Source organism: Pan troglodytes, chromosome 3 (assembly GCF_028858775.2).
Source record: "Pan troglodytes isolate AG18354 chromosome 3, NHGRI_mPanTro3-v2.0_pri, whole genome shotgun sequence".
In the NCBI taxonomy this organism is placed as follows: Eukaryota; Metazoa; Chordata; class Mammalia; order Primates; family Hominidae; genus Pan; species Pan troglodytes.
Genome location: NC_072401.2, coordinates 174841004 through 175129361, shown reverse-complemented (window position 1 = coordinate 175129361; position 288358 = coordinate 174841004). Strand labels below are relative to the sequence as shown.

Genomic DNA, 288358 nt, shown 5'->3' with positions numbered 1-288358 from the left:
GGTCTCAGTTTCAATTTCAGCTTTGCTTCTTAGCTCTTAGGTGCTCCTGGTTCAATAACTAAACTTCAGTTTCCTTATCTATATTACGGGAATAACAAAGCATTCCTCATACTAGATGCTGGCTTACCCTTATTCCCTTTCCTCTTAGCTCTTCTCAAAAAAACAGGATAACTAGGAGATCAGAGGCTGTTGATATATACACTGGATCTTAAGGAATCTCTGCCTGACTTCTAGTGTCCTTGGAGGACCAAAGAGAGCTTAAAGCTGATTCAGAGACATTCCTTGGAGAAACGGCTTCAAAAATTATGTCAGATAGGACTATACTGGATAACCTCAAACCAAAGAGAGGCAAAATTGTGATGTGGACAAAGTATGTCTTTAGCTCCTCCCCCTTCCTACTTTCAGGTCCCCCTTCTCTCTCCTGGTTGGGTGTTCTTTCTTGGACACCAAGTATCCCTTTGCTGCTCGTGGATGCCCTGGGTCAGGCCTTTCCCCTCTGGGGAGGCCCAGTGACCCAGACTGGGTCTCGCTTCTCATCCCTCTTATGTCTCAGCTAACCTCATCACAGCTTTGTTATGCGTGGAACTACTCTTAGTTGAGGGTCTTCTCAAAGAAGAGCTGATAAGGCAATTTACTCAAAGGTTAAATCGCTAGTAAGGCTTTTTGGGTTTCCCTATCTGAGAGTCTGAGAGAATCTGCAGTTCCTCCTGCAGGAGGTTTTAAGACTAAGGGACCGTCAAGGAGCCCTTTTAATAGCCTTCATAATCCCCATCCTGAACCCACGGGTAAAAGCCAAAGAGGCAAAGTAACCAACTGCTAGCAGTGCTTGCTATCAGCATGAGATCCCAATGCTGCCCATGCTCTCATCTAATCACTGCCCAATATGAGTCATCTGAGCCACTAGCACAGAAAGGCTCTCTAAGATATTTGCAGTGGCTCAGCAACGCCCAGGATCAGGCTCCAGAGATGAGCTTTTGGGGACTTTCAGCTTTAAAAAAAATATCTGGAGTACAGGCTTGATATGATTTGGCTCTGTGTCCCCACCCAAATCTCATCTGGAATTGTAATGTCAAAGGAAAGACCTGGTGGGAGATGATTGGATCATGGGGGCGGTTTCCCTCATGGTTTACTCATGATAGTGAGCAAGTTCTCATGAGATCTGATGGCTTTATAAGTGGCAATTTCCCCTGTGCTTGCTTTCTTCCCTGCCACCTGGTGAAGAGTTGCCTGCTTCCCCTTCACTTTTCACCATGACTGTAAGTTTCCTGAGGCCTCCCCAGCTATGCAGAACTGTGAGTCAATTAAACCTCTTTCCTTTATAAATCACCCAGTTTTAGGTATGTCTTTATACCAGTGTGAAAACAGTCTAATACCAGCCTGATATGGAAACAATTTTTTAATCAGTTTAAACGGTTGTTTTTCCTCAACAAACTGTATAATGTCAGACTATTCCACCTACAGGAGAGGCATATCTCAGCTCCTCTGCTTTTCCTATTCCTATTCCTGGGTCAGGCAAAACTGAGAAGGGGCGTGCAGGAGGAATTATCTCAGCACCTAAGATGTTTCCAGTTGAGAACACTCAAAAATGTCAAATGGCAGAATAAAATCACCAGTGAATGAAGCTATTGAGAAATACTGCCCACCTCAACATAATTCTCACAGAAGTCACAGCGTGGGAAGGAGCTGTGGCATGTGCCTGGCTTGCTTTGGCATGGGAGATAGTAAGCAGATCAGGTAGGAGGTGTAATCTTCATAATAGTTCAGGAGAGAGACATTCTAGCTATTCAAGCCACGTTTTTGGAATGCAAGAGCCAAGAGGCCAGTGCCAGAGCAGCAGGTTCTGCTGCAGACAAAGACACGATGACTTTGTGACAAGGCCAGCTATGCCCTGGGAGACCAAGAGATACAAACCAAAAAAAAAAAAAAAAAAGATTTATCATGTATGCTCTGCAGAAAGCCCTTATCATCTGTCACATTCGGGTATTTTCAGCCACACTTACATACAGGGATAGCCACAGTGTCAACAGTATCATCCTTGACTACAAAGGATGACAGTGACAAATCTCAGGGTCCTTTGAATTTGAAGATAACATTGTTCACTACTGTGAATGCCAGACTTTTATTGTCAACAGAACTTCTCAAGTTATTTATGCCTGCAACAACTTGTATTAGATCACCCACCTCTTTCAGCTGCTTCCCTGAGATGTGTTATAGTGAAAGTGAGAGTGTTGTCAGCAGTAACATGTCCTACATTGCCTAAACGGCCACTGAAATTGGAGTTCCCAAATGTACACTGGAGACCTCTCACTCTGTTAGCCTCTCCACTTCAGCCTGTCTCTGTGATTCCCTTGGGAACTTAGCAACATCGCAAAATGCTATCTCATTCTTTATTCTGGAAACTGAAAATCTTCCAAAAGAATACTTTCTGAGACTCTTTAAATGCATGGTCCTAAACCATTCCTGTAGAGATTTTGGAAGAACCTGTACAAGGAGGCTATTGTATGCATGTACAAATAAATGACACAACTCAATGGTTTAATACTATCTGCCAAGTTAAACTACTGCAGAGCAGCTGTGCATATTTAAAAAGATGCCTGGCACAACTAGCGATCCATAAATCATCAGCTGCATACTTTCATCCAATTAAGAGAGTTAAGTAAGAAAAAATCCACAAATTAAGATGTGTGTAAGGACATGGATGACATCATCATTCCTCTCTGAATGCAGAAATAAATAAAAATAAAAATAAATCCTCATTTTGCTGATGTTAAGGCTAGAGTTACTTTTCTAGGGACACAACTTTTCCGGTATTTCAAATCCCAGTGTAAAACCTTGTTCACAGAAGGGTCATTTCAGGTTTGTCGGTTCTCTTTCTGTAAGTACTAGAGCAAAACAGAAGTAATGACTTAAACTGAAAAGCAATCCTTCTTCAACAAGAGCGGATGGGTAAGCCAGGATCCTAAGGCTTTCGTGGGGCAATGATAGCCATGTCATAGGGTTGGAGCACTGTCTCTCTGCAGTGAATCCCTTTGTTCTGGTTTGTTTGTCTGTAGCACAAAGATGCTCAAGAGCATGGCAGATGGCCAGGCTAGCAGATGCCTCATTCCAACTCCAGTTGGCCTCGAGTTTATAGACTTGGCTACAGAAGCCAGAGCAAAATAAAATGAAAAGAAGTTGCATTATTATAAGTTGGGTCACTGTAGGATAAGGTAACCCCCCATCCTGATGGGTTTTTTTGGTTTGTTTGGTTGGTTGGTTTTTGAGACAGAGTTTCCCTCTTGTTGCCCAGGCTGGAGTGCAGTGGCATGATCTTGGCTCACAGGAACCTCTGCCTCCCTGGTTCAAGTGATTCTCCTGCCTCAGCCTCCCAAGTAGATGGGATTACAGGTGCATGCCACCATGCCCAGCTAATTTTGTATTTTTAGTAGAGACAGAGTTTTACCATATTGTCCAGGCTGGTCTCTAACTCCTGACCTCAGGTGATTCGCCTGCCTCAGCCTCCCAAAGTGCTAGGATTACAGAGATTAACACAAATAACTACAAAAGTTCTTATCCTCCTGACAACTGTCATGCTTTGGTACACAGCAGAAGTACTTTATATGTGCTTCTCATTTTGTGTCACAGAATATTAAAAACATGTACACTGTGCTCGCTTCAGCAGCACTTATACTAAAATTGGAATGACGCAGACAAGCAGGCCCCCTGCACAAAGATGATATGCAAATTTGTGCAGAGTTCTATATTTTGCTTTCCTTTTCTAATGTTTATGGGTATGGAAACTGAGTGAGGTAACTTGCCTAACTGAGAAAACTTCTGGCTTCAAATCCTACCCCCAACTCCTTCTCCAAAACCAAAACATATATATATTTAAGGTTGAGATTTAATAATAGTAATAATTTTATTGATTCTTTCAAGACCATTCTTCATTAAAATTGGCTTTTTCCCCCCGTGAGTGCATGACATCAAAGAATGCAATGACTATTAGTAGAGTTAGGTGTCATTGCCTTGTTTCATGCTAAAGCGCCAGCAGTTTTAACCAGCATTGCTTTTGCACCATCAAAATGCAAACATCAACCAAATGAAAAAGGCAAATATATAATGTCTTAGTATTATTACAAAAATGGTTTTGACCTTATAGACCCTCTGAAACTTAATGCTTATGTTGGAAGCAGGGTCATCATAAAGAAAATAAATGAATATTAGCATCCTCAGGGGCACAAAAGGGAAACCATTATCTTATAATTCTGTATCATTTGATCCTTTATGATTTTTGTAGTTTTAAAAAAATGAACAAATAAATATACCTGGAAGTGTCTTCATTAAAAAGTGGGAGGGGGACTGAATGATGTCTCAAGAACTTATCATGTGAACCCAAATCTCCTTAAAAGTCTCCTTAAAGGCCAGGTGCAGTGGCTCATGCCTGTAATCCCAGCGCTTTGAGAGGCCGAAGTGGGTGGATCACAAGGTCAGGAGTTCGAGACCAGCCTGGCCAACATGGTGAAACCTCGTCTCTACTAAAAATACAAAAATTAACCAGGCATGGTGGCGTGCACCTGTAGTCCCAGCGACTCAGGAGGCTGAGACAGGAGAATCGCTTGAACCCAGGAAGTGGAGGTTGCAGTGAGCTGAGATCCCGCCACTGCACTCCAGCCTAGAAGACAGAGCAAGACGCCATCTCAAAAAAAAAAAAAAAAAATCTCCTTAAAGAGTCTTGTGAAAATGTCCCCTAAAATCCTAATGGATTCAGTGACTTGCATGAGTATTTTCTTTTCTTTTTTTTTTTTTCTGAGACGGAGTCTTACTCTGTCACCCAGGCTGGAGTGCAGTGGCACGATATCGGCTCACCACAACCTCCACCTCCCGGGTTCAAGCGATTCTCCTGCCTCAGCCTCCCAAGTAGCTGGGATTACAGGCGCCTGCCACCACACCCAGCTAATTTTTGTATATTTAGTAGAGGCGGGGTTTCACCATTTGGGCCAGGCTGGTCTTGAACTCCTGACCTTGTGATCCACTTGCCTCAGCCTCACAAAATGCTGGGATTACAGGCATGAGCCATCGCGCCCGGCCTTGCATGAGTATTTTCTATATTTTCTGTAGTAAAACAATGTAGAAATTATGAAGATGTAAGATAAGAACTTCATATAATATAAATATACATATTAATTTCAGTTTGGAGTAGCTAATTATATTGCTCTAATTCATCAATTTCTATGTACTATAAAAACTTTACATAAATGTAGCTGATTTGACATGGCTTTTTTTATCATTTCTGTTAAAAGTTGGGCACTGTATTCTTTATCAGAAATGTAATTCAAAGCATATTACTTTGCCCCATAGAGAAGCCAAACTCAACTTATATCATTTTGGTATCATTTTAACATCTTCTTTCAGGAATACAATAGTATCAATTATTATGCTTTCTTGGAAGGAAAAAAAAGACTAAATGATTTACACAGAAGGGCATTTATTAATTTCCATAGCTTGGAGACCAGAACAGAGTGGGCTCCAGGCCATGTAGGTCAGGGTCTCTCTCTTCTTGGAGATTCTCTCAGCCTGTTGTCTGCCTCAGGTAGGTGGCAAAATGCCTGCTCCCACCACAAGATCCAGAGAAAAACAAGGGAGAGGCTCTAACTGCATCTCTTTAGAATTAAGGAAACCTTTCCTAGAGGTCCCCACTAGATTTCCTTCATGTTTCCTTGACCAAGATTGGGTCACATGCACATGCCATTTTGACCAAGTCACTGTTGAGGGAAATAGTATGGCCAGCAGAAATCAGAAACCAGAAATCAGAAAACTACAACCAAAGGCCAAAGCCGGCCCACAGCCTATTGTTGTAAATAAAGTTTTATTGTAACACAGCCATACTCATTCATTTATATATTGTCTGTGGCTGCTTTCTCATGCAACTGCACAGTACAATGGTTGTAACAGAGATCACGTGCCTGCAAAGCCTAAATATGCACTATGTCCTTTATGGAAAATGTTTGCTGACCATTGGTGTACAGAATTACATTCAGGGAAGAATAGATGATGACAAGTCAACCACAATGACTACTACAGGATAGAGTGGTTCTAAAAAAAGCAAGCTCTTGGCCAGGCGCAGTGGCTCATGCCTGTAATCCCAGCACTTTGGGAGGCCGAGGCGGGTGAATCACCTGAGGTCAGGAGTTTGAGACCAGCCTGGCCAACATGGTGAAATCTCATCTCTACTAAAAATACAAAAATTAGCCAGGCGTGGTGGCGGGCACCTGTAATCCCAGCTACTTCAGAGGCTGAGACAGTAGAATCTCTTGAAACTGGAAGGCAGAGTTCGCAGTGAGCCGAGATCACACCATTGCACTCCAGCCTGGGTGACGAGAGTAAAACTCCATCTCAAACACACACACACACACACACACCCACAAAACAAGCTCTTTGCCCTTGAAATGTTAAGATAAAGCTAACAGTATATATGACACGGTCCTGAACATATAAACTATGTGGCAAAGATTGCAAGTGCCATAAAAATGCAGAGGAATCCAAGTATAGTGATGCAAGCCTATAGTCCCAGGTATTCAGAAGGCTGAGGTGGAGGACTGTTTGAGCTCAGGAGTTCAAGAGCAACTGAGAAACATAACAAGACCCCTTCTCTTAAAAAAGAAAAGAATTCAGAACAGAAAGTGATCAATAAAGGCAAGGCAAAAATATTTTCAGTTCAAGACCGGCCTGGACAACATAGCAAGACCCCTTCTCTTAAAGAACAAAATTCCAAAGAAAAGTGATCAATAAAGGCAAAGCGATAATATTTTCAAAGTATACAAATTCTCCCCCAAAATGTTTCATGAGACACCTATACAGAATGCTGGTCTGTTTTGACTTAGCTTCCTTGTGTTTTAGTGTTTTCTATTGACAGGCAGGTGAGCAACATGCCAAGGGGTTGTTTGGCATCTTTCTCTTCATGGACACTATTACAGTATTACAGGCCCTGTTTTCCCCCAGGCTTTCTTATGTCTTCTTTAACCTTAATCATTGCATAATACAAGGGCTCATTCTAGATAAAAATGTACAAATTTTATCTTTGTTGTCCAGCTTTGTTGATACAAGTCTCGCATCATTTCCTTTCTATTCTGTGGTATTTTTCTCTCCTTTCCACCTATTAGAATGTCTTACACGGATCTCATAAGATCTGAAAAGCATTCATGGTAGAAGGTAAAACTAGAAGCCTCACTCCAGTCAGGAGGATATGCATTAAAGAGAATAGAAAATCCTCGAGTTAACTAGAAAGGAATCTGTGTCTACTTGTTATCCTCAAAACTACCACTTTTAGGTACTTTCCTAACCTCATACTTCAAATGTGCACTATTATGCCCCCAAGCATTGCACTGAAAGATAAATACTGAATGGGGCTATGCTTTGAATGTCCCCTCTAAAACTCATGTTGAAATTTAATTGCCTGTGTAACGGATTGGGAGATGGGGCCCTTAAGAGGTGATTAGGTTGTGAGGACCCTGACCTCATGAGTAGATTAATGCCAGTGTGTTAATTACCTCAGGGGTGGGCTCCTGATCAAAGGATAAAGTTCAGACCCCATTTCTCTTTGTCCCACGTCCTCACTTGCCCTTCCACGATGATATGACACAGCAAGAAGGCCCTCACCAGATGCGGCCCTTTGATATTGGATTTTCCAGCCTCTAGAACTGTGAGCCAAGTAAACTTCTGTTCTTTACAAATTACTCAGTCTGTGGTGTTCTATTATAGCATCAGAAAACAGACTAAGACAAATGGATAGAAAAACATGGAGACATGCTCTTCAAATTCCTATCCCATCTGCTCTACAGGACTCCTCAGAACACTAAGTTTGAACGTTAGGTGATGACTCCAGATATCTCGTGAGTTCCATGAGATGAGAACTAGACGGGAAGCAGCTGAAGTCGTTTGAAGAAAAGAGAAAGGTCCTGCATCATCTGTTCCGTCACATGATCCCGAATGTATTTGCCCCAGCAGTGACTCTCACTCAAGCCATTAGCAGGAAGCTCTAAGAGGCACATCAGAGACATGGTTGCTCCTAGGAAGTTGCACGTCTTCACTCTAAACCTAGAATATAGATGAAGATCTTCTTTCTAGCAGAAATAAGGCAAGGCAGCAGAGATCCCAACAAGATTAAATATTAAATTTCAAAGCTGAGAATGAATCAAAGGCCTGAAAAATAAGTACATTTTAGAGATCTAGGCAGGCAAGTTCCCAGAGTGCAGCTGTCAGGGAATTTAAGATCCGAAATATTTCTTCCTGCCCGATAATGTTTAAACCTTTTTATTCAATTCAGTAACTATTTCTTGAGTAATTATTGTGAGCCAGAAGTTGAACTATGTGTGGGATAGAGCCATAAACAAGGTCAACATCGTCTCCTTTGCTATGGATTTTACGGTCTATCATGTATATTACTTGTTTTGCTTTCCCTTATTAGACCGCAGACTTTATTTTTTAAATTGAGAGACAGGGTCTTGCTGTATTGCTCAGGCTGGAGTGCAGTGGCATGATCATAGCTCACTGCAGCCTTGAACTCCTGGTTGGGCTCAAGTGATCCTCCTGCTTCAGCCTTCCAAAGCATTGGGATCACAGGTGTGAGCCACTGCACCCAGCCTAGACTACAGACTTTTTGAGGACAAGACTTATATTGTATTCATCTTCTTAATTGCCTCACATCTAGCACAGTGGTTTACACATAGTTAATACTCAACAAAGTTTATGGAATTAATGAATGACTTGACTGAATAAATGAAGTTAGTTCTGATACTAATACAGTGATCCTTTATACTTTTTATGAGCAAAAGTAGTCCCAGACCCAAAATTAGAGAAAAATAAGAGGTCTACAGGTGTTCCATGTTCACAATTAGAATCAGGACAGAGGGGGTGGGATTACAGAGAGACTTTGGCACCAGGAAGTGTTAATGCGATATATATTTAGCACATGGATTCTAAATATTTCACAGCTGAGACTACAGTAGGATTGCCTGGATTAGAGCCATGACGGAGACTTTGCCACAGGAAAAAGACAAAGTAAATGTTTGAGACTGAACCTACTGTTAACTAAAATAAGTGACACAATAAAATTTTGTGTGTAGAAGGTATTTTTAGCCTCCTTTACATGTATCACACATGTTTGGGTGATGAACCATCTTATTTCTCTTTTAACTTTCATTTACCCTTCAGGATACAGCTCAGCTTCTTTTCTAGGAAACATCCTTTGATCATCTTTCTGACTTGCCCTCATCTGAACTCAATGCCCTATACTGCTTTGAATAGTCCCCCCACCCACCCCCAAATTAATGTCTACCGGGAAACTGTGGAGGTGACCTTATTTGGAAATGAGTACTTTCAGACCGAATCAAGTTAAGATTAGATCATACTGGATTAGGGTGGGTACCAAATTCAGTACGACTGGTGTCCTTCTAAGGAAGGGGAAATTTGGACACACACAGAAGAGAAAGCCATATGAAGATGAAGGTAGAGATCAGGGTGATGCATCTACAGGCCAAAGAATGCCAGAGATTCTCAGCAGCTACCAGAGGCTAGAAGATGGAGGAAGGATGTTTCCTTAGAGATTTCAGGGGAAAGGTGGCCCTGTTGACACCTTGATTTTGAACTTCCAGTCTCCAGAACTATGAGAGCATACATTTCTGCTACTTGGTGTGTAGTGATGTGATACAGCAGCCCTAGGAAATGAGTAGAGAGCCCTCTCCTCTTACATTCACCTATGCCCAACACTGCCACACCATATGGGATATGTCTTTTCGTGTATATGTCTCCGTTCCCAGATTATGACTTCTTGGAGAGAAAAGCATAGCTTACTAATTTCTGTGTCCTCAGCACCTAACACACTATCTGTCAAAATAAATGTTATTAAAGTAAACCAATCAAGCCAGGACTGGCAATTCCAAATGTCCAACAAAATTCAAATTTGCCATGCCTGCCAAAATTTCAAATTCCCACTAACCCATGTCAAAGCCATGCCCATTCCCCTAGAATTAGCCTACATATTCCACGGTGAGGAGTAGGAGAGAAGTAACAAAATATGGAAAAGCAAATTTATTACTACTTTGTAAAGCCTTTAGTAGATGAAAAACCTTTCAATCCACACAGATTCTGTAGACAGCAAAAGTTAGAAATGAAATTCTTTACGGTAAACATACTGCTAACCACTCCCCTAAGCAGTTGTGTGTGAAAAACAAACAAAAAGAAACCTGTAGCGCTTCTCATTTGCCAGGCAGTGAAAATAGAGAGAAACTGAGTTTGCTTAAATACACCATAAAACTAATTTTGACAGAAATATCACCATATTTTTGCAGAAATACAGCTGACATGTCAGAAAGACTTCTCTGAAGCTTCACCTAGAGATGTTCACAAGTTGACTAGTTGGATTTAGAGCTACAAAAGAAATACCCCTATTACAACCTAAGAGGAAAATAATTTCCTTGAAGACAGTGTGACGTGTCCTTGTTCAAAACAAAGAAGGAAGAATCATTAAGCACATCATTCCCTCAAGTCCCTCAAGTATCTGGCAGGAACATATAATTGGTTGAGTCAGGCCACATGCCCGTGCTTTTGCCAGAGAGAAGGGACAAGAATTATCTATCCACCTTTACCTATCGTGGTAAGAGGGGAGGACATGTCTCCATGTATTTGCCCCAAATAAGAAAACTTTTATATATCTAAATATAGTTTTCTGTATTTTTGCAATTACATATTTATAATAATTTTTGAAATTATATAATAATGTATATTTTTATATATTTGTATTGTATATGATACATATATGTGTATAATGCATGTATATTAAAAAATCTTTTTTTTTTTAAACAGGGTCTCTCTCTGTTGCCCAGGCTGGAGTGCAGTGGTACAATCAAGGCTCAATGCAGCCTTGACCTCTCAGGCCCAAGTGATCTCCTCCCAAGTAGCTGGGACCACAGGTGTCCTCCACTGTAATTGACTAGTTTTTTAAAATTTGTAGAGACAGAGTCTGCCTATGATGGCCAGGCTCATCTCAAACCCCTGGACTCAACTGATCCTTCCACAGCGGCATCCCAAAGTGCTGGGATTATAGGCCCAAAAATCTTTAACACACAAAAAAGTTTATTCTTGGATCATTTAAATGGGTATTCCTGACTCGTTGGAAGTGTTCTTTCAAGCAGTAATGTTTTGGGACCCAGGTTCCTTCCATCTTGTGACTCTGCCATTTTCAACTGTTTCCAAGGGGCCTGAACTTATTTGCATTAATCTGGAAGAAGAGGAAAGAAAGCACGTGGATAATCACTCCTGGGAGGCTCATAAGAGGACAGACCCAGAAGTGTATACATCACATCTGCGCACATTCCATGCACCAGGACTCAGTCTCATGGCCACTTCTAATTGGAACCGTTCCTTGGAAACCATGTAGGTGTCCAGGAAGAAGAGGAACCCAGTTTGGTGAACAGCCAACACGGTCTCTGTTTTATTATCTACAATAATTATTGTCCACTACAACATCTCAATTTTTTATGAAGTCTTAAATAGAAAGAAGTGAAATATCATGATCAAGCTTTGCAAGAATTAGGTAAATCTATTAAGTCCCAAAAGCAATAGTTGAAAGAAAAAAAAAAACTGAATTAAAAAAAGATTTATTGAAAAATGTGAACTTTGATAAAAACAGGGCCTGCAAATATTTAGAATCCCATCAAACATTTCGATGGTGTTTTTCTAACTTTCTTCTCAATGTTTGTTATTAAGAAACTCATGATTAATATATTAGTCATTGATTAATCAATATGTTGCTCAGAGTTCATTATTTTATCAAAAAAATCTCATTTCCAATCAAAGTTTAAAATTTAAAATAATATAAATATAACAGATGACAGCAATTTTAATTGAGATTTAGTTGAAACTGCAGGCTCCCTTATAAAAAGCTTAGTTGGTCAGACAGAGTGGCTTACGCCTGTTATCCCAGCAATTTGGGAGGCTGAGGTGGGCAGATAGCTTGAGCCCGGGATTTCGAGACCAGCCTGAGCAACATGGAGAAAGCCCATCTCTACAAAAAAATACAAAAAAAAAATTAGCTGGGCATAGTAGCAGAGGCCTGTAGTCCCAGTTACTCTGGAAGCTGAAGTAGGAGAATCACCTGAGCCCAGAAAGTCAACACTGCAGTGAGCCCGGATCATGCCACTGCACTCCAGCCTGTGCAACACGCATGAGACCCTGTCTCCAAAATAAATAAATTAATTAATTAAAAAATAAAAAAGTTGTCAACCTTAGGTTACCAATTTTTGCTATGAGAATGGCTGAAGCTACACAACCACAATTTTGATCAAACCAACTGACCTTTCTGATAGCGTCCATAGCAAAGCTACAAAGTCTTGGTGTTTCTTGGAATGATGTAGTATAGCAGGCCTTATGGATCAACTGAAGGAAAGCTAAGTTCAGTGTGATATTTGAAACCGTTCTCTCTTTGTGCATCTTGGCACTGCCTACGTTTTTTTATTTTATTGTTGCTGTTGTTTTTAAATCCGTGTTTCTATACTGTCTTTTCCTGCAATTAAGATTAAGGTAGCCAGGCGGGGACTATGTCTAAATTGTTTATCTTTAATATATAAAGGAAAGATTGTCATCAGCCTGCTTAAAAGATACCATATACGAACTCAAACAAGATCAGCCTTTGGTAATTCTAGCTTCTGATGTAGCTTTTCTTTTTTTCTGTTTTCTTTTCAGCTAATGTATGACCCTAATAAATTACCACTCTAATTGGGTGTTTGCTCAGTCAATTAAAAAATAGAGTTATTTAGGAGGGCAAATGAGTTAATAAGACCTTTTGTTTTTCTTAAGGCATCTCTTAAAACCTAAACATTAATTACAAACCATTATTACAAACCTTCTTCCCTTATTTGATGACATCTGTGGCTAAATGTTTGGGCCTTTCTTTGTGTGTAAGTTATTGCATTAAGTACTGCCAGATCAAATAAGTGGTATGTGCTTTATTAAATATGCTATTCAGCAGGTGAGGTTTGAAAAATTAGAAAGGATGCCCACACTGTTTTGTTTTGACCTACTCTGTGCGTGTGTGTGTGTGTGTGTCTATTTTGGTTTGTTTTGAGTGTCTTACATAGTAAATTGCCCTAAGATTGCTCAGTAACACAACTTCATGCTCTGGTAAGGTGGGGTAACATTTGCTTCTTCTCTAAAGTTAGTCAGCAGAGAGCGTATAATAGAACAAAGATGAGGAAAGCAGGAGTTGATGTTAACATAGAGACTGCCTTTTATGTCTTCCTGGATTCCGCAGAGAAGAATTGCAGCCTCATTACTGAGCAATGAATGTTTCCGGTTATTTTGGGTGTGGAAGCAAATGAGAAGGGGAGAGGGGAAAGCCAGCAGCAGGCTTGGACGGCTAACTAATCTATTACAGTCTGGGGAGATGCTTAAATGAGTGAAGCAATTAAAATCAACACACCTGGGACACCAGGGGAAAAAACTGGAGAGGAGTAATTAATGAAAATCCAAACACATAAACAGTTGTAGTATCTACATGAAGCCTGCGAAGTTGGTGGTTCAGCCAGGCATGAAGGTGTCTTACTCCCTTACTGAAAAACAAGTAAACGTACCCTACAACACACACAAATGATTTGTGTACAGATGCTGACATGGCTTCCAATTTACCCATCCCACATACACAAATAGCTTATGCACTTTAATGGGCAGTATATATGTTTATACCAAAAAAAAAGAACGCATAGAGAACGATTGTTTTGCTTCAGTGTTTGGTGAATGTTGATGGAACTTAGTAAAATAGAACATTTATGACCATGAGAAATGGCTCTCTGGGGAGTCATTTCCCTGCCCCTGGCTGAAGGTAAAAGGCTACAGTGACAGCACTAGGTAAGAGAGGGACAGAACAATAGGTTCTGCGAGTTTGAGAAGCAGAGGCTGCTCTGACTGGGTGGGTGGTAAGAGCATCAGTCCTGAGCAGCACATAACTCAGAGAGAAGTGATGGATTCATGTGGAATGTGGACATAACAAAGAGGGTAAAGCAAGAGCAAATTATGAAAGTGCACTTGAATCACCCAGTGTGCTGAGGACTTTTCCTGCCAACAAGATTCCACTATTGAAAAGCCACACGCCTGGTGGATTTCCTGATCAAATCCAGAACACTAAGTAACACGAACTAACCCAATGATATAACCCAAACCAGACTCCACCAGGCGATTGGCTGACTGAATCAATTAGAAAACGAGGAGTTTTTTCATCCTTTTAATTGAAATAATTAATTTTGTTGTTTGAGTTAAAAAGAATTTTAATATAGTTAAATCATTGTGCCAGTGTATTCCAGCTGTTTCACTGCCAAAACTAGGGGCAAGGGCTGCTTCAGTTTCTCTGCCTTCTCTTTGTGATGACCAAGTTATAAAGGTATCTGTTGCACTGAACTTGTAAATTCACATTATTCTTATATTTCTTGATCCTGAGTTATTTGGCATCCTTTTGTCTGTGAGCAGAAAGTCCTTGATTTTCTTAATTTTGAGAGGCATGGCGACAAGACAGGCCTGCACCAGCAGTGCCAGGGAAACACCCTTTTCCCCTTTCACAAGAGTGTTTAAAAAACCTCAAGACTCTCCTTTGCTCTGTATTTCATTTCAAAGTCACAAAGCAAAAAAAATGGACTCTGACTAAGTTTAAATTCTACTCTTTCTTGCTGCCTACCTTGGCGATGTTCTTATATTTATTTCATTTTCCATTCACCTGACAAGCCCCTGGCAGTCTCTGTGGACAGTTTTGAAGTCACCTGCCTGGTCACTGTATCTCAGACTCACACACAGGTAACAGCCTGAGAAAAGCACTGATGAGTGAAAGGCCCACTTTAGACACTCATATCCCAGCATCCTGAGAGCAGGGCACCCCTCGGAGCCCCGGTGACCAGACAGGGATGTCCGACGGGTAACCACAACAGAACTTGCCAGGACCTCCTTGGTTCTGAGGATTCATGACTGGCTTTGACACTGGGTGGAGGATGATCAAAAGCCCTTCAAAAATCAAGATCCATTGTCTTTCATCTTTTCTAATCCAGTGTTTTCCCAACTGCCCCCTGCCAGGATAGGGACTGTCAACACTGTATTGCTCCTAGCTCCTCATACTTTAAGTGGTGGTGGAGGGGAAGTTGAATCTAAGTTCTTTAAACACACACACACACACACACACACACACACACACACATACATAGATATATATGCACTTATAATTAAAAGATTTTTATTCTATATAATAGTGAATCCTAAATCTGTTAATCATTGGATTTCTTTGATCACATAAGGTGGTTTTTCAAAAAATATCAATTCCTAGGATCCCAATCCTAGCATCTCAACTAAGACCCCAGCCTGAACCCCTGGGCCTGGGATCAAACTCAGCAATGTGGAATTTTAGTGCTCCCCAGATGATTCTAATGATCACTAATATTTACGAACCTGAGACTTAATTTAGTTATTTTTTATATTTATTTATTTATTTAGAGACAGAGTCTCACTCTGTTGCCCAGGCTAGAGTGCCATGGCACGATCTTGGCTCACTGCAACCTCCGCCTCCCAGGTTCGAGCAATTCTTCTGCCTCAGCCCCCCAAGTAGCTGGAATTACAAGCGTCACCACGACACCCGGCTAATTGTTTGTATTTTTAGTAGATACAGGGTTTCATCATGTTGGCCAGGATGGTATTGAACTCCTGACCTCAGATAATCCACCCGCCTAGGCCTCCCAAAGTGCTAGGATTACAGGCGTGAGCCACCACGCCCGGCAATTTAGTTATTTATTAAACCAAATATTTTTAAATGTATCTTTGGAAATTCCATTTAGAACGTATTGCTTGCACTTCACTCCTGATTCCAATACTTTACCAAGTCACACGATCTCCTTCCCCTTTCTTCAAACATGTGGTTTACAGTTGTGGCAAATAGAGGCCTGAGAAAGGATTCCTTTAGTTCCCTTTTTACTAAACTTGTGCGATAACATAACACCTTAAATCAAAAAGAAATTCATAATTCTACTTTTTTACCACCCCCCAGATCATATCCTATTATCTCAAGGGATATTGTAAAATTTTTGAAATGAAATTCCTCTGAGTTCCTTAAATTTCTAACATTTGAAAAACACTGCTTTAGATTCAAGGAAAGAATTCAAGGCTTCTCCTCCACTGTCTCCTCTACCCACCCTCCCACCCTGGCCCCATCTCAGAGCCACTCCCTTGGAGGACTGCATTCTTTTCCATCGAGGTCCGGTCGAGAAAATGGACACCACACTAGGTATTTTAACAGAGGGAATTTGATATGGGAAGTTTATTACAGATGTTGAAAGGCTAAAAAGCAAAGAGGCACTAAGATAACAGAGATAAGTAAGAAGCAACTACCACTCTTAGGGAAGAGGTTGGAATTTCCAGAACTGTAAGTTGGATGAGAGCCTCATAGAGTAGGGACCCATGTCTTGAGGTGGGGCCACTGCCAAGTCATTCCTGATACATCAGGAGCTTGTAGGACAGGTTTCCTGGATCTGGGGCTCTGACCTCCGACAGAGGCACTAGCTGGAGTCCACTGCTCCTTCAGACAGATTGCAGTGAGGTTCTAAGAGCAAGGAAAGAAGCTGAAGACAGAAGATGACTAGTGCTGCCCAGAGAAAGGCCACTGATAGGGTGACACCTAGAAACAGCAAGCAAACAGAAAGAAGGAAAATCCCCATCCCTCCTCCTGCAGTCCAGAGTCCCTATAGGGCATCCTAAGAGGAAGCTCACTGACCAGAGCGAAATGCACTTTTCAGAGTCTTGGCCCCTGCATCACACAGCAGAGTGTACAGGGCGGGCTATGTCACTGAGATTAATCCAGCACAGGATCAGACAATCTCTTGGGTCAGAAGAGCAGCAGAACTTGCATTGGTAAACACAACAAGCTTAAAAGCTTCTGTTTTCATGACTATGTTTTTTGGAAGGTCAAATAAGTTTGGGAGAACTATCTTTATAATTTGGAGTATCACAAAGTCTATTAGTATATTAAAGGATCAGAGAAATCTTGCAGTAAAGGAACCTGCTTTATTTTGTTTAATTATTTCTAAAATTTATTCAGTGTGAATTCCTTTCCCCCCAACACACATATAATATTCCTCAGAACATGCAAACTGTTCTAAATGCTGCTGTAAAAAAAAGTTACTAAAGTCCAAACTGCTTTTGTTGGTTTGCTTCTAAAGCTAGGAAAAAGAGAAAAGAATATGTATATAGGTGAAATCAAATAATTGGGAAGAAAAACAGAATATCTGCAAAGCATTAAATCCAATTCTATTTTTTTCATGCTTTCTGATATCTGTAAAAGGGAGATCCTCCTCTGCCCTTTACCACACCATTAGAGAAAAAATTCCTCATGTAATCCTCAGATAAATCATGAACCACAAGCTATAACAAAGACCACCAGCTTCAACCAAATCTAAGAGAACAGGGTAGTGTTACGTGAATCTGTACAAATAAATCACACAGCACTCTGAGATGCCCAGCTGCCTTAAACATATAGGGTAGCTTGAAAATTATCCTGCAGGGCAAAGAGTGGCTGTATTTCTACTCAAGAAGGTAAAAAGAAACTCTACTCTCTCCCTTTCTATACATTTTAGGACTATGACTAGTTTCCACTCCCTCCATGCCTGCCTCAGACAGGAGGAGGCACCTGACAGAACCGAAACCTAGAGTGTGGCACACGGTAAACTCTGGGGAGCTGGGCTGGAAGGTCATGTAGACACAGGGGCTGAGGCCAGCATTCAGCAGATACCGGCGAATGGGTAGAAAGTGGGTAGAAAGAGTTATCCACAAAGACAGATACTGAGAGAAAAGGAATGACCGGGATGGAGGGAGTGGGGAGAGAGAGGAGAGGAGGAAGAAGGAGGAGAAGGAAGGGAGGAGAGGGAGGAGAAGGAGGAGTAAGGGGAGGAAGAGGAAGAGGAATCTCCCTTTTATAGATGTCAGGAAACATGAAAGAGGAAGGAAGGAAGGAAGGGAAGGAGGGAGGGAGGGGGGGAGGAAGGAAGGAAGGAAGAAAGAAAGGGAATAAGGAAGGAAGGAAAGAAGGAAGAAAGGAAAGAAGGACCTGTAAAGTAGATAGAAAGAGGGAGGGAGGGAGGGAAAAATTACTGCTGGCTGATTTTCCAGATCCCATGATACTGGCTCTAAATTCTTCCTACTCAACTAGAATGCTTCATTTGACAACATCACAATGTGCAACCACTATATAGATCCTCATCAAGTTATGCTAATCTGGCTTTTACCTCTAAGTTGGATTTTGTCCATGAAGACAAGTGATTCCTGTCTGGAAATCTGGAAGTTTCTTAAGCAAACAGTTTGAATTGATTTTATTTATTTAATTGACTATTCCATTCCTTATCAAAAAACAGGTACCAAAAAGTTCCAAACAGTTGAATGTAGATGAAAGTAACCATCACATGTCTTCAACACACCTCCTTGCATGGTGATGTATTACCTACAGACCTGGCATGACACTAATTCATACTATGATAAAACATCAAGGCCCAATTCTAGTGCTAAGAAACTTTCTGTCCCATTCATTGGGAAGATGATCAGACAGAAGACCCTGGAAGTTTTGCCTCTTATACTCACATAACAAAGGGCAGACATTCCTGGGGCAGAGATGAGAGAAACCAACTCTAGTTAAATATTTATGGTTCAAGGCATTGAAATTTGCTATTAATGCCCCAGCATAGTCTCTTTTATTGGATCTGGCTTCACTTCACAGGCAAAGCAATACCTCTGACTATTGCCCCAGCAAGCTTCCAATCACAGACTTCTCTAAAGGTGACTTATAAACAGGTACTTATATTTGTGTATTTTTGCCTTAGAGTACACACCACATCTTCCACCTTCTAAATTCATTGGGTTTGTCATGCTTCACTTTCATTGGGTTCTTGCTGTTTCTACCCTTTTGGAATTAATCAGTCTGCTTTCCAAACTCACTTTCAGTTGGAGTACAGACTGAAACTTCCCTTTGCCCGCTGGTCCACAGTCAAAGGCCAGGAGCCCTGCCCACTCCCATGCTCAGTTCCCCTGCTTGAACCCCAGCCTATGCCACAGGAAGTGGTCCCTCAAATAACATGCAGTACCCCTTTGCCCATCAGCAGAACTCTGTTTGCCTTTTCTCTTTAACAATTTTAAACATACTTCTTTTCTTTTTAAAAATTATTTTAGATTCCAGTGGTACCTGTGCAAGTTTGTCACATGGGGGTACTGCATCATGCTGGGGTTTGGGCTTCTACTGAACCCATCATCCAAATCATGAACATTGTACCCACTAGGTAGTTTAGGAAGTTTTTCAAATCTTGCCCTTTTGGAGTCCCCACTGTCTATTATTTTCATCTTTGTAAACATACTATTTTCTAGTCTCTTTCTAAATGAGGATCTAATTATAGTGGCTGTTTTTTCTGATGACTATAGATTGTTTTTCCCTGTATTTTCTCTCCTCTCTCTCTCTTTTTTTTTTTTTTTTTTTTTTTTTTTTTGAGACAGGGTCTCACTCTGTCACCCAGGCACGATCATGGCTTACCATAGCATCTACCTCCCAGGCTTAGGTGATTCTCTCACTTAAGCCTCCCAAGTAGCTGGGACTAGAGGTGCATGCCACCATACCTGGCTAATTTTTGTATTTTTTGTGGAGACAGCATGTTACTGTCTCTACATGTTTCAGCATGTTGCCCAGGCAGGTCTCAAACTCCTGGGCTCAAGTGATCCTCCTGCCTGGGCCTCCTACAGTGCTGGGATTACAGGCATATGCCAGCATGCCCTGCCTTTCCTGTATTTTGTAATTTAGAATTGTGAGTTCATGTTGGGTGGCACATTACCTATAGGACTCCTGTGCAACCTAGGTTGAAAATAGGTCTTCCTAGAGAAGGCTTTTAGTCACTCATATTAGGGGGCACCAGTATTGTTATCAACCTGAGAATGCTTTTTACATTATTTTGTGGAGAACCTAGGTGTCATCCAGATAGTAAAAACTCAAACCCTAAACCTGAGTGAGAGCAGCCTAGGGTTCAGGTTTTCTAATATCCTCAGGATTTTCCTTTGCTTCCTCTTTTCCTAGTAGATCAGGCCAAGCACAAAAGTTTGTCTCCTACTGGGAGAAGATAAACATTTTCAGTTCCCCTGCTTCACAGATCTACAGTAATTCAAAAGTTCTTTATTTAAGGGTCTTAGGCCTAAATTTCTGCCTTTCATGGGCCCAAAGATTTGTCTCCTGTACTTTCATGGCCATTAAAATCCAAACCCATTGTTAATTATACTGACAAAAAAAAAAAACCCCATAGCCATCAAAAGATCAGTTTGCAGGGTATTTTCCTTACTTTCTTTGTAGCATTTAAAAGCATGCTTATTATATTTTAGCTTATCTAAGTGATTTATAGTAAGAGAGCTTTCAGATGAACTTTGCAACATTGCTAGAAATCAAGGCTAATGTTATACTTTGAACATTTTTGTTCTTATTATATGTCAGGATTCCTTTGGATATGGAGTCCCTTCTGGAAGTGGACTGGTTTGATAACCACGTTTGATTCCTTATAGACTTACATTGAAAATGTCTTCTTAGGCAAAGTGAAAAGAAAATTTGTGCAATTATGTGCCTGTCTCAATCGACAATACAATCCATATGGAGAGAGCAGCTCCTCCTTCTGCTCACCCCTCACGAACATGGTTCAAAATTTTCTCAGGATGGGTTCAGTGGCTCATTCCTATAATCACAAGCTTTGGGAAGCTAAGGTAGGAAGATCACTTGATGCCAAGAGTTTGAGACCAGGCTGCACAACATAGCAAGACCCTGTCTCTACATAAAAAATAAAATAAAATTAGCCAGGCATGGTGGTATGGACCTATCGTCCCAACTACTTAGGAGGCTAAAGTGAGAGGATTGCTTGAGCCCAAGAGTTTGAAAGTTTGAAGCTATGGTAAGCTATGATGGCACCACTGCACTCCAACCTGGGTGACAGAACAAGACTTTGTCTCAAAAAAAAAAATTTTTTTTCTCATACCCTCCAAAACAAAACAAGAATGGTTTCTTACTAGAAAGGTTCCTTGAAATCAGTTTTGCAAAAATAAAAAGAATGGAACAACTCATTCTCAAAGAAATCCAGCTGTCCCTGGGGAAATCAGGATTTAGATCTTAATTCTAATATTTGGAATTCTTCTTTCCATTTTCTATTTTTCTTTGGTATGACTTTAATAGACATCTTTGAGTGGGAACATTACAAGATCATGTCTTTACAACACCAAAATTAACTTTCAATTTGATCAATTTAGTCAAACCCAACAATACATTTTTTAAAAGTATACTATATTATTGAATTGAGTAATAATAATTAGAGGGATTATTTAGAAAAAAATTAAGAGTGATCTTGGAAAAGTGAGTAAGGGAATGCAAATTTACATGTTGGTTAGAATATTCAGAAGGCCTTATGATTTTTGAATTTTAGCAACGCTATTTCTATCAAAATTTTACAGATCTCCCTTAAAAAGGTATTGTTTAGCCTCTATTTTACATCTAATGTACTGGTTACATCCACCACATAATAGATGGTAGGCACCTATTTCACTGGTTACCCATGCAGTCAGAGAGCATTTGGATCTAGCCTAAATTCTTCCTTCTGCAATTCAAATGTATTTCCTCTGGCCCTATTCTTAATGGAGATCAGATTCTTACAAACAACCCTCCTGTTATTGAAGGCTCCCCTCTTTTTCATGCATTCCATTTCATTGTCTTAGGTGTACAGCCTCCATGAAGGATGTCCTGAAGGGGAGAGTTCAAGATCAAATAATATGTCTCTCTTCATGACCTAACAAATATAATTTTCTTCTTTCTGGTTACATTAACAGTGAGAATTTCTCTTCAAATAACACATGGAAGCCTAAGGTGCCACAGAAAGTGTACCATTTTAAACCCCACAGAGGCTTCAAACTGTTACTCCAGTAAACGTTTCCCCAGCAATGCTGTTTGTTGAATAATTATAGTTTGAGTTTTTCTGTCATCAAAATCAAAGAAAAAAGTTCTGACTATTTCTGACATGAATTATATTGTTAAGGGGTAAAGTGTGATTCCCTTTCTGTCTCCCTTTGACCTGTTTCCAAAGTGAAGTTAAATGGAGTGTTAACCCAAAATCAGTCAATCTGGACACATTCTATCACACGTATTCACCATCTATCCTGTATCCCTGCTCTGTTCCACCCCTCCACCCCAAACATATGCATAAAGTCTTTCTTTGATCTTCAATATTGATTCTTGTGTCTAACATTTTCTGATATTTACACACTTTTATTTATACATATGCATAGGTCGTCTATACATATGTCCACTTAATCCCAAAGTAACCATTCCAAAAGAGCAGAGGACAAATCATTAATAACTATAATATCTGCTAAGTATTAAGTAGTTCTTATATTCCAGGATTTCTGTTTGGTGCTTCATATAAGTTACCATACTTAACTCTTTTAGCAACCTGCTATAAGTTTAATTGTGTCCCCAGCAAAAACATATGTTAGAGTCCTAACTCCCACTACCTCAGAGAAGGAGGGCCAGATATGCCAAGAAAAGGCCATTACTTATAGAGGTGTGGGCTGTCCAGTCCATGAGGGTGCCTGGCCAGAGCAGCAAGGGCAGCTAAGATTCAGTCTGCGCTCCTCCTACCAGGCTGTGTGCCATGGAGCTGCACCATGTCTGACCAGCAAAAGGTGCCTCTTCCCATAGGCTATGTGTGGCCCTATGCAAGAAATTATTATCTCAAGATCACGGCATTCGCATTGGACTCTCAGACAAGATGCAGAATAAAAAGATCTTTGGTCATTGTATAATTAGAAAGCAGTATTTTATAAACATGATGGTTCTATGCTTTTGAGATTCTTTTTGTTTTTCTTCAGTTTTTCCTTTACCTTTTGTTGCTAGTGTTGAAAAATCCCTTTTGTTGAGCTAAAGAAGAAATGCATTTCTTGTTTTTGCTTTTTCCACATTGAAACCAAACTTCAAGAGGAAAAACATACCACACACAAACTGTATGAACTGCTAGACAGCAGATAGGCAGAAATACATACCAGTGATGTGCCAGGGCTCACAAATTAGTCAGATCAACATGTGAAGCCCAGCTCTGGGGTGCAAATGGGGCAAACTAACCTCCTAAGTCTCATTTTCCTCACTGGAAAAGTCACTGAACACATTTTTACTAGGCAGTGCCTGGCCGTGTTTTAGCATTCCCAGGTTAGGGTCTATATGCTCATGAAGATTAAATTCTAGATTAGGGTGGTAAAAAAGGGGAAGACAGACAATGCTAAAACATGCATATAATTTAATTTGCAAAATCCTCCTCCTCACAAATACATCAGTATGCATTTCTCTTTTGCATTTCTTGGTATCTTATTAGCCAGAGAGCCATTGATCTGCAAGGGTACCAGGGAGAGATCAAAGTAAAGCAACAGGAATGCAAAGTTATTTAAAGAGTTAATATTTAGTTTCTGGCATCCAAATAAGCTTTCCAAATCAACAGCAAGAAAATAATTCTTGATGCCAGGTAAGGTGCCTCACATCTGTAATCCCAGCACTTTAGGAGGCCAAGGCAGAAGGACTGCTTGAGCCCAGGAGTTCAAGACCAGCATGGGAAACACAGTGAGAACTTGTCTCCACAAGTACTAATTTTTTAAAAGTTAGCTGGGTGTGGAGGAGCACACATGTACTTCCAGCTACTAGAGAGGCTGAGATGGGAGGATCGCTTGAGCCTAGGCAGTTGAGGCTGCGTTGAGCCATGATCGTGCCACTGCACTCCAGCCTGGGCAACAGAGAAAGACCCTGTCTCAATAAAATAAAAATAAATAGGACTGGCTGACTAGATCACAGATTTTATGTATACTGGGCATCTACTTACACCTGGAGTAGGGACGCAGATATGTGGTGGATGGAGTTGAAAGTACAAGAAGTCAGGGAGGGGAGGAGACGAGGAAATCAGACACCAGTGTTTTTTTTTCTCTGCTTCATTTCCTGGGACCCAACCTCAAACATCCGGATGAATGAGGAGAAACCTGGGCACATTGGGGTTTGTGGCTCACTTCTACAGATGTAGTACAGACAGTACCAAACAGGGCTGCAAGGTAAACAACAGGAAGCCCAATTAAATTTGAATTTCAAGTAAACATAAATAATTTGTATTATAAGTATGTCCCATTCAATATTTGGGACATACATTTTTTCCACTGTTTCTCTGAAATTCAAATGCAACTGGACTTCCTATATTTATATTTGTGAAATCTGGCAAACTTACCCCAGGAGAACTGTTAGCTTGGGGCCTCAGCCCCCCATGGCATGGGCATGATGGCACAGAAGTGGCAGTGGGAGTGTTGACAGCTAGGCCTAAGGAAGCATTCTTGCTCAATGTGTGGAGTTCTTGGATTGTCTGGCTCATTGTAAGTGCTCAATAAATATTGCCTATTACTATCATTATAGCAATCAGTGGAACACCCTCTTAGGTCCCTGGAGATATGGGAGCAGGGGAGGGAGAAGAATGCAGTAGACAAGAATAGAAGAAATGAGCTAATATTTTTCCATGAGTGAATTGGCACTGGCAAGGCTCCTATTGGATAAAAGATTGATGAGGCATTCTGGTGTCAGGAACGAATGTTCAGAATCCAGCCCTCATGCTGATCAGAGAGTCTCATTGGGCCCTGGGCCAGTGGACTAAAAGAATACAGAGCTCTAACAGCACAAAGAACTATAGGTCTGGAAATACAGTAGTCCATCATACCTGCCCCCTAGGGAACACAGGAAGAGATCCAGTATATGTGTGAGAGACACAGAGTGGATATCTTTTTAAATAAGTGGGGTGAATTAGGTTTACTGCATTGGAAAACTACTGGAAAGCCAGCTACCAATTAAAAGGACCAGAAAATTCCTTGCTGTTGACTCAAACTCAAGAAAAGCATACAGTGATCTTTTTGAACAGCTTTGCCTTCTCAGTTTATGGCAAAATCCTCCTAATTAGTAATGTGAAGTCTTTTGGAAAATGAAAAGAATGTCCTAAAACCAAATTAAAAAGGCAAAACGGTGGTCATGAAGTTGACAACTTACTGGTAACTCTGCCTTTTTTGCCCTGTGAAAATGCACTTTTACTTATGGATTACTCAGCCTTAAATTTTTCCAATGATGTTACAGAACCATGAAAGTATTTCCACACCAGCATATTCCTGTCAGCTAAGAAGTCATAAAGTGTATATGTAATCTTTTTCCCAATGATTGGCATAGAAACTTGGAAAGTTGGCAGAAATAAATGATGACTGACAATTTCTACATAGCATCTTATTGTGCTTGGGTTTACAAAGTCATTCAACATGATATGGGCTTCACACATTTATTTTGTTTTATTTTATTTTATTTATTTTATTTATTTTATTTTATTTTAAGATGGAGTCTCACTCTGTCACCCAAGCTGGTGCGATCTCGGCTTGCCACAACCTCTGTCCCCCGGGTTCAAGCAATTATCCTGTCTCAGCCTCCCAAGTAGCTGGGATTACAGGCCCATGCCACTATGCCCAGCTAATTCTTGTATTTTTAGTAGAGACGGAGTTTCACCATGTTGGCCAGGCTGATCTCTAACTCCTGACCTCAGGAGATCCACCAACCTTGGCCTCCCAAAGTTCTGGGTACAAGCGTGAGCCACCGCGCCCAGCCTAGCTTCATACATTTCTTAAGCACAGTATAGTAGAAAATGGCCTTGCATATAGTATGGTCCAGAAGGTAGTCCTGCATCAGTTGCTCTTTAGAGCAATGATCTGCGCCAGTCAAATGCATCCTGGCCTCATGTATCCAAGGTTTATATCATCTGCTTTTAATAAGGCTACTGTGGGTTAGAAGAAACAGCTAATAATATTTTTTATTTCTAAGTGACATGTTGACACACAATGGTATTAATTATTTGTAACAGGCTGAATTGTTGCCTTGTAAATTTTTATATCATAGTTTTGCCATTTTGAGAATAAATACAATTTCTATTTTGTTAAGAAATTAGAGTAAACCAAATAGCTAAATGCTAATAGTATGAAGCACCACAGAGCATGGCTAAATAAGCCATTTATGTTGTCCTTATGTATCTGAAGTTTTTGTGGTCTGCTCAAGTTTTTCCCTAAAAACTTCCCTCAATATGAGCTGTATATTAAGGTTCTGATATGGTTTGACTGTCCCCTCCAAAATCATGTTGAAATTTAATTGCCATTATAAGAGTATTGACAAGTGGGACCTTTAAGAGACAATTAGGTCCTGAAGGCTCTGCCTTCATGAATAAATTTATGCTGTTGTTGGGGGAGTGGGTTAGTTATAATGGGAGTGTGCTCCTGATGAAAGGGTAAGTTATTTTCTATTCTTTCTCTTTCTCTTGCATTTGTCACTTGCCTTTCTGCTTTCTGCCATGGGATGACACGACAAGGAGGCCCTCATCAATGGCTGAGCAGACACTAGTACTATGCCTTTGGACTTCCCTGACTCCAGAACCATAAGCCAAATAAACATCTTTTCTTTATAAACTACCCAGTCTGTAATACTCTGTTGTAGCACCAGAAAATGGACTAAGACAGGTTCCATCAGAGGTATTACAGTCACAACAAAATGCTATAAGGAAAAAATAAAAAAAAAATTAAAAATAAAAGAGATAAAAGACCAAAAAAAGAGAATTATAGTATATGAAAGTATTGTATTCACAATAAGGATACAAATATAAGGTTTTCTTATTATTAATAGTTTTAAATAAATTTCAAATTTAGAATAATTTCTCCAGATTACCTTCATTTTAACTTTTTTTAGCAAACGCTGTCTTTATCAACCATGCAAGTGAATGTGCTAAACTGATTAGGGAAGACTGGATAAAGTACTGAAATGGTAAAGCAATTTTTCTTGGTAACACTGTTTCATTTCAATAAAAATATCTATAGGTCCAACTAAGTTTTTTGGCCTCTAGAAAAACAATAATGACTTGAAGAGTTAGTCCATGTATGAACTTAGATTTGTGTATCTTAGATGAAGCCTTATTTTTGCATTAAAAACATCTTCAAAAGACATTTACTAAGCAACACTATTGGTGACAAATCAACTCTATAAGCATTAAGTGTGTTATTAAAAATATTTGAAACTAACAAAGTCACTTTTTTAAGAAAATGTACACTTAGTATATTAATAGTTAAGATTTTTTTCTTAACCAATTTAATGTCATGAGGTTCATAGCAGTTTCTTCCCAATTATTTTATGGAGAAAACCAGGTGAATCGTGAATCACCGAAGTATCCTTGAGGTTAGCTGAAACCAACGCCCATCCAAAGAGAAAACATAATCCTTGGAGACTGCTTTTTATAAAACAGTAAATTCCAAGACTCTACAGAGAAAATGTGAATTTAGATCATCTCTGATAGACAATTTTTTCCTTTTGTTTCCAGCTTTATTGAAAAGGTAATTTTTAATTGTCCAGCGTTATAATTATAGCAATTAAAATATAAAATGAAAAGCCAAGATACTGATAATGATTGGTATCATATATGGTCATAGTCATGATAAAACTTTTTCAATTCAAGTTGCTAGATTAGACAAAATGTTAATCTCCTGTCCCTTTTCAAATGGTTTTTAACATCAGATAGAATCATAATACTAAATTCCACTATACAAAGGTCTCTTGTTTAACAATTTAGAATCACTGTTTTTCTTCATTATCCTTCCTTTTGACTTTTTCACATCTAAAGATGTGTCCGCTAGTAATGATCAATGGAAATAGGTGAAATTCAAATGAACACTTATTACAATTCTGGCAAAAGTAAGGATGGGAAGGGATGTGAAGTGAGTGGCTACAATTAGTAACAAATACACGACCCTGAATATAGAAGTCACTCTATAAATCCTTAATTAAATAATTAGGGACCTAATTAATTTTTGCCTTCTGGCCATTATCACATCTAATCAAAAGTTGATTATAACTATAATACCATGTGAAGCTACTCATGATCATAAGTTATATTTTTAAAAAACAATGGGAAAATTAATAACCACTTAAAATGCACACAACTTTATTATTCCAGTCTCACAAAACCTTTGGAAACCACAGCTGTTGATAATGTTTTTGATTTGCCAGATCCTGTAACAGTCCACTTACTTTGCCTTGAACATGGCATTTGTACCACATTAAAGTTTGGCAAGCTTAATCTTTGCTAACCACTGGCAAATGTGAACATGCTATAAAATATAAAAATATGTTTCAGCCAAAGCCATTATCAGGTACATATTTGCTTGGATTTGACTAAGAAACCTCTAATTTGTTCATGCGCACTTGGCATCTTTACATTCTGTGTGATGATCATGCTTGCAATTTATATATTATGTGTCTGACAGCCAACTAAAGCTCTAAGTGCTATCGAGGAAGAAAACAAAAAGGAGAGGAAGAAAGAAATCCTATTTTACTTCTGTTAGTGTGAGAATGAACTTCCATAATCTTTTAGAGGAAAGTCTTCCAGCAGTGATCTTCCCCATCCTCCCACCCTACCTGCCCCATACTAAAGATATTTTTGAAAAGCTGGCATATTCTCTTTCTACATCATCCCGTAAGAGAATCTACCCCTGCATTTATCTGGTGACAATCCTCAGAATAGTGTAAGAACTAAGGTCTCTGGCCCTTTACCAACCCCAAGCTCAAAAAAAAACATTATCTCTAATATTCCAACACAATGGAGTTCTTCAGTCTGGAAATCCACATCCTCCATTAAGGTGGCATCGAGCAAGTAGTGTGCGATATTGAAATCATTGTTCTGTTTTGTTCATCCATGCATTTATACAAGGCCAGCAATGTGTGATACATGCTTGAGTTTGTGATTTAGTCTTACTTCTTCCACAATAGGCCTCACAGAAAACTTTTCATTAAATTCCCATTTATTGACTAACTTTCCCATTTAAAAACTCAATAACCTTTCAAATATGGCATCTTATGACATGTTGTGAAGTAGAAAAGGTAGGAATTATGTAATGATTTATCATATATAATCAAAGGGAATGGCTAATTTTCAGAACAGGACCAGAATGAACATCCCCTCGTCCTAGCTCTCCATCCAGGTCCACCTTTCAGTGTCTTATGACAGGGACCACATTCTATTTACTTTTCAGACCCAGGAGATGGATGCCTGTAATGAATATAAAACACTGAACATAAACATAAAAAAATGCAACAAATCCCCCCCCAACAAACTAAACCAAAACAGAGAAACAGATGCTTCTTCCTAAGAGTCATTTACTGTTCACTGACTCATTCGACAATTTATTGAGCTTCTACTAAGTTCTAGATGCTATCTTTGACATTGTTCACTTCAAGGAGTGAGATAACATGGAAAAGTAGCTATCACAGTGCCTGATGTGTGGGGGGCAATCAATAAAGTACATTTTCTTCCTTCTCAAATGTTTATCCTTGAACTAATCAATCTATCAAAATCCATATGCAATCAAAAGAAAAGTATTCACTTCTGATCCAAAGTCATCATTCCTTTATACCTCCATATCTGTGGTTACATACCATGACATTTAGGCACGAGCTATCAAGCCAGAGAGAATAAACCACACTCAGGCAGAATCATGGCTTATGATTTGCGGTCTGCTGTTTTTTTGTGGTAAAAGGGAAGAGGAAAAAGCCAGTCAAGTGTCCCGGTATTAATAGGCTTTATCAGTATATCCTCCTCCCCTGCCCCACCTCACACACTCACACAGACTTTGGGGAGGCGGTATTATTAATCTAGACAAATAGCTTGCAATTGACAATAAGCATTCTACTATCTTCTCTAGTTATTTAAATTTAACTTTCTTTTTTTTTTTTTTTTTTTTTTTTTTTGAGACGGAGTCTCGCTCTGTGGCCCAGGCGGGAGTGCAGTGGCGCAATCTCGGCTCACTGCAAGCTCCGCCTCCCGGGTTCATGCCATTCTCCTGCCTCAGCCTCCCAAGTAGCTGGGACTACAGGCGCCCGCCGTCACGCCCGGCTAATTTTTTTGTATTTTTAGTAGATACGGGGTTTCACCGTGTTAGCCAGGATGGTCTCGATCTCCTGACCTCGTGATCCGCCCGCCTCGGCCTCCCAATAAATTTAACTTTCATTTACAAGCAATTTATAGAGACAGACATAGCCTTGAAGCCAACACTTTCTGCCCTAACTTGCATCCTGTTTTCTATTTGCTTTTCTTTTTTTTTTTTTCTGCTTGGCTCCCAAGACTAGGTCATATATGAAGGGGAAGCCAATCTGAGGCATCATTAATGTTCAGTTTTCATGATCGACGCTAATCACTACCGCCAAATTGTTCGTGCGGTAATCCACACTGATCACCAAGACATCTAGAATGAATAGATCCTTGTATAAACAGACACAGTAGTTGTAGCTCCAAGATAATTAAAGAACTCATCTATGACCTCTACTGGTCATGTTACCAAAATACAACAGCTACCATTCTTTCAGAAGTGTTTTCATTTATTAAAAATATATTTCTCAGCACCTACTATGTGCCAAGCATTGTTTAAAAGATTGCAGTAAACAAAACACACAAGATCCTTTCCCTCTTAAAATTCAGCAAGGGAGACATTTAAACTATAAATATTATAAGTAAATTCATTGTAGAGTATTTTAGAAGGCAATAGGTGCTTTCAAAAAGAGAAAAAAGTAGATCAAGGTAAAGGGAATCAAAAGTACAGAAAAGGGCCCTTTTCCCCCACTAGGGCCGGGCCTGCAGGTCTCTGTTGAGCCACGGATGTGGGTCTCTGTTCTGCAGGATGGGGTTTGTTAAAGTTGTTAAGAATAAGGCCTAGTTTAAGAGATACCAAGTGAAATTTAGAAGATGACAAAAGGGTAAAACTGATTACTATGCTCAGAAATGCTTGGTGATACAGTATAAAAATAAATACAACACACCCAAATACAGGATGATAGAGATATCATTTGTTAGGTTGCTTATGCCCGTATAGAGGGGGCTATGATAGTCTGCAGAAAATATGGTGTGAAGGCCGGCCTGACAAATTATGCTGCAGCGTATTGTACTGGCCTGTTGCTGGCCCGCAGGCTTCTCAATAGGTTAGGCATGGACAAGATCTATGAAGGCCAAGTGGAGGTGACTGGCAATGAATACAATGTGGAAAACATTGATGGTCAGCCAGGTGCCTTTACCTGTTATTTGGTTGCAGGCCTTGCCAGAACTACCACTGGCAATAAAGTGTTTGGTGCCCTGAAGGGAACTATGGATGGAGGTTTGTCTAACCCTCACAGTAGCAAACGATTCCTTGGTTTGTCTATCCCTCACAGTACCAAATGAATCCTTGGTTATGATTCTGAAAACAAGGAATTTAATGCAGAAGTACAGCGGAAGCACATCATGGGCCAGAAGTTTGCAGATGACCTGCGCTACTTAATAGAAGAAGATGAAAATGCTTACAAAAAACAGTTCTCTCAATACATAAAGAACAGCGTAACTCCAGACATGATGGAGGAGATGTATAAGAAAGCTCATGCTGCTGTACGAGAGAATCCAGTCTATGAAAAGAAGCCCAAGAAAGAAATTAAAAAGAAGAGGTGGAACTGTCCCAAAATATCCCTTGCTCAGAAGAAAGATTGGGTAGCTCAAGAGAAGGCAAGCTCCCTCAGAGCTCAGGAGCGGGCTGCCGAGAGCTAAACCAAACAATTTTCTATGAGGATTTTTCAGATAAAGACAATAAACTTATGAACAGAAAAAAAAAGACGGAAGAGGTAGAGCTGGAGAAGTACACTGCAGAATTAAATTAGGTGCTCAGGATAAGTGTCAGTGATAGAGTGGAATTCAGCAAAGCCTTGAAGTAGGTGAGAGCCTCAGCCACTACTAACACTAGTAGGTTCTCAAATTAGTTAAATTAGACATTGTATTAGTCTGTTCTCGAATCGCTACAAGGAACTACCTAGGACTGGGAAATTTATTAAGAAAAGAGGTTTGATTGAGTCACAGTTCTGCAGGCTATACAGGAAGCATGACTGGGAGGCCTCAGGAAACTTACAACCATGGCAGAAGGGGAAGGGGAAGCAGGCGTGTCTTATATGGCCAGAGAAGAAGAAAGAGAGTGAAGGGGGAATTGTTACACACTTTTAAACAAACAGATCTCATGAGAACTCACTATCACGAGAACAGCAAAGGGGAAGTCCGCCCCACTGGTGATCCAATCACTTCCCACCTGGCCCCTCCTGCAACACTGAGAATTACAATTTGACATGAGATTTGGGTGGGGATACAGAGCCAAACCATATTAGACATCATCCTGGAAGTAGTGTCCATTTTCACAGAGAGTTTCTAAAATGGTTTTGGAGTCAACCAGACTCGTGTTCAAACTCCGTACTGGTCAGCTTTTGGTGCAGCAACAAACAACACCAAATTCTCAATGGTTTTAAAAACTATTTATTTCTTGCTCATGTTTCATGAGGGCTGCAGGTTGACTGTGGGTCAGCTGTGACTCTGATGGGCTCAGCTTTGCTGGATTTGGCTCAGCCACAATTATCGTCTCCTTCCAGGAGCCAGGACTGAAGGAAGAGCAACTCTCTAAGGTGTGCTGTTCTCACGGAGGAGGTCAAGGCTGAAGCAGGTCTCACCAAACCACACCACTGAAAGCTTCTGCTCAGGCAGCAAATATCAAGTTCACACACATTTTATTAACCAAAGAAAGTGGCCAAGTCCAAGGTCAATGCAGGGAGGGCAATGTATTCTGCCTGCACAGAAGTATGGAAAAGGCAAGGAAGGAATGAATAATTGTGAACAAATAATACAATATGACCTTACTGAGCTCCTCATTATCTTTTATTTTTCGGGATCTATGCCAATTGCCACCACCAAATTATTCATCCAGCCAAGCTGAGCCCATCAGAGTTATAGCTGACCCACAGTCAACCTGCATTTCTCATGAAACATGAGCAAGAAGTAAATATTTGTTTTTTAAGCCACCACCAAATTATTCATGTGGCAATCCACACTGACCACTGAGACAACTGGAATGAACAGGTCCTTATAGAAACACAGACATAAAATTACTTGCAGGTCCAAGGTGTGTTGCAGGTCTCTGAATTTTACTTTGTTCATCTGCGGAACAAGAATAAGATCACCCTACTGCAGTGGCTCACACCTGTAGTGCCAGCTACTTGTGGGGCTGAGGTGGTGGGAGGATCGCTTGAGCCCAGGAGTTCAAGGCTGCAGTGAGCTCTGATCACACCACAGCACTCCAGCCTGGATGACAGAGCAAGACCTCCTCTCTGAAAAAAAAGAAGGAATGAAGGAAGGGAGGAAGGAAGGAAGGAGGGAGGGAGGGAGACTAGTTATGAAGAAGAAATGAGATCATGAGGTCATGTCTGTAAATGCATTTAGCACAATAACTGGCTTATAATAAAGGATCAGTAAATGCTAGTATTCTTTTTTTGTCTTTTTCCAAAGGTGGCATCCCTCTAGCCCAATTCCTTTGGAGGCTTAGGGGGCAACTGGGGCATGCTGGAAAATTGAGGAGTCTAGAATTCAAGAACTATGGATTCAATTCTGTTTCTAAATCTGCATACATTCCTAATCTATAAAATGAGGCATCTGTCTAAATGATCTCTAAGGTTCCTTCCAGTGCTAAAGATCCTCAATTTGGGGTAAAACATGCCTGTAGATTCTTGTTTTTTCTCCAGAGATGCTGTTTAGTTTTAACGCCAGGTGGCGCTAGATAACAACTAAATGTAAAAAGACAAAGGCTGTGTGTGTGTGTGTGTGTGTGTGTGTGTGTCTGTCTGTGTGTGTCTCTCTGTGTGTCTGTGTGTGTGTGTTGTGTGTGATGATGTGATTGTGTTTGTGTTGTGTGTGAAGATGTGATTGTGTGTGTGGTGTGTGTGAAGATGTGATTGTGTGTGGGGTGTGTCTGTGGGGTGTGTGATGATGTGACTGTGTGTGTGTGTGTGTGTGTGTGTTTGGGTGTGTGTGTGATGATGTGATGAAATCCGGAGAGTTCTAGGCTATTTCTATTTTCTTCTTATGTGTATATTCGTATAAAGCAGAACTCTTGCAGCTGATGGTTCCTCAGAAACCATCACTCTGAGGAAATGACTTCCAAAAACAAACCAAGCACGCTAGTCCTAGAGGCCGTCACACGAAGGGAGGGGGCCCCAGGAGCCAGGGGATAGCCCCAGACGCTTTCTAGGTTTGACTTTGAAATTTGGTTTCAAACTTTTACAATTAAAATAATTTATTTTTATTATTTTTAAGAGACGGGGTCCCACTCTGTTGCCCAGGCTGGAGTGCAGTGATGCAATCATAGCTCCCTACAGCCTGCAACTCCTGGGCTTAAGCGATCCTCCCACCTCAGTCTCCTCAGTCACCCGGACCACAGGCGCGCCAGCGCGCCTGGCACTGGAGTTTGAAATTTGGAAACTTCCTTCCTTTTGAGCAGAGGTATGAGATCATCGGAGCTGTGCTGTAGGACGACATATCTAGCAGCCATAAGATGGGCACAAGGAGTGGCTGGCAGCAGGGAGCATCGTTTGGGAGGCTCTTATGGAGACAGGATCTGCGCACAGGCGTCTGAGCCTTGCGTTGGGAGTGAGCATGGAAATGAGGAGGCCGTTGTCGGGACAGAATCCCTCCCACTTGGCAAATGTTTAAATAAAGAGGCTTTGAGCAGGATAAGTCATCGTAAGAGATGACACTCAGATAACTAGAAAAACGTTAGGGCCTCTGACTGGAAGTGGGCAGATGACTTTGGGGCGGCAGCATTGCTGCTGTCCCTGCCTGGCTCATCTACACTGCGGGAGAGGAGACTGCACGGCCCCTGCCCTCCCAGGTACTCAAAACACCCCAAGGCGCACATGCTGGTCTTACCAGGGCCTCCTAGAGACTTGCCAGTGGGGCGCTTCAATATGACAATCAGCCTTTTTTTCAAAATATGTTTTCTTTCGCATGATTTTATTGGTGGTGCTTTAAAACCCTATGTCATTTCTCCAGCTCTTGGTGTGTTCATGCAGTCACACAGCACAGTGGAAGGAGCAATGGATTTGGAGGCAGATAGGCCTGGTTTAAATCCTGAAACCTCACTTCTCCTGTATAAAACTGACCAGAAGAGATCATGTTTGTTTTAGGCTTCTAAGGTTCTTAATTAAGTAACTTGGGCACACTATTTGGTTTCTCTGAGCCTCAATCCTATCCAGAACGAAGGTGAAATACCTGTAATACCAATGTCACAGATTTGCCATGAGAAATAAAGGTCGTTTGGAGACAGACTAAGTAATCGGTAAATGCCAGTTCTCTTTCCCTTTAAAGAAAAGGCTATTTGGAGGCCCCTGTGTGAGTCTGTCAGACAAATTCAGCATCAGCACAGAGACTGATATAATGGCCATGGTTATCTGTGGCCACTTTTTGCAAGAAATGCTGAGCTGTCATGATACAAAACACTCAAAAATTAAATCTACTAAGCTGGCGTACAGTTTGGGACTTAGGATATTCACTGGTCCGCAAGAAATAAAAAGGAAACGGGGGTTACACAATGCATCTCTGTTCTAGTTACTCAATCTTTACCCAACTGAAACCTCACTTCACAACAGATTAGCCACAGCCTCTAAGGGCAATAAAATCCTGAATTGCAAACCCTGTTTTGCCACCTCACAGAACCTTCATAAATCTCAGCTGCAGTGAATGCGTCTCCTATTTAATTTACGAAATGACTATTTTGAGAGACTATTCACACTAGTCATCTTTATTAGTCCTTCTGCCACCTTTCCAATTTGGGGGAAGAAGAAATTAATATGCAATATTAACGCTTTTATTGTGCATATAAATTTGCTGTTTTCAAGGGATATAGGGCAATATATGGGATGTGAACCTGGTAGATAATTTCCAGAGTGGGGTCACTGCTGCTTCCCTCTTATTCTGGAGACAGGCAAAAACTACTGGTTACCAAAATACCAGTGAACAAGTGTCCTATAGCAAGCAAGCACGTAGTGCCCACCAAGGAGTGCACGTCAACTATTCACACCCTAGGGAGGAGAAAACTAAGAGAGAGTACTTGAAGTGATGATGTTGCACCTTTACAAGAGTCAGGGATGAGAATGCCAGCACCAGCCACAGAAGCACACACTCTTTTCAACAGTGGAAAAATGGGGAAAGCTGTGCACCCAGCCACAGCTGCTGTGAACACAGCTGACAAGAAGCACCCTTCTAGTTCTGCTCTTGTAGATGAGAACACCCACCCCTTTCTTCATTTAACCTAAGCCATCCCCCATTCAAACGACATGATCAAGAGGGCATGAGGGCTCTGAGTTGGAGCTGTGCTTGGCAGCGTAAACTTTCCTTTCCAACTCCTTGCTTAAGGATCCCCTGTACGTCACCATGTGGCCTCACCAAGACTCACCCCATCAGGGTGAAGAAGACAGCAGGGACCACTGCAGGAAGCTGAGTTTGCTACTTGGGTAGATGCTCACAGAGTGTAAGATGCAACTTATTTCCTAAGGTTCAGGGCTATGAGACTCCAGAATGCATTACAGAAAACATTACTTGGAATTATCCTCTGTTGATTTTAAAGAAACTGGTGAGGAGATGACTTTCTGGGCTGATTGTGTTAAATTTAAACAGGCACAGATGTCAGGGAAGAAGGCCCAGGCTGCTCCAGTGGAGCCTCACAGGATGGCAATACAGAGGAGTGGCCAAAGTGTTCCGGGGTCTCACCCTCAGCCATGCAGGTCCCAAGAGAGGATTTTGTCTGTGTTGCTGGGTGATTAGGTTGAAACTGACCCGTGCTAACCAAACTCTCAAACAAAACCCACATTTATTTATTTGTAACAGGTACACAATAAGCCTTTCCAAGGATCTCCAAACTTGTTCCCTCAATCTTGGACACATTCTGCCCATTATCAAGGTACCTGGGAGACCAAATTCATAATCAGGTTGTTGCTTGTGAACAAGGATTCAGAGCAAAAGCATTGCATAACCTTAAGGGGTGCAGCATCCAGATATTGGAGAAGACTTCTGAATGAAATGTACTTTCTAGATAATCTGAACATGAGTAGCTACCAAGAAACATGTCTCTCTCCTCTGGAAAGTTAGATAATCACAACAAATTCTCACTGCCTGGCCTCCTCTTACCTCAATATGTGCAGATTATCTAGCTGCCACACGTCCACTCACACGATTCCCCTTTTTCTTCAGATGGATCACAGTTCCTGCTGCCTGTAATCTATTCAGTCATTTTCCTGAACCTTTACCTGGCTCATCTTAACTATCCCCAATATTTGTTGCTGTTAATTACCAGCTGTCAGAGAGGGTTACTGATGGTTGCTGTTGTCAATGACTCGTTGGTTCTTATTAGCTCCTCTGATGGAATGGTTTTCAAGTTCTGGGGGCACTTTAATGCATGCATGACAAGCTCCTACAGCCCTCCTGGAGGCTGGAAGATGCCTCCTGTAGCCTTGTTCAGCACCAATTGTTCTGTTCATCTGTGGAATGAGCTTGTAATGTGTTTTATTTATTTTGTCTCCACACGTTCTCACCTTCCTAGAGGAAGAGGTGAATAAATTGCCCCGCCTATCCTCACAAGAAAGTAATTTTTTCACCTTAGGTGGGCCATCTGCTCTCCTAACAACTCTGCTTTGCCTTGAATTGAATACATCTTGTCCCAGGCATTTTGCCAGCTGTAGGCTCCAGGAAATGGAGCAACTAAAAGTGGTTTCCTTATGATGTCAAGGTCTTATTATTTTCTTTCTTTTTTTTTGGAAATGCAACTTATGAGATCAACCCAAAGGAAATTGTGCATCAGTGTCCATAGGGGTGGTTCACAGAGTGGCAGGAGTCTCTGAGCAACAATCTAAGCTGTATATGAATTTCTTAAGAATTAATCCCATTGCACATGTCGGTAGATGTGGCAGGGACCTGACAGATGGGGGAAATTGAGTATTTCCTTTAGGACTCAAAAAAGACTCCTAAGCTAGAGATTCTCAACCTGGGATGCAGATCCAAGTCACCTGCGAGGTTTTCAGTCTTCATGCCTTGGTCCCATTCAGCTGGCTGCTTCTGGTGCCCAGCTGTGTGGAGAACAACTCTCCTAAGCCACTGGGAATCAAAGCTCCCAAGTTATTGGGGGAAAAAATTACCCAAGGCAAAGAGCCAGAATGTGCAGTCTTAATTCAGAAGATGGGGAGCAGTGGGAGGCAACAGTAAACTGAGGGCGTTTTCTGATGTGATCATCCACAGACTCGGGATTATAGCAAGGAGTAAGTCACGAAGAGCATGAGGCAGCCTTGGGCTGGTGACCATGGGCCACTCAGGCCAACAGAGGGGATTTTCTCCTGCTTCAGCTCAGAGACAGAGTATCAGCAAGGGCAGCATCACCTGAGTGATGTTAAGAGGCAAAGCAAAACAGTAGCTCCTTCCAGGAATCAAGGCATCAACATGGGAGCCATTTTATTGAGGTGAGAAACAGAAGAAGAAATGGTAGGGATCATGAGATAGAAGAAAACAGCATTCATGGCCTTGTTCTAACATAAATGTGAGAGATGGCCTTGAGATTTGCAGAACTACTCAGAAGAGACGGGGCCATGGCTGATATTCAGCCAATACACACAGGCATGATGTTACTGCAGGTAGAAACTGGAAATTCTGCCCTGATAGTTGGTAAGTAGCTTAAGTTAGACCACATGCCACCAAATGACATCATGCAGTGGCCACTGCATGAGTGGTTTTGGGACTTGGGACTGGTGCATCTGGACAGGGCAGCATGATATAAGAAGACCAAGGTGGAAGCTGAAACAGACACAGTGCCTACTTGCTGCTCAGGAGGGGTCCAGGGTTGGCAGGAGTAGCAGAACAAGCTGGGCTAGTGACAGGGTTGTAGATGGGGCAGAAGCAAAAGTACTCTGGGTACAGACGATGTGAAAAACGTTAGCATTCTAAACACAGTGGGCACCCCACCCAATCACTCTCCTGCTGAGGCACATGCCTGGGACCACACCTAATAACCATCGACACAAGGAGAAGCCATTGGAAGCATTTAGTACAGTTTCCTCCATAAAACTGTAGCTTAGAGACAAGCAGCATTTAGTTTAGTGAGAGCTTACCAAACATAAGACCATACCATTAATTTCTAAAAATCAATAATGATTTAGAAATTATTAGAATGATTTGATGAAAATGTTGCCTTGTAAGCTACATTACACTATAAACAGTTTCATGATACATAGTTTAGTTTAAAGACTAGAAAGGAAATATTTTTAATTTGTATTTATATACTGATTTATAGAAATACATTTATTTATAAAAATATGCCACCATACAGGTTGCTAAATATGTTGCAATTTATCCTCAGATTGAGCAATGTGGAACTAGGGGGATGGTGATTCAGCTGATGTGGTTTGAGATGGTTGTAACCCTGACCCCCATTCTGGGTTGGTCCAACCTGGGAAAAGATAGGTTTCACTTGATTTACAAATAAAACATTATTTACTGTTTGCTGCTGAGGACTGGGCCCACCAAACCTAGTTAGTAGTTCCAAGTCATCACTGTTCTCATACTTCCTGAATCTTTGTAGCCACAAGGTACAAACTGTACAAAAGAAATTGCTAAGTTAGGCTTTTAGTGTCTTTGCCAGGACAGTGTTAGATCAGAAGTTCATTCATTTGATAAATAGTTATTGAGTACTTAAATGGTGCCTGGCACAGTTCTAGACACTGAGGATGCATAAAACAATAAAACGGGAAATCTCTACTCTCATGTAGCCAACGAGCAATTGCAGGTGGTGGGCATTATTCAAAGGCTAATAATCATAGATGGAGCTAAGGAGGAAGTTGGAATCCCATCTCAGCACTGTCTCACTGTACACTCTGCCCTTCTTGGGTTAGAGTCACTAGAGCAACATGATTAACAGCACAGAACCCCAGAACTAGTCTACTCTGAGACAGTCAAACAACTATATGGGTGGGTGCCAGGAAAGGGCCTCTGCTTCCAATGTGCTGCTCCTTTGTCATGACCTAATATCTAAAATTCTGTCACCGAAGAAGCATTTTCTATTATAACAAGTGTTCCTTAGAGTCCAGTCTCTTGAGATATATAGTTTTTTTAAAAAAGTCCAGTAGTCAAACAAATTTAGCAAACCCTTTAGCTCTTAGAGATTCACAATGAGTTAGCATATTAAATATAATCTGTATGGATCTCGATCAGTTTAGGACAAAAAATTTGAGGATCTCTCTTTATTTTTCCAATTGCTTGCTTAAGCCTCCATTCCTCCATATAGTAGGTAATTTGGTTTCTCTTTCTTAAGGAACCTTCATTCTCTCTGTTGTACAGAAACCTGGGAATTAACTTAGTCGAAAGGTAGTAGTCTTGTTTCAGTGGTCCATGTGACCAGTCCATTAACAGGTTCTGGTTTTAAACATAACTTCTATACAATGTCACTGTTGAAAACTGATTCCATCAGGCTTCAGTGAGTCCTTGTCTTGCTGTAGGAATGGCCTTGCTGCTATGGAACACTGCGCAGGCAGCAGGGTAGCACTGTGCATAGGGACTCCCAAGACAACAGCTTATTGGGTTTACACTCACACAATCAGCCACTGTTCCCTAAACATGACAGCTTTGCCAAAGTGGCTGGGTATAATTGGGCTTCTAACCACAGCTACACACAGGATCTAGAACAAGCTGTCCCCACAAACCTCTAGGCTCTGGTGTTGAACCTGTCACTGAGCCAGACTCTCTCTTCTTGGGAGACCTCAGTCAGAGCTATCTTAGCCCTTCAGAAAGTTTTACCTAGGTTGAATCTCAAATGGGACGGAGATCCCTTCCCCAGGTCTTCATCCCTTTCCTCCTGGAGGATCTTTAGCACTCGGTAAGTTTGTTTTGCCATGTCAGGGGGATACTGAAAAGAACATCCATTGTAAGGCCACAAAATGTTCTTTTTCCAGTGACATGTATATCCACTCACCTAATATTGGCATACTTAAGAGTATGTAGGGAGGCTGGATGCAGTGGCTCACACCTGTAATCCCAGAACTTTGGGAGGCCAAGGCGGATGGATCCACTTGAGGTCAGGAGTTTAAGACCAGCCTGGGCAACATGGTGAAACCCTGTCTCTACTAAAAATACAAAAATTAGCTGGGTGCAGTGGTGTGTGACTGTAATCGCAGGTACTTGGGAGGCTGAGGCAGGAGAATCACTTGAGCCTGGGAGGCAGAGGTTGCAGTGAGCTGAGATTGTGCCATTGCACTCCAGCATGGGCAACAGAGCGAGACTCTGTCTCAAAAAAAAAAAAAAAAAAAGTATGCAGGGAACTACCAACGCAGATCCAGGGAATTCACATCTTAGTCTATCTTGCTGCTTCTCCAGCTTCAAATGGGACATGAGTCACAACCTGGAAGGATACAGAGCATAGCACAAATAGTTTCATGGGAGCAAAAGGATAGGAAGAGACATGGAGAAAGAGAGATAAAGATGAAAATCAAAGGACAGAAAGAGATCCTAGAATAGGAGAGGCAGCTAAGCATCTGAAGGGCCCTCTGTCACACAGGGAAGGGGTATGAAAAAAGAGGTAGAAGGAAGATGTCCCCTGTTATAATGTTAAGAGGGACATGGTCTACCACAGAAGCTCCCATCTAATGCATCATAACATGTGATTTGCTTCAGGGAGAATCACATTCCCAGGGATTCTCTCCTGAATTCCTTATGCTAAACTAAAGCCCTAAAACCTCCAGGCTTATTGGTTAAAAAGTCCTCACCTCTCAGTGAGGCAGGCTTCTAATGGAGAAATCTCAGAACCTTTTAGGTCAGGAAAGAAAATCCCATTATTTGCTGAGATAGCTTTAGACTCATTAATTTTCTTTTTCTTTTCTTTTCTTTTTCTTTTTCTTTTTTTTTTTTTTTTTTTTTTTTTTTTGAGACTGAGTCTTGCTCTGTCACCCAGGCTGGAGTGCAGTGGCGCGATCTCTGCTCACCGCAAGCTCCGCCTCCCGGGTTCACGCCATTCTCCTGCCTCAGCCTCTGGAGTAGCTGGGACTACAGGCGCCCGCCACCATGCCCGGCTAATTTTTTGTATTTTTAGTAGAGACGGGGTTTCACCGTGTTAGTCAGGATGGTCTCGATCTCCTGACTTCATGATCCGCCTGCCTCAGGCTCCCAAAATGCTGGGATTACAAGCGTGAGCCACCGCGCCTAGCAGACTCATTAATTTTCTGACACTAAAATGGTCAAAATTTCTATGGGGAGGGGAAAGACATTGAACTTGTGTGATATTCTTAAACCCTTCATTCTCAGATACTTATCCTTCTCTATTTTCTCAAATATTTTACATAAAGTAACTTAAGACATAAAATAAACCATAGACATAAGATAGCTTAAGACACATAATAAATCACTTAAAATTGTTAAATCTTTCTAATGTCAAGATATTTACACTTGAGCCATACTGGACCAATCAACACGAGTCACTAACATAGAGTGTGGAAGCATAGTAAAAATTCTGTAAGGTAGTAACAATCCAGGAGCAATTTTTGTTAATTCACCCCCAAAGAAGGAGGCTTATTTAGAATATTAGTATTAAAGGCAAAGATTAATTTGATCAAATTGTCATTTGATAGAAGACAGTGTTATAGAAAGGTGTGGGTTTTTTTCGTAGAATTGTTGCTATGCTTTAAACTTTCAGTGGACATAGGTGACTCTCTAACACATACCCAATCCTCTGGAATAACAAGTTATATTTCATCAGGATTATACTGTATGTAATATATTTCATGTGTTTAGAGATTAAATATCCAGAGAAAATATCATCATTGCCTATTTCCTGGCATTTCATGTGTCCTATCTGATATGTATACACATAAAGGGAGCAAGTTTTAGTTATCTAATACTGTGTTGTATTTATTATTTCAGTTTGAAAATGCTTTTATTTAGATTTCCAAATATGTAATTTTTAATATGTTTTATTAGTAAAGGAGCAATAAAAGAACAATTTTATAGCAAATTTAACACCGATAAATTTCCCTGTTTGCAGTGTAAAAGAAACAGCTTCCATAGACCACAGGTCTGCTCAAATTTCAAAGAATGTTAAATGAAATACTGCTAAACTGCCCTAAAGTTATCTTATTCCATAAAATAATTGCAAGTTCATTGTTTACACTTTTATACAAAACGGTGTCTGATTCTGAATGGATTTATTATATGAATGTGTTTATTATTTTTAAAATAACTATATTTGAGAAGCTGCATAAAGGCTAGATTATTACAAATAATGGTTTTAATTGACCTGAAAAATAAATGTTAAAAAGATATTGAAAACTATGTCCACACAAAACCTGCATACAAATATTTATAGCACCTCTATTCTCTTTTTTTTTTTTTAAACGAAGTCTCACTCTGTTGCCCAGGCTGGAGTACAGTGGCGCTATCTCGGCTCACTGCAACTTCCACCTCCCAAGTTCAAGTGATTCTTCTGCCTCAGCCTCTCCAGTAGCTGGGACTACAGGGCGCTGGCCACCATGCGCGGCTAATTTTTTTTTTTTTATGTATTTTTGTATTTTTAGTACAGATGGAGTTTCACCATGTTGGTCAGGCTGGTCTCAAACTCCTGACCTCAGGTGACCTGCCCACCTCGGCCTCCTAAAGTGCTGGGATTACAAGCGTGAGCCACCGCATCCAGCCCCAGCACCTCTATTTTTTTTTTTTTTTTTTTTTTTTTGAGATGGATCTCGCTCTGTCGCCCAGGCTGGAATACAGTGGCATGATCTCAGCTCACTGCAACCTCTGCCTCCCAGGTTCAAACAATTCTCCTGTCTCAGCCTCCTGAGCAGCTAGGATCACAGGCATGTGCCCCCATGCCTGGCTAATTTTTTGTATTTTTAGTAGAGACAGGGTTTCACCATGTTGGCCAGGCTGGTCTCAAACTCCTGACCTCAGATGATCCACCCATCTCGGCCTCCCAAAGTGCTGAGATTACAGGCGTGAGCCACCATGCCCAGCGCGCACCTCTGTTCTTAATTTCCAAAACTGTAAGCAACCAAGATGTCCTCCAACAAGTGAAAGTATAAACAAACTGGTATATCTATACAATGGAATATTATTCAGTGATAAAAAGAAATTATCAAGCCATGAAAATACATAGATGAATCTTAAATGTATATTGCTAAGTGAAAAAAGCCAGTATGTAATGGCTACATACTACATGATTCCAATTATATGACATTCTAGAAGGGGTAAAACTATAGAGATGGTAAAAAGATCAATGGCTGCCAGGAGTTCAGGGCAGGAGGGAGGGGAGGATTGAATAGGTAAACCACAGGAGATATTTTAGGGCAGAGAGACTATTCTGTATCATAATGTAATGGTATGTACAAGACACTATGTGCTTGTCAAAACCCATAGACCTTTTCAGCACAAAGACTGAACCTTAATACATGCAAATTACGAACAATTATTTAGGAGGTTGGACAATCCCAGGATAAAAACAGAATGTGACAAAACAATCTAACTTTGTTACTCATGTATGAAACAACCTCACTGAAAGGCGTAGTGAGGGGGAAGTTGCAGACCTATGTAACTTTGGAAATGAGTGGAGTCTGTCAAACTAAAGGTAAAAGACACCGTATATAAACACTGTACTCTAGGTGATAAAATTGTTTACCATGAGGTATGTGCCAACAATTCCAATGCTGCTATACATGTATACTGGAAATGAACAATTAAATAAGTGGCTGATAGTAGGAGTTAGGTTCCCACTGCTGGAGCAGGAGGTTACAGATGAGCAAGAGGAGGAGGCTCAAATGATTCACATAGTAATGGATTAGAGTCGGAGGCATCAGAATAAACTCATGTTTAGGTTGTTGTAGATACAGACAGTTATGCATAGCAATAGTCATAGATATGTGTATTTACACAGGTTGGTATACACAGTATATTTCCTTGCTCTGTCAGCTGAGAGGAATGAGAAGCTATGACACACAAGTACTAATGAGCACACCTAGCTCCAAGATCTTGGTTTCTAATTTATTCTTCAATGAAAGGAACCAGGGCTCCTTGGAGAAATGGCTGATTCTAGTACTGGGACAGGAAATACACAAGATGAGCCTGGAGCAATCTTTTAGTGCCAGAAAGGAAGAAAGTGCACAAAAACAAAACAAAACCAAAAACCACGACCTTGATGGGGCATGCCATAGAGACACAAGAGGCAACTAAAGGAGCCCCTAAAGGCAAAAGCTGGGACAGTTTGAGCAAGGAATATTTTAATCCAAAGTATAAAATAATCCAAAGTATAGAATAAATATACATGAGTTCATCCTAATACAAGTAAATAAATAAGCAACGATGGACAAATTTCATGTGAAGAAAAATTCTCCAAAATTTATGTAGTTACTCCGCCCTCAAAGAGGTAGAGCATAACTTCCCACTCCTTACATATGGACCATGCATAGGGACTTCCTTCCACAGAGTGTACTATGGGAAGGGGGAGAAAAAGAGTAAATGTGCAGTGGAGCCACATAACGAAAATGACTTGAGCCAGGTGATTGAAGTTAAATCAATAGTGATAAGTCACATTCCTGACCTGTATGTTCATGTGTGATATGACATGATGGAAATGGCACTTTAACTCTGTGGTCCTCTTTCTACAAACACATAACCCAAGTTTAACCATAAGACCAATATTAGACAAATCTAAGTTGAGAGGCATTCTACAAAATACTTGACCAGTATTCCTCAAAACGGTCAAAGTCATCAAAAACAGGCAAAGTCGGAGACACTGAGGAGCCTGAAGAGACACTACAACTAAATGTAATGTGGTGTTCTGGGCAGGGGATCCTGCAACAGAAAAGGTAAAAACTAAGTAAAAATAAATAAAATATGAACTTTAGTTAATAATAATGTATTAATGTAGATTTATTAATTATAAAAAATGGACCACACTAATGTAAGAGTTAAATAATAGAGGAAACTGGATATAGGGTATATAGGAAGTCTCTGTACTAAGCTAACAGTTTTTCTGTAAATGAAAAACTATTTTAAAATAAAAATGTTTGTTTAAAAATGATATTTAGAATCATATACTCATAGAAAAATGGGAAGTAGAAGGAGCAATAAAAACAATCAATTAAACCCCTTATTTTACAAGGGAGAAGACTGAGGGTTTACATTAGGACTCAGCAGCCAGGCTGGCCAAGTAGCTTGTGCTTTGGAGAGGACCTTGAGGAAATAGTGATCAGTTGCTGAACTTTGCCTTCAGCGACACTGCAATATCATTCATGGTACACAGCAGACACACAATAAATAACTATGAATGATTACTTCCCAAGAACCTCTCCTGTACCCAAGAATCTAATCCCCTCACTCATTTATTCATTAACTCATTCATTCATTTAACAAATATTTACTGAGTGACTGGTTTTACTCCTAGAATTATAATCACTTAAAAACTCTGTCCCAAGGACTGATATTTTGGCAACTTTCCATATCTGACTTTGTAGAAAACACCATTCAGCTGCTTTAAGTTTCTGACTGTCCAGGTAAGAACTGTTTCAAGCCAAATATGAACAGAAGGTGGATGGAGGAAACACAGTAAAAGAGAGAGGACTCTGTGGCTCACAGAGAGCAGGTGTGATTCATGCACATTCAAATTATGGGCTACAATTTTTTTAAAAGGTACTGTTATTTTAGGTTCTTCAATTTCTCATTCTATTTCTTTTGCTATTTATTGTGGCAGCAGGCTAAGAGCACAGTTTTGTCTTGGTTTCCAGTTTGTGCTCCACTACTTATCAGCTGTGTGATCTTGGCCAAGTGCTTAATTTTTTTGAACCCCAGGTCCCCCATCTGGAAACTACCTCATGTAAGTAAGTTGCGTGTGCTAAATAAGACAACATTTGCAAAATGTTTAGCACACTTGGCAATGCAGTTAATAGCATTATTATTACTAGTATCATTGCTATTATCATTAACATTATCAACTCACCAGATGCTTGTGTCTGTGAAACAGCTTTGAGAAGATTAGGGCAATAACTCAGGACCTACCAAAGAATACACGTTGACACACTTAGTCAATCTTTCCATCTTTCTAGGTTTGGTAAGTGAGTAGGTTGTCTCCAACAAATCATAAAATTATTGCTAGGCTCTGGGCTGTGATTCCATGGACCAGTCCAATGCCCCTTAGAGACTGCCAGGAAACTAAAAAGGTTATTTTCATGTTCCTTTCCTTCTTGGCCTCTTTTCCTGCCAAAGTTTATTTTCATATTAACATTACCATTCATTCTAACTATTCCATGGGCTCCTAAAAGTGGATAGTTTTCTTGGACACAGGTCTCTCCTGATGTTCGTTTTTCTGACTTTATTTCTGCAGCATTGAAAATCATGTTACTCATGGTTACATGAGTAACCTTACAATCTCTACGTATCAATTCTGTTAAAAAGCCCAGCATTCCCGGGGCGGCGCAGACGAAGGTGGGTGCCTTATTCTCTATGCCCAGGGAAAAGAGAGCTTGTGTTTGATATTCTGACTAAAAGCATTTGATCAAGAAGACTCTCCTGGCTATCCCTATTATAGCCAGGGTTGCCCATCTGGGAATCCTAGCCATTCCCAAGTACATCATACCATCGAAATTGCATTCCAATATGAATGCCTCATGGAAGCATTTCTCTCTCTGCAGGGGAGGTGGCATCAGTTCACCCTCTTACACAACAGCTACTTGGTGATTCTGCTGTCTCTTAAAGGGCCTTACTGACGATTCCTCAGTAGAACCTGTTTTCCTGAGTCTCACTTCAGCAACATAAAGCTAAGTTTGGGTAATAGAGGTTATGTTGTTCAACCCACTTTCAAAAACCATTCTAAGCATAAATGTCCAAGGTTCAGTGGATATCTTAAGGGAAACTTTATATAGTTTTAATCAAAGAGGAAACTCTTTTACTGAGTTCAAAAATAAGTTAGTAAAATAGCTTGTTTCTTTTTAACTGATGAAAGATTTTAAAGGTAGTTTTAAGAGGTGATTTTGTCGCAGTTCATCACTATTTCAACAAGCATATTGTGAGTTAGTTTTCAATAAGTGCAATTATTTTGAGGCTCCTTTTGTCAAGGATACTCACATAAAAAAAGTCCTACCTCTCTCCTGGGAAGATGTGAGCTGTGAAGGCCGAAACCAGCTGCTGCTTCTCCCCATACTGCCAGCCTCGGTGAGCCCAGAAGGAGTCAAGCCTGAGGGAAATGAGAGAAAGGGGTCAATCATGGAACAGAGGAGCAGCAGATTCTAAATTAGGGTGAATGCTTGAGCTCCCAGGTGGACATCAGAGGAAGAACTAATGCATATTCCCTTTTTTTTCTCTCACAAGCTTAAGATGTCTGATATCTGAAATTATTTATATCTGAGACATCTCTTCAGACTTCACCTGATTGGAAGGATTTTGCTGTTTTTTGGTGTTTTTCTCAATTTTTCAATTTTGGGAGGTTTTTTTTTAAAAAAAAGAAATACTAATTAGATCTCTTTACAAATTTAATTTCAGTACTTTCAATGTAATTGCTTAAATTCTGTATAAAATGTTTCTCTACTCATGAATCGGTCTTATCACTAATTTGTGAGGATTTTCTATTTCTAACAAACCTGACTGCACCTAAGAGTGATAACATATACCTATAGAAATAAACACACACATCATCATTATCACCATCATCATCACCATCGTCATCATCATCACATAAAAATACATAGCTGGACATATTTTCTGGAAATCTGTACATTACATTTGGCTGGTTTTACTTAAAATAGAAGCTCTATGTCACATAAAAGATTCACTTTGGGAGGCTCCTGAGGCCGTCTCAAAGAAACAGGTGGTCTTCAGAGCAACATAAAGCAGGTTCGATAAGAGGTCTGAGTAACAGCCCATCAGGAAAGAAAACTAAAAGGCCTTAAGGCTCCATTTACAGGAAAACAAAGAGTGGTTTCAGATTTGAGCCACAAATTAAAAACCACAAAGGCAGACTCTGTGATTGCAGGCCTTGGTTTGGAATTGAACTCCTTCTCAAAAGGACATCTCCATGTAATGGACATCAGGATGAATGACAAGCAATTATAAGTTTGATATTGTTTAATAATTATTTCTAGAAATGATAGGAAGTCCAGCTAGTAATAAACACATGTTTGAAAACACAAGGGATTTGGAGGCCAGGGTCCAAATGTGCTTCTTAGGGGAAAACTTTCCTAAGTGGCTCAGAACATGATCCAGAGATGATTAGATCATTACCAAGAGCTGCTGTGTACCACTTACAGGCAGCATTCATAAGCACAATGCCAAGCATATTGTATGGATTTCAGTGTTGCTGAATATAAAAATGAATCAACTATTTTGAGCAGCTATGAATTCAGACACAAGGAGGCAAAATGAGCAACACAATAAGGGAAATTTAGACAGAATTAGACACACAGGGAAATAAGAGTAAAACAGAGTAAAGAGAGGATCCATCTACAGGGAATGTTGATTTGCCTTGGCACCATACCTCTGTTTAGATCTACCTGAGGTAAACAGGACGGATAGCTCTTAAAGTGGAATAAAGGCTAGTTTCCATTTTCCTCCTCATATTCACATATTTATATACATTTAAATCATGCAAACAAATTAGCTCCATCTGTGTATGGCATCATCTTTATTTAGTAAGAATCACAGCAGACTTGTTTATAAATATGCAAAGGAAATGTGCAGTCCATTGCGCACACACCTCTCATCTCCCTTCCTGAAGTCCATGCCACTTGCTCCAGTTTCAGCGAAATGGAGACCAAGAAGAGATTTGATCTCTGTCAGGGCTGGAACTGCTTCTGGTTGTATTGACCTTCACTTTGCTCTGTCTACCTTCATATCAGGGTGTGCACGTGTTGTTCTCCCAACACTGCTGTCATCAGCAGCCTTCCATTCACCTCCATTCTCTTGAAATACTCTTCCTTTAACTTCCATGATGACACTCTCCTAATTTTCCCCTACTTCTTTGGCTACCTCTTGTCAGTTTCCTTCCCAGTTCTCTGCCCATTCCTTGAATAATTCTGCTCTCAGTCCTATCATGAACTTTATAATCTATTCTAAGGGGCAGTACAGCATAATGGTGGGAAACAAAGACACTAGAAACACACTGCCAGGGTCTCGCCATTTTCTGGCTGTGTGTGTGATTTGGGGCAGGTTACCTGACATCTCTGATGTTCCCCTCATTTATAAAATGGGACTAATAGTAGTACCTACTTCATAGGGTTGGAAGGAGAGTGAACGAGTTCAGACGTGTGAAATGCCTGGCACACAGTAAGAGCACAGTAACTTCTTAGTGGTACAACCATGACTTCGGCTATCATTTAGTTGAATACCTATATTAGTTATTTAGTTGAGATTATTTGATATTGAGTTGATTGGTTGATGACTTAATTCTCTAGACCAGGCTTTTTCCTAAGCTCTAGGTCTATTTAACCAACTGCCTACTAAACATCCTCAATTGTATTTAGGGTTCCTTAAACTCAACGTTCACCAACTAACTCATTTCTATTTTCCCACTCCTCCTCCAGCCAAAACTTTTGTATTCATTTTCCTAGATGAATAACAGTTCTTCCTTTTATATCCTTTTTCTAGATGATTAACAGTACCATCGTCCAAAGGCCCAAGTCTTTGAAAGTTAATAAAATTTCCTATCTCTATGCTAAACATAAACACTTAAGTGGTCATCAGGTCTTTTCAGTTTTCCTTCCTATCTTCTCTTCTGGACTACAGCAAAAGCCGGTATTTTCTGTCTTTAGTCTCCTTTCCTCCCAGGAAACCATCCTTCTTTCACACTGCAGTCAGGCTTTTCATCCTTTTTAATATGTTTTCATCATCTTTCCATTCATCTTCAGGATAAAAACAATTTTTTTAGCATGGCATATGAGGTAATTCATCAATTTGCTGCTTCTTATCTCTCAAATTTCATCTCCTACCATCTTTGGTTTTAGCCAAATGAAACCACCTATAATCTCTGAAGTTGTCACCCTCTTTTTCACCTTCATGCCTTTGTAATTCAACCTGGAATGCCCTTTCCTCAATTGTCTGTCTAGATAATTCCAAATCCATTACAATATAATATCTCTAATTCCCAAAACACTACTCCTAATCGAATTTTTTAAAAACCTAAACGACAGTTAACAGATGCTAGAATTCCAGTATAGTTTGCTGAAAACAGAATAAAATTTCTTTTCTGCTTTTATTTCTAAGGCACAGAATACATTTCTTTTTAGTCATCATTTTAGCTTTCCATTGACTAGTAATGACTCTTTGGGTGAGAAATGGAAGGGATGGAAGGTGAATTGGAACATATCTTCTACCAAGATTTTGTAACAGATCTAGATGGCTAGGAAAACTGTGAAAGGGGAAGAGGTGCGCAGCTAGCCATTCCCCACTTTCCTCTTCTCTCTCTCTCTCTCTCACACAGACACACACACACACACACACACACACACACACACTTTTCTTAAGGGAAAAATCACTCTGTGTTCTTTTAAAATCCCTCAGGTTTTATGTTTTATTGCTACCAGAGTCTGCCTCCCTGAGGTTCTTGTACAGACTAGTTATTTCCCTCTGTAAAGAAGCTGTTCAGTTCATTCTCGCCTGGTTTGGAACAAACTGAACACTTCCAAAGGAGGCAGTTCTTGCAGCCTCGTCTCCTTCCACTCCCCTCCTCCCCACAGTCCTGGCTGGAGCAGCGAGTCTGTCGATCCCAGGCCAGAGACAAGGCAGACAAAGGTTCATTTGTAAAGAAGCTCCTTCCAGCACCTCCTCTCTTCTCCTTTTGCCCAAACTCACCCAGTGAGTGTGAGCATTTAAGAAGCATCCTCTGCCAAGAAGACCAAAAGGAAAGAAGAAAAAGGTATGTAATTTTTTCTCTATAAAAAACATCTTATGTCAGTTGTTCTACTCCAAAGTATTACTGTAGATTAGAGCAGAAATGTATGTATGTGTTGAGTCAGAAGAGAAAGACAGAGATCCTCTGAGGAGATGATGCAGGCACTTTGAAAAATATGATGCTTCCTAGTAGAAAGGCAAATAATCAGATTAAAAAGGAACAGAAAATGTATATTTCTTGACTAGGAAAGTCATTTCATTACAGGTTTAAAAAGAGGCAGATTCTTCACTATCATTTATTTAATGCCCAAATTCACTCTGAATGTTGTCCCACACAACAGGACTTATCCCAGTCCTCAGAACTATGTGAGGATGATAAAGTATATAGGATTGTTTTAAATGCAGCAGCTATATTACCTACACTACATGAAGTTAACTGCAACATCTAAGAAAGAAAATGTTTTTTGCTTTTAAAAATCCTGATTCCTGAAAAGAAACTGGTACAAATGTGTGATACAAAGAGGGAATTCATTGAATTCATCCTTGGTGTCCATTCTTGGAACACAACAGTGTCTGTACTGCTAATATAAAGAGAACACTTTTTCCCTCTGAGACTTAGAAAAATTCCTCTTTAAAATTCCTTAACTTAATTACACAGGCTATGAAAAGCTCTCCCAAATGCTGGTCCTTTTCTCCAGTGATGATGATTTACTGTGTCCAGGAAAAGAAGGAGAATGATGCAAGACTGAATATTAATATCATCTTCTGGCATGCTCTAAAAGCCTGATCACTTTTAGGGAGGATGTGGATTTTGTTTTTCTATGGATGAAGGTATCTTAGATATTTAAGATGGTATGTCTGTTTTAAGGATCTTTAAGCAGCTTATTCACTTTTTAATACGGCTTCTGTTCTTTAACACATACTTTGGGAAATTTCACTTTGGGACTCAGTCATTCTAACAAAAACATCTTCTAAGGACTCAGTCATTCTAACAAAAACGTCTTCTAAGGCAGCTAATAAGAAAAAAAGAGAACTTTTAAAAAACAGTGATTTTCATCCTCCAAGAGAGATGAGTGGAAAACATCACAGACTGGGCAGCAATTTTAATCTCTCCCAACTATAATTTTGATATTTCAAATGTCAAGTTCTGGGCTGGAGTTTTCATTTGCTTTTGCAGCTTTGCTTCTCTCTTGCTGCTTTTTTGAAAGCAATCCGAAAATGGACTGTCTTTTCTGCCTAATTCATCAACTCTGTTTCATGCCACTGCTCTTAATACCAGTTCCCAGAACTGACATCAGCTGCCTGTATGAGCATTTGCACCATAAATGTCTGAACACTTAAACTGCATGGTCCTGTTAGTTTTGGCAATTAAATGGGATAATTTTTCTTTTTAAGTCTCCATTTAACTCCAGCCATTCAAAAGCTTGCTTGTGCTAAATGCCCTCAGACAGAATCAAAATTTGCAACTCCCTACCAAAGGATGGTAGCAATGATTTATTGTTTAGTTGGAAATGTCTTGCTCATAATCCTGTATCCTCTGCAATGATCTATTAAAACTTACAACACTATTAGGATATAAATGGTATCATACAACATTTGGAACAATGTTAATTACATAAAATCGAATTAAAAAAATAGATAACTACCTAAGCTTCTCTTGCTCACTCCTTCTAATTTTTAGTATGTAACTTTGTTTTCTTTTGTAATTTGAGTGTATTCCAGGAGGGATTTTAAGTACATGTACCTCAACTGAAAAAGAAAAAAAAAAGACCAATTTTCTTCAAATTGGCCAAAATCATTTCACTCTTGTTGGCACTTGAACATATATGGTTTTGATGGATTGCCAAGGATTAAGTTTGGTATCCTTTAATGAAACAACAACCAATGTATCCCAGGAACACACTGGGTCAGAAATTTTTCCATTTGCTAAATAATAGTTAAAGCTATTTATCTGTACTTAAGTAAAGGAAGAAGAGAAGTCTGCATTTAAGACATGTAATTTATTTTATTTTATTTTATTTTATTTTACTTTTATTTTATTTTATTTTTTTGAGACGGAGTCTGGCTCCGTCGTGCAGGCTGGAGTGCAGTGGTGCAATCTCGGCTCACTGCAACCTCTGCCTCCGCGGTTCGAGTGACTCTCCTGCCTCAGCCTCCTGAGTAGCTGGGACTACAGTCACATGACACCACTCTCAGCTAATTTTTGTATTTTTAGTAGAGATGGGGTTTCACCATGTTGGCCAAGATGGTCTCAATCTCTTGACCTCGTGATCTGCCCGCCTCGGCCTCCCAGAGTGCTGGGATTACAGGTGTGAGCCACTGTGCTGCGCCAAAACATGTAATTTATAATGCGTACACACACACTCTCACACACACACACACACACACACAAAACTACCAGTAGGTACTTGCTAGGTGTGGAACTTTCCATTGTAGTATGCAACTTAGACTGTGGCAAAAAAAAACAATTTTATGCTCTGGCATGAACACAGAAGAGGTATGTGGTATGGCAATTTACTTACTTATTTTACCAGCAATTTATTTGTTCATTTCACTGAAGGAAATTTTTTCAACACTTACTGTGAGCTCAGCATTGAAGCAGGCACTCTGCTTCAATACAAAAGAAGTAGAAGTTACAGTCCTTGCTGCCTTGATGCTGGCATCTCCTCTTCTAGTCCTCTGAATATTGAATTGCCCTGGGCCTCAGCCCTTTGCCTCATCTCTTCTGGATCTACCCTTACTGCCCTGCCAGACCCATAGCTATAGATACTATCAATAAATATCCTGATTACTCTCAAATTTGTATTTTCACCCCTGATCTTTAGACTCACATTCAACTGCCTACTCAACATCTTCACTTTAATATCTAACAGGCATCTCAAACCTAACTTGTCTAAAAACTCATTCCTGGATTCCCCCCAAAATTGGCTCCTTCCAATTCTTCCTCAGTTCAACAAATGGCAACACCATTCAAGCCAAAAGCCCAAGAGTCATCCTTGATTCTTTCCCTCTTGCCTCATATATCCCATCAGTTCTCACCAAAAGCCTGTTTTCTTCTATTTCCAATCTTGTCCCACCACAATACATCTTCACAGGCCAGCCAGGGATTTTTTTAAAAGGCATAAATCAGATCATGCTACTGTTCTGTCAAAATCTTCCAATGGCTTCTTAATATACTCAATAAAATCTAAACTCTTTATCATATCTTCTAGGCCCTTTATGATTGTTCCCAATCTTCCTTCTTGGCTGTAGGTAAATTCACATAATAACCAATTCGCTAAATAATTAATCAGCTCTATGAATTTCCCACTCCCCATATCCAATTGTAGTCATATTCTCCAAATGGTTAACCAGCTTATAAAAATGCTGACAATGACAAGGCATTATTTACTCAAATTCACAGTTCTTGTAGGACAGATTATATATAAGTGCTTTGGAAACATAGAGCAAGGGAGCTATGAAAGTAGTATTGTCTGAAATCAGGGAAGGATTCTTAGAAGATATGAGTGTGAGGTTTGTCCTTCATGGATGCTTTGGTCAGAAATTAATATCAAGGGAAGGGGTGAGAAGGAACAACAAGGCAGAGACACATACATAGGATTAAAGAGATGACTGGCTTGACTGCCCGGCTAGCTGAACAGGAATAAATGATAGGCATGGAGACAAAGTGAAAGGAAGGCCTTAGGTTAGCCCAAGAAGTCCATATATTCTTTTAGACAACATAAGACCTCTATAGGCTCTTGCCTAGAATAAAAAATGTGTTTTTGGAAAATCATTCATTTTCAAGTATGGGCCAAGCATTGTATTAGCCACTGGTGTATGGCAGTGAACAAAATAAATTGTTGTCATGGAGCCTTCGGTCTAATGAGAATGACAGACATAAAATGAGTAAATTCACAAATATATCATTTAAATTGTGATAAATATCATTAAGGAAAAGAAAAGGGCACTATGAAAGAACAAAGTTGAAACTACCTTAGACTGAAAGGCCATTGAAGGAATGAAATTTAAACTGAGACCTAAAACTCAAAACCAGCCAAAAAAAGAACATTCCTGGTAGAGAGAGCAACATATAGAAAGACCATAATGGAAGAAAAAGATTTCTTTTTAATTATAAGGAAATACTCTATACATCTTTATTGTTAAATGCAACAAAATAGCATAAGAAAATATGAAACTCATTGATAAAGATAAGTGTATATACAAATACTGACTACTATATTACTAAAATGGTGGTGGTTGAATTCCATTTGATTCTAGCATAAAAGTTAAAAGACAAAAGTATTAAAATAACTATAATTTAAAATATGTTTATGGATACACAATATAAATAGATGTAAATTGTGACATCAAATAACATAGTGTGGTGAGAGAGAATTAAAAGTGTAGAGTTTTTGTATGTGATTGAAGTTAAGTTGTTATTACCTCAAAACAGACTTATAATTATAATTTTTTTTTTTGAGACAGAGTCTCTCTCTGTCACCCAGGCTCAGGTGCAGTGGCACAGATCTCGGCTCACTACAATCTCTGCCTCCTGGGTTCAAGTGATTCTCCTGCCGCATCCTCCCAAGTAGCTGGGACTACAGGCGCCCGCCACCACACCCGGCTAATTTTTTGTATTTTTAGTAGAGACAGGGTTTCACCGTGTTAGCCAGGATGGTCTCGATCTCCTGACCTCGTGATCTGCCTGCCTCGGCCTCCCAAAGTGCTGGGATTACAGGCGTGAGCCACTGCGCCTGGCCAATTATAAAATATTTTATGTAAGTCTCATGGTAACCACAATGGAAATACTTATAGCAGTTTACACAAAAGAGAAAGGAATCAAAGCATATCAGAAAAAAAAAGAAGAAGAAGAAAAAGAAAAAAACAACCAACAAAACACAAAGGAAGACAAGGCGGGGGGGAAAAGCACCAAAGAACTAATTACAAGACAACTAGAAACAATAAGCTAAACGGCAGTAGTAAATTCTTCCCTATCAATAATTACTTTACATGTAAATGGATTAAACTCTCCAATCAAAAGACTTAGGGTAGCTGAAAGAAAAAATATATATATAACTATATGATTTCTACAAGTGACTTACTTAACATTTAAGGACACACGCAAGCTGAAAGTAAAGAAATGAAAAAAGATACTCCATGCGTATGGTAACTAAAAGAAAGCAGAGTGGACTATTTAATATCTGACAAAATAGACTATAAGTAGAAAACTGTCACAAGAGACAAAGAAGAAAGTATAATGATGAAAGGGTCAACCCACCAGGAAGCTATAACAATTATAAATATATACACACTCAACATCAGAGCACATAAATATATAAAATAAATATTGACAGAACTAAAATGAGACATAGCAACACAATAATAGTAGGAAACTGCAATACTTCACTTTTAGTAATGGTTAGAATAACCAGACAGAAAATCAACAAAGAAAGAGTGGACTTCAACACCAGTATAGACCAAATGGACCTAACAGACATATACAGAACGTTCAGTTAAACAGCAGAAGAATATACATTCTTCTCAAGTACATACAGAAAATTCTCCACGATAGATCACATATTAGGTCACTTAAACCATGACCTACAAAAAGCCCATTGGAAGATATCATTTATATATGCTGGATTGTGATGCACTGTAATACTGCAATGTCTTACTCCATTAAATCTGAAAATATATAAAATGAGGTAGATCTCATTTTAGTCTTTTCTTTCACTAATGTTTGGAGGTAGGAATTAAATTGGATATTGATAATTCTAAGGAAATATATAGCCAAAGCCAAAAATGGCTAACTCAAATTAGAATGTGAGACAAAGAAACTCTGAAACTCTTAGGAGTATGAAGAAATACTTTGTTTCTAATCTAAAGGAAAAAAAAGCAATAAATGTATTTATTTAAAAATCCATTATCTTATCTAAAATGATTTACCTTTAAAAGATACCTAATCACTTAAAACTTTATACCAAAAATGTCCATTGCACAATATTGCTTTCTTTTTTTTTTTTTCGAGACGGAGTCTCGCTCTGTCATGCAGGGTGGAGTGCAGTGGCTTGATCTCTGCTCACTGCAACCTCTGTCTCCCAGGTTCAAGTCATTGTCATGCCTCAGCCTCCCAAGTAGCTGGGATTACAGGCGCATGCCACCATGCCTGGCTACTTTTTGTATTTTTAGTAGAGACAGGGTTTTGCCATGTTGGGCAGGCTGGTTTCAAACTCCTGACCTCAGGTGATCTGCCGGGTTTGGCCTCCCAAAGTGCTGGGATTACAGGTGTGAGCCACCACGTCTGGCTATTCCACAATATTGTTTTCTTTCCAAGTACAATGTCCTCCATCTGTTTTCCCTCTTTCCAAGGAAGGAAAGATACTTTGGCACCTGTTAACAAGATAAAATCTGAATGGCTCTGGATTCTAATTCTGGTTCCTCCACTATTTTGCTATTCTTCCTTTACTACAATAGTCTCCATTTTCTTCACATCTAATATAGAAACCAGAGAAGTCTAATTAGATAGATATTTAATATTCTATACTTCTATGCAAATCCTGTACTTGAAAAATTATCTCCTGGAAGAGAAATTAGAATTGTTGGTATGACTTCAGGGTTCAAACTAGGATTAGTGGGTGGAAGCCACAGAAAAGTATTTTACAATAAGGGAAATGTTAGAACTGTATCAATGGGATATGTTGACTTAGTTAATAATGAGTTCCCCATCATGGTAGGAGTTCATGGAAGGCTAGATGATTATAACGCAGGAATTCAAGCCTTCATTTTCAACTGCAGCTAAGAGGAAGTAGTCTATGTGGGATAAAAATCCAAGCATTGCTAAAAATTTGCAACCATAATGTGTACTAAACTACTTCTGGAAGTTAAAAAACAATCAAACTATAAATATATCTATACACTATCATCTGTCACTATCAACATAAATGGGTTTTTTGTTTCTGTCAGGATGGGACCCAGGTACTTTGACAATGTTGTTAGGATGTAAGATAATGTAAGGTAAAGAACCACTGTATTCAATTATGTTATTTGTTCTAGAAATTTGCCTGAGTTTATACCACCTTAAAAAACAGTTGTTCTCTACTGAATGTTCAAAATATATATAGCTTTGGGTACTTCTTAAATGCAGATTCCAGCCCCCACCAACACCTCATCCCTGCCTACAGCATGTGCGTGACTGTGTGTGTGTGTGTGTGTGTGTGTGTCAAGGTCTCACTCTGCCACCCCCAGTAGAGCAGTGGCACAATCATGGTTCACTGCAGCCTCAAACTCCTGGGCTCAAGTGGTCCTGAGTAGCTGGGACTACAGGCACATGCCAGCATGCCTGGCTAATTTTTTAATTTTTTGTAGATACAGGGTCTTACTATGTTGCTTAGACTGGTCTCAAACTTCTGGGTTCAAGCAATCCTTGTACATAGGCCTCCCATGCTGAGATTACAGGCATGAGCCACTGTGCCTGGCCCAGAAGCCTGCGCATTTGATTTTTAACAAATATTCCAAATGGTTTTTTATCATAGATGGTCATAAAACTACACTTTGAGAAACACAAACAGGATTGTAGAAAAGCCCAACTCCCATTCTTTCTATCCAAGAGTTTATAAGCATGCTACAGAACTTCATTCAGATGAATTCTATCTTTAAAAAACAAACAATGACACATTTTGGTCTTTCTTCTATTTCAGGGCCAAAAGCCAAAATGAAATTGATGGTACTTGTTTTCACCATTGGGCTAACTTTGCTGCTAGGAGTTCAAGCCATGCCTGCAAATCGCCTCTCTTGCTACAGAAAGATACTAAAAGATCACAACTGTCACAACCTTCCGGAAGGAGTAGCTGATCTGACACAGATTGATGTCAATGTCCAGGATCATTTCTGGGATGGGAAGGGATGTGAGATGATCTGTTACTGCAACTTCAGCGAATTGCTCTGCTGCCCAAAGTAAGGAAATGGTATCACAAAGTGTATTGCCTGGAAATGTATGCAGAACAACTTTTAGCTACATCTTCATAATAGGTTTGCTGAAATTAATAACCCTTTTAGTAAAATCCTGTTCAAATCCCAGCTCTTTTCTAGAATAATCACTATTGTGTAAAGAACTAAATGTTTTCATTTAAATGAAAGTTCAAATGGAATTTAGCTGAGTTTAATAAAAGTAAATTAAATCCAGAAAATAATACTTCAATCTATTAAATTCTAAACTCGCCATCTGATTTTTACCCCCCCAAAAATAAAAATCTACCAGTAGCAGAAGTCAATCTCAAGGTTGAACTCTTAAACCAGCTTGAAAACCAGTAAAAGGTTTTAGATAAAAAATCCCAGTGAGGCTGGGCCCAGTGGCTCACGCCTGTAATCCCAGCACTTTGGGAGGCTGAGTTGGGCAGATCACCTGAGGTCAGGAGTTCGAGATCAGCTTGGCCAACATGGTGAAACCCCGTTCTATGCAAAATACAAAATACAAAAAAAATACAAAATTAGCTGGGCGTGGTGGCATGTGCCTGTAATCCCAGCTACTCAGGAAGCTGAGGCAGGAGAATTGCTTGAACCTGAGAGGCTGAGGTTGCAGTGAGCCGAGATCGCACCATTGCACTCCAGCCTGGGCGACAAGAGTGAAACTCCATCTCAAAAAAAAAAACAAAAACAAAAAACGAACAACAGCAACAAAAAACTCAGTGAATGGATCAAGTAATTAACTGAACAGAAAAGTTTAGTAATGGTCAAAAATAAATTTCTAGCTCTATGTATAAGTTAACCAGAAATGAACTAGATAGAAGTTCAAGACAATTTATCTACCATTGTTTTCTATTTATATTTTAAGTTTAAATATTTATTGATTTATCTACTATCGTTTTGTACTTAAAATACAAGTATACATGGTGAAACTCTGTCTCTACAAAAATACAAAAAAAAATTAGCCAGGCATGGTGGCACATGCCTGTAATCCCAGCTACTTGGGAGGCTGAGACAGGAGAATCACTTGAACCCAGGAGGAGGAGGTTGCAGTGAGCCTAGATCGTGCCATTGCACTCCAGCATGGGCGACAAAGCAAGACTTAATCTCAAAAAAACAAACAAAAAAAAGGTATAAAATGATGGTAGATAAATTCATAAATATTTTTAGTTCTTGATTTTAAAATCATTTCCCCCTGGTTATTGAGGAATCTTTCAAATCCCATGGTCTTGGATATTTCATATTGAAATTAGCTTTTTCAAATTACTTTCAACAGATGTCATCATATTTTCATCCTTCTAAGAAATCTGTGAAATAGAAAAGGTAGATATAACCATCTTACCAAGGAAAGGTGCAGAGTTGAAGTGACCAGTACTATCCCACATAACTAGCTAATATCAACACTGGGATTAGAACCCACGTGTTCTGATTCAGAACAGATTTTTCTTCTACCAAGCCAGCTGGTTCTCAAAGTGTGGTTCCCAGAACAGCAGCTTCAGCATCACCTGAGTTTTTAAAATTGCATATCCATCCTTGGACTCCACCCCAGACCTACTGAATCAGAAACTCTGGAGGTAGGACCCAGCAATTATGGGTTTTTGTTTGTTTGTTTGTTTGTTTTGAGACGGAGTCTTGCTCTGTTGCCCAGGCTGGAGTGCAGTGGCACGATCTCGGCTCACTGGAAGCTCTTCCTCCGTGGTTCACGCCATTCTCCTCCCTCAGCCTCTCGAGTAGCTGGGACTACAGGCGCCCGCCACCTCGCCCGGCTAATTCTTTTTGTATTTTTAGTAGAGAAGGGGTTTCACCGTGTTGGTCAGGATGGTCTCGATATCCTGACCTCGTGATCTGCCCGCCTTGGCCTCCCAAAGTGCTGGGATTACAGGCGTGAGCCACCGCGCCCAGCCGGGACCCAGCAATTATGTTTTAACAAACCTGCCAGGTGATTCTAATGCATAGTAAAGTTTAAGAATCACTGTACTAAACAATGATGCCAAGAATTTGAGTTAATTAATCTCATGAAGTGACAGTTTTTCCTGTACTACATAAATGAAATGCCAACTAATATTAAAATGCCATGTTTGCTTTTTTTTTGTATGACTTGAAAACAGTTTACTGAAATGGACTTACATTTATATTATGATATAATTTTGTGATTATGTCTGTTAACGGATGAGAACAGCAGTGTGGGTATACTTGATTTTGGGAAAATCAAAGAGAAATACTGCTAAGTATATTTCTAATAAGCCATAATTATAATATCACCTTGCATTTGTATATAATTTTGTATTATTCCATGTGTTTTTATATATTACTTTATGCGATCTTTTCAATCAGGGAAAGTTAAGTAGCTTTGTAACATTTCTCCTTTCCCCATAAAACCTAGAAATTTATTTAATAAACAAGAAATGTTGAATCTTCTGTTTCCTAACTGCAGATTTAAACTTCATGGCCTATCCTCATATAAGAGACATGAAATTGTATACATGACCATAAACTTTTGAAATTACCTAATATTTCTTTTTCTTCATAAATGATAGCATGATATCAATGGCAAATGCGGGGAAAGTAGACAAATCGATTACCTTCTCAGTCTTTGTTGCTTCTGTGGCAAGTCCTCTCACTCATCTCTTTACATTTTAGTCACCTAAAAAGAATAATCATAACTGAAATCCTGGAAATCACTGTCTATTTTTAACCTAGAATAGACTAACTAATATCTTAGCCTTAAGGTGAATTTAATTGATGCTCTACTTTCTTTCAGAGACGTCTTCTTTGGACCAAAGATCTCTTTCGTGATTCCTTGCAACAATCAATGAGAATCTTCATGTATTCTGGAGAACACCATTCCTGATTTCCCACAAACTGCACTACATCAGTATAACTGCATTTCTAGTTTCTATATAGTGCAATAGAGCATAGATTCTATAAATTCTTACTTGTCTAAGACAAGTAAATCTGTGTTAAACAAGTAGTAATAAAAGTTAATTCAATCTAATTTTTCTCTGTGGACATTGTTGGCATTGGTTAAAAATTTTGCCTAGAAAATGTAATCTATGAGGTGTTCATTATACTCAGTTAAAGAGTTCTGTCCCCCAGATGAAGAGCCATAGGCATGGCTCAAGGATTGAAAATACTTTCAGTCCTTAGTTGACAGTTATTAACCATATATTGAAAGAACCAGGTATAAGCTGAGATTCTTGGAAGGGAGCTAGAAATTTTCTAGTAAGAAGGAAAAAGGGACCAGCCTGGGCAACATAGTGAGACCCCCTCTTTACAAAAAAATTTAAAAATTAGCAGGTTGTGGGTGCCCACATCTGTAGTTCTAGTTACTCAAGAGGGTCATTTGAATCTAGAATTTCGAGTCTGCAGTGAGCTATGATTGCACTACTGCACTCTAGCCTGGGTGACAGAGCAAGACCCTGTCTCAAAAAAAAAAAAAAAAAAAAAAGGAAAAGGGAACAATATTTGAGGGTATATTATGTATGCTAATAACTTTAAGTACATTTCAGGCTGGGACTGGTGACTAATGCCTGTAATCCTAGCATTTTGGGAGGCCAAGGCGGGAAGATCACTTGAGTCCAGGAGTTTGAGACCAGCCTGGGCAACATAGTGAGATCCTGTCTTTACAAAAAAATTTAAAAATTAGCTGCATGGCGGCATGCACCTGTAGTCCCAGCTATTTGGGAGGCTGAGGTAGGAGGATCACTCGAGCCCAGAAATTCAAGGCTGCAGTGAGCTAAGATGATGCCACTGAACTCCACCATGGAACCACAGAGTGAGACTCTGTCTCAAACAAACAAACAAAAACCAAGAACTTTAAGCACATTTCATTTTACTCTCTTAAAAAACAACAACAAAAGCCTTCAAGGTAAATATTCTCAGCCCCATTTTTCAGCTGCTAACTCAAGTTTAAGATATTTGCTAAAAATCAAGGCAGATTTTCAAAAGAGTTCCAATTCCAAAGCCCATATGCCACACACAGATGTATCCTTAAAACCATGATACATTTCCTAAAGTATCCATTTTTAAGAATAACAAAACACACATTAAAAGAAACATAATGGATGAGAATTTAAAAGTATCATACATTTTAAAAGTAAATAAAACAGGGAACTTCAAAGGTATTTTCTGATTGTTAGAGGAGACAGCTTTGGATTATGCCCCATAACTTAAGAGGTATGTGACTCATATTGCCATCAGAGGTAATGTCAGAAAATCTTTCATGTTATAAAAATGTATTCAAAGCCTGCTAAGTGCCAGCCATTATTAAGATCTGGGCATACAGTAATGAATAAAATGGACTTATCCTCTTGGAACTTGTGCTCTAACAAAGGTGTGATTGCTATAAACAAGTAATTATTTATAAATGTGAAGCCTGCTACAGAGAAGTATAGGGTGCCATACAAAGTATTGTGGGGAAATGTTTGAGAGACACCATACCACACAGGCAATCTGGGAGATATCATTTTATGAATAAAAGTGACATTATTTCATTAAAATATATCCTTGGAGGTCCCTGATCTGTTTCTGGAGACCACACCCAGAACAGTATCTGGTATCTAATCTGTGTTTAGTAAGTGTTACTGGGCTGAAAGACCACACCCAAAACAGTGTCTGGTATCTAATCTGTGTAAATAAGTGTTACTGGGCTGGACCAAACAATTTTGAGGTAGTCACAATTCAGTGTCTTAAAGTGTATATAAACACGGCTGGGTGCAGTGGCTCACGCCTGTAATCCCAGCACTTTGGGAGGCGGAGGCGGGCTTATCACGAGGTCAGGAGATCAAGACCATCCTGGCTAATACGGTGAAACCTCGTCTCTACTAAAAATACAAAAAAAAAAAAAAAAATTAGCTGGGCGTGGTGGCAGGCGCCTCTAGTCCCAGCTATTTGGGAGGCTGAGGCAGAAGAATGGCGTGAACCCAGGAGGTGGAGCTTGCAGTGAGCTGAGATTGTGCCACTGCACTCCAGCCTGGGCGACAGAGTGAGACTCCGTCTCAAAAAAAAAAAAAGTGTATATAAACACAAGTCAGAACATGTTTTCGAACAGTGTAAGCTCCTATAAAATACATGAAGAGAAATTGTAAAATAATATAGATAGGTAGGTAGATGGATAATATTAGTTGTTTTATCAAGATAGCATGTGATTTGATTGGCCTTTCTTTCTTCACTGAATTGACTGGTAATGAAATCAGCCTAACTCAATAATGAAAGTTTCATATCCATTCTGGAACAATGCATAGAATAGGTAAATTTAAAAAAACTATCAGCAAACCAGTTTTATTTTCTACTTGGTAGGAACTCTCCTTGAGGGGGAAAAAGCATTAAAGATCCAGTGTCTCCATTTACAAATGACACATCAGCATAAGGACATATGTGAGACAACAACGGCTTTTTAGTAAACGTTCCCTTACTACTGCAATCAAAGACTGGTAAGAAAAATTCTATCTAACAAAGCTAAATATTTAATAAATAAAATTTTATAAATTATTCATCATAATGTCTTTCTGAAAATATGAAATTCAGTTATTTCTTTTAGAAATGAATGCATTATACAAGTACACAGCCTTCTTTATATTACAAAATAAATGTAAAAACATACATTCACACAACTTACCTTATATAACTATTTCTCTGACTTGGTCAATGCATTTTTAAAAACAATAGATTTTTTTTTTTTTTTGAAACTGAGTCTCACTCTGTCACCCAGGCCAGAGTACAGTGGCACAATCTTGACTCACTGCAACCTCTGCCTCCCAGGTTCAAGTGATACTTGTGCTTCAACCTCCTGAGTAGCTGGGACTACAGGCACTTGTCACCATGCTCAGCTAATTTTTGTATTTTTTAGTAGAAATGAGGTTTTGCCATGTTGGACAGGCTGGTCTCCAACTCCTGGCCTCAAATGATCTGCCTGCCTTGGCCTCCCAAAGTGTTAGGATTACAGGCATGAGTTTTTCCAATAGATTTTAGTTATAAGACAACTAAGCTTTTATTAAAATTTTATTATTCTTCTAAACACCATCTTGCAGCAACTGAATGAGATAGGTACTGATATTATCCTTGTTCTATGGACAAAAAAGCTAAGGTTTAAAGATATTAAGTAGTTTGTCTAAGTTTACATTATCAGTGAGCAATTGAGCCAGATTTTGAATATGGCCAGTCTTACACTAGCATCTAGAGTCTTAACCACTATGTTGTTTAACAGCATTACCTAATGTATTATTTCCTTTACAGAAAGGCAAACTTTTACATGGATAGGACACACAATTGTACATTTCAGATAGCTCATATATGCTAAAAGCTTACTGAACAAGTATTTCTGTATTTTTATCTTTGACTTTCTATATCATTGTTCTTACTGTGAATCCCACGTTACTGAGCACAAAGTTGACAGTAATACATACTAATAGCTCACCTCTTTTTAATTAAAATTCATCTTTTCTTCATCGTAATTCGCAGAGACTTGTTGAATATTTTTGTTTGCTGGGATTAGGTACTGATCCTAAAGGATTATTAGAGAATTGGAAGGAAGATGGAGAACCAAAACAATGAGCAACAACTATCGGGGGAAAAAAAAGACAAGGTAGGAAGATTCACAGATCATTTTGTGACTTTAATGTCCTTATAATTATCAAAAGGTACATGTAAGTTATTTCCATAATAAATCATTTTTTGTAAAATATTATAGCAGGTGTTTTTAAAATATAAAACTCTCTATAAGTAAAGCACTACAGGCTTCAAAATAATTTTCCCAAAAGGAAAAAAATCAAATTCATGTATTTCTAAATCAATCTTGCATTGACAGTCTAAGCCTAAACTTTTCTCTCAAAAATTTGAAGAGAAACTGATATTAGAAAACTAAAGTAAACTGATACTAAATTTACTTCTATGCAATGGTATCACCATAAAATGCTCATCTTTGTATGGTGGTATATCTAGAGAAAAATGTGTAGAATATACTTACCTGATATATTCTAAGAACTTTAAAAGCCATAGTATATTTTCAAGAGTTTATGTGATCTACATTTTCAGAGGTTAAGAAGTCAAATGAAAAGTCCATTGGATATAATGTATAAAAAGCTGACTTGATATCTACATTTAGTATCATTAAATTATATATACATAAATACATATATATACTATATATAAAATATATATTCATATATGTAATAATCCGGTAGCAATTAATATGACTATTATTTGAGAACTATAGTTGACTGTGTAGACTATTAATGCAACTAGGACAAGATACACACAATAAACTCAAGTGTACAGCAAGCATCAACTCTTAGCTAGAAAGAAATGCAAGGAATTCATAATCGCAAAGGAATAAATTCTATGGTAAGCAATATTCACCCTTAAAAATATACATATAAGTATAAAAACAGCAAATTTTCCTCTGAATATTAGCTTTCCTGCATCTATTATTTTAGCTTATAAGAAAAACCTTGCTTGACATTTTAAAAATAACTCCACTAAATGAATAAACAATAACATGACAAAAATTTATTTTGAACCACCATCACTTGCTTAGATATCATAATCTGCATTTTACTATTAAAACGTTATGTAAATATGTGCAAATTATAAACAAAAAAAAGCTGGGATGGCTATACTAATAACAGACAAATTAGACGTTAAGTAAAAACATGTTACAAGAGCAAAGATGGACATTTTATGTTGTTAAGTTTCAATTTATCAAAAAGATATAACAATTATAAACATATATGCACCATATGACAGCCAGAAAATATATAAAACAAACCTTTAGAAAACTGAAGGGAGAAATATACAGTTCTACAATAATAGTTGGAGACCTTAATGCCTCACTTTCCACAATTGTTAGACAAGTAGAAAGAAAACCAATAAGGAAGTAGGAGGCTTGAACAATGCTACAAAACCAACTAGACCCCAGAGACACGTACAGAACATTCCACTCAACGATAGCAGAATACAGTCTTCTCAAGTACACATGGGACATTCTTCAGGATAGACTATATGTTCTTCCATAAAACAATTATCTATAAGCTTAAAAAGACTAAGGTGATACATACTATCTTTTTGAACCACAATAAAATGAGTAATCAATACAGAAGGAAAACTAGAAAATTCACAAACACCTGGAACTAAGCAATATACTTGTTCACAAAAAGTATATTGCTTCACAACAAGTATATTGCTTAGTTCTAGGTATTTGTGAATTTTCTTTAGTGGTTTAAAGAATAAATCACTAGAGAAATTAGATAATAATTTAAGATGACTGAAAACAAAAACAAACATTCCAAAACTTACAAGATGCAGGAAAAACTGTATTCAGAGAAAAATTTACAGCTGTAAATGCCTGCATTAAAAAAGAAAAATATCAAATCAACCTAAATTTACACATTAAGAAAATAGACAAAGAAGAGCAAACTAAATCCAAAGCCAGCAGAAGATAATGAAGATCCGAAAAGAGAAAAATGAAATAGAGAAAAAAATATAATCCATGAGATCAAAGAAAATACCAACAAAATTGATAAATCCTTAGCTAGACTACTAAGAAAAAAGAGAGAAGACATAAATAAGTAGAATCAGAAATAAAGGTAGGGATATTACTGCTGACGTTACAGAAATTAAAAGTATTATAAGAGAATTATAGGAACAATTCGTATGACAACAAATTAGATAATCTAGGTGAAATAGACAAATTCCATGACTTACCAAAAATAACTTAAAAGAAACACAAAGTCTCAACAGACCTATATATAACAAAAAGACCTATATAAGTAAAAAGATTAAATCCGTCAAAACTCTTCCATCGAAGAAATAGCCTAGACCATATAGGTTCACCCATAAGTTCTGTCAAACATTTAAAGATGAATTAATATCATTCTTACTCAAAAATCTCCAAAAATAGAAAAGGAAAGAATACTTCCTAACACATTCTATGAGGCCAGCATTATCCTGATACCAAAGTCAGATAAAGATACCATAAGAAAAATATAGACCAATATCCCTTATGAGTATAGATGCAAACACCGTCAACAAAATATTAACAAGCCAAATCCCACAGAACATTAAAAAAATTATGCACTATGACCAAGAGGGATTTATCCCAGAAATGCGAGGGTGGTTCAACATAAGAAGGTCAATGTAATATACACTAAAGAAAAAAAAAATCATCTCAATACTACTAAGGAAAAAAAAATCATCTCAATACTAAAAGTATTTGACTAAATTCAACACCCTTTCATGATAAAAAACATTTAGCAAATTAGCAACAGAAGAGGACTTCCTTAACATGACAAAGAACATTTATGAAAACCCACAGCTAACATCACACTGAATGGTCAGACTGAAAGTTTTCCTCCTAAGAAAAGGAACAAGACAACAATTCCTGCTTTCACCACTACTGTTTAACATTGTACGGGAAATCGTAGCCAGGCAATTTGGCAAGGAAAAGAAATAAAAGGCATCCAAATTGGGAAAGAAGAAGTAAAACCATTTTTGTTTGCAGATAACATGATTCTATACATAGAAAAATCCCATGGAATCCACACACACACACACAAAATTACTAGAGCTGATCAATTCAGCACAGTGGCAGCATCAGCACACAACTCTAATGAATGATTCAAAAAAGAATTTAAGAAAACAATTATAATGGTGTCAAAAAGAAGAAAATACATAAACATAAATTTAACCAAGAGGTGAAAGACTTGTACACTGGAAACTATAAAACACTGCAGAAATTAAAGAAGACCTAAAAAAATGGAAAGATATCCCACAATCATGGATTGGAATGCTTAATATTGTTAAGCTGGCAATCTGAAAATAGTCCATAGATTCAATGCAATCTCCACCAAAATTCTAATAGCCTTTTGGGCAAAAAATGAAAAAAACCAATCTTCAAATTCATATGGAACTGCAAGGGGCCCTGAATAGCCAAAACAACACTGAAAAAGAAAAACAAAGTAGAAGGACTCCTACTTCCTGATTTCAAAACTTATTACAAGTCTACAGTAGTCAAGAGTATAGTATTGGCATAAGAATAAATACATAGACCATGGAATAGAATTGAGAGTGCAGAAATAAACATCTATGGACAACAGATTTCAAGACGGTCAAGACTATTCAGTTGGGAAAAAATAGTTTCTTCAACAAATCTCACTGGGACAAGTGGCTAATCACATGCAAAAGAATGAAGTTGGACCCCTACTTCATTCACGTATAAAAATTGATTCACAACAGTTCAACAATCTAAATTTAGGAGTTAAAACTGTAGAACTCCTAGAAAACATATACATTAATGTTTATGATGTTGGTTTTGGCAATGGATTTTTTTGACACCAAAAATATGAGCAACAAAGGAAAAAATAAATTGGACTATGTAAAAATTTAAACTTTTGTGCATCAAAGGACATTATCAGTACTGTGAAAAGGCAACTTACAGAATGAGAGAAAATATTTACAAATCATGTATCTTATAAGGGTTTAATACTCACAATAAATAAACAGTCCTACATTTCAACAACAAAAAACCCAACTAAAAAAAAAAGAATAAAAAGGACTTGAACAAACACTTCTCCAAAGAAGATATATAAGTGGCCAAGAGCACATGAAAAGATATTCAACGAAATTGATCATTAAGGAAATATAAATAAAATCCACAATGAGATACCACTTCACACCCAGTAGGATGGCTTTACTTTTTTTTTTAATGAAATACAAGTGTTAGTGAATTGAATAGAAGCCTTTATACATTGCTGGTAGAAATGTAAAAGAGTATAGCAACTTGGAAAAGATTGGAAGTTCCTCAAAAAGTTAAGTACAGAATTATTTATGTACCAGCAGTTCTACTGCTAGGTATACACCCAAGAGAAATGAAAACATATGTTCACAGAAAAACCCGTACATGAATGTTTACAGCAGCATTATTCATAATAGCCAAAGGTAGAAACCCAATGTTCATCAACAAATAAATGGATAAATAAACTGTGTTCAATAGATACAATGGAATACTATTCAGCCTGAAAAAGGAAGTACTGCAACTTGGATGAACCTTGAAAACATGCTTTTTTAGCATTATGCTTTTTGGCATGTTTTCAAGGTTCATCCAATTTGCAGTACTTCATTGTATGATTCCCTTATAATATATCCAGAATAGGCAAATCCATAGAGATAAAAAGCAGAATGGAGGTTACCAGGGAATAGGGAGAGGGAAGAAGGCGGAGTGACTACGTATGGCTGTTTTTGTTGGGTGACAAGAAAATTTTGAAATTAGAGCTGCTGGTTATACAATATTGCAAATACATTGAATACCACCATATTGTATACTTTAAAATGATTAATTGTATATTTTATTATGTTTCTTAATTTTAAAAGACTTCATGTAGAAAAATATAGAATTTATTTTTTGTAAAGACATGTATTTCAGGCATTAATTTTTAGGCCTTTCCCAAAATTATCCTTTTGAAGCTAGTAATCAAATAACTTATTTTTTGAGCCCCTGCTATCCATTCAGTATGCTTTTTCCTCCTACTTCTAGTGGCATTTAAATTTAGATTCTTCTCTTAATGCTCTAACATCAAAAGTAACCTATACCCTTACAGAAATGAGTTTCCATTCATTTTTTGTTCAGATATAGATAAGTAAAAATAGTTTCTAATGAATACATCATTTAAAAAATCCAATGGTAACTGAAATTTTCATATAAAACTGACTTTTACATTGCAGCTTCTTGAGTTACTCAGCTTTGGTGAGGTTCTGGAAGTTCTCAACTTACAAGAACTGATTTTTCATATTTTAAATTGTTTTAACAAGGATTTGATTTCATTTAATAACTACCATCCAGAACTCTTCATTCATATTTTATAAAACTACATTTTATTATACAAATAATTGTATGAAATAAACATTGCCAGTCAAAGGTTATGTTCATACTTTTATGTCAGCAAATAATTTCAATTTTTTTTTTTTTCACAAGAACAGAATATGGGTCTCGTTTTGTTTTCTGTTTTGTTTTGTTTTTGCTTTTGTTTTTTGAGTCAGGGTCTCACTCCAACGCCCAGGCCAGAGTGCGGTGCTGCAATCGTGGCTCACTGCAGCCCCAGTCTCCCAGGCTCAAGTGATTTTCCCACCTCAGCCTCCCAAGTAGCTGGGACTATAGATGCATGCCACCACGCATATCTAATTTTTGTATTTTTTTGTGGAGATAGGGTTTCGCCATTTTGCCAACACTGGCCTTGAATGCCTGGGCTCAAGCGATCTGCCCACCTTGGTCTCCTAAAGTGCTGGGATTACAGGTGTGAGCCACTGTACCCGGCCTCAAAATGTGTTTCTATAAGAAATCTCACAGATTTCCAGAATGCCGGAAATGAGAAGTTTCTATAACAGCAATTATCACAGACTCTGCTTGTCAATAAAGTAGCAAGTAAATCTTTAAATGGTCATAGCAAAACCAACGACCAGTTGCTTTATTTTTCATTATATTTTCTAGCTGTCAATACATTAAGAACACTTGAAAATATGCACAGTCACCTACTAATGAACTAGTACTTTAGATGTAGTACTTTAGTTGCATCAGTGGTTCTCAACTAGCTGTGATTTTTGACCCTCAAAGTATGTTTGGCAGTGTCTAGAGGAACTTTTGGTTGTCACACCTTGGGGGAGCTACTGGCACCTACTGAGTGGACTTAGGGATGTTGCTAATCCTCCAATAGACTGAACGGCCTCCCACAAAAAAAGAATTAACAAGTCCAAATGTCAACTTTGAGAAATCATGAGCTACATTAATGGTCTCATCCATTTCCAGCCTAAAATCTGCAGCTTTATCTCAGAACAGTTTGCTGAAGCTCGTTTTTTTTTTTTTTATGTCACAAGCTATAAATTTGATTTGTAATTATAAGAATTTAGCTAAACAATATAATCTCAAGAAAAGCAGAGATTTAGAATGTTTGATAGAAAACTGACAGAGAATGAAACATAAAAAGGAGATATAAATCAAGTCAGAGCCATATATAACCAAAATTTAAATGAAGATCTGGATAGATATCTAGACCTCTCCAACTTATTAGTTACAATTTGCAATGTAAACAGTACAGGACATCACTAAAAATTAAGGGGCATAGCAGAGGTACTTTCTATATTCGTGCCACATAAATACCTTTTCTCGAAGACAAAATTTTGAAAAACAGCTATTTAATTTTATACTCTTATTTCAACTTTCAGCATTGTGTTTATCTTTGCTGGCACATTAAGTCTTCTTTGGAAGGAGGTGGGTATATAAATTAAACCATTTGTTCTTCCTAGTACTTCATCAAGTAATAATAACAAAAAAAAAGGAAATAAAAAAGAAGTTGCATTCCAAGAGAAGTTTATTTTTCAAATTTGCTAGCCCTATAAAGCACTTTAAAAAATAATGCTATTTAGATTATCTTCAATTCCAAGTCAGATTGTCCCAGAGAATGCAAATGTGCTACATTTGTTACTTCTCCTTACCCTGTTAATTTCTTAGAGTTTAAAAAAAAAAAAAAAAAAGGATTACAAAATGAAGGACTTTACATTAAAATCTCAATACTGATCTCTAAGTCAGTTTAAAAGAAAAATCAAGTTTCACAAAATAAATACACTGAAGCAACTATAATAGTAATAACCTTTATTTAAAATAGATTTAATTTAGGAAAGCTCATTTTATATGAGTTTCCAACTAATTATTAGAGTCAGAAACAAAGAAAATAAAATCAGAGAAAATCCTCTGTAGAAAAAATACACAAAGAACATTTCTACATGTGAAAAAACAGTAAACAGTGTTAACATCCAAGTTATTAGTCTCAATTCCACGTCTCCTAGTGAACACCACTATCAACCTTGAGATCTGATTTGTTCTTGTCATTCTTCACTGAGTAGATGAAATATGTTAAGGTGTCTTTTTCATTCACTGGAATAGACCTAAAGTGGCAACCAACTATCTATAAAGAAAAGAAAAATTAAGGAAATTAAATTTTAGATATAACAGGTTTCATAAACTAGGTAAAAAATACGGTTTCATCAAAAGAAAAAGTGCTATGTGATAAGGGCTATTTCCTTTAAAAATTATATTTAACAAAATATCAACAAGACAGAAAGCATTCAAGAATAAAATGTTATGAACAAGAGATAGTGTGATTTCAAAGGACCCTTTGACCCACTCAATTTAATATACATTGATTAGAAAATATATTTTCCTTTTATTTATTTTAAATTTTATAATTGGGCCAGGCGTGGTGGCTCATGCCTGTAATCCCAGCACTTTGGGAGGCAGAGGTGGGTGGATCACTTGAGCCCAGGAGTTTGAGACCAGCCTGAGCAACATGACGAAACCCCATCTCTACCAAAAAAAATACAAAAATTAGATAGGCGTGGTGGTGTACACCTGTAATCCTAGCTACTCAGAAGGCTTAGACAGGAGGATTGCTTGAACCCAGAAGGTGGAGGTTGCAGTGAGCTGAGATCATGCCACTGGACTTCAGCCTGGGCAACAGAGCAAGACTCTGTCTCAAAAAAAGATAAATAAATAAAATAAAAACAATAAATTTTATAATTAGAATCTAGAATAGGGAATAAATGATTTTACTTTTAAACTTTAAATGAGATAAAACAGACATAAGAGATCACATGCATCATTAAACCTGCAATGGTTTAGACTCTACTGATAGAAAAAGAAGTATGAAGTTGAAAACTTTTGGTAGTAGAGAAACCAACAATAACATATAAATTGTTTGCTGCAAATTATATTCATTCATTCACACCTTGGTAGCATTCTTTGGTTAAGCTTCCTTGAAAATTTTTCTGAATAAAAATTATGAATGGAAATGAGAGGAGAAAGAGGGATGTTCAATGAAGGATGTTTACCTGCTTCCTTGCCTTTTCATTGTGCTAACATAACATGCATACTACAATTACTAATAGAAGAATAATAGACTTACCTGGGGTGCTGACATGCATATTTAGATTCCAGAAAATAAAATCTCTTAAGAAAAAAGTTCATCCACACACTAATTAAGAGACTTAAGACTTAGTCATACAACCCTGGATTCCCTTAAAACAGTGGTCCCCAACCTTTTTGGCACCAGAGATCGATTTCACGGAAGGCAATTTTTGCACAGATTGAGGGTGGCGGAGTTGGTTTTGGTATGAAATTGTTCCACCTCAGATCATCAGGCATTAGATTCTTATAACAAGCATACAATCTAGATCCCTCACATGTGCACTTCACAAGAGGGTTTGGACTCCTTTGAGAATCTAATTCTGTGGCTGATCTGACAGGAGGCAGAGCTCAGGCAGTAATGCTTGCTAGCTGGTGCTCACCTCCAGCTCTGCGGACCCGTTCCTAACAGGCCACCAACCAGTACCAGTCCATGGCCCTGGGGTTGGGGACCCCTCTCTTAAAATATATGTACGACATCTGCACATTCCTTAACTTGCTAATATCTGCATTTCTGATTAAGTAAAATATAACACTCATGGCTATCTCTTATGTATAAAAAAGAAAATAGCTCTGGAAATAATATAACTGTTCTTAGAAGGTCAGTTTATCAAAAATTACAGGTTTAATTTATACCTAAATATAACATTTAAAATAATCAGTTCTTTGGTTCTCATTTGTCCCAAAACAGGGGTGCCTTCACTCCATTAGTACCTATTGAAATATTTCATCATGGTGGGCAATAACTATATTTATGTTACATTAATGTATTGTACAACCCCAAAAGAACTTGATCTTTTAAATCAAAATTAAAGAAAAATTAATTAGATCTGTGTTGCCCAACCAAGGATAAAAAATTTTAGCTAAATAGTTAATATATTAGATTTTAACAATGTTAAAAAGCATTCTGCCAAATAAATGTAACTTCTATTCATATTTCATTTTATTCAATATGCACATTTTAGAAAATGTTGGGTAACTACTAAATCCATGCAAAGAATATGAGAAAACTGATTTATATTTCTACACTTCTATTTTGTCTAGTAGGCCAAATTTTCTTTTTTTAGAGATGGAGTGTTGCTATGTTGCCCATGGTGACTCAAACTCCTAGGCTTAATCAATCCTCCTCAGTAGCTGCAAGTAAAAATTTTTATTTTAAATATGATTAAAATATATATATATAAATCTATAAACATCTTAATAAGATGCACAGATTTCTTGGTTCTATTATTTCCTGAAAACATATGCATGCTCCGTTAACTTTTCACAACTCAGTGACTGACTAGAAGTCCTCTATCAAAGCAAACTACAAGTAAAAGCTTGGGTAAAAGAAAAGCTTTTGCCTCTTCTAGATGTGAAAAAAACATGGATGTCTCTAATAAAACAAACATCAACAAGGACAAATTTTGAAATAGTTAAGTCAGCAAATTATAAAAATACTGTTTAGGGTCTGATTTGTAGGCCTATTCCACCACTTTAAAATATAAATTCTAATAAGGACATTAAAGCTTGTTAATTAATTTTATTATGCCTCAATTAGGTGCTCAAATGTTTACTGGTTAAACGGAGTTTTAAAATTAATAGATTTCTAAAGTGAGGATTAAAAAAACTCTCATTCAACATTTTGAGGGCCAGGCACGGTGGCTCACACTGGTAATCCCAGCACTCTGGTAGGCTGAGGTGGGCAGATCACTTGAAGTCAGGAGTTTGAAACAAGTCTGGCCAACATGGTGAAACCCTATCTCTACTAAAAATATTATACAAACATTAGCCTGGTGTGGTGGTGCACACCTGAAGTCCCAGGTACTTGGGAGGCTGAGGCTGGAGAATTGCTTGAACCTGGTAGGTAGAGGTTTCAATGAGCCAAGATCATGCCACTGCACTCCAGCCTGGGCGACAGAGCGAGACTCTGTCTCAAAAAACAATCAACACATTTTGAAAGCCAGTATCAGAAGGTGCTGTACACAATCTACTAAGCAGTCATTACAAAAAGGAATTTCCTAAGTGGCAGACAAACATTTCTACACAACTAGATTCTTCCACAACAGATTCTTTAACTTTGTTCTTTCTAATTAAAATGTACTGTTACATACACTACATTAAAACTTTCATTAGCACTTAATAACCTCTCGGTTGTGCAGATAGTTCAAATAGTTTAAAACTCATATATACCTCAACAAGTTGTGCTTTATTAAGTCCTGGTCTGGTTGGTAGCTTGAAGTGTCTTTTGTATCTCCTAAGTGTATTTACTTGTAATTGGTATAAATCAACCTAGAAAAAATTAACATGTATAAATTAGTTCATACAATTTGTTGAAAATTTATCATTGATATGTATAATAACAAACATTTTAACTTCAGCACAATAAAAATTTACTTCCAAAATCAAAAAAAATTTTAAAAATTTATATAATCCAACATAAATTATTAAAGAATTTAATCTTTTGGGGATAAATAATATAAACTGAGGTCAAAAAAAGAGTAAGTTATGTGACAACAGAGCTGCAAAAATTGTCAATTTAAAATGTAACAATTCAAACTGTGTAAATGCATGTCAACTGGCTATATTTAATTTTGCTTTCATTTTCAGATTTCTCAAATGTTTTAAACACTTAAAAGATTGTTCATATCTTTTTATAAAGGCTTCAGAATGCACTACTTAGGATTTACATTAAGCATAAAAAACTTCCATCTACCTCTGGGGTATCAATATCTTGAACAGGTGAATCACCTCCATCATCATCACTCCCTTTTCTCTTTCTTCTGTTTCGAACACTCTGAATTAAGTTTTTATGATAATCACATATGTAAAGATGCCTTGCCTGAAACAGAAAAGTTTTACACACTGCTTATGATTACAGTAAAATGTGTCTATGTATTAGTAAAACACATATGCCACAGTGAGTTCTTAAAAATAAAGACAGTCAAGATGGGCCATTGTTAAGATAATGGAATATTTATACGTTTAAATCCTATACGCTGTTAAAACATAAGATGTCTGGAATACTGTTAAAAGGATGGTGGATGGGGAAGGAGGGGTTGGTTCCATCTGGGGAAGGGGGTAAGGGAGGGAGGGAGAGGAGAATGAGAAATTCCAACCCTCTGGGTTTTGTCATCAAATTGCAGTGAGGGGCTGGGCGCGGTGGCTCACGCCTGTAATCCCAGCACTTTGGGAGGCCAAGGCGGGTGGATCACTTGAGCTCAGGAGTTCCACACAAGCCTGGCCAACATAGTGAAATCCCGTCTCTACTAAAAATACAAAAAATTAGGCGGGCATGGTGGCAGTAGCCTGTAATCCCAGCTACTCAGGAGGCTATGGCAGGAGAATCACTTGAACCTGGTGGTTGGAGGTTGCAGTGAGCCGAGATCGCGCCACTGCACTCCAGCCTGGGCAACAGAGTGAGACTTTGTCTTAAATAAATAAACAAACAGACAGATAGCAGTAAGGATGACCTGAATTAGTTCATGTTGAATTTTTAACTGATGAGGGGAAAGATGATGTTGCTCACACTTTTGCTACTTGACAGTACTTTCTCTACTTAAAAGAACAGCATATTTTAGTAATATAATGTATGCTTTCCAGTCTTTCTAACTGAATACCCAAATTATAGTCCAGATACAAAACCATTCGTTTTCACAAATGAGCTATCGACTTCAAAACTGTATTTAAATTTCAGTTATACATTTTTCTGAATATTAAATCAATGTATTTATCTATAACACACTTTTCCAAAACAATCTGAAATTATGCAAGTTCACCTGAAGAGTTTCTCATGGATAACACTGAAAACTGTTTAAACTGGCAAAAAGTGTCACAAATAAACTTTTCAAAAACTTTAATTACATATACTCCTGCGAGCTGTAGACTAACATTTGAAACAAACACGGACTAAGCTAACAGGCTTTTACATTTACTTCTAAGCCAAGCGCAAGATAAAAATATGCAGGACTTGTGGTAGGTTCTCGATACCATGTTATTCATTTACCGCTAGCCAGATCTCCCAAAAGTAGCAACGGCTGTTTCTAAAAACCTCATGGATGGTCAAACGAAAAGACGTGCAAGAGGAGGAATAAAGAAATCCTGATGGCTGCCAAGGGGATGGCAAAACCGCAGAGGCTACGTGCTCCCCACCATCGGAGTAGCTGCCCTCGGAGCTGACAGCGCAAACGCCGTTTACAACCCCGGCTCACTGCCAGGCGGCGGGTGAGCTCGGCTTCCCTCTCACTCCGCTCCGGAGGAGACGGAACACAGAAAAGAACAGGATCTTCCTTGTTCGTGAAGGTCCTCCGCTTTCTCCTAGACGACGGGATTTAGTACCGCCTGGGGCCAAACACCAGCTTGGGCAGCAAAACAAAGGCGCCTCCATTCCAGAAGAGCTGCCGGGCTGCAAGAAAACTACTCTGGGCCCTCAGTGCGGCGGTCCCCTTTGTTTCGTGTCCCGGTCGCAGAGGAGAAGGAAGAGGGAAGACTGCGCGGGAGAGACGCAGGCAGCGGGAGGTTGGGGGCCAGGGTGGGAAAGAAGAGGGGAACGACAGCCTGTGTGTGGTGTGTGTGTTGGGGTGGCGGTCGGAGTTGCAGCGACTTTGTTATTTGCTTCCAAACACAGACTCCACGAGACCGCACTGCAGCCAGTGCGGTTGTCTGGGGGACCCCGCCGACAACCCGTGCCTTTGCCCGGCTCCTGGGGCCCCACCGAGGGGCGGGAGGGCAGGGCGGTCCCGCGGTTTACTTACGCTCTTATCCAGCTCGATCTTCACCTTCTTCTGGGAGATGCTCTTCTGGATCCTCTTGCTGAAGCTGGCGTTGCCTGCCGCCCGGCCGCACCGCTCACCATCCTCCCGCAGGCAGCACAGTTGCCCGGGGCCCGGCCCGGCCGCCCCCGGGGGCCCAGACGCTGAGACCGCCCCCGCGCCCGGCACCTCAGCCCCGGTGCCCGCGCCGGTCCCGTTCCCCGCCGAGGCGGCGGCGGCCGCGGCAGCGACCACTGCGGCCACTGCGGCGGCCGCATCCCCGCCGCGGCTCATCTCGTCAGGCGTGAAGCCGTTCATGTCTCCGAGCTCCCGAGCGCCGGCGCTGACAGAAATCCCCTCTCTCCTGGCCGCTCCGCCTCTCTCCGCTCCGGCAGCGGCAATTCACTCTGCACACCAAGTTAGACAGCGGCACGGCCAAACACCAACTGTCCCGGGCCTGCTGGTCTCTGCTGGCACCGAAACAGTGGACAGTGCTGAGGGCCGGGACGCAGACTCGAGCGTCTCCTGGAGCGGGGACCCCGCTCACTGTCACATGGGGACTTCAGCAGTTGGACCGCTACGCCTCCGCCTCCCTCCGGCCCCGGGACCTGCGCAAGCGCGACGCGCCCCCTCCCGTCCCGCCCCTTTCTTTCTGCCGCGCGGCCCCATGGGAATTGTAGTTCTCTGCTGCAGAGTCAACCTGAGCTCCGCCCTGACCCCGCGCCATGAGGGACGGAGGAACTACTAATCCTAGCATGCATAGCGCGGCCACGGACCCACTTTTTTTTTTTTTTTCAGTACCGGGAAAACAGGAGCGTGTGATTGGGGTTTACAGTGTTTTCTCTCGCTCTCTCTGTTTCTAGGGAATTCGGGCTGTGTTTAGCTGCTGGGATATCGTAGAATTGGTTTTCAGAGAAGTTCCTCGACTCCTGAGGCGAAACATAAAGGGATGGGAGTGGTGTGGGAAGTGATCGTGTGGGGAAAAAAAAGTTTCGAGGCCGTTTCGCATTTGTGGAGACACAGTTTTTGGTGTGACCACTCTTTTGTGGGAAACCCAAACCAAGGAGAACTCAGGAGAATTGGCGCTCTTCGGTCCTGGAGGTTCCGCAGCTAACATCCCGGCTTGACCAACTATCGAGGCCGCAAATTAATAGGGCACCTCCTGGGAGGAAAACGCCCATCCTGACTTCTCAACTGTGACAGGTCCCCCTCACAAACGCCTTGCGGGGGGGTGGGGGGCGTTTCTAAACCCTTGCATGTTCTTACAAGGGAAATGTTTTTATTCTTGGGCGCACCAAGTTGGCCGCCTCCTGAGGTGGAGTACGGACCAGTTGACAACAGGGCTCCTTTTCACCTCCACGCCCAACCTTTTCCATTTCTCCTCAAACGGTTTTGGAGAAGGGCGGAGTCATATCATTTTAAAGGAAACTTGGAACCTCACCAATACAAACGCTGGTCGAATGTTCCCAGAAACTTCCCTGCATTAGCTCTACCGGGCGCGGGGAGTAGAAAGCGCATTTCCTGAGTCCTGAAAAGCGCGTGCGCGCCTGTGTGCTGCCGGCGTTTGTGCGCGCCTGTTCGCGGGCGCGCGCGTGTGTACGTGTGTGTGCGCGCGTACGCGTGTATGTTCGTGCGCGCTTGCGGGGACGTGCTTGTGGAGGGCGGAGAGAGGGATGGGCGTGGCTAATATGAAAGCTGCACCTTTACTAGTTAGCTACCATGCGTCATTATTTATCAGAAGATATATGCTGCTTAAACACAAATACGTTTTAAAATATATTTTAGGCAGTAGGGTTTTGGGGTTTTTTTTGCAAGTTCTTTTACTGAGTAAATTTAATGATAAATGATTTTTTTTTTCTTTTGAGACAGTTTGATCTGTCGCCCAGGATGGAGTGCAGTGCAGTGGCGCGATCCTGCAACCTCCGCCTCTCGAGTTCAAGCGATTCTCCTGCCTCAGCCTCCCGAGTAGCTGGGATTACAGACGCGCGCCACCCCACCCAGATGATCTTTTTAAATGCAAAATGCCATCGACGCAGAAAATCAAAGGTATCCATTGTATCTGTGCGTTTGAGTTCTAGGATATGACAAAGAAAAACAATTGAAATATTACGTAAATTCAGTAGGAAAAAGAAAGATGACTGATAAGTACATTGTGTACCTCCTTAAGCTGCGCTGTCCAGTAGGCTGTCCTCTAGCCATATGTGGCTACTCAGCACTTGAAATGTGGTTGAGACGGAAAAACTGAATCGTTAATTGAATTTGAATTAAACTAAAAACAAAAACCTGATGCTTGATTCAATTGTTGGAATACTTTTAAGTGTGTTTGCAACAACTCAGATATATGAATCTGTTTTTCCAGCTTAAATTTTATGAACTCTAACTTTAGCATATGAATTGAGATGTGCTGTAAGTATATATCAGCTGGATTTTTTTTTTTATTTCTGGACTTACTACAAGAAATTTTCAAAAAGAATATTGAATCGCACATTAAAATTTTTATATATGTTTAAATGTTTTGGATGTAATGGGTTAAACAAAATATTACAATAAATTGTACCTGTTGCATTAGATAACACTGGCTTAAAGTATTACAACACAGTAGGGCGTGGTGGCTCATCCTTTGGGAGGCCGAGGAGGGTGGATCATCTGAAGTCACGAGTTCGAGACCAGCCTGGCCAACATGGTGAAACTCCGTCTCTATTAAAAATACAAAAATTAGGCAGGCATGGTGACACAAGCCTGGGGTTCCAGCTACTTGGGAGGCTGAGGGAGGAGAATTGCTTGAACCCAGGAGGCAGAGGTTGCAGTGACCTGAGATTGCACCACTGCACTCCAGCCTGAGCAACAGAGCGAGACCCTGTCTCAAAAAAAAAAAAAATTACAACACAGAATAATTATATATTTATGGATACATGTTATATATTTATGGATACATTTTCTTAAGAGGTAAAAATGAGAATATATGGATGGGATGATACATCCCAACTTCAGGGTGATGCTCATCTCCAACGAAGGAGGCCAAGGAATTTGTATATGGTGTCAGAGTAAACATAAAATATAAAGAGATGAATTTCTAAATTTAATGGTTTTTTGGGGAAGCAAGAATTGCAGTTCAGGACATACACACAGACTGAGTGGTCTTTAGTATGTCAGAAGAACAAAGAGAAGGTCGAGAGTTTTATTAGAAAGAGAAATGTTGCTACTGTTTTGAAAGAAGGTTCATTGGCACTATAGTAAAGTTTTGGGAAGCTGGCAAGCTCTGATTGGTGAGTGAGAGTGGTAGATAAAACCAGTCTTAGTCATAGGAGATTGTTTCAGCAACTACTCGGTAAAACTGGTCTTAGAGTTACTGCAGGCCATTTCAGCAGCTGGGTTGTAAAAAACTTAATTCTTAATGCTAGAGCTGTGTGCCCTGATTGCTTTCTCCCCTGGTCCCTCGATTCTGATTTAGTTGGGTATGACAAGAATGATCCAGATTGTATGATCAATTTTCACACTGGGAATGGCTTAAAGATGGTTTCTTCTGAATTTTAAAGTTTTTATTTATTAAAAATATCTGAAACATGACAGTGGGATGTTGAATTTTCATATTTTTCTTTGTACATTTATGTGTTTTTAAAATAGTTCATGAAATTCATATTGTTTGGTTCTTGTGCTTAAAAAAGCTTATATCTTCTGCAAAATGTGACCAAATCATGTAAATTCAGTAGGAAAAAGAAAGATGCTTACTGATAAGTACTTTGTGAATCTCCTTAAGCTGTGCATGTATGTATATGTATAGTTATCAGTTTCATATGAAGCTTACTCAAGTAAAGAACTGTAGCTATGGCTCCTTTACACACAATACAATGGTTGTAAAAAGATCCTATTAAACAGTCACTTGTTGCATGCTAGAATCTTTTTCTAGGCCCTGGAGGCACAAAAATAATTGAGAGGGTCCTAGCTATTTGGGAGCTTCTTGTCTAGTAGGGCAGACAGGTAGCTTAACAAGCACATAATACAAACCTCAATAACAATAGAGAGAAAGTACAGGCATAGCACATAGGAGGAAATGATTCATTTCTGGCAAGTTGAAAAGATTGCTGGAGTAGGGGACATGTTAATTCTCACTGCCAGATTTAAAGTGTATCTTGAGTCAATCTATTTGTTTAGATACATTTTTACAACCATGTTTTGTTACTTATTTCTACAAATCTTCATATTTAGGGCAGGTATAAGAACTCTTTGATTTGAGTGTAACTCACAGTCAAGGTTGGAATCAGGTTTTAGGGGGGCTTCAAGATTATATAATCTGAAAGGTCTTTTTAAAGAAGTATGTACAATTATGAATGCAAAATTAGGTACAGGACTTTATAAGGGTCTATCCAAGTGAGGGACTCTGAAGTTTGAATCCTTTAGCTTCACGGTAAATCTACCTCAGAGTAGACTAGGTAAAAAATATAGATCTATGAAACCTTAATTATAGGGGGGTTGTTCATATCAACAAAAATGCTCTTTGCTTTCTAAAATGGTTCAAAATATGATTCTTAAAAAAGTATGTATCCGTGCCTGTCTTCCCTATGGGCTTTTAACATGATTGCATTTTTCTGGCTTTACTTTAAAATAAGCAACTAAATAATTTTATTTAATTTACAAAAACATATAAATTGGCCAATAATCCCAACATGACCACAGTAGAAAATTCAAATAATACAAAAAGGTTCATATGAAAAACAAAAGCCTGTTTTACCTCATGTCCTCAAATCCCTGTCCCTTGAAGCAACCAGTGTTAACAGATTATTGTTTCCTTCTAGAAAAAAGTATGCATTTACTAGTATATACATCTCTATATGTGAATAATTCTATATTTTACAGCAAAAGTTCATTCCGTTTTACACCACCTTTCCTTTATCTAGTTTTAAACTCAGCCATCATACAGAAAATTGTATAAAGCATAAATGTCCAGTTTAAGCAGTGCTGTGGTTTCAGTGTTTGAGTGTGTCCCCTCCCAAATTCATTGTGAAACTCAATCCCCAATGCAACAGTACTAAGAGGTGGGGCTTTTAGGAGGTGGTGAGGCCGCCCTCATGAATGTGATTAGCGCCTTATGAAAGGGATAGAGGGGGCGAGTTTACCCCTTCCATCTCTTCCACCATGTGAGGATGCAGCAAGAGGCACCATCTTGGAAGCACAGAGCAGCCTCCACCAGACACCAAGATCAAATCTTGATCTTGAACTTCTCAGCCTCCAGAACCTTGAGAAAATACATTTCTGGTTTTTATAAATTACTGAGTCTCAACTATTTTGTTATGGCGGCACAAATGAACGGAGACAAGCAGTTATGGTAAAATGCACATCCGTATAACTGCTACCCAGGTCAGGAAAGAGAACATTGCTGAAAGGGCCAGCTTCAGGGACTTGCGGCGGCACAGGACCCCAAGCTCAGAAGCCAACATGCTCCACTCTCCTCCTCCTTCCTGCTTGACATTTAATGCCCTGCAATCACCATCATGTAATTCTCAATAATTTTATCTTTGAATTTGTGTTTTATAAGTGAAGTATCAATGGGACAATGCATTGATTCAGGCAACATGGGCCTCCTGCCACCTCCCTTCCTCCCCAGAATGAGTTCTGGCTGCTCACTCTCTCCACTCCACCCCACCCCACCCTCTGCTCTGGCAGAGGCTGAGCAGGAGGTACAGTGCAGGAAGTGTCTGGTTGAGGTGCAGGATCCTCCCCATTTCCTCTGAACCAGGAGTCAGGCCCCTAGCTCCTGTGAGGGTCAGTTTTCCACCTGTGCCCAAGGGAGTGCCACATTAAATAGCAAATAAGAAAACACCATGTGAGGAGAAAGAGAGGGAGGGAGAGAAAAAAGATGTTTGTTCTGGACACCACAAATTATGTAGATGGCCCTGATTGACAACATGCCAGAAAGCCATCACCTGCCACTTCTTCATCATAAACCCCATCTCCCAGCTAGCAGGAGTAGCTATCTTGACTTTTATGGTATTTGTTACCTCGTTTTTCATTACAGTTTTGCCACATAGTTCTTCAACTTTTTTTTTCAGTTTTGCTGTTTTTGAACTTTATATAAGTGGACTCATATACTTTATATTCTGTTTTCTTTGGGTTCATTTACTCTGTTTTTCAAAGGTCTACTTTTATGTAGTTTAATTCTTTCTCTTCATTATGGTATGAATAAACTACAATATATCCATTCTATTGTTGATAGACATATGGATTGTTTCCTGTTTAGGGCTATTAAAAGAATGTTGCCATGAACATTCTTATTCTTGTACATGTATCCTGATACATACGTGACTGCAGGTCAGTAAGATATATATGTTGTTAAGTTGGAGTGAGAACTTCCAGCTCCTTGCTTACATATGTAAACAGAATTGCTGAGTTTTAAGGTAGGCCTAGGTTCAACTTTACTAGATATTTCCAAACTTTTACACTTCCACAAGCAATATATGAGAGTTCTGTATCTTTGCCTACCATTTGATATTGTACTTTCTAAAAAAGATCAAGTAGGTATGTATGGTATCTAATTGTGATTTTAATTTGAACATTCTTAGTTACTAATGAGATTATATATTAATTGGTCTTTTGGATTTCTCGTTTGGAAGTTCCTAGTTAGGTCTTTTGCCTATTTTTCTGTTGGGATTGTGTCTTTTTCTGTTGATTTGTAGTAGCTATTCATGTTTTCTGAATAACAGCCTTTTCACAATTTTACATATTGCACACATCTTTGCCTACTTCATAATTTGCCTTTTGACTCTGCAGTGGCAACTTTTGTTTAAAGTCTTTTAATGAGGAAAAAATATATCTATCTTTTCTTTTCTGACTGATGATTTTTGTGACTTAAGTAAGTTCCTTATCCCCAAATCATGAAGATATTTTTCTACATTATCTTCTAACAGCTTCATTGTATTGCCTTTCTCATTTAAGATTATGATTGATTTTTGTGCACAGTGGTTGAGGTACAATTTTATTTTGTATATGCTACCCATTTGACCAAGTACCATTCACTGGAAAATCTATCCATATTCCATTCTTTTACAGTGTCACCTTTGTCATAAATCAAGTTGAATGTATGTAGGTCTGTTTCTGAAGCCTAGTCTTTCCATTGTACTTTGCCAATTCCACAGTCTTAATTATAAAAGTCGTTCAGAAAAATTTTGATAACCTAGAAGTGTAGATCTTCTACCTTATTTTTTTTTCGTCAAAACACAGACTTGGTTATTCTTGACCCTTTGTATTTCCTTATACATTTTAGAATCAGCTTAAGTTCCAGAAAAAAGAAAAACCAACCAAATGAACAATAAGACAACAACAACAACAACAAAAAAGGCCTTTTGGGATTTTGGATGGTATTGCATCAAATCCATACATTAACCTGAGAGACGAGAGACTTCTTCAACATTGAGCCTTCCAATCATGATTTTCAATTCATTTAGGTCTTCTGTAATGTTTCTTAATATAATTGTATTTGTTGCTATGCAGAAGTTTCACTGATCTTTTATTATATCTCTCTATATATTTGATATTTCTGACACTATTGTAAATAGTATCTTTTTAATATTTCATTTTCCTTTTTTGTTGCTTAAATATATATAAAATAAGCTAATTTTTCCAAACTAATTTTTATATCCAGCAACCCTGCTAAAATTTCTTATCCAATAAAAATATAAATGTATATGTGTTTGGGTTTCAATGCATTCAATCACACCATTTTCAAATCGTGAGTTTTCCTTCATTTTTTATTCCCTTTTTTCTTGTGCTACTACAGGTTCAGGACTCTAGAATAACATTATAAAAGAGGTGTTAGCAGGCAAAAATGTCTCATTTCCAGTTTCAAAAGAAAGGCTTTTCATGTTTCGCTATTATGTATCATGTCTGATACAGACTTTTTTGTTTTTCATCTAAATTTTTATACCATTTATATGTTCATAACAACCTCATGTTTTTAAGGTGTGCAAGATCTGAACCAGTGTCCCTCTCTTCATTATCAATTATTAGTGCCTTCTCTCTTTTGTTAATCAGTCTCACCAGTGTTCTATCAATTTTATTAGGCTTTTCAGAGGATCTGAATTTTGTACATAGTTTTTATTGTATTTTTTTCTATTTCAATTATTCTATTTTCTTTATTATTTCTTTCTACTTTCTATTTTGCTGTTCTTTTACTAACTTCTTTACAAATATGTACATTAAAAGCTACAGATTTCTCCATCAATATTGTTTTAACTGCATCACACAAGTCTTGATATGTATTATTACCATTGAATTTAAAACATCATCTAATTTTCCTATCATTTTTTTGATGCATAGATTTAGAAGTATGTTTCTTTTTTTTTCTTTTTTCTTTTTTTTTTTTTTGAGATAGAGTCTCACTCTGTTGCCCAGGCAAGAGTGCAGTGGCTCTATCACTACTCATGACAGCGTCAACCTCCCCAGGCTCAGGTGATTCTCCCACCTCAGCCTCCCAAATAGCTGGGACTACAAGTGCAGACTACCATGCTCAGCTAATTTGTTTTTTTTGTATTTTTTATAGAGACAAGGTTTCTCCATGTTGCTCAGGCTGGTCTCCAACTCCTGGACCCAAGCCATCTGCCAGCCTCCCAAAGTGTTGGCATTACAGGTGTAAACCATGGCGCCCAGCCTAGAAGTAGGTTTCTTATTTCCAAACATGTGCAAATAATGTGATTATCCTTTTCTTATTGATTTCGAACACATATAAATTGTCACTTTAGAACTCTGTATGATTTAAATCCTTTAAAATTTATTGAGGGTTTCTTTTAACTTATCTTCCAGTCACTCATTATCTCTTTAGGTGTCCCTAACCTGCTCTAAAATTCACCCGTAATCTTTGTACTTTTAGTTATTACATTTTTTAGTTTTATAATTCCTATCTGGTTCTTTTTAAAACCTTGAATGTCACTTTTTATGATTTCTAGTTCCTGGACAAAATTTATATGCTTGACTTTTTCTTTCATGAACATAGTAAGCATAGTAGTTTTTAGACTTTGTTATTAAGTCTGTTTCTTTTGTCTATTGTTTCTCCTGGTGGCTGTCTCATGCTTACTCTTCCTGCATCCATTTATTTTGATTGTTTGCAGTTCATTTAATTGGAAAAACTGATTTAATATAAACAATTTGAAGCACTGGATGATGTAATGTTCCTACAGAGAGGTGCTTCTTTTCCTTCCATTGGGTGCTAAAGGGTGCCAGTAGTCCTGAATCAATGCTTGAGGATTTCTGAGCCAACCAGATCATTCTAGTCCCTCTCCCCACTTTTGGCCTAGGCTTCCCAGGGTTCTATCCCAGAGTAGGAGGTGTTTCACTAGGGTTACCACCATCAAGGTATACTGGATTCCAACCCTACATCCAAGTGACTGCCACACGCTCAGCTCTTCCTCTTACTTCCTATTTTAAGTCACTTGGTTATAACTAGTACAGTATATAGTAAAATAACATCTGCATTCTGATACTATTCATAGTCTAACATTTTGCTCAGCATATCTCTGTGGCTTTTACCTTGATTTTGTTCTCATGAGAGAGTGAGGCATAAAAAAGATGGAGATGTAGTTCCCAGGTAATGCTGGAACTTGCTCTGGGTACAAAATTATTTGTGACTGACTAGCAAAATAGAATGTTAGTAATTTTTAAAAAGAAACTGAACGTAGATTAAAATCTCCAGAACTAAAATGAGAATTATTATAGCATTCTCTCACCCATAATCCACCTAGATTGGAATATGTTCTCAAACACTTCTGTACAGTGTTCCAGTTACTTGGGTTCAGGAGAAACATTTTGACTAACAATCTTCTTTTTAGTATACCAGAATAAAACGTTGAAAGCACCTCACTGAGGTGCTTTCATTTTAATTAAAAAAATCTACACTGTATGCTGCAAATGATTTTATATAAAAACTGCTTTGGGATATTACCTTCTATAGTTATAGCCTTGGTGTCATTGCAGATGGGAACATCTACATAACTGACTCTAAGTGGGCTACTGACAACTATAACATTCTTCTTCATTATCTGAAGCCAATAATCAGAGTACTTCCCTAGAATTTCTTCATATTTTTTGAAAACATGGAACAGAAATGAATTATATTAGCATTCTAAAAGAATATGAGGTCTGCTTAGTTTTGAAAGTTTTCATTTCTCCTGAAATCTATCCAGAGCAACCAAGAAAATGAAAATAAATTCATAGAAACTGAACTTTCAGCAAATAGCTAAGAAAACTCCAAAACTCCAAAATTAAATGTGAATGCTGCAATAGGCAACTGAGGACAGCAAGCCCACATAGGAAATCAAGACAATATGGGAATGTACTGGAAGTGGGGAAGGAGTTTAGTGGTGGCTGTACCCTAAAAACAAGGCTGCGACTGAATAGGCTCCAAACATTGGGAAGGGAGAGAGAGAAGGACAGAAGGTGCCCAATCAGAGATTGCAGACCTTAGAAAGCACCAGTAAAATAACTTCTAAAAGCAGTATCATCATCTTAGAAGGCAATATCTGTGTCCCTGCAGCCTGTGAATAAATCAGGAAGCCCAGGACTGTGTGTAGAAGCTCTTTGGAACCAGGTTCAGTTCTGAGAGGCAGAGTAGGTGTTCACAGAGTTTAAGAAAAGAGTCGTCTTCTATAGCAACAGAAGAGGGAGCCCTCGAGAGATGAATTTTATAAAGCTATCCTAATCTTTCTTTTCACCTCCTGTTAGTAGTCCAGGAAAATTTCACTAATTTAAATTCAAAGATTATGAAAGTCATATGCAGAACATCTATTCAAAATTATAATAAAAAAACTGTGAAACGGAGTAGCACGATTTTCCTGCAGAAGATGAAAATTTACCAGAAAATGGTTGTCATAAAACAAATGAAATTTATAACTCAACATTCCAACGTGAATTTGAAAAACTTAAGGAAGCAATCACAGGTATGAAGTAAAATCATGAAAAGTAATATATTTGACTCAGCAGGGAGTCAGACAATAGGTTATTAATACCTACTTTTATAAGAATATATTCAGAGAATTGATTATTTTGGTATTTTAGAAGTGCGTAGCAAAGAATTAACCTTACCCAAAAAGAAGTCTGGCCTTTGTCCTTGTATCCTAGGAGGTGATCTCTAGGAAGAGTGGCTTTGTTTACCTGGGAGCCTTTAGCTACACTGGATGGTGTAAGAATGTGAATTTATGATGTGGGCTTTGGGCCATGAGATAGCCAGTCTACCTCCAGAGGGGCTGCAGACTAAAATTTCCTGGACTCTGCTCTATGCACCAATTCCCTTGGAATCAGCATCCTTTTTTCCCCCTTTTACACACACACACACACACACACGCACACACAAATTTTAAAAAGATGGAGTCCATGTTGCCCAGGCTGGTCTTGAACTGCTGGCCTCAAGTGATCCTCCTGCGTTGGCCTCCCAAAGTGCTGGAATTACAGATGTGAGCCACTGTGTCCAGCCAGTATGCTTTTGTTGTAATAAACCATAACTGTGAATATAATAGTTATCAGTGAGTTCTCTCGGTCCTTCAAGTAAATTACCAGACTTAAGGGTAGTCCTGGTGTGTCCAGAATTTATTCCTTCTGGTGGGTTCTTGGTCTCACTGACTTCAAGAATGAAGCTGCAGACCCTCGCGGTGAGTGTTACAGTTCTTAAAGATGGTGTGTCCGGAGTTTGTTCCTTCAGATGTTCAGATGTGTCCAGAGTTTCTTCCTTCCGGTGGGCTTGTGGTCTCGCTGACTTAAGGAGTGAAGCCACAGACCTTTGCAGTGAGTGTTACAGCTCTTAAAGGTGGTACATCCAGAGTTGTTCGTTCCTCCTGGTGGGTTCGTGGTCTCACTGACTTCAGGAATGAAGCCACAGACACTCGCAGTGAGTGTTACAGCTCATAAAGGTGGTGTGGACCCAAACAGTGAGCAGCAGCAAGATTTATTGTGAAGAGCGAAAGAACAAAGCTTCCATAGAAGGGGACCTAAGCAGGTTGCCGCTGCTGGCTCAGGTGGCCAGCTTTTATTCCTTTATGTGGCCCTGCCCACGTCCCGCTGATTGGTGCGTTTTTACAGAGTGCTGATTGGTGCACTTACAAAACCTTTAGCTAAACACAGACGTTGATTGGTGTGTTTTTTACAGAGTGCTGATTGGTGCGTTTACAAACCTTTAGCTAGACACAGAGTGCTGATTGGTGCATTTACAATCCTTTAGCTAGGCAGAAAAGTTCTCCAAGTCCCCACCTGACCCAGAAGCCCAGACAGATTCACCTGTCACTGGGAACCCTGAACTCTTAAGTTGGGGTCAGAAGTGAAGGTGATCTCTTGTGGATTGCTCCCCTAACTTTGAAGGAAACTTTTGAAGTTTTGCTACAAAATATGTAATCAGATTTTATAAGTATTGCCTGTTTATAAGGTATATTTTGGGTTTGTACACAACAGACCCCATTGAGTAGATATGTGGACTACTATTTGTGTGTTTCTGATAATTTTTCTTGTAAAACCAATAATCCTTGCTACATTTATTTTAATGCCATGTTATCTTTAATATGGAAGATACATTTGATCCATGAAAAGACCTGTTTTCCCTGTGTGTGGTTTTTTTAAGAATGAATGTGTATTAAAGACATTGTTCTAATAAGTAAAAAGACAAAATAATTATGTCCATTTTTGCCATTGGTACCTAAAATTTACAATTCAGTCTGACTAAAAGAAATGTCACCCTTATGCCCTGCAACAGTGACTTTAGGATATAGATGTAATGAGAAATTAATTTTCTTTAATTATTTTTCTCTTCCTATCTTATGTTTAGTCACTTCAGCCACTCTCGATGTCTTCCCTTCCATTAAACCCCACTGCCCTTCCTTCCCATCTGCCTGGTGAAACTTACCCCAGTTCAATCCAATCTTAGTTGACTGCCCCTTCCTCCAGTGCTTCATGCAGGTCCTTCTCCCCATCCCTAGCTAGTTTTGAATCCTCAATACTTTCTCTGACCTCCCATTCCACCAACCATCCCCTCATTTTCACCAAAGACCAACCTGCTATTAAACAAAGAAAATTGAAGCTAACAGTCCGCAATTCCTTGGTGGCCTCATGCCTACCAACAAAATGGTCTGCATTCTCACAGATCTTTGCCTCTTCAGTGGAAGAGGGAGGAATCCTTTTATTTGTTTTCTGGATTTCATTACCTCTCATCTCTCTAGGTTTTTTGTTCCATTAATTATTCTCCCACTCTCCTATATCTTCAGTCTCTTCCTGCAGGCTACACATTGCTCAAGTTTCTCCCATATTAAAACAAACCCCGTGTATAAGCCATTACCCTCCCTTAACTCTAAGAGGCACTCTAGATATTTATATAAGCCCTTGGATTCCCTTAATAGTCAAGCTGCTTAGAAGGCTAGTCTATACCTATTTTCACTTGTTTACCTTGAATTACTTCCCACGCTTAAGACTTTTCTTCCATCCTCTCCCTTCCTGCATTGCTTACCATCATCTACAGGATAAAGTCTGAGCCCTTTATAAATTGGCCTTGTACTAGCTCTATAGTCTCTAGCCTCTTTGCTAACACTCCTCACCTTGCATTTTACTTATACATCACTGAGCCATCCAGATCACACAACACTCTTTAAAGTATCTCTGCTTTTGCACATGCTCTTTCCTCCTTCCGCAATCATGTTTTTCACTTACACCATACACACTCTATTTGTCCTTCAAACCCTAATCTGGGATCACCTTTTTTTCTGAAAGCACCCTCTTAGAAATTTGAGGGAAACATATAAATAGTACTAGCACTCCTCATCTCAGTTTTGAACCAATTTTTATGTAAGACCAAAGAGTATGGCAGGTGGAGAACCATCGCATTTCCTTTATTACTAATAAAGCTGATGCTGGGGAATGCAGCTCCCCTCTTTATGCAATAATAATGAACCTTGAAAATAGGCAGACTACCACTAAATCATAGGGCGAGCTGGAAAGCCACAGGCCACCTCTCTTTTGTGCTGTGGCACAAAAGTAAGCAGAACGTGTGCAGTATGGGAGGGCAGGCTAACTCCCCAAGGAGAGAGGAGGAGACTGGAAGAGGAATGCCAGTTTTCTTTCCAAATTCACCAATCAATAATCCTACTTCTTTAGGGCAGGAGTGAGTAGGGAAACTGAGTAAGACAAAGAAGAATTTCCCCACCTCTACTTGCCATTCTGAAGATTTTCTTCTATAAGCCCACTATGCTTAAATACTAAGCCTAGAGTCCTCCCAGAATGTGGTTATCCTCTTTGGGAGCTCAGCAGTTGACCAGGATAATTTTGCTCCCACTTTCAGAAGTCAGCTCCTTCCTCAATCCTAATCTCCACTCTTTTGTGAACAAAGTATATGGTGTAGCTCTGTTCCCCGGAAGGCTCTGAAATGGATCAAAACAAGACATTACTTGGATCAATGTCAAGGACACTTGATGCTCAAGGCTGAAAATTATTCTCTTTCCTACTTCAAATTATATCTAGTCATGTTGTACACCATAGTAAGCGGAGAGTCTTTAATGACTTCAAATTAAAATATAAAGATATTCTGAGAATAAAATGTATAAAATCATTTCAATGACAAAATACTAACAATACACAGATCTATCACATTTAAATACAAACCACCTCCCATTGTCAAATTCCTAAGGAAAAATTAAAGTGCAACAGTTAAATCCCCTGCAATCAAGCCGCGATCTTTTAAGAGGCAGCTCCCCTAACTGCCCTTACAAAATCAATCTATGCCCTGAGAAACTCTCAGTGGTTTCCTAGATCCTGATTCCTTTTGAGGAGCTGTTCTAATCTGCCCCTTGAAATCTTGTCTCTCTTCTTCTGTTAGATTTATTTGGGCCTCAATCATTTTTCTGATGTAATAACCGTAAAGACATTTTCCCATGTTCTAGTGCGTTCTTTAAGGACATTTAGACACAGGTGCATCTCCATTTCTCTTTTATATGTGTCCATCTTGGACTTTAAGATCTTATTTCCATTTCACATCTTTCTTGTCTTTCATTCCAAAAGCTCTCTTCCCAAAAGGTAGATGTTCTCTTAAGAAAACCTTTTTCTTCCTCAAGTGCAACCAGCCTGCCAACCTTTATTTTGTTTTTATTCTGTTATTCCTGTTCTGAAAAAAAGACTGAAGCACCCTTTTCAAGCCACCCTAGCTTCTATATTATTTCTTTTTTATTTTATCTAATTTTTTTAGAGACGTGGTCTTTTTTTTTTTTTTTTTTTTTGAGATGGAGTCTCGCTCTGTCACCCAGGCTGGAGTGCACTGGCGCGATCTCAGCTCACTGCATCTCTGCCTCCCGGGTTCAAGCGATTCTCCTGCCTCAGCCTCCTGAGTAGCTGGGACTACAGGCGCTCACCACCACGCCTGGCTAATTTTTGTATTTTTAGTAGAGATGGGGTTTCACCATATTGGCCAGGCTGGTCTTGAACTCATGACCTTGTGATCTGCCCACCTCAGCCTCCCAAAGTGTTAGGATTACAGGCGTGAGCCACCGTGCCCAGCCTAGAGACAAGGTCTTGCTCTGTCACCTAAGCTGGAGTACAGTGATGATAATAGCTCACTGTAGCCTTGAACTCCTGGGCTCAAGCAATCCTCTCTCTTCAGCTTCCTGAGTAGCTGAGACTACAGGTGTGCACCAACACACCTGGCTAATACATATATATATATATATATATATTTTTTTTTTTTTTTTTGTGGGGGGTAAGGGGGAAATGGGGTCTTGCTGTGACCGGGGTATGGCATCCTTGATTTCTTGAACACACTTGATTCCTAAAGCCAATTTTCAGAGCACAATATTTTAAATTGCTTTAAATTTAAATTGCAGTAATTTCATCAAGCTGTTTCTCTATTCCAACCCCAAAAGAGGGTGTAGCCTTTATAAGAATTCCCATTATTTGATAATAAAAATACATTACCCTTCTATGAATGAAGCTACTATTTGAGTATAACATGACAGATAAAGCCATGGTCAGAACATATGAGATTAACAAATTAAAATCAACCTGATAGGGAGTGACCTTCAAGAGCTTGTGAGCAATCCACATGAATCCAAGAGGTTTGTACAGTACTTACATAGTTTCCTCCTTTGGTCCTATAGGTAGACAAAAACAGTATACAAATGGATAGGATTTGGCTTATCCACACTGTCCAACTAGGCCTAGCAGTAACAATTTAAAGCTAAAATATTAGTGCTTTGTAACATACATGAAACTTGGGTATAGGATGAGTCTTGCCCTGTAGACCTAGTTGAAAAATGTAGTATAAGCAGCAAATAATTGATCTGCCTCTCATGTCTCTTTTGCCTATGATCGTATCTTTTTAAAATTAGGGCTCGCACATGCTACAGAAATCTGTTGGTTTTGTAGGGGCTCCACACGAGTGAGCTAAGGTGCTGCTGTCTGCTCTCTGAGGATTGTGTCTGCTAAGGTCCTCCTTGCCTTCTATTTACTAAGGTCTCTGACGTCTTTGTAGGTTTGTGGAGCCTAGTCTGATCTATGAAGCAGGGGTTTTGCTTACTTAGGCCAGTCAGTAAGGCCCATCTGTATTTTCCAGCATTTTTTTTTTTTAGACAAGGTCTCGCTCTGTTGCCCAGGCTAGAGTGCAGTGGCATGACCACAGCTCGCTGCAGCCTCCTAGGCTCAAATGATTCTCCCACCTCAGCCTCCCAAGTAATTGGGACTACAGGAGCAAACCACCATACCTGGCTAATTTTTTTAAAAAATGTTTTATAGTGATGGGGTCTTACTGTGTTGCCAGGCTGGTCTCAAACTCCTGGGCTCAAGTTATCCTCCCACCTCAGCCTCCCAAAGTGCTGGGACTACAGGTGTGTGCCATTACGCCCAGCCTCATCTGCTTTTTAGAGGCTGTTTGCTGAGATTCATGCATGTTTGCTTAGGGCTAGCAGGGCCCTTTAAAAACAGCTATTTGTCTATTATTATAAATTTTAGTAGTCCACCAAAGTCCACCAAAGTGAATGAATTCATAAGACCTAAGATTTAAAGACATTCACAGACAGCACAGCACAGCAGCAAACTGTGTAACTGTAAAAAATCTGTCAGATTGCAGAATAGAAGCCTCAAAGACCAAGATCCAGAATTCACATGGTTTGTGCTCACAAAAGCACCATAAAAATTTAAAGCTACTTATACAGCTGACTCTAAAAGTCTCAGTCCCTCTGTGTGTTTGATCTCCCATCCACCTCCTTTTTGTTGTCTTATTTCTTGATGATTTTGGCTAATGCACCAGATGTTATGACCATACAGAAGCTCATTAAATAATATGAAGCAATTGAGAAATAAGACCAAAGACATCACATATAGAGAATAAACATCCCCTCTATTACTGATGAAATAAATAATAGAGAATTGACTTATTTAGCAGGCAAGTGAACTTCCTAATACTAAACACCAGGATTAGAGAGATTAATCTTTCAACCAAAGGCCATACTCACACTGAACTTTGAAAAATAACGCATGGATGAAGGGAACAGAATGTGTGATTCCTGAAGGCAGCTTGCTCCTAAGAGAAAAAGGGGGAAAAAATGGCTGGACTATATATATCCAATTTATTTTCCCGAACTTGTTACTTGATCATTCACTCCAACTCCCTTGTGAGCTGTTACAAAAATTGCTGCTATAAACACTCCGTATCTTTACTGAATTATATTTATATACATAAACATTTCTGTGAGTATAGACCTAGGAGTAGAATTGCTGGGACACAAATATGTCTATGACCAGCTTCAGTAGGTGCAAATGATTTTCCAAAGTGGTTGTAACAATTTAGACTTTCACCAGCAGTGTATGAGAGTTAGACGCTCGATCCTTGCCAAAACTTTTATATTAGTTTTTAAAGTTTTATCCATCCTAGTGGTGTGAAAAGGTATCTCATTATGGCTTTAATTTATATGTCTTTGATTATTGTTATTAAACATATTTTTATGTTTATTGGCCATTTGTATATCCTTTTTGTAAAATGCCTGCTCAAGTCTTTTTGACCATTTTATACAAACGATGTATTTTTCTTACTGATTTGTAGGAAGTCCTCATGTTTTCTGGGTATGAGATCTTTATTGGATAGATGTATTGCAAATATCTTCACCCACCCTGGGGTTGGCCTCTGCACATCCATAATCATGTCCTTTGATGAACAGAATGTCTTAGTTTTAATAAAGTCTAATTCGTCAACATTTTTCCTTTTGCTTAGTGCTTTCTGTGTCCTGTTTAAGAAAATTTTATCTCCTGGAAAGATACTGAAGATATTCTCCTCTGTTATCCTCTAGAAACTTCAGTGTTTGTCTTTTACATTTAGGACTAGCATCTACCTAGAACTGTTACTTGTATATGATGTGAAGTAGCCATTCAATTCAAATTTTTCTGTGTGGATTTCCAATTAACCTAGCACCATTTATTTAAAAATATCATCCTTTCCCAACTATACTGTACTAGGACTTTTGTCATAAATCAGGTGACTTTCTATGTGGGTCTTTTCTGTTCCCTTGGTCTGTATGCCTGTTGTCTCACCAATATCACACAGCTTAACCGTTGCCATCTTATGATAATCTTGATATCCAATATTTGATGTCTGGTCTTCCAACTTAGTTGCTCTTCAAGATTATTGGCTTTTCTTGGCCCAGTGCATTTATACACAAATTTTAGAATCAGCCACATTCCTTAAAAACCTGCTGAAAATTATATTAGGATTGCATCCAATCTACCCAGCAATTTGGAGTTTTTAAACAATGTTTTTTATTTTACTTTATATTTTACATATGCCATTATTTTACATATTACATTTTTTTTCTTTCTGGTCTTTATACTTTGGGGGGAAAGAAGGGCTTTATTACACTGGAGGGAACCACGAATACATCAATACAAGTTTGAATAGGAATGTGATGGTGAATCTCTTTGTCCTAATCCCAATCTCAGGAGAAAACTTACTTCCACATTTCACTTTAAATACAATGTTTGCTGTAGGGCTTTTGCATATATCTTTTATCAAATTATTGATGGTCCCTTTTACTACTTTGCTAAAAGTTTTAAAAATTATAAATAGGGGTTTAACTTTATCAAATGTTTCTGCATCTTGGGATGATTGGATGATTTTTTTTTCATTCCATTAATACAGAAAATAACGTTGATATTTATTTTTTATTTTATTTTATTTTATTATTTTTTTGAGATGGAGTCTCCCTCTGTCACCCAGGCTGGAGTGCAGTGGCATGATCTAAGCTCACTGCAAACTCTGCCTCCCTGGTTAAAGCAATTCTCCTGCCTCAGTTTCCCAAGTAGCTGGGACTACAGGCACATCCCACCATGCCAGGCTAATTTTTTTATTTTTACTAGAGACGCGGTTTCACCATGTTGGCCAGGCTGGTTCCAAACTTCTGATCTCAAATGATCCACCTATCTCGGCCTCTCAAAGTGCTGGGATTACAGGTGTGAGCCACCATGCCTGGCCTTTTTATTAATTTTTGAATGTTAATCTTGCATTTCTGGAAGAATGCCAAATGGGCCATAATATCATCGTTTTTGAAACTTGCTGGATTTAATTTATCAATAATTTGTTCAAGATTGTTGTATGTATATTCGTAACAGAGACCTGCCTGTAATTTACTTTTCTTGTAAAGTATTTGTCAAGTATTGTTGCCAACACAGTTGTTAGATTTAGCAAATAACAATATGGGAAACCCAGTTAAATTTGAATTTAAAGATAAATAATGAATAATTTTTACTATATCTTGTGAAATATTTTATACTAACAATTATTATTTATCTGAAGTTCGAATTTAACTGGGCAACTCTAGTTACCAAGGTTTTGCTTACTTCATAAAACAAGTTCGAATATTTCCTCTTTTGTATTTCCTATTTTGTATTGAAGAGTTTGTGAACTTTCCAAATATGTGATAGAATTTATTTTTTTTTTCCAGACAAAATCTTGCTCTGTCTCCCAGGCTGGAGAGCAGTGGCACGATCTTGGCTCACTGCAACCTCCACCTCTTGGTTCCAGCAATCCTTCTACCCCAGCCTCCAGAGTAGGTGGGATTACAGGTATACACCAGCACGCCTGGCTAATTTTTGTATTTTTATTAACAGTAGAGATGGGGTTTTGCCATGTTGGCCAGGCTGGTCTCGAGCTCCTGACCTCAAGTGATCCACCCGCCTTGGCCTCCCAAAGTGCTGGGATTTACAGATGTGAGCCAACATGCTCAGCTCATTTGATAGAACTTGTAAGTGAAGCAAAACATGCTGAGAATTTTATTTGTGGGAAGGTTACATACAAACTCAATTTGCTAACAGACAGAGGAACATTCAGGTTTTCTATTTCTTTATCTGTCAGTTTCATTAAGATGTTGATATGGTTTGGATCTGTGTCCCTCCCCAATTCCCATGTTGAATTGTAATCCCCATTGTTGGAGGTGGGGCCTGGTGGAAGGTGACTGGATCATAAGGGCAGTTTCTTATTAATGGTTTAGCACCATCCCCTTGCTGTTCTCATGATAGTGATTTCTCACAAGATCTGGTTGTTTAAAAGTGTGTAACACTTCCCCTTTCCCTCTCTCTCTCGCTTCTGTTCCTGCCACATAAGACAACTGCTCCGGCTTTTCCTTCCACTATGATTGGAAGCTTCCTGAGGCCTCCCCAGAAGTAGAAGCCACTATGCTTCCTGTACAGCCTGCAGAACCATGAGCCAACTAAACCTCTTCTCTTTATAAATATCCCAGTCTTAGGTATTTCTTTATAGCAATGCAAGAACGAACTAATACAGAATGTGTTTTCAAGAAATTTGTCTATTTCATCTGAATTTTCAATTGGATTGACTATGATATTTCTGGTTTTTTGTTTGTTCATTTTTGATGAGGGGATCTTACTATGTTGCTCAGGCTGGTTAAAAACTCCTAGACTCAAGCAATCCTCCCATTTCAGCCACCCAATAGGTGGTAGGATTTCTAGTTATCTTGATTTGTTGAGTCTTTTATGAAATATTCTTTTTGTTTTTAGTAGTATTATCGAAACAAATTTGACTTTGTCTGCTATTAGAGAAGTCATATCAGCTGTCTCTGGTTAGTGTTTTTATGATAAACTTTTTTCCATCCTTTTTCTTTCACCTCTGTGCCATTTTTATGGCATATCTCTTTAAACAGCATATGATTGGGTTTTTGATTTTGTAACCAGTCTGACAATCTTGGTCTTGGTATACTTACTCAATATATTCGAAGTTAAAACTACCACATTACATTTATTTTATATTTGTTCTATTTGTCCTATTTCATTTTCTTTCCCACTTTAACAAATTATTTTTATCTTTCAATGCCCCCCTCCAGTAGCTTGTTATTATAGTTTTTCAAATTAAACTTTTACTCTTGAGATAATTGCACATTGTCATACAGTTGTAAGAAGCATTACATAGAGACACTGTGTCTTTACCCCATTTTCTCCAATGACAATATTTTGCAAAACTGTAGTACAGTATCATAACCAGGAATTGACATTGATACAGTCAAGATACAGAACATTTCCATCACCACAAGGATCCCTCAAATTGCCCTTTTATTGCCTCACCCACTCCCTCCGGTCCCCACTGCCTCCTGAACACCTGGCAACCACTAAGCTGTTCTTTATTTCTATAATTTTGTCATTTCAAGACAAAATATACAAAAAGGCATGGGCTTATATAGTATGTAACCTTTGGAATTTTTTTTCTTTTTTGAGACGGAGTCTCGCTCTGTCGCCAGGCTCGAGTGCAGTGGTGCGATCTCAGGTCACTGCAATCTCCACCTCCCGGGTTGAAGCAATTCTCCTGCCTCAGCCTCCAGAGTAGCTGGGACTACAGATGTGCACCACCACACCCAGCTAATTTTTGTATTTTTAGTAGAGATGGGGTCTCACCATGTTGGCCAGGATGGTCTTGATCTCCTGACCTCATGATTTGCCCGCCTCAGCCTCCCAAAGTGTTGGGTTACAGGCATGAGCCACTGTGCCTGGCCTGGAATTTTTTTTCCCCCCACTCAATGTAACTCCCTGAAGATTTATCCAGGCTGTTGCATGTTATCAGTAATTTGTTCCTTTTTATTGCTGAGTAGTATGGTATGGATTTAGAACAGTTTGTTTAGCCATTCACCCAGTGAAGGACATCTGGGTTGTTTCTAGTTTGGGGATATTATGAATAAAGCTGCTATAAACATTAATGTATAGGTTTTTGTGAAAATGTAAGTCTGTATTTTTCTTTCTTTTTTTCTCCCTACTTACCTTTGGAGAAAGTCCTTCATTTTTCTGAGGTAAATTTCCAAGAGTACAATTGCTGGGCTGTGGGGCAGTTTCATGCTTAGGTTTTTAAGAAATTGCAAACTATTTTCCACAATGGCTGTATCATCCTACGTTCCCAGCAGCAATGCATGAGTGATCCAGCTTCTCTGCATCCTTGCCAGTATTTGGTGTTGTCACTATTTTTATTTTATCCAATCTGATAGGTGTATGGTGATATGGCATTGTGTTTTAATTTGCATTTTCCTAATTGCTAATGATGTTGAATATCTCATTTGCTTATGTGCCATCTGTAAACCATCTATGGTAAGTTTTTGTTCATGTCTTTTTTTTATTTTCTAATTGGACTTCTACTGAGTTTTGAGAGTTCTTTATATATTACAGATATTAGTTCCTTGTCAGATATGTGGTTTGCAAGTATTTTCTTCTAGTCTGTAATTTGCCTTTTACTACTCCTAATGCTTTTCACAGAGGAAAATGTATTAGTTTAGATAAAGTTCAGTTTTTCCTTACATAGATCATGCTATTGCCGTATGTTAAGTCTAAGAACTCTTTCTTTATGCTTGTATCCCAAAGATTTTCTCCTATGTTTTGTCTAAAAGTCTTATAGTTTTACATTTTACATTTAAGACTATTATCTATTTTGAGTTAATTTTTGTGTAAGGTGTGAGACTTAGGTTTAGTTTATACACTTCATTACAATAACTGTCTTTTATCAGTAGTAGATAAATCTTGGCTATTATATCTTCAAATATACCTTTCCCCTATTTTCTCTCTTTACTTTCTATGACTGGAGTTACATGAATGTAAGAAGTCACACTGTTGCATTTATTTCTGATGGTCTTTTTTGTAGTTTGCACTTTCCCATTTCTCTGTGCTTCTGTTTTCTACTTATCTACCTTCCTTTTCTTATACCAGCAGCTCTGTTTACCTTTTTAAAAAATAATGCTCATTCTTCCTTTTATTCATACTGTCTTTCTAGGATTATTTTCCTTCTTCCTGAAGTACATAATTTAGTAGTCCCTTTAGGGCTAGTATGTTAATAGTCTCTCAATTTTCCTTAAAATTTTTATTTGCCCACATAGCTTTTCTGAGACAAGGTCTTGCTCTATTGCTCAGGCTGGAGTGCAGTGGGATGAGATCGTAGCTCACTGCAGCCTCAATCTCCTGGGCTCAAATGACCCTTCTGCCTCAGTGTCATGAGTAGATGAGACTACAGGTGCCTTCCATCATGCCCAGCTGACATTTGTATTTTTTGTAGAGATGAGTGCCCCATTATGTTTCCCAGGCTGGTCTTGAACCCCTGGCCTCAAGCAGTCCTCCCACCTCAGCCTCCCAGATTGCTGGGATTACAGACCTGAGCCACCACACCTGGCCTGCTCATATTCTTGCAGTTCAAGAATGGCAGTTATTTTCTCTCAGCACTTTATATTATAGGTATTTTTCCACTGTTTTCCAGCTTCCACTGTTGCTGCTGAGAAGTCTGCCATCAGTATAACTGTTTTCCTTTGTAGGTGAGCTTTCTTTTCTCTCTTGCTTCTTTTAAAATTATTTTTTGGGCTGGGCATGGTGGCTCTTTTAAAATTATTTTTTGGGCTGGGCATGGTGGCTCTTTTAAAATTATTTTTTGGGCTGGGCATGGTGGCTCACACCTGCAATCCCAGCACTTTGGGAGGCCTAAGCGGGCAGATCACCTGAGGTCAGGAGTTTGAGACCAGCCTGGCCAACATGGTGAAACCCCATCTCTACTAAAAATACAAAAATTAGTTGGGTGTGGTGGTGCACACCTGTAACCCCAGCTACTCTGGAGGCTGAGGCACAAGAAATCACTTGAGCTCAGGAGGGAGAGGTTGCAGTGAGCCAAGATGGTGCCACTGCATTACCGTCTGGGTGACAGAGCAAGACTTTTTCTCAAGAAAAAAAACATATATATATATATATATACACACACACATATATATTTGACATCTGCAAGTTCACCTTGAAGTTATTGTGGATTTCTTTTTATTAAGCTACTTGGGTTACTTTATGCTTCCTAAATTTGAATTCATATCAATCACTTTGAAAAAAATGCATCAAAAATACTAAAATAGTGCCACTTTGTGCTTTTCTCTATTTCCTTTTTCTAGGACTAATTAAACATATTGCAATATTGATAAACATTATTCTATTTCCAATGTTTCTGTTTTATTTTTAAAATATTGTTCATCTCATTCTTCTGTGATTCAGTCTAACTAATTTCTTCAGCAAAATATGTTAATTTTATTTTTAGCTTTATCACATCTGTGTAGCTCATTCATTAAAATTTCAACAACTATGTTTTTTTCTTTCTCAAAGATCCATTTGGTTGTTTTCAGAACTTTTTTGTCATTCCTGATAGATACCTGTTGCTTCCTCATCTTTCTAATTTCAGCCTTTTTCTTGTTAAAAATGTTTGTATTCTGAATCTAACAATTGTAAATATCTGAATTCCTTGGGTGTTCAATGGTGGCTTGCTTCTTCACGTGCCTGGTCATCTCTAATTTTGTACTTATATTTATTCCATCAATCTGTGATATTTCTAAAGTAAGATGCTTTCCCTCAGTAAGGATTTCCATCTGTTTCTGCCAAGAGACAAAGTATGCTACTAACATGCTACCATTTTAGTTTCTTTAAGGAGTCCCAGCTTAATGTAGTATCCAGTTTGGTTTCCTTTCCTTTTTGTGGGCCTATAGGTAAAGATTACAATTCAAACTTCTGCTTTGGGCATTTGTTTTCATGGCTAATTTGCTTCCCAGGTTTACTTACCACTCAAATTACCATGCCTGAGTCTAGCTCATGATTGGTATCCCTACCAATCCTCATCCTCCGCCCCCACCCTCTGACTTATTTTGGTGTCAAGGAAAATTCCTTAGATATTTTTCCCATTTTCTGTCATCCTAGGAATGCAGTAAAAATCTATTTAGAACTAATTTTGAGGGGATCATAAAAATATCTGAGTATCTAGGTCACCAAAGTGATGAAAGCTGCAATCATACATCACTCTGTTACATGGAAAGACAGAAAAAAAGAAAAAAGGCCAGCTTGGAATCTGAAGACTGCTTTCAAATAAAATCACTGCCTTTCATTCATTCGTTCATTCATTCTGATTCAAACTTACAGGGATTTATGTACCAAATGCTTTATTAAGGGAGAAGAAAAGGAGCATGTCTCTACCCTCTGGAGGTCTAGGAAAGGTTATAGATACTAAACTAATAGGCTAACAAATATATATATAATTACAGATAGTGATGAATGTTATAACCAGTGATAAAAGAGGAAGTTGGGTAGTAACTTTATATTTAAGCTTAAACCTGAAGTGAAAGAGCCAGCCACGATGAGAGAGAAGATAAGAGCATTAAACACAGAAGCAATAGTATGTGCCAAAGTCTTGAGGCAAAAAATATTTTGGTGTTTGACAAACTAAAAAATAGTTCTATATAGCTATAGTATAGGGAGTGAGAGTGAAAGTGGTAGGGGATGCAGTCAAAGAGATAGGAAGAGGGCAGGCTATGCAGGGCATTGTATGCAATGATAATGTATTACATTTTATGTGGAATTGGAGGCCATTGAAAGATTTTATGCTGGAAAGTGGATTAACCTGTTTCATGTTTTGAGATCACTCTGGCTATTCTGTGGAGGATCCAATGTTAAAGTCAAAAGTCCCTGGAATCAGGTAGACCAGTTCAGAGTCTATTGCTGTAGTCTGGATAAGAAATTATTGTGGCTTGAGCTTGTGTGATGATAGTAGAGATGGAGATAAGTGGATGGTTTCAAAATATATTCTGGTGAGAGAACAGGAGATGTGTTTTTTTGAGTAAGCAAAGTGGCTCTGCAGAAGATCACATACATAACTGGACATGCGACTTTAACTTGTATCTGAAAGACTATCATCTCACTACAGCTTTCTTGGTGATAGAGCCCTCTTGAGCTTCTTTAGATATGTGTCAAAATGTCAAACTGAATATTGATGGAGCCAGCACAGGTAGAGAGCTGTAGGAAAAAACCGTGATCTTTCTTTAGTTAGAGGGGAATCCAAAATAGTTAAAACGTGAATGGCCAAATACTTACTGCTTATCTCAGTTTTCTGATGAGTTACTATAATGAAATAATCTAGTCCAGAAATAAATGACTTGTCTTGGGCTTGCTACGCAAAAGAAGAAAAAAATGCTATTAAAAAAGTTATTAGCCAATGGCTGCATATAATAGAATACCTATCTAACAGTATTATTATGAGTTTATTTTTCTGACATATAAGAAGACTGAGAGAAGATGGTTACTGGTAATGGTTCAGTAGTTCAATAATGTCCGGGTTGATGTCTACAATTTTCTTGCCTTTCTCTTATGCTACTGAGAATAGCTTTCTCATGATTGGTTTGAACCCGCAATAATTTATCATTACCTTTTTTATAATCAAGGTATTTTTTAAAGTAAGAAGAAAGGAGAAAATGGGTTTTGGGTAATTAACAGAGTTCTGAACAACAACCTAGATTTAAGGATTTTAGAGAAAGGTATAGAACAAGACCATGCTACTTTATAGTTTTCAAACATAAAAGTTTTTAGAAGTTAACAGTAATGAGTTATTGATATGAATTATAAGTTTAAAAACACCTATTAACCTAGAAAATATTTAATGAATATTTAATAATCATTACATTGAAAAATTCATCCAATAAATATTTGAGCCTATGCATATGCATAGCACTGTACTAGGCCTTAGGAGAGATGTAAAAACATGATATGCACTTCCTGCCTTCAAGAAACTCCTAAACAAGAATTTTTGGTATTACATTTTATATTTTATAACACTCTTTCATAGGCATTCTTTCTTTTGAAATTTATAACTCCATGCATTAGGCAGATAAAATTTTTACCTGATGAAGAAGTTGAGACAGACCCTGCTCTTGTCTCTCTGGCCATTACCACTTCAACATTGATTTCTTGACCTGAGGGCTTTCTCCAAAGCTGTGGAAGGCAGCTCTGTCCCTATGTGATCAGGGCAATTTGGAAATGCCTGGGAATTAACAAACTCCCACTCTAGCAGCCTTCACCAAGTGACTGGAAAGATTTGTTATATAGATACCCCAGCTCGCTTGGCCTTCAGATGGGATAACTTTGAGGCCTGTGTTTTCCCAGAGTTTTCTCATAGAATTATGCTCCAGTCATTATAAGTGGTATCTGGCTTGATACCGCACCCTTTATTGACTGTTTTCCCTTCTTTGTCTCGCTTCCCCACCTCCTACTGGTGTTTCCTGCATCTCTTAGATAAACTATTTGCAACAAAATCCTTGTCTCAGGTTTCTATTGAGCATTTCCACTAGGTTATTTCCCCTAATACCTGCCCCGAAAGTGCCTGGCTTAATGAGGGGGGCACACGATTCAAATCAAGCCAGTTGGAAATCCTTCACAGGGAATTTTGTCCAGTCTGAAATACTGAGAAAGGAACTCTCTTCCTTCATCCTTGTTTCATTTTGGTTTTGCATCATTCTATTTCGAGTAGTGTCCGGCACAACGTAGAAACTTAATCTTTCTGGAATATTTAATGAATCCAATTCCTACAATTTCTTTCCTGCCAACTTACATTCATCATCAGCCATTAATTTTAAAATGTATGAAATAATGTTGCTATAGCATATCATAGTGTCACTGCATACTGTAGTAGTTAAGTGCATGGACTCAGGAGCTAGACTGCTTGAGATATAAACTCTGCCACTTGCCAGTTGTTTGACTGTGCTGGTTATATTTCTGTTGTCTGTCAGTTCCATTCTCATTCTTTTACTCTCTCTATATTACAGAGTACTGGAATTCTAAAAATCATTTCCCAGATTCACTTGCCAATTTGTTTCCGGTTCAGTTCTGTTAATGGGAGATTCAAGGCCAAGAGGATGGAAGGCATTTTTTCTTTTCTTCTGGCTCCGGCCTCTGCAATGCTGTGCTCTACTACCCTGACTCCAGGAGTGGCCCGAATAGGGTGAAGGATGCATAATCCTCAATTATGCGTAAGTGCATTTTTTCAGTCTAATTAGAATTCCAGGCTTTAAAATTAGATGTATATTTTGAAAAGTATATCTGAAAATTTCATAGTTTGTGAATATATTTTTAAATACAGTCAAAATACTAAGCACAGTAACAACACGATTTAGAGGACAAAGTTGTAAATATGCCACCTTTATATTTATAAGAGTATTTACACAAGAATTTGCAGTTTTAAGTCGTTATCAATCATTGAGTTGATATAAGGTCAATATAGTATTAATATATCACCTACACAAAAGCAGATAAAAAGTTTTTTTCAGCAGGGCATGATGGCTCACACTCGTAATCCTAGCACTTTGGGAGGCCAAGGCAGGTGAATCACTTGAGGTCAGCCTGGCCAACATGGTGAAACCCCACTTTACCAAAAATACAAAAATCAGCCGGGCATTGTGGCGCATGCCTGTAATCCCAGCTGCTTGGGAGGCTGAGGAAGGAGAATCACTTGAACCTGGGAGGCGGAGGCTGCAGTGAGCTGAGATTGTGCCACTGCACTCCAGCCTGGGCAACAAAGTGAGAGTCAGTCTCAAAAATTTACAAAAGGATGATTTCCTAATATGAAAGTGACAGATATTCATCTGAATATGGGCCAAATGAACACTTCTATTACAATTCAAGAACTACAGGCTGGGCGCGGTGGCTCACACCTGTAATCCCAGCACTTTGGGAGACTGAGGCAAGTGGATCATGAGGTCAAGAGATCGAGACCATCCTGGCCAACATGGTGAAACCACGTCTGTACTAAAAATACAAAAATTAGCAGGGCGCAGTGGCAAGTGCCTGAAGTCCCAGCTACTTGGGTGGCTGAGGCAGGAGAATTGCTTGAACCTGGGAGACAGAGGTTACAGTGAGCCAAGATTGCGCCACTGCACAGCCTGGGTGACAGAATGAGACTCTGTCTCAAAGAAAAAAAAAAGAACTGCAGAGACTCTTATGGTGTCAATTTAAATCTACTTATTCTTCCTACCTTTTTTGCCATCGTTGTCATAGATTCTACTTGTCCAGTTTATAAAAATCCACAAGACATTATTATTGCTGTTTTAAGAAGGTAATACTCTTTTAAAATTTACATAATTACCCTTGATTATGCTTTTTTCCTCCTTCTAAGGATTTGAGATTATTTTCCTTAAGTAGGATTCCTGGCAGGGAATTCTCTCAACTTCTGTTTGTCAAGAAACATCTTTATTTTGCTGTAATTCTTGAAAGCTTTTTCCCTGGATATGGAACTTGAGGTTAGCAATTTTTTTTTTCCTTCAGCGATCTAAAGATGTCATTCAATAGGATTCTGGTTTCCCTAGTTCTGTTGAAGAATCAGCATTTAGACTTAACTGTTGCTGTTTTGAATTTATTTTTCCTTTTTCCTCTGGTTCCTTTTAAGATTTTCTGTTGTTAGTTTTCAATACTTTTTATTATGCTGTGGTCCAGATGATATCTTCTACTAGAGATGGTTTGACCTTTGCAATATTCTACCTATTGCTAACAGGGAGAAAGTTAAAGGATTGATTATCTCAATCCAATTAGAGATTGAGCTGTGTCCAGGCTAGGCTGCAAAGTTTTAGTAAGACCCTTCCATCTGTGGCTTATTTCTTTTGCTCATACATTAAGACATTATCACACAGTCTTTTGATTAAGGGATTGACAGTCTCTGTCTCCTTAGCCCTGAAAGACTATGAAAAATTCATTTCTGCTCTTTGGAGGGTTTGAACTTGTGTCTCTACATTCCTGCCTAAACAGTTTCAAAAAATGTCAAACGTCTTCAGGAAGACAATGATGAGTTTGTGGCAGACCCCTCCCTCCAGCTAGACTTTTGTCCACTAAACACTGTGAAACCCTGGGACATTTAGCTTTGTCTTTTAGAAGCTTCTGGCACAACTCTCTAGTCTCCCATACCACCTCGGCATTCAGCTAATCTGTGGAAAATAGGCCAGTACGGATATTTCAGAGTCCTTTAGTTTCCAACTGATTGTGCTAACCCCCACCAATACAACTGACAAATGCTTGCTGGAGTCTCTTTCATTTAGTCAAAGTCCTTCTAGAAGCCTAGGCCAAGTTAGACTGACTTCAGTTCCATGCCTAAAATCTACAGAATGTTTTCAAAACTCATCAGCATACCTAGTAAGGGCTCTTTCCGGTCTGGAATTTTAATTTGAGTTATTTTTTGATTGCTTCAACAGATCTCCAATGTATTTTAAAACATGATTTTTGCAACTTGTCATTTTTTTTTCTAATTGTAGTAGAGGCTTTTAGAACTAAGTAACTTTCTTGTGGACATTTTGCTGCTGCTTCTTCTAATTATTATTTTTGAGACAGAGTCTCACTCTGTAGCCCAGGCTGGAGTGCAGTGGCTCAGTCATAGCTCACTGCAGCCCCTGTCTCCTGTGCTCAAGCAATCCTCCTGCCCTCAGCCGCAGTAGTACAGACTGCAGGCACGCATCACCAAGCCTGGCTAAATTTTTTTTTTTTTTTTTTCAGTAGAAAGGAAGTCTCACTATGTTGCCCAGGCCGGTCTGGAACTCTTTAGCTCAAGCAATCTTCCTGTCTTGGCCTCCCAAAATGCTGAGATTACAGGTGTGAACTATTGCACCTGGCCAGTTTACCATGACTTACAAAAATAGTTGTTTAAATAGGAAAACAAAATATCTTTGACTATTTAATTGTTTTGCATTGAAAATGTTAGCAGCAGAATGAGAGGTTTTCATTTCTTCCTAACCTGTGCTTCACTTCTTCAAAGATAGAGTGTTAAATTATTTCAGTAAATTGAGTTTTTGGGGTGAGTATACAGTTAGGCTTCAGAATTGGTGATCTACCCATTAGTGGATGTGCCTGTTTGATAATTCTTCAGTATACTGATCCTTTCCCTCTCATAGCCTTTAAAACAACTTGAAAATATTAAGCTCCAATGTAAGATTTATCTTTGAGAAATTGTGTGCAGAGTAATGGTTTTCGGTTTTTTACATTGTGCAACTCAAGAAAGCAATTATTTTATATGCAACTAACTTTATATAAAGTATATTTAGTGTTGGCTATGAGTTAGTCAATAAATAAGAATTATCAAGACCTTTTTCTTGCTTTGCAGAAGAAGGGCTTAACAAAAAAAGTGTATATTCTCTTTCCATCAGTATTTTCCAGTCTGGTTTGATGACCACAGATTATGAAAAGTCCAATTTTTAGGAAAACTAAATAAATGCTAGGAATTTCAATAACTGGCATTAACACAGATCATTCCTGTCAGATTACACTGCTTTAGATAAATTCCAGTTTATCAACAGAATAGCTATTTAGAGGTGTTAGAGGACTACTTTGGAAACAGCTTCACTAACTCATAATTAGTTTATTGCCTAATGTTTATATTTTACAATTCATGAGATGCTGAACTCAGACAAAGTTTGGCAAGTAAAGTAATATACTGATATCATCTGGCGGGGAAAAAAGCTGGTAAGGTCATTTTAATGAAAGAATAGGATGACTGAGCAATATTGTGTAATCTAAAGTTTAGTCTACATAGTTTATTATATTTGGGCTATCAACTCTATCCTAATGCTGTTTTGATTTTAAAATTTATTTTTATCATTTGGGACACAGTCTCGCTCTGTCACCTAGGCTGGAGTGCAGTGGTGTGATCACGGTTCACTACAGTCTCAACTTCCTGGACTCCAGCGATCCTCCCACCTCTGCCTCCTGAGCAGCCGGGACGACCAGCGCATGCCACCATGCCTGGCTAATTTTTGTATTTTTGGTAGAGATGGGGTTTCGCCATGTTGCCCAGGTTGGTCTCAAACTCCTGAGCTCAGAGTCTTGCTCTGTCACCCAGGCTGGAGTGCCATGGTGCGATCTTGGCTCACTGCAACCTCCGCCTCCCTGGCTCAAGCAATTCTCCTGCCTCAGCCTCCCAAGTAGCTGGGATTACAGGCGCGTGCCACCACGCCTGTCTAATTTCTGTATTTTTAGTAGAGACGGGATTTCTCCATGTTGGCCAGGCTGGTCTCGAACTCTAACCTCAGGTGGTCCATTTGCCTCAGCTTCCCAAAGTGCTGGTATTACAGTCATGAGCTACTGTGCCTGGCTTAATTGGCACTCTTATAGTCAAGGGATTTCATATGACCCAAGTTATTTATTCTTTAAAATGTAATTATAATTTCCTGACTGCACGTAAGTTAAAATGTAATATATATTTTCCCACACTATGATCACATATTCACAGAATTATAGAATCACGTGATTTAAGAGCTGAATTCTACCTTGGAGATTATCCCGTAAACTTCAATTTATAGTCTATCAGTCTGAGGCCTAGAAAAGACCAGGCACGGTGGCTCATGCCTATAATCCCAGCACTTTGGGAAGCCTAGACAGGTGGATCACCTGAGGTCAGGGGTTCGAGACTAACCTGACCAACCTGTCTCTACTAAAAATACAAAATTCGCCGGACATGGTGGCGCACGCCTGTAATCCCAGCTACTTTCGAGTCTGAGGCAGGAGCATCGCTTGAACCTGGGAGGCAGAGGTTGCAGTGAGCCGAGATCGTGCCATTGCACTCCAGCCTGGGAAATAAGAGTGAAACTCCATTTCAAAAGGCCTAGAAATGCTAATTGAACCATTCAAAACCACAAGCCCTGGCTGGGTTCTAATTTATGCATTTTTTAAAAAATGAAAAACACAAATATTTTCCTCTATATCATCTTGGTACATGTTTCATCTTGATACATGTTTTAGAAATATGTATCATTTTAATAGAAATAAATTTGTGGACTTTTTAGAATATACACAATTGATATGTTCTTGAAAAAATGGCTTTAAAGCTGTTTTAGAAATACAATCTTATTTCACATTTAGGACCACAACAGGATTAAAACAATGAGAAAGATGTTTAGTATTAACTCTTTAAGGGACATTTTAGTTTTCTGATAAAGTCATAATAGTGTGGCAAATAATTCATAGTATAGTGAACTGGCCTTATGTTTTGAGTGTGTGTATTTAATCCCTCTTTTGAGAATTAAATTTAGGACTAGATTTTTTGTGCTACCAGAGTCTGTATATATTTTTCACACAAAAAATGGGGTTGTTCTGTAACCAAAAACTGTATAATACGATCTCAGCTAAGCCTTATTTCTTTTATTACTTTACTGTGCCTCTTAATGGTACTTTTAAGGCAGGAAGTGTGTTATAGGAGTAAAGTCTGGGCAGTGATGGTAAAAGTAGGTTAAATATAGAAATGTTTTCCTTTTCTCTGCTGTTATGGAGAAGAGAATGGTAACTGATATTAGCAGGGGTGGTTCTTTCCCTGCTTCCTTGAAGGCTGTAAGGAAAGGATCAGTTCCATGCCTCTCTCCTTGGCTTGTTCATAGCCATCTTCTTCCTATGTCTTTTTCACATCATCTTACTTCTATGGCTGTCTCTGTCCAAATTTCACCTTTTGAGAAGGACATCAGTCATACTGGATTAGGGGCTCACCCTATTGCAGTGTGAGCTCATCTTAACTAGTTATTTCTGCAATGACTATATTCCCAAGTAAGATCATCTTCCGAGATACAGGGTGTTAGTCAGGACTTCAACATAGAAAGTTGGTGGGAGGAACACAATTCAACATATAATCCTTAGGTGAGCCAAGCATCTACTCTTAGCTTACCCTGTGGTCCTTTGCCTCTTCTAGGCATCAACTACTGGGAAGTGATCAAAACACCTTTCTGGGTCAAGCACCGTGGCTCATACCTATAATCCCAGCACTTTGGGAGGCTGAGGCAGGCGGATCACCTGAGGTCAGGAGTTTGAGACCAGCCTGGCCAACATGGTGAAACCCCATCTCTACTAAAAATACAAAAATTAGCTGGGCATGGTGGCACGTGCCTGTGATCCCAGCTACTCAGGAGGCTGAGGTAGGAGAATCACTTGAACCCTGGAGGCGGAGGTTGCAGTGAGCCGAGGTTGAGCCACTACACTCCAAAAAAAAAAAAAAACTTTATGAAAAATAGTACCCCAAATCCAATCAATTGCTAGTTTAAGTGATGGAATAGAAAGAAAAGAGATCTAAGAATCATTCTTAGAAAACAGAAGTGCTAGAATAGAATGTAAAATTGTTAGTGGCTCTGATTTTGGATGTGAATAAATTCACTATTTGCATTACAGTGACATTAAAAAAAGCAGGTTGTGAAACCATCTTATTAAATTATACAAATAATGCAAAATTCCTCAAGTGAAGTAAAACTTTAGTGAACATTAAAAAGTTGATTAACTTGTAGTGAGAGATTATTAATGTAAATAAGTGACTCACATCTATTACCATTGCCCCTCTGACTAGTTTCGGACTCATAGAAAAGAATGAACACAGTGAATTGATTTCTAACTTTACCTCATTTATACCACGCCATCAACACTGCTATCTAATGTGGAAACCTAATTATTTCATTTTCCCCGGTTTTCCACTGGGGAGATAAAGACTAAATTCCTCTATAAGCTGCAGGTTGAGTATCATCATCATTAAGTTCCTGTAATACAGAACTACTACTAGTTGATCCCCAAACAAGCAAGGCTCTCTCAAAGGCCTTTCTGTTTTTTGTTTCCCTCTGCTTGACGTTCTCCAATCCACCTCTACTCAAATGCTACTTTCATAGAAGGGTTTTCCTACTTCCCTACAGTCTTTAGGTGACTGTCTTATGCTCTCATTAATGAACAATTTTAACTAATGTGGTACTGTTTCCTATTTTTGTCCCTCTAAATTTTTGAGGTCACAGGCTATGACTTTTCATCTTTGTATCTCGACTGCCAAGCTCAATGCTTGGCATATTCAATACACAGTTCTTGAATAAAGGCCCAGTTTTTATATAAGCACAGCTTACTTTATGCCATAATTTAAAAAAATCTAAACATAAACTTAAAAATACGTTTTAAAAGTGTAATGCATTAGTGATCTCACTGCTAATTGCTATTTGAATAAAGTACTATGAATTACTTGGTTAATTTGGATTTTTGGGTGCTTTTATAACACCCTTGTAACTAATTTTGTAGGTATTACAACTTAAGGCAGAAAAGAGAATGTTATAAACTAAGGTTTTTGATTAACAAAATTCTGGGACCCTTAAATAAAAGGAAATACATTTTTTTCTGTTTGAAAAACTGCCACTTTATTTTTTTGTGGTAAAACATACATAACATAAAAGTTACCATTTTACCCATTCCTAAGTGTACAATTCACTGGCAATTAAGTACATTCACAATGTTGGACAACCATTATCCATTTCCTAGGAAAATACATTTTTTTTAAGATCTTTTTTATTAGTAAACCTAGATAAACAACTGGTGGTTTTCAAATACTATTATGACAACCATATACAAACCAAAGAGCATAATCTTAACAGGTGCCAACGAACTTACTGAAAAATTAAGACAAAATATTTAAACTTCTTGAAACAGTCACGCAACCTATATTCCAATAATGGGGGGAATCCCTCAAAACTAAATACCACAGAAATAGCACACCAGGATGTCAATTAAAGTCCTCTACCTTGGGAAAAGCAGCTTGTGACGCTGGTAAGCAGTAAGGTAAGGTAGCTTTGGCGCGCTCTCCCTATACTAACACTGAGGTTCTTAACCCGGGCTTGGAGGAGCCTGTAACGTGGCTGTATGCCGTTTGGAGAATATACGCAATTGGGAGTGGGATAGGGAGCATGCATTGCTTTTATGCGATTCTCAATTTTTAAAAACTATCACACTAGTAGGACGAGACAGTGAATGCCCAGGCGAAGGCCAGGCCAGCCAAAGACAGGGAAGCCGCCGGCTCCGAGCTCCCGGCGCACCGCTGCAGGGTGCGGCGTGGGGGCCGAGACGCTCGGGGCTTGGAATTCCGGACCCGGTAGGAGGGGGCGGGGCCGGGGGAGAAGGCGCCGCCTCCGCCCCTTCGGGACCCGGAGGGTGCCCTTGTTTACCTCCCAGTATTTGTCACCCGAGACAAAGAGGGAAGGAAGGAGGAGCCTTCTGAGGGAAACTCCCTCGGCGGGAAGCACCTTACTTTCAGAACGTTTTTTAACACCCTACGGGACGCGGGAACGGTTCCCTCCCGGCCCCCCGCGCCCTTTCCGAGGTTCCCTGCCTTGACTTCCCCGAGTTCTACGACAACCTCAGCGACAGCGGGAGGAGCTGGGCAATCGGTTTTGCAGGGCAAACTCCAGGCTCTCCTCATTTATTATTCTCTGGGCGGCGCACGGGAGACCCTGCAGGGCAACAGAGCAGAGCGACTACAGCTCCCAGGAGCCAACGCTGCAGGGCTGAGCCGAGGCGAGGGACAGACAGGACCTAAATGGTGGTCGGAGGAAGGGCAAGGCAGACCTCTTCTGTTACCTTAGCGCCAGCAAACCGAGCCGCCGCCGTCGCCAAGCCAGGAGACCAACCCCCAGTCTCCCGACTAAGTATTTTTAAATCTGGCGGGGCTTTCCTTCCCGAGCCAACCACTCCCACCGTTTACAGCCCCAACCAGTCAGCGTGAGGCCCGCCATTTTTCAAACCCTCTTCTCGCCGCCAATCAGGATCGAGCAGTACATTCCTCTCCTGACCGGTTCTAACGGGTCTGGGAGTTAACGACCTGGGCGACCCACCGAACCTGCTAGGCTGGGGCGTGGAGGGCGGGTCTGGTAAGACACTGACCAATCGTTAGCCTCCGTGGCAAGGGGGCGGGGACTATCTGGGTTTGAATAATCGTCAGAACCAATCAGATTAGTGGGGATGTGGCCCGTGGCCTAGCTCGTCAAGTTGCCGTGGCGCGGAGAACTGTGCAAAACAAGAGGCTGAGGATTGCGTTAGAGATAAACCAGTTCACGCCGGAGCCCCGTGAGGGAAGCGTCTCCGTTGGGTCCGGCCGCTCTGCGGGACTCTGAGGAAAAGCTCGCACCAGGCAAGAATACCCTCCAATACCCTCGGGTTCGTGGACCTGCCTTTCCCCATTCCCTCAGAGCCTCTACTCGGTCTCGGCGCAGTGGCTCTCGGGGTCTGACCCGGCGAGCGGCATTTGGGGTGCGGGCCGGCGAGGGCTGTGTCTGTGGAGGGCCGGCGGGCAGTCGGAGGAGGCGGAAACTGCCCCTGACCGGGCCCGGTTCTGGGAGTTTTCAATGTCGGTCACGAGGTGATTAGCGGTTAAGTGAGGCTCGCGACGTGGGAGCTGGGGGACATTTCTGTCAGGAAAGGCGTTTTGAGGGCGCGTGCGGAGTCACCGGACTCGGTGAAGGGCGGGCGGCGGCGTCTCGGGCCCCGGGAGCCACTTGCTGGGCTGAGCCGCGGCCGCTCGGGCCGGGAGGAGGAGGAGGAGGGGGGTGTGCGCCGGGGCGCGGGCGGGGGCGCGGGCGGCCGCCCTCGGGAGGACGCCCTCGGGAGGAGGGGGGCGCGGGCAGGGCGGGAGCGGATTTGGGCGGGAAGCGGAGCCCCGCCAGCGCCCGCCCTGGCAGCTGCGGGCTCCGCGCCGACCCTCCGGCTTCCCCTCTCCCCCCTCGGCCCCGTCAGGTGGACGCGGATCTGTCACCATGGGTAAAGGAGACCCCAACAAGCCGCGGGGCAAAATGTCCTCGTACGCCTTCTTCGTGCAGACCTGCCGGGAAGAGCACAAGAAGAAACACCCGGACTCTTCCGTCAATTTCGCGGAATTCTCCAAGAAGTGTTCGGAGAGATGGAAGGTGAGGCAGGAGAGGGACGGAGCTCAGGGGGTGCAGGTGTGGTTTTCGGCTAGGAGGGCCTTAGGCAGGTAGTAGGCAACTCATGAGCTTCAACTTTGCCACCCCAGTGACTCACCTGAATATCTTAAGAGTTCCAGGCAGACGATTTTAGGTTTTTACTTATATAAGACTTCGAAAGCAAAATGCTGTTAAGGAAAATGTGGTCCTTAAAGATGATCTTGTCGTCTTTGGATGTTTATAGGTAACAATTTTGCTGTATTTTTGGCTCTTATTTTATGTCCACAGACCATGTCTGCAAAGGAGAAGTCGAAGTTTGAAGATATGGCAAAAAGTGACAAAGCTCGCTATGACAGGGAGATGAAAAATTACGTTCCTCCCAAAGGTGATAAGAAAGGGAAGAAAAAGGACCCCAATGCTCCTAAAAGGCCACCGTAAGTTTAAAATAACCCAAATTGCTCCTTGGATTTTTCCTTCAGTTTATTAAGCTCTGTTGCTTCCTTTCAGATCTGCCTTCTTCCTGTTTTGCTCTGAACATCGCCCAAAGATCAAAAGTGAACACCCTGGCCTATCCATTGGGGATACTGCAAAGAAATTGGGTGAAATGTGGTCTGAGCAGTCAGCCAAAGATAAACAACCATATGAACAGAAAGCAGCTAAGCTAAAGGAGAAATATGAAAAGGTACAGTGTCATCTTTTTTAAAGCCGTGGATAAGACTAGGTATAGGTAATAACTGTAGAAAACTTGGGAAATTTAGTTAATCTTGTATTAATGGTTGTCAGCTATGTTTTGAAAAGGCCTAATGAAAATTGTACACTTCAACACAAGGTAATTGAAACCTTCCTTTTGACTGAAACCAGTGTTTGTAGCACTAGTATATTCCTGCAGACAGACTTGTAGTTACTTGTAGTTACTGTATAGTCTGTTATTTTTTTTTTTTAAAGCAGAGAGTCAAAGAAATTGTTTTATGTAGATATATATAAAATGTGAAGGTATAGCAGGGACTATGGCACTGTGTGATGTAAAAGGGTATTGGTAGTGAAAGTACTGATACTGCTGTATCGCAACCCTTGTCATTTTACGTCATTAACTTGTTAAAGCCTAGTGGGATAAGTGCTCTAAAAACTTAGACTGGTTACCTTTTTAGACAGTTATTAGGGTTATTGGTCAATCATCTTAGATTGTTTACAACTAAGTGGTTTTTCACAGTTGAGTAATGACACCGGATGCTTTATTTTTTTGACAATATTTCAGGATATTGCTGCATATCGTGCCAAGGGCAAAAGTGAAGCAGGAAAGAAGGGCCCTGGCAGGCCAACAGGCTCAAAGAAGAAGAACGAACCAGAAGATGAGGAGGAGGAGGAGGAAGAAGAAGATGAAGATGAGGAGGAAGAGGATGAAGATGAAGAATAAATGGCTATCCTTTAATGATGCGTGTGGAATGTGTGTGTGTGCTCAGGCAATTGTTTTGCTAAGAATGTGAATTCAAGTGCAGCTCAATACTAGCTTCAGTATAAAAACTGTACAGATTTTTGTATAGCTGATAAGATTCTCTGTAGAGAAAATACTTTTAAAAAATGCAGGTTGTAGCTTTTTGACGGGCTACTCATACAGTTAGATTTTACAGCTTCTGATGTTGAATGTTCCTAAATATTTAATGGTTTTTTTAATTTCTTGTGTATGGTAGCACAGCAAACTTGTAGGAATTAGTATCAATAGTAAATTTTGGGTTTTTTAGGATGTTGCATTTTGTTTTTTTAAAAAAAATTTTGTAATAAAATTATGTATATTATTTCTATTGTCTTTGTCTTAATATGCTAAGTTAATTTTCACTTTAAAAAAGCCATTTGAAGACCAGAGCTATGTTGATTTTTTTCGGTATTTCTGCCTAGTAGTTCTTAGACACAGTTGACCTAGTAAAATGTTTGAGAATTAAAAGAAAACCAAACGTGCTCATATTTGCAAAATGTTCTTTAAAAGTTACATGTTGAACTCAGTGAACTTTATAAGAATTTATGCAGTTTTACAGAACATTAAGTTTTATACTTGACGTTTCTGTTTATTAGCTACATTGTTCTTCAGGTGTGTGTGTATATATATACATATATATATATACACACACACATATATATGTATATATGTATATGGAGTCTCACTCTGTTGCCCAGGCTGGAGTGCAGTGGCACGATCCCAGCTCACTGCAACCTCCGCCTCCCGGGTTCAAGCAATTCTTCTGCCTCAGCCTCCCTGGTAGCTGGGGCTACAGCCATGTGCCACCAAGCCCAGCTAATTTGTATTTTTAGTAGAGACAGGGTTTCACCATGTTGGTGAGGCTGGTCTGGAACTGACCTCAAATGATCTGCCCACCTCAGCCTCCCAAAGTGTTGGGATTAACAGGTGTGAGCCACCACGCCTGTCCCAGTATATTGTTTAACAAGTTTATTTTGGGTGAAAATTTCTCTTTAATGGGAAGAAGAGGGGCTAGAATGTGAATTCATATCTAAAAGGACAAACTGAAACAAAATTCAATAACAAGATTAAGTTTTCTGCTATTAAGTTGAGCTGTTTCAAGATAGAATACCGGATTAGGTTTTGAGTTACAGTAGTCCCTCCTTATCTGTGGGGTGTAAGACCTACAGTGGATGCCTGAAAGAGCCAAGAGTATTGAAGCCTTGTTTTTTCCTATACATACACAACTGTGATAAAGTTTAATTTATAAATTAGGCACAGTAAGATTAACAGCAATAACGAGAACATTTATAACTAGTAAGTTATGTGAATGTGGTCTGAAAATACTGTACTGTGGGAAAGTGAAGCCATGGTAAGGGAGGATTACTGTATATCTTCATTTTGGTCTTAAGCTTTAGAATTATGGGTAACTAAGAAGCCGTTTGAGATGGTTATATTCCATGACTAATTTAAACTTACCTGGGAATTGTATTATTTACGGGGAAGGCAGTTATTTTAAAAATGCTTGTTTAAGGAAGCAGTTGCTGTATTTGAATTAAGATAACTTTCATTAGAGATTATTAGTGAAAGTTGGCCATCTGGTTGGCTACATGCTTATAGAAGTAAGCTATTTGTTGACAATTTTAGAGTTAAATTTGACAATCTTGGTTACCTACCAAACTTTAAAATAGAAGTCAGGATTTCTGTTACCCAACCATGGGAGCTTTGGTTGTCTCATGTCATGTTCGGTAAGATAATTCTCTGTTAAATAGTGGGGTATTAGAACAAATGGACTTAAGTAAAATCTTCAATCATCTTTATGATTGCCCTCTATTAATTATATTCTGAGTGGGAGAGGCCTCCCAAAGCCATGAAAGAATTGATAAATTGGCCTACATAAAAATAAGAAATCTTACATTCAGACTTGGGACTTTCACTTATCATAATAAGATGAAAACTAATTTTCAGTGTTTCCTGGTGGTAGATGACTTAATATGCTAAAACATTTGGGGTAATCTATTTTAGATACTACCTATGTCTGAGACCCAGTTCCCTACTTCTACCAAATGCTAGCAGTATGAACTTTACCTACTTCACAGTGTTTTAATGGTCGAAGTGTTATTTTAAAGTAGTAACTACTGCATAAAGGATATCGAATAAGAGTTTCTAAAACTGAAATAGAGTAAGTAAGTTTGTTTATTTAAGAATTTCTAAATAAATTAGATCCAAGAGGCAGACCTGTTGGGTTCCTTGTCACCTTTCTTTTTGGGAGTCTGTGACTTCTTTCATTCTCTTTTCCATAAAATATACTTTTAAGTTTCTAAGCTAAGAACTATTCTTTTAATCAAGAGTTCCTCCAGAATGAACTCAGGATTTGAGATGGATCCTTCCTGGCTCATGTTTGATATTCTTGTAAGTGTGGATCAAAATTCCCCAAATTCTCAATAATCAAGACCAGGTGACTTCAAGGAGTGAACATATTGGAAAGAACTAAAATGAGGGCAAGAATTAGATCTCACACCAGCCACTACTTGGAAGTGTGTTTGTGAAACCTGTTTTTAAAAATAGATCATATCTTAATAGTTCAGAATGTAAAAGGATATGTAATAGTTTATACTCTTTCTTGATTCTGCTACCCTGTCCCAGGAGGCAACACCAACAATGCAATAATCTATCCTTTAAGAAAGACATAGGTGTAAAAAATATATATGTGTGTATATGTTACAGTGTTACACAGAAGCTTCCTATATACAAGTGTATTCATCTCATCATTTTGGAGATTGTTTTCAGTACCACAGAGCAACAGAGCTGCCATTTTCCTTTAAATAGCTATCTGTATGGTATCCCATTGAATAGATCATAATTTAACCAGTTCCCTAAGGATAATAGGATAATTATGGGTTTTGTTTTGGTTTTGTTTTATATACTTTTTTTTTTTTTTTTTGAGACGGAGTTTTGCTCTGTCACCCAGGCTGGAGTGCAGTGGCACATCTCGGCTCACTGCAAGCTCCGCCTCCCGGGTTCATGCCATTCTCCTGCTACAGCCTCCCAAGTATCTGGGACTACAGGCGCCCGCCACCAAGCCTGGCTAATTTTTTCTATTTTTAGTTAGAGAACACTTGCTGGGTATGGTGGCTCACGCCTATAATCCCAGCACTTTGGGAGTGTGAGGTGGGAGGCTCACTTGAGCCCAGGAGTTTGAGACTAGTCTAGGCAACATAGACCTTGTTTCTACCAAAAATACAAAAATTAGCCGGGCATGGTGGTGCACACCTGTGGTCCTGGCTATTTAGGAGGCTGAGGTGGATCACTTGAGCCTGGGATGTCTAGGCTATAATGAGCTGTGATCATGCCATTGCACTCCAGCCTGGGCAACAGACCAAGACTTGGTCTGAAAAAAACGAAACCATTTGATGTCACATGTGAAAAAAGACCTACAAGTGAAGTAGCTGGGCCAAAAGACATGCACATTTAAAAATGTGCTAACTATACTAGCTAAAACCTGTACTTAATATATGCCAGAAACTGCTCTGGTGCTGTTAATGGAGCCTGCTAAACAAAACTGCTTCTCAACAATAGAAGTTGTACTACGCTATGGAGTGGACACTCCATAGCAATGAAATGTTTTGGAGTGCCTGTTTCCTCATCTCAGCAACATAATAGTTCTCAAACTTCTTAGTCTTTGTTATTCTGATATAGATAAAATGTTTTCTATTATGAGTTTCATTTTTTTTTTATGTTTAACAGCCATTTGTGGGGCTGAGTGCAGTGGCTCATGCCTGTAATCCCAGCACTTTAGGAGGCCGAAGCAGGCAGATCACTTGAGGTCAGGAGTTCAAAACCAGCCTGGCCAACATGGTGAAACCCCGTCTCTACTAAAAATACAAAAACATTAGCCGGGTGTGGTGACGGGCACCTGTAATCCCAGCCACTTGGGAGGCTGAGGCAGGAGAATCACTTGAACCCGGGAGGCGGAGGTTGCAGTGAGTAGAGATCACACCACTACACTCCAGCCTGGGCGACCAGAGCAAGACTCTGTCTCAAAAAAAAAAAAAAGAAGAAGCCATTTGTATTCTTTCCTGTGGTCTTTTCTCACTGGTCTTTTTATTAATAGTTTTTGGGAATACTATATATTAAGGAAAATGACCCTTTTGACTTTATGATGCTTTTTTCATGCAGAGATTTCTTTATGTAGGCAAATTTAGCAATTCTTTCACTAAAACTTTTCTAGTGAGGTCCTTCCCACTCAAAGATCATAAAAGACTATAAAAATAATTATCCTTTGGTTTCTTTTTTAAAATTTTTGATTACATCTTTGATCCTTCTGGAATTAATTTTGGTGCAAGGACTGAGGTAGGGGCTCACGTTTCCTTCCCAATGTCAGCCACTACTTTTGGTCTTTTAATCTATAAAAGCAGGGCACTGGGTTAGAATTTCCTAAATTCTCTTATATATCAAACAAAGCACTCACTGCAAACTTGATCAATAGAGGAAAGTATGCTTTTTTTGTATTTTACCTTTTACCAGTTTCACTTACTGTAAATCATAAGGTTGTCTTACATAGTAGAAAAATAGCATTATCTTAAACCTGGCTTTTTATTACTAAATATATCACTAAAAATGCTTTACAAAGCAGTAATGATTTTTATTTCTTGGGGAATAAAATCAAGAAAGCTAAAGGAGCTGCTATGCCACTGTGTAAGATCTAGTCCTTTAAAAATGAAATTTCATACCTCACCATGTTTGGATTAGTTCTTCATGAGATTCCTGTTGGAGACTGACAGTTTTAGAGAAAGGCAGAGTATTTATTGACATTAGGAAATGCCAAGACCTATAGAGACTGGCCAGGGAAAAGGACTGGATGTGGTGAAGTGAAGAACATTTCGAAAGTAAGCTCTGTGAGGGCAGTAAAATTTTCACTTTTGTATACTGCTTTGTCTCTAATGCAAGAAACAGTGTTCTATGCATGTTTGTAAATATACAAATACCCAGGTTAAAGGGGATAGCCACTGTTTAGCTCAGTCCTGTTACTAGATGGAAATGTGAATATAGGATTCCCAGATCTCTCAAATTTTCAAGTGGAACTAGAACTCGTGAATTCTGAATTTTAAATACAGTATTGGCAATGAATTCCAATTTTGGGGTCAAAACATGTCTATAGGTAAGATTCTGCCCAAAGGTCACCAGTTTGCCACTTCTATAAATTAAATAGTATAAGTGTAATAATTTTGACTTGAGTCAGGTCTAAGGTTAATAAAAGTTTATATAGGCCTTACAGCTAACCATTGTTTTTATAGGTCAGAAACCCTTCTTGCCCTGATTGGAAACTCAACTTACCCTGCAGCAAAGGTAAATAAAAATGTTTCAATTGAACTTCATTGTGCTCCTGGGCCTTTATTCTTCAAGAGTTAACAGTGCAGATTTCTGGTGATCCTCATCCTAGGTGTTACCACATCTATAGAATAGTAACTCAGGAGTGCAATAGACTGTCGCATTAAAAGGAAAGAAAAATAACTTTTCAGCATTATGTAGCACTAAATTTTGGAACTGGAAATGGCCTTTATATCATCTAGTCTTTCATTAGAAAAGCAGGACAATCAACTTGGACATTGTCCTCGGGCAGATAAGAGATAGTAAAATACCATAATCCATTCATATTTGTGTAATTCTTTGATTCTCCAAATTTTTTCCAAAAAATATTAATGGCTTATACAAAGAAAAACAAGAACAAAATATACAAAGAAAAAAACAAGGTTATGAAAGAAATTAAAAGCAAGGTAGTGAATCACGGATTTGAATAGGGCTCTGTTTTTCTTACTGGTTTTGTAACATCAGACAACTCATGTAACATTTCGGTTTCCTCATCTGTAAAATTTGAATGTTTTTGAGGATTAAATAAAGTAATACATTTAAGACACTTATCCTGGTGGCAAGAAATAGTAAATGCTCGATAAATATTAGCTAAAAGTATATATGCCGATATACATGGGTTAATACAGATACTACGATGGAGTATTAGATAAAGTTCTAGCTCACTGCAGCCTTCACCTTCCAGACTCAAGCGATTCTTCTGCCTCAGCCTCTCAAGCAGCTGGGACCACAGATGTGTGCCACCACACATGGCTATGTTGCCCAGGCAGGTCTTAAACTCCTGGACTCAAGCAATCCTCTCCCCTTGGCCTCCCAAAGTGCTGCGATTACAGGTGTGAGCCACTGTTCCAGCCCTGAGGTTCTTGATAGTCTAGGTAGAGAGGAAAATTAAAGAAGTTATGTGGAAAACATACATTCTTTAGGAGAGTTTTTCCTGGCACCAAATAAATATTCATCCCACAGAGTTAGAGGGATATTGAGTACTGGACTTGATTATGTCCTTGACCCCAGTACTAAATTTGTGAACTTGGACAAGTTATTTAACCTATCATGTATAAATGTATTAACATACTGTATGTTTACTTTTAGTCACTTTTGAGATTGATAAAAAGTGCTGAATAAAGTGTTTTGGGAAGTGCCTTTTTCATTCAATCCTGTACACCTAAAACTTGTTTAAACAACTAGTTTATTCATATTCATCTCTGTAATATTCCATTGTGTGATTATATCACAATTCATCCTTTCTCCTGTCGATGGGCATTTAGGTTGCTTCCAGGGTTTTCGCTATTGCAAATGGCTGTGGTATAAAAATTCCTGTATAGCACTCCTGACACTCAAGCGTACTTCCCCTCCAATAACCTGGATTGTAGATTCTAGCTGTTTCAGCAGCCGGAAACCTCCACTCTGCCTCCTCAGTTCAGCAATACCACCATTCTGAGCCGCATTCCTTGCACCATGGTTGGGAATGTCCTCCCAAGGAGACAGACATGGTGAACCTGGGATTCACCTTGTGTATTTCCTTTCTTTTAGATATCAGTCTGCTTTGACTAGTATCCAATTCCTGAAAACAGTTGCTTCATATATTTTGTCCAGTATTAACTGTTGTTTGGGGTAGCAAGATAAGTCCACTTAAAATTATAGCCGGAAGTGGAAGTCTATTCATCCCTATTTTCTATTCAAATATTTAGTTTTGTTTCGGTTAGTTAATTCTTAATACAGCTGTGGTTTATTTGCTCAAACCGAAAGACCAAGAGAAATTTCATTTAAAGGTAATTTGAAGGATACAATATCTTAGATATTCTTCAAGATGCACTTATCACATCACAGTTTCATAATGCTCAACACTTCTTAAAGTGCTTTCACATGGAATAATTTTCACGTACCTAAACTATTGGCCTGTTAGGTATCTGGCTCTCTGGTGAGGTACTTGTCATGTTTTCCATTGAATTATATATGGATTTTTTTCCCAATTATGTCCAGAAATGAAATATATTCCAAGATCCCTATGAGAAACTTAAGAAATAAAGAAACTCCCATTTATTCTAGTCTGGTGCTATGTCACTTTTTCAAATTTCTTAGCCTACTTCTACAGCAGCTAAGAATTGGGAGATATGACAATAGACAGGTCAGTTGAGAGAAAGTTTCCCAAATCAATACAGCCACTTACTTGAATCTGTTAGCAACCGTATCTTCTCTTGAGATGTGTTTTGTACCACAAGGTGCTATGGACTATTTCTAATTTCATTGTGGTAGGCTTCCCTTCTCTTCATTTTTCACCACTTAACCTGATCTGTCAGGTTGTAAACAAATTTGATTTGAAGGCATGTTTGCTTCTAATAGGCAATTCTATAGTACAGCCAAGAAGGCAATTCTATAGTACAGCCAAGAAGGCAATTCTATATACAGCCAAGAAGGATATATGTTGCTGGGGTAATTTTTTATAATTAAAAAAAGTATAAACTTAAAAAATTGGTATACATAGGCAAACAGGTAAAAATAAACCTTTGTTTCCTTCCAACAGATACATAAGCTCTGAGTATTCTAAGCATGTGTAACAGAATGCTAAGCAACAGTCAAGCACATACTCAACTAATAACTATGGTCTATAATATTTTAGGTATTGTGTGTCTTGTAAATAGTAAAATCAAGTAATTCTTTCAAATGTGCAGTGTTTAGATTTGAAATGATTACAAGCACCAAAAAAACCCATGAATTAAAATACAATATTTTATTTTTTGTCACCTAAAAAACAAGCAACCCAGAATTAAGATATACATAAGTTTCTCAAATTTATCCTAATAAAATTTTGAATATTTATACAATTTCTACAGAAACATACAGTGTATCAAAATCTGCATAAATCAAATTTATAAAATGTGTAGAAATGCATAGTGATATTACCAACTTACAAAGCAAGGATATGGGAATTATTTCCAAAGCAGCCTACAGTAGAAAATAGTCATTATGGCAGCAGCTTCTGATGTTTTTGTTTGGTAGGTTTTCTGATTTCAATATATAGAATCATATTCATAGAGTATCTTCTTTTAACGAATTGCACAAAGTACCCATTTAAAATTTACATGCACAGTTCATTGCCACCTTTCTTAGGCCTATGCATAGTTAATAAGGTTATAATCTACTCAACATGGAAAATGGAGTCTATTTGCAAACACACAAGTAATTAAAGTACCAATTCTCTCTTAGTTTCTTTTTTTATAGTTGGTTTATTTTGCAATTATAAATGTTAAACATCCCTAGAGATGAAAGTTAAAATGGTTGATCACAGATCAGTAGCAAAATACAAATTGACAATTCAAAATTATAAATAAAACTCTGTTGAGGATGTTTAACTTTGATTCTCCAAATTTAAGAGCTAAGCTTGGAAGAAACAAATTTATAGGTTATATTTCCCTCTTAAATTAAAAAACAAACTTCCTCTGGCAGTAGTTTGTGAATTCCTTTCATTGTAATGATACCATGATTACAGGATCAAAAATGCTTAACTTACTTGCCATTCTGCTCACATCATCACAGTTGTTTTTTTTTTTTTTAAGCACTCAATGTAGGCATTTTAATCTTCTGGATAACAGAGTATCTTTTGAGAAATTAAAATCGAATTGACCATTTGCAATATTTGGTTTTCCTAATAGGTACTGTCTTAGTAAATGTTTAAATCCAAACAAATCTTCTGTTCACCGGAAAAATACTAATAAAAATACACTTTCTAAAAAGAAATTAAGAAACACTAGGGAACACCTAATGTAACAGAAAGTAGTTCACGTTTGTTAATAAACTGTATTTTTAAATAGTCCTTTGTTTTTAAATTTTAAAAACGTGCAGATAATGTCATTTGGATGAAAATATAAATGAAACATCAGTTCACTCTTGGCTTCACAGGTTGCACAGCTTAGGTTATAATGCACACAAGTTTTATAAGGCCTAATCTAACAAGGGCTTGGAAAGTCTTACCTCAGTCAGAATGAACCTTTGATGTGTTTATAACGGTGTTTTGTTGTTTTTGTCACCCTCGCTTTCAAGGGATAACAATAACAACCGATAATAGTTTTCTGTATTGGCAGGTATTGGAGAAAAGTAAATCCCAAATGTCAGTGGACAATTTTTCTCTAGTTGGAAGACTCCTTTGCAATCCTAGAAGTAGGTATGGACAGAGGGCACTGGGAATGCCAGTAGGTAAGGGAGTGAATGCTACACAACTTCCAACCCTATGGGACAGCCTTGGGATGTTCCATATTGTCATTTCTTTTTCAAGCCATACAAAGTTCAACTTTATAGCAAATGGCAGCACACAAATTCATTTCTGAGTAGTAAAAGTATTCCCCATACAGGTGACAAGTCCATCATTACCATCCTATAAATTTCATCACAAGCTCTTGAAATATATACTGAGAAATGAAAGAGGCACTAAATGTGTTGAAATTCACCTTTCAAAAAAGCAGCATGACTGTGAAGGAAGGCCACCTTGGCTAATAACCTGTGGCAGTGCTTCAAAAAGATGTAAAATTAAATAAAGACACAACAGGTTGATAATCACCAAGTTATATATGAAAGTCTGGCTACTCCAACCTTTTTTCAAGTGTGTTAAAAATAAAAATCAAACTGCCTTTCAGACCCCTGAGTGTAATCCCAAAGAAGACAACATGCTTTAACTCTGTCTAATAAAACAGAGCTAAAGGCACAAATTACCAACATCATCTTAAAACACAACAAAAAGATGTAAACATCTACAAAGTTTAAGGTAAAAGCAGTCTTGTAAACAGTAACTGCAGATGATAATGTTATTGTAAAATCACAGTTTATCAATGTCCTTCAAACTGATCAGGAGGTTCCAGGTTTGGAGCTATACAGAGTTAATAACAATAGTTGCAGCAGGTTTCAGGCGGTTTTCAGTCCTGTATAAATTTACTTGTCAGTAGGTAGGTTATTGGTTTATTTTTTTCTCTCTAAACACTATGGATGTTATTCATTTCCCATTTTTGAGTCGTTTTACTGGAGTCACAATTGGAGATGAATACTTGATGCAGGACCTCTGAGCGATCTAAACACTTTCCTGAAGGAATATGAGTAAATCTGTGCAGGTTCTGGAAAACACAGTAAGAAAAAAGTTTCAAATTTGGACCCTTGATATCACTGACATCAGAAATCATCACTTGACTTTCATGAGGAGACAGTTTAAGGAAATGGAAAAGCTTATCAACCACACCTCAGGCTTTGGATTTCTCTTGATTGTCAGTTTTCTGGATTTCTCTTGATTGTCAGTTTTCTAAGTCCTAAGATCTTTCATTGTTAAGTCACAATATACTGCTGGTATCTCACACTCAATGTATACAAACCTAAATTCATTATCTGCCCCTCCAAATCTATGTCTCTTGTTCCTATCCTGGCTAATGACAATCCCAGCTCTCTAGTCCTTAGGAAATACTGCACTTTTCCTCATTCACTCACATACCAGTCACTAAGGATGGATATGTGCAATGTCTCTGGTTTATATTCCTTCCCATCGCCACTGCAGATGCCCTGGTTTGGCCCTCACTGTATGCTGTAGGTTTCTTCAATATAGCTCAGAGCTTCTCAAAGTCTGGTCCTCAGACTATCCAGGATTGGGTCTGTAAGGCCGAAACTATTTTCATCATAATACGAAGACACCATTGCCTTTTCACTTTAGCAACATTTATACTGATAGTGCAAAAGCAATGGTGAGTAAAACTGATGGTGCCTTAGCATGAATCAAACTATGCTAGTACCTATTTGTATTGCTCATGGCCACACACAGTTGAAAAGTAAATGCCGGTTTCACTTAAGGATGTCACTGATGAAGGAGCAAAACATTCATTTTATTCAGTCTTGACCCCTCAGTATACTTAAAAAAAATTCTATGAGATGAAGTGGGAAGTACGTATCAAGTACTTCCATATAATGAGGTACAATGCTCAAGGATATCAGTCTACACTGGAAATAACTTTTAAGAAACTACCACTTAATTATTAAGTTGTGGTGTACAATAAAAAAACAGCCACAATTATATGAAAGGCTATTAAATTACTCCCTCTCTTTACAAACTGTATGCTTGTGTGGGGCTGGGTTTCCCTCATATACTTGAACGAAAACAACATTTCGGATCAGACCAAATGAAGCAGGAGTATGAGAATCCAGCTGTCTTCTTCTATTAAACCAGACATTAAAGAGATTTGCAAAAATACAGAATTCCATTCTTCTCACTATTTTTTGCGGGTAAACATAGTTATTTTTCATTAAAAATGTCATTTACATTAATGTTTAATATTATTATTACTTTTAGATGAATTAATATATAAAAACTTTACAAATTTCTCAGACACTTTCCAGTTCTGGAAATATTGCTAGTGATAACCTATATAAACAAAAGCAATTTGGGGGTGGGGGAGCTCAATAATTTTTAAGAGTGTAAAGGGAATCCAGAGGACAGAAAGTTTGAGAACTGCTGCTCAAGCTGATCTCATTGCTTCATCAGTCCATACCTCACGTTTCCAGAATTATTTTCCTAAAAGTAGCCATTGTTTTCCATCACTACCTTCCTCAAATAAGGTCTATCCCTCTCCAAAACTTAAAAAATGAAGTTCGGTGCTCTTTCCTCCAAAGCAATTGAGGGATACCAAATGAAATACAATTCTTTGAATTTTCTACATGTTTTCATGCCACATCTTTGCTTATCCAGGCTTTCTTATTTACTTTCCATGGAAAGCCTTTTTACACTTCAGGACTTGTGCAATGACACTTCCTCTGTGAAACTCCTCAGCAGTAATTCCTCCCATGAATCACTCTTTTCTGTCCTATGGCATTTTGCTTATCTCTATTTTTGCATTTCTTTCTTCTCTGCCATTATATAATAGCGTGCTTTAGCTATATTTTTGAACTCCCCTACAGTCTAACATATTATTGGTCCCCAAGTGAATGTTCAGTAATATCTAACACACAAATGTATATTCAGTGCTGCGTCTTTAAAATACCTAAAACATGTTATGTGTCATTTTTTGTTCAATTACTTCTTGATGTAGTTTCTGGTATGTTAGCCCTCTTTTACTATTTTGCTAATATTGTTCTCACTGACCCCTACTATTTATTGCTACTATATATCCTTTTTTTTGTGAAAATAAATGCTCCACTCTTTAAGGTTTATGCTATTCTTCTCCTTCCTAACTTATTATAAGAAACAAAATCATCAATTGCTATGTGCTTATCACTTCCTGGAAATTATCTGTAAATGACAGTAACAGGGAATGTTAAGCTAGGTCATATCATTATTACATAGCAAACAAGTCCTTGCTTGCATGACAGATGGGATATGATAACAAATACTGGGTGAGTAAATAAAATGGAGGGTTGACAGATTTTTTTAGTGTGAGGCAGCTTTCCCCACTTTTTGTTTAATAATAAATTGATTTATGTTAGCCAAATCTAGAATTTGAAAACTATACATAAATCTATTAATATGTTGTAATCCTCAACTTGCCACAGAGCTTTAAATACTCACAGCTGAAACACAAAGCTACCCCAGCAGTGTCACGTGAATAACTAAATTTGACCATTAAAGCAAGCAACTAGCTACATTTATCCCACTGTATTTAGCACACAACAATGATAAAGACGTTATGAAAGCCTAGATTTCAAGTTTTATTTGTTTGTCTCTATCTCCACCTGCTGGACAATATCAAATATTAACCAAATTTTTAATAGTATAAATATATTTAAATATATTTTACTTTAATGAATGATTCATTTACATTTCAAAAATCAGATTTTGATGAGAGCAATGGTGATGACTGCCTCACAGAACACTGACTTTCTTGTATTACTAAAATGAGCAGTGCTCTTTATAGACATCATCGTGGCCTCATTACATGACAATATTGTAAGAGAGAACAAAAGTGATGCCTCATTATAGAACAATGAGTCATCCAGTGCTCAGGAAAACCTATGCAAGGGACTAAATGAGAGGAAAATGCAAGTGAATTTGAATGCAGGTTTTAAGATTTATTTATCTAAATCCCACATGCTAGATGTTATTGAAAATGAAAAGCATATAATATTTCAGAAGTTAAAATGCAGAGTACCTTGAAGTACTGCCATTCCTTAAATTCATTTAGATTACAGTGTGTAATCATAACTTTTGATCCATCAGCTCCCTTTGTCAAACACTGGTCATACTGCATGAGTTGATTTGCTTCATTGATTCTGAAAAGCTGTAAAAGGAAAAGAGAGAATTAAGTAACAGAGGCACCTTCCCTGCTGATGTGCATTTGAAAAGAAAGAAACTTAACTCCTATAATTAAATTGAATGACTAACTTATTTTTCCATAATTTTTCTGTTTAGAACTGTAAGTCCACAGACAAATTATATTCATTTTGATGTTAGTGAAGATCCTTATTAACACTGAAATCATTAAGTTCTTTAGTCTCTAAGATACCAAATGGGTCACTAACACAAATTTATTAAGTACCAACAATGTGAAAAAATGAAAAAGCAAAAACATACCCACATAAGTAAGAGAATATATATTAGTGAAATATACATTACTGGCAGTAACACTCTATTTGCAAAAAGATGAGGATTAGTGAGCAATACTTGCAAAAAATTGTTAGGGAGCTAGGCTTACATAGTTATGGTAGTGACAAATATATACTCCCACAGGAATATATTTTAATCCCTTATATTAGACATTAATTCTAGATTCTGACTGCTTATGTGAAAACCAATACTGCTATTATTCCCATCATTTAAGTGAATGTTTTAACACTGTCAATTTTTTTACAGAATGTTTTACTTTATCAAAACAAACAAAATTACCAAATCGAAAACCAAAGTACAAAGATCACTCTGTGATCAATAAACCTGATGGCCCTCAATACGGAACAACTTAAACACAAAAGTAAGGTGGTTTACCTGATTCCCTCCCATCCTGTGGCAGGGTCCTAGTTCAACAAAGCCCCCATTTGTTTTTCCCATGCTATCAATGCAGTAAGCAGTTTCAAAGCCTCTGATCTAAAAAAATGAACAAAGACACAAAAAGCAGGCAACAGTTTAGTTTTTGATGAACTCTGGCATCAGAATTTAACATTTCATGTTAAATATTACAGTTTACAGGGAAAATCTGGGTATGTGTAGTGACAGGTTATTACTGGATTGTCAATCTTTACATAGTTTTGAAATAACTTATGGTCTTGAAGTCAACACTGGAATGGGTTCTTTCTCTAAGAGCAAACGACTATACATTTCTGTAAAATACCACAGAGAAAAAAAAAGTTACCATTAATTGCAATTTCAGAATCACAGTAATTCATGTGAATGAGAAGCAAATAGAGGAAAGCAACCTAACCACAGTGGTAATAAACACTGGCCTGGCCCTAGATATCTAGAACAGACTGGATTTGTAAGGGACCTCTCCCAAATGGCTATGCAGCACTTTTGGTAGCTGTCTGTAGGGGTCTAGGGTGCATAGGCCATGCATGGCACATGACCAGGCAGTGAGGCTTTTCTCTATAAACGTAGATGAAAAGCAAACGCAGGTTTCCATCTTTGGAATGTACATTTTGTATGAAAATAACTATTTTTGGAGAAGCCATTTATTTCTCTGAATTATAAATCGCTATACTATTTGGATAAAATGTTTTATTCTTGCATTCAGTCAGCAAATACGGACTGTGCACCTATAATGATAACAGGTTTTGAGGATATGAAGAGGTGCAAGTCATGGTCCTCACCGCCTGTAGAGAGACAGAGGGGTAGTGGGCCAGTCAGGACAGAGGTGTGAATGTGCAGAGGAAGAGCTGCTCACCCTGCCTGGAGGAGCTCCAAAGACTGCCCCAAGAGACACCTTTAAAACAGGTAGGGGTTTACCCTGGAATGTTAAGGAAATGCCGAGAAATGAAGTATAAAGTGCAGATGTCAGAATGGGAAGAGGTTAAACTGAAGATATACTTGGGAGTGAGACAGTAAAAGGAGGACAGAAAATTCCATTCATTCATTCATGTATTTATTCAATCATCAAATATTAAGTACCTGATGTGTGCCAGGCATGTTGTAGGCTCTGAAACACTAGTGAACAAAATAAAGACACCTACCCCAGTAATGGGCATGCCACAGTGAATGTGGGCCCCTGCCTCCATTCACTCTGGGAATGTAAGGGAAAAAAGACAGAATATAAGTTAAAAAACATAGTAGACAATTTGTCTGTTATGGCAAAAGGTGATAAGTGTGGTGAAAAAAAGGAAAAGAAGAGGAAGTTAGGGTGGGAGCTAGGGCGTTGGGAAGTAACAAGGTGGACCTCACTGAGAAGTGGTAGGTCAGCAGACTTGAAGGAGGTGTGAGAGCTGGCCATGCATGCGTGTATCTGCAAGGAAGCATTCCTGGCAGAGGGAACAGCACAGGCAGGCACACGCCTGGAGGGAGTCTGAGGACCAGTAAGGACATGGGGCTGGAGTGGAGTGGGGAGAGCAGTAGCAGGTGAGGCCAGAGAGGAATGGGGACAGATGTTGTGGATCTTGGAGACTACCAGAAAGGACTTTGTCTTCACTCATAGGTGAAGGTGCAGGGTTTCTAGCAGAAGAAGGACATGATTTGCCTTTATTTTAAAACAGTCACTCTGACTGCTGTATTTGAAATAGGCTGTAGGAGAGTCAACAAGTTAGTCTCAGTGAGAGATGATGGTGGCTTAGACCAGGCAACAAGGGATCAGATTCTGGAACTAGATATGAAGTGCGAGACAAAGACAGGATTCATGGAAGACTCCAAAGTTTTTGACCGAGAAATCGGCAAAGATGGGTTGGGGGGAGGAGATAGGAAGTTCAATTTAGGCTATGTCGAGTTTGAAATGCCTGTTACACATTCAAGTCCTGATGTTAAGCATACAGTTGGATATACTTGTCTGGGCCCTCAGAGAGAGATCTGTGTGTTGAAAGGCTTATGGTCTAGTTGGAGTTAAACATAATTTGCTGTAATAGGACAGGTAAAATAAGAGTATAGGGAAAAAGTATATTAAAGCAAGAAGTAGAGAGAGAGCAGAATGAATGTCCTCTGTTGGCTTTTCCTTCTATTCCTGAACTCTAAATGCTGGCGTTTCTGACAGATGGGTCTAGTCTTGTCTTCTCTATCTGTGTTTTCTCCCTCGGGGACCTCATTCAGTCCCATGAAACGACCTACCTGCTGATGGCCCCAAATGCACATCTCCAGAGTGGCCTCTCTTCTGGACTTTGGCATCATACAACCTACAATCTATGATCAGTAGGCCTTAATGGCTCTACCTGGACGCCTAGCAGGTACTTCACATGCCCAGAACACCAACGGAAGCCTTGCCCCCTCCATTCACTCCCCTACTATCTTCCCAATCTCAGCAGCCACCTAATCAGCTACTCAAAACAACCTCGATGTCATTCTGGCCCTTATCCCTTCACACACCAACCCATAAGGAATCCACTCCCAGATGAACTATGCTTCCGCAGTTGGTCAGCTTCCCTTCATCTCCACTCTCTGATTGGCTGACTCTTTATCATTCAGATCTGAGAGCGAATGTCACCTCCTCAGAGAGGCTTTCCTTACCCTGCCCTTAAGTCCTCTTGACAGTATTATGTGTCATTATCATTTATCACCATCTGTCATTATCATTTTTGTTTTCTCAGACTTTTTTGGTCTCTCTCCCCAGGTAGCATGCCAGTTCCCTGAGAAAAAGGACTTTGCTTCTCTGGTTTTCTGTCTAGAAGAGTGACTGGCACATAGTAGGCCCTCAACCAATATTTGCTGAACATAATTAAGCAGAGGGATGTAGACTTGAACGTTCATGGCAGGTTTAGTGTACCTGTGAGGCATACAGCGGGGCTGCAGGGAGCAATCAGAAGTGAGTCTGAAGACAAGTTTGAATAAACAAAGAAATGACAATGTCTGATTGTCAAAGTGCTTTTGTCTGATTTTAATTATTTTTAATTCATTTGAAAAGCATTGTTGGAGTATCTACTGTATATGGGTCCCTGCATCAGTCCACCTGGACACAAGTGATCAAGGTCCTGCAGCACTCAGACTGGTTGGGAGATAGGTGATTTTGGGTGTTGTGAGAACCCCTGGAAAGAACATAGAACTGCATCTTTTTGATGAAGTGGGGAATAGTAAGAAGGGCTTTTCAGTATTGGTGATCTCTAAGTTGAGAGCAGTAAGATAAATTGAAATTAGTTAAGGAAGGGAGTTGGAGTAAGAGGCATGGAGGCGCCAGGAGCTGGAGTGAAGAGTGGATGTCTTGCAGGCTAGGGGGCCAATGAGCAAAGGCTGCCAGGAGACAGCATGGTGGCCAGCTGGTCTGGCAGCTGTAGCTGTTTAGTGGAAAGGTGGTAGATCCTATCAGACAGATTTTACCCCAACTTTTCCCCAAGAATACTTCCCTCTTACATATTTCCACCTCTCTCTGCCTTCTCCCAAACTCAGTCTACAAACACATACATTTTGAGATGTGACTACTTACTTCTCCCCAGTCAACATTTTTGGGTGGCAAAGGGTAGTGTGAGGTGATATCATAAGCTATTTCTTCCATGAACCACTTAAAACTTTTGCAGTTGTGATCTTCTCGAAATTTTTTCAGCTCCGATATATCCCCATATGGTAATGCCTGCGATTCAGGACGACTAGCATAGAAGTAGTCTTTATATTCATCCCACCAAACCTCCACAACTCTAACATAATTCTGTAAAAAAAAAAAAATATATATATATATATATATCATTATAAAAATACAAATGTCATATCATAAACAGCCTATATTAGACACATGAAAATGGCCTACACATAACAAATTCTTTTCAACAGGACCTGGCATTTAATTAAACAACAAATGCAAGTTAATGACTCTAATATGTCATCTGCCAAGGATTAAAATATCATGTATATTTAAGTAAAAAGTATTGTACAAAACCTGATATCCCTGAGCTAGAAGATCATATATGCTGAGTTAATGTATTCTATTCTGCTAACAGAAGAATAAATTGAATCTCAGAGAGAGTTTATGAGAGCCTGGCTGGACACTGTACTTCTTTCCCTATAATAATCTCTTTCTTTTCTTTTCTTTCTTTTTTTTTTTTTTGTGATGGGGTCTTGCTCTGTCATTCAGGCTAGGGTGCAGTGGTGCAATCTTGGCTCATTGCAGCTTCAACTTCCTGGGTTTAAGTGATCCTCTCACCTCAGCTTCCCGAGTAGCTAGGACTATAGGTACATGCCACTATACCTGGCTAATTTTTGTTATTTTTTTGTGTAGATGGAGTCTCATTCTGTTGCCCAGGCTGGTCTCAAACTCCTGGCCTCAAGAGATCCTCCCACCTCAGCCTCTCAAAGTGTTGGAATTACATGTGTGAGCCACTGTGCCTGGCCTACAATCTCTTTCTATTAGAATCGTTCTGTTGGTAAGTGTAGGGAAAAAAAATATCATTTCAGAAACCATCATGAGAAACAAAAGCTCTGTTTAATAAAACACATTTTTGCAGGTGATTTTATTGATCGTGTTATAACTATAATAGAACCATTTTACTATAACCCCAAATGGACTGGGTATTTTCCCCAGTTGGTTCCTTTTTTTAATTTAAAAAATATATATATTTTTGAGATGGAGTCTCACTCTGTCACCAAGGATGGAGTGCAGTGACGCAATCTCGGCTCACTGCAACCTCTGCCTCCCAGGTTCAAGCGATTCTCCTGCCTCAGCCTCCTGAGTAGCTGGTATTACAGGTGCCCGCCACCACACCTGGCTAATTTCTGTACTTTTAGTAGGGATGGGGTTTCACCATGTTGGCCAGACTGGTCTTGAACTCTTGACCTCAAGTAATCTGCCTGCCTCGGCTTCCCAAAGTGCTGATATTATAGGCGTGAGCCACTGCCCCTGACCCCAGTTGGTTCACTTTAAGAAAAAGCAGCTATAGAGCAATGAAATATGCTGACACTGTGATAGCTGACAAATATCTAGCTTTTAAAGCTTTAATTGATGAATGAATGCTTGCATGAATATATGTGACCAAATTGGTACACACTTGCAGTGATTTGCATGTGGTTTGTCTCTGCCAACATTCATGTCGAAATGTGATGCCCAATGTGGCAATGCTGGGAGGCAGGGCCTGCTGGGAGGAGTTTGGGTTGTTAATACATTAATGGTCTCCTATGGAGGTGAGGGGGTGAGTTCTTGCTCTCACAGAAGTGGATTCGTTCCCACAAGAGTAGTTTGTTAAAGAGTCTGGCTTCCTTGGTCTCTCTCTTGCTTCCTCTCTCGCCATGTGATGATCTCTTTGCACATGTGCATTCCCCTTCTGCTTCCCATCATGAGCTGAAGCAGCATAAGGCCCTCACCAGATGTAGCTGCCCAAGCCTGAATTTTCAAACCACCGGAATCGTGAATAAATAAACCTCTTTTCTTGATAAATTACCCAGCCTCAGGTGTTCTGTTGTAGCAACACTAAATGAACTAAAATAATACTCAATCCCTTAATCTTCTACATCATGCATCAGCAAATATTCTCTATAAAGGGCCAGATAGTAAGTATCTTGGGCTTTTTGGGCTATACAGTCTCTGTGGCAACTATTTGACTCTGCTATTGTAGTGAGAAAGTAACCATAGATAATACACAAACAAATGAGTGTGGCTATCTTCTAATACAAGTTGATTTACTAAAAAGGGTTGGATTTGGCCTGTCAGCCATGTGGCTGACCCATGTTTTACATTCAAAAAAGAAACACCTAGTGTTCAGATTACATGTTTTCTAGGCAACAAGATAACTATCAAAGGGTGAACATGCCCCTAAATGCATTGTTGTTGCAAAAGCCCATGGGTTTAAAAAAAGCTGTTATAAGCAGCATGATAAAAGAACATACGATATTACCACTTGATATGGTTTGGATCTGTGTCCCTACCCAAATTTCAGGACCAATTATAATCCCCAATGTTGGAGGTGGGGCCTGGTGGATGGTGACTGGTTCATGGGGGTGGATCCTCCATGAATGATTTAGCACCAGTCCACCCCCCACCCCCATGCCCATACTGTCCTTGTGACTGTGAGTTCTTGTGACATCTGGTTGGTGAAAAGTGTGTAGCACCTTCCTGCTTCTCTCTCTTGCTCCTGCTCCCACCAGGTGAGACGCCTTGTTCCCCCTTTGCGTTCCACTGTAATTGGAAGCTTCCTGAGCTTTCTTACAAGCGGAAGCTGCCAAGCTTCCTGTACAGCCTGCAGAACTGTGAGCCAATTAAACCTCTTTCCTTTATAAATTACCGAGTCTCAAGTATATCTTTATAGCAGTGTGAAAACAGACTAATATACCACTAAACATTCTGAATCTTTGCAAATCCATACGAAATTAGACACAGTACATGTACTCTAGACATGAACAAACCTGAAGAGTTATGTATACACATGTAAGATTATGGCAACAAAAAGAAGGAGCAATTAGTTTTCTCAGATGGACAGGGCCAGAGTGGCACTGTGTTGCCCCATCTCGAAGGAGTGGTTAATTAAGTGGGAATGGTATTCAGGGCAAAGAGAAAAGCAAATGCAGTATGACAAATCATGGTGTATTGCAGTATAAAAAGTAGTTTACAAAAACTGGAATGCAGTATTCACTGGGAGAAAACTTGCTTCAGTTTCTTCATTTTAAGATGAGGATATAGGCTGGGCGTGGTAGCTCACACCTCTAATCCCAGCACTTTGGGAGGCAGAGTTCGAGACCAGCCTGGCCAACATGGTGAAACCCTGTCTCTACTAAAAATACAAAAATTAGCCAGGTGTGGTGGTGCGCACCTATAATCCCAGCTACTTGGAATGCGGAGGCAAGAGAATCTCTTGAATCTGGGAGGCAGAGGTTGCAGTGAGCTGAGACTGCACCATTGCACTCTAGCCTGGGCAACAAGAGTGAAACTCCGTCTCAAAACAACAACAACAACAACATAAAAAAATTAGATGAGGATATAGTCCTTACCTCATAGTGTGTTGTGAAAATTAAGAAGTTAATCTATATAAAGGATTTAGATTTATGCCTGGTACACTGTAAGTACTTACCATATGTTAGCTATTATTAATATTATTATTTTTAAAAGAACTTTGAATTTTACCCTTGAGATGACAACCATAAAAACGTTTTAAGCAGGTAAGTGACATCAGATTTAATTTTCAGATCAATGACACCGGTAGTGAGTGGAGGGTAGACTGAAGGGGGTTAAACTTGATGGCAAAGAGCCAAGTAGGAGGCTATTTACTATTCATGGGAGAGATTTGAGGGGCTGCACTAAGTATAGAAAGGGATGGATTGAAGAGCTATATGTGAGGCAGAATCACCAGCACTTGGTAAGGGGGAGGGACAGGGAACAACTCTACATGCCTCCCTAAGTTTCATTCACGGGCAAATAGAGAACACAGTGGAAGGAATCCACTTCTGTTGACTTCTGTTGAGTGGAAGATCTAAAGGACATCAAAGAGGATAATTCTAGAAGGTTTGAGGCTCAGAGGAGACAAATGAGCTGGAGAAACAGACCTGGCCACTGGCCCCCTGATGGCTCAAGTAGATGCTGTCAAAACTGGAGAAAAGAAAGTGGCTGGCACATGCTGGGTACTCACTAAGTGTATGCTAAATTCACACTTACTGGGTAGTTTGTATGGTATATATAGCTAATTTTTAGAGAGGATAAATAGCCACCTCTCAGCTCTTTTAGTTTTTCTTTCAGAATAGACTTTTTTGAGTCAATTTGGCTTTTCATCAATTCTTTGTGATTGTGAGTCCAACTCCAAGGGGAATTTCCTGCAATGTCAATCATGCCTGGTGTTAATTTGGTGCTATTTTTGTTTTATCACAGACATTTAAATCTCATCCCCTGTTGTAGCTGGGGCTTCATTTGGCCAATGAGAAGGATGTTCTGGCTCTGAAAGCTTAGCTGTCTGCTTATTACCTATTCCCATTTTATGAACTGTCCCAAGTTGTGTCTACAGCCAACAATAAACTTGACTTGGTTAAGCGTTCCAGAAAATGAGGGGCATCAGAGTTGCATGCCTCTTAGAACTTATGAAAGCAGCCCAGCCAAATAAACCTCAAAGTTGTTTTGCCAGGGATAGAGGTCTTTGTCCTCCAAGCAGTGGGACATCTGGATGTCTGCATGAAGCTTCCTTGGTTTGTTTCATAAATAAATGCCACCCCTAAGTGTCACTAGTCTGGGATGAAATGTCAAAGAACTGGGAGACCCCAACATGGCTGGATAATCACCAGGTCATCATTCACCACTACACTACTTCTAATTCTGTCCTCCCCAGCTAGAAACTGTCATTCTCTTGGAAGACGGCGACTATGACATATCTCATTTGAGGAAGCTGAGAGAGAGCACGTACACTCCCTGGAATGGGGAGAATCAATAGAAGGAACTAGAACTGTGATTTATTTCCTAATAAATGTGTGACTGGGAAAGAAGCCCGGGAGGATGCTCATCCTACTAAAACAGTCCCGTTCAGTTTAAGTTAAATACATTTTATTTATTCAAAAAATAATTTTTAACATTTCCAAAATGTTTTAAAAACCAATGTTTTGTTTTTCTGCAGGTTCATGAGTTTTGGTAAAATATAGATTATCAATCCTAGTTCTATATTTATGGCATAGGGGATGAGATTTTTATTAAATAATCACAGCAAAATATTTATTACAATAGAACAATTTGGATGTCACAATGAAAAGAGTCAGTGGGATTTTCCTCTATTTTTTTGTTTTTTTGAGACGAAGTCTCCCTCTGTTGCCCAGGCTGGAGTGCAGCAGCGAGATCTCGGCTCACTGCAACCTCTGCCTCCAGGGTTCAAGCGATTCTCCTGCCTCAGCCTCTTGAGTAGCTGGGATTGCAGGTGCCCACCACCACACCCAGCTAATTTTTGTATTTTTAGTACAGACTGGGTTTCACCATGTTGGTCAGGCTGGTCTCGAACTCCTGACCTCGTGATCCTCCCACCTCGGCCTCCCCGAGTGCTGGGATTACAGGCGTGAGCCACTGCGCCTGGCCAATTTTCCTCTATTTTATGTGACAGAGATAGAGAATTTGGAGGCAGAATACAACAGGACAAAGGATATTCACATTAACTTTTCAATCTTTGAGGGACGAGAGATATTAATCTTTTGTAAGCACTGTTCAAAAATTCGATTTTGCTTACTATGCAAACTCCTAACATGATTATCTAAATTAAAAAAAAAACCAAACCATATTTTACTCATGTGTGAATAACAGAAGCTAGTATTTTTCCCTTCAACTATTTCCCTACACAGTGTCAGACTTTTTTGAGTTTATTTGAAATGTATTCATGGAGAACATTCAATATAGGAATCTTAATCAGAATGGGATATAATGGGAGGTGAGGTCACCAAGATGGCAAAGTAGGAGACACCAGCCTTTATTCCCCCCCAACTAAAAAACAAATACAGACAGCTATTCACAAACCCAAATAGCCCAGAGAGAGCTCCAGGGCCCATTGAAGAATCTGCAGCAACACAATGGAGCAAAAGAAACGAAGAATATCTACATAGGACAGGATCACCTGTGAGGTCTACATACCTGAGGCACAAGGAGATAGCTAGGAACAAAGAAGAAAGGCAGATGCTATTGGTATCGGCCATGCAGCAGGAACTACTATAGTTTCCAGAGGCCTGCTCCCTAGAGGACACTGGCATCACTTGCCACTGAGGTAAACAACAGCTCTTCTGCTGGGGAACCCCAGAGAGGGAGATGCATCTGAACATTCACCACCATCCAAGAAGCAGCTACTCTTGAATTACTTTGGGCAAAGCTCTGCCAATTCTCCCATGGCCCAGTGAGCCCTGATCCTGAAGCCACAGTTGTTCTGCTAGTGTCCACACTGCAGCCCCAGGCTCTGTGGCTGCACTGGGCCTGCCCCGACACTAGAACCATTGCTATAGTTCGTTCATGCTCCAGGCCTCAGAGCCACGCCTTTATTGTGCATGCCCCATCTCCAGGCCCTGGATCAGCTGCAACAGAGAGCTAGAACCTACCCCAACTCAGGAGCTGCTCTAACTCTACGCATGCTTCTGCTCCTTTCCTTGGCTCTAAAAGCTACTTCACAAGCATCTGGGCCTCACATACTGCTACCAACATGGCAGCAGAGGTACCTATGTCCCAAGCACCAGCTCAGCTGCCATAGAGACCTAGGCACCACTCTGTCCCTAGAGCTGCATTAACTCTGAGCACATCTGTGCTCCCATTCTTGGCTACTTCAGCTGTCTCACAAACATCTGGTACCTCGCATTCTGTTATCAATACAGTAGCGAAATATCTGTGCCCTAAGTCCTGGGGTTTTTAAACTGTCCTAGATCCTGTAGCCATAGTCTCTTCCACTCATGCTTGTGCTTCAGTCCTCAGCTCCACAGCCACTCTACAAGTGCCACTGCCGCTGCAAGTGAGCCTATGAGTCAGAACCAGTGCCAAGGGGCATTCAACTTCTGCAATGAGAGAAAAATCAGGATGACCTTGGCAGCCATACCCAAAGACCCCAACATGCCTCACTGCCGCTATAGATATCTACAGCATTAGCCACTGAGGAGCACTGGAATCTTTGCCAACACTGACCTTGGTGGGCTGATCTGCACAGGGAATATATAGCTGGTATCCTCAGTAGTCCCAGAACTGCTATATCCCACCAAGCAAGTACCCTCACACCTTCCTTCCCCCATAGAGGAAGCTGAAACCAGCCTGTAAAGTCCGCAAGAGGTGACTGGTCCACAAAATGCACAGGCATTAATGTAAGTCAATAAGAAACTGAAAAATGAAGAGGACATAATACCACTAGAAGATCACAATAATCTCCCAGTAGTAGACCTGGATAAATAATTCTAAATAATTGTTTTACAGAAGCTCAGTTAACTTCAATCAAACACAGAGAAATAATTGAAATAACATTTACAATGACCAAGTGGGATTTATCCCTGGGATGCAAGGATGATTCAACATACACAAATCAGTAAATGTGATACTCCACATTAACAGAATGAAGGACAAAAACCATATAATCATCTCAATAGATGTGAAAAAGGCATTTGACAAAATTCAATGTAAAAAGCTTCAACAAATTACATGAGGATTGTACCTCAACACAATAAAGGCCATACATGACAAGTCCACAGCTAACATTATACTCAATGATGAAAAGTTGAAAGCTCTTCCACTACAATTAAGAACAAGACAAGGATGCCCACTCTCCCCACTTCTATTCAACATACTACTGGAAGTTTTAGCCAGAGCAACTAGACAAGAGAAAGAAAGAAAAGACATCCAAATCAGAAAAGAAGTAAACTGTCTCTGCAGATGACATAATCTTATATATTCAAAACCCGAAAGAGACTCTATTAAAAAGCTGTTAGAACTAATAAACAAATCTAATAAAGTTGCAGGAAAATCAACATAGAAAAATCAGTAGTGTTTCTATATGCTAACGGTGGTCTATCTGTAAAACAAACCAAGAAAACAATCCGGTTTACAATAGCTAAGCAAAACAATAAAATATTTAGGAGGTGAAAAAATCTACATGCTGAAAACTATAAAACGCTGATGAAATAAATTGAAGAATACACAAAATAAATGGAAAGATACCCTGTGATCATGGATTCAAAGAACTAATATTATTAAAATATCCATATTATAAAAGCAAACTACAGATTCAATATAATCTCTATCTAAATTCCAAGGACATTTTTCCCAGAAATAAAAAAATCCATCCTAAAATTCATATGGATCCACAAAAAACCTTGAATAGCTAAAGCAATCTTGAGCAAAAAGAACGAAGCTGGAGGCATCACACTACCTGATTTCAAAATCTACTACTAAGCTATAGTAATCAAAACAGTATGGTACTCACATAAAAACAGACACATAGACCAAAAGAACAGAACAGAGAGGCCAGAAATAATCCACGCATTTATGGTCAATTGATTTTCAAGGTAGATGCTGAGAACACATGAGGGAAAACACAGTCTCTTCAATAAATGGAAAACTAGATATCCATATGCAAAAGAATGAAACTAGACCTTCATCTCACACCATATATAAAAATCAACTCAAAATGGATTAAAAACTTACGTGAAGTCCTAAAACTGTAACACTTCTAAAAGAAAAAATTCCATGATATTGGTTTTGGATGTAACAACCCCAAAAGAACAGGCAACAAAAATAAAAATAGACTAATGGAATTATATCAAACTAAGAAGCTTCTGTAAGCAAAGGAAACAATTAACAAAGTAGACAATCTATGGAATGGGAGACTACATCTGCAAACCATACATCTGGTAAGGGCTAATATCTGTAACATAGAAGGAACTCAAACAAATCAATAGTAAGGAAACAACCTGATTAAATTGGGCAAAGGACCTGAATAGATATTTCTCAAAAGAAGACATACAACTAGCCAACAGTTATATGAAGAAATGCTCAACATCATTAATTATCAGAGAAATGCAAATTAAACCACAAGACACCCTTCCCACCTGTTGGTGGGAATGCAAAATGGTACAGCCATTATGGGAAAACAGTACAGAGGTTCCTCAGAATATTAAAAATAGAACTATCATCTGATCTAGCAATCTCATTACTAGGTATATATCCAAAGGACATAAAATCTGTATATCGAAGAGGTATCTACACTCCTGTTCATTGCAGCAGTATTCACGATAGTCAAGATATGGAATCAAGCTAAGTGTCCATCAACAGATGAATGGGTAAAGAAAATATGGTATATATACATGATGGTATTAATACTATGCACCCTTAAATAATAAAAAAATCCTGTCACTTGCAACAACATGGAGAATATTATGTTAAATGAAATAAGCCAGGCACAGAAAGACAAACACTGCATGATATTACTTACATGTGGAGTGTAAACAAGTAAACAGAGAGTAAAATGGTGGTTACCAGAAGGTAAGGATTGGGGGGAGTGGGCTGATTTTGGTCAAACGACACAAAACTTCTGTTAGGAACAATAGTTTTAAGAGATCTATTATACAACATGGTGACTACAATTTATAATATATTACATATATGAAAATTGCTGAGAACAAATTTTAAGTGTTTTCAGCACAAAAACAAGTAGGTGACGTAATACATGTCCAAATAGCCAGATTTAGCCATCCCACAATGTATACATATATCAAAACATCATATTGTACAAGATACATATAATATTTACTTGTCAATTAAAAAATAGGGTGCAATCTTTTTTTTTTTTAAGAGATGGGGTCTCGTTCTGTCATCCAGCGGGGAGTGCAGTGGTGCAATCATAGCTCACTGCAGCCTTGAACTCCTGGGCTCAAGGAATCCTCCTGCTTCAGCTGAATAATCTTAAAGAACAATAAGATATTTCGTGAATAAGTCTAGCTAAGTTAAAGGTAAGAATCAACATGACTGCTGAAGAGCCCACTCAATAAGCTGACAATTGTTAAGTAACTACTATAGCATGTGGTACATAAATGTTAGTTCCCTGTCCTCCCCTTTTATCCAAAAAACTCACCTTCAGAGTTGGAGAAGAACCAACATAAATGGGCGGAGGATTTCCTTGCCAGCCCTCAAGACGGTAGATATGTCCAACACGAGAACAAGGAACAAATAATAATTTGCCACCACACTGCCATATCTATGAAGGAAAAACACGTTGTGAAAGTTGTTTCAAATACAAACATAAACCATAACTGAAAATTTATCTTGTAAGTGTAAATCTAAAATCTAAATTATATACAGTGTCCACACAGAATTCTTAAACTAAACAAATCCTAAAATAATTTGCTTTTAAAAGCTCATGTAACAACCAAGAAGGCAACAGGGAATACAGTATTAATAATAAACTGCTACTAAGGGTCCTCTTACTGTGTACTCATAGCCCCTAGCAACTTTCTCCCAATGTAACCTTGCAAAGTCATGTGGATTCTTTATTCCTAACTCATTAATCATTTCCATTGCTAATATATTTCCTACTTGGGTGATTATTATAATAAACTCCTAACTGGCTTCTTCACCTTCAGCTTCTCTCTACTCAACTATCCTTATTTATAGCAAGAGATTATTATAGCTGAAGGGCAGCTTTGGGTCATGTTATTCCCTTGCTTAATATCTTTGATCGTTCTCCACTGCTTATCAAATTAAATAAAAATCTCTTAACTCAGCTTTAAAGGCTCTCTTCAATATGGCCCTAATACACCTTCCCATTTTATCTTCTTAGATGTCTTCCTTATTCATGTTGCTTGATTCTGCCAAAGTGTGCTCCTTGCTGTTCTGTGAATATGTTCCTTGTGTTCTCTTCTTTGTACTTTTCCCCAGGCTACTTGCTTAGAAGTCCCCCTCCCATCCCTTATCTGTGCTTACTAACATCATACCCATCTTCCTACTTCTGCCGCAAATTCTGCATCTAGCATAATGCTCGCTCTTTCTTTTTTTTTTTTTGAGACGGAGTCTCGCTCTGTCCCCCAGGCTGGAGTGCAGTGGTGCGATCTCGGCTCACTACAATCTCCGCCTCCAGATTCAAGCAATTCCCCTGCCTCAGCCTCCCGAGTATCTGGGACTACAGGTGTGCACCACCACACCCGGCTAATTTTTTGTATTTTAGTAGAGATGGGGTTTCACCATGTTGGCTAGGATGGTCTCGATCTCTTGACCTCGTGATCCGCCCATGTTGGCCTCCCAAAGTGCTGGGTTTATAGGCATGAGCCACCGCGCCTGGCCGACGCTATTTTTTAAGCACACCAACTGAATGCCATTCTGCCTTCTTGTATTATGAATTTAAGTATAATTCTAATATCTTCTTATCAAGTTCCTTGAGAGCAACAACTGGTTTACTCCTCTTCTATCCCTCACAGTGCTACGCACAGGACATTTAAGACGAGAGGTAATGAATACCTGTTTAACTCAAACTCTGATATAGTTCTCTCTCTCTTTCTTTTGGAAAATGGGGGTAGGAATAGGGGTTGAGGTGGGGGCTGGAGCATGGAAGATAGTATTGCTCCCAGACTGCTTTAACAACAGGGTAGGTGCTGCAGGAAGACAGCGCCAAAGTCAGCCTGAGGATGCAGTCATTGTGGGGCTCTGCTTCTGTCTTGAATCATGTCCTACAGTGATAAAGGGTGACTGTGTCAGTGGGTGGTCAACTGTGGCCCTAACGCATGCAGATTCTTCCAAGGGCTTCTATAATAAAAAGCTCCAATATATAGAAAGTTGGGGTGTGGGGGTAGATATTTTCATTTCTAAAGCTTGCTAGCCACAATTTTGAGCTGAGCCCTGTAAATATATGGTAAGTTTGGAGCTTGCATTTTGCCTTATTTTTTCCTCAAAGGCATCCATTTTCATTAAATCATTCTATACAATTTGGAGAAATGCATGATATAATTGTGGGCTTTTTTCCCCCACAAAAAACTAGCTTTATCTGAAAGCCACAGAAGTTAGTAACGACTTGGAGAATTCCATCTGTTGAAATAAAATGTTACCTTGTATGAGATCTCAAAGTTTTCACCACCCCAAATCTGGAGACCTGGATCATAGAGACCCAATTCAAAGAAGAACTCTCGTTCAATGGCAAATAATCCCCCAGCCATGGCTGGAGACCTAAGAAAAAGAAACACTGCAATAACCATTACAGACAAACCCCCAATAACCCTTCACCAATAGGCAAGAAGCCTTGTAGAATACAGCCTGAAAATGCATAGAAGAGACAAAACTGATGGCCAAACATTAAGAAATTATAAAGCCTTTACAAAAAAAGAAAAAAATCTGTTCATAATTCCCTAACGAATTTACCACAATTTCTAACTGAAACTATAGTTCATTACAAAATAGAGCATTGTTTGAGTTCACCATTAGAGGGCGCCTTGGTACCTCTGTGGATTTAAAAATTAAGCCTTAGTTTTAGTTAAAATAGAATTTTCTCTTTCACTCTTAAAAACACTGAGCCATACAGCCGTGGTCTGCTAACTGCTCCTGCATTGATTTATGAGTCATTCTTGGGTGAACAAAACCATACACCATGGAAGTAGTCTGTCATTTTTTAATTTTATAGCTCAGGGGCTCGCCAAATAACAGTGTAAATCATTGTAGAACAACCACAGTTCATTCAGAGTTTGCAAATGTAGCACAGAAATGACACAGGAGAATTAGATATAGATATTTACTGTGCCAGGAGGTAGGAATGCAAAAGGGTGACCTGTGTATCTGTGGGGCTTCTTGAGTGGATCTTAAATTGGACACTTTTTAGGTCCAAGAGAAAAAAGATTTGGTGGCTTCTTAGGGACAAGTCACTCCCACCATTGGGAGAAATTACAGCAGAATTTATCTTGCTCCCTGCTCCCCTCCCCTGAACAATTAATTACTAATCCATCATGATTCTTAAATTTTAGGGTATTCAGTATTATTAGGGTAACTTCATCATCATACATAATATTCAATCTACTCAAATAGGTTCAATGGAACCTATTTCAAGGTTCCATTGATTCTACCTTGAAAAAAAAATCTTTTTTTTTGAGACATAGTCTCACTCTATGGCCCAGCCTGGAGTACAGTGGCATGATTGCAGCTCACTGCAGTCTTGACCTTCTAGGCTCAAGCAGTCCTCCCACCTCAGCCTCCTGAGTAGCTGGGACTACAAGCGCACACCAACACATCCAGCTACCTTTTTATGTATTTTGTAGAGATGGGGTTTCGCCATGTTGCTCAGACTGGTCTAGAACTCCTGGGCTCAAAAGTTCCACCTGCCTAGGCCTCCCTAAGTGCTAGGATTATAGGCATGAGCCACCGCACCCAGCCTTGAAAATACATCTTGAATCTGCTGACTTATTTCCAACTTCACTGCCACCAGCCTAGACCAGGCCAACACTGCTTGGACTTTCCAATATCTCCCGAGCTTGTGTCCTTTATTGTCTTCTGCCCCCTGCTCAAGGCTAATCACACAGGGGCCAGAGCAGACTCCTCCACATGCGCCTGCATGATACCAGCCTCTCCCGGCTCTCTGGGCTCACCATGGTCTCTCTTCCCGTTGAGTCCTTCACGGCTCTGCTCCCACCGGGAACGTGCCAGCCTCCTTTCTGTCTTAAGGCCTTCATTCATGTTATTCACGATCCTGAAATGTTCCTTCTCCTTTTCCACAGAATTGGTCCCTCATCCTTCAGGTCTCAGCCTAAATGACACTTTGTCAGAAGGGCCTTTCCTGATCTCCCAAGCTGGATTAGGTTCATCTTTCCATAAACTCATGTACTCTGTGATTTTTCTTCATACTACTTATCACAGCTGCTGTTCCAGAGTTTTGTTTGTTTTGTGAGACAGGGTCTCACTCTGTTGCCCAGGCTGCAGTACAGTGGCACAATCATTGTTCACTGAAGCCTTGAACTCCTGGGCTCAAGCAATCCCTCTGCCTCAGTCTCCTGAGTTGCTGGGACTACAGGCACGTGCCACCACACCAGGCTAATGTTAGGGTTATTTATGTAGTTATCTGTTTAATTTCTGTCTGACTCACTGTATTTTAAATTCAGTGAGGAAACATATCTTTAAAAATGTATCCCCAGAAAACAGTGCTTGGCATACAGTAAGCACTCAATAAACGTTCGTTGCGTGGATAATGAATCAAGAAATATTTTCAATACTAGAAGAAAATAGCATCAGAAAAAAGTTGTTCTCTCATGCTTTTTCTTCTTAAAATATGCTGCCTAACACAGTAACAACACTATTACATTTTAGGTGATATTTTCATGTCACCTTTATTTAACTGTCATTTAAGATTATTCCATTATAGCTGTGTCTTTTTTTGTTTTTGTTTTTGAGACCAAGTCTTACTCTGTTGCCCAGGCTGGAGTGCAATGGCGTGATCCTGACTCACTGTAACCTCCACCTCCCAGGTTCAAGCGATTCTCCTGCCTCAGCCTCCCAAGTAGCTGGGATTACAGGCACACACCACCACGCCCAGCTAATTTTGTATATTTAGTAGAAATGGGGTTTCACCATGTTAGCAAGGCTGATCTCGAACTCCTGACCTCTGGTGATCCGCCTGCCTCGGCCTCCCAAAGTGCTGGGATTACAGGTGTGAGCCACCTTGCCCGGCAGCTGGGTTTATTTTCTTCAAATATATTCCCATTCATCTCAGTATATACTTGAAAATGCATCTTAACATGGTCACCAGTGAGTTAATTAACAGATAACCTCCCTTTAATTTTTCTAGGTCACTTTAAAAATTTTCTTTACTGGCCTATGGAATTAACAGAAATATAAATTTGCTCAGCACCCTTTATTTTTTTTCTCCCACAGTTATTTGTTAAGTTAAGCACGTAAGCAGTTGATTCCTGGACTATTCTGAATAAGAAATTTACCAAAAAAAATTTGGTAAATGTCCAATTAAGCTACTATGATTAATTAAGTGCTATAACTTCTTTATGTTTGCCATTCAGTATCTTGATATCATGACATGCCCAAATCCCACAGCGTTTCCATAACATTGGAAGCACCTTCCCAAAACAGAGTTCTAACATTATCAGCAGTGTAACAGGGAGAGAGAGACCAAAAGCAGAACCATAGGATCAGAAATATAAGATTAGACACATTCAGGAGAAGGCTATACTAACACTTGAGCAAACATTTCATTTGGGGTCACTTTTTACAGAGACAGTAAAATGTTCTAATTACAAGATCAAAAGAAGAGAGTAGCATAAGTTGTTCTACTGAAAGAACCACAAGAAGGGACAAAAGCTGATTTTTGAATAGAGTTTTCTTTTAATCAATCACTTTTCTGAGAATGAAGCAATAAAGGATTCTATGTAACATTTTTTAAAGTCATGTATTGTGATTCATCAGATTTAACTAGTACAAAATTAGTATTTGAGAGTTAACATAACAGCAAAAGGGGAGAAAAACCCAGAAATCTCTGGCTAGTGCCCTTCATTGTTAACATTATACCCACGGCATGAACGTGGAAATAAAAGTCTTGGTTGGATTAAAGTAATTTATGTATTTTAAATTTATAGAATGACACTGTCATCAAAAGAATAAAATTTGATGTCTAATCCAGTAGGACAGGATAACTAAGATTTTCTTTTTTTTTCACTTGTACGTGGAACAAATGCCATATTACATTATTTTTCTTTCCCCAATGAAAGTGTGTACGTCTCAGTAGTGGACATCACATTTAGGGTAAAAGCAATTACAATGGAGCAAATGGAGCAGATTGAAAGCTCTGAAACAGTATAACGGAAGATGTTCTTTCAGAATCTGAGACAACATCTACAGTTTTAATAACGAATCTTTAGCTTGGCAAGAGGTTAATAGGTTAGCAGCAACTGGAGAAAAGAAAAATATGTAAGTGATTTAGTGATTACCGATATGGTTCAGTTTTTGTCTTTCTCAGTCTCTTCTCTTGAGTGGTCAGAGGCACCCGTTTCCAGAGCATACTCCAATCCCATGCTCCTCGGGCATACCCATCTTCATCACCACCCCCTTGGGGTATAATTTCATATGTGTTGCCATTTATGACATCTATAAGCGGCACAGTGCAAATGGTTCTGTATTGTGTTGACGATGGCAGCAAAGATCAAATGGAAGCGTATGTATGGACCCACACATTTATACGAGTTCATGGGGAAGAAAAAAAAAAGAACTTAGATAAACATTCAACATAAGAAAATAAAGTAATAGTCTTTACCGATAAGGTTCAGTTTTATGTTTTCTTTTGGCCTTTTCCTTGTGGCTTAGAGGAATACGTTTCCATAGTAAACTCCAGTCCCAGGCCCCTCTGGCAAAACCATCTTCATCCCCACCTTGCTGTGGTTCAATGGAATAATCATTCCCATCTATGTAATCTATTAGAGGCACAGTACATGTAGTTCTGAAACATTTACAGAAAATGAAAAAGCATTTAAGAACCCAAGACTAGTTCAGCATGCCTAACTACGTTATCTCTTTTTGTTGTTGATTTGTTTGTGCACTAGGGGACTTTAATATCTAATGGGAAATAGAGTAAATGAATGTCCCATAAAAGCCAAAAAGCCTGTTTACGTAAGGGCAGGAGAGAGGAGGCTTCCCCCTAGGCTTACAGACAAATGTCAGGGACAAAGAACTATATTACTGAGCTTAATAGAGTTTTCTCCTTTTCACTTTGGTCCTAAAGGCAACTTTCTTTTGGTAATTTTACCTTATTTATAAGATTTTCTCGCCTGTTATTTTCCCTATCACCCATGAAAAAGCTCACGTGTGCGTGTGCATGCGTGTGCGTGTGTGTGGGGTCACAGATAGTACTTGCCACATTCTTAGCGGTTCTCTCAACCCTTTGTTGCTTTCTATTTCTTGGGAACAGTTATGAAAATGTGTTTCTGTACTTTTACTTGATCTTCCTCACTCCTCTAACTGCAGAAAACAGCTTTTATTGCAAAACAAAAAAAAAAAAGGTATTGTTGCTTTAAAAAAAAAAAGCAAAAAAAATCCCTCAAAACTTGCTGAAGAACTTCAGAAGTGGTCTGAGAATTTGGAACAAAAAATCTCTTATATTTGGGCTTCACGAAAATGCTAGTACTCTATAACCAATTAGATGTCAAAGTGACATTACAAAGATTATCTGGTACCCTGCTTGTTGCAATGTTCATCTCGTCAGAAAGGATTTTAAAATCTATTTTCCTAAAATGAAAATGACAGCTTTTTATATCCAGGTCAAGCTGCTTTTCAGAAGTTTAAAAACCAAGGAAAAGGGAAAACCTACAGCGCTTAGAACTTTAATATGGGGGAAGTAAAGTCCAGAAAGATGCTTCCTTCTCTCCAGAGTGTGAACTGGAGGGTCATTGTCAGATTCGTGGAATCTGCCACTGGAATCTGGAAAACCACTTCCTCACTGCCCAGAAGCCTGCTGGTATTCACCTAGAGAAAGTTACCTGACACTTGGTCAGTTAACTGTCCTCACTTATGATTTTCACATTCCTAAATACATGGTGCAGTGTAAACTTTCCCAGGGAGGCCTTGGTCTGACAGTTTATTAGCTCTCTGATTTGGGGAAAATTACTTAATTTCTCTAAGCCTCAGTATCCTCTTCAGTCAAATGGGGCTAATAATCTCTATCTTGCAGGGTTGCTGTGAGGATTAAATTAGACAGCATGTGAAAAATGTTCATGTTTGGCCTTCACATTAAATCCTCTCATGATTAAATCCTCCAAAGTTCTGCCTTTGATTCATGCCATTTGCCATTTGCCACATGGACGTGTTTTATTTTCCTAATTATGGACTAGAAGCAAGGAAGGCTTTTGGAGATAGAAAACTGATGGTGCCCTATGTTGTTTTAGACATTTCTGGAAATTTAATGGTGATTGTCACAATTCCATGGAATAGTTGTCTATTTCTAAACTTTAAAGTTTCTATAGGAACCCAAAACCTTGACACAAGTAACACCTGGTCTTTACTATTGAAAGTACTAATTTAAAAGGCACAAAAATCAACAGGTATAATATCAAAGCATGGTTCCTCAAGTGTTTAGAACTCTCACCCCAGTTTAGAGGGAGCAATTCATATAACTCTTAGAGAAAGTGCCTGGAGATAGAGGGGTCTTAATAACCCAACCACAAAATGATTCTTGAGTGAGGAACCCTAGGTTTCTCCCAAATGCCAGACTGCCTACATTTAAATCAGTCCACAGTATCAGTCTAGCTCCACCCAAGGAAAGAAATAGATGAGGGATAACACTAAAGCACACTCGATGCACTGAATGGAGCTGGAATCAAAGGATGAAAATATTATTTGCCCTTCTAGGACAAGGTTTACTTTCAACCAGGAAAGAAAAAAAGCAAGGTAATGTTACCTGTCCTTAGATATGGGAGCTACAAGTGGTGCATACCAGTTAACTGCCACCTCACAGTGGGCATCAAGGTATATCAAAACCTTAAAAAAAAGAGGCAGGTGAAAGAATACTCCTCATATACGTTACATCATATATTACACACAATTTAAAATTAGATGCTAATAAAAATTAGCATTATAGTCAATTCTGACACATAAGTTATCTGTTTAAGCCAGCATTCTCATTTCAATTAAAAAAACTGAAGAATGATTAAAAATGTTATGATTTAGTTACCAAACCCAAAATGTTGACACTGTAGATATCAAATGCTTCCTACCTGTCCAAGTTTAGCCTTCTGAGCACCAATACTTCGTGCTTGAATTAAACCTTCCCTTTTTTCATTTCGAAATACCTTCACTAGGCCATTCCACAGCTTAATATATTCATCCAGTTTTTCTTTTAAGTGTTCTGTTAAGAAAAATCAATTGATATTATAAATTAGACTAATAGAAACCAATTAGTTATTATTTTTCTCAGGAAACAAGAATAAAGGTGCATTGGGTAGACAGTAATTTTACATGGACCAGATTGCACGTTTTATCAAGAAGGAAGGCGAAGTATATTATTTAAGTTAATTTTGAGTTTACTATGCCTACAGAGAACTGGTTAGTCTGAGAATTATCAAACACCCTTCTAAACAATGATTATTCGAATTGACAGTTAAGGTTTTAAGACATATTAAAATTTTTGTTCCTGTTCACATGTTAATGTCAAATCTGAACGCTTTCAGGAACAACATTTTGTTTGCTGTTGGCAGAAGCAATGGTTAGGGTTTCTGAAGATGCACTGCCTACTAACAATACTATACAATTTCACTGGAATCCACACAGGGTATAGGTTATTTAACATTTGTTTCTGGGACATCTTTCCCCAACCACAATCAGTGCTGAAAGCTGTAACCTTGGTGTGATGAATATGGTTCCCACCAAGTTGGCAAATAAGAAAAAAATCTCATTTTCTCTTTATCTTAAGCATCAAGTGTATAATTACACATTATAAATATAATTCTAATTATACATACATATATGTATATATGTGTTTGTAATTTAGTAGAGGAAGTTTTGTGTTATAAAAACCAGACACATTTGGCAAAGTTTCCATCTTTGGCTTCCCATTACAAGAGAACAGCTTTTGTTTGTATCACTATAAGCCCATGAAATTAGCTCACCACGGTCAGAATGAGCTGCAGATCATTTAAAAGATGCTTCTTGAGGACACACAAATTGTTTTAAAATTGTTTAAAAATTTGGCCCATGAATATGCAATCACAGGAAAATTGCTGTATTTAGAGATGAGTTAGTGGCTAAATGGGCAAATCAGACTGTATACTTAATATTTTACTCATTTTAGGGCATTTATTATTAGTAAGATACACGTGGGTATCTGGAATTGAGAAAAAAAACTTTCTATTTTGGTACCCAGTTTTAATAAGTATTATAAATAAAATTCTCGTGCTTAATCATGTTTTTTCCCCTCAGAAAACCTGAGTAATTTTCCCTTCAACTTAAAAAAAAAAAAAGCCTTTATCCTCTTTTTTTTAAAGTTCAGTGCAGTCCTAAATTATTTTTTTAAAGCCTTTTTGAATTCCATTAGGAGGATTTTTTGCATATACAAGTTAAACACATCTTAAGTTTTTATGGACAGAAATGAATTGATGGCCTATGTTTCAAGTTTAGATTCTTGGTTACCATGGACCAAAGGGGGAAATGGTGCATCCAATACCTTCTGGCTTCCTTGTATTTCACACTGTGGTACACTGTGTTAAGGGCTCAAAATATTCACTGCCCTTCCTTGGATGAAAATTATCCTCCCTAACCCACTGACTGCAGGTTAGGACATATGTGACTTGCCTTGGTCAACAAGATGCGGGTGGAAATGACATCAGTCACGCGCACAGAAGCATTAAGAGGCCGCTTGTGTATGTCTTCTTTCCCACTGCCCCTCTGCAGGCAGTGTCTGAGCTGAGGCTGCTCTGCACGCCTGGGTCCTGTGGTGAGGATGGGGTGCAGAGCTAGGCTGACCCACAAGGACCGTGTAGTTTGAGCAAAAGCTAACCCTTTGTTGGGCGAGCCACTGAGAGTGTGGGTTTGCTTTTACTTCGGCCCAACTCAGCCGCAGTTAGCTGATGCACACGTATGTGAGGAATTTGCTCCAGTTAAAAGCTCCAAACCTTTATAGAGGATACTGTGATGCCCAGAAACCCAAGTGCTATTATTACGAGTTAGCTCCTTTTATATGCATTTAGTCGTTAAAAGAAAAATCTTTATCTTAAAAGTTTTACTTTCTGAATATATTAGGGAAAGTACACACCAAATTATCACTCAAGTCTGATTAACCAAACAGTATATAATTTTACTAAGGATAGGACTGAGATTTTCAGGTAGTTTTGAAATTGAAAAAACTAATTAAAGCTGTACTTTCATTCAAGGGTAGCCCAAACTTCTCTGCCTACTCCAAACTCAAGGGACCTGCATGATTGTCTTCATTAGAGATTTGTAAAAGAAGTAAAGATAAAAAAAAGACAACAGTAAAAAAATACAGAATACTCTGAGGTCCGAAATTGTGTTCTTTTCTTTGGCAAAGCAGTTATTTTAGGATGCTAAATACCTTTTGGTGTATCTTCACTTTTTTTAGGATATGATAAACTTTTACTGGTATTAATAATATAGAGGTTCTTAAAATTAGTAAAATTGGGCGATTTTGAAAAGTTATTTTATACATTTAGATTTTTGTTCATCTCAATTATTATTGTACCAACAATATCATTTGTCTTGAGATAGAAATAGTATTTTAATGAAAACATTACTGTCATAGAAATTTGCAACAAAGATGGACATAAACAAAATGAACATACATAAAATGTTGTGCCTAAAAGCTTTTAGATTTGACATTAACATGAGAACTGAAGAAAAGTTTTAAAGTATCTTAAAGCCTCTACTCTAAAGGCATTTGATATGACTAAATATTTTAAAGCTATACATTCTCTAGGATACTTAAAAATGATTAGTTAATAAAAGGATCAGCTGCACAGAGATGAAAGGAAAAATAGGCCATATTTCTATTTATTCGTGCTAACATATGTGTACAGTTTCAAGATTCTAATCATGTCCTTGCAAAACCAGCAAAGGTTTATCCAGACTGCAAGAATTCTCAATTAAATTTTGGAGGAAGCTTTTTTATAAAGCCATTTTGAACGATATTTTCATGCTACCTATGTTTATCTTCGCTTCTAACATTATAATCAGTGGTATACTTTCACTGAATTTTTGTGTACAACCAAATTTTTGTGTACTACTTGTATTCTCTGAGCGTGTAAAATGGACATAATGATATCCACTGAAAGGATTACTGTTAGTATTAAACAAAATAACTCACATACAATGCTTGGCACAGTGTCAACTTGTTGATAACAGATGCTATCAATAGATGCTATTAATTTTTTAAAGCTAATTATTTTGAAATCACATTTTTGCAATCATTCATGCTTAACTTATTTTATAGACAAAATGTGAGTTTTACAGCCATTACCTTTATTACTGAAATCGTCAATTAACACAATTTCTGCTAAATATTTCCTTGGAGTCCTTTTAATTACACTGTGGACTGTTCTCATGAGGGTTGACCATCCTTCATTATGGAAGACAATGACAACGCTCGAAGTGAGCAAGTTTTCATCATAATGCCAATACTTGCATCTGTAAAGAGAAAATTTCATCATATTTACTTACAGGTAATCTATACTGCTTGGCTCCAAGCTGACTATATTTTCTGATTGGATTACATATTATCGACTTAACTATGGTAAGTGAATGAAATATAGCCTTCAAAATTTAACAGAAACGCAAGATAAAAGAGAGAAGCTGTTATGAGATAAAGTTACTCCTAGGTAAAGCTACTGCACAACCAATACTTATTCTGTAATAAAAAGACTTAATTTGTGAATTTATGCTGAGGACGCTTAAGATAGTATTTACAGCTATCGGGTGGTTGGCTTTTTTTTTTTTTTCATGACCTGGACCTTAGTTTATTTTCCTTTTTGAAATGAGCTTTTGGCACAAGAGATTTATTTCACTTGCTAAATAAACCATTATATTACTGCGTTTGAAAGCTAAACACACTATATTACTATGTTTTACTAAAATATTCAGAAAAATATTAAACACATTGACCTGAGGCATATAGCAAGCATTCAGAAATTTACTGTGGAATGAACAAAGTGATAATATTGTTTAGAGCTTTTAAATTAGCTAAAGAGCTTAGTTGTTCTACACAACTATTTGAAACAACTGTAGCAGGAGTACAGTTTCCAGAAGCCTCTTCCTAAATAGAAGAAACCCCAAACAGGGACTGGTAAAGACTCATTTTGATTCTGAAAGAGTACTTTGCAGTGTAACCCAAAGTTGGGAGGGACCAAACACTCTTTCAGGATAAGTTCAAAAACACAGTAGTAGGGAAAAGCAGATCTTGTAGGAAGATGTAATGTTTCTGGAGAGAAACTGAAGCAGGCAGAGCAAGGTATGCCTAATTTTAGATGGGTGAGGATAATAATCTCCCCAAACAAACTCTAACCCAGATGGGGACTCAGGCAACATTTTTCTTCTTCTGACTCTAACTACTGGGCTTAAAACAGCAGAACTGGGTGAGAAAGACAGCAATTTTGATTTACAACAGACACCAGAACTGGTGAAAATACGTAAAACATGAAAGGAAATTTGGGACTTGCTTCTAAGGCAGAAGATAGCAACTTGGGGAAAAGGGCAAGATAGAAACTTCGAATGGGAGACAGGACGGAGTTAGAAACATCAAGGGGCTGAAGGAGGGAGGAAAAGGGTGGGGTGAAGGTGACAGAAGGTGGTGAGGGGCCCCTTTGCTGTCCTAGGGACCTCCATTTGGGGAACATCTGCAGGCCTTGTGTTCTTACAGAGGACAGGGGACAACAGAGCTGGAATAGAGCATAATTTTGTGTTGTGTGTTGTATAATGTTTCCATCTCCTTTCACCAATGTATAGTTTAGAAATAATAATTCAAAAAATGTAAACCAGGTTGTGTGCCAGAATAACTCTATTGGTATGTATTTTTCTTACTTATATTCTTTGTCTTAAGAATTACAAAGTAATGCATAGTTTCTTGTACAAAATTCAAACAACATAGAAGTTTATGACGTAAAGGTGAAAGTTCCCTCCCTGCCTCTCTTCAGCAGGTTTTGTCACATTCAATCCTCTTGTTCCCTCCAGATTTTCCACCTCTCCTTAAAAGAGCTTCTACTTCCCTTTTCTGAGGAGGAGAGATATCCCCTAGTAGATGTCAAATCTCATCTCCTAGAGGAAATCATTGTTAATAGTTGGCTGTATATAGTTTTTAAGATTTTGTCTACTCATGTAGACATGTCTGGTATGTATATAGAAGAATACATGTTCAGATGAGTACGTATAGACTTTTCTCCCATGTGAGCATGTATAAGACTTACATAATTCTTTTAATAAGAATGAAAACATTATAATAATGTTTCAATACATTATTGAATATTCCATAGTATGGCTGTTCCATAGTAGGGCTGTTCTATAGTCTACTGAATTACTTCCTTATTGATGGGCATTTCTGGTGATTTCATAATAATGTTTCAATAATCATCCTTTTGTATATACCTCTATGCCCTTGCATAGAAATCTTTCCTACAAAATTTTCAAGACTGTAAGCTCATTAAAGACAGGAGCCTCAGCTATTTTGCTCACTACCATATTCCCAGCATATAACACGTAACAGCGGCTCCATAGTTCTTTCCTGAATTGCTTTGGGGATAATATTTTTGAAATGCCTCTTATATTTTGTTCTCAGTAATGTCTATTCTCCACCCCACAATCTTTCTACTTTGAGATACCCTCTAGAACTGAGGCAGAAGGAAAGGAAAAATCAGTTGGGGCAAACTCAGACTGCAGAAATGGTCTGCCTGAAAAGTCACAGCAACAGGTAAAATTAAAACAACCTGGGAAAAAAAAAAAAAAAAAAACTCAGGCTACACCTGCACACAGATAAGCAGACATGGTCCAGTACAGAAGCCCTTTGTTCTTTCCATAATTAGTGAGCTCTCAGGAAAAAGTTTCCTCCCCTTTTCAGGCATATACATGGTGGGCTCCATGGAAACTGGTACAGGGAGGATGGGGGCTTACCTAAAACAAACTCACAGTTAAACAAGAGAAGCAGCACTTTGTGCTTGCCTAGAGGCATACCCACAGCTGCATAAGATAAGGGGAATTGCACAGACAGCTTTACTGATAAGAGAAGTTGCTCAAACTGCTACAGAGATGAGAAGAGTTTCTTACAAAAGCTTTTGGATTTAGCTGTAACTCGGCAATCCACTTGGACTCCCCTCTCTGCTGTGGAGCATTTCTTCTCTCTCTTATTAAATTTTTGCTCCACCCCCACCCTTGTGTCCATGCTCAATTTTCTTGGACGCAGGACAAAGAAGCCAGGTGCTAGTTCAGAGAACAAGAAACTGCTACATTACAGTGCATTGGCAAAACTACAACATATTTAGGTGCAGGAAGAAGGGATCATCAGAAGGGTGAGTAAGAGCAGACCTTAACCCTTTTACTTTCATTTCTGAGGTTTCTTGTCTATTCCAATCCAGTTTCCTTTCACAAAGGGCCCAGACATTGCATGGGATTGGAAGGAGGTCCTAGGGCAACTGAAGGTTTCTGGCTGGGGCTACCCCTCAGTATTATCTCCAGTCCCCGACAGCCGTCAGGGTGCTGGCACAAGGACCTCCAGTCTTTTCCTGCTGCATTTTCCTTCTTTCTTTTCATGGCTATCATGCCTCTTATCCCTTCTTTCTATGCAATGTTACAGGTGTTTTTGCAGCCTAGAGATAGAGTCTTGCTGGGTAGAGTCAGTCCTGATTACTAAGACACCAACTGACAAACACAACAACTCTTTGAGTTACATTCCTGATTACTAAGACAAAGAGTTGTTGTGTTTGTGATTTCCTGGAGACAGGGGAAATTCAAGATCAGTTTAAATTTTCACCTAGTAAGGGCTTTTTGTCCTCAATGATAGACATTGATGGCACTATATAAGGGGATATTTCACCCCAAGTGAATATCCTCTTCCCTCTCCATTTGGATTGTTTCCTTCTCCTTTTGGGTTATTTCTTCCTCCACGTAAAAGCTCAGCACTGCCCAATGAATTTAAACAGTTTCTTTATGAGACAAGTTAATTTTATTCTGCTGGGGACAGCCTATTAAACCCCAAACCTCTCTAACTTCTGCCTGGAGAGATGGAGTCAGTTTTTACCTAACATCTCAGATCCTACAGCGCCACCTAGTGGAATGGGATTTTTTTCTCCATGGGGAGTCTTGCTGGCTGTTTGTCGAAAACCTCTAGTTCCTCAATTCCCCTCTCTCCTATGTCCCTCTATTAGGGACCAGGCTCCATGACCTATCTGTAAATATCAAAGCTCCATCTTTAACAGTCAAGAGGACAGCCATTCAATTCATATGTTCTTTTTTGAGGCACCTGTTCTACATCCAACTACACTGGCATTTAAACAAAAAGGGGATTTTATATTTGGAAGTCAATTGGTCCCATTCTCTGGGATTTCAGTGTTTCACTAGGGCCATAGCAAGGGAAGCCAGAGATAATATTAAAAGACTTCCTCCATTCCATTAAAATGTCTTGCCCAAATACAATCTCTCCTGGACCCTTAGGGTACCCTGGGAACCTTATGGGCAAAGTAGGTCTAGGAAACCAGCAAGGGTGAAGGGCCAAAGCCATAAGCAGATGAGCATGACTAGTTATGCTGACTAGCTTCTCCAGGACCATAAATGAAGGTCATACTTGCAAACATGGGGCGGCACCTATGAAGGATGGTCACTGGGACCCAAAGGACAGGAGGAAGGGGGTGAAGGGGGATGCCCCTCCAGCCTTTCCCTCCATCTTGGGTCACTCTGAAGAGAAGGAGACTGAGGGATGCCTCTTCTCTTGCCTCTTTTCTACATGGATAACACCCCATCTTCAAGTCTGCACTACCCCTGAGTGCAGCCTGGATCTCCTTTAGTCCTCAGACCCTAAAGTTCACTCGGGGCAAGCCCCAACTTCACTGCTGTATAGAGGCCTTCCAAGATTTAACCCAAGTATTTAAACTCTCCTGGATGTTCCAGGGATGGAGAAGCAAGTGGGGAAAATACCAGTGCCCTTGGAGGACCATAAATGGGACCATGATGATAGCATCAGAAAATGGGGAAGGAAACTCTTTCAAATGTGTATATTGGAGAACTTGCAGGGGATTAGAGCCAAACCTATTAACTCTTCCAAGCTTTCCATGATAGTCCAAAAGCTAAATAAAAATCCTTAAACCTTTTTATTCAATAAAGAACAGGTTTATTACTCAGACAGCCCTTAATATGGGAAGGAAGTTGCTGAAACAGGCCCTGTCCAAAGATCTAATTTTTCTCACCCTCGAGTTGAAACTTTGCAGTATGTAAATAACACTCTCCTCTGTCCCCCAACCAAGGAAGTCTCAGGGAGGCACTGAGGCTCTCTTCAGTTTCTTAGCTGAAAGGGGATATAGGGCCTCAAAATCTAAAGCTTGGCTCTGTCAGACTTCAGTGAAGTACCTAGGTCTAGTCTTATCAGAAGGGACCAGAGCATCAGGTGAAGAAAGGATGCCCATTTCCTTTAACAGTTGAGGGGATTCTTAGGCATTAGTGGATTTTGCAGACTGTGTGTACCTGGATACCGTGAAATAGCTTGCCCTTTATACCACCTCATAACGAAACTCAAGCAGTTAAAACTCACTCACTAACTTGGGAACCTACCTTTAACCAACTAAAGCAAGCCTTACTTAAAGCATCAACCCCCAGTCTTCCCAAAGGAAAAGCATTCAGTCTCTATGCTTCAGAAAAGAAGGAAATGGCCCTGGGAATTTTGGCTGAAGCTTGAGGTCCTGCTCAACAGCCAGTGGGTTACCTAAGTGAGGAACTTAACTTGGTGGCTAAAGGCTGGTTAGCCTGCCTCTAAGCAGTTACAATGGCAGCTTTGTTGGTGCCAGAGGCCACTGGGTTACCCATGGGAAACAACTGTTTACAACCCATACAATATAGCAGGAGTGCTGCCCTCTAAGGAAAGTCCCTGGCTAACAGACAATCGCCTCCTTAACTATCAAGCTTTGCTACTGGAGGGATCTGTGGTCCAGAGGAAAACCTGCCCTTGCTAGAGCCAAGCCATTTTCTCCCAAAGGAAACTGGAGAACTTGAACATGATTGTGAAAAGGTAGTGGTGCAAACCAGTAAAAGGAATGATGAAGATCACTGTTTACATTCTCTGTAAAATTTTAGTTAATGAAAAAGGATTTTCTTAAAGAATGCTCAGCTTACCTCAAAGTGGATATCCGAGCTATGGGTATATGTAAAAGGCCTTTATGTTTTTCTCTTCATATATCTTGTTTTTCTGGAAAAGGTTTTTTTTGTTGTTGTTTTTTTTCAGTCAACTGAATTACTTTTTTCCACTGTGTCTTATCATTCTTGATGCATACATGAAAGGCCCTAGAATGACTTCTGGTGGCCTGGGACTCCCTGGGAAATAGATTAAGGTGCCACAAATCCCATTTTGGAGAAATCCCTGTTTTCCTCATGGAACCCCTGGAATTAGAGGTGGATAAGCCCCTCTCAACATCTGTCTTTGTCTTCTGGCTGTGCTTGTTTATTAAGCCCTGAAAACTGTATTCATAGCCCTGTTCTTAAAAGGGCTCCACCCTGAGCTGCTGGATCTTCTTCTGACTGTCTGTGTAGTCATACATGTGATATATATATGAAGTCTATAAAAAGGCCAATTAATTGGCCTAAGAAAAATAAGCACTGAAATAAAATATTTTGCAGTAAAAGTAAAAGCTGTGGTACCTTTCAGTTCATATGACTTTAATATTTAAAATAAAAACAGACAAGAATTATTGGTAAAATACAAACGTCCTCAAGGTGTAAAAATGTGGTCTAATTTATTATGCAGGTCAGATACTAGCTTTGCTAAATGTTTTAAGGTTGCAAACTGCTTCTTTGGCCTTTTAAAAACTGTCAACTTGCCTGCTTCACAATTAGTATGGTCTGGGAACAAATAGAAGTGACGATGCTCCTAACTACGCTGAAAGGAATCAGACTTTATCTGTACCTAGCACATACTTAATAACAACTTACCAGGCTTTACATTAAAGTTAAAAATTGCTAAGAGTTACCATTATGACATGTAATTGAGACTACTGAACATGGATTTGCATGCAAGGTGTGTAAAAACAGCAAAATGTGTTTTTAGTTAAAAGATTATAAGAAGGCATGGAAATGTCCATTTTGCCTAGGGATAAAGGATTGTCTTAAATTAGATAAAATAAAGCAGAAGGTTTAAGCAAATTGTGAAAAGACTGTAAATATTAATCTTGCAAAGGAAACTATGTGTGTGAACATATTGACTAAATTCAAAAGGGTATTATATATTTTTTTCTGTAAATTAAACTTTGAAATAAAAGCACAACAAGGTTTTCTTACGATGCTGACCTACTCTTTAGCAAAACTTGTAAAGGATTATAAAATAACAATACAAAAAATGTATGTAAAAATCTCACCTCATGGTCAAACTGGTTAAGATTGAATAGGATTGTCTATAAGGCTTCATTAAAACTGGGGTTAACATTAATAGTAGACTAATGCAAGGGTGAAATTTGGCTCTCTATTCATGTAGTAATAAGGGCTAATGAAAAGGTTTTTTTTTTGTTTTTTTTTTTCAAATTTTTGAGTCATTGTTTTGGCAAAACAAATGACTTATGGTAAAATTTTGTTTCATAATATCCAGTGTTTTAAGCCTCTAACATATTTCACAGGCTTCCCAAAATTAAACTTCAGTTTCAAGGTTGTCTTTCCTGACCACTTGCTTTTGGGTGCTACAAAGGGTCCCTGGAGCATGCTGAAGAGAGGTAAACAGGATTATTTAACATGTTTAGGTACATGGGATTGCCAAAATGATGTCTAATATTCTTCAGGTTATGTTTTAGGGAAAAATATTAACATATGTCCAAAATTGTATGGGATGTCTAAGGTTCTAATGTCTGAATATGTGCTATCAATCACAATTAAGGTTGTTATGTTGGGTTATTGTATGCCACAGAAATAACCAAATTTGTCAATCATGTTCTTGACTGTAACCACCCTGGACATTTTGTCATTTACAGACAATTGTTGTCTTATTTTAATCTTCTTCAAAAAATGGTTTATAATCACTGTGGAACTTTAATAGGTACTCTTGAATGTAGGTTTCTGATAATAGAAAAATGTAAAGGACTCATGAAAAGCTGAAATATTTACAAATATTAAGCAGAACAAGAGTTAACGGAATGGACTAACCTAATAGAAAACTAAATGAATCTTTTTGATTTTTGCTTTGAACACTGCTAATTCTTGTTTTGTTTTTCAGAGTCAAGGAAACTTTCTTTCAAATTAGCTAGAGCTTTTAACAACTAAGTAAGGTATACTCCTGTGAACAAAATTTGGAACATGTTTGTTTCTCTCTGCCTGGTTTCTCTAGAATTCAGAAACTGGTTGTAAGTATTCTTGACTTATAACAATATAGTTGTTTGCATCAGTGCAATAAGAATCTACTTTATTTTGCAACAAAACACAATTGGAAAAACTGGTTGTTTTACCAAGGCTTTGACTGAAAGGGTGTGTTTCCCTTTAAAGAGTCAAGTTGGACTTGCAGAGCCAGTAAAAGCCTCCTGGAAAACCGGCCTCATACCTTGTCTACGCAGCCCCTGTACAGGGTTCCTAACCTGCGGTGAGTGAAGAATGTCACTTTCTTTTTTTTTTTTTTTTTTCAGACAGAGTTTCGCTCTGTCGCCCAGGCCGAGTGCAGTGGCATGATCTTGGCTCACAACCTCCACCTCCCAGGCTCCAGGGATTCTCCTGCTTCAGCCTCCCAAGTAGCCGGGATTATGGGTGCCTGCCACCACGCCCAGCTAATTCTTGTATTTTCCATAGAGATGGGGTTTTGCCATGTTGGTCTGGCTGGTCTTGAACTCCTGACCTCAGGTGATCTGCCTGTCTTGGGCTCCCAAAGCGCTGGGATTAGAGGCATGACCACGTCTAGATCGGCTTTAGAAAGTCCTATCTAAGATTCCTTGTGGAACAAAGTTCCATCAAAGCCAATCTAAAAGGCCTATGTAAAAATAAGGTTTCTTGCTGCACTTATGTAAATAATCAGACCAAGTTTAAAACTAAAGTCTATTTTGCAAACAACTCAGTCCTATCATGATTTGTTTTTAACAAAAAGGAGGACTGGAGAGAGGGAAATTATGTTTCAAAACTTATCATACAGTGGTCATTAATTTCTAGTCTCATTAGTTATTTTTAAGTTCTTGCCTACATTTTAGACTAACCCTGCTTATTCCTGTAAACCAACCAGCCATCTCTGGCTGCAGCTCAGAGGAGACAGAAAGGGATGGGTAATGTCAAAATCTGGAACAATATTCTAGCTCTGGGCAATTATCCTACAAATTCTGCCAGGTAATAAGAGTAAATAAAGTGCCCCCATAACCTGGAGGTTTCCTTTTTGGGGAAGGTCAAACCAAGGAAGCTAACCAAAGCCAAGCCCCATACACCCAATCTTAACAGACGTAACTATAGCCACCAGTTATCAGGGCATGTCAGCAGCGTCATGATTTTTAAGCTGTCCTTACCTCCTTCCTTGTCTCATTATGTTGTCTAATAACCCAAATTGGTTTTTTTCATCTAGAGGCCATCAAGCTCCAAATGGTAAAGTAAATGGAACCACACATTAAACGCACCTTTTTTCTGAGGACCCTTAAACCAGCCTCGGGAGGAATCCTAGCTGCTGTTCCTCACACAATGCTCCTCTCCAGCAAGAAATAGCCAGAAAGATCAATGCCCAATCTCCCTAACAGCAGTTAGAGTTCCCACTTCTGAAGTGGGGAATGAGGGTGAGGGAAAAGAAAAATCAGTTGGGGCAAACTTAGAGTGTAGAAGCGGTCTGCCTGAAAAGTCACAGCAATGGGCAAAAACAAAACAATCTGGGACAAAAACTCAGGCTGCACCTGCACACAGAGAAGCAGACAGCGTCCAGAAAAGAAGCCGTTTGTTCTTTGTGTAATTAGCAAGCTCCCAGGAAAAAGTTTCCTCCCCTTTTGAGGCATATACATGGTGGGCTCCATGGACACTTGCACAGGGAAGACGGGGGCTTACCTAAAACAAACCCACAGTTATACAAAAAAGAGAAGTGGCGCTTTGTGCTTGCCTAGAGACATACCCACAGCTGCATAAGATAAGGGGAGTTGCACAGACAGCTTTACTGATAGGAGAAGTTACTCAAACTGCTACAGAGATGAGAAGAGTTTCTTACAAAAGCTTCTGGAGTCAGCTGTAACTCGGCAATCCACTCGGACTCCCCTCTCCGCTGCGAAGTGCTTTCTTTCGCTTATTAAACTTTCACTCCACCCCCACCCTTGTGTCCGTGTTCCTTAATTTTTTTGGATGCAGGACAAAGAACCCCGGCTACTTGTTCAGACAACGAGAAACCGCTACTTTAAGGTGCACTGGCAAAACTGCAACAGAACAAGTCTACATGGCTCCACATTCTGTGGAGGAGGACATGTTCCTCTTCCACAGAAAAGGGAAGTAGAAGCTCTTCTACTAGGGAGAGGTAGAAAATCTGGAGGGAACAAGGGGATAGAAGGTAACAAAAGCAGATGAAGGAACGGATTTGTGCGCAGCCTCCATTTCCCAGCTTTGGAGGAGACTATCCAATAGAAGGTGGTTGCCATGTGAAAGAGAAACCATGCTGAAGTGTACTTGGGCAGGAGACCTAGAGACAACTTCCCTTTCCACATCTGCTGTGCAGTCTCCCTTGGCTGTAGGGTGCAGCCAGGGAGCCCAGACGTTTCCACATGCTTCCAGTGGGGAACATGGATGGTAGCTAAGAGTTGAGAGCCAGTGGCCTGCCAGGGGTCACAGTAATAAGGAATAGGATGACATGTGGCAACTCTATGGGATGGAAGGCTTAAGACACGACAGGCTCTTGTAGACAAGCGGGCTTCAGAGGATCCACAGTACCAGTGAGGGCCAAAATGGAGATAAGTCCCCAAAGTGGGTCTGGTGAGGAAAGGACCGTTGGTCCCAAAGGCAGCAAGAGAACTGAATAGAAGTTACTGCAGCAGGGGTTCCTTCAGCAGCAGATGAAAGGGTGCCAGTATACCCGGGAAGACAGGCACACCTACCCAGAACCAGGAGGAGGCAGCAGAGACAGAGGTAAGCAGGCCAGAACCACCTAAAACATGTTCCTCAAGGGTGCACAATCCTCCTGTCACCAGGATGCTAGAGAGAAAAGGAAGAGAGGAAAAGAGACCGTCTGGAGCACAGAAACAGCCCAGAGAGGGAGTCTGAATTTTGGGCCGACTGGATTGGACACTTATCCCAAATGAAAGCTTCAGCCCAACACAAATTGAGCTACCTTCAATTACAAGCTTTCATTTGCCACCGTCAACCTGAAGGCAGGATCTTAAAGTTTAGCTCTTTTCTGGTTTGTCATTGTGAGATGAAGCCACTGGGTAGAGCACACAGAAGTAGTATTTATAATACACAAAGCCTTGATATTAGGATTTAGTAAGAAAGAAATGCCCATTGTATTGAGGTAAAACCCCCTATTCTGCATCATTCCTCTCACTTTACTGGTGTAGAATTTGTAATAAGTTCTAATAAGAAGGACAGCATTTAAATGGATGGGCCCTGATATATATTTTTGACTAATTTCTCCTCTTTGGTATCTCATTTCCCAAGAAAGCTTTAAAATCCTCTAACACCAAGGACAGTACTGGTTCAGCTACATTGTAGAACTGCTCTGATCACATATACTCACGTTCAGATTACAGGCTTGCAATGATTAGAGTTATTCTTAGAGTAATTTTACAGAATATTTTCAGGGTAGCTATCTGGGTCAGGTGCTTGGCATTAGCAGAAAATATGAGAATAATGAATTTCCATAGTGATTTTCCAATAACTTAAAAAATAGATTTCAAAAATAAAAATGAAATGTCTCACTTGCATTTTCTCTGTATCAGCTATGTTTTTAACATCTGTAGTTTAATATAAAACCTTGTTATATTTAGACTTCATCAATAAATAATATCTAATTCAGCAGACTATGAAAAACGTAACATTTTGAGGCTGCGAGTCCCTGCACTCAATATACACTATCATTAATCTACAATAATGTGTGTGTGCATGCTTTTGTGTATTTGGTGTGTGGAAGTTACTCATCTCTCGCTCCTCTTAAAGGTTGTTTCTTACTTTTAGACCATTCACTAGGACTCTCAAGACAAAGAGTCATTTTTGATTCTCTCCCCTTAATTCTGAAGTAAATATAACCAGGAAGATTCTTTAGGCATAGGAAACAAATCCTCAATTTGAGAAACACTGATTTTTTTTAACTATCCTTTTTTTTTTTCCTTTTTATTGAGACAGAGTCTCGCTCTATCACCCAGCTGGAGTGCAGTGGCGTGATCTTGCCTCACTGCAACCTCTGCCACCCGGGTTCAAGTGATTCTTGTGCCTCAGCCCCCCGAAGAGCTGGGACTACAGGTACACGCCACCACACCTGGCTAACTTTTTTGTTTCGCTATGTTGGCCAGGCTGGTCTCGAACTCCTGACCTCAGGTGATCCATCTGCCTCAGCCTCCCAAAGTGCTGGGATTACAGTCGTGAGCCACCATGCCCGGCCTCCATTTTTATTTTATAATAAATTGAGGACCTTTCCTGCTTTCATCTAAAACCTCTTTTGCTCATTTTCATCATAAAAGGAAGTGGAAAAATGCTTACAATTTATAAGAAACAGTGCTGACACTTGAATATGTTACTAATGTAGAATACAAAGTTTAATTTAGCATTCAGAAATCAATATACATTTTCAGTGAAAAGACAGTTTATCACTTGATATAGTTTGGATGTTTACCCCCCACAAATCTCATGTTAAAATGTAGTCCCCAGTGTTGGAGGTGGGGCCTGGTGGGAGGTGATTTGATCGTGGGGGCGGATTTCTCATGTTTAGAACCATCCTCTTGGTGCTCTCCTCACAACAGTGAGTTCTGGTGAGATTTGGTTGTTTAAAAATGTGTAGCTCACCCTCCACTCTCTCTTGCTGTCAGTCTCACCATGTGAGACCTTCTCCCCCTTTGCCTTCTGCCATGATTGTAAGCTTCCTGAGGCCTCCCCCAAAGCCAGGCATATGTCAGTGCCATGCTTGTACAGCCTGCAGAACCATGAGCCAATTAAACCTCTTTTCTTCATAAATTACCCGGTCTCCGTTATTCCTTTACAGCAATGCAAGAATGGCCTAATACATCACTGTTAAACCCAGTTATCAAAATCAATAGACTGAGGGGAGTGAATTTTACCCAAGTGTTCAGTTTCTATGGACATTGGTTGGAATGACACAAAGTATGCTCCTTGGGAACACGGTATGGTAGATTTTATTCCATACAGTGCATTACACATAGCAAAATAAAAAATCTAAGCTTCGAAAGAAATTTATAGGTTAAAATTCCTCATTATCCCTCTCTGGAAATGCCCCATTTTGTCAACGTCTTTCCCAAAAAGGACTGCTACAATAATTCAGATGTGGAATGGACAATATATGAGATCAATGCTACGACTCTTAGTCTGGATATAATTCCTTTAAAAGTATAATCTAAAATTATATTGGCACTGTATTTTTGCAACTATATCATATTGCTATCTCACAATTCCCTAAAATTTTTCTCCCCAAATTACTATTAAGTCCAATGTTTCCCATTTTATATTTCAGCAGTTGAACTTAGTATAAAATACCATGTTTACATTTATTGCATTTTATATTGTTGGTTTAGGTGCATGTTCCAGCAGGTTCTGCCCTCTTTGGTTTTTGTCATTTGTTGTGTATAACCATCCCTCCCAGTTTTCTATGTTGAAAATTGGACTAATATGATTCCACTTTATCTACTGTTTATATGGAGGAATATGAGGTCAAATACTGTTTTAAAGCTATGTGTTTTCCCTGAGAGGTTGATATCACTCCATTTATCAATTTCACCTAATTGCACTATCATTCAAACTATATTTATTTCTCTTCTCCACGGGGATCTGAAGACTTTACTCAAATATCTTGCTAACTCACACTGCATGAGGTATCTATCACACAGTCTCCTGGTCTACTAAGGTAAACACATGTCTTCTTTTAGGTATAGCTGTGACTTTGGTCTGACTCTTTTTCATAGCCCCATGCTGGTACCTAGTGATGGCTACTTTTTAAATATGTTTAAACGATCTCCCTTAAGTACTGTGTATCAGTGACAAGTTTCCAAGAACAAGTTTTCTCTCTCCCCTTTGAAAAATATAAGATAGTATTTTCCCACCTCCAGTTTCCTAAAATTTCTCCTCTTCTCTCCAGTACCTGAGGATTACTGACAGTACTTCCTCTCAAACTCATCTGGTAAGTTCCTCAATAGCTGGTGCTGTAAGAGGCTTTAAAGGCTTTAACAAATCTAGTGCACTCTTAAGATATCACTTATAATACTTTCAATATGGAAATCACTCCTGCAGATAACTAAGAAGGAAACAAAAAAGTATTGCACATCTGTCTTTCTTCTCATACGTTAAAATCATATAATATGCCCTAATAATCTGCCTACTCTTTGCTTTCTCATTATTTTACTCTGAACAGAATTTAAAGCAATTTTTTAATCGTTGCAGACAACACTTGGAATACATATCTAGAATGTCTCCTGTTTTTCTGAAAGCTGTTCCATCACTTGGCCCTATGAGGTCCCCTTCTCTAAGAATCTCCTTAAACAGCAGTTCCCAAGAAAAAGCAACCATGTGATGTCATCCCTAGGCCATCAAAATGGACTCAGAGTGCACACCTGTTTGAGAAGTGCCAATCAGAGTCCTTCTCTGCAAACTCTGAGCTTCTGGAACTCTTGTTGGTTTCTACTAGGCTCTTGCATTGTCAGGCAAGGACTGGACAGCTATTTTCATGGAGAAGCAGAGAGAAAGAAGTAGAGATGAGAATTCATGAACTCTGAGAAAGATAGAACATGTGACTTTAGTTCTCAACTTTTCAGTTTGTACTTCCGCATCTCCCACAGCCACCATGTGTACTTCCTGACCTTGGGTTCTATGAGATACTCATATATCCTTTCAACTAGTAGCTCGCACCACCCCGCTCCACATTTTTTTGTTTAAGGTTAAACTAGTTAAACAGATTTGTTTATGGGCAAATAATCCATGTCTAAACGCTACACTTGATATTTTTGTAAATTTTAGTTTATTATATATTAATGAACTAAGAGTTAAACTGAGAGCTTTTCACTAAGTTTTAATCAATCAATCAATCTATCTATCGTCTCTTTAAATTTGAGATTATTGGAGATCTTCCTCTATGGTCATTGTTGAAGTTACAGGAAGGTAAGCTAGAGACAGAGATGGTACTACTTGGTAGGTCCTAAAAATTGTTATAAATATGCAAAATTAATTAAACTTAAGAGAATTACACATGCTCACCAAACAAGAAGCTGATACATAAAATACTGTTTGAAATGAGAAAAAAAAAACAAATTTTCATGCAACCTAGTCATCACTGGAAACTCTGCCTGCAAACTCTGGTTACAATGAGAAGGTTGCTTGGCAAACACAGAATCTGTTTTAATGGCTGATGCCTTACAGTTTTGAAGCTCCCTGCTTCCTCCTCCACAATAGGGTGTGCTGAACAGACTAAATTTATACTGACTGACTCAAGCTCCCTCTCTGATGGATAGCTAGTGGTACAATAATCACATCTTTTCTTAGGTTCCCTTATTCTAACCCCCATGTAGACTATTCTTTTCTTGATAATACTATATATTCTTTATTTTAACTAGACAAAATAAAACTGAGGTTATAGTTTTTTATTTAATCATTTTCTCAAACAATGCCTCAATTCCTTGAAGACTTTCTCTTCTTTTCCTTGGCTAATAGAGACTCTAAGATAACCTAGTTACCTTTTTCCAATGTTATTATCAATTGATCCCCGTGAAGGTCAAAATTAAGCCTATAATTCCACCTTATCATCTCCAAGATTAAAATGTCAGCAAAACTAATCATCAGAAGTTCTGCTCTTAGCCAAAACAGCATTTTCATGTATTATGTCAAAACTCAATACATACTTGTTGATTTGATTCCAAAAATTTTCCTGGGACTACTCCTTTGTCACACGAGTACTATATCACAGAACATTACCCATTTTCCTCATTAATGAATTAAATATTAATGAAAAGGGGAATAAAAAATGTTTACTTGTTGCTCTATTTAAGGCTGAAAGTCAAAATCAATGCTCATGGAATTAATAGATGGGTCTGCCTTTCAGGATGAAACTAGATAATTAAGAAAGTATGGCTGTTAACTACAATCCCTGCTTTGGAGTGTACTGTATGGTGCCATAGTTGGAAGGTAGGACCCATTTTTGAAGGTAGTGCCAGTTGGTGGCTTTAGCTCATCATGCCCATATCTCTATCAGGTCCACCCCTCCCAATCAGCTCAATCTAAATAAAACAGTGTTTGCCATGTGTGTAGGGTTTTAAGACAAGCATCCCTAGTTCCTAGCAGGTTACTGCATCTGAACTTTTCCTGGGACAGATTTCATTTTCTGAGGCAGAGAGTTGAGATGCATAGATTTATTTCATGTCTAAATAATCAATGGGTTTGGAGGAAAGTGGACCATTGTTAGCAGAACAGCAGGGCTAGTACCAGAAACTTTCCACTTTACCATGGCTGAATCCTAGGGCTGGAAAGCTACAAAAAGAGCTCATAAAAACTACTGCTGCATGTAGCTCATGAAACAAAGAGCTGCACCATGATCTGCCAGACCACTTGTGGCCTTCTCTGACCCACAGCTCACTGAAAAGCTTATATTTGTGTTTATTTCCATTTTCTCTACTCTGCTGTGAGGTAGCCAGTTTCCTGGCACTCCCATAGTCTGTGGGATGCAGCTGTCCAGGTGTTATCATGACAACACCTTTCTTATCTCAGTTCCCCACTCAGAGCTCGGCTGCCAATGATCCTCAAACACAGTAACGGTACGGTTAGAATTCACGAAGGAAGCCAGAGGCTTCTTAAAGGTCACATCGTCATTGGACCATTCAGCTTGCAGTCTCTACTATAACCTTAAATAATGTGTATAAACTCTGGGACAGAAACGTTCGAATACAGTTTTAGAGAACACCTCAGTCTCAGCCATCGCCTGATGCTCCTCCTCACTTAGTGTCCTAATAAGCCCCCAAAATGAGAAAGTTATGCTCCCCATGTTGAGATACCATGAGAGAAGATGTAGGTGAGAACTTCACAGCTGACAGTTGTTAAGACTGGCTGCATGGGGATGACTGTATTTCCTTTTGGTGAGGACATTAGAGGCGTCAGGTTCTATGACCGTGGAGTCACTAAGCACTGGCTGCAAGAGCAGCAGAGGAGACGACAGCAGTGAGCCACAGAGAAGGCACATGAGCATCCATGAGGAATCCAACAGGATCCATTCCCAAGCATATGTTCAACATCCCTGGCTGACTCCCAGAACTAGTTGTGAATTTGAGGGAGTTAAAATTCTAGCAGAGTAGATAGTATTTAAGCCAAATAAATGGTGATTTTGCTATTAGTTATTGTGATCTCCTTTTATCCCAGACTGAGGCAATGCAGTTCTAATAGCTCTGCTATTAGTTTCAAAGCACTTTAATACATGTTATCTCATGTGAGTTTCACAGTAACCCTGTGAAATAGAAAGGGCAGGCATTATTATTATTATTCATTTTATATATAAAGAAACTGAGGCTCTGTTAGGTTATATGATTTGCTTAAAGTCACACAGTTAGTGACAGCAGCAAGATTTAAAAATGAATCCTTTGACTCTAATCTGAAGGCTCTTTTCTTAAACCTACAACTTTACTAGGAATTACACACAAATATATGCTTAAACAACATACAGGAAAATAAATTCCTTATTTTCACCCAATACCCAGGAAATACATGGCCACCAACAAAATGACTGCACACAGCTCAGAGAATGTCAGTTTAATTTTAAAGGTTGAGGATACTAAATATGTTATGGAAAATTAAGAATACTGAACTATGTCTTTTGGGTAGCTATTTTCAAATTTTCTTTTTTTGAAAAGGAAAACATACTCAGACAGATGTATCCAGTTAATGATTTGAAATCTCAAACCACAATTTAGAGAAAAAAAATCTGGCAGGGATTCCTAGGACTGGACATATGTTCTTGTATATTTCTTCAAAACTCCCTGGGAAAGGAAAAAAAGAACATTTCACAGTGTAAGCCATATGTTTATAGCTATATTGGACTCTCATTTCAAATATGAGCTTACATGCCATATTCTGTGTTACAGAAGTACCAGCTTATCAAACACCAATATATTTGAGCTGAAACAACAGGAGTAAGGATCAACATTGGGCACCATGCATGGATGTATAGATAACTTAACAGTCTGAGCAAATAAAGGTCTTCATTTTTGACTTAGTTATTAACTTATGCTACACCTTATTCCACAAGGACTTTGAGCAGCTTACAAAGACACACAGAATAAAACAGTATTACAAAAGTTAAAAATAGAAGGAGGGAAAAAGATGGATAAAGAAAGAATGAGAGGAAAAAGAAGGAGGAATCAAGAATGAGGTTTTAGAAGTATATACCAGAGGGTCAAGGGCTCCTGTGTGCACAGTTCTGGGGTACGACTGACAATGAGCACACTATGAATGCACCACCCCAAGTGAGTAGCATGGTGGGTTGCGTATACCAAATACTTATGGGTAAATCACAATATTGGCTTGAATTTTCTAGCAAGAAAACCTGGTGAGGTCTGTGTTTAACAAACCAGTTGTTCAGAAGAAGTACAATATTCATGGCGTGAAGATCGGATGGGATTTTTTGTTGTTGTTTTTAAACAACAAAAACAGGGGCCTCCTTATGGTAAATACAGTAATGGGTTTCACTGTGCTGTTTTCCATAAAGACTTCAATGGAGACCAATGGCATTGTACCAAGGTGCAAGTCAGTATAAAACAGTTGTGCAGAGAACAAGTTGGGAATTTAAGTTCAACACAGATTTGAAAATCACACTTTACAAACATTCCTTAAAATGTTTATTGAGTCATCTCTTCCAATCCATGTTTCATCACTCAGTGAGTGATTATATGCCTTCTCGATGTACTCTAATTACAATGAGGAAATGACATCAACCATATGGAGGACTTACATTTCCAAAAGCAAATTTCAACACTGTTAATGACTGAAGAGGTACAGTCTTACAGTAGCAGCATGATAACTTTAGACTGGAGTTAGTAAATAATTTCTCAAAAGAGAATTGTTAGATATTACAGGATTGGTTGCAAGACAGGTTGTAATATTTACTTACAGAAGTCTTAAACATTGATAGTAATGTCCCTATAGCAAAATGAAGAGATGTACTAGATCATTTTTTGAAGACCCTCTCCACTGTAAAACAAATATGGAAAAGAGTATGTAATATACAACAGTTAACATTTATTAACTCACAGAACAGACATTTTCTGGGGTTAGTAAGAATATATGTTGGCTACACTTAGTAATTTATCTTGTTAAAGATATTAGGAAACAAGTAGTTCATTAGCATATAATTGATACATATGAGATGTTTAAAAACGTTGTAAAGGAGAAAATTTGGTAATACTATTTCAAAAAATTATTGCGGTAGTCTACCTCGTTTCCGGAATCAATTGAGTTATCTTTACTTCTCTTTTTACATCTCTGCTTCATTGTAATTTTCCAGAAAATCAAATCTTTCTGAGGCGAGTGAGTCACGAAGAGTGAGTTGAAGTTAGTTATCAAATAGTTTATGGCTCAAAGATGGGATGGAATTATAACAACTGAGATGGTATGTTAATTCTCACTCTGAAAGAGGCAGATGCCAGAAAATCTCAAACCAAAATTTTAGAAAACATTTTAGTTCACTTACAATCTGGCAGGGAACCCAATGACTTAACTCATGTGAACACTGCATGTAAGCTATGGTCAACTGTCATCTTGAAATAGTATCAGTTTGTTGCATTCTCTCTTGAGAGTCCCTCAATTTCTAATGGTCTACAGATAGTCCATATACAGGGGGAGACCATTACCAAAGGAGAAAATAAAAAAGAAAAATGGAAAAGGGCAAAACAAATATATTCTGTATGAAGTGGAAGCAGTGAGGGACAGGGATGGAGAGCAGAGGAGAGACTCCAGAGTTGACAAAACACTACCAAGTAAAAGGAACCAGTTATTAATCCTTTGATTTAGTGATTCCACTAGGAATTTGTCCTCTTGAAATAATCAATGATGGGCACAAAGACTGAGCCATAAGCGGGTTCCTCACAGCATTGTTTACAATAGTGAAAACCTGAAAATAATCCAAATGTCCCAAAATAAAGGATGGATGAAATAAATTGTGGTCATCCATGCAGAGGATCATATAGCTAGCAAAATGGTGTTGCACAAAAAATATTTAAAGATACATAAAAATGTGTAAAAACAATTTTAATAAAATTTTAGAAATAATATATAACATCTAACCTCATCTTTTAAAATGACCTCATATTTTTAAAATATACTACTTGGGGCCAGGCACAGTGGCTCACATCTATAATCCTAGCATTTTGGGAGGTTGAGGTGGGTGGATCACCTGAGGTTAGGAGTTCGAGACTAGCCTGGCCAACGTGGTGAAACCCCATCTATACGAAAAATACAAAAATTAGCCACGCCTGATGGTGCACACCTGAAATCCCACCTACTCGGGAGTCTGAGGCAGGAGAATCACTTGAACCCAGGAGGCGGAGGAAGTTTCAGTGAGCTGAGATCCCACCACTGCACTCCAGCCTGGGCAACAGAGCAAGACTCTGTCTCAATAAATAAATAAATAAATACATACATAAATAAATAAACAGTTTAACATAAATATATGTATTACTTGGCTGGTAGGATTACAGGTGATTGTTTTTACTTTCTTCCTTTAAATATTCTACTAAACATAAATACTTCTTTCCTCTTTTCAAAACATTTAAAGTTGCTACTTAAGACAACCACAAGTGAATGGAACATTACTCTGGCAGCTTCATAATCAGCAAACCCCTGGGCAAAAGATCTAGCCTGATACCTTTATTCTCATAAAAAATAATACATTAAAGCTTTCCCCAGAATAACAATGTCACCTTACTAACAGAATTAGACCAAATTTTCGTATTCACTTTGCAGATGGCTTTGCTGAAAATGCATCTATTCTAAAAAGCAAGGGCACATTTTAAAAATCATTACTATTTATACCCATTCTCATTTTGATTCAATAGGTTAATTGAAAGATTTGCAAATTATACTTAGGGGAACTTTGTGCTTCGTTGCTGCCAGTTTTTTCCCTTCTGATATCAGCTGGTTATTCCATCTAACATATAGTCCTTCTAGATAGCTGTCATACTGATAGAGCAGGAGCCTGCACAGAATGCAGCTGCCAAGAAGACTGCTGTTTCTCAGAGGGCTGCAGCAGCTAAAAGCAAAGATAAATGTGCTTAAGCGGGAAAGGAAAACACAAACAAAGATACAAGAGCTCTGCTGGAAGAAATCTTTTACAAGGGCCAGTTGCCAACTTTTGGTGGTTTATAAATCCAAAGAGGAAAGCCAGAGCTTCTGAATTCCAGTATAATGTTCCAAATATTACTGAGTAAGTATGTTTAATTATCACCACTTTAAAGCATTTCATGTGGAGGAAAAATTATATCTTTTGATGAAAAAAATCCATCAAAAACCTTAGAAATCCTAAATACTCTGAAGCAATTGAGATAGGCGTCCAAGATTAGCTTCACAGCACTGACCTCTATGGTGATCTTGAATACGAAAGCCTTCATAAAAGAAAGGAGGCTGTTTCTGCAGCTTCCTCATTACCTAAGGTATTGGAATGCAGAACATCAATTATCCCCTAAAATATTCCCCAAAACACTTGTCACAAAAACAAGCATTTTTTTTTCAATCTTCAAAACTCAAGATTTCATAGGAGCAATTTGACTGAATCCCTCAGGTACCTAATGTCTCATTTTCTGAAGCTGATGTCAATCTGCTATATCTTTATTCCGGAGAGCACATGCAATTACAAGGGTTATTGCCACAGTTTAAAGGGAAAAACATTTCCCCTGTACCTCCAAATTATTCCACTTTAATTTCAAAGATTTCCCCATGAAATCATCCATATCTTCACATATTGCCAATAATAATTGCGCTATACTTCTGCAGAATGGTTAAAACCAGTGGCTATGGGTCCAAGTACACTTGATTATCTTTTTATATTTTTCAGGTTCTAGAAATATGCATACATTTATATCATCTAGTTCTTTCTTCACAGGACTTTTGTAAACGACTTCTCCCACAATCAGCTGATGAGGTGGGGTGTCTCTAGTTTTACTGGATATGAAACATCCTAGCATCATGATGGCAACTTTTGATCCTCAAGAAGCATTCCTTTTCCTGCATGATTATAAAATTGGACTTTATGGCCGTGGTCTATTGGAGTTTGTTGTATATTTCTTTGAGACCAAGATTGAAGTAAGAAACAGATGCAATGACTACTTGGAAAGAATTTAAATTACTTCTGTTGAGGAGGAGGAGGAGGAGGGAAGATTAAATCTAAAATTAATAAGTATTCCTGATAAAAGTCAAAGCTAGTTACCAGGATATTAAATAGATTCAATACAGCATCCAACCATTTAGGAAAGGTGATGCACTTGGGGCCTGAGGATATGATACTATCACATTTACGTGGTCATAAGGACCTTTGAAATTCAGATTAGGTCTGCTTATCAGCAGAGACTATTTCAGCACTAAATCTAATAAATATTCCAGTCAGTGCAAAGACCTCCTGTGTTCCATAGCTCATGTCACTAACTGCAGCAGCTTCTGTTGGGTACACCTTGGCATGATTCCAGCTGCCTTCCCAAGCCCATTTTAGCAGTTAGGTATCTATAAAAGGAGGTGGAAGATAAAGAGGGGAGGGGTGGGAAGGAGCAAGGAAAGATGAATTATGGGCGGAACATATAATAATAACTCGGCCACTTTATTTCTATTCCTTAAATGGAAAAACAAAATTTGATGCTTTTTGGTCTTGACATTTCTAAAAGCCATTATCAGATTTCGTTTTTGAAATAAATTAACAGGCAAAAAAATATTTTGTTTTGTTCTCTGCCTCTGTTGTCTGAGTGCCCCTATAATAAGACATGCTTATCTGACAAACATCAGAGGAGCCATGCCCCTCTGAGAAACATCTTCACTGTTACTGAGATTTGGGTTTATTATAATGGGGTACTGGGCATTTTGCCCACTAACTATATAGTAAATATTTCTGTGATTAACCTGAGCCCCATACTAAATATACAAAAATTCAGTGGCTCCTTATTATTTGTGGATTCTATGTCCACAAATGTGGATTGCAATTGGAGATGCCTGATGGGCATGCACACGAGGATGTTCTGTTTCTTGTTTCTGCTCATAGAGAAAACAAGTGTCCGGGTGCGGTGGCTCACGCCTGTAATCCCAGCACTTTGGGAGGCCAAGAAGGGCGGATCAAGAGGTCAGGAGATTGAGACCATCCTGGCTAACATGGTGAAACCCCATCTCTACTAAAAATACAAAAAAAAAAAAAATTAGCTGGGCGTGGTGGTGGACGCCTGTAGTCCCAGCTACTCGGGAGGCTGAAGCAGGAGAATGGCGTGAACCTGGGAGGCGGAGCTTGCTGTGAGCCAAGATGGCGCCACGCCTGGGCTACAGAGCGAGGCTCCATCTCAAAAAAAAAAAAAAAAAACTAGAGAGAAAACAAGTGTCCTATTTGCAGTTTGTTTGGTGCCACAGATTTTCTCATTTTTGTGCTTTTAGTTGGTAATTTTGCTGTTTAAAACAGCCTCTCGAGAATAATGTCAGTGTGCTACCTGGTATTCCTAAGCACAAAGATGCTGTGCTGTGTCCTGTGCAGAAAATCCACGTGAGACAAGCTTTGTTTGGGTGCGAGTTACAGTGCTATTGGCCCTGAGTTCAATGTAAACCCATCAACGTTATAGGTAAAATAAAGTGTCTTTAAATAGATACATGCCTAAAACAAGGTTAGGTTGGTGTAAAAGTAATTGCGGTTTTTGTCATTAAAAAATTGCAAAAACCACGATCACTTTTGCACCACCCTAACATTTTTCTTCACTTCTCTTGACACAAATTATAGATTCAATCACCCAGCACTTACAAGCAAGCATTTCTTTATCTTAGGTTGACCTTAAGAACTTCTTTGTATTTACTAACTTCCTTTAGGACTCCTCCTCTTTTGTAGTAAGACGGCAGGATGAAATACAATGAAGAGGGTACCATATTTTAAAGATAAGGCTGAATACCACACACCTGGCATGATGAGAGGCCTATACAGAAAAAAAGAGCTTCTGAAGCTTCTCTATGCCACACAAGGGATGAAGGTGGCCTCCAACAACTGTGACCTCCAACCAGTGGGGCTCATGTGTGATATGCCTTTTATGTCCTTTAGCACATTTGTTACCCACAATAACTTTACAAGCCAAGTATTATTATCCACAATTGCTAGAAGAGGAAACCAAAGCTCCCTAAATGCTCAATATCATGCTCATCACTCTTTCAGCTCTGTATGGGATCCCCAAAGTGAACCTCATGTGTATTTATGAACTTGGCACTCTCAGATACCATGCAGCACCCCTCATTTTCTGTGAGCTCTGCTTGCTGAGGTGAAGACTCTGCTGCAAAGGGGCCCCTGGTCCTGTGAAGCTGGTCCCCCTGCTGTGCCTATTCTAAGGAATGGCCATTGCTGATGACGTTTGCTGGTCTGTGCCCAGGCATGGTTTCCTGTCGCTGCAGAAGCCACTGGCTGGTAATCTGCCTACGAGTGTCCACAAACCCTCAAGTACAGAAATTTGCCATCCTTCAGTTTGACAGGCATTTTAATGGAATGCTCTTTCAGTGTATCTCCCTAGCATTCAGGTATGCGTTTCAGGGGCCAGGCTGGAGGGTGATCTAAGTGACAGGCATGGTACAATGGTAAATTTTGCCCATACCCTCAACACTGATCCTCTACTTCTAGGCCATACTAAGGTGGCTTTTAAAAATTAATATATGGTAATAGTACCTATTTATGGGATACATGTGATATATGGATACATGCATATAATGGGTAATGATCAAAGCAGGGTATTTAGGATATGCACCACCTCAAACATTTATCATTTCTTTGTGTTGGGAACATCCCAAATATTCTTTTCTAGCCCTTTTGAAATACACAATACATTGTTGTTAACTATGGTCACCTGCTGTCCTATTGACCATTAGAACTTATTCCTTCCAGCTAACTGTATGTTTATAGCCATTAGCCAACCCCTCTTTATCCCACGTCCCAGCCCTCCACACACACACACACACACACACACACACACACACACATACCCTTCCCAGCCTCAGGTAGCCGTCATTATACTCTCTACCTCTATGAGATCAAATTTTTTAGCTCCCACGTGAGTGAGAACATGCAATACTTGTCTTTCGGTGCCTGGCTTATTTTTAACATAATGTCCCCCATGCTCATCCATGTTGCCGAAAATGGCAGGATTTTATTATTTTTATGTCTGTTCTCTTATTAATAGTATAACTTATTACAACTTAGTTTTAAGCAGAGGCCCTTCTACATATAATTGGAATTTTATATGTCCACATTTAAAAAGAGTTACCTTGGGATTGATAACATACTTCTTTTGCCCCTAAGTAAAAATTTTTATTACTATAAAATGTTTCACAAATGTATCAAAAATACTACAATTAAAACTACTGCTCTGATCAACACACTTTCCTGCTCTTTTGTCTGGTATAGTGAAAGGTCGGTCCTAGAAGACCTGGATTCATTCTTCTCAGCCACTTAATTTAATCCTGGATGATCACATACTGTTTATACTTGGGATTCCTTATCCACAAAGTGAGGGATCTCTCATAGTACCAAGGAACCCCTCTGGCCCCCTTCAGTTCTAAAATTCTTTTCTTTTCTTTTTCTTTTTACTTTTTGAGACAGAGTCTTGCTTTGTTGCCCAGGCTGGAGTACAGTGGTGCTATCTCAGCTCACTGCAACGTCCGCCTCTCGGGTTCAAACAATTCTTGTGCCTCAGCCTCCTAAGTAGCTGGGATCATGGCCGCACACCACTAGGCCCAGCTAATTTTTTTTGTATTTGTAGTAGAGACAGGGTTTCGCCATGTTGGCCAGGCTGGTCTCGAAATCCTGGCCTCAAGTGATCCATTTGCTTCATCCTTCCAAGGTGCTGGGATTACAGGTGTGAGCCATTGAGCCTGGCCAGTTCTAAAATTCTATGACACATTTAGTATATTATGAGCAAGGTTCTTGAAGCGTCCAAGCCATTCCCTTTAAAAGCTACCATGTGACTCCCAAAGTGCAATCTTATGCACTGGGCTCCCATCCATTCTGATAAGCAGTTTATCTGGGCCATTTGAAGACTGAGATGAAAGCAAAGCACTAGACTCAGAAAAAAGAAATGAAAAAGGTAAAAACTCTGAAAAGACATGTGGAAGAAATTCAAGACAATCCCATATTGCTTCAGAGAAGGAAGAAGGGAGAGAGACAGGGTGGGGGGTGGGGGAGGGAGGGAGACTGGGGGGAATGAGGGGGTCTTGGGGGCGGAGAGACAGAGACAGAGAGAGAGAGAGAGAGAGAGAGATGCTTACGCCACCATCACTGCTAGTAAAACAGCTAGCATGTACTTGCTGCTTACCATGTGCTAGGTGGTGAGCTAAACATGTCACAAACCTGAGGTCATGTAGAGAAGGCTGGTAAGGCTAAAGGATAAGGAAATATATGGGATGATAAGCTTTTAGAACAAAAAATAAGTTTTCTATGTTCTAAAAGTCATGAATGTATATACAGAGATATGGGGAAAGACCATGACAACTATTCACCAAACAGTAGCTGGCTCTGGAAAGGTCACTTGTTAGTATGTCAGGCAGAATGGGTTTCCTCCACCCCTGGAGCTGGCACAAACAAAGGCTAATAGAGGAAGACATTCTCATAACAGGATTATATCCTGGAAATGCTAGCATGGTTGAGCTTGGCAATATAAAATGGCTGACTGTCCTCTAGCTAATCCATCTGGTCCCCTGCCTGCTCCTGGGGAAACCGAAGAAGGGCAAGCCTGGTATCCTGGCTGCATCTGATGCTCTCCTTGCCAGGATGGGCACAGTGTTGAGTGGCTTGTACATGAAGCGCAAGTTTTGCCAAACAGTGCAAGTTGCTAAAGTGCTGGGATCAAAGCAGCATTTGCTTCTGCACCAATACTAGGTAGCCAAGTCAATAGATGCCACATCTATCATTATTTTCCAAAAAGAGCTGTCGCACCTGGCAGTGGCCCAAGGGCTGTGAAGCCACTCCCCCCTCCAGGATGCAGGAAGAGGCAATACCACAAAAGAAAGCATACCACAAAGTTCAGGCTCGAGTGATAACAGCTGCACACCAGCTGCTTGCTGGCTGGTTCTATTCAGCTTTTTTATCGAGAGAAACAATTGTGGAACACCCAGGGGAGAATGTAGAAACACAGAAAAACTTAATTTTAAAATGAGAGAGACCTGGGAAAACATCTAGGTCTCAGGTTTCCAAACTTGTTGGAGGAGCCCAGGGATTTAAAGAAGATGCCAAGAACAAAAGCATAGAGTTGCCTAGGAAGTCACTTGAAAAAGGATTCTGGGGCTTCTTGTGGTTAAAACAAGTTAGAAAAATTGACGACTCCCTCTTTGTCAGATAAGAAAATTGAGACTCAGAGGAGAATATGGAAGAGCAATACCCATCTAACCCTACTGTGTGCTCAGAGAACTCACACCGTATTAGGACAGAGATACAAGAATCAACACCACAGTGTGTAGACTCACACATTATACCTTATAATGGACACTGATGGGAAAAATAAGACAATTTATCATCTTGCAAGGTTGGCTTTGTCTTATAACATTTTGCCTGGTATCATAACCACTCATATCTTAGTTACTCTGGCTTTGGGTGAATTCTTCTGATTCCATTATATATCTGCTTAACGTTTTACAATCATTAGAATACAAATAGTAAGTTCCTGCTGGCTACTCAGGTATCATATAGCAGATATTTTTCTTTTGAAAAGGGAAGGGTGGAGGGGGTGGGAAAATCGAAATATGCCCTCAGGTTGGTATATTATTTTCCTACTGAAAATTTGGTCCTAAGACTAACTTTAAAACAATTATTTTGTCTATATATATCACTACTTATGATAAAAGTAACTTGCTAAAGGGGGAAGGCTTTGCATGGAATAGCTTTGCAGATATTCCAAACCAATGAGCTAGCAGTTTAGAACCTAGGTAATCAGACTAATGTCTGACCACAGGTATTCATCATGTAAATACCATTGATCTTATTTTATGATGTGTTTATATTTATCTTAGCACTATCTCTAGACTTTAAAAAATATGGACAACTTTTGGGAACCCTGTTCAATGAATTCTTGGCATTCCAAAAGCAATCATTACAAAATACTGATATTATAATAAAATACCCAACTAATAAATTGATGAACCTTGAACCCTTGGGTTTTGTTCCCATGAGTTCCTTTAATTTTAATTAATAGGATGATGGTAAAATAAATTACTCCTTCCAGTTTGGAGGCTGGTTGCCCTATACCATTTAAAACCATTTTAGTCCCAGGAATATTAAAGCTGGCCGATTTGCTATTATTTTATCCATCAATCCTAAGTAATTAGTGTAGAGATAGGATTTCATACTATCCGGCCATCTATGTTTGTGCAGATGTTGACTGCACTTCTGCAATATAAAATCAAGTTTTTCTTCTGTATCAGTTAATTAAAATAGAGCTCAATACAATTTTGAGTGAGCATCTTAATTATCTAAATCATCACTAAGCACAGAATCTCTGAAATTACCAGTAAATCAAGTATAAGAGATTAAATTTTACTTTATAAAATAATGCTGTATTTGTCAATAATCAAACTGGAAGACTGTTGATGACAAACTTTTTCTGAGGAAACTTATTATTCACCTTCTTCATTCTAAAATCTATAGCAGCGGCTTTTTCAAAGTATGATCCACAGATTTGTGGGGTCCCCAAGGCCCTTTCTGAAGTTTGGTGAGGTCAAAATTATTTTGCTGATCATATAAAGATACTATCTTTTTCACTGTGTGGATATTTACTCTGATGGTACCAAAGCAAAGTGGGTAAAACCGCTGGTGCCTTAGCATAAATCAAGGCAATGACACCAAATGGTACCCATATTTAAGTTATTCTTCATAATAATATACCCTAATATACTTAATATACCTTCATAAATATACCCTAAATATAAAACACATACCACTTACACTGAATGACCTTGATGAAGCAGTAAGTCTTCCTTGAAGAAGATTTATTAATTTTATTAAATCCCTTGAGTGTATGCCTTTTTAATATTCTGTGAGACGAAATGGGAAGTATGCATGAAAGACTTCTATTAGATATTCAACTATGATGGGTGTGTCAAGGAAAAGCGTCTGAGACTGATCTGTATGCTGAATAAGTTTTTATGATTTATTTTTTAATAGAATGCCATTTTCACTTGAAAGAAACAAAGGACAAACTATGGTCACTGAGATTGGTTATCTGGAAGTTTTTTGAACATGAATGAAGGGAGCCTGTCACTTCAACAAAAACAACTGACATCACTTGTTGCCAATGACAAAACTTGAGCTCTCAGGCGAAACTAAGAAATTTGGAAATATGACAGTTTCTCAGGAGTTAAGGCCTTTCCAATGAGACTGATGATGATGTTAACAAATGTATTGTTCTTATCATTATATAATGAAATTGTCAATATTTAAAAGATCTGCATTACTTGGGAAACCAGTATTTTCCAAATGACCAACTCCTGATATTACAGCATCATACAATGGTAAAATGTCCTGTTAAAGTGCAAGACAGACTAGAAACAGTACTAAAGGTTCTTTTTTATGCTTTCAGATTCTATATTGCAGCTACTTTTTAAAAAAGCTACCACTAGTTTTTAGTACAGTATCAAAAAGGAGTATCCACAATTACTTGAAAAAAGCTATTAAAATGCTCCCCCCTTTTGCAATTACATATCTGAGTGAGGCCAGATTTTCTTCATATATTTCAACTAAAACAACCCAGGGGCATAGACTGAATGCAGAGGTAGGTGTTGGAATTCAGGTATCTTCTATAAGCCAGACATTACAGAAGTTGGTAAAAATCTAAGACAATGATACTCATTTCTTTTAATTTTAAAAAATTTATTTTCATAAAATATGTAATATGTAATGAAATTATTATTCTTAAATGAATTAACGATTAAAATTTTGTTTTAATTTCAATGTTGTATATTTTGATAGTTAACCCACATAAATAAAAGCCTAATTATTTGCAGCTATCTATTTATTTTTTATTTTAAAAATTTTTTTTGAGACTGAGTCTGGCTCTGTCCCCCAGGCTGAAGTACAGTGGCACAGTCTCAGTTCACTGCAGCCTCCACCTTCCGGGTTCAAGCAATTCTGCTGCCTCAGCCTCCTGAGAAGCTGGGATTACAGGTGCGTGCCACCACACCTGGCTAATTTTTTTTTATTTTTAGTAGAGATGGGGTTTCACCATGTTGGCCAGGCTGGTCTCGAACTCCTGGCCTCAGGTGATCCACCCGCCTTGGCCTCCCAAAGTGCTGGGATTACAGGCGTGAGCTGCCATGCCCAGCTGTAGCTATCTATTTTTTAAGCACGTTAAAGGGTGCTCTGTAAGCTCTGACAAGCCAAGTTATTAAATAAGTGTACTGCAGGTCCTTGAATAACATTGCCTCATTCAACCTTGTTTTGTTTTAATGCTGATGAGAAAAAAAAAACAAAAAAAAACTGATGCCACTGTCTGGGTAGAGTTTGCACACCCTTCCCTTGTCTGCATGGGTTTTCTCTGGATATACATCCCCAAGCTGTGCCCATTAGGTGAAATGCTGTGTCTACATAGCCTAGGGTGAATGAGTATGGGTGTGTTTGAGTACACTTGTGATAGGATGGCGTCCTGGCCAGGGAGGGTGCCCATCTTGTGTTTTCAGCAGCCAAAATTTGTTCTGGCTGCACACCACCCTAAACTGGAATGAGTGGATTGCAAATTATATGAATAAATACAAATTACTGTGAAATAAAAATGTGTAATGTAGACGACAATTATACAGATGCAGGACAATAAATGATGTGGGACAGAAGCGCTCAGCAACCTCCCCACATTTGTTATTGCTTGTTTTTGAACTGCATGGTGGTGGAAGGTACTCCTGACAATTTTCGCTTCGTAAACGTTTACTCGTTGATTAAATTCACCACCACTATGAGTACCATCACTCATGGGTTCACCAAAAATTGAGTAAATCATCATCTTACTTGTTTTTATTAATATTTATTAAATGTATGCATACTTCACATTTATTTCAATATTTAATATTAGAAGTATTTTGGTCCTTACTTAGAAGTTTGGTGATATTTTTGTGACCAGAAACATGCCATAGGAACTTGACTCTTGTTTATGTTGTAAGGCACAATAACAAACATAAAAAGGCATGCTCATTTCTACTTGCCAACATAATTTCACAAAGCTCTTGATTCAGTGATGACATACAGCTCTGTAAAAAATACTTTAAAGACAAAACAAAATAAAACACATGGCCCCACCACAACTCTTGCCTCAGTCACTACATTTCTTAAAAGATAAATGATCCTAGTCCTTGTCTTTTCCTATACATAAAATAACATTTGACAAAATTAATGATTATACTTCTATAACCTATCATCAAATATACTCTTACACTGGAACTTAGATATAATTTTACACATATTAAATCTTCACCACCTACATGTAAACCATAAACTAAAATACTGCCTTAAAACAGCCTGACAGAATTGCTTCTGGGTTATAAGCCTCAGTCTATAGTCCTCAGTAAGACTTCCAAATAGAACTAACTTTAATTATTTAAAAGCTTAAATTTTTTTCCTTCAGTCAACAATATCAATTTGCCTATGGTAAAATTAGCTTCATTGTACATCTTCTTCCTGAACCTATTGAAGACACTGAGCAAGGACTCATAGCATTGTTACGTACTTTACCTTTGTATAATTCATTCTGGCATTCGATGGTATGTAACTACAATATTTATAAGTGAATTTCTTATAATAGTCCTGATAAGTATACTGTAAAATTGTCTTTGAAGGTTAATAAAATAAGCATGATTGATATTTTTCTTGTTACTTCAAATAATTTCCCCCCACAGGTATTAGCAATTCTTCTAATTAAAAATACAAGAAATGGGCCTGGCATGGTGGCTCACGCCTGTAATCCCAGCACTTTGGGAGGCTGAGGTGGGTGGATCACCTGAGGTCAAGAGTTCGAGACCAGCCTGGCCAACAAGGCAAAACCCCGTCTCTGCTAAAAATACAAAAACTAGCTGGGCGTGGTGGCGGGCACCTGGGATCCCAGCTACTGGAGAGGATGAGGTGGTAAAATCACTTGAACCCAGGAGGCAGAGGATGCAGTGAGCTGAGATCGTGCCACTGCATTCCAGCCTGGGCGACAGAGTGAGACGCTCTCTCTCAAAAACAAAACAAAAAACAAAACCAAGTAATGGAAATAAGAAATAAGGCGGATAATTCAAGAGGAGAATGAGTTTAATATAACTCAGAATAAAGTTTGGACAAATATACACCAAATTCTGAAACGCCCTCAGTGACCACCAACTGGCCAAAAGGTAGAACTAGAGAAATAGCAGGATTGGATCTTTTTTCTCCACTCCCGGTATTTGTTATTTTAAAAAAAAAAAAAAAAAAAAAAAAAAAGCGGGAGGAGGGAGAAGAGAGAAAGAGTTATAAATGCATCCATGAATGATTACTGTACTACCACCAGCAATATTCAGATCTGCCATGATGGAGCCTGTGAACCTTCATGTAACCCTCCACTAATCTAACAACTATCTTCATCTTAGGACAAAGTCTTCCTATCTATTTGTCCCATTTCATCAATCTGTTCCAATTCTTCCCCTTAATCCTATAAATCCATCTCTGTTATTTTCATTGTGTCACACCCTCCTCCCACAACATTACCTCAATTAACCCCTTACAGCAGTGATTTTTAATCAGGGGTGATTTTGCCCCCCAGGGGGCATGTGGCAACATCTGGAGAACTGGTTGTCACAACTAGGGAGGTGGAAGCGGATGTGTGTGTTCCTGACATCTAGTGGGTAGATGCCACAGATGCTGCTAAACATCCTACAATGTACAGGACAAAGAACTGTCAACAAAGAATTATCTGGCCCAAATGTCAAGTGCCGAGATTGTGAAACCCTGTCTTAGGAGGCAAGAAAAAATTCTGCAATAATGACACACTAAACCTTTGCCTTTTACCTTTTTCTAACTTTCCCTGTAAAAAAAGTTAATGTCCTGTAGCAAACTGGAACACAACCTCTTGGCTGTTAGCATCCCTAACAAGGCAATGGGTGTATATGCCAGAATTTGAGTCCCAGGATCTCCATCTTCGAGTTATGTGACCTGCAAGTTTTCTACTTCTCTGAGCCTCACTTTCATCATCCAAAAATATAGTGAAATTGAAAATATACTATCTCAGTATGGTTATAAGCACAGGAGATAGTACATTTAAAAACCCAGCATACTGCTAGGCATATAGGTGCAACACAGGGACAGTGATGCTGCTGATCCTTACTGTCACTGACTGAGGCCCCCCCGTCTCCATCAGCTGCTGCAACAGAGAGATAAGAAAAGCAGCAGTCACAGCAACAGAGTTAATTATGTGGAAGTGGAAGACACAGCTTAGACCTCATTTGAAGTGATCGAGAAGTATTCCTGAAAACCATATAAACAAGTGTAAATAAGTACACTAGGGCTGAACCCTTTCTGGGCCACTCTATGTCTACTGGTGCACACCCTTAGCACACTGTTAATTCCAGCCCTTCCACTCATCAGCCTCAACATCTGGCATATGACCCTGGAGCCAGAGACTAGTACCACAATGACAGAAGATATGAGGTCAAAAACCAACCAAACTCTAGTCTAGGTTACATTATTGTCTGCCCAGAAGATAGATAGATTCTTCTTTGTATTTGATTTAAATAAGAATACCCAAGGCTGCTTTCTTAAGTAGTTGTGTTTACACAGACTTCAATAGAAGCTTTCAGGAGAGTTTCTCTGTCCTCCTTTAATACCCCTTCCCCAACTCAATCTCACTGGGAGAAGAAATCAGCCTTAAATATCTTCCTTGGATGGGGACCCACTCCAGCAGGCCTGCGGCTTACCACATGTGGACTCTGGAGGGAGCTCCTGCCTCACAAAAGTTGAAGTACATCCTTCTACTGAAGACTACAACGCTTTCCTTTAAAGTGACACTTGTGAATCTCCAGGGTCTTAAGAATGTGGAGTTTAGATTCTCAAATCTTTCTCTAGAGCTCTTATCATGGTTTTAGTTCGCTCACTGGGCCTTTCGACTCTGGAGAATGCACGAATATTTTCCATTTGATTAAAATGGCAGGGTTCATTCTAAAATAAGTCACCAGGCTATTAAAAATGTGATTTACCTCCTATACAATAGCTACATTTTGAAGAGTGGAATCTCCCCTAGGATTCAGTGAAGAGGGAAGCAAAGCTACAGGTCATTTCCCAGGGACAGACTAAAAGTTTACTGAATGTAATTAAACTATATTATTTATATAATTTTAACACATGTAATTAGCTTGGCTTTGGTGCTAAGCCCTTTTTCCTTCTTAGCACTTTCAACTTGTATCTTGCAAAAATGATGAAAGACTAAATCTATTTATGATACACCAAGTGTACCTTTTACATATTCAGCTTAAAATGAGCAAAGATAATTAACTTATTTATAAGTGCATTCAAGAAGTTATATAACAATTATTCAACCATTATTCACATTACTACTTCTACAATCCTTTCTGAAGAAAAAAAAAATTGGTGCTTATGATCCTGCTTTACAGCTCTCTCCAATGACTTGCCTTAACCATGGGGAAACTGTCACAAATGATTCCTATAGATCAAGGAGTTGAAGTCAATTTTAAACTCAGAATGAGAGGAAGGAAGCCTCCCCTAACTGCCTCTAGCCTGGTTCAACTACTTTTAAAGATTGCCTTCTCTCCAACGCAGGTCCTTTTACCAGATATTCCAGAGGTAAAGATCTACATGTGTAAATGTAAAGAGTGAAGTCATCTGGAGTTTTATAGCCGACTATGGCAAAAGTGAGTCCTGGCTCTAAACTGGGCCAAGTTTCTCCCCATTGTGGCCGTATGTATTCCTTGCTGTCTATTGAGAGTGGTCTATTTTTCAGAATAGATGCTCTGCTTCTACAATAAATGGAGAGGTAGGGGATATTCCTTCTATATAAGTGTTGGTTTATGCTTGGTTTACCAGCTAGACAGTGTCATGTAAATTATTAACCTAAAATATAGAAAATATCTCCCATTCTTCCTTTTACATTATGGCTATATTATGCAAAGCAGTCATAGCATAGCCCTAAGCCCAGAAGTCTGGCTATGCCTACATTTTAGGTGCAATTATAGGCATTTCTGCCTCGTATATGTAGTCCTAGCAATCTCTGTTTTACAAGAGTATGCGAAAGAAAGAAACAAAGAAAGAAAGAAAGACTTCAGAAAAAAAATAGGGGAAGGAAGGAAGGGAGGGAGGGAGGGAGAGAGGGAGGGCAATAGGACTTAAAAAAAAAATAGGGATAATGACCAGACCACACAAAACTTTAGGAACTTTGGGACCAGAGCCCTAAAGAAACCAAAACCAATCAGCACAGCTAAAATTGCAACTAATTTTTGCATTTCGTATCACAGTCCATCCTTTGCAAACTTAAAACCCATAGGCTTGTGTTTTCCTTTTTGTAGGTCTTTGGAGACATTCATTTCTAATACAGAGCAATTTCACCAAAATTAAAAGTATGATCCAAGGATGGCCTTCTTCATCAATCAATTTCCTTCTCAGTTTCTTTGGATGCATGTGCAGCTTCTTCAGACAGCTAAATATAGCAGCAACTACAGTGAGTGGGTCTTAAAGTCAGTAAACTCCCCATTTCTTTCACTAAATAAAAACACTTCTGCAGAAGAGAATTTTTTCCCCTTAAGGTCTTCATAAATAATTTTTTATGGCTGTCTCTTTAGCTGTGAGAAACCTTATTCCTCATCACTTCCAAACATTAATATGCAAGAGGAAATCTATGAACCACAAAAACTTACACACTGAATTGATATAATTTCCCTATTTACCAAACACACAGGAGCCAATATGCATCAAAGAAACATATATTGTAGTAGACAGCCTGTATCTAATGGTTCTGGAATAGTCTGAGCTAAATTACCAAAGGTGACCATGCTGACCCACTGAGGGAAAGGGGCGTGTGTTCCGCCATGTACACTGCACTCTAGCATGTCTGGGTCTATTGGCACAGGCTGTCTTTCGGAAGGAACTGATCACCTTTTGGCAGAGAACAATGACTAAATACTTTGAAAAGACTGTTAGCTCAAACACTGAGATGCTCTAGGAGGAAAGGGTACAAAAAACATCCCTTAATCTCTGTGTTAGTGTTTCCCATGGGCAAAAGACTTATTCGGAGAGAAAAAAAGAGTCAAGGTTTTCCTGAAATTGTCTGTCACTGGGGTGGGTTGTTATGGGATATCCAGTGGTGCCACCGTAAATATTTTTCAAACTAGTCTCCAGGAAACTTTTTCTAAATTCGTAGTTGGGGGTAGAGGTCTGTGAAAATACAATAAATGCAATGTGAGTTTATAACATTTTATCAGGCATACTTTGTGAATTGTAACATTGGTGGCAGAGCTAGAGGGATGAAGAGAGGGGAAATGAAGATAAATCCTCTGTCAATAGAGCAACTTGGACAATAACCAGAGAGTGGGAAGGCTCTCATCAACCAAATGAGGTCTGGGCAGCAGAAGGACGTTTCCACCAAGGGAAGGGAGCCATCTAGAACCTATCAAGGGTAAGAAGGCACTTCAGGGAGAGAGGGATTCAAGATTGCTGCTACTCTGCTAATGGAGGTTTAGAGAAACAAGTTACCTCGATTTCCAGTTTTTGTAGCCTCACTGAAATAAATACGGTACCTCCCTAAACTGCTGTAGAAATGGGGGTAACGTAAGTTAACTCCTGTTTTTTAAAATAATTTCAGTTTGTCTAAATGCATCTGTTGTTAGCCAGAACCTTAAACAAAAATCAACTTGAGAAAATTCTAACATGCAATGTGTATATGTTTTTGTGTTTATATGTGTGTGAAGAAGAAAAGTAGACATCAGAACACAAGGACTTATTTTAAAGTAAATCTGGAAAACCCCTGAATTCACAAAGTAGTCTAGTTTCCAAGAGTAAAAATTTTCAGGTCAGTAAGCAACATGTCCATCTTGGGTCATCTGAAACCACTTTCAAATGTGTTTTCTGAACATTAGACCTAAAGTTGCCAAACTGTAGTCTGAAAAATAAAATATGTTTGGGCAATCTATGTAAAAAAGGGATTATGTGTGAAAAATTGTCATCAATTAGTTTGGATGGTCACATAGAACCACCACATATTCCAAAAACAGAAACTAGGGCAAAGTACCAATACCTCTGCATATACATGATTCATATATGTATGTGTATGTATGATTTCTATATATTCTAAATATTTGTCTTAATGTTTTATGAGTAGTTTAAGGTTTTAGCTCTAGCTGAAATCTATGGATCAAGATACATAAAACAAAACTAAAAGGAAAGCTATAGCATTCCAATTAAATCAATGTTTTAAAAATAGCAACCATTTTATAAATTATAGCAATACATTCTAAATAGCTTGGTAGATATCAAAGAGAACCTTTAACATGGATAGAGAATAAGAAAACCTCACAAACACAATTCACCTTAGATAAAATTACAGTATAAGAATTAATATTTATTTAGGACTCAGGTAAGAGGAGAATTATCTGGCATATAAGGCATGAGTGTAAATGTAAAATATCTTTTTAAAAAATATTTCCCATAGACAATCTTAAGAAAGATATTAACAATCTTACTAACATGTGCATAGCTCTTAGAATTTTCAAAGCACTTTTACATCTATCATCTCACTTTGTAATTGCAACTAAGATAGCTTTTCTACAAAACAGTAATGCAAAAGGTGTGTAAGTGGGAGAAAAGGTTAAATATTAGAAGCAAATGAATTCATTCAATAAGTCAAAATATTTAATTCATTTGTTTGAATCAGAATACCTCTGATTGTCTGCTTTGTTGGGCAGAAAAAAAGGGTAAGAATATTTCCAAGTGTTTGCATCAGCAGTTCACAGTAAAAGGAAATAAAATCCCAAACTTTATCAGAAGAAAATCTAACCTATCCACAAACAGAACTTTCTACTTCTTCCCATAAACAGGCTCCTTATCCTGACTGGCTCTGCATGAATTCATCTAAACCAGGCAGCAGACCAGTTCAGGTAAACGAGCTTTGGGCAGAGTGGACTGTTCTATCCTAACCAGCCTCTTTCTGTTAATGGCACCACTCCTCTTTGTGTTACTGAGCTTCAAAGCCTTGGATTTATCTTTGATTTCCCCTTCCACTCCATCACCTCCCAAGGCCTACTGCTTCTAACTCTTTTGTTCTCTTACACTGAATCTCCTTTTTCTGGTTCTATAACCTCCACTGGAGTTCCCACTCGAATGCCACTAACCCTCTAACAGGTCTCCACCCCCTAATCTACTCTAACACCTCTACTAGTTTGAAATCCCCAAAGTTCTCTTTATAAACCTTCAATGGGTCTTCCCAAATACCAGATTCAATGTAGACTCTGTGAATGGCATGTAGTCTTCCAATGCCCTACTATCTTCCCAGCTGTATTTCCCTCCACATACCTCCAGATCCAAGTAAACCGCACTACATGCTCATGTCTTCTACTACATGTTCAAGTGCCCTCTTCCTGAAGGCACCCTACTCATCCTTCAGGGTCTTCCCTAGTATCCCCCTCAGAAAAGAAAACTATCCTTTACTTTTCTTTGAGATGGGCTCTCACTCTGCCACTCAGGCTGGAGTGCAGTGGTGTGATCTCGGCTCACTGCAACCTCTGCCTCCTAGGCTCAAGGGATCCTCTCACCTCAGCCTCCCAAGTAGAAGAGACCACAGGGATGCGCCAACACGCCCAGCTGATTTTTTTGTATTTTTGGTAGAGACAGGGTTTTACCATGTTGCCCAGGCTGGTCTCGAACTCCTGGACTCATGCGATCAGCCCACCTCAGCCTCTGAAAGTGCTGGGATTACAGGCATGAGCCACCATGCCTGGCAAAGTATCCTTTTCTGACTCCCCTGTAACTTGACCTCTCACTCCTCTGAACCACATTATTAAAATACCTTTCTAATGGTTCTTACATTCTGCCTTACATTATGGCATTCTTTCCTTTCTCCCTAGTGGTAGATGGTGAGCCCCTTGAAGGGAGGGACAGTGCATTACATATTAGAGATACTCAATATCTGTTGAACTGTGAAGAAAATCATATTTGTATTTTATAGAAAAAAGTGTGAAGGCAGGTGAAGTCATTCTTGGCTCAAGTCTTTAAAAAAGAAGCAGGCCTCCAGTTCACTCAAAATACTGTTACTCACCCTTTTAACAAGCAATCAACAGCCAATAAATTACTCAGTCAGTGAATGTAATTCAAAGCTATCACATACAGAAGTGTGAGTCATGCCAGCAGCTGGACAGTTCTCTCCTGCTTCTAGGGAAGAGAACATTCATCTACAAAGACTACACAACAGCCGCAAGAACGAACAAGCTAACCACAGTGTCAGATGTCACAGCTGGACAAACAGCCCAAGCCTGGTCTCTAAGCTATGCAGGTGCCTCATTTCTATGACAGACAGAGGCAGGAGAACAAGGCTGTTAGGGCCTGTGTTCTGAAGCGGCAAAAAGCCAGCCACAGCAAGCCAGCTTCTGAGGGGCTCCAAGCACATTCCCCATGAGGGATGAGGATGAGGAAGGGTGCATCCTCATGTGTACAATATGGATGTGCGATATGTTTTCAATATGTTGCTAGTAAAAGCAGACAAGTGCTAATATGCATATTAGGTAATATGCAACACTTAGGCGATTTTTATTCATGGTTGGTTATTATTTTAGAGAAAAATTCCAAAGATTGTCCACATTCTAAAGTATAAATAATTTTACTTAGAAAAGTATGTTATACCCTACATTGAATTGTACGTGTTCAAAAAGGAATGAAGCCTATCTCTTTTTTTTTAAGTGGGAGAAAGAATCCAGTTTAAAAAATAATTTGGATTCAGTTTAAAACAGTTTCTGGGATTTATTATATTTGGGCATTTTGAAATACTAAAAAATGACTTTTATCACTAGTATAGGATTTCAAAGAGAGGCTTAGGAGCATTTACTAAAATAGATTTGGGCCTTTTAATTTTACTGGAGACACAATATTTACAGAAATAATACACAAAAACATGCAATGTCCTATTTCTAGGCACTGCTCCAGTTGTGCCAGAGGAAAGAACATGGGACACAACTGGCTATGCAAGGCATGGAAGAAGGAAAGAAAGGAGACAGGAAGGCAACTGCGGGGTGCAAGGAGGACTCAGAGATGCGAGGTTCCCATGGAAATCAATGTGTCTGAAATTTTCAAAGGAGATGAAGGCTTTAGCATCATGGAAGGTACTAGTAGGAGCAAGAGGATGTAGATAAGGCAGTGTGTGACATTTATGTTTTCCAAAAAGCAACACAGCCTATCAAAGCTAAATAGTAACTGAAAACATTCGAATGTTGACAACAAGGTAATGAAGAAAATACCATAGCAGTAAAAACAGCTAATAATACTCAGGTTTCTAACCAACAGGCTAATAAAAGACTTTTTGTAGTCAATTACGTCATTTAATTCTAATGCTAATCCTGAGAGATTGGTATGGTTAGATCTGTCTTAAGATTTAGGTAACTGAGGGTTAGAGAGGACAAGTAACTGGTCAAAGATCTCACATCTAGTGATGGCATCAAGGTTTGAACCCTGGCTGATTTCATTCACACGTTCATTCATTCTCGACAGATATTTACCAACTGGGTACTGCTACTGAGTTCCTACTTGTCAGTTACTAGGCTTACAAATAGGCATAGTTCTTGCTCTTAGGAACTTATCTAATGAGAAAGACAGACAATAAACAACTTAATAAACCAATATCTAATTATAAAATTTGATAGATACCATGAACAAAATGGCTAAAGAGAAGTAATAGAGAATAAAGTGGGGCCTTAGCAAATTAGACAGCATGGTTAGAGAAGTGCAAGAGAGGCCTAAAGGATGGGAAGGAGCCAGCCCGTCATGGGAAGAAAGGAACAAGCATTCATGGAGGAGGGAAGAGCATATGCAGAAGACCTGAGACAGGCCAGCACAGCTGGACTATGTGGGCAAGAAGCATAGTAGCAAGAAGAGGTCTGCAAGGTGGGCAAGGGCCACAGCGTGGGGGCTGCTGCATGTTAGGAGTTTGGGTTTTAAGTGCAATGGGAAGGCACAGAATGGTTTTAGATTTGGGTTTCTAAAAGACCACACTGATTTCTGTCTGAAAAAAAAGACAGTAAGAGGCAAGAGTAGAAATGGAAAGACCAGTAAGGAGACTTCTGCAGGATTCCAGGAGAGATAATGGTTGCATGGCCTCAGGTGGAGGCAGAGGAGAGGAAAGAAGCGGACCTCAGAAGTGATCTGGGCTACATTTTGGTGGCAGAACCAAGGGGCCTTGCTGATGGACTGGATGTGAGGGGTGAAGGGGAGGAAGGCACAGAGGATGTCTCTAAATCCTGTGCCCTGCTTTAAGCCTTGTACATCATTTAATTTTCTTATTTCTTATATTGAAAAGTTAGCTATATTTATATTGGTGTTTTAAGTGACATATTTTTAAATAATCAGTTTATGTGCTAAAATCTCTTGTTTCCACACTGTTAAGCTCACCCTCTGATTGTAACATCTGCACTGAGGTACACTACTCAGAGAGAGATATATACCTCAGGTGTGCAGTGATGGAAACAAAGGGGCTTTCACACCAAATCACCTAGGGGCGACTCACAGTTTTGCCATTCTTCTAGGTAAATGCAAAGAATTCACAACTCTGTCTGAGCCTCAGACTTCACACACACAGGTAAGAGCTCTCTCACAGTTTGGTTGTGAGAATTCAATAACTTATACTAAGTCCCAGCCTGCAGCAGAAAGCCAATGAATGTTAGACTCCCTTCCCTTCTCCCTCATTACAGTGATGAAATGCCACCAGTCATTTCGCAAAGCACCTCTGTAACAGAGATGAGGGATCTGACTGAGTGCTGCACTGAGGATAACTGAGACACGCTCTAGATGAGGGACTCGAGATCCTGTTAGGGGTCCTAAAGGGTCCTCACATGGCAGCTGTAACTCTTTAACAACCATCTTTATCTCCTAAGACTGCCAGATGAAACACAGAACACCGAGTTAAAACTGGATTTCAGGGAAATCCAATTTAAAAAAATTTTTAAGTATGTCCCATGCAATATTTGGAACATATACTAAATTTTTTCACCATTTATCTGAAATTCAAATTTAATTGGGCATCTTGTATTTTTATTTGCTAAATCTGGCAATGCTATCTATGACTAGACAAGTCTCTACTGGGAATAAATTACTCTAAGATTCTTCCTTCACAGCCCCGGGAGATGCTCTGACTGCTCTCTGTATAAGAGGTTGTATCACTCACCATCACACTGCTGCACTTCCACTCCTACTTTCTTTGCACATTTCACTCATCTCTTCTCACTTTTACCAGTAAATGTACAGGAATGCTCAAAGTCTATTGAATGGCATTATATTGGACACAGGATTTTACTTAGCGGTCATAAAGAATGCTGGTGAATAGGTGTGAGTGTGTGTGTGTACATGCATACGTGTATGTGAACAGGTATGGGAGTGTGAGCACCTGCTGTATTAACCTTTTAAAAACGAAGATTATGCTAACAATACATCATCAGGAATACATTTTGAGTGTTTTCTAGTAGCAGTGAATTAAATTTCCAACTACATTAATGAAAGCTATGTAGATCCTATAGTAGTAGAACCAGTTATTGAATAAACTGAAAGAGAAAAGCTTTGAGTTCATTCAGTAATACTATCCATCAAAAGTTAAGAGCTGAAAATCTTTCATTTAAAAATCATACTACATGAAAAGAATTGGAAATCTTAGGTCACAGTTTTATCTATCTGAGTGTTACTTTTGCATATAGTAAAGTGTTTCAATTTCCAGTTTCAGTACTGAGGAAAAAAATTAAAGGAAACATAAATCTAGTTAATGATGCGAGACACCCAGAACACTGTTACTGTTTGCTATTGTTCCACAACAAGATAAGGCACTTGCTCCAGAATGAAAATCAACAAATCAAGGAAGTTTTGCTATTAAAAAATTGTCACTTAAACTAAACAAAATATTTAATAGTGTAGTTGACTTACATCCTGGTGCAAGCTCATTTTCTCACTGTGGACTGGTAACAAAAAATTCATTGACCAGTGCCAGGCTGGGGACCACATTTTGAATAGCACTGACGTACAGGGCCCCGGAATTTTATACAGCCCACCTTCAATACAATGGCATAAATGGAGGGACTGCCTCCTTCTGACCATTTTGCTGTTCAAAGATCCTCTTATTTCCTTGAAGTAAAGGCATCAATAATTTCTTCATTCTAACAATCTAACTAAACCTAAAAACCTACGAAAACAACAGTTGCCCCATTTTTAGAAAGAAGAGGATGTGTGCTTACTCTTCTTGGCGTAAGTCATTGACGCTGCGGTCCAGTGAGATCATGTCACTTGCCACCATGTTAAATCCAAACTCTTTAATGCTGGCTTGAATTGCTTGTTTGAATTCTGGTCCCAAAACCAAAGGCTTGGCTTTCTCTCCAGGGCCACCAACCACTCCAGGAGGCTCAGGTTCTTTGGGTTCAAAGTTACCGAGGATCCCTGGGCGAAGCACAGGATCATGGTAGGTGAATGTCTGAGGCTTAAATGTGAGATACTGCCTCTGCATGATATCTTTCTGGGAATCTCCTCCAGCATGGTGCTCTTGTTCATTTTTGGCCTTGTTTTTTCTTCTAATAGACTCTAAGTCCACTTCTACTCCTTCAACATGAGGCCATGGTACCACAGGTTTGAATCTGTCCTCCCCAGGAGCTAGTCCATTGCCGCCTCGGTTGGGCATGGGGTCATTGACATCTCTGTCTTCCTATACAAAAGGGAGGGGATATACAATGAGTACATGAAGGCAAACCACCACAGTAGAGCTCATGAGACCAATTTTCAGGTTTTAAAAAAGGCTGAGGCAACAATAAAACAGTTTGGAATACAAGCAGGCCATTGATCAGGACTTCCCATTAGGAGATACCTTTCAGGGTAGAGAAGAAATACCAAGAAATAGGCTATCTCCTCGCCTTACTATTTCAAAATTAATGAAAGGATGCATTTTTACTTCTTCCTTTACAAATCTACTTCTCTATCAAAGACCTCTTAATAAAGCATATTTTTAAGGGTTAGAGCAAAGAAGTTCTAGAATCTTTGATTAAAACAGATGCTTAATAGGTCATGTTTGTACAGTATGTGGTTTTCCCAGTTGTACCGTGTGTGATAAATATAACCTTTTGTCGGTAGCACAACCATATGGTGGCAGTGGTATTAGATGGATGTCACTGTCAGCAGGCTGGCTCAGTGCCCCAAATGGCAGAGGAACAAGGCGGGGATATGCAGAGTCCCGATTTGGTATTTTTTACTCACTGAGAGTTTATCTGAATTCAGAAGTATAAAAAAAGCTAATACCTGTAACTAAGTCAGCTTGGGCTTTTAAACCACTCCCCCATATCTAGTTTGCCCCATTCCAGAAGCAGCATGGGTCACAACAGATTCTTTGTACAAGGATATTCATTCACAGTAAAGGGTGCCTCTCTTTTCTGTTTGGGCCGTCTTCATCACCTATGCAGATCTTCCAGTCAGATATCCTGAGTGCTTTTGCTTCTGAGGTATTATTTGTTAGGTTTTTTCCTAAGCCAGTACCATTCTTTGCACAAGACACTGTTTCTCAACATTGGCATCACCTTGATCGCTTTAAAAAATGCCAATGTCTGTGTCTTACCCTCAGACATTGTGATTCAATTGGTCTAAGCATTTCGATTTTTAAAAGCACTCCTGGTGATTTTAATATACATCTAAGCCTGAGAATCACTGGCTTAATGGGAGGGCTGCTCGTTATAATTAGACAAGGGGATTATAGAGGACACAGCTGGTGAAGAGGCAAGGTGCATACAGAATAAATGCAAAATAGGCTGATGGGTCTGCCACTTCCCTCTACACTAAAACTGTGTGATTCCCCAACAGATTAGTCATAGAATTAGCACCATCTGACCAAAATCTTTCTACAGGGTTAGAGCTACCTTGAAAAGTAAAGTTTACTAGTTTGCCTTAAAAAATACAAAAGTAAGTCTCTAAGTATGATGTTGATGTGTAGGCTGCTCTCTATTAGTAGTTTATTTAGAGGCAAAAACCTTTATAGAAAGTCAGTTATTTCAGATGTGAAGTTAGTAGTTAAGGGATCGCTAAGTCTTGATTTTCAAGAGTTCAAAAAGAAATTTTTAAAAATTTTCTATTTGTTTAGGTAACACAGGCATACAACACAAAATTCAAAACATCCAAAAGGGCATGTAGTGAAAAGCAAGCTTTCCTGCCTTTCCTTCTGCAGGGGTAATTACAGCTACCAACTTCTTGTGAATTTTTCTACAGATGTGATATGCATGTATAAACATACATGTGTATATATAACAAGATAATTTTTTTTGAAGATGGGACATAAATTTTAACTAACTCATTAAAAAAGGAACCTGTAAGATATTACAACTGGTTCAAAAATAAATTCAAAGAACAAACATAAACATCAAGAATATTGCAAAGAATTTACAAATAGATGCAAATCTGGTTAAATTGGTCACTCTGCATAGGGCAATAATCAATTGCATTCCACCAGAACTATTTCCATTTCAATGGGCAAGAGTCCTTTGCATCACTCTCAGTTTTCTGTAATTTCCAGGATTGTAAAATAGGAAAGGGTGAGATAAGCTGGAAAGTTGAGTTACACAGCCATCTTTTGGGAGCATTTCAAAGTTTTTCACAAGTTCCCCCCTAAATAGAAAAGGTAACACAGCCTGATTGTATAAATGTGATGCCTTTCTTCAGGCATGTGTGGTACAGGGTTGAGAAAGCCTCTAGATCAGCCTTCTGATTGTCCCACCTCAGAGACTTAGCTTGAGCCTAACCTGTGAGCCATACTAAGGGTCAGAGTAAGTGAGTAGAAGGCTGTTTTGCTGGAAATCATATTCAGGAAGGACTGAAGATTCTCTTGGGAATTAACTAAGTAAAGTGTAAGGCACGCATGACTGTAAGAGAGAGGTAAGGGGTGATTCTGATGATGGAAAAAGTGTTCGTTTCTCCAATTTATCTCCTGGCTCCTTCCAAATTATACTTACTTATGTTAGTGTTGTAAGTAAATTAATATAGAGATATCATTATAAAATGTTGTAACAAACTGGTTCCCAGTTGTTGATGCCGAAACAAGTATAACACAAAAAGGAGAAAGACATTCTCCTCCACTTCAGTTTTTCCTTTCACAGGCTCAAGTGAATTGATAAACAGGGAGGTAAGGAAATGTTATTAAATATAGAAGAGTAGTTGGAACAGCTCATATGATGTCAGCATCCATAGCCATAGCATCCACTAAGTTACCTAATGTTCCATAGAGAAGAAATTGAATATTAGAAGAATATAGAATATGATAGTACATGAAATCAAATTGTGAAATACACGCCATAGTTTAGGTTGACCTATGCTAATACCAAAATTGCAAATTTAAATATTTTTCAAATTCAACTATTTCAATGACAGAAATTTTAATGGATTAAAAATTCATGTTTATTTTCCTCCAAAAGTTGTTTTTTTTTTTTTTTTTGACTTAATGGTTCTTTGTCTAATCTTAAACTGTTAGTGTTCTTTAGGGTTCTGTTATTAGTCTATTTGTCATTCCATCCTCATTCTAGGTTATTTCATTCTCTTCCAAGCTCAGTGACCAGTTTTATAGTGATCACTGCTACATCCATTTCCCCAGCCCGTATCACCTTTCTGAACTCAAAACCTTACAGGCAACTTCTTCCTGAACATTTCTATTCATATCTCTCTAGTACCTAAATTTAACATACCAAAAACTGAACCTATCATTCACCTCACATCACAAGCCTGTTTCACTGACTGTCTCCTTACTTCAGGGACTGAAACCACCATTCACTCAACTGATGAAATCCAAAACCTGCAATCACCCTCAACTTTTTATTCTCTTTTATCTACCCTTCTGACATCCAATTAATCATAAATTCCTGTCAATTCTATCACCTGTGTAGAGCCTCCATCTGGCCACTTCTTTCTATCATCCTAACTGCTACTGCCTTAATTCAGGCACCCTCACCTCTGAACAAGATTACAATAGGAATAATAGTGATGATGGTAAACACTGTGTCCTAAGTGCTTCACATACATTAACTTATTCAATCCCATGAGTTAGGTACTATGATTGCCATGTCTATTTTATAGATGGGACATCTGACAGGGAAGTTACCTAAGATTAGAATCAGTATGTAGTAGAGTCAAAATTTCAATCCAAATAGTCTGGCTCAGGATCTACACTCTTAACTACTATGACCTAGTGCTTCTCGCCCTGACACATAACTTCCTACACAGCAGCCACAGGGACTGCTCTAAAATTCATACATCAACATGTTTCTTTCCCTGCTTACCATATTCCAGCAGTAGCCCACTGCCCTCTGGAGAATACACACTTCTCAAGGGGGTTGGCAAGGGTTTTCTGGTTCTAGACTGCATTTATGAAATGTCTTCAGCACTATCCATGAGAGAGGGGTCAGCTAACTTTTTCTTCAAAGGGTTAAGTAGTAAACATGTTTGGCTTTGCAGACCACAGGGTCCCTGTGGTAATTATTCAAGTCTGCCTCTGCAGTGTGGGAGCAGCCATAGACAATATGTAAATGAATGAGTATGGCTGTGTTCCAGTAACCATGTATTTACAGAGACAGATGTTGGGCTGGATTTGGTCCCCTAATCCCTGCACTAGACTGTAAGTTCTGTGAAAGTGCAGAGGCTATGTCCATCGTACGCACCACTGCATGCCCAGTGCTTATCCTGGCATATAATTCCTCAATAAATACTCACTGAATAAATGAATGAATCCTAAAATTTCTGCTTTGGTGGTAAGATAGACTCCGAAAAGAAAAGGGGAGATAAAGAATGGAAAATACAAAATGGGAGAGCAGGGCTTAAATCAGATAGACCCGTACTGGCAATACCTTATGAATTCACCAAGAACATAACTCTATATTCCCTACACGGCACTGTACTTTTAATAATGCCATATAATAGCACCAGAAAAATTGAATTTGCTCACTTCTCAGAGGCTGCATGTCATTAAATCTGAAGGCAAAACCAAATACAAGAATTGTCTGTCTAACCCCAAGTCAACTAAGAATAATCACATCAAATCTTAATTATATGATTCAAACAACGGCTATAAAGTGGTGTAATACTTTACTCCCCTGAGGAGGAAAGCTACATACTCCTCCTTTCTGAGAGTGAATGAGAATCAGTAGATGCCTCTGTGACTCACTGGTACTATGATACCTTCGTAAACACCAGCTGATCCACTCTACAGCCCAAACCAATGAATCACTGTTAAACAGAAATGGAAAAGAGGATGAGTAGATAATTTTCCAAGATCAGTATGTTCATAAAGGTGGAAATGGACTGAAAAATATAACCACTTATCACTGGATGGTAATATGGATTACCAGAAGTAAGGTCAGGCTAGTAACCATCCACCTTACAACTTACAAAGTGCCCCTTCTTACCCCCAAATCCTGCTTATATGTAATATTTTTCCAAGATGGCCATGCCTTGGTAGAGATAATATAAATCCAAAGGGATTTAGAAAAATGGTCTTTAGAGCAAATGACAGTAACATAGGCTTGTTTGAATTTGAAATCACAGGTGAAGCCTAGAAAACTAAGCTTTTAATGATGAGCTTATGCAGTCACATGATCTCTTGAGAAATGACGACTTAGCTTTAGGAAAGGGCCACTGCTTGAACAACATGCACACTACTTGGTTATCATGCTTCATGAGCCACAGAATTTAAAGGTATAACAAGCCAAACTTCATTCTGTGATTTTAACTCTCTTGATCAAAAACACCTTTCATCAGAAAAATCCTATCAGCATCCTTTCTCTGGCTGCAGTTACCTAAAAGGAGCAGAAGGAATGGACACAGAAAGCAGAGAGGGAGGTGGTAAAAATAAATAAGCTCCAGAAATTCAGAGGGAACAAGGCGTGCTAGTAGGCTGGGGCTCCCCAGACTCTCACCAACATGTGGCAGGATGTGGGTGGGAATGTGGAGTGCACCAGCCTCAGTACCCTTCTTTCTCTCTGCTTAGTTACAGCTGGATGGACTAGACATTTCTGGCTGACTGAAGAGCTCCATGTCTTGCTCCTTTCAGAGCACTGAGCGATGACTGCATTGGGAGCTGCAGCCCTGCTGGGCATGGTCAAGGAATTTGTGCTTAATCAGGGCTTAAAATGGATAAGCCCAAGATTAAACAGAGACCTTACCAGTCCTTAAATATCTAGAATGTCATCCATACAGGAAAGGACCCATTTCCAAGTATATTTTAATATCCCTAAACTAGAAAGAGATTGAAGGCCACTTTCCAATGGCAATGCCTCTGTTAGCAACTAGGGCAGAACTGAAAATGGATGAAGTGTGCTTTCAGGTAACTATGGAAATATAAACATTCTATATAAGCTCTAGGTGTGGCTTAAAGTATGATATTCTGGTAAGAATTATCTGCTTAAAGAAATAGACTCGCTTAGAGGAATTGCTATTCTTCATCTTTTTTTTCCCTTTCTTTAAGTATCAGGCCAAGATATAAACCAAAGGGTAACAAAATAGAGAAAATAGTAGAGTTGACATCATAATGCTCCACTAAAAGAAATCAAGGTCAGCAACTCTAATACTGTATATTAAACTTAAGCAGGGTAACCAGGCTGAGTACTACACAGTAAACCAGTTCATCCCAAAGTTACTTTACGGATTGAAACACTGGGACTCTTGACAATGGAGTGATGCCTATTATGGAATAGCTAATAGTTATATCTTTTATTTTTATCTCAAGACTTCTAATATACTATGGTAACTGCAGTTACAAGTGGGCAAGTCTGTGAAGCAGTTTTAGCCACCTACTGGGAAGATTTTATCGGATTTCTAAGGGGGCATTTTGAGCCAATTAAATGCCACCCCCCTTTAACCAAACAAGCAAAATATATAATACAGATCTATCCTGTACTATAATGAAGAATACTGAAATAAGTATCTTCCTAGGCTGCAGGGATCCATGATTGTGCCACTGCACTCCAGCCTGGGGACCAGAGCATGACCCTGTTTCAAAAACAAAGGTATCTTCTTAAAAAGTTGTCTATATCACATTTTTGATCACCTAGTCATCTGAATAAAAGGAAGATTTCCATTATATAAGAGCCTCTCAATAAATCTCACAATTTTGCAACTTGTTAACCAATCTTAGGATTTTTATGCATTACCATTTGGAATTCTTAAAAGAAGTCCCCATCTGTATCAACACAATAATTTTCTAAAGATCTCTGCATTCTGTACAGTAATTATGATCAACTACAGAATATCTAGATGAGGTAAGTTTTAAGTCTTGGGCTCTTTTCCCCCAGTTTTAATGCAATTTCTCCCACATCATTAGTATAATTTCGTGATTTGCCTGACTTAACAGGAAAATTAAATGTACCAAAAATACTACATGCTCATTAGAAAAATATCAACTATTTCTTTTCTTTCTTTCTTCTTCTTCTTTTTTTTTTTTAAATAGAGATGGGGTCTCACTTTGTTGCCCCAGGCTGGTCTTGAACTACTGGGATCAAGCGATCTTCCTACCTCAGCCTCCCAAAATGCTAGGATTACAGGGGATGAACTACTGTGCCTGGCTAATCAACTATTTTTTGTCAATCAACTCTTTGAGTTATTGAAGATAACCTCATATGAAGATTATCCAAAACCATCTACATGTTCTGATGCACGCTCCAAGCATCCAGTGCAATCCCCTCCCTTCTGGAGACTGAATTCCCTTTTTAAACAGAAGCAAAGCATGCACAGCCATCCCCCTGTTTCTAACCCCCGACAGAGCTTCTTCCTCCAGGTGAAAGATGGGGAGCTGGATCTCAATGTGAAAAACTTTGAACCGTTCTAAGAATTTAAAATCATTGAAGAAGCCAAACAAGGGTTAAACAGGTTTGTTCCCACCAGATTTATTTCAATTTAGTATATAAAAAACACTGACACATTAGTCCCATATGTTCTGTCTTTGGACAATAATTATGCACTGATGGTATCCCCAGTCTTAGTTTCGGCTGGGCACGGTGGCTCATGCCTATAATCTCAGCACTTTGGGAGGCCAAGGTGGGCAGATCACCTGAGGTCTGGAGTTCGAGACCAGCCTAACCAACATGGAGAAACCCCACCTCTACTAAAAATACAAAAATTAGCCAGGCGTGGTGACACATGCCTGTAATCCCAGCTACTCGGGAGGCCTAGGCAGGAGAACCTCTTGAACTCGGGAAGCAGAGGTTGCAGCGAGCTGAGATTGCGCCATTGCACTCCAGCCTGGGCACAAGAGCGAAACTCTGTCTCAAAAAAAAAAAAAAAAAAAAAAAAAAAAAAAAAAAATTAGCCAGTGTCCACTTTCCATTGCCATCTCTATTTCAAGTAGATACATTAGTAAGTATTTGACATTTAATCTCAGATCATTGGACATTGTGAGTGAATATACTTTCTGGTGGGGAGGCACCTCTTCACTCAGGCTTTAGGAAAATTGCTCTTCAACTGACAAGAAATATTACCTTTATTTTACCAGAACCCAATCTTAATGGACAAGTATAACTTTCTTTAGATGATATACATTTATTTAAAGTATTTCAGAGATAACAGGCTATATTAAGAAGAAAAACTTCAGAAATACAAAATCTTCTAAGTCACAAGTTTGATCTTTTGGAACTCTAGATTATTCCAGTGATTAGGTATAGTTTAAAAGTGGTTTTGGCAGTGATATTAGTAAATATGGGTAACAAATCCATTATATTTACTCAGAAGTATATAGTACAATTTTGAACAAAATTTAGTTCATCCAAACTAAAGTAGGTGATCAAATTTACTAAAGTTATGCTAAATTTACTTTTAAAGAACCATAACAATGCACGGCATATTTTAAAGGCATCATGGTAAATTACAAAATAAAAACTTTCGATTCTCAACATATAAGTTAAAATTATTACTGGAAAAAGGGAGATTTCATACAAAACCCTTCTTTGTGTTAACACTGTAATGTCTAATGTTCTATTTTGTAAATGTGAACTTACCATTAACTACACAATAGTTCAAACCAGCACATTTAAACTCAGGAACCAGCTCCTGGGAAACTCTGCCCTCCTCCCATGGTCCTGGGTCCTGTTTTGTTTGTTTGTTTTGTTTTGTTTACACAGATGCACTTTCGGCTTTCGTACCTGTGAATATTTCTAACATTGCACTTCTGTATTGCCTTAGCATCTGTATGTTTCTCCCCAAAGTGAGGGCTCTTTGAGGACAGATACTGTGTATTATTTATCTGTGTGTCCCGAGTACCTAGTAGACAGCAGGTACTCAGTGCATGTTTGTTCATGGATGAGTAAATGGAGAACATCCAGCTGTGGCTCATCTATTATCCTGCTGGAATATAAACTGATTTTGGGTCTATTATCTTATGCCACTGCTTGGCTTGGTTTAAGCTAGCATTTTGGGAATCCAAATGAGATAAGTGAAAACATTATTTCCCTACAAATCTAAAATTTGAATAATCCTTTTTTTAGTTTCTTCTCTCCCTCAGATTTGGATAAATCATGTTGGCACTTCAAGGAAAATGAGTACTTTATTTAAACATGAAAAAGTAAATCTGCTGATGTTAGTCTTAGTTCTCTTGGCCAATTTATCTTGCAAACAGTTCCCTGCTAAATCACGTCAGAAAAACATGAGTTAATACTCAAGTGGGAATAAATTTTAAAAACAAGCAAGTAATTAAAGGACCAAAATACAGGTTAATTTTTGCAACAGAAAAATAAACAACAAATTGATTATTGTTTTACAAAAAAACTTTTATTCTTAAGACTGTTTAATTGGAGCAGATCAAAGTTATAGACAACTAATTAAGAAGTCTATGTAACACATGAAATTTGAAAATATTTATAAAATCTATGTAAGTTCTATCTTTCAGAGACCTTATAAAAATTCATGCTTTGGCTCATCAACTGAATCATAAATATGCATTACAGGTTTTAAAAAATATTTTTTATTGTGAATATTTAACATTAACTCTTTAGCTGATTTGAACTGAACTTGAAAAAAATCACACATAAATATTAAACAGTTAATACATCATTTTGTAGTATATTTCAAAAGGTGATAAAACTGCATTTGTCAAAGTTTATGCCATCATTTCAGTGGTAAGAGCACGTATGACAAGACAGGCCTATAAACACAAGGCATATGAATGCCACTGAAAAGTCCATCTCTCATAGGTACTAAAAGGCTGATAATTATACTTTTTAGAAATAATAAAAGGATCTAGTAGATTTTAACTCTTCATGTTTAGGAACTAAGCAATTCCTGAATTTTAAAAAGAAAGCTCCTAAGTAGCATTTTTATTCTAAAGATGAGATATCATAAATTACACAAAATATTTTAATAGAAGTCAATATTTTACAAGAAATATCTTACCACATTATTCCTACAAAATGATCTGTCTAAAAATAAGAAAGGTATTGGGAAAGTGAAGAGAAAAAAAATGAAAGCAAAGTAATGAAAGAAAGATTGTAAAATAAAATCTGTGAGAAATTTTAAACATATGAATAATTTATGTATGCATATATATTATGTATGCACATGGAGAGAGGAAATATACATTTAAAAACCAAATGGCTTAGTAGGATAATAAGAAATTAACCCTGCTAAACAGACCCTTCAAAAGAACAACCACAGCATTTCATCAGGTGGAGAAAGGGGAACGGCTTAAAAGCTGAACTGATTGAAAATGAGGTCACATCTGCTCCTCTTCTGCCCACTCACATAATGTTTTGGAGTGAACTTTCAGCTTGTGCCAATCAACCCTACTTTAGTACCTAGAAGAGCTAAGACTCTCTCTTTTCTCGATGCTCTTTAAAATATTTTAAAATAGCATTCCGAATATCAATCCCTGGAGACCACACTGTTAACGGTTTTTTTTTTTTTTTTAATCCAGGGAAGTACTTATTTAGGCCTATCCTTTGATTCTTGTTTCCAATAAAAGTGCATTTTATAATCTAATACCAGCCAAAGCCAAGCAAACAGTTTAATTCTTAATCCTCCTTCACATCTGGCAAACCCAGTGAAACCATATAATGATTTCCAAACCTTCCTAAAAACCTTATAGGAAATTAAAGTCACCAACAGAAAATAATTCTTATGACACTAAGAAAAACATTTTACTGACTGAGAGCAGAATGAGGTCAAATGTGGCATTTGTGTTGGGAGAGAATGTTTGTTATACCCTTTTGAAAGGCAAAAAAGCAATGTCCTATTATCCCTCTAGGGGAGAAACTCGAGAATGAATATAGCACTGCCACATGAAATGTTACTACTTTGTGCAGCTGGAAATGCATAAAACGGCTCTTCCTCCACTGCATCCCTGCTTTGCCCTGAAGCATGGCTTACATAACAGCTCATAAAAAAAGTATTGCAATGTGTGGCTTTACAACACATACATTATGATTGGTATATGATAACCTTCTCTTGGAAATCTGAAAAAATAACCACCCCAGGGAAAAAAATACCTCAAAGCTTTCAGGGCAGATGTATCATTTTAAAGCCTAGAACATTTTATTACCATGGCATGACTAGAAATCCATTTTAGGAGGGTGTGACAATGTAACAGAATTATGTGAGACAGAAAAATACAGTCAGAGTAGATCAAGGTTATTTATGTAATAAACTTTTTGACATTTTACTTTTTAACTATCAAGAAGTCTGTTCTCAAGAAGGAATGCTTATTCAGTGATACTCTGGTTTATCATGAGTGTTATTTGTCATTCAGGTTACTATTTATATGCATCATTAAAAGATAAAAGAACTGTCCTTTTTGTTATCCGAATATTTATTACAGGTCTACTATATGCCAGGTACTCTATATAAAGGTGCCATGTTATAGAAAAAGGCCTTGCCTCTAAGGGAGTCACAGCCTGGAGGAAGGGAATGCCTGAGCAGGCCTAAGTGACCTGATCTGCGTTTTGAAAATAGTAGAGGCTCCCCAGTACATAGGCGGTGGGGATGTAAGGTGGGGCATGAGGAAAAGGCACAAAATCATAAAAACATGGAGTGCTTAGAGAATGCCAAATCATTTGCTATAACAGAAGGGCAGGAGATGAAACTTGAGATACTGGCAAGTTCCTCAGAGGGTCTCTTAAGAACTGCTGAGAGGTTCAGACTTTATCCTCTTACATGGGAGCCATGAGATCAAAGCTGAATTTTGGAATGAGTACTCGGATAGAGCAAATGAGTGGGAAGAGAAGCCAAGATGTTGTCAGAGAGATAAGAAAAAACTTAAAAATAAAATACTACAGAAGGCAAAGTGGGAGAGAATTTCAAGGCAGGAGTGGTCAACAGGGCTAAAAACTGCAGTCATGATGTTGAAGTAACAAGAATGACAAAGTCTGAAGGTACAGGCCAGGGAAGTATGGTAATGGCAGTGCTGCAGTGGGGCTCGCTCGCCAGCTCTCTGATAGACAACGGTGGAGGCCCCAGGAGCATGGAACTAGAAAGGCCTCTGGACTCCTCACGGTTCTCTCCTACCCAGCTAGAGGATGGATCCATCATACTGCTTTCTACCTTCTAGAGCACACAAAGCATTTTTGTGATCCCCTTGTTGCTGTGCCCTAGACATTCCTTTCAAATGCCTAACTGATGGTTTAACAAATATGTACTGAGTACCTACTATGTACCAGGTTACAGAGATACAAAGGTAAGCAAATACATCCCTGCTTTTGTGGCTCTTTCTGTCCAGTGGGGCAGACAGATAAACAAATAATCATATAAACATGGTGCCGTAAGAAACTTCAAGGAGAATTGATCCAATTTAGGAAGTTAGAAAAGGCTTTCTTGTGGTCGGGCGTGGTGGCTCACACCTGTAATCCCAGCACTTTGGGAGGCCGAGGCAGACAGATCACGAGGTCAGGAGATCGACACCATCCTGGCTAACACAGTGAAACTCCATCTCAACTAAAAATACAAAAATTAGCTGGGCGTGGTGGCGGGTGCCTGTAGTCCCAGCTACTTGGGAGGCTGAGGCAGGAGAATGGTGTGAACCTGGGCGGTGGAGCATGCAGTGAGCAGAGATTGTGCCACTGCACTCCAGCCTGGACAACAGAGCAAGACTCTGTCTCAAGAAAAAGAAAAGAAAAGAAAAGAAAAGGCTTTCTTGAGAATGAGTACATCACTGAGCAAAGATCTGAAAGAACAGAAGTTACTTAGGTGAAGAGAGGAGGGAAGAGTATCCCAGGTAGAGAACGTGTTGTGCAAAGTGCCTGTAGCAGGAAGGCCTATGCCAAGCAAGGAGGACTAGATATGGCTGGAATACAGAGTGAGGCGTGCCTGGGGCAAGGTGAGGCTGAAGATTAGGTAGTAGCTAGATCAAGCCAGGCCTGGTGTCCATGGTAATGCATCTGGACTTCATCTGAGAGCAGTAAAAAGTAAGTTAATAGCTTTAATGTACCTTGGAAGCATTTTGAAAACAATCCCCTGGCTGAGTAGTAAGAGAACAGACCTGGAAACAGGCCAGAGTGACTGAGGATAGATTGCAGAATAGACAGCAGTAGTCTGGATAAGAATCTTGGTGGTGGAAGAAAAAAAAGTGGAAAGTGGACAGATTCAAGGGTTAATTAGTGTCTTCGTCCATTTGTATTGCTATAAAGAAATACCAGAAGCTGCGTAATTTATAAAGAAAAGAGGTTTATTTGGCTCACAGTTCTGCAGGCTGTATAAGAAGCATGGTACCAGCATCTCCTTCTGATAGGGCCTCAGGCTGCTTCCATGCATGGCAGTAGGGAAGGGAAGCAGGTGTGTGCAGAGATCACATGGCGAGACAGGGAGCAAGATACAGAGAGAAGGAGGTGCCAGTTTTTTTTTGTTTTCTTTTGTTTTGTTTTATAACCAGTGCTTTTGGTAACTAACAGAATGAGAACTCACTTATTACAGTGAAGATGGCACTGAAACAATACATGAGGGATCTGCCTCCATGACCCAATCACTTCCCATTAGGCCTCACCTCCAAAATTGGGACTCAAATTACAACATGAGGTTTGAGGGGACAGACATTCAAATTATAGTAATTACGAAGTAAAATGAGCAAATGTTTTCTTTTGCTATCCAATCATGATGGATTGAATATGTGTGATAAAGGAGAGGGAGGTATGAAGAATGATTTTAAGATTTGTAACTTATACAACTGGATACTATTCACTGAGAGAGGAAACACTGAAATAGACCAGAATTGAAGATGATGAGTTCCCTTTTAGATATGCTGAATTTCAAGTGCTTCTGAAACATTCAAGAGGAGACAGAAACATAGAATTTATAGCTCAGTGAAGAGGTCTGGACTGGAGAATATAATTTGGCACAAATCTTTATGCAGATAATAATTGACTCAAGAGCCAATAAGACGAATGATGGAGAGATTATAAAGTGAGAAAAGGAGAGGACCTTGGATCCCGCCTTGAGGAATTCACCCCTTACATGATGGATGGAAGAGGGTGAGACTATAGAAGAGACAGATGACTAGCCCAATATGTGGAAAGAAAACCAAAAACCAAAACAGTGTGTTCAAGACACAGGGCACGGTGAACTATGTCGAGAAGCCAAGCAAGATGAGGACTGCATTTGGTAACGTGAAGTTGAAGCTGACTGATAACTTCAGTGACAGCTGTTTTGGCAGGGTAATGGTGTCAAGAGCCCAACTGGAGTGAGTGGAAGTGTGGAGTTGGGAGATGTGGAAACGATACAAACAAGAATAGACAACATTTTTTGAAAAATTTTATTTGCCTGTTAAGGGATGAATAGAGATGAAGAGGCAGCTGGAAGAAATATGAAGTGGAATGAGAAAATTTAGTTTGTTTTTAATAGGAAAAGCTTGAAGATTTTTAAAAGCAAAGGCAAGGGGGAGACATTAAAAAGCATGTGAGAGAAGGGGTAATCAAGTGTAGAAAGTTCTTGAGAATGAAGAAGGGATGGGAGCCAGAGCGTCATGGGGACTGGCCTGGCTGGGAGGCGGACAACCCCTCTGATGTAATAGGAAAGATGGAATTGGTGCAGATACTGGCATTGTTCTCTTCTTTGGGATCCAAATCCTCAACCACTGCAGTCTGAATTAATCCAACAGTGTCTCCCATTTAACCTATTCTATATATTGCATTTAGACTTAGCTCTGTTAAACACTGCAGATATATGAAAAAATACTCAACATCACTAATTATCAGGGAAATCCAAATCAAAACCGCAATGAGGTATCATCTCATCTGAGTCAGAAAGGTTCTTATGAAAAAGACAAAAAATAACAATGCTGGCAAACATGCAGAGTAAGGGAGCTCTTATACACTATTGGTGAGAATGTAAGTTACAACAGCTGTTATGGAAAACAGTATGGAGGTTTCTCAAAAACCTAAAAATAGAACTACCATACAACCCACCCATCCCACTACTGGGTATTTATCCAAAGGAAAGGAAATTAATATATCACAGGATACCTGCACTGTCATGTTGACTGAAGCACTATTCACAATAGCCAAGATACGGAATCAACCTAAGTGTCCATCAGTGGATGAATGGATAAAGAAAATGTGGTATGTATACACACAATGGAGTACTATTCAGCCACAGAAAGAAATCCTGTCATTTGCAGCAACATGGATGGAAGTGAAGGTCATCATGCTATGTGAAATAAGCCAGGCACAGAAAGACAAATACCACGTGTTCTCACTCATACGCGAGAGCTAAAAGAGTGGATCTCACCGAGGTAGAGTAGAATGATGGCTAACAGTGGCTGGGAAGGGGAAAGGGGTAAAGAGAGATTGGTTAATGGGTACAAACATACACTTAGATAGAAGGAATAAGTTCTAGTGTTCAGTACCACAGTAGGGTGACCATAGGGAACAACAATTTATTCTACATTTCAAAATAGCTAGAAGAAAAGATCTGAGGCATTCCCAACACAAAGAAAAGGAATGTTACAAGCTCACACCTGTAATCCCAGCACTCTGGGAGGCTGAGGCAGGAGGATCTCTTGAGGGTAGGAGTTTGAGACATGCCTCGGCAGCATAGAGAGACCCCCATCTTTACAAAAATTTTTTTTAAATCAGCAGGGCATGGTGGTGTGTGTCTGTAGTCCCAGTTACTTGGAAGGCTGAGGTGGGAGGATTGCTTGAGGCCAGGAGTTCGAGGCTGCAGTGAACTATGATCGTGCCACTGCCCTCCAGCCCGGGCAACAGAGCAAGACGCTGTCTCTAAAAAAAAAAAAAAGTTCAAGGTAACAGATATCCTAATTACCCTGATTTGATCATTACACACTGTATGCATGTATCAAAATATACCATGCCCTCCATAAATATGTACAATTCATATTTATCAATCAAAAATTTATAAAAACCACTGCTTTCTAGTATATGTCAGGGATTTTTTTTTTAAGAGACTGAAAGTCTCCCTAACCAGGCTCAAACTCTTTGCCTGGCTTCAGTGTTACCCACTATGTACTCACTCAAGGTGTCCCTGTACTCATTAGTCAGTCACGTCCCTTCAGGAGATGATTTTAAAAAATTATTTTCAGTCCTGCCTCTAGGGTTTGCTCACTTACCAGCCTTAGCCTACAGCACTGCCCTGCTTTCCTCCTCTCTTCCTTCTAAGTTCAGTTCCAATTCCATTTATAAAGACTCAGCCCCCACCATCTGCTCTAGTTCCAGTGATATTTTTCCTCTTATGAATTTCTACTCAATATTTTTATAATTCTCTGACTGTCCTATATGTTAGTTTTTCTTCCCCAACCAGACTAAAAAGCTCTAATTGAGGAGCGTCTTAGTCTTTTGCTCCTTTTGCACAGGAAGAGCTTCTGTTATGTGTCTTCCTTTCTCCTAAATTCTGTGCCATTTCTAGTTTCCTTATTTCTACTCCCATATACAAAAATAATAACAGTTATTCAACAGGAAACATGTTTCCTGGCCTCCATATATTTAAAGGAGGGCCTGCCTTATGTTTTTTAGATGGATTTTTGGGGCAACAGCAGTGCAATTTTTGATTTTAAAAAATAAAACTACTAGACACCATTAAGTATGTTACATACTCCAATCCTCGCAACTATCCAGTGAGACAGGACCTGTAATTTTACTCTCACATTTTATAGTTCAGGAAGCCCAAGATTAGACAGGAGATCATACATCATTAAGTCACACAATCAGTAAGCCACTGATGTAGGTTTAAACCCTGGCCTGTGACTCCTGATCCTGTGCTGGTGGCCACAGTGCTAAACAACTTCAAGAAGACTGCTTGATAATGACTTCTACTTTGTAGAAACCCAGAAATTTACAAAAACAATTAACTTGAGGGGCCTTTAAAACATGCGATTAATATATACTTTAATGTCTCTTTATTCTGCTTTTTAAAATCATGTTATAAGGCTATCTTTGGCAACCAGTTACACCAAAGAAGCCAATTCTGACACTGCACAATGAGATCTGCCTGTCAAAGGTGTTTTGTTCCTTCAATGTGTTAGGTCATGATTTCCCCTGACAGCTTGTGAAATAAAGGGAAAAACATTTTTAAAAATTTGATACAAAGAATTAAATCAGTCTGTCCCATAAGTAAGGACTAAAGTGCTTTTCATCCTATGTTAAGCAGACTGTTCCAACTGAGGTACTACTGTGAATTTTTAGATGTTCAAACTATCGCTCATGAATACTCTTGCCTTTTTGTGAGCAAAAGTAGTGCTGTGGCTATGGAGGAAAACTAAATTATTCACAATTGAGCCCATTCCTATAGCTTTGCTGATATTCTACTCTAACCAAAAATTTATCAAATGCCTGGTTCCATAAAGACAGCAGAAGATAATTACACTATCACAGAATAATTTACTATATTTCCCAGGACATGCTAACTATATTATATATAAGACCAGAGTTCCATTTTTCTCCCCTCCCATAATGTAAGAGGTATCAATGAGAGAAAGGGAGAAAACCCCTCACAGAGCACTTATCCAGAAATACAACCAACAGTCTGTTTTCTAGGACACATGAAAATGTTCACTATGAAACCCAAGTGAGGATTAGGAGTGACATATCAAAACACTACTTTCATACAGAATAATATGGAATGTTTTCCTAATTTAATTTCTGATTTATGTAGTAAACAGATTATACTCATATTAAAACATTAAAAATATGATAGTTAACTTTAACTTTCCATTACTTTCTATTTCCATTTCTTCATCTTGCTACCTACCACCTTTTAGATGAAAGAAGCAATATTCTAATTTTACCATAACCATGTTCACAATACCAAACCATTAAAATAATCATTTTATTTCAAAAACTTTTTGGCACTTTGAGAGAAGGAAACATAGCAGTAGTTGAGCAACAGGAAGCAACTCTACCCATTAACTGAAAGAAGCTAATAACATATGCTTAATTTTAGCTGGTCTGACACATTCCAACCAACCTCAGTTGATCAACATAAGCTGCTGAAGTGGTACAACTGAAATTTGCTATCTGTTTGCAACAAAAGGTGAAGCTCTGGCAAATAATATGCAATAATTTATTGGAAGACTACACTGGCAAGTCTCACTGAATATCTCAGTTTTATTTTGCCATACTCTTCTGATGACCCTAAGTCATACAGGTTTTTTGTTTTCTATTAAAAAGGTTCCCTTCTTTTACCTGGTATAATGAAGGTAAGCAGCACATTTATCCTGGTATCTACAAATAAATGAAAAAGGAAGCATGTTGTTACTATAGCACACACTTAAGACAGCCTGCCAATGTGTCAGTCAAAGCATTGTCAAAGTTGGAACAGAACCTCCAAAGGCTTACCAAGAAAAATGGAGGAGATAAAAATGAAAAAAAAAAGTAGTAAATCAATTTATCAGAGAAAGTATTTCATTGAATACTGACTTCCATCATGAAGACGACTACAAAGACTACGATAATATGATGAGGAGAAGGTAGAAGAACCCATACAATGAAACAAGCATGATTCTGCCTGCATCATACGTATCTCTTTTAATTCCTGCAACAACTCTTTGAGCTAGATACCACTATTACCCCATTTCACAGTTAAGAAATCAGAGGCACAGAGTTTAAGTAACTTGATAAAAGCTGTGCTCCAAGGAGGCAGTAAAGGTAGGATTCAAATCCAAGGTCTCTGGCTACAGATTCCATGTTCTTAACTATTATACTCTCTCTAGGTAGAGGGAGGCATCCATGCTTTTCATATCCTTAACTAGAATTTCTAGGGAACTTCTAGCTAAATAAATTGATAGTTATCTTTGTAGACTATTTAAATGCTAAAACAAATATATTCCTTAGAATCACTGTTAATTTCAATACATTTATTTCAATAAAAATTTCCTTTATTTTCAAACCAATAAAATACTACTAACTAGAATTCATAATAAAGCAGCTCAGGAAAGGCTACTGTAATAGAAGTAAAAACTTACTATGACGCCCACTAGGGTAGGTGAATATTAAGATGTAATAAATTGTAATATGCTGGAAATGATATACTCATCTCATGTGACTTGATTGCTACAGATAAAAAAGAAATACTTTATTTTCAGCTAGTCACTTTGGCACATAGGACCATTAAACTGAGCTACCGTGCTTGCTATTGTGATTTTGCAAAAACACAAAATGGTCTTCAAAAATCTGTTGTCTGCCACTGACAATATGAAGTAAATAAAATAAGGTTTTCAAATTGACACCAAAGAGGAGTTGGCCACCCTTTCCACTGCCTAAGGCATGTTAGTATTCCTGAAAGGCATCCTCAATTTTGGTCACATGCAGATCTCACTAAGATCATTATTTTCAACAAATTTCTTTCACATCGACTTCAGGGTATGCTTACTGGTAGGCTTCCTGGAAGTTAAAAGGCAGTGATGACCTCAAGAAGCATAAAATCTGTTTTTCATAAACATACCAGTGGCTCTTAACCTTTTTAGGGTCACAAAGATCTTAGACTCTCCTAGGCGGGGAAAAAAAGTAAAAACAATTTAATGTTGGTAGAGTTTTTTTTGTAAAGCCATCTGGCTGTGAGTATCAAAATCTTTAAAAGCATTCATTCCTCCTGACTACAAAATTTCAGACCTGTGAATATATTCTAGGGACACAATTCTAATTACAGAAGAGACATTATGCAGAAATGCTCACTGCAGCCTGTATACTAGCCAATCTACTAGAAACAAACAAAATGCCCTTAATGAGAACAGTTAGAAAAATTATGCTAACTGAACTTAACACAACTGAATAGTATATAATTATAAAACGTTCAAAAAATAATTTTTGTAGAAAATCTTTATATATAATATTAGTTTGAAGAAGTAGAATATACACATTGAATATACATACTGTTTATACCACATCACCTCAAATATGCAAAAATAATAATGGGGCATAGAAATGACTAGAAGAAGAGAGAGTAAAAGCAGTTTTCTCTGGTGATGAGCTTTTGGGTGTTAATTTTTCTCATCTCTTGGTTTTCCTTATTCCCTACATTGAGCACTGCTTGTACAAATTTTCAAAAAATTGTTAAGCTTCCTGTTAAATTTGTTTTTAAAACTATTTATTCAGAAAAAAATTGACCTGCTAGGAAACATTTTATATAACTTGAATATTTTTTCCATAAGGAAGCTCTTTATCATAGTAAGCTATAAAATTTGTTGGCTGCCAAAGGGGTCATTTTACATAATTTAAGGAACAAACAGAAAACACATGACTAGCACAGCTGAAAAGAGGCTCATAGAAACAATATTTATGGCCACAAAATGACTAGGCTGAAAGTTCACACACGGCATAGCTAGCAATATTTTTCACTTGAGAACACAATCAAACTTGGGGTAGCATTTAAAAAACAGAAACAAAAACCCTAGCTTAAGCGATTTTTTTTTAAAAGGTGCAAAAAACACAGAATGCAGTGAAATCAATTATTAATCACTCAATTATCCATCACTTAAAAGCAATGAGAATCATGCTGCATGACCTCCGCCAACATGAGACATTCATGAGATAGAAGTTCAAGTCCTACACAGCACTCTATGTGAAGAGGCACACATCCTTATAAAAAAGAAGGAGGCCAGGAGTGTTGGCTCAGGCCTGTAATCCCAACACTTTGGGAGGCCGAAGTGGGTGGATCATGAGGTCAGGAGATCGAGACCATCTTGGCTAACACGGTGAAACCCCGTCTCTACTAAAAATAAAAAAAATTAGCCAGGTGTGGTCGTGGGTGCCTGTAGTCCCAGCTACTGGGGAGACTGAGGCAGGAGAATGGCGTGAACCCGGGAGGCGGAGCTTGCAGTGAGCCAAGATCGAGTCACTGCACCCCAGCCTGGGCGACAGAGCGAGACACTGTCTCAAAACAAAAACAAAAACAAACAAACAAAAAAGAAGGAAACAAATGCTCTACCTTACACTTTGCTCTTTAGTGATCTCTCCTACTTACCTGCTCCCAGGTTCAATCTTCCTCAAGATACTTCTTTAAATGGAGTTACATTTTAAAATTTTTTAATTAAATTAAAAATTAAGGTTAAATTAACAGTTTTTCTCTCCAAAGTGGTAGATATACATGGTAAATTGGAAGCAAGGAATTAAAAGGAATGGTTGGACTAATTTTTAGGTTATTTTTCCTTATTAGATTGGCTTTTAACCACATATTAAAGCATATTTGACAAATGCATAATTTTAAGGCATTTCATTTCTAGTTTAGAAAAATTATTAACCAAAGAAAATTATGTTGCTGGGTACTGAGTTTCAATATACTCAGAAATGATTTATTTTTTAAAAACTATAGAACAAACATATTTAAAGTGTTTCGAGGTCTTCCAATAAAAATGAAGACCAGAAATACTCCCAAAGGAAGAAGAGAACAAATAGTGCATTCGTAACATAGCCTCACCTCATTTAAATGGAAAAATCAGGCATTTCTTATGCTGAGAGCACATAATCCCATATACAAGGGACCAGGTACACCAGAGGCAGGAGGAGGTGGACGTGTTTCTCTACACCAGGGAGTGATAGCACACACAGCCCTTCTGCCTCCAAGTTCACACAGAAGACAGACAGTTGGGACAGTCAGCCAGCAAGCTGAGAGTGAGTAATTTTCTCCACCAGAAAATCACGGGATGAAGGATGTATGCTGAGTGTCAAAGAGGACGCTTTAACAAAGAAGGGGTTGAAATTGAGGAGATCCTAAGCATGGATTAATATGAAGACTTTCTCTTGCATTGACCTCTTTGAGAACCTTCTCAAGAATGGCTGTAAAGACAAGCAGAGTAAAATGCTGAGGACTGGAGATGCTAAACGCCTGATGTTTAAAAAAAACAGCAAGTTACTGCATAAAAATATTTTGGTTTATCCGATGTAATATAAGGCACGGAGTTAAAAGCTGGTACAACTGGGTTAAAAAAGACTTTGAGTTTATGGTGAATGACATAAGAGCAAATGCTCTAAATATATATATTCTTCAATGGGAAAAATAAGAAAAGAATAGCCAATAGGGAAAAAGTCTTTATCAAGAAAATTTGTTTTGAAGAAATTATAGCAAATTTACTGGAGATGTGGTGGACACTGTGATCAGTGATCAGTTCTACCCCAGAAGCCCTTTCAGGATTAAAAAACGTATTCCCCTGGCTGCAGAGAGTGCCAGCAGAAGAGGGTCCCCATCCAAGATCAAGCCTCCTTCCAGGGGCAGTCTGCACACAGTGATGGGTCAATGCAGAGGTAAAAAGGCCAGTCCTCTTGCTCCAAATTGGAAGGACTTTGAACAACTACCCTAGCTCCAGAGCTCTCTGTGGGGTTGGTTCAGGACTTGGTAGAGAACCACTTCATAGCTCAGCTTCACTGAGTGGTTGTGGTTGCATCTCCTCCCTTCCAAAGGTATTGATCCCCAGAGATCAATTCTGTTAGATCTGTCAGGTATCTCTAACAACATAAGGCATCCAAATCTCAATCTCAGAGTGCGCTTCCTGGGTAACCCAACCTGTGGCAAAGATAAAACTTGTGTTTTCCTTAGAAAGTAGCTCATTAAGCAGAGTACATATATTTAAGTCAGTTTCCTCATTTACAAAATTGGAATATTAATATGTGAGCACAATAAGGTTCCTGCAAGGATTAAATGAGGCACTACATAAAATACTTTGAGTGCCTGGCAACGCTAAATATGCAATAAATGCTAGGCCATTATTAAATAAGTCCTGTTTTTTAAAACAGGATTACTGTTTAAAATCCTCTGAAGAACTGTAAGGAAGATATTGAGGATAATGATAGCCTATGAAAAGTTACTGTTCATGCCAGTAGCTTCTAAGCTCCCTATACCATCTTCCTGCAAATTCTTGATTTTTCTTTTTACTTCCCAGTCAACCCTTTTCCCATTTCCTTAAACATTTCTCCCTGTGCCCAGTAATTCTGTAATTACATTATAACAAAATTATAAAACTGTCTAAGAAGGAAAAAAGAGGGGAGGGAGGATTGAGAGATATGACCCAAAGTAAAACAGATTTCACATATTCCAGCAGTCCTGAGGCTGACTAGGGCAGGAGATCATGGATTTATTATTTTAAAAATACAAACCTACAATCTGACAAAATTCTCTCTCTAGGATTCTAATTCAGAAGATCTTGGGGAAGTGGGCACAGATATAATTATAATTATTATTATTTTTTTTTTTTTTGAGACGGAGTCTCGCTCTGTCGTCCAGGCTGGAGTGCAGTGATACAATTTCGGCTCACTGCAAGCTCCGCCTCCCGGGTTCACACCATTCTCCTGCCTCAGCCTCCCGAGTAGCTGGGACTACAGGCGCGCGCCACCACGCCTGGCTAATTTTTTTTTTAATTTTTAGTAGAGACGCGGTTTCACCGTGTTAGCCAGGATGGTCTGGATCTCCTGACCTCGTGATTCGCCCGCCTTGGCCTCCCAAAGTGCTGGGATTACAGGCGTGAGCCACCGCGCCCGGCCAATATTTGTATTTTTAAAAACTCCCCAGGGACAGAAAGAATTGCAAAGAAATCTTAAACTTCGTTCAGAATTTTATTGTAATTCAAAACTATATATGTATATATGAATCAAATAAATATATTGCAAGTTTTAAGTGTGATATACAAATATAATTTTTAAAATTAATGTTAAATTTAAATTACAAATACTAACATGAACTCATGATTAAGAGAAATACACATATTTCCTTGCACTGTCCACTGAAAAGGTCTAGAAGCAAAGATACAAGTACAATAGGTATGCCTAACACTTAGAGCTTGATTTATACATACCATCCTTCACTAAAAAGAACTGAGGTTCCTTGAAGAAATGGTTGATTTGGGGTCTGAGGCAGGAAATTGGAAGGTGAGCAAATTTAGTTGTGTCAGAAAGAAAAGTAGCCCTGAAAAAATAATGGGAAAAATTCGATATGGTGAGATCTACTCGAAACGTGGTAAAGGGGAAGGATTACAAATTACCCTAACTTTTTAGAAGAAACTGTAGTCGACCCACAGTTGATAAAGAAATGCTCACCTTTACAGAAGAAGGCCAGCTAATCAATGTAGATGTAACAACAGAGTCTGATGGAACAATAGATTCTGGTAGGGACAAAAGGATGGTTTCCTTTAGGTGAAATGTTAGCAACAGGATATTCACATAGTACCAAACTACCATCCAGGCACGTTTGTTATTTACAAAAAAAAAGAGATCTGCTACTTACCACCATGAACAAATGATTAAATACAATTACCAGCAATGAAACAACCTGACGTCATTTGCCACCTGATGTAATGCAATATGAAGTACACACATCAATGAAGAAGTATTTTTATCAATAATGTTTTACCTAAACTCAAATCAAGCCAAGACTTATACAGATAGGTCTATGTATATACACACAGAGGGAGAGAAAGGCAGAGAGAGAAACCAAATTTGTTAAAATATTAACAACTATTGAATTTAGGAGGTACTTGTATGAATGTTCATTGTACTAGTCTTTCAGCTTTTTGTATATGGGAAGAAAATTTTAGTTATAAAAAGCTTGAGAAAAATAACATTAAAAATGTTCTTTAGGTGATTTTAGTGATCATTCAGCTTGACAAATTTTGGACTGCGGGGGGTGGGGGTCTCATTTATGGAAAAGAGTTAAGTTTATTCCAAGAGTGAAGGAATTCCTAAAGAAAATATGCATAACAAAATGCATTGTGCAGTTCTTTTTCATTTAGTAACATTATTATTACTGAATAGTTGTGCTACCATTACAGAGTTTTTATATAAGAGCTAGTATGATTTGCTTCTCTTAGATCAAAGTGAAATACAGGTATAACTCAGGTTATATCTTGCTATATAAAAATCTTGCTAATTAAAAAAACTCTATCACTTAATTTATTCACCATATGTATTGAATCATTAATATAGGTTAGAAAAAGGCAGGATATGGTGTGAAAAAGGGAGGGGAAGTTTATTGCATTTAAAAGGCAATGAATGGAGTCCTATGCAGAATAGACTGTGTGATCTGACTTTTTGATGACTACAGTGTGTATCAATGGTTATAATTCTTGCACTCACTTATCAGGCAGCTTTTGAAGGGCTCATCTTTTGTTAAAAAGATTGCTGGTCCTTAGGAAGCTCCACCTAAGTACAAGTGTTTCCTAGAATTAATGTAGAGAAGTGCTGAGGCTAGGATGAAATTTTTTTTTAGGATTCTTATTGTGAAAAAAAATTATCCTATTATTGGCAAAAATGATCCATTGGCAGAAACTAGCAGTCTAACCTCTAAACTTAGCAGTCTAACCTTAGTAGTCATTTTATTTAAAACATCTAACCTTAGTAGTCATTTTATTTAAAACATCTAACCTTAGTAGTCATTTTATTTAAAACATCGTTGCAGGTCAATGGTAGAAAGAATTGAGCTCAGCTGTAAAGTGGGAGTCACAAATCCCATTGTACAGCCAATGCCTTCCATTAATTAGCTATATAATCGCAGGTAAATAGCAATTAACTCACTGATAAAATGGGGATAATAATAAGTGTCCAATATCAGTCATAGAACTGTCAAGAAGATCAAATGAGACCATGTGTAGGAGAACACTTTATACAAAAGTTCCATCTAAATGTAATCGATTAAGGAAGGGCAGGCATAAAGTTTCTAAAGAAATGTTTAGAATGGCTAAATCTTCATTGTTTCAAACGCATAATTTTTAAAGAATAGCTGATTTTGGAGTTCGAGACCAGCCTGGCCAACATGGCAAAACCCTGCCTCTACTAAAAATACAACAATTAGTCGGACATGATGGTGGACACCTGTAATCCTAGCTACTCAGGAGACTGAGGCAGGAGAATCCTAGAACCCAAGAGGTAGAGGTTGCAGTGAGCCGACATCACGCCATTGCACTCCAGCCTGGGGGTCAGAGCGAGACTCCATCTCAAAAAATAATAATAATAAAATTAAATTAAAAATTGCATTTTAAAACAAACCAATACCAAGCATAAATATGTGGTATAGACTATTAAAGTAATGTTGAGATCATCACTGTGCAACAAATGCCCCCACTCACGCAAAGGTTTACTGAGGGTCTGCCAAGCACGTGCTGATACCATGGCCTAGCATGACTCAGTGAACTGTTATGGTTCCTAGTTCTATCATGAGGCAGGGGCAGAGAGTCACACCAGCACTGAGAAACTACAGCATCCAATAGCTTAATTTTATGCCTTCTGAATCGAATTCGGGCTTGTATTTTGTATGCTTTTAAAATGTTCACTTTGTTACTAAGGTTTCTGAGTCATGCTAAAATAGTGTATCTCTCACAAGAACAATCTCTGAACAGTAGTAATTAAAGAATGGGGAAAGTTGAATAAATCTGAATTATATATCCCATTGAAGTAACTATAACTAATTTAAATCTTTGTTTATGTAATAAAGTCTAGATGTGACAGCAAAACTTAACCAAAATTTGAGTCAGAGCCGAATGTTAAAACTGGAGATATCTGCCTTTTAACTTTCTCAAAGAAAGTTAAAATAGTTCATTAACTATTTGATAGATAATACTATTGAAATATTAAAGTTCTCTATAAATCAAATGCTAAATTAATTAAGGAATGTTCTAAGTCTGAATCTGGAAACTACAATTTTAGAATGTAGTTTTATTCTATCGGTTGTTCCATAATTTCACTTAGTCTCAAAAAGACCTCTAATTTTATTTCATTTATTAGTCTCTCACCAAAGAATTACATCTCTGACCTAATATGATTAATAGCTCTACTCTATTTGAAAAATTCAGCTCAGCATTGATTGCTTCTCCATTTTATTCATGTTGACTTTTATTCCTAGGCTAGAGAATAACTCCGTAAGGGAAGAAACTCTTCCTGTCTTTCTTCTGCTGTAACTCCAGCATCTAGTAGATCTCCTGAAATAATAGAAGACATTTATGCAGCCAAGAAACACATGAAAAAATGCTCACCATCACTGGCCATCAGAGAAATGCAAATCAAAACCACAATGAGATATCATCTCACACCAGTTAGAATGGCGATCATTAAAAAGTCAGGAAACAACAGGTGCTGGAGAGGATGTGGAGAAATAGGAACACTTTTACACTGTTGGTGGGACTGTAAACTAGTTCAACCATTGTGGAAGTCAGTGTGGCGATTCCTCAGGGATCTAGAACTAGAAATACCATTTGACCCAGCCATCCCATTACTGGGTATATACCCAAAGGACTATAAATCATGCTGCTATAAAGACACATGCACACGTATGTTTATTGCGGCACTATTCACAATAGCAAAGACTTGGAACCAACCCAAATGTCCAACAATGATAGACTGGATTAAGAAAATGTAGCACATATACACCATGGAATACTATGCAGCCATAAAAAATGATGAGTTCATGTCCTTTGTAGGGACATGGATGAAGTTGGAAATCATCATTCTCAGTAAACCATCGCAAGAACAAGAAACCAAACACCGCATATTCTCACTCATAGGTGGGAACTGAACAATGAGAACATGTGGACACAGGAAGGGGAACATCACACTCTGGGGACTGTTGTGGGGTGGGGGGAGGGGGGAGGGATAGCACTGGGAGATATACCTAATGCTAGATGACGAGTTAATGGGTGCAGCGCACCAGCATGTCACATGTATACATATGTAACTAACCTGCACATTGTGCACATGTACCCTAAAACTTAAAGTATAATAATAATTAAAAAAAAAAAAGAAATAAAACCAAAAAAGAGCTCGCATAGCCAATGCAAGACTAAGCAAAAGAACAAATCTGGAGGTATTACATTTCCCAACTTCAAACTATACCATGAGATCACAGTCACCAAAACAGCAATGGTACTGGTATAAAAATAGGCATATAGAACAACAGAACAGAATGCAAAACCCAGAAATAAAGCCAAATACTTACAGTCAACTGATCTTCAACAAAGCAAACAAAAACATAAAGTGGGGAAAGGACACTGTATTCAACAAATGGTGCTAAATGGCAAATCACATGTAGAAGAATGAAGCTGGTTCCTCATCTCTCACCTTATACAAAAATCAACTCAAGATAGATCAAAGAATTAAATCTAAGATCCAAAACCACAAAAATTCTAGAAGATAACCCTGGGAAAACTTTCTAGACAATAGCTTTGTTAGGCAAAGACTTCATGACTAAGGACCCAAAAGCAAATGCAACAAAAACAAAGATAAATACACAGGACTTAATTGAACTAAAAAGCTTCTGCACAGCAAAAGAAATAATTAGCAGAGTAAACAGACAACCCACAGAGTGGGAGAAAATCTTCACAATCTATACATCCAACAAAGGACTAATATCCAGAATCTACAAGGAACTCACACAAATCAGCAAGAAAAAAACAAACAATCCCATTAAAAAGTAGGCTAAGGAAACGAACAGACAATTCTCAAAAGATACACAAATGGCCAAAAAAAATGAAAAAATGCTCAATATCACTAATTATGAGGGAAATGCAAATCAAAACCACAATGTGATACCACCTTATTCCTACAAGAATTACCGTAATCAAAAAAATCAAACAATAATAGATATTGGCATGGATGTGGTGAAAAGGGAACACTTTTACTCTGTTGGTGGGAATGTAAACTAGTACAACCACTGTGGAAAACAGTGTGGAGATTCCTTAAAGAACTAAAAGTAGAACTACCATTTGATCCAGCAATCCCACACCTGGGTATGTACCCAGAGGAAAAGAAGTCATTATAGAAAAAGATACCTGCACACATATTTATAGCAGCACAATTCGCAATTGCAAAAACATGGAACCAGCCCAAATGCCCATCAATCAACGAGTGGATAAAGAAAACGTGGTATGTATGTGTATGTATACACACACACACACACACACACACACACCATGGAACACTACTCAGCCATAAAAAGGAATGAAATAATGGCATTTGCAGCAACCTGGATGCAACTGGAGGGTAAGTAAGTGAAGTAACTCAGGAATGGAAAGCCAAACATCATATGCTCTCACTCATAAGTGAGAGCTAAGCTAAGAGGACACAAAGGCATAAGAATGATATAATGGACTTTGGGGACTTGGGAAAGACTGGGAGGGAGGAGAGGGATAAAAGACTACACATTGGCTACAGTGACATTGCTCAGATGATGGGTGCACCAAAATCTTGGAAATCACCACTAAAGAACTTATTCATGTAAACAAACACCACTTGTACCCAAAAACCTGTTGAAAAAAAAATTTTTTTAAGAAAAAAGAAAACAACTAAAATGACCAAGAATTTAGTAGTTGGTGGCTACTTGAGGGGAGAGACCATGACTCATTTATCTTTGCATACCAGGCATCTAGCACAGTATGAGAGGAAACCCAGAACCAGCAGGGGGTCAATAAATGCTGGTTGAATAAAATAAACAAGTGATAAATGAATGGAAGCACTGGGCAACTGACAAAATTTAAAAGAATACATGTGCTTATCACTAAGATATTTTGATATTTACCACAAACTCTAAGCAGAAATTCTATTTTACTATTATTATTTGTACTGGACACTATCAATTCTTCTACAGTCAACACAATGTGAAAAGCAATGCTTAACTTAAAGAAACAGGAAATCTAAGTGGCTGGGAAACTTGCCTGAGTTGCTCTTTTTAGGTACCTGTGCATAATTTCCTTCAAACAACTGTCAATAAAACACCCACCCCCACACACCCTTCTCAGTGGCCCTGCTTGGATGCTGTTTCCAAAGCAAAGGAAACAAAATATTGAGGGAGAATTTTAGGTAAGGGCAATACTATCTTGTTCTCCATAATTTAAAAAATCCTCTCAAATTTACTATAAGAGCTTTTTAGCTTTTCAGAAAATCGTCTCACGTTTTTTCAATTAGATTAGTAGCTAAAGTAAAACCATTTACCCAACTCCTAAATTCCAGCAATCTTTTCTAAGCCTTAGGGAACTGAGTAAGATTCATTTTTCTTTTTATATCAGAAGCCTTATTTGGTTCATAAATGAAATGACTTCTAATCTACAGAAAATGTCTATGCTAAGATTAGAGGATAAACCAGAATCACTAATCTATCTTTATTATCATTTATGCTGAAGAAACTCTCCCAAGCCCAATGAATAGCATAAGGTATTGAAATTTAATCTGTCTCCCTACCCTGTCTCCAGAAGCCAAGACAAAATTTAACAAAGTGATTCAGGCAGAGAAATTACAGTTATTATGAAGTTTAATCAGAGAACTCTCTGGAGCGGGATGTCTTTATGACTGTATTTTATAAACAATTGTCAGTACCCTTAGCATTTTTTTATCTTTTGGCTTTATAGGGAGTATCTTACAATAGGCACAATCTTCTATAAGCAAGGTTGCAATGCAAGTTTATCAACCCACTCCTTAATGACTCACAGAGTGAAAGCAGGCTGCAAAATATCTGTTTCTCACCAAGTCTGCACAGAAGTTTGATGTGTATTAAATTTCATCTTCACTGTGCGTCTTAAAGCGCATATGGCTAAATGTGGGTATGAAGGTTTAAGAAAAATTATGAATGGCAAAAAACATAAACCATCCCCTACTACTTAGGCAAAGAAATGTAGAAGATTCTAAGAGGTGAATCTTAAAAACAATAGAAATATTAAGTCCAATTTAAATAAGAAAGCTATGGAAGGTAATTTTGGTTTTCTTTCGTAGAAAATTGTTTTAAAATGCACAAACTAAAACATGCTTTTCACTTCAACCTTATGTTCTAGTAGATGTCAAAATCTATTAAATATTATTAGGGTAAATTAATGGACTATTACCATATGAAGTGAAAATAACCTAAGTAGGATGCATAATATTGTATTTTGAAATGTTCTTCCAATGGTAGTAATAGTTTATTACTATCAAGCTATCCTCACTGACAACCTTGTCCCCACCATGAACAAGCGACACACCCTTCTGTAAGAAGGGTAATAACTCAGGATTTGATCTGTGACTGTGCAGCTAACAAAACTAATCTATATGAGGATCATGCCTATACATGTATATGCATTTTTTAACTTAATGGCACCATTCTCTGGTTAACTGGGCAAAGTGACCATGTATTCTTTTTAATGTACTTACAGTAGATGAGTGACTGATCTGATAATGTGGTCAAAAAACAAGAACCAGATTTTCCACAGATTAAATTTTCTTAAGTATATAAAAATATATAATAAGGGCCAGGCATGGTGGCTCACACCTGTAATCCCAGCACTTTGGGAGGCCGAGGCAGGCGGATCACCCGACGTCAGGAGTTCAAGATCAGCCTGGCCAACATGGTGAAACCTCGTCTCTACTAAAAATACAAAAATTAGCCAGGCGTGGTGGCAGGTACCTGTAGTCCCAGCAACTCGGGAGGCTGAGACAGGAGAATCACTTGAAGCTGGGAGGCAGAGGTTGCAGTGAGCCGAGATTGCGCCATTGCACTCCAGCCTGGGGGACAAGAGTGAGACTCCGTCTCCAAAAAAAAAAAAATATATATATATATATATATGTGTATATATATATATATATATAAAAGAATAGTACACAAGAAACCAAATTACTGAAACTACAAGACAGTAGCCCCAGCCCAGCCCAGGAACCCTCACACCTGGGGAACACAACCACCACTCAGTTGCCAAATAGAGAGCCAAATACTGAATGTTTACTAAAGAATACATCCTAGTAGGTTCTTTCATATATAATTATCTCACAAAATCCTCCTGACAACCATAGTTTTTATAAAAGAAAACACTGAGACTTGGAAAGGTGAAATGATTTATCTAAGTCAATACAACTGGTACTAACAACTGACAAAGTCAGGATTCGAACACAGACGTCCTTGATGTCAAAAGCCCAGTAACACATTACGCCCTCCACTACTGTACTTATCTATTTTAAGCATTTAGATTGTTGTATATTTCATGTAGATTCGACTGATTTGGCTGATTATTTGGATGGTTTAAGTTTACCTTTGCACTTTTAATGAAGAAAGTGTTTGCTAAAGTAAATCAGTAGTTGAAACAATATTAAAAGAGAAAAGGGTGAACATATTCAAATATCATATAGAATAATAACATAGACATCATTATTAGTTCACTTTAAAGCCAGCTTGTGGGCTTTTTTTTAGACAGAGTCTTGCTCTGTCACCCAGGCTGGAGTGCAGGGGTGTGATCGCAGCTCACTGCAACATCTGCTTTTCAGGCTCAAGCCATCCTCCCACCTCAGCCTCCCAAGTAGCTGGGACTACAGGCCCATGCTGCCATGCCCGGCTGATTTCTTTATTTTTATCTTTTTTTTTTATTTTTAGAGAGAGAAGGGGTTTCACCATGTTGCCCAGGCTGGTCTCGAACTCCTGGGCTCAAGCAATCTGCCGCCTTGGCCTCCCAAAGAGCTGGGATTATGGGCATGAACCACTGCACCCGGCCTTTTAAAGCCTGTTTTGAAGGTCTGAGTGTTTGTAAAAATGTAGTTCATATTTTCTAGCTCAATCTTAATTACTAGAACAGTTTCAAAATAATTGACAAAAAGAAGAGTGGATTTTATATGGTTCTATTGTCAGAATGCTCCTTGAAAGGATTCCTTCAGCCTGATGAAATTCCACATCCTGAAACTTCTCAAGTCAGGCTAGGTCTTAGGGTGAAAACAATGGGCCTTCCCCCAGCTCACAGCTCTGATCCTCAGTCGGGTTCCCTAGGACTTGGGTGCATTAAAAGGAGAACAGCAGGCTGGGTATGGTGGCTGACACCTGTAATCCCAGCACTTCGGAAGGCCGAGGCGGCGGATCACCTGAGGTCAGGAGTTCAAGACCAGCCTGGGCAACGTGGTGAACCCCCGTCTCTACTAAAAATACAAAAATTAGCCAGGAATGGTGGCACACGCCTGTAATCACTGCTACTTGGAAGGCAGAGGCAGGAGAATCGCCTGAATCCAGGAGATGGAGGTTGCAGTGAGCCGAGATCACACCACTGCTCTTCAGCCTGGGCGAGAGAACAAGACTCCATATCAAAAAAAAAAAAAAAAAAAAAAAAAGAAGAAGAAGAAGAGCAGAGGTTGGTGGTGGGGCCAGTGGGTATTCAGAACCTCTTGGATAGTTGGATTTGTTCTTTCAACTAACTTTCTTTGTGTATCCACCATATTTCTAGCCAACATGGCTGTGGGAATACAAGAGATAAAAGTCATAGCACTTGCTTTCCAGGAGCTTAGATTCTGGTAGGGAAGAAAGAAAGCAGGGGATCATGATAGGATTACAGGAAGGAATGGGTCCACATGTCCAAGCCACAACTTAACTATAAGAACTGGCATTTGGCCATCACCAAGGCAGTCAGTGTATTCCTGAAGCACGACCATAGGCTAGATGCCAGGATGTGTTGCTACTGCCTCTGCTATTTGAGAGGTTTTGAGTAACATTTTGGAAAATGCTGTCACTACTAGGGCTGGAAAGAGCATTTAAAAAAAAAAATCCAAGTCATAAGTTTGGAAGCAAAAGGAAGACAAGGAAGACAGGTTACTACTTGATTCCATCAAGGCATTCTATAAACTCTCTGCTGCCAAGTGCCAGAAATTTGACTCTACCAGGCTTGAGAAGTTGAATTTGGACTAGTGGTTGAAACAGCTCTATTGAGAACTTATATATACATGCACCAAGCACTTCACTGTTCCCATGGCTCATCTGGATCTGTTAGTCCCTTTTCTCTTTGAAGATTTCTTAAAATCTGAAGTTTTCTTAGGGCTCTCAGTCCCCTGTAGACTCAATCTAATCACAGAGATCTTGCTCTTTCTCTTAGAACACACTTTCTGTCCCAGCGGGCAGGCTAGTTAGAGATAAGGGGTCTGAAGCTACCATGACCTTACAGAGTGATCTGGGCCAAATTGCAAGTTAATGACTCCTCAAAATAAAGCTTTCTAGTTTATCAAAATCCAGAGGCTGAAATACTTACCACAATGTGGTCTCTTAAGGGTTTTTTTTTTTTTTAAAGAGCTTTGTATTTATTCTGTCTTTTGAACTGAACTTAATTGCTTAAAGGACACAACACTTAAACTTCTTTAAAAACAACAAGATTAAAGAATATACAGTATAATGATCACTTCTCTAGTTAGGTCTTGCAAAAAAATAATAATAACAACACTGGGTTGTGTGTTATTTCCAGAGGCATCTTGATCTTTTTGCAAATCAGAAATTGTTTGAGGTTTGCCTGGAGTCACCGAAAAGCCCTTACATTAACTTTATAAAGTGAAATGTATGTTGGTAAAGTACAGGGGCCAATATTTCAGAAACATACAGTAGAAGAATCTATTTAAGTCTATCTAAAAGCCCTCAGTCTAAAATCAAAGGTGCTATAAAAAAATTATGAGGAATCCTTTGGAGTAACAGGAAAGGATGTTCATTTAATTTAATCAAGGAGAAAGATGAGACTTTTAAAACGAAAGCTGGTAAAAACATAATGGCCAGCAAACAAACAGAACTGAGGTGCTATATGCCTGTCAGTGCTTGAATATTTATCTAAACAGTTGTATTTTTGTGACTTAATCTTTAATTTCATAAGAGTGAATTTTATTAGAAGTTTTTGGTTAGTAGACCTTCAAAAATTACTGAGAAATAATCACTATATAGTTATCAAATCATCGTTTTCAGGATATGTGCAAACAGCCTCCTTTATTTGATTGCAAAGTATAACAAAAATATCAATCCAAGACTCTTACAAAAGAGTGTATGACTACTCATACATCACAGCTCAATTGTATTAAACACTACTGTCTCATTGCCTAACCAGGCAATTGTTCTACAAACATTGACTTAGAAATAACAACTTTTTTTTCTTGCCAGCTTCCAGACTAGTTCTTCTTTACTCTCTTGAATGGCAATTGCTTAAACCTTATAATCTGCTGAAACAGGTACCTTCTAACAAACTCTCAGGTTTATGGGGAGCAACTCCTCATGGGGTAAACAAAATAGCACAGAGCTGAGGGATCAGGTTTATCAGTTTTAATTCTACAATAAAATCACTGTTCTGCATAAGAAGGAAAAAAAAAACACTAGAAAGGAGGAGAACGTAAAACGAGAAATCACATTTTTTGTTTTAAGGGTCTTGACCACTAAGAATACATCGGGGAACTCCAAATAAGGGGTTTTCTATTTATCATCTCGTCAACTTAAAATTACCAATAAAATACATACCTTTTTCTCAGATATTTAATACAAGTTAATCAATAGTAACTCATACTTCCCAGTGCATTACATATACAATTACATCCATTTGTCCAAAGGGGATTTTTTTTTCATGAAGTGAGCAATTACGTTAAAAGAGAGAAACAAGGTTGTGGTTCCAAGTTTTAGTATTTTCCACAAAAGGTATTTTTAAAATTTGGATCTTGTACTCAGCTTGAAGGAACCTATTTTTGAAGAAATGATCATGCTCTTTAATGTCCTATGTTAGACACATGGAAGGAAACACACATGGAACTCTGAAGCACTGAAGTCATGCTGCTATTGTCTTTGTTCTGTTGTATTGATATGTCCAATAGACATGTGTCAAAATATTTTAAATCATTTTATTATAAGCAAATCACTACACCTTAACATGATATTACATTCTAGCAAAAGAAAGTCATCATAGCTGATTAAAAAAAAAAAAGCCAACTGAAGTGAGTCAGAAGACAGTGGCAAACTAGCACTGGAAGGGAATCTCTATGCGAGTGGAGTTAATCCCTTCATCTCTTTGGATCTCTCTGAATTTTCCATTTGTAAAAAGACAGTTAGTCTAGATAATCTAAACTGAAGCCTCTTTCAAATGAGTGTCATATAACCATCCTGATTACTGCTAAATAACCTGTTTAAACGTTTTGGACCTTTAAAATGCTTTTTAAAAATTCTAGTAGTTATTTGTAGGCTATTATGGATATCATTATTTTATTTAACAGGCTTGTTAATTACTTGTGACTTTTGTAGACTTGTTGATTTTTAATAAGCATACGGATTAAAGAACTATGAAAATATTTAATTGTTAAATTCACTTGCATGAAATAAAACTAGATAATCTAAGTTTGGTCACTTCATACAAAATTAAGTGTTAAAGAGCAAACATTTTTCTCCATATCTCCAACTCATCAAAAATAATCCACAAATTACCTTTGGATGACCTTTCTGAGACTTACTATCTTTCAGTATAGCACGTGTGCTCTCCTTGTCAGCACCATGTGAAAGAAAGAGAAGAAAGCCACTGTGACTCACCTATGAAGAACTCCCATTAAATTACAGAGTAGTCAACCACACTGCCTGCTGATATCTGGCAGCCTTGTTATTAAAGATATGAAATTTTAACCTGAAAAATCCAGAGCTGACACTTTGAAAACTGACAGGCTGAAGAACTTTTGTATTTGGTTATGACGTCCAGAGATATACTAAAATAATTATAATAGCCCTTGGTATCTATTTTGATATAGATTTTTAAAAGCAGTTTCAGAAAAGTATAATCTATGAGGTGAGTCTAAAAGGTATCAAGAACATGGAAATACATATAAAATCTACACAGTCATGCCCATCACAATGAAACTTCAATTAACAAGACTATTTAGACAATGTGTGTGTGTGTGCGCACGTGCTCATGCACACATGTGCAGGTAGGATATTTTACATTTAATTTCCTGACAATCTAAAGAGTAACTTGAAACTCCCTTTTGTTGCTGACTCTTGTTATTGAACAAATCTGTGTATAATATTAGTCTACATTCTTATCCTATATGTTAGAAATGATGAGGCAAAAAGGACACCAGATTTGTGAATGGAAGACTGAGGTCTGTATCATTACTCTCTGTGGGAAAGCTGTTTGATCACACAGGACATGTTTAGTCATAGGTAGACTGAAGAAGCTGGACCATCTTAGTGGTTTTTAATTAAATGTACTTGTCAATATCACCTATGTACCTTTCTCAAGATACACATGCCCAGGCTCACACAGAGCAGAGATTTTTACCTTAACAGATCTAGTGAGGGTACAGGCAGGAATGCATATTTAGAAAAAGCTTCCAGGTGATTCTGAACATGCATCCCTAGATAAGAACTTCTAGATGTGGTTATTTCCAATATAAAGTCACTAGTAAAATCACTCAGAATTTGGAGGTAAAGTGATTTCATATGTAGCTATTGAGTACTTGAGATGTGGCTGGCCCAAATTGAGATGTACTGGAAGTATAAAATACACACCAGATATCAAATGGAAAAAAAAAAAGAATGTAAGGCATCTCAATATTTTTTAAGATTGATTACATGCTGATACATTCTTTTGAATACACTAGCTTAAATGTTAAAATTAATTTCACCTGGGTTTTTAAAGCTATTTTTAATATGGCTACTAGAAAATTTACAATTATAAATGTGACTTGCATTTATTTTTCCACTGGATAGCACTGAAATAGAATTTTAATAAAGTATCTTCTACAAAAGATATTTAATATTTAACATTTTAATTTTTTTGTTGCAGAATCAAAAAGAAGGATGGGACAAAAATCAGCAAACGTAAAAGGAAAAAGTAGGCCAGGCATGGTGGCTCACCCCTGCAATCCTAGTACGCTGCGAGGCCGAGGTGGGCGGATCGCTTGAGCCCAGAGTTCCAGACCAGCTTGGGCAACGTGGTGAAACCCTGTGTCTACAAAAAAAAAAAAAATTTAGCCTGTAGTCCCAGCTGCTTGGGAGGCCGAGGCAGGTGGATCGCTAGGACTCGGGAGGCGGCAGCTGCAGTGAGCCAAGATGGCGCCATCTCACTTCAGCCTGGGCGACAGAGCAAGACCCTGTTTCCAAAAAAAAAAAGGAAAATAAAAAAGTAGTAAAAGGGATTTTCTGTTCTCCCTGGCTTTTGATAGAGATTTGTGCAAAAGTGCAAAGGTGACCATTTTTCAGTTAGCTCTAAGTATGTTTAGGAAAGAGTCAATGACGGTAAATTTCCGACGGATGAAATTCCATCTGCCTCAAACACAGGCTCTGTGCCCACAGAGACTCCGAAGCATAGGTTTCTTGGCATCCTTCCCCCGCCAGGAAACAAGTACTCATTCTTCTGGCTGGAGCCAGTTATGTTGATGCTGCAATGTTTCTAGGTAAGCATAATTAAATAAGTATTTCTTTTTTTTTTTTTTTCTTTTTTTGAGACGGAGTCTCGCTCTGTTGCCCAGGCTGGAGTGCAGTGGCACGATCTCAGGTCACTGCAACCTCGGCCTCCCGGGTTCAAGCGATTTCTCCTGCCTCGGCTTCCTGAGTAGCTGGGAGTATAGGCACGCACCTCTACCCCCAGCTAATTTTTGTATTTTTAGTAGAGACGGGGTTTCACCATGTTGCTCAGGCTGGTCTGGAACTCGTGACCTCGTGATCCACCTGCCTCGGCCTCCCAAAGTGTTGCGATTACAGGCGTCAGCCACTGCACCCAGCCATGAGTGTTTGGTAAATTGCTAGGTGCCTAATTCTGCCTGAGCACAAAGGCACCTGAGGTCACAAACTTTGTGCTGGCACCCGGAAAGGAAGGCAGGCAGGCGAAGGATAGACTGGCAGGTAGGGTGGGAAAGAGGGAGCCTGACGAAATGGCCTGAAGGCCATCTACACATTCCTGAGGGAGGCAGTGATGGAGGCTGGGTCAGATGCCAGAGATTAGGAGATCAGATTGGGTGACTGGGAGGTACTAGCAGGTGTCAGGTAGTGGAAGGAGACGTGAAATGTTGAGAGTGAAATCTGGCTAAGTGACCATTTTCCTTTTGGCTCCAAGTAACTACACAAATGTCAGTGAAGGTATATGTTCACAGATCAGAGAAGACTAGAATTATTGGCATGTACTGCATTCTCCAGTCCTAGACCTAAAAGCAAGTGAAGACAAAACCTGGGTGGAACAGGGAACTAGTATTACACAGAAGTTTTACTCTTTCTGCCTAGCTAGAAAGAAATACTGACGAAGAGCTAAGACGTGGGCTGACCAAGGCAGCCTCATTCAAACGTGTATACTACAGTAAACTCCTTTTGCAGCAGGGAAGAGAGAATACAACATCAGCTAAAAACATTTTGATAAAGAACAGTGATGTCGGGGGATGGTGGTGAAGACCTGCCCTCCAGATATTAAAATTCTGAAATGGCAATAATTAAAAGTTTGGCACCAGTGTGCATCAGAGACAGGTTAAAGAAGCAAAGCTCAGCAACAGGCACAAATATATGTAAGAATTCAGTACTTCAAAACTTTGTATTATTTAATAAATGATACTGAGTAGTTGGCTAACCATTTGAACAAAAGATGAATCTCTAAACTATTCTACCCACCAAAATAAATTCTAGAAATGAACAAAGATTTCAAAGTAAGAAGTAATTCACAAAAGTACTAAAGAAAACATAATCTTAAATTGGAGAAAGACTTTCTAAACATGGCGGCAAAGGTAGAAACCAAAAGGAATCACTTGCAGGTTTCATCACATAAAAATTTTAAATTTTCTATATATCCAAAGCACTGCAATGTTCAGCTCAAGATGGCAAGCTAGGCACATTTGCCTTTCATCTTTAGAGAACCATTTAAATAAAAAGACGGAGGTACAAGGAGGATAACTTGTAACAGGGAAGAGACAGGCTGGAACGACAGGAAGCAGATGAGAGCCAGCTGGGAGATGAACCAGCGAAAGAGCTGCAGTGGAGATGAAAGCCTGTCCTGTGTAGATTATGGAGGAAGAAGAAACTCCTGGAAATGCTCTGGGCTCAGTCTGCGGGTGAGGAGGAGGGGGTAAGAAGGGATAAAGGTGCTAATATTCTCATTTTACAAAGTAGACAGTCAAGAGATGCCGCTGAATGATAATGGAGTACAAAATAGAATTAGGTGAGTTACTTCAAGTCATAAGGATAAATAACAAGAATTTTTTAAATCTCAAATATTAATAGGATAAGAGGCAAATGGGAAAGGGTAAGTCAAATTCACATCTTTTCTATCAAGAAGTGCATAGAAATTTTCTATTGCTAAAACAAAAATATAAAGAATTGTATATTTTCTAATGCTGTTAGGTAGAAAATAAGAAAACAACATGATTATACTTTTCATTTTTAACTATTACATCTTTTGTAACCTTGAATAATATTTTAAAATATCACAAATAAAATAAAAACAAAACAACTGGGGGGAGTAACTAATATTTATGACACCCAAATTGTTAATATTCTTAAATCCAAGTCCCCTCCCCTAGAGAACTCTTACAAATCAATAGGAACACATAAACACATCAATGGTAAAAAACAGGAAAAAACAAACAGGCAATTTACAAAATAAGAAACATCCAAATGACCAATTTGTAAATAAAAAAGACGTTCAACTTCACTAGCAATTTAAAAATATAAGTTAAAAAAATGAGATTCATTTTTCACCTATGAAGTTGACAAAATCTGAAATGAAAATATCCATTGTCCACAAAGGTTTTCAGTTATTGGTAAAAGAGTAAACTTACATAACCTTTCTAAAATGCAAATGACTTAAAATTTTGCATACTTTTTGATCCAACAATTAAAATGCTAGAAATGTACCCTAAAGAAATCATGACCCTGTGGATCAGTAGTGAGAGCAACTTAGTTACTTCCCTCATTTATACATATTACTTAAAAAATAAACCAGAAAGGGGAGAAAAGTACAATATTTAAGAAGGTGCACAAAGAATTAGCTACATCAACTCTTACCACAGAACTGTTTACAACATCAGAGAGGTGAGAAACAACCTTAATAGAGGATTAGCTGAACAATTTTACTACTAAACGATATGGAAAATATTTAATGGTATGAAAGATTGTTTCGAGAGAAAGTCAGGACACTAAGCTATAGGTACAAAACAAGCCATTTTACTTAAAAAGTATGTTTTCTTTATGTAATATATATACATAAATGTAGAAAATGTTGGAATAATATATACTAAATTTAGCAAGTTGTCTTTGGGTGGTAATTATTTTATTCTTTTTTGTATTTTTCACAAAAAATGTATTTTTGAATTAAGATTTTTAAAAAGCATATAAAGGGGCATTCTTGGGTAGCACACACTAGAACAGCCCCAGTTAAATGCCAACAGATTCCCTTTGGAGAAAGTTCTGGAGCCCACTGCACAGTCCTGGTACTCAAAACAATATAAATTAGACAGCTATGAAAAACAAGTGAAGAAAGGGCAAATTATCACACCTTAGACACACAGCAACATACAAGACAACACAGGTGAAGAGAGCTGATATAGAGTCCGCTTGTTGGATGGTAAACCCCAACAGTTATAGACAGGAGCTATCAATGGGAAGCTGGTGATGGCCACAGGGACAGAAAGCAAAGCGCCCTTTTGCACAAAGGCCCTGGTGGCAAAAGCAGCAGTTTCCAAAGGCCTGGCAACGGTAGACAATTGTAGCCAGGGGTAGTGTCACACCTTGGCTGCAAGTTTCATGGCAGTTTGGTAAATCTGGAACCACTCCAGTGGGAAAAATACTTTCAGCTGGGCACTAAGGACCCTGTCTCCACAGCCCCTCCCCAACCTTCCCCAGCAACAAAACTCCTGTGGAGGGTGCAGACTCAAGGACAGTTCTCCCTCACCCATCACTGTTCTTTTCTACCTCCCATTTCTTAGAACATAAGAGAGAAAGAAAAATCTCGCAGAATCTAAAGACTAGTTTGATATTCCACACCTGCACAGTGGAAGCAAGCAACCTCTGAATTCACAAAGACTGAAGTTTGAACCTTGGCTCTACTAAATAGTTTCGTGTCCTTGGCAAGATATTCAAGTTTGCTGAACTTTAGTTTCTTCATCTGTAAATCTGGGACAATTTGAGACAGATATAAAGAAATGGAGGAATAGGACTTTCCAGTACACATCACCCCCACCCAAGAGAAATATCAATTTGAACTACCATCCACATAGAAAAACACCTTTCACAAGAACTAAGGAAACCAAGTGAGAGATTACATCACCTGGATGTAGCATTGAAGAAGGTAGGAAGGACAGTTTGACATCACTTGCATCACCCCACTCCCAACCCCAGGCAGCACAGCTTAAAGCAAGGTATCCTCAGTATGGGGGAAGAAGAGAGAAATAAGCACTAGACTTTGCTTTGTATCTGCTGGCAAAATGAAGCTTGCCTCAATAAAAGCCAGCACAAGGCTGTCCCCTGCAGCCTGTCATCAGGCTTGCACCTGCAGACCCTGCTTCCCGACTGCAGATACAGCCTCCAGGCCCACCCAGTGCCAGGCCAGCCCCTGAGGTTCCAGGTCCCAGGTTCCAGGATGGTACCTACCTGTGGACTGAGCCTCCAAGTCTTTCCCAGCACCAGGCAGGATCCTGCAGCCCCAGGCTCTAGGCCAGCCTGGCAGGCTGTCTCTGGATCTGCCCCACCACCAGGCCAACCCCAACAGCCCCATTAGCCCCAGACTTCATGCCCACCCAAGCTACCAAGCTGGCCCTGCAGCCCTAGTCATGAGGCCAGCCTCTGCTGGTATAGGCGCCATGCCACCCAGCACCAGGCCAGCCTCTATGACCCCAGGTTCCACCCCGGGTTTCAGACCATCCCAGGGTCAAGTTGCCCTACACAGCCCCAGACTTCAGACCACAGCCCCAGACTTCAGACCCAGCCCAGTGACAGGGGCTGGGTCTGTCATTCAGCTGGCTAACCTGTCATTGGACTGGGTCTGAGGCACCAGGCTGGCAACTCTGGACATAGGCTTCAAGATTTCCCAGTGCCAATCTGGTCCCTGCAGTAAGAAATCAAAGCATACCACTAGAGAAAACCACCTAATCATAAAAAAAAGACAGCAAGAGAGAAGAACAGACAAAGTCCCTGCAGCCCCATGCTCCAGCAGACCCAGGGTCCAGGCCCAGCCCAGCAGACCCTGCTGCCAAGCTGGACCCATGAACCAAGGCTCCAGGACCAACCCTGCAGACTTGGGTACCAGGCCCATCCCAGTACGTGGTCAGCCTCTGTAGACTCACACTCAAGACCTACCCCAGGACCAACCCTGCAGACTTGGGTACCAGGCCCATCCCAGTACATGGTCAGACTCTCAAGGTCACACTCAAGACCTACCCCAGGACCAGGTCAGCCCCCCAGGCTTCAGATCAACCTCTGAGGATACGGGCTCCAGACCTACCCTTACAGATCCAATGAACAGGGGATCCAAGGCTCCAGGTCCAACCCGACAGACCCAGAGACCCAGGTACCAGGCCCACCCACCTGCTGATCCAGGCACAAAGTCCAAGGGCTCCAGTAGTAAGTCTGCCAGAGGACCACACCAGATGATCTGCTCAGAATCTCTGGATCTCTGGATGAGCTGACTGGTGAAAGGCTTCCCCAGAAAATTCCAGTATGCAAAGTCTGGAATAAGTCCTTACTTCTTCAAATGCACAGATTATTAACATAAAGCAACAAAAAACATGAAAAACAAAGAGACATAATACCACCAAAAGAACACAAAAGATCTCCTAGGAGCTGCCCCCTGCCAAAATGGAGATATATGAACTGTCTGACACAGAATTCAAAATAATTGTTTTAAGGAAACTTAAATGCAGAGAAATAATTCAATAAAGTCAAGAAATCAATAAATGATCAAAATGAGAAACAACAGAAAAAATGAAAGTATCTTTTAAAATTCAAACAAATATTCTGAAGCTGAAATATACAATGAGTTAAATGAAAAATGCAATAGAGAGCATCAGCAGCAGAACTGCTCAAGCAGAAGTAAAAATCTGTAACATTAAAGGCAGGTTATTTGAAAATATACAGAGGAGAAAAAAGAAAAGGAACAAAGGAAGTTTCTGGGATTTATGGGACAGCATCAAAACAGCAAATATTTGAACTGAATTGAAGAAGAGAGTCAAAGGCTCAGTAAGCTTATTTAAAGAAGTAAAAGCAGAAAACTTTCCAAATCTAGGGAAAGATATAAATATCCAGGTACAGGAAGGCCAACAATCTACACTCAGATTCAATCCAAACAAGACTACACCAAGACATACTATAATCAAACTGTCAAAAATCAAAGACAAAAAGAGGATCATGAAAGCAAGAGAAAAGAAGCAAATAACATATAAGGGAGTTCCAGAAAGACTGGCAGTAGACTTCTCAGCAGAAACCTTACAGGCCAGGAGAGAGTGAGATGATACATTCAGAGTGTTGAAAGAGAAAAAAATCACCAACCAAGAATACTGTACCTGGCTAAGCTGTGCTTCAGAATTAAGGAGAGATAAAAGACTTGCCCAGACAAACAAAAGCTGAGGGAGTTAATCACCACTAGTCTTGTCTTATAAGAAATAGTAAAGGGAGTTCTTCAAGCTGAAAGAAAAGGATGCTAATTAGTAATATGAAAACATATGAAGCACAAAACTTACTGGTAAGAGTACACAGTCAAATTCAGAATAATACTGTGATAGTGGTGTATAAACCACTTACACTTTAGTATGAAGGTTAAAATATAAATTATTTAAATAATAATAGCTATAATGTAATTTGTTGATACACAATATAAAAATATAAATTGTGGCATCAAAAGCATAAAATGTGGGAGGAAGTAGAGCAAAAGTGTAGTTTTTTAATGCAATCTAAGTTGTTATCAACTTAAAATAGCCTGTTATAACTAGATGATGTTGTATATAAACCTAATGGTAACCACAAAGAAAACCTAAGGCGGATACTCAAAATTTAAATCATAAGGAATCAAGCCATAGCAGCAGAGAAAATCACCTAATCATAAAAAAGACAGCAAGAGAGAAGAGCAGAATGAAGGATTTATAAAGCAACCAGGAAGTAGTGAACATAATGGCAATAATAAGTCCTTACCTGTCAATAATTACTTTGAATGTAAATGGATTAAATTCTCCACTCACAAAATACACAGTGGTTGAATGGATTAAAAAACAAGACCTGGCTGGGCACGGTGGCTCACGCCTGTAATCCCAGCACTTTGGGAGGCCGAGGCGGGAGGATCACAAGGTCAGGAGATCGAGACCATTCTGGCTAACACGGTGAAACCCCGTCTCTACTAAAAATACAAAAAATTAGCTGGGCATGGTGGCGGGCGCCTGTAGTCCCAGCTACTCAGGAGGCTGAGGTGGGAGAATGGTGTCAACCCGGGAGGCGGAGCTTGCAGAGCCTAGATTGTGCCAATGCACTCCAGCCTGGGTGACAGAGCGAGACTCCATCTCAAAAAAAAAAACAAGACCTAACTATTGCTGTCCATAACAGATTCGCTTCACCTGTAAGGACACATAGATGGAAAGTAAAGAAATTTAAAAAAAAAATCCATGAAAATTGAAATCAAAAGAGAGCTATACTTTCAGGGTAGCTATATTTGTATCAGATAAAATATACTTTAAGTACTGTAAAATGAGATAAAGAAGGTCATTATATAGTAGTATAGGATACAGTTCATCAAGAGAATAATTATAAATATATATGCACTTAACATTAGCACACCTAAATACATAAAGCAAATATTAATAGATGTGAAGGGAGAGACAGACAATATAAATTTGGGACAATGATAGTATGTATCTCATGGAGCTGCTGAGAAATAAAAGCAAGCAAATAGTCTGTATTCAGAAAAATGATAGCTTTTATTAGAAAACTCCAGGCAGCCTTAAGGGCCAGGTGGTATGGTCAAACAAATGCTGTAAACGGCCAGATCAACAAATCAGTTTGAGTTGTAGTGAGCAGATAAGGTTTCCTGGAGGAGGCAGGATTTGAACTAGACTTTGACAGCTAGATAAGGATTGAGGAGACAGAAAAGAGTGAAGAGGGTTATCTAAGAAAAGGCAATAATATTACCGAAGTTAGGCAGACAGATCCCTCCTCCTCCTCCCCATTTCAGTGATTTCTCAGCTCCATGGCCACTGCAGACCTACATTAGGAATCAACTTCATAGGCTCTTCTCCCCACAGTGTCCTACAAGTTTAGGTGGTCATGGTTTCTCTGCCTTCTATAATGTATGGTAAAGAGTTGGACCCACAATAATTTGTACTTCTCTTTCAGAGAATTTTCATTCACCCTTGATATCTGAGTGAACTTCTTTAGAGCTATGCTCTATGACAGACACTGGGGATAAACCAGAAAAAGTACTTTAAATACTGTTTGATTCTCAGTTTTCAAGAATACAGAAGCATTTCCCTTTAGCAAAATAAAAACAATTTATATTATACAGTATCAATATTGCTACAAAATAGCAATAATGATCATCAGAAAGAAGAAAAATCAATAAATACTATGAACTTCTAGACCAGCACAGTTGTCTTAAGCAAAACCAGACTTCCTAATGAACAGTTCATAAAATTAGAATCTATTGTGTTTTCTTTTGGATTGATTTTCCTCTCTTCAGAACTATAAGAAGACCCAGGCATCTACTGACAAAAAGACTGTCACTTTTTCAAAACTATAAAATCTAAGAGACATAAAGATCTGAAGTTATCTGCCTTCCTATTAAGGAAAGCCCACAACATGAGGGATGATGAAAAGATGTTTGCAGGGTTCTGGGCAACCTGGCCGATGCATTATTGAGGCACTTCAAGCTAATTAACACAGAAGGTTGTAGGACACAATCAGCAGTTACTAGAAAAAAAAGGTGCTTTTTCTAAGAGGTCCTCTCTGATATCACCTGTTGCTCATCTGCTCTGAATGGGAGTTGGCATTTTCATTAATGTTAATACAATGTTGAATTGAATCCTGTAAACCGAAAATGACTTACTGGTTTGGCTCAATCTAGAAATAGCATATAACCCAATTCTCTTTGCTCAAAATAGATTATATTCTAGTTATACAAATAGCTGTGAACCCTTTCAAAGCACTTACATTTTTTTCTTTATTTTTACCTTGATTCCATAAGGCAGCAAGGTGCAAAGAGAACAGCAAGTACTTGGAAATTTATCATATTTAGGTTTATATATTTGGACCTACCATTTCTTACCTGTGTGACTTTGGCCAAGTTTATAATTAGTTAATTTATTAAATTAATTTAATAACCACAACTTATATCGAGAATGACATGAGGTGGCTTATCTAAAAACATACAGTAAAACACTATTTTTAAAAATATTTGGCAGAAAAATGAAGGCCATAAAATCAGGAGAAAAAAGATAAATACAAAATTCATTCTAAAAGATCTTATGTAACTGTTAAAAGTAGGTTCAAAATATTGGCTTGGAATTACATAAATGTTAAATGCAAAGTAAAAAACAGTAATTTACAAAATTGCTAGGCCACATACTTAATCTGAACACATTTATTTGTGATGGATAAATCTCACAAATCTTGAAGGTTGACTGCAAGAATTAAATACTTCTATGAAAATACCTAGTGTAATCCCTATTCCATAGATGTTCTTTCTTTTCTCTTAATCTTTTCAGTGATAAATCTATTTTAAACTTAGGTTCAAAACTGGTATTTGAGAAATGCTACTCTAATTCTTCTCTCATTCAGAATATTACTTTCATCTCGCTGAAATAAAAAGCAGCACATAACACAATCTACAATATAAGATTTCAGGATGATAGGATCTTTGTACTACAAAAAATGGAAATGGCTGTATCCTGCAAAATATATTTGCTGCAACATTCTTTATGATTACACATTCACCTCCCACTCCTTAGCAGACCCTAAACACTGGAAACACATAAATTTTAAAAGATAAAACTGCTGTTAGCAAGCTGTGAAGAATATGTGCCATTCAAATAACTAGAATAATATGGTCTTGCACATGGAATCCTAAAATAACATGTAGGAGGTTGTCAGCTCTCTGATATTAATGTGCTAATTAGGCTTCCCCAGAATAAAATGATATGTAAAGCGAGATATTCTTTTTTTTTTTTTAAGAGTAGAATCCCATAGATTTTGGAAAGCAGTATCCAAGAACAAAGTGGTCTTAGAACATGACAGCATGTATGACATATACAGATAACTGAAAATAGTTCTAAACAGATTAATCTGAGTCGCTTTCTTTCTGCCTTAAACAATCAAGGGAAAATGTGACTCTCTGTAATGGAAATACCTGACATTTTCATTCTCTTGGCATAAAATTGTCATGTTGCAAAAGGTGACTGACTTTCAATAGGATGCAATTAGATTAATTCTGAAGTGCTGTTACAGAAGTTAGATATATAATTGGTTAGCTAAATGGCTTCTTCCATGCACAAATAGAATTTTAATAATTGCTTTAATTTTATAAAAATCTTATTTATCTAAAATGGTTAGGGAATGGGTTCTTCAGGTTATGAATATTTGCAGCAATAGAGACTTTCTTATTCTATACATGGATTGCCAATTTTCTAAGAATTAGAAATCAATAATGTACTAAAACTATTCCAGGAAGACTTTAACTTTTGTTGATTCAAAAGGAACATGGTGCATCATTTAGCACTGTAGGGTCATCGTTATGATAATCCATTTTTATTACAGTCCTGTGGTTCTCATCTACCCTAATTATCCAGCAAGTGGTTCATTGCAGATTCTGATTTATTCCATCCTACCTCAACCCTATTACCAACTATCACCACCCACCACCCGCCGCCCAAACTAGAAGACAACCAGAGATAAATCCTCAAGAAACTTCTTTTTAAGAGGGTGGTTAACAAAGTTAAATTGGGTAGAAAACAGATGAAGCAAGTTTTAATCTCTTTGCTGGGTAAGAATAGTGCCTACATGGTGTGGGTGATCATGTGTAAGACTCTGATGGGCAAACCTGGGGCCCATTAGGAGGGCATGAAGACTCAGGCATCTGAGCTGGACCATGGCACTAAAAGATTACAGTGATGACAACTGTAACGATGATGGTTATGACAGGAATATCTCTAACATCATCATCTTCAATTTTAGCATGTGGTCCTTATGTTCCAGGCACTGTCCTAACAACTTTGCATATACTAACAATCCACTGAGAGGCACTAGGAATGTCCCCAATGTTCGCATGCAGATGTCAGTAGCTTGCCCAAGGTTATCAAGTAAGTGGCGGATCTAGGACCTGAACTTGGGCAGTCTGGCTCTAACCTCAGCCACTACAACATGCTACCTCCACCATGCAACTTATCACTCAATCCCCTAGATGTTGAGTCTTTCTTCTCCGAACTACTCTACTCTTTAAATGTAACTGTCATCTCTGTGTCTGTGGCACACAATATCTAGCACATAATGCTCCAAAAAGATTTACTACATATTTTGTATACAAAAATTTGATTGAAATACTTCTTATACATGCTCTTTGCTCTTATTGCAACAGCTTTCCTCAAAGTGTGCTCTCAAGAACACTAATTCCTTTGCTTTTATCTCTGCCTAGAAGGTTCTACCCTCCAAGATTTTTGCAAGGCCAGTTAACTTGAATTATTCAGATTCCAGCTCAAATATCACCTCTTCAAGAGGTCTTTTATGACCATCTGATCTGAAATAGCTCTCACTTCTCACCCAGAATACCCACACTGATTTATTATATTCAACGTATCCCTCATGATCTGGAATCATCATTTCAATCTTTTTACTCATCTCTCTCTCCCTCCCCTAGTCCTCGCTGAAGCAGCCTGTGAAGGTGTCTGTGGCACACAGAAAGTCTCCAACATTTACTGAAATAATACATGAATTGATGCCAATAGGTTATCATACTAAATAAAGATTTTGTTTTCATATAAGTTTGTGAAATTCTGGGTTAGAGAAAGTTACATTCCTTCAGGACTTTTCAGGCTTGTGAATCTTTAAGAGGCAGGTATAATAAACAGCTTTTGCCAAACTTATCTGGTCATAGAACTTATCTGGCCACATGAATTTTTTGTATTTGTAATGGATCTCCTCACAGAAGGACACTCTGGGAAGGGCCACATAGAGATGTATTAACTATATGAGAGGCTGTTGACATTGCTTTAAGAAGTGCCCTTCTCCCCAGTCTTTTCTTCACTAAAGAAGCAATCCAGGCCTGGCGCGGTGGCTCACGCCTGTAATCCCAGCACTTTGGGAGACTGAGGCAGGCGGATCACGAGGTCAGGAGATCGAGACTATCCTGGCTAACACGGTGAAACTCCGTCTCTACTAAAAATACAAAAAAAAAAAAAAAAATTAGCCAGGCATGGTGGCAGGCACCTGTAGTCCCAGCTACTTGGGAGGCTGAGGCGGGAGAATGGCGTGAACCCGGAAGGTGGAGCTTGCAGTGAACCGAGATCACACCACTGCACTCCAGCCTGGGTGACAGAGTGAGACTCCGTCTCAAAAAAAAAAAAGAAACAATCCAAGTAAAATCAGGTAAAGCTAGCTGCATCACCCTTGCAGGGGTTGAAATGCAGCGTAATGCATGGTTTACATGTTTTAATTCCTGGCCTCCCTAACCCTCATGGCAGCCCTGGGAGAGGGGCACAATCTGCATTTTACAAACCAGGAAAGTGAGGCTCTGATGTGTGAAGTAATTCAGCCAGCTAATTCACCACCCTAATCGACCCAGCTGCCAAGAAGATGGACCAGAACTCAAATTCACAACCTTCTGGTCCCAAAGCCCATCCTCCTCCCATTATTGCACCCCACGTCTTCATCCCCCTACTTCTCTTCAACCACAGCCTGGACATCCTATGGGATGACCCTGAGTGAGATGTGGCTGCTCAAGTTAGAGCAGAAGTAGACGACAGCACATCTCTACCTCCACTACCTGTGTTTACATTGCTCCTTGTGCAATTCCCACAAGAACAGGGATTAGAATTTTTCTTAATATCCAACAACACTAGGTACTACGGAATCTACACATCAAAACAAAATAGGAACATCTCTGATTACCAGTAGTATAACCATTTTCATCCCTTCACTGTGTAAGATTTCAGAAAGAAGAGAAAGATCTTTTTCCCATTGCTGAATTAAATTGATTAACAAGTAAATTACTTTTTATCATAAAAGTCCACTCTAGGGTGTATAAAACTTATCCCCATGCTTTCTGTTCCTTCATATACACGAAATTTCTTTACTCTTTTTAAGAGAGCATAGCTCTAAATACTACCCTCTACCCTCTTAATGCAATATAAATTTATCTTTTAGAGAACTTCAGTTATAGAAATCCTGCAGAGCGTCACTATTTTGCTTAAGAAAAAGAATCTCAGTGATGAGTCTGGAAGTCTGAGGTTACTTTCCAGAACTTGCACAGAGAAGGCATTCATGGAATTAGGTACCTACTACCCATATCTTGACAACCCCAAATGATAGTTACTTCTGTTTACCTGTCAAAAAAAAAGGGAGAGAGAGAGATAGAGAATCTAAAATTTTCACCTTCTCTGAATCAGGTACCTATCAAATGTACCTCTGGGTGTCTGGGCAAAGAACCCAAATTCTGTATGCATTAAACTGGTTCTTTAAGCAACAGGAATAAAGATAACATCTAGGAAGCAAAGAAAAATCCAAATGTGAAAGTGTCTCTGAGGTTAGGCCCTTATTACACTATTACACTATAGTCATCAAACCTGTTTTCATGACAACAACATCTTCATGTTACCCAGAAAACCAAACATCACATGTTGTCATTTATAAGTGGGAGCCGAATGATGAGAACACATGGACGCATGGTGGGTAACAACGCACACTGGGGCCTGTCTGTGGGGACAGGGAAAGCATCAGGAAGAATAGCTAATGAATGCTGGGCTTAATACCTAGATGATGGGTTGATATGTGCAGCAAACCACCATGGCACACGTTTACCTATATAACAAACCTGTACATCCTGCACACGCAACCTGGAACTTAAAAGTTGAAGAAAAAAAATCTTCACGTTACCAAATAACAGTGCCTTATCCCTGCTCCAAATTCCAAGTTCTTTTTAGAAGGTCTTATAGAATATATAAAATGCTTCCATTTTAAACAGCTTAAAATACATTCTGGGCCGGGCGTGGTGGCTCACACCTGTAATCCCAGCACTTTGGGAGGCTGAGGCGGGTAGATCACCTGAGGTCAGGAGTTTGAGACCAGCCTGGCCAACATAGCGAAACCCCGTCTCTATTAAAAATACAAAAATTAGCCAGGCATGGTGGCAGGCGCCTGGAATCCCAGCTACTTGGGAGGCTGAGGCAAGAGAATGACTTGAACCTAGGAGGTGGAGGTTGCAGTGAGCCAAGATTGTGCCATTGCACTCCAGCCTGGGCGACAGAGCGAGACTCTGTCTCAAAAAAAAAAAAAAAAATTCCAACTTAAAACTCCCTTCTGTATTAAAATATGAACTAGAAAATTGTTATGTAATTTTGTATTGTCCAACTGTTAGATTTTTTTCCCCTATTAATTAGGAATTTGCGAGTAAGTATCTCTTCCACATCTGAAAGCAAGTAAAGTAAGCAGCTGAAGTTATTAGTCATGTCCATGTTAACTTGAAGGCAGCTATTCTTTTGACTGTACAACATTAATAAGAGGCATGTTTTAGTTTTAGGTTTTAAATTGTTAATAGAAACCACATAGTGATATGTGTGTGCACTCTCTTTGTCCTCACTATTAAATCCCAAATGCCAGATCTACTGTCTTAACTAAGAGACTATGTATCTGAGTAAACCAAGTGTAAATTCCTTTACCTGTCTCATGGAAGTCATCATCTTATCTGATTTCACTGTAAGCATGGAATGGAACAGAAGTTCTTGACAGTAATCACAGATTGTCCAAGAAGATTAGCCAGGTAAGGACAACTCTGCTCCTACTTTGAGAGATTACCTTCAGAATCTAGTGTTCCTAGAGAAGAAATATGTTTTGGGGTTATACTCAGGTATTATTGGCAACTAGGAAGTACAGTGTTTTTTAATGTCACCTTTGTTCCTTTGCAGCATGACCCTAAGATCCTAGAGAAATTACACAGTCAGGTTTTCTTTAGAGAAGATGGAGAAACAACTCAAGCATTTACAGGTCTTCTGAATGGAAGGGCATTAGACTCCGAGAACTGTTTCAAACGTGAATTGCACTTCAAAGTAGCCTAAACCCAGAGCCAGTCACTCAGAGCCCCCTTCAGGCTTTGGAAGACTGTTCTTCCTGCGTTTATAGGTCATTTGGTACTTTTTCAGAAATAACTAAATTTAGCAACATGAGAAATAGTCACAAATGCTTGAAGATGAGGAAGTAGAAATAAAAGTTCAAACAATATGACAGACTTGTTTAAGGACACTTCATCAGGAGCAAAACACTCAATATTAATTCCAAATTAATATTTTGGGTCTTGAAATTAAAGGAAACAAATGGCTTTATAAAGACTTTATGTGTGTGTGAAACCAAATGTTATGAAAAAGTTATTATTAAACTAGCACTGAAAATTAACATATGTCACTTACTCACTGATTCTAAGTAGAAATTTAGCTAAGAAAATCTAAGCCAGAGTTTTCAGGTTTACAAAACCCTTCACTGATCTCTTCAACAGCAGCAAAAAGTGGAGAGGACATTTTCAGGATTCAGTCTGAATGCTACTATGGCTGAAAACCAGATTAAATTTATCTCCTAGGAAGGGGAACATCACACACCGGGGCCTGTTGTGGGGTGGGGGAAGGGGGGAGGGAAAGCATTAGGAGATATACCTAATGTAAATGACGAGTTAATGGGTGCAGCACACCAACATGGCACATGCATACATATGTAACAAATCTGCACGTTGTGCACATGTACCCTAGAACTCAAAATATAATATTAAAAAAACTAATAAATAAATAAATTTATCTCCTATAAGGCAAAATCCTAATCAAAGACTCAACATGAAACTGCCTCTGAAACAACTGCTTAGATTCAAAACTGATTATCAGTTTCATTTTATTATTAGTAAACTTCATCTCTCCTTTATTTGTGAACATGATAAATTCCTAAATTTACATTCAAAGCCACAGAATATTACTGCAAATGTGGACGTGTTGACAAAAAGTTTCCAACAGCTTTCCAAACATTTTTTTAAATGCAATATGGTGCATACTAGCCCTAGGGCAACAAGACAGAATTTCCGAGATGATAAGTAAATTGCCTTCTTTAAATTTAAATTGCCATTTTAAACAACCTAAGGCATGTACAAAGAATGCCTCTGTATAAATGCTGTATGTTAACATGTTATATTAAATCTGACAATAAGAACCCCAATTAGTTTACATCCTTAGTCTCCTAAGCCTACTATTATCTCTTAATGCTTTTAACTCTCTGTACCCTAAGCAAACACTTTAAAATAAGTAATAGTTATAAAGCAATTAGTTGAGCCATTAAAGAAATATTTAATTGGTTCCTAGACTATCAAAAAGACTTTAAATCCATTTACAAATAGGAAAGTTGAAAACTAAAGTCTAATTGCTTTCACTATAACTACATAGCATATGAATAAAATTTACAGTAACTACATCATAAGTAAAGCAATAATTAGTATTGTCAACAACCGAATATATTTAGCCTCCTTTTAAAAAAAAACAATAGTTTTTGGTAAAATCATCTATTTTATAAGCCACTTGGATGCCTCCCTAATAACAGATTTATTTCAAATTCATTAATTTCATATTCTTTAGAAAGGATATTAAAAATGAAAACCTTAACCACCCAAAAAAACTAGTTTTGGGATTGTAATCAAAGCTAACACACTACTCATTATTTGGGAGGTTGGTAAATGCCTTTTTCTTGTTTGCTGCCTTCTGCTTTATCACTTATTTACACAGAAATTTCTTCAAATTTCATACTATATATCACAGTTGATGATTATTGTCAAAAAAGATCAACAAAAAGCTAAGTATCACTTTAAAAAATTATAGAAAAATAATTTTACGGTTATACAAAAACATGCTTTGTCTTCTGTGAATGTAATACCTTTAAAAAAAATAAAGTTGGGGTGAGGGGAGAGAAAAGACAGATGAGACACAAGGGCTAGGCAGAAACTTCATGTATGTGATTTGAGGGTCCTGCTCAAAAATCTCCCTTCCTGGCTTCCATGTGAATTTTCCATAATAGTAAATTCCTTTAGGGTAAAGCAGGAGATTATTTCTGTAAGGAGTGTATGTTACTCTAGAATGATTTATGTACAAGTTACAGAAACCAATTTAAGCTAGCTTAAATAAAATAGTGTTTGTTATAAGGATTCAGGCCTATATCACAACCTAATCAGCAGGAAGAACAGGCACGTCTCATGGTAATATTAGAAGGTCCTTAGGCAGAGGCAGAGGCCGAGCCTTTTTGTCTGTTTGTCCCTGTCCATATCATCTTTCTTTTATCTCTTTTTCTGGAAAGAAAGTGAAAATCTACTTCACTCCTTTCTCTATAGACTGGCTTCCTTGGCAAACCTTTTAGGTTTTCCTCCCCCATAACTTTGCCTGGTATGTGACTGATACATAAGGAGCTGACACTGGTACCATGCCTACCAACCAATTCTGTGCCATCTCTAGTGGACAACACCACATGATTCAAAAATCCCAGGAGAGAGAATACAGTTGACCTAGCTTGGATACTCCTGTCCCATCAGCTATGTCCATGGAACAGGGTTGAACCTTCCCACCCATGGATAGGGACAGAGAACTGAGAATGGGATGTAGCTTAAAATGAAACGCATGTGTCTTACAAGGTCCTGCTGAATTCAAATTTTATACGTGGAGAGGATAATATTAACCACTGAACACAAACAGGAAGACTGAGGGAGAAAGGCTCAGGCAGGTGCATTCTGATGGTTTCCCAATAATTTACTTCTACAGCCTTTCAAGGCAACGATGATAATTCAAGAACTCGAGTGTCCATATGAATGAGACATGCCCCCTTCTGGTGGCATGGCAGCTTGGGCATCTTTCATTGTTTGGTGATTCTGATACCTCTCCAGACAACCTTTCAGAAGTAGGGAGGATCCACATACAGAAACTACAAATTGTTCTGCAAAGGGCAACTTATATAAAAACAGGGATGAGACGGCTTTCAGTTTGAAGACAAAGGTATTTTTTTTTAAAGGAACTTGTTGCTTATAAAGTTGAATATCTCAGCAATATGGCTGAAGTACAGAAAAATCATAATGGACAGGGGGAGGGTATATATCAAATACAAAATTCTGAAACAAGGAGGACCCCTTGAAGCCAAAAAAAGAAAGATTTCAGGGCAAAGGAATAACGCTTCTTTATATAGTAACTGGTAAATATACAGCACATGTCATCTTAACAATTATTTCTCCATGCCCTTTAAATATGTGTTTTCTACTTGCTGTCCTCACCCACCACACACTTCTCCACACACTTCTCCCTCAGCCTGACAAAGTCCTACTTTGAAAGACAAGCACAAAGTTAATTCTCCAGACTTGCCCTTTTCCACTTCCCAGGTATGTTTCATTTTATTTTAATATTTAACATACAATGTTAGTGTCTTCACATTCACCTTCTACCACAAACCAGGGTGTGGCTTACCTGAGAACAGAGATTATATCTTAGTTACCTTTCTCTCCTCAAAGTCCAGTATAACAAAAGACACCTAAAAAAATCCACTAAGTAGTTTTTCGATGAGTCACAGAAACTAAAAACAAACAAATTCAACAAAGGGTCATGGAAACTCATGAATAATAGATTCACAACGGATTTCTAAGGAGAGAAAGGAAACTCTAGACTGCAATAGAAAGCATGCTTTCTCACGTAAAAGTGACTTTGGTATATGTGCAAGACACTCCTCAAGACTGAGCAGACCACTCTTCTACTCAATCTTGTACATACCATCTGGCCCAGATCCATCTCTAATTTCTGTCACAGTACTGTTTGGCACAATATCTTCCAGCTGAACTTTCCAAAGGAAGACTTTATATCCACTACTGTGCCAGTGATTATTATCTTTCAGTTCCAAACCCACCTTTCTATATTTTGCTTTGTGAATCTGGCTCTAGAACTTTGCAAAAATTTCTTGCCAACAGCCTTCCCATTAGGATTTACCAAACAGGGGACACTAGACAGAAGCAGAAAGGCTGGTGGAAGAGACTTACATCCTTTTGCTCGCTGCTTAAAGGCAACTCACCATGGTAAGTGGAGTGGTCTCAGCATTTATTCAAGCCTACTCCTACTCCCCAAACCAGCCCCATTATTTTCTAGAGACACAACAGGCAGCCAGCCAGCCAAGTACCCCCCAATCCCATCCCCAGAGATCTGAACCCCAACTTACCAGGCACTTTTGTGAGCTTCCGAATTTTGATAATCCCAACCTCTTCCTTTTATTGCCTTAGCCCTATTGGTGCTAGTTCTTCTTGGAATCACTATCTGTGTGTTTCCTTAATATTTCCATTTTGTTTTTTTCAGTCCTCCAGTACAACCTGCCCACTGTAAGACCTACCTCTCAATGCTGCTATGCAAATCCACAGACTTTTGCTTATAACCTTCCATGACCCATAATCTTTTCCATGGTTCCCTGACTGCCAACAGCGATGGGGTCTGATAGTGATTTTTGGTAACAAATCTTTGCCAATTCCACGCCTCCTCTACATTTCTGATACAGGATATAGCTCACATACGTGGAGTAGGGATTATTCCAGTTGGCAGAAAAAAGACAAGAGACATTGACTCTATTAACAACCAAGCAAAGCAATAAATGTAGAATTTCAATAAATCATCATAACCCAATGTTCAATAAACTTACTGAACACTAGTGTTAAAAAGCACTGCTTGGTAATAATGAACGCATTAAAAAAAACTTAAAGCCTGGCCCTATTCATGTGAACTTGGGAGACAAGTCTGAAAAGAGACTTGAAATCAACAGTTAACCAAGTAATATAAAAAGTAACAAATTCATGTTTGGATAAGATCAGATTTACACTAGATACCAAGACCATGCTAACTGTGCTAGGCAAGGAAAAGGTGGAACTAATGAAAGTTAGCTACAAGTGACTTTTGACCCTTACTTATACAACTTTATCATTTAAAAAATTATACGGTATTACCTTGTAGCAAAGACTACGATTCCTCCCAATATCCTTTCTCCCTTTCTATCTCATTAGTTACCCACTCACTAAAACCATTTTTAGCTATGCACATGGCTACCTAGAATAAAGATACTGAAAGTGACACGTACAGGTGAAGAAGCAAATCCCTTCTGTTTCCTTCCTTCCTACTGCTGCAATGTGGACATGGTAGTAAAATCTGACCACGTAGATGAAAGCAACTCTCCAGGAATGACAGAGTAACAAGAGAGAAGGGCATGGATCCCTAACAGTACCATAAAAGACTATGAAGTCTAAAGCAACTCTCCAGGAATGACAGAGTAACAAGAGAGAAGGGGCATGGATCCCTAACAGTACCATAAAAGACTATGAAGTCTATTTTGCCATTATCAGTTTGGGTATTTATGTAAGAGAAAAAAAAAAACTAACATTTTGGATTGCTGTTATAGTAGCCAAATCTATATTTTAATTAACATAAACTTCAAATATTTACTACCCCTTAAAGTTCACACAGAGTCAACAGAATCAACTGAGAGTTGAATCTATTGTTCAGCCTTCATGTATTTCCATAAGATTGGGATAGTGGTAGAAATAATGTTTCCCAGCAGGTACCATTCAAAGACTTCCAGAGCCATTCATGAACACTGAATATGGAGTAAAAATGTTGAAGATAGATAATGTTAATTTTGTACACAGAATTCCCTCGGAGCAAGGGAAGAATATCCATGACTACTGCAGGGAGTTGCCAAAAGAAAAGGTGGTGTTTTCGGTGCATACTTTTATTAGACTAATTTAATTTTAAAGCACTTCATTCAATCTTGCCTATGCAGAAAAATTTATCCAACTAATAGACACAATATGGCTCTAGTGCTTGCAAAATGTTCTTGGAAGTATATTTGATTTGGAGGAACTATTTTGATATTTCCATGATATGAAATGAGTTTCCAATAACTGAAACATAATTCATACACTGGACATCTATTTCTATATGAATAGAAATCTAATATGGGTTATACTTAAAACCATTTGACTCATAACTGGAGTCAAGGAACCACTTAACATTGGGGTTTCCTGCATAAAAGAAATTCCTAAACATAAATACTTAGCAGATTCATCAGGCTCTGTGGCAATGTAGCAAGATGGAGGTGACTGCCAAGCAGGGGTTGTTCTAGGAAAACTATTTTAACTATCAGTAGAATTTTTCTTTAATTGTGAAATACACTGTAAACAGAAATCTTTTTTGATAAATAACCGCAAGATCAGTGAGAGGTGCTCAGATGGAAAACAATATGGGGAGCATAAGTGCTGATATGAGTGTAAGATGATCACATGAGCACCTCAAGTTTGAGGATTGAGAATGAACTGCAGGTCTCACCGGGGTTCACGACCAGGGAGACGATGAGTATTTGTAAACCAAACAAAAACCACTGGAACACTTTAACCTCTCCCTCGAGGGCAGTAAGGCCAGGGGCTACTCAGCAGCGGACAGGGGAATAATATAAAGTAGGGTGTGTCTGCTGTTGAGGAGTTTAGGAACCAACTGGGGAAACAGCCACATGCTAAAGAGCATTACCATCAGTCATAATCAGGAACTTTGCTGAGGTCAGATATATTGGTATGGACTCAAGTGGTCAGGAAAATCTTCAGAGAACAGGTAGATCCTGAACTGATCTTGAAGGATGGTAAGATTTACACAGCTGGATGATACCATGCTGCACATGAACATGTAAGGAAGGCCTCAAGGCAGAATTCAGCGAGCAGAGGCAGCCAGATTCCTCCCCTCAAGACAGGTCCATCTGTCCACAGCGCTTTCTCTTCTCTCAGGACACTAAAGTTCTTTAAAGAAAACTGGATGTTCTTTAAAAACTGGATCAGTGACCAGGTAAGTTTGTGAAAGATATGCTAAAATGCTGAAGTTTTTTTTCTATAGTACTTTTCAAAGCTTTTAACATACCAATGTACGCCGTGAAATCTCTGAGGGGGTGATACAATATGCAACACTTATCAACCTTACTGGCCCAAAACCCCTGTTTAAAGTAATGCCTGCTAATACACCTTGGTTCATAGCACACAGTTCAGAAAGTGCTACTTGGTGGTAATGAATCCCACCTGAAAAGGTAGGCTCTGCAGTCAGCAGAACTCTAGTTGTTACCTACAAGACCAAGTGACCTTGGGCAAGGTAATTTAACTTCTCTAAGCCACAAATTTCCTCAACTGTAAAATGTCAGAAGATTAAATTAAGAATGTAAACATACCTAAGAGTTCAGTATAAGTTACTTATTAGTACTTGATGCTCAATTTTCAGACTAGAATTTTGGCTCCCCACATGGGTGAGGAGTGACTGTGCTGACCTGTTGTATTAGTATATAAGTATAAATAAATGCATAATATCTGTATGTATTTAAGATGCAAAGACATAGAAAAGAAGAGCCCTATCACCTCAGAGTGAAATAAGTGTAGTCCAACTATGCAATGACTAAAAGAAAAGGTATTGTTTTAATTTTTACATATTCATAATATGAAGGAAAATGAGAAAATCCTGGAGTGGCTGAGTTGCATCAGGAGAAAGAAAAGAGAAATTATGCTTCACGACACACAGACTATAGGAGTAGACTAATAAACAAAATTAAGAAACCAATATTTTTATTAAACCTCATATTTAACCCCATGGCAGTGACTTAAATTTCTTAATACTAACTCACTAGGCAGAAGTTTAAAAGCCTTAGAGTGCTTTAAAGTCCACAACTTTAAGTTATGAACTATGTTGGGGTAAAGAACAGGGAAGAGATAGTGAAATAAGTAACTGCCACAAAATAGTTGCTCTTCTAGTGATGGCTTCTGTTTCTCTTCATTTAATTGCTGGTTTTGCCAGAAAGCACTCCAAGTTTCAGCAATCTTAATAGACCATCTTATAAAATTCAAAATCATGCCTTGGTTTTTTTCAAGGGCAGGTGAAAAAATTTTGCAAATGTGGTGTATATGACAATTTCAGATCTGTAATTCCCAGTACACAGGTTTTTTTTTTTTCTAATGTCCTCTTTCCTTAAACCATCTCAATACTAAAATGACCAGATGGTTAAAAAAAAATTACAAATCTATACATATCCTAAAAACAATTAAAATATTTCTACAGTGAAATTAAAAAAGCAATCCACAGAGTTTATTTATACTGTGGACTATGTCTATGTATAGTACATATATTTAGGCAAGAAATACACCAATAGATAATGATAATTATCTTTGGATAGGATGGGTTGTAGATAATTTTGTTTCTTACTTGCTTTAACTTTGTAATATTTTCTACAATGAACATACATTCTTTTTTTCTTAATGTAAATGTATTTTAAAAGTAAGTAGGCCGGGTGCGGTGGCTCACACCTGTAATTCCAGCACTTTGGGCGGCCGAGGCGGGTGGATCACGAGGTCAGGAGATCGAGACCATCCTGGCCAACATGGCAAAACCCTGTCTCTACTACAAATATTAAAAAATTAGCTGAGCATGGTGGTATGCACCTGTAATGCCAGCTACTCGTGAGAGTAAGGCAGGAGAACCAGGGAGTTGGAGGTTGCAGTGAGCCAAGATTGCACCACAGCACTCCAGCCTGGTGACAGAGCAAGACTCCATCTCAAAAAAAAAAAAGTAAGTAAACAATAATATTTTCCTCTTTCCCCATTTGAGAACACTGTTCATTTAAGGATATAACTTTTAAGGCAAAAGTCTAAAAGTCCAGGAGAAAAGACAATATTCAGCCCTCCTTCACTTATAATTCAAAATAATGAATTCATAATAAGTTTGCAGAACTTAAGTATTTTCATTTTTAAAGCACTCTTGAAACTATGTACAAATTATGGTGCTCATCCAAGAAGAGGGAACAGAAGGAAGGAAAAACAGTATGTATAAAAGTGCAAGTTAAACCCAGCCATAGAAGCTCTGATAAACCTATCTAAAGGAAGCACAAGAACATTGCTATGAAGTTGATTTTATGTCTACTTTACAGATGAGGAAAAGGAAGCTCTCAGAAAGTAAATCACTCGGCGAAACTCACTAACGCTATTAACAGTGATTGCACCAGCATTTTAACCCATGTCAGAGTCCATGTGTACTTTTACTATATAATGATGTCAGCTTTTATTTTTAATCTGCCAGCTGCCACCTTGTCCTTGGGGAGCTATATGTTTCACAATAAGGAAAATTACACATCAATATAATTTCTCTAGAACATTTAGTATTCATAAGGATTAATGTTCATGGTTATCAACGCAATTTTTTTTTAAAAATAGACCCACTCATCCTTCAGACTCCCCAACCCCAAGACAAATGATTGGCTTAAGCCATGACCTTGTACTATATAGCAGGCCCCTCCTCCTTTTATGTGGCACATACTTATCTTCTTCCTACACCTTAAAGTTCACTCTCCTTGCCCTATGCCCAAGCTCTCATAAGGAATACCATAATCAAGTTGAATGTAATTTCCCTAGGAATCTTTCAAATTGATTAAGGATGTGTTTGAGTTTTTCAAAATCTCAATGAGACAGTGACAAGAAAACATCACTAGGATAGCAGCTTATCCCAAAACCATAAGATTGCTAAATCTCTTGAACCTAAATAATGCTTATTTATCTCTTTCTTGACTAGCACACGGTTCATACAAACTGTAGACTCTAAGATGTATACAAGGAAATTAAAAAGACAAAACAAAACACACTTTCCCAGCAGCACAGATTTAACCCCCACTACTTCCTGGTAACTTGTTACAATACAAAGTTCTGAATTTAGTATTCCTAAACTATAAGTCCTTTTTGCTTGTGCTAAATATCTACTACATTTTAATTCATTATACTGCCTGGGACAGGAAGCATTTAAGCAGTATTATAAAATAAGAAATGCAGTACCTGTATTATTTTAAGAATAAGGGATTTCTCTCAATCAAGTATGATAGTAATTAAAACCCTAAATTATACTAGCTTCTTTTCCCCAAAAGGAATTTTTCCACTTTTTTTTGTTTTTGAGAATCATTGATCTTCTTCACTCCCAGTAGTAAGTTAAGCATCTAAGAGACACTGTCCTTTCAAGATTCCACATGCCACCCAGTGCACCATTTACTCTGTACATATACTTAACATGGGCTGTCCATGCTGCTACACACTTTCACAGAGTAGTGAAAAGAATTCAGTGAACCTGAGTCTTCTCTGGGCAAAGCAAAGGTGATTTCTGACTGATAACAAGCAAACTGAAACAGATCAAATTTCTCATGCATTTTGCTTCATGACAAACCTATCAAAGCACGGTGATTTTTGTTTTGCTTTTTTACTTTTTTGGTTGTCAGTCAGCTGTTACCAATGTATTTTTTAATGTACACATGTAAAATCCTAAATAAAGACAAACAGGAATATCAGTACTGGTCCATGGATTTAAGAAATTAGGTAAATTAATATGTATCTAAATGGATAGTACCAGAAATAAATCAGGAACCTGACTTAAGAAGGCACTGTATATGTTCTGATCTTTTTTACCACTTAAATATGGTTATCATGTAAAACTGTGGCAAGTGGCCCAATGCTCATAGACAGCTGACAAGAAGTAATGGGGATGGAGTGAAGCAGATTGAAACATCAGTGTTCAACTTTCATAATATTAATATTTCAAAGTACCGAAAACCCTCTCCTAAATCAGTTTTTTTTACATTATCAGGAAGTTGTTCCATTTAGTAATTTAAATTTGATTTGATTTTCATCACTGCATATATAAGGCAATTTTAAATTAAGCCCACGTCTCCCCCTCCCCCTCCTCCTCCCTCTCCCTCTCCCTGGTCTCCCTCTGATGCCGAGCTCCCTCTCCCTGGTCTCCCTCTGATGCCGAGCCGAGGCTGGACAGTACTGCCGCCATCTCGACCCACTGCAGCCTCCCTGCCTGATTCTCCTGCCTCAGCCTGCAGAGTGCCTGGGATTGCAGGCGGGCGCCGCCATGCCTGACTGGTTTTCGTATTTCTTGGTGGAGACGGGGTTTCACCGTGTTGGCCGGGCTGGTCTCCAGCTCCTGACCGCGAGTGATCTGCCAGCCTCGGCCTCCCGAGGTGCAGGGATTGCAGACGGAGTCTCGCTCACTCAGTGCTCAATGTTGGCCCAGGCTGGAGTGCAGTGGCGTGATCTCGGCTTGCTACAACCTCCACCTCCCAGCCGCCTGCCTTGGCCTCCCAAAGTGCCGAGATTGCAGCCTCTGCCCGGCCGCCACCCCGTCTAGGAAGTGAGGAGCGTCTCTGCCTGGCGGCCCATCGTCTGGGATGTGAGGAGCCCCTCTGCCCCGCTGCCCAGTCTGGGAAGTGAGGAGCGCCTCTTCCCGGCCGCCATCCCGTCTAGGAAGTGAGGAGCGTCTCCGCCCGGCCGCCCATCGTCTGGGATATGGGGAGTGCCTCTGCCCCGCCGACCCCTCTGAGATGTGAAGAGCGCCTCTGCCCGGCCGCGACCCCGTCTGGGAGGAGAGGAGCGTCTCTGCCTGGCCACCCCATCTGAGAAGTGAGGAGCCCCTCTGCCCGGCAGCCGCCCCGTCTGGGAAGTGATGAGCGTCTCCGCCCGGCAGCCGCCCCGTCCGGGAGGTGGGGGGCAGTCCCCGCCCAGCCAGCCGCCCCGTCCGGGAGGTGGGGGACAGTCCCCGCCTGGCCAGCCGCCCCGTCCGGGAGGTGGGGGGCAGACCCCGCCCAGCCGCCGCCCCGTCTGGGAGGTGGGGGGCGCCTCTGCCCGGCCGCCCCGTCTGGGAGGTGTACCCAACAGCTCATTGAGAACGGGCCATGATGACGATGGCGGTTTTGTCAAATAGAAAAGGGGGAAATGTGGAGAAAAGAAAGAGAGATCAGATTGTTACTGTGTCTGTGTAGAAAGAAGTAGACATAGGAGACTCCATTTTGTTCTGTACTAAGAAAAATTCTTCTGCCTTGGGGGAAAAAAAAAAATTAAGCCCACGTCAACCCAGGAAAATTTGCAGTCCTTTGACAGAAAGGAGCCTTGTGCCAGAAAACCCAATCCCTAATCTTTCTCCCATTCCTGCTCAATCACTGATCTTTACATTTCATCATTCATCCCTCTCAAGACCTGTGGTATTTCAAAGGATATAACAGCCTCTTAATGCAGCTTTAAAAAAAAAAAAAAAAAGTGCAGCGTGTGAGAGGAATAGCGGGAGGGGGTGCACAGAGATGACACAGAGAACACATTTTTTTTTAAAGTTCCATTATCTCTAATTTTAGAAATGAAATTTTATTTTCTCATTATCACTGGCTCAGGAGTTAAAGGTTCGGTTACCTTTTACCTTTAATTAAAAAGTATCAGGTACACAGAGAAAAAGCAGTGTGTGTGTGTGTGTGTGTGTGTGTGTGTATGTGTATTATGAGTAACCTGCTAGCCTCATCATTCAAAGGTTTATCTTTAATTTAAAAGAATCAGGTACATAGAGAAAAAGCTGTGTGTGTGTGTGTGTGTGTGTGTGTGTGTGTGTGTGTATTATGAGTAACCTACTAGCCTCATTCAGAGGCAACACGCTGTTGTGTCTGTGTGTGTGTGTGTGTGTATTAAGAGTAACCTGCTAGCCTCATCATTTGGGGCAACACGCTGTGTGTGTGTGTGTGTGTGTGTGTGTGTGTGTGTGTGTGTGTGTCTGTGTGTGTATTATGAGTAACCTGCTTGCCTCATCATTCAGAGGCAACACGCTGTGTGCCCACATGGCAAGTTTACTTTTTCTAGCTATCTGCAGTTAATAAAATATACAACTGACATTTTTTATCCTTAAAATAATCATTCTTACTTTTAGCACCCACTGGAACCCAAAAGAAACTGACCAATGAATCACTCAAATTCCAGGCCTCATAATCAGAGAAAGGAATCCACTGTTCCAAGGGAAAAAAAAATAGATTGTAGTTATTTTTAAAAAGAATTAAAGGAATAGTAGGAAAAGTATCTCAATTCACCAGAAAACAAAAATACTGAACAAATGTATATTACTTTTGCTGTTACCTTAAGTTTTCTAATTTTCTATATTTAAAAAAGCATCTATTCCTTAACTGACACTTACAACTTCCTTTTAGTTATTCTTTCTGCATTTATAAATGCAGAATCATAAATCATTACACAAGACATGTTATGTTTAAACATAAGTACCTGTCACTTAAGCTAAAGAAGTAGATGTAAATAAGAATAAATGTTTCAAGCCATTCATTTATCTTTAGGAAGTGATTTTTGCCAACATATAAGAAAGATTTTAACATTTACTTTTATCTTACTGTTACCAGTTAACAGAGCGGTGGTCAAGGATGATAACTGCTTCTTACAAAACATGATTTTACCACTGTGAAACTATTAGACTCTCTGGCTGTGATTCGCTTTCCATTTAGTCATAGTGTATAGGCTGATCAAACAGGAGTGGCTGTACTCTTCTTGCAGTCATAATTAATGGAAAGTAAGACGAAGCCACATTCATTAAAACCTTCCGATTTTCAAATAGGACACTGGGAAAAATAATATGAGAATGACCATACAGTATATACGTATTTTGACCAATACTTGGATGATACCGGCAGTTCCTTTCTCAGGCTAAGCAAACAGCAGGACCTGGTATTTTCAGCTTTATTATGTCTGTAGGTGATTCCACTCTTCAAAATTTTCAAAGTTAACAACTGTGCTTTCACGTACCCTACATTTATTTTAAAATAGAAGTGTTACATGTGCCATGATTTAGAGTCTAAATGTTAGCTATAAGAAGAGGAATAGAGTTATCTTAATTTCATACAGAAAATGTATTTCTTTAAAATACCAAGGTATTTAAAAATCATCCTTTCTTAGTATATTTTTAGAATAGAGAATTTTAGAAAATTATTTACTAAAGTATTTTTTTCTCTACTACCATGATCTCCCTGGACTGTAAGCAAATTTATTTTCACTGATCACTAAAAGGGAAACATTCTCCAGCCTCTTTGACGAACACTGGACTTAGAATTTCCTCTGAGGCCATCACACAGGGAGCAACAGTTAATGAAACTGCAGGCCTGTATATCCCCATTCCAGCAATCTTTTGCTTAAATGTTCAAATATAATTATATATTTTAAGTGATAAAAATTTCCAATCTTGACAGTAATCTTTTAGTTTAAGAACATCTACCACAGTAGAAAAATCTGCATGTGTAAAGTAATAAAATTTCAGTCATTTCTATTCCATTACTCTAAAAAGCACTTTGTAGTCATTTATTCTGTACCATAATTGAGAGCTTATTTGCCAAAAATCTAATGGATTTTTAAAATGCATTTTAAATCATCCTGGCAAGAACTAGCAGATTTTTGAACAGGGGTGTTTAAACACTTCCTTTCAAACGAAGATGTAAAACTCTGCAAACAGATTGTAAAGGCACAGCACACCTTGCTGTATTTGAGATTAAAAGATTAAATCTGTTGGATTAGGCAATAAGAAACACAATGATCAAATTGTCTAATAAAAATTGCATGGCAAAATACTGAACTGCCAGAAGAAAACTACCAGGAGAAGGGTAAAGATTTAAGTCTTCTCAAGTAAGCACAATCGAAACCTATATCCAATGAGACAAACATTTTAGAAAATATCTAAGACAAGTTTTGAAATGGCTATGCAAAGTATACCTTTGACTTCCAGGTACACAGGCTTTCATTAACAAAGAACTGGGCAGGTGCAGTGGCTCACGCCTGTAATCCCAGCACTTTGGGAGACCAAGGCAGGCGGATCACCTGAGGTCAGAAGTTCGAGACCAGTCTGGCCAACATGGTGAAACCCCATCTCTACTAAAAATACAAAAATTAGCTGGGCATGGTTGTGGGCGCCTGTAATCCCAGCTACTCAGGAGGCTGAGGCAGGAGAATTGCTTGAACCTGGGAAGCAGAGGTTGCAGTGAGTCGAGATTGTGCCATTGCACTCCGGCCTGCATGACAACAGTGAAACTCCATCTCAAAAAAAAAAAAAAGGAACTCCAATATGATGAAATATATTGCATGGTAAATTTTTCTAGGCAAATAATTTCTTTTACAAATATGTGTTTTTCATAACAGCATTAAACAATCAAGCAAAAAAAAAACTTAATTGACTTAACGTAATTAGACTGTTCCTGTCATTTTAAAAATGTTTATATAAATGACCATAACCTATAAATCTAAACAGATTTGGAATCTTCCTATAATGATGCTATTTTCACATTTTCCATTTCTAAATATCATTACTCAGATATCTTTTATATATCCTGGCAAAATGACACTTGCATGACTCACTTAAGTATACTGATAGTTTTAATTTATGCTAGGGTTGTAAGGGAACTATTTTTGTGATAATAAATGTTAATAAAAAGTATATAAAATATTTACTTCAAATCTACAGAATAAAAAATTTGAAGTACAGCAGTAAGTACTGACAAGAACTTCTAGAGAACTTCACGCATCATGACTTAAGGACTTCTTTTTTGCAATGTACAACTGTACCTTACTGTTCTTTTTTTTGTTTTGTTTTCTATTTAGGCTTTCTAAGGAATATATTTTTTAAAAACCAAATTCTCACAGACACATAAAGATACTACATTGATATTTTCATGATATCACTTCTCTACAAGTGTTAATTCTTAAAATTCTATGAAATGGTTCAAAGGGGTCTCTTCATACTACATTAGGAATTGAAACTATTGTTTTACTTTAATAACTAGAATCAATGGGTTGGTTTTAAATCAAGGGTTCCACTTGTAGAAGGAGTTAGGCATTTGCACAGCTGAAAAAGCTACTTGCAAACCTTGCTCACATTAAAGAATATCTTATCAGGTTTGGTTTGTTTGTTTTATAAGCGACAAGGTCTTGCTATATTGCCCAGGCTTCTAGCCTCAAGCAATCCTCCAGGCTCAGGCTCCCAAAATGCTAGGATTATAAGCATGAGCCACCACACCTGGCTGATGTTTCTATTAAAAGGAAAACTAAAAGTTAAAGGAGAATTATTAATACAAACAGTTTAATAAATAAAAATGCTGACATACCCAACTTCTGATAAGAGTGAACTCGCTCCAAAAAAGTTTTGGCAATTTCTCAGTTACTGCCTATTTAAGATATACTTACATAATAAATAATACCATTTCTTTTTATAAGATACCAGCGAATACACAGTTTTCATAGGAAGCATAGCTTTACCAGTGAATACACAGTTTTCATAGTAAACAGCTATGCATAAAAAATAATTTCATAAAGGTAACTACAAATGCCAAAATTACACTTAAGCCAGATAATCACTGAGCATGTTAAGTTTACTACTGAAGACAGTAGCATACCTCTTGAGGCTCAGATGTATTCCTAAACCCAGGGAATTGGTAAAAATTAAAATTAAAAAATGACTAGGTCATCTACTCTATTCTCATACAAAATGGTTTCCGATAGTATGTGACTTAATTTTAACTCACCCAGTTTAAAATATTCTTGGTAATAACAGATTCCTATTGCTTAGAAGCCTATTCGCAGACTAGTTGGTATTGATATAATACTATAGTTAATTGTACCTTCTAGATTTGGGAAACCAGGCTGCTCTGCACCAATTCTATAAACCTAATTAGATAATGTAAAGTTAAATTTTTCCTCAAGTTTCAGTGTACCAGTTCTTGTATTCAGTGAAGTGAATCAGGTCTCCCTGTCGGCATGTTTAAATGCTTCTTGGGAGTGATGCTTGAAAATGCTTCGAAGGCTGGGGAGCCCAGAAGGGAATTTATAATGGTGCAGAAATGAGAACATTTCTCATTTGGAAATATTCAGGATTCTTAGCAAATTAAGCAACTGAAAGTTAGCTCTTCCCTTTCCAAAAAGACATAGGCCCTAGGTGACTGCAGTTCATGTTGTCTCAGTGTTGCTTTCAGGATCACAGGGCTGAACTATAATTTAATGATAAACCTCATTTTTAAAAACTAAGAGTATTGAAATGCTGAGCATACATTTTCTCTACGCTGAGAATGCATAGTTTTGCTATTGTTTTTTTAATATCCTTCAGTCAAATTAATGTACTAAAAACTAAAAATTGCCTAATGTTCTCAGAATAAAATTTATTTTCCAACTTTAAATATTAAATTGGTTTTCTAGTCACAGCTTTTCAAATCACCGGATTTCAGACATGAGTAAAAAAAGACTACTATGTGTTGCAATATCTATCTTATATAGTATTATATATGATCACAACTAAAATATATATACATAGGTGTCTGTGCGCGCACACACACAGACTTGTGGGTAGGGAGAGGTGGAAAGGCACATAAAGTTATGGTAGCCCAGATATAACCAAAAATGGGTTAAGTTCCTCTTTGATAGTTACAGTTCTCTAATAAAACTTTTTCTCTATTTGTATTTTTCCCATAGTGAAGATGACTCTTCATGACCTGAACTTCTTTATCATCTGAACCAGTTTTTCTGGGCCACAATATTTACTGAGATGCTAATGATGATGCTGCTGTAGTCCCTCTCTAGACCAAAGTACTACTGGTTAGGTTAGCAGGCAGGTAATGCTTCCACAGCCACTTGTTTCAGCTTTCATTCTAATCAGTTCTCAAATATTTTAACATTTGAATTTGTTGATGGCCCTGTCCTTAAAGAAATTATTTTTGCTCACGGTTAGGCAATATTGTCTAAGTCATTTTACTTCTGTCTATGCCTTCTTTCATCTCTCCCCACCAACCTCCTAGAGCCTAAAAGAAGGCATTTTCCATGTTTCTTCTTAATACACACATTTTTCTCCTCCATCCACACAGGCTCCTTTAACTTACCAACCCACTCCCTGTGCTTCAGACACCACCCTCTGGCCAATGAAATGCATCCACTTCTGATTCCATTCTGAGCTCCATCGACCTGGTTAAGACACCTTCACTTGACTGACCTGTGTTCTATAAAATACTATATGCCAAACCAAACCAAATTTTTCATTTTCATTTTGCAGCCCCTAAATCTATATAACCTCTAGACAGGCACTCCTCAAAGCATGATCCCTGGACCAGCAGCATCAGCATCCCCGGGGAACTAGTTAGAAATGCAAATTATCTGCTCTACCCTAAATCTACTCAATCAGAAATTCTGGGGATGGGGCCAAGTAATCCGTTTTCTCACACCCTCTAGGTGACTCCGAAGCCTAAAGAAGTTTGAGAGCCAGTGCTTTAGACAGCTGTATTCCTTCTAAAGGCATCAACATCCTTTCCTTTACCATCAAGAATGATTCCTCCTCCCACTGGGCAATTCTATTATACTTCCATAATCTCTTCCTCTGTATTCAGTTTCTAGGTCCTTCTCCTTAGTTTAAGCTTCATTATATCCTTCGGACATAATTCTCTCCTCACTAAAATCTAGCTTGCACTGTTTCCAGATTATTCCTTATAGCCCAGCTCTGACCATTCAAAGTCTTTCATGGCTCAGATTCTATTTATCTTTCTAGAGTCCTCTCTTCCATTCCACCCCTCTCCAACCCAATTTTCAGCCATGTAGTCCCCAGGATTGGTCACAGTTATTTATGCTGTTGCACACAGTCTCCTCTGTCCTCATCTCTCCAGCATGTCTTTTTATAAGACAAGCTCTCTGACAGCATCCAGTCCCATACACTAGATGCTCCTTTCTCTGTGCTCCCACAGGACTCAGTGGACTTAACTAATACAGTTTTTGTCTTACCCAGCACAATTGTTTACTTGTGCATCTGGCCCACAAACTGTGGCCAAAAAGGGTTATTACTCATTTTATTTATCTAGGAAAATACACTTTAAGCAAGACATCCATATAATTTACCATCCAACCCAGGACACTTCTGAGAGTGAAAGGATAATAATGGCTAATGGGCAGCAAATGTAAACTAAAACAAATAATCACCCTAATAACAGACCACAGGAGCCACACACCCCCATCATCTGAGTCCTGACTACATCTTCAAGCTCATCCCATACTGTACTCCCTCCAAACTCAACAAACTCCAGCCATACTGGCTTCAAATACTCCAGCCTCATTCCAACCTCAGGAATTTTGCACTTCTGTTCCCTCTGCCTGGAATGCTTTTCCGCCAGATTTGCATGATAGTCTTACACTTACTCCTGAAGACTCTGCTCTGGCCATCACCTTCCCTGACATTCCCTGAGTGGTCCCTTCCACCCCATTCTCTTTCTTTTTGTTTTTAATTTTTTTTTTTTTGAGATGGAGTCTCGTTTTGTTGCCCAGGCTTGAGTGCAGTGGCGCGAGCTCCACTTACTGCAACCTCCGCCTCCTGGCTTCAAGCAATTCTCCTGCCTCAGCCTCCTGAGTAGCTGGGATTACAGGGGTGTGCTACCATGCCTGGCTAATTTTTGTATTTTTAGTAGAGACAGGGTTTCACCATGTTGGCCAGGCTGGTCTCAAACTCCGGACCTCAAGTGATTCGCCTGCCTAGGCCTCCCAAAGCACTGGGATTACAAGCATGAACCACCGCACCAGCCTCCCATTCTCTTTCATATTACCATGTACAGATGTTCCTCGACTTACCAGGGGTTACACCCTGCAACAAACCCACTGTAAACTTGAAGAATCATAAGACATCTTAAGTCCAGATGTGCTCAGACTTATGACAGGGTTACATACCGATAAACCCATTGAAAAGTCAAAAATCGTAAGCTGAATCATGGTAAGTCAGGGACCATCTATATTGTCTTCAGTGTTTATCTGAAATTACCCAGCTAGCGTCTACATATCCACCTTTTAATGTAGCCCATGTGTACTTGTCTGTGTTGTTAAAAACTGTAGTGCAAGATCAGAGAGCACAGCTCTGAAGTTAGAACACCTAAGATTGAATCCTGGCTCTACAATTAATTAAGTGAATAAACTTGGACAAAGAGTTCACCTCTCTATACCACGACAGTCTCATCTATAAAGTTGGGATTCCATCGGACTTGCAATAGAGGGTGGTTGTTACAAATAAACAACCAAATACATGTAGAATATGTATTAGGCCCAAAGTAAGGATTCAATATATGTAAACTATTATTGTTGCTGTTATTACTGAAATCTTTAATTTAGTTACTTTTCAGATTGTACATTCATTCTTCAGGAATGAGAATCGAAATTCAAAATATGAACAAAGACAATTATCTAGTTAGGAGCTGAATAATCACAGTCATTTTCCTTCATTCAATAGCTACTCAAATCTTGCTGACCAACTTTTTTAATAACTCAAGTTAGAATTTCCACATATTCTGTTTACAGATGGCTCAAGCTCAGAATTTTGCTTTTCATTCGTGAATTATTTTCTCTCTTCCTCTTTCTCCAATTTACTATTGTCTAACAGTTTATACAGGAACCCAAATCGTATCTCACACGTTATCTCCCATCCCATGCAACCAGCCTAAGTCACAAAATAGACTGCTGTTCAAAAGTTTTCATTCTCTCTTTACTAGTAACTGTGCATTCCCCAAAGGCCATTTTAAGCCTTCTCCACCTACTGGTTTGACTACTGATGAAACATATCCTTGTGACAGTTCTTGTATTATTTCTTTACATTGCTACTGGATTAAGCAATAGCTCTCCCCACCCCCAACTAGATTGTGAGAGCAGGAACTCCCACTTCAGGTGTTATCAGTATTCTTCATGAGGTCTTAGGGAGGGGAGGATGGGGATGGGGGAGGGGCAAGCAGGTGGTAACAGGGCTGATGCCTGACCTCACATAGACCACTGGATGGAAAACATTTCCACAGAAGTGATAAATACAACAATTCTTAGGAATTCGCCAAACATTTCCGAAATGTTCAGACCTATGTGGGAGACATAAATGGATGTACCTTAGTTTCTTTGAAAAATATTTAATATGTGCCTTCCATAAAATTAGCACCAGGAAAGATGGAGGAAATACTCAACAAACAGGAAACATGAACCCTGCCTTCAAAGGGCACATGGTCAGTGGCTGGAAGCCTTGTTTGGTTTAGAGGACACTTTAGGAAACATGAAAGCTTCTGATTATCAACCTAGAAAAAAATGTAGATGTATGCAAAAGTTCTGCATTAATTTCAGGAAGTCTATAAACCCCAGACTTCTCAGACTTGGTGATGTGATATTTTTAATCATTATTATGTGTGGGGGGAGAAGGGGGATGGGACACTGAAAACAGCAAAGGAAACAAAAACCAATCCTAAGGTGTATAGCCTGGGAAACTGAGAGAACAGTGACCACTTAAGACACTATACTTTCACTAAGTGATAGCTCCATCCCTAATAGTATAAACAGAGCTTCCATTTGAAGTACAATCTCATGTTCAAGGGCAGAATTTTTCAGGTTACAACTGATCATCACTGAGATAAAATGGCTTTGGTAAGGTGGAACTTGACTGCCAGGGTAATCAATTCAGCCACTAATCCTCATTTAAACTATATTCCTTTCAAACCTGTTAGCTTGCCTATCACATAAAACCTCTTGGCCTAGTAGTTCCTGAATTAGTCCTATTACATACACCCTGAACCTAAGTGGCATTAATGACTTGACTAAAGTTGCATTTGCATATCCAGAGAGTCATTAGTTTACACACAGCTTCTCACCAGTACTGAATGTTTTAATGCAGGGGTCCCCAACCCTGGGTCATGGAGCATAAACCCTATTGTGAACTGCATGCAAGGGATCCGGGTTGCACACTCCTTATGAGAATCTAATACCTAATGATCTGAGGCAGAACAGTTTCATCCCCAAACCATCCCCCACCCAACCCAACTCCCCCAGTCTGTGGAATAATTGTCTTTGACAAAACCAGTCCCTGGTGCTAAAAAGGTGGGGGACTGCTGTTTTAATGGATCTGTCAACATTTCCTTTAAAAACCTTTATTTTCAGAGGCTTATGGGTCAACTGTAGACAGTCACTCAGGGCTAAAACCTGGGATAAATGGTGTTAGTCTGGGACATAATTTATTTAATTAAAGGAACTTTCTGTGCTTTGCAAGTCCAAGCAGATAATCTTAATAAATGCTGACCTTAAAATATCCAGAGGACAAAGATAAAAAAAGAAAAAGCTTCCCATAATCATAAAATACAATACAAGAAGGTATACATTTTGCTTTGAGAACTTTCCATAATGAAACAAATAATCTATCATCCTAGGCCTCCTGACACCTTCACTACCATATCCAATAGCCAAATCCTGATGCCTTTGCATCTTTAGGAGCTCTTGAATCAATTTATTTTTTTCTATCTCTACCACCGCCCTGCCAATCTAAGCAAGGATTATGTCCCACCTGAATAATGACGACCCCCACCAGGACTCCTGCTACCTGTTCTATAGACAAATACATACTTTCTGTAGGCAGCCAGAGTGATCTTTTCAAAACACAAATCCACTCTTCCCTACTTAAAATCTTTCAACGGCTTCTCACCGCACTTAAGATCTCCTCCTTAGCATGGACTACGAGACCCATGCTTTCCTGTGTGGCATCATTCTACTTGTCACTCTCCACGTTCCAACAATATTTATCTCCTAGTTTCTCACTATTTCACTCATGCTACCTCCTGCCTCAGGACCTTTGCCCAAATGCTCCTTCTCAAGAATGCTGCCACCCACTTCCAGATTAACTACTTTTCTTGAAATGTTCAGATTTCGCCTCAAAAGTCAGAGTAGGCAGCTAGGCAGACATGAGCAGGGCAGGAAAGGCCCCCCACCACCAGGAATGTCAGGCAGCCATCAGGTGATGGTCAGGCCGTTGTTAAACTGTCTCTCTGAAATAATAACTGGTCGCGCAAACACCATGGAAAGGCAGTCTCCCATTAGATAGAAAACACCTAAAGCTGGTTATCAGCAGGTTCCCACTAAGATCTCAGGAGTTGGGCAAGTGGGCTCCAGCATGTGCACTAATAGGCAAAATGGCAGCTTTTAACTAGTATATGCCCTTCCTCTAGGAAGGCTCAAATTGTAAGGGAAAAATGCCTCAAGTGAGCATGAGTAAAACTTCAGTAAACACACTGCATGCAGCCCCTCCCCGCTGCTGGCAGGCCACTGCGCATGCAGACAACCCACCCCAAGGGAAGAATCACGGGAGAAGAAACGCAAACCCTGGAATCATGCCAATGTATAAAACCCCAAGTCCAGGGTCAGACGAGGTACTTGGATTTCTCAAGTAGCCCACATGGCCTTCTTCAAAGTGTACTTCCTTCCGTTCCTGCTCTAAAGCTTTTTAATACTCTCACTCCTGCTCAAAAATTTGCCTCGGTCTCTCACTCTGCCTTATGCCCCTCCAATAAATTCTTTCCCACAGGAGGTAAGAATCGAGTTGCTTCAGACCTGTATGGATTTGCTACTGCTAACAGTCATTTCTTCAAGTAAGGCTTTTATGACCAAATTCCTCCATTTTCTTGCCCCCTATGGTTTTCACTATGAAAGCAGTAGCACAATTTTTATTTATATATTTATCGAGGTTTGATTGCTGTGTGGTTTTTACAAGATCCATGAGATTAAGGACAAGGAGTATTTCCTTAACAACTAGTACCATGCCTGGTATATAATTGGCACTCAAAAATGTTCAAATACATCAATATTTAAAATCACACAACAGAATATGATCAGAAATGTAAGGTCATTTTTCACATCATTCACTTCAGAGAAAGGGCAAGAGGCCCAGAGATGGGAAGGAAATAAGAAACATGTTTCTTTTGTCTTGACTCCACAGGTGGACAGACCTAAAACAAGGAAATAGTGCAGATGAGGAAGGACCATCCCAAGTTGTCAAGGCTGTAACAGAATTTAGTGTCTGACATATTCATAGTTCAAGACAAAAAGTGGCACAGGGTGAATGGAGCCACAGGTACAAGCTTGCTGGAGTAGAGGCAGAACCCATACCTGGTAAACTGGATCGTTCAGGCTATGTAAAGGGATCCAAAAAAGTCCATGTGTAGATCAGCATTAAAGAGAAGCAGAGATCTCACCATGGGTGGAATATATGCAACAGTCATCGAAGTAAAAGAACCACAAGGGGGAGGAGAAACTCAGGAGTCAGAATCCTCCCTACAGGATTTGTCCTTCTAGCACTGTACCTTAAAAGCTCCTAGGTTAGTCTTTATTAAAGGAAGGCAATAATCCCTTATTTATGCTCTTATTATTTATAAGCTACACTTTAAATTGCTTGTATTACTATTTACCTGGGAAGCCAATAAAAGGGTCTTTCTTGCTCTTCTGATACCTAAGCATTCCTCTTAATGTTAATTATGTTAAGTCTTTAAAATCTACCTTTTGTTTTTGACAAATGACAGAAATTACACTGGATCCACTGAGAAGCTTTATCAAGTACACTGAAACAAACAAAAAATCAAGATATCATCACCATATAGTATTGAAATGGGCATTATGGCCCATCCTTTATTTGCACTAATAAAATATTCCACGAGTTGGCAAGTGATGCTGATGTTCCGCCACCTCTTTAAAAGATCATCAGAAGGGCGGGACATTCTGAACCTAGCTAGTTTTGTCAGTTTTTCGTCAGTTTCTCTACCAGAAAATAGGGGGTTAAACATTTCTAGCTACATGTAAAAAGCCATTTGATGACTTAAAACAAATATCCTCAATTGCAATATTCAGTTATCCTTTGTCAATAAGTCATATTGAGAGCAAAATTATAAAAAGATCACCATCACTCCATGAGCTGAGAAGCTTAAAACCGCAAATGTACTGAAAAGGAAAACTGATACTTTTTATTACCATCAATTTAGATGACTTAGATGGGAATCTATCCCAGATATTACAAAGGGATTCCACTGCTGTAGAGACTTCAAATACTAAAACTTTCAGATTACATCTAATCTCATGATATAGGCGAAGAGCTGATAATGGGATCTCCTCCTAGGATTCTTACTCTTGAAAGGACGCCACAAGCCTTTTTGCCCAACTTCCTGATGCTAACTTTCCAGAAGGAAAGTTAAATAAACATGACATAGAAGCGATGCTCATCACACTTGCAAAAAGCACTTTACAACAGAGAGAGCGACTCGACTCCTCCTGCAGCCCCGCCGCCTCGGCGGTCGTGAGCCCCTCATACCCTCTCCTACCCCCACTGGCAGCCGGCCCAGTTGGCTGTCCCGGCGGGGAGGAGGAAGCAAGTGGTGCAACGGTTCATCCGGGGGGAAGCAGGTCAGGGTCGGGGGCGAGGCCGGTGCGTGCCGCCCGCTGCCGGGTCAGGGAAGCCGCAGTGCCCGCGGTCCCTTCCCCGCGCGGCGCGGCTCCGGGTAACTAATGTTCCGAGGCGCCTGACTAAACCCTCCAAATCCAAGGAATGTCAGCGCTAACACTCGCGCCCTGGGCGGCAGACAAATGCGTCCCAGCGGAGCCGCCGCGAGCTCCGCGCCGCCGCTCCCCTCGGCGTCGGCCTGAGCTAGCCGGCAGCCGGCGCGGGGCGGCCGGGCGCCGACACAAGTTAGTTTTCCGGCCCAAGCAGCCCTGCCGCAGCCAAGGAAGAGGAACTGCTTCTCTTCCCCCGGACAGCGCCCGAGCACTGCTAGAGAAGGGGCTTCCCCAGGCGCTGAGGGCTGGGGGCGGCGGGCGGGCGGGGCGGGGACGCCCCTCCGCCATCTCCGGCCAACCGCCCCTCCCTCGCCCACGGACGCGAGGGGGACCGGCGGTCCGGGCGAGGCCTCGGCCGCGCATCGCACCCCGGCTCCCCGCCGCCGGAGTTGAGGGGGAGGCGCGCTCTCCGTAAGAGCCGGAGGCGGGGCGCCATCGCCCTCCCACTCCCTGGCGGGCGGGCCGGGGGAGCCCGGGGCTGCGAACACCCCCAGACGGGCGACTGCGGGAGGGGAGGCTGGACCAAGGGGCCTGGTCCACCGGACCAGCGGTGGCGGCATCGGCATCTCGCCTCCTTCAGGCCTGCACGCGCCACAGGCCGCAGCCTGGACCAACCCCGCGTCCCCGGGCCGTGAGCGCTGCGGTCCCGGCCCCCCAGAGCGGGACGCCGGGCGGCCGCGGCCCCCCGGACCCGGCTCTCCGCCCGCTCCGCCCGCAGTCCCGGCGCGGAGAGCGGCCGCCCGAGCCGCTGCCGCGGCAGCGCGGGTGTCGGCGGCGGAGCCCGGGGCGGGGAAGAGCGGAGGAAGGGGCGGCGAGGGGGCGGGCCGGCGGCGGCCAGGGAGGTCGGAGTGCGCGGGGCTCGGCACCCCCTCGGCCCGCGCTGCGCCAGCACCACCTGCGGAGCTGCGGTGCCCACGCCGTGCCGCGACCCCGCCGCCCCCTGCTCCCTCCACACGCGGGCAAACAAAACAAGTTGCCGGTCGCTGCCGCCGGAGGGGGCCGGGCGGGTCACTCACCCTCATCCTGCTCAGCGGGCTTGGGTCGTCCGGCCGCGGGGTCAGGGAAGACCAGAGGACCACTAGCCCCAGGAAGCTTCCCACCACTAGCAAACTGCGTAAGATGAACCCAATCTTCAGCCTCATCTTCCTCCGGCGGCGAGAGACTCACAGCCCGGCGCAGCCGCCGCCACCGCTCTCCCCTCCCTCCTTCCCCCTCCTCCGGCTCTCCTCCTCCTCTTTCCCCCACCCCTACCGCTACGGCTGCCGCCCTCTCCGCTGCCTGCCCTTTCCAGCTCCAGATCCGGAACTCCCCTCGGCTACACCTTTCCCCGGGCTCTTCCCTCCGCTCCTCCCCGTGGCCCCCTCCCCTCTGGCGGCCACCGCAGAGCTCCGACTGACCCGTGTGCCTCGCTCTGCCAGGCTGCCTTCCTCTCTACCTGCCCCCTTCCAGATCCGCAGTCCCCTGCTCTCCACGCGAGCCCCCTTCACAGTCCCTGCTACCTTGTAACTAACTTGCACTTTCCCCGAGTCCGGTTCTTAGCCTTTGCCCTGCAGCTCAGCTCCTTAAAGCTTTCAGATCCCCAAACTTTTATTGTAATTATGGACCATAACTCCGTCCTTAACGCCTGTGCCCTCCGGGATCCCCTGGCCCGCCGCCCCCTCCGTTGGACCTGGAGTCGCTCTCGTCTGCACCTCTCCCTTAGACCCACTTCCCTGAGCCCCTTGTCGAGAGGCTTTCAGGAAGCCAACCAGGAAGTGGGACTACCGCTGCTGCTGCAGCAGCTCCACGTGGCTGATTTATAGCTGAAGGGTTTTTTTTTTTTTCCTTCTTATTGATTGTTCTTGCTTTTTCACACGGCTCCTTAAGGTGGTGAATTTGTAACCGAAAGGCCCAGGTGAGATGTGCAAATATCACTGGATTGGAGGAGCTCACTTGGAAAGCCAGTATTCCTCCTGAGCTAATGAAAAGAAAGGCTGTCGTCTTATGCCAAAAGCAATACCAACCTTGTTCACGGGCTGGTAAGTTTCAAATCCAAGGACCACGGATTTCAACTCCACCCTCATTGCGTCCCTCAGATCTGATTTTTGCCACTTGATTTCTGCTTTTCAAACGCCTTTTCTGCCTGTGTTACCTAAATTACACAGTAAAGGATATTGGCAAGTGTTTAGCCAAATGCCCCACCCTGAGGAAATAATTTTCCTGCCCATATCTCCCAATAAAGATGTCTATGCCTTTATAGCAGAATGTATGTAATTACATTATCAGTGTACTATACCCTAAACTGCTAATTTAAATTTAAGTCGAACAAAACGTTTTAAGATTTTATCCTAAGTTTTTTGGGGTTTTTTTTCTTTTCTTTTCTTTTTTTTTTTTTTTGAGACGGAGTCTCTCGCTCTGTCACCCAGGCTGGAGTAGGGTGCAGTGGTGCGATCTTGGCTCACCGCAACCTCCACCTCCCGGGTTCAAGCAATTCTCCTGCCTCAGCCTCCCCAGTAGCTGGGACTACAAGTGCACACCGCCACACCCGGCTAATTTTTTTTTTTTGTATTTTAGTAGAGACGAGGTTTCATGGTGTTGCCCAGGCTGGTCTCGAACTCCTGAGCTCAGGCAATCCGTCTGCCTCGTACTCCCAAAGTGCTAGGATTACAGCTGTGAGCCACCACACCTAGGCTATCCTAAGTTTTAAGATGGTAACAGCTGATTCTTTTTTCTCATACTGTCTCATATCTGCAAGTTTTTTGCTTTAAAACAAAGCTCAGTTATGTAAAGTTTTACAGTGAAACAATTTCAATTATCAAGATAGATAAAGAATTGTACCAAACTACCTTCATGTGCTTTTTGGCTTGGCTTACAATAGCTAGTATATCAGGGAGTTCTGTAGATGCCATAATTTCAGAATTTCCACAAAATATCTGAAGTGATATCCTCATGAACAGCACGGTTCCGGAAATGTAGAATGGATTGTAGTTAGGTGTATTATTGGTTGGCTGAAGGACTGTACATCATATTGTATAAGAGTCCTGTATTATATAGAGTACCTGGAAGAGGGACTGTCAAGTGTTAAACACAAATCACTGCTTGACTTAGCATTTATATCAGCCCCTTAGGTTAAAACCAGTTGTTTTAAGTAGAAGATGAGAGATTTTGCCTAAGACCATTTTTTTGTGTGTGACAGAGATCTAGAGTGTGTAATTCACGAAGTATGAATCTGCTGGGTAATGTGATATGAAAAGCGAATGCACCATTTCTTGGTGATGATTCAGGTCAGCGTTGGGACCCAGGAATCTCCTGTTAATCAGTACCCTGGTGATTTTGATCCAGGTAATCTGGGCACCACCTTTGGAGAAACACTGAAAGGAAGCAAGGTTGCGGGGGGTGGTTGGGAAAAGTCTTATATGGATATCTTTGGAAGACAGAAATAGGCTCATTTATGGACTCAACTTGAACTGTTCAGAAGTGAGGTGGACTCCTTTTCTTTTTTATTTATTTATTTTTTGAGTTGAGGTCTTGCTCTGTCACCCAGGCTGGAGTGCAGTGGCACATCCATAGCTCACTGCAGCCTGGAATTCCTGGGCTCAAGTGATCTTCCCACCTCAACCTCCCGAGTAGCTAGGACCACATGTGTGAGTCATCATGCCCAGCTAATTTTTTTTTTATTTTTTGTAGAGACAGTGTCTATTATCTGGTCCTGTTGTCAAGGCTGGTCTCAAACTCCTGGCCTCCAGCGATCCTCCCTTTTTGGCCTCCCAAGATGCTGGTATTACAGGCATGAGCCACCATGGTCCACCTGGACTCCTTTTCATAGGAGACAGTTCCCTAGGTGGAGACTGGGCTTGAAACAGGTAACTTACAAGGCATCTTGTGATCATAAGAGAATAATTCCATTTGAAATCAGCAGATGAAGTCCACCTGAATAATTAAGTCTTTCACTTGTGTTATTTTCACAGGGGAGACAGTTTTTTATTCTTAAGAAGGTAGGAAGCTTTATTTTTACTGTTATGAGCATAGCTGGGCAAGTATGCAAATGGAAAGTGATACCTATCATCAAAGTATTGAGGATGGTCCTTTGAAGGCCCTAGTATTCTGAGAACATCCTGCCACCACTACCACCCCCCAACTTTAGTTTTACACATAGAGAACTTAAAATATGTGTGAAAGAGTGTATAGTTATACAGTTGTATATTGATGAATAGGTATATAGTTGTAAAAGTTTATGTTTCTCTGAGTCCTAGTAACTTTTAAAAGAAACTGCAAGTAAACTAACACAGGAACAGAAAACGAAATATCGCATGTTCTCACTTATAAGTGGGAGCTAAATGATGAGAACACATGGACACATAGAGGGGAACAACACACACTGGGGCCTATTGGAGGGTGGAGGGTGGGAGGAGGGAGAGGATCAGGAAAAATAACTAATGTGGGTACTAGGCTTAATACCTGGGTGATGAAATAATCTGTACAAACCCCCATAACACAAGTTTACCTATGTACCAAACCTGCACATGTACCCCTGAACTTAAAAGTTTAAAAAAAGTGCAAATATACCTTAAAACATATGCCCATTGCAGTATTTGCTGGGAGGCAGCCTTTGTAGGGTTGACAGAACTCGTTTAGAAAATGAGGAGCTACAGTCAAAGCTTCAGTCAAGATAAATCACGTACCTCTCTGAACCAAGGGCTTTTATCTGCCAAATAGTGATTACAATACTCAACCTTATGATGTTCTCAAAAGGAATAATTGAGATCAAGTACATATACAAATATAAAGTACAATTAGTGTAATGGAACAAGTCTCAGGTGCGTGTGGCTATAATTCTTGTTTTATGAATGCTGCAGTTCCTGGGATAATAGTCACTAAAGAAGAGGGTAGAGACTAGAACTGAATGAGATGGACATAGAGATGGCCAAGAAAAGCATCGTCCTCTGCCAAGTCATGGGGTCATGTGTGGTGGATGGTGACATGGTGTCCTCAGCTCAGAGTCCAGCTGGGGGCTCAGAAGCAAGGTAACTGAAGGGAGGGAATTATTTGAGCACCTAGTGTGTGTAAGATGCTTCACATTTATTACTTCACCTAACCTCTACACAACCTGTTGTGGGTATTACTGGTCTCAAGCTGGGATTCAAAGCAGGTTTTTCCAACCTCAGAATTCTTGCCAGACTGATTAGCCTTCTGCATCTGGAACATAAATGTTTTCAGGCAGCATAATGTGCAAGAGGTCAGAGCCTAAAGCTTTGTTATTTTTTAATTTCTCCACCATGTCAACTCTGTTACAGGGAAGCCCAGCAGAGGGAATTGTATCCATTTTGGGGCTACACTACCCCAATGCTATGCTGCAGCCAAGCTGAACTTCTAAGTTTCTAAATGTAACTCACTTACCTTCAGGCCTTTGTACAGGGAGTTCTTTTTGCCTGAAATACCTTCTGACATCTTAACATTACGCTTAGATGTCGGTTACAAAAAAGCTTTTTCTAGACTCTCTCACATGTCCCACTCCACACCCCTATATCTCTTCCCACCAATGTACTAGGGTAGGTATCCTGCTAGGTACTTCCACTGCACCCTCTACTTTTCTTCCCTAATGATTACCACTATATTGTAATTGCTTAATTTCTTTTTCCTATACCCAGATAAAAATGTGTATGAAGGTGGAGCCTTGTCTATCTAGTTCGTTATTTGTTATCCATGTCTGGTATGTGGAAAGGGCTCAGTGAGTATTTCTTGATGGAATGCTGAATGAATAATGGGATTGAAAATATAAAAGGCAGACAAAACTTAGAAGAGGGGCCAGGTTTACGTCAATTGCTATTCCTCCTCACTGGGAGGTTTTTCTTCCAAGGATAAAACTTTGGAGGTTTTATTAAATTAGAAAAGTGATTATTTTACATATGGTCATCATCATCAATTGATAGGCTGTTGTTTCCCCCTTACTCAGCATCCTACTAAGGCTGCTTAGAACTAAGAAGAAAGGGTAATTTTAATTTAAGTTCATATTTTTGTATGTACGGAGATTTTAAAAAAAACAGCTACATTAAAATGGGAATATGTAGCCATAGGGAATTATTTGCAAACAAATTTCAGTATTATCTATGTGTGGTTGCCAAGAACTCAGGTTAAATTAGAGTCAGTGACCTCTAAATGACTAAATATCCTATCACCTATTCTATAAGCCATTTAATCACCTCTTTTCAAAGTAGAAGAGCACAATTGGTAGTATCTTTAAAGGAAGATACATTTTATTGTTTAGAAAATAACTACTATTTAGATACCAAGGGAAGCATAGTGTAAGTTTGTTAAGAATTTATTAATTTTGTGTACTGTTCATTAGTTACCTGTTACTGCTTAACAAATGACTCCAAAGTTTAGCACTTTCAAACAACAAACATTTACTTCACACAGTTCCTGAAGTCAGGAATCTAAGAGTGGCTTAACAAGGTGGTCTGGCTCAGGGTCTCTCATGAGGTTCTTACCAAACTATCAGCTGGGACCACTATCATAACCAACTGGGCCTGGAGAATTTGCTGTCAAGTTCACCCACATGGCCAGCAGGCAGGCCTCAGTTCCTCACTGGCAGGCGGTGGGAGGCTTCAGTTCCTTGTCACCTGGGCTTCTCCACAGGGCTACTCATGACATGCCAAGCTGACTTCCCCCCTTCATGAAAGATCTGAGGGAGAGAGAGCCCAAGGCAGAATCCACAGTCTTGTATAAGAAATAATCTGTATACTGCCTTCATCTGTAAAATGAAGGTGTTGGACCAAATGATCTTTAACATTCTTTCCAATACTGAAATTCTGAGATTTTCCTATGATGCCGATGTGTGATTGAGACTAATTTGTGCTTTCATGTGGAATACTATGAGGTAAAATCCTGCCTTTGTACTTTTTTTCTGACATGGGGTACTATTTCTATCATAAGCTTGAGATGGATAATTCCTGAGTTGTGCTCATCTGGAATAAAGGACTGTTGTCAAGGGCTTCCATTTAATGAGGTTAAGGGTCTCCTACAGTGTTTGGAAAGCAAAAATATTTATTTAAAAGCCCTCAGATTTCACATCGTGGAACACTACCTCTTCATAATTTGGTACTGTTTTTGGACTCCCATAATTCAGAAGTGCTCTTCTGATCTAACCATTTATTTAAGAGGTGATTGAAACGGATTTTGTCTCTTACCACTCTTGTTTAAAACCTCTTCAACAGCTTCCCATTGCTCTTATATTTAAGCCCAAATTCCTCCATTTATTACAAAGCCTTTGTGAGCTTGCCTCTGCTTACCTCTGCAGCCCCATGGCTGGTCAGTTATCCCCTCTTTTGCAACTTAAACTATAGCCATGTTGATTTTCTCTCCATTTCTGAAATAGGCTAACTTCCCTCTCACTTCTAGACCTTTGTGTGTGTTATTCTCTCGCTTAGAACACTCTATGGTTCTTACACCAACCCCTCTCCCATGAACTCCCTGATAATCCTTCAGACTTCAATTTATACATCAGTTCTTTCAGAAACCTCTAATTGTCTTCAGCCCCCGATCCCACTGCTAGGTTAGAAGACCCTGCTTCATGCTCTCAAAGCACCCTGTAAGTTCTCCCTCAGAGCATATAGACCAAGTTTCTTTTCTTTTCTTTTCTTTTCTTTTTTTTTTAGACGTAGTCTTGCTCTGTTGCCAGGCTGGAGTGCAGTGGCCCCATCTCAGCTCACTGCAACCTCTACCTCCTGGGTTCAAGCAGGATTCTCCTGCCTCAGCCTCCCGAGTAGCTGGGACTATAGGCACGCACCACCACCCATCTAATTTTTGTATTTTTAGTGGAGATGGTGTTTCACCGTGTTGGCCAGGATGGTCTCAATCTCTTGAACTCATGATCTGCCTGCCTTGGCCTCCCAAAGTGCTGGGATTACAGGCGTGAGCCACCGTGCCTGGCCTAGACCAAGTTCCTTAAGGGCAAGGACCATGTTCGAATTTGGCATTGTGTCTCTAGATGTTGACC

At 39.1% G+C, this 288358-nt stretch overlaps 4 protein-coding genes, 2 long non-coding RNA genes, 1 other non-coding gene and 1 pseudogene across 13 annotated transcripts; 5 read left to right on the top strand and 3 right to left on the bottom strand.

The window, feature by feature from the left end:
* Positions 1 to 3645: 3645 nt before the first annotated feature.
* On the top strand, positions 3646 to 3747 carry LOC112209068 (U6 spliceosomal RNA). The gene has a single exon (XR_002943748.1). It is a non-coding gene; the product is annotated as a U6 spliceosomal RNA (small nuclear RNA).
* Positions 3748 to 30800: 27053 nt separating this feature from the next.
* On the top strand, positions 30801 to 31703 carry LOC101059022 (large ribosomal subunit protein uL18-like; annotated as a pseudogene).
* A 19734-nt stretch (positions 31704 to 51437) lies between these two features.
* Positions 51438 to 63081, top strand: SCRG1 (stimulator of chondrogenesis 1). The gene is given in 3 exon segments (NM_001242428.1): positions 51438 to 51879; positions 59534 to 59789; positions 62560 to 63081. Coding segments are annotated over 2 exon segments (297 nt in total). The 5' UTR covers positions 51438 to 51879; positions 59534 to 59547; the 3' UTR covers positions 62615 to 63081.
* On the bottom strand, positions 59732 to 66295 carry LOC134809931 (uncharacterized). The gene is made up of 3 exons (XR_010156746.1): positions 66214 to 66295; positions 62381 to 62442; positions 59732 to 59819 (listed from the first exon to the last, which is right to left on the bottom strand). It is a non-coding gene; the product is annotated as an uncharacterized LOC134809931 (long non-coding RNA).
* A 7124-nt stretch (positions 66296 to 73419) lies between these two features.
* Positions 73420 to 80069, bottom strand: SAP30 (Sin3A associated protein 30). The gene is made up of 4 exons (XM_526733.9): positions 79476 to 80069; positions 77438 to 77563; positions 76915 to 77013; positions 73420 to 73747 (listed from the first exon to the last, which is right to left on the bottom strand). The coding sequence occupies exons 1-4, from the start codon at positions 79788 to 79790 to the stop codon at positions 73625 to 73627; spliced, it is 663 nt and encodes a 220-aa protein (XP_526733.2). The 5' UTR covers positions 79791 to 80069; the 3' UTR covers positions 73420 to 73624.
* Positions 80070 to 81157: 1088 nt separating this feature from the next.
* LOC134809930 (uncharacterized) lies at positions 81158 to 86959 on the top strand. The gene is made up of 2 exons (XR_010156745.1): positions 81158 to 81518; positions 86731 to 86959. It is a non-coding gene; the product is annotated as an uncharacterized LOC134809930 (long non-coding RNA).
* Positions 86960 to 115612: 28653 nt separating this feature from the next.
* HMGB2 (high mobility group box 2) lies at positions 115613 to 119229 on the top strand. Of its 2 annotated transcripts, none has more exons than XM_003950471.5 (5): positions 115613 to 116667; positions 117270 to 117439; positions 117725 to 117870; positions 117944 to 118118; positions 118692 to 119229. In XM_003950471.5, the coding sequence occupies exons 2-5, from the start codon at positions 117290 to 117292 to the stop codon at positions 118848 to 118850; spliced, it is 630 nt and encodes a 209-aa protein (XP_003950520.1). In that variant the 5' UTR covers positions 115613 to 116667; positions 117270 to 117289; the 3' UTR covers positions 118851 to 119229. The 2 variants fall into 2 exon arrangements, with proteins under 2 accessions (XP_003950520.1, XP_517538.3); XM_517538.9 differs by having other exon boundaries at positions 116492 to 116693.
* Positions 119230 to 126965: 7736 nt separating this feature from the next.
* Positions 126966 to 282154, bottom strand: GALNT7 (polypeptide N-acetylgalactosaminyltransferase 7). 6 transcript variants are annotated; one of them, XM_063809993.1, is made up of 15 exons: positions 281400 to 282080; positions 226087 to 226196; positions 220490 to 220528; positions 217810 to 218071; positions 202109 to 202569; positions 158658 to 158824; positions 155407 to 155537; positions 155091 to 155170; positions 152632 to 152814; positions 148765 to 148882; positions 146802 to 146924; positions 136757 to 136975; positions 133195 to 133293; positions 132365 to 132493; positions 126966 to 129355 (listed from the first exon to the last, which is right to left on the bottom strand). In XM_063809993.1, exons 4-15 carry the CDS (start codon positions 217885 to 217887, stop codon positions 129218 to 129220), a joined length of 1926 nt encoding a protein of 641 aa, XP_063666063.1. In that variant the 5' UTR covers positions 217888 to 218071; positions 220490 to 220528; positions 226087 to 226196; positions 281400 to 282080; the 3' UTR covers positions 126966 to 129217. The 6 variants fall into 6 exon arrangements, with proteins under 6 accessions (XP_063666063.1, XP_054539906.1, XP_063666064.1 ...); XM_054683931.2 differs by lacking the exon at positions 281400 to 282080 and adding an exon at positions 226328 to 226404; XM_063809994.1 differs by lacking the exons at positions 217810 to 218071; positions 220490 to 220528 and having other exon boundaries at positions 281400 to 281702.
* Between the last annotated feature and the right edge of the window lie 6204 nt (positions 282155 to 288358).

Bases quoted from the DNA above. Each gene is read 5' to 3' on its own strand.
- SAP30 (XM_526733.9), bottom strand. From the start codon at position 79,790: ATGAACGGCTTCACGCCTGACGAGATGAGCCGCGGCGGGGATGCGGCC. The intron at 77,014-77,437 runs GTAGATGGAAGT...AATTTTTTCTAG, and splicing joins AAGATATTGATACCCCAGAG to GTTGATTTATACCAATTACA. The intron at 73,748-76,914 runs GTATATATGAGT...TTTTCTTTATAG, and splicing joins ATAAAGCACAACTTGTTGAG to ATAGTTGGTTGCCACTTTAG.
- HMGB2 (XM_003950471.5), top strand. From the start codon at position 117,290: ATGGGTAAAGGAGACCCCAACAAGCCGCGGGGCAAAATGTCCTCGTAC. The intron at 117,440-117,724 runs GTGAGGCAGGAG...TTATGTCCACAG, and splicing joins AGTGTTCGGAGAGATGGAAG to ACCATGTCTGCAAAGGAGAA. The intron at 117,871-117,943 runs GTAAGTTTAAAA...GCTTCCTTTCAG, and splicing joins AATGCTCCTAAAAGGCCACC to ATCTGCCTTCTTCCTGTTTT.
- GALNT7 (XM_003310602.7), bottom strand. From the start codon at position 281,525: ATGAGGCTGAAGATTGGGTTCATCTTACGCAGTTTGCTAGTGGTGGGA. The intron at 158,825-202,108 runs GTAAGCACACAT...TTCTCTTTACAG, and splicing joins AATGACTTACGCCAAGAAGA to ATGCAAGTATTGGCATTATG. The intron at 146,925-148,764 runs GTAACATTTTAT...TTTCCTTCATAG, and splicing joins ACTTTGAGATCTCATACAAG to ATATGGCAGTGTGGTGGCAA.